Genomic DNA, 288358 nt, shown 5'->3' with positions numbered 1-288358 from the left:
TGAACAACACCTATCTGAAAAAGTTCAGTGGAACCATTGTGACTGGATGCTGCTGACTGTATTACCTTTAAGGGTTTATAAAAAAACAGGAAATTCCTTACTACTCAGTTAAACTGAAAAAGCTGCTTGGATAAGTGCTGAAACATTTTCAAGAATTCTCCAAAAGTTCAGTTACTTTGGACTTATCTCTACTAGATAGTGATAAAGATATTCTCGATATGAAAATAACTTATCGATTCAATATTATCAGTGTGCTAATGTTATTTGTCCTCCTAATGGACCACACATAGGTATTCATTCAGATCCACTAGGTGTAGGCATTTTTTGCCACCCAGTCTCTATATGCAATCTTACAAAAACACTGCAGGTAACTAAGAGCATCTTGGTGGCACAAACAAACATACCCAATAAAAAATGTTTGCAATACCCCACTTTTTCCCAAAAAAAAGCTATTTGTTACTTCTAAAAGCTTCTTTTACTACATTGTTTTTATCATCTAAAATAATTTCTTCTATTATTCTTAAATCCCTTTGTTTAACATGTTGCTAACCAACCCCTTGGATGTTGCTCTCAGTGCCCCCAAACCAGGTAGTTATTTTTGAACTCCTGACTTGGTGGCAAGTTTTGGTTGAATAAAAACAAGATTACTACTAAATAAACCGTAAACTGTGCATAGAGGCTATTTAATAGCCAATCTTAGCCCTTATTTGGCACCTCCATGAACTTTTATGATGCTTGTATTGCTCTCCAAGTCTTTTTTACATTTGACTGTGGCACAAGAGTAAGAAAGTTTGGGGACCTCTGGTCTAGGTGCAATTGAAATGCTAATATCTCTTAGCTGGGGAGTCATTAGATATGACTACCAGATTCAAAATAATTGACAATAGGATTTAAAAAATGAAAACAGCTGGGAATAAGCATATGTGGATCAACCTTTTAAGGCTACAGCAAGAATTCCATCACCATCATTTCCATTTATAGGTTAAAGAAAAAAAAAGTATATACCCTATGTGTGCGGTACTCTGTTTGCCTATTAAATTTTTTTGACCAGCACCGAGGGCATTTGTTTGCCTGAAGGGTGTGCTCCTTTCTGTTTCTGTACCTATAGCCAACTGTTTGGCATTCAGGAAGCACCCCTAATTTTTTGTTTTTTTGTTGATTTCGTTTTTCTTGGGCCTTCTACGATTGCCCACTCAATTTTCCCAGAGACTATTTCTTACATCCCCTTTTTTTGTATAAGGAAGGGATGGCATTTGGCAACACTGAGGTGTTAGCTGAATTGGATCTTTCAGGTGAACTGTCTTACAGCGCTGAGGACGCGGAGAAACTTTACTTTACAGACACATTGTTAGCTGATGGCGGTAAGACCCCCCTTGAGTTATACCACACATTGTTATCGTTGAAAAAACGTGAAATTGACTTGCTACTTCATGGTACATATTTATCCTCTTATCACAAACAAAAACTGATCCCTAGGGGCTTTCGTATTAAAAATATACCTACCATAGGCAGGAATAATCCTGAATTTTTGAGCAAATGGTGTAAAATTTTGAATAAATGCTCCCTGGACCTAATTTTGCTAGTGATAGAACAGGTGGGGAAAGACTTGCTACCAGTTAGATTAGATATTGCTACTACAGAGAATCTCTCTCTACACACTCTAAAACAAGATAAATCTATAGACTGGCTAAAAAAACTTGACGACAATATTAAGAAATATAGAGAGGATTTAATTAACTTCAAAGAGAGTAAGCTTAACACTGTTAAGAGGGATTACCAAGATCGACGTGTGTATGGGTGGCTACTGGGTTTGACTGATCGCAAACAGAGACCTAGGACTAGAACCAGGTTCAATAAGAAACCACACACACTGAGTACTATTGATAGCTCTGGACACTCCTCCGACTCTGATTTGACCACCTCCACTGAATCCAATACTCCCTCTTTTTTGGGGTATCCACAAGGTCCCAGGGACCAAGAAGGGTCACAGAAATAGACGGCCAAGGAGGGGTGGGCACCAAACAAAAACCCCCCAGACAACCCCTCAGCCAGACGACCAAGAAACGGTGATCTTTAATTTATCCAAGCACATTGTGTCTGAACAGGAGATGTCTGTTTTGTCTAAGGGTATGTCTTTTGTACCCACACACCATGCAGATCCCTTTGAACTTACACAAGATATATTTAAATTTACACGCACCTTGAAACTTAAGGATCACTTTAAGAACTCGGACAACACGCCCATTACTTTATTTAAACCTAAGAGTAATTATATCCCCCCCAATACTCCAGCCTCCATCTCTACTTTTTCTCGTTTATTGATGAAAGACTGTAAAACTTTATGCAGTGTACCCGACAAATCACGCACTACTTACAGTAATCTTTCCAAAGATGAATGGGGGGCCATCAAATCGTTGAAGTCTGATAATGATCTTATCATACGTCGGGCAGATAAGTGAGGGGCCATTGTCTTGCTTGATAAACAATACTATCGAACTGAGCTTCTGCATCAGTTATCTGACACAACCACTTACAATAATTTAACCAAAGACCCAACTACTGAATATAGTCACGAACTGGGGTTATTACTTCGCTTGGGAATAGACAGTGGCTGGATAGATATGCCCACCTATGAATATTTGCTGAATCCCAATCCCAGAACTCCATTTATCTATACCATCCCAAAGATACATAAGTCTTTGGATAAACCTCCTGGTAGACCGATTATTTCAGCTACAGACTCTTTATGCCAACCGGTAGCTGTTTATCTGGATCATTTTTTACAGCCTTTAGTAAGGTCCATGGATTCTTACATACAAGACAGCACTCATTTGATCTCCATGTTACGCACTTTGTCCATTCCTGGTGACTGCACATTAGTCTCTATGGATGTGTCTAGTCTCTATACTATTATCCCACATAAGGCTGGGATAGATGTGATTCGATGATCACTTACCAATTTCGGTCACTCAAAACCCCCTACTGACTTTCTATGTGCCCTCCTTGACTTTGTGCTGACACATAATTATTTTTTATTTGAAAACAAATTTTACCTGCAGACCTCTGGCACCGCCATGGGGTCAAATGTCGCCCCCTCATTCGCAAATTTGTTTATGCATCACTATGAACGCACATACATCTACCCCAGAATAGGAACTTCCATACTATTCTATAAACGCTACATAGATGATTGCTTCATGATTTGGCAGGGTTCGGATTCTGACTTGTCTGACTTTGTTAGTTACTTAAATGACTTACCTAGCCCAGTAAGATTTACAGCTGAGTGGAGTGACGACTGCATTAATTTTCTTGATCTAGAAATTTTCAAAGTTGAGGATCACTTAGGCACTACACTTTTTCGTAAGCTCACGGACCGCAATACCATCTTACAGGCACGGTCGCATCACCCTAGTTCAACCTCAAGGGGGGTCTTGTTCTCTCAGTTTCTTCGGGTAATTAGAAATAACTCTGACCGCAATAAAGCAATATCCCAAGTCAATCTGATGGCTGAGAGATTTCTACAACGCGGTTATAGTCAAAAATTGATTTTGGAACAGAAAACCAAAGCACTAAAATTGACCCAGGATGATCTTTTATTACCTAAGACTAAAACTTTGGATAAACAGTCTCCATTGATTTTCACTAACACCTTCTCTGTGGAAAGTAGAAGCCTACAGCAAGCCCTTCTCAGCAGATGGGACATTGTCAAGTCGGATGCTTCACTACCCTTTTCAGAAACCAAGAAACCCCTCATGGGCTATAGGAGAGCAAAGAATCTGGGTGATATGCTGATGGTTAAGGATTTAAAACCTCCTATAAAACCTACTACCTGGCTGGGTTTACTACATAAACCAGGGTGCTTCAAGTGTACTGGCTGCCAGACATGCAGCGGGATGGTCCAGGGAACAACCTTTAGACACCCACACACTGTCCAAATTTTCAAAATTCGCCACAGACTGACTTGCACTAGCAATTATGTGGTATATTTAGCATGGTGCCCCTGTGGCCTTGCATATGTTGGAAAAGCTGCCACGGCCTACAGGGATAGAATGAACAATCACCGTTGTGCGATTCGAGCTGGTCTCTCCTCTGGGAGTGCTGATCAACCTGTAGCCAAACATTTTGTGACCGCTAAACACTCTCTCCCTCAATTCAGGCATATGTTGATAGACCATGTCCCTGTCCCTAGGAGGGGCGGCAATCAAGATTTGGAACTACTCAAACTGGAATCCAGATGGATCTTCAAATTGGACACTGTTAACCCGCGTGGATTGAATGAAGTACTCCCTCTCTCTATCTTCATTTGACTTTGATTTCTAATTATGCTTTACGACTAACTATACACGTGACCAGTATTTATTGGACTAGTTGTTTTTTCAGCTTTTGTTTTTTCATTTTTCATTCTGTTTTTTCATTTTTCATTCTATTATTTTTCATTTCTTTTTCCTTTGTGTATTTTTTGCTTGCCTCCCGGCGTTAGCAATGCCGTGCTGGACTTAAATCCAAAGTCCGTACAACTGGTTGACATTACAATTGTGTTCCAACTTACTTAGACATCTTAGTCTCTTCTTGTTCTAGAATACATACAATTGATTTCTTCTCTACTCAGTGCATGTCTGGCTGGACTATACCTGTATTGTTCACTGAATCCTTTTTCTCTATGTGTATATTTTTAATATGTTTTTATGCCTTATATGTTGTTTGCTGTCCCTATAACATTTAGACCCTCACTCTTATGGTGTTTTGTGTAGTATCTCTCACTATATCTGGCTCTACACTTGTCTTTGTCTTTACTTACCTTAGTCTATGATCCTGCAATGCTAACAAGGTAGGTTACTTGCCATATGCCCACCACTTACTGTCTAATGGAGTTGTGTCCGTTTTTTCTTTAAAACAGTTAACATGTGGTATTTTACAATTTAAGCCATGTGTTATGATATCAACACTTATGGGTTGGTATCTCCTTTTTTGGCATTCTTTAAGGTTGCATACAGTGCCCACGGCGGAATGTTTTGTCTTACACCTACTACCCATACAGGTCCCTCTCAGTAAGGCCTATTCTGATGTAGGCACCATGAGCCACCTTAGTCACCCGTGGTGGCGCAATTAACAACGCCCGCAGTGGTGTTGGTGAACTAGCACTCACGATAGTGCAATCACCTGATGCACATAGTGCCATTATGAACAGTCTCTTAAGAGTGACACGGAGCAGCGCCTATAGGGGTGCTGCTACTAGTGCCCTCTGAGATATTACTGTTCAGCACCCGCAGTGGTGCAACTGATTAGCGCCCATAGTGGTGCAAGCTCATCACACCGATATAGGAACGAGCAGTGCCTGCAGTGGCACATCGCATTGGCATCTTTTGTGGTGTAACCACATGGGACTCGCACTGGGGCTCCCTGTACGGTGTTACCATACGGTACACTAAGTGGTGTAGACAATTAAATTCCTTGATGGCACCTAATGTGTGACCCACGTTCTGCTCATTCAACAGCTTATGAAGCCCTTGTGCTGCTCAAAATTCAAATAATTTTGTTCTCTTTATATATATTTTTTATTTTTATTTTTCCATCAGTAAAAATAATACATTTTTTTTGATATTACACAATATGTCTCAACTTTAGCTATACCTGTCCTTTTGTGCCTAGCGGCTCATGCAGGCTCTCCTCATTTGGGGTGCGCCAGTTTCCCCCCCCACAATGTTCGGCTTCAGCCATTACCATGACGACGGCGCCTTGTTTGACTCCACATGATGACGTCCACGGGGATTGCGATACCTCATGGGGCGGCTTTAACCCCTTAGCACAGCGGTGATCTTCTTTTCCCAAAAACGATCAGTCGTTTTATCGCTTCCTAGCAGCGAGTGACTGGCATATTTCCTTGTGTACCTCTAATGGTAAGCCATACCTGCCTTTGATGTAAGCTTTCTTACCTTACCGATCTGCAATACTGTATCTAAGTTTACTCGACACTTTGAGTGAGAGCATCGGTTACACGTATCTACTTGTTTCACTTCTTTTATTTCTATTCTTTCATGCACAATAGCAATCAACTATACATGTTAATACCCCTATTTGATTTCTCACTTGTGCCCTTTATGTTGTTTATTGCCACATGTTATTTGTATATAGGGGTTACCATGGTTACGGCCTGTACAGTTTGGCGCCGTTTTTTTGCAATAGGGTATTTAAGGGGTTTGTATGCACTTTGTCTTTTGGTTTGTCCCTGAGGAAGAGCACAGTTTGGTGCTTGAAACGTCGGATCTCTTTCAATAAACCTTTTTTGTTTTTTCATAAAGTCCCTATGTGTGCGGTACTCTGTTTGCCTATATATATATATATATATATATATATATAACTTCGTGATAATATGCTCCTGTTCAAAGAACTGACAGTAGAACAACAGATAGCAAATGAAAAATATCAAAACATATACAGTATAAAAAGTTAGTGTGCAGAGTGGGAAAACCATTATTTTCCTCATCACCTTTGATTGTTTTCTAGAACATATTATAAATTATATGGAAATTAAATGAAATTTAAAAGGAGTGGAGGAAGACAAAATATTGTTACTAGATTAAACAAAATAGATTGGTATTCTAGGAAGATGCTCACCATGGAATATCAATGAAGACATGAAAAAAACAATATGTTCTTTTAATGGATGTTTTGCAAGAACAACCTCACATAAGCACAGATGTTCCTGTCCTTTGCACAGGTGAATCTGTCAAAATAGTTTCTGCTTGTGGATTATTAAGAATGTACACACTACATCACTCGTGAATTACTCAAAGGCATGTTAATTGTATTCTCTCTATCCCTAGAGCATTTCAACTTTCTAGCTCCAGAACACACAGCTTTTTTAGGTACATTAGCCATTTTATTGCTTATGATAAATACTGGGCATTGGTGGGAGTTACCCAATTTAAAGGCTCTTTCCCATTCTCCCATTCCCCAGCAGCATCTGAGTTTTACAACTCAGGCAGAATTTTTCAGCTTCGGCTGTGATTTTGCAGGTGACATCACTTCCGGAAGCGTGCATGATTTTCCTGCTACTTCCAGGTATCAGGAAAAATGTTTGCAGTTCCCCTGGCTAGCATAGCTGTCAGGTTGACAGCTCTGGCTCGTATAGATAGATACTGAATAAAAGTACCAGCTCATATATGAATTTTAACACTCATTGCATTATTTTTCCCTAGTCCCAAAATGTTTTGAAAGTATTTTCACACATCACAGGCACACAGCAAAGCAGTCCGCAAATATGTGTCCATATTTTCGTACCTACAATGCAGCATTTTCCTCCAATACCTCAGGCACAATTAAATTTATAAAGGGGGTAAGGGCACAATTGCTACTCATACATTAAAATAAACGCACTTGCATGTTTGCATCTACATGTCCAGATGATTGACATCAAAATTACATCTGCACCCAATTCTTTAGGTGCAAGTGTGTTGCATCTATTGAAGCATGGATCTATTGCCATTATCAATAGGGACACTGCACATGATTCACAAGGGGGGTAGGGGTGGCGGTATAACAGCTGCAACAATGTAGAAGTGCAAGGATCAGCTTTGGATTCAAGTATATTTAATAAATGCCATTTTTCGCACAACTAAGTTGACAGTTGTATGACTACAACATCGCTTTTCATCATAAATTACTCTTTTAATGTTTAACCTGTATAAATATTGGTGCCTAGTAGAAGACCATTCTTTTTCAAACAAAAAAATCTAAGGAACAAATACAAATGCACAGACCTACATGCTCATCTACAAAAATGCATGTTTAATGGTTGGGCGGGCACAGATTAGATGTGGCCTTCAGCATTAAAGATTCTGTAGCTATGAATATAAATAAAAATCCTTGGATTCACATATGACAATGTTTCAGGTATTCAAAATTTCTGAAAAACATATACATGTAAACATGTTGCTATAGTAATATGTTAGAGGTCCTTTAGGGCAATATATTATTTGTGCATGGAGCTGACAAAACTGAATTCAAGGTTAAATATATCTGTGTAAATTCAACTAAGACTGTAAAAATAGCTTACATTTCTTTTCCACTAATAACGTCAAAGAAAAGCCTTGCCAAAAGAAAACTTAAAATATGTCTAGTGAGCATCCACATCTCTGCAGCCTGTACAAACCATTTCAGTAGCTTATACAGGTATGGTATCCTTTAGCCAAAAACCCATTATTGAGAAAGGATTCTGGGAAGGCAATATCCCATACAGTCCATTTTAAGCAAAGTTTTAGAAACAATTTCCCCGTTTCTCTGTGAAAATAAAACAGTATCTAAAAGTGATCCTAAATAATGTGCATGCATCCATATTGGTGCAAAAAAAAAATCCTAATTGTGGACATCCTTTATCTGGAAAACCCCAGGTCCCACACATTCCAGATAATTGATCTTATTCCTGAATTGCAAAAAATAAAAAGTAATATGCTTGGAGAATGAACCAAGTAAATAGGACTCTTTTTGAAATGGCCTTTTGCCTATTGGTTTCTTGAATGATCAAAATTCTTTTTATTCTTATTTTGTATATTAAATACACAACCATGAAACTGTGAACATTTGAGACAGTCACATTATGGAATTTTTGGGATTGCTTGCAATTGGCCCTGGTTTAGCCAAGGGTTTGTATTTATTTTTCAAGTATTATTTGAATTATTACCTCTGAATAAGCTCTGAACCCCAAAAGTTCCGACAAGAATTGCAATTGCTTTATCTAAGGCCAATTTGATGTCAACTAAAAATATTATTACTGTTTTGTATGTAAAATATTTAAATTCAAGTTTTCATGGATATTCAGGTAGTTTTCAATTATCTAAAATGTCTATAGTATATAGTAGAATGCACACACTCAAACCCACATACATGATATCTGACTTACATAAAAGTCTTTGGAGGAAATGTAAGAAAAGTTGTTGTCAATACATCCAGCCTTTCTCAAAGTTACAAAAAGTGTTAGTGACCCCAGAAATAAACAAGAAATAAACTGTATGGAGGAATAAAGTATTTGCTATCATATGGTGAGTGACATATCACACCACCCCCATTAACTACAACCCACACAAATGTAGCCTTGTGTAAAAGAAAGTGTGAAACACAACAATTACATAATGGGCAATCATCAGTTTCATTCTCATATGGTATTATCAAAATCTAGAATGCTGAACTACAACAATCATCAGTATGCCAGACCTGCAAATGTAAGATTTAGTGAGCTGAATGATGATATCACAACCCTTAAAGCGACTGTTGGCATTTGTTAAATTTTAGAATGGGTATGACACTGAGATTTGGTGATCGATATGCAACTGAGTCTATAAGCATGTACTGTATGCCTGTGCAAGGGAGGCAACCCACAAGGTGACACAAGGAAAGCATTTAAGTACAGTATTTGTCAAGTAAGTAACAGTTTGGAAAGAAAGTCTAATCCAGTCAGTAATACAACTTAATATTGGTAATAATCGTAACCCATCTGACCCATAGCCCTACTCTAGAACAACTACCAGCAGGGTAATTCTAAGACACCTGTCAGGAAATCACATATAAATAAGTCAGGGGTAGTTGAGCTGCACATATGAAGAGGCTTTATAATATAAGGGTAGCCAGCAAAATTAAAGAATTAAAGACAAAGATAATGTGTGGTTGAAGTAACTTATCTGAATAAATTATAGCTGTGGCAAAATGTAGCAAGTATAGAGATTCCGTGTCAACACTTAATAACAATGTTAGAGCCAGAGTAGTGATAACATTCATTGGGGCATGTCTAACACGTTTGAAACCCCCATTGTATTAGCCTTTCCTTGTCCTTTAAATAGAGCAATAAATGCTGGACTCAGAAAACACACTTGCATGTATAAGATGCTGACATATGCTTCCATAGAAAGATTCAAAACATTGCAGCAATATTATGCAATGTGATTGCAGAATAAAATGGAACCAAATAAATCATGTGCAAATGTGTACCCAATGCTGCTCATCAAATATATAAAAATGTCTGCAAAAGGCATTGCTAGACTTCCTTTTCATATTGGATAGTTTCCACGTTAGCTAGAATTTGCCATATGTACTAGTTGTCTAGGTGATTTGTATGTTAACTTCTTTTTGGTGAATTTTGAGAGGACACCTCTGTTCCCTGCGTTTTATAAATTATATGAACAAGAATATACAAAAAGCTTTAGTTGATGATACTGCTGGGGCCCTGAATGTATAGGGAGGAGAGTGGTGCACAAGAAAATTTTTGCCTTAAAACTTAACCTTTATTGGCCTGTTACCCGTTATTTGTTAGTCTCTTTCACAATGCATTAGGGAGAAATCCCATAAGTAGTAGTAGATCATTCAAGTAAGTTCATTAGCCACCGGACAATCAAGGGTATATAGTGGGGGTAGGGGATCCAGTTCATTGGTGGAGGTACTATATACAAATAAATAAATAGATAAATAAGTACAGCCGAGGAAAATCCCCAGAATCAGTTAGCTATGCTGCTATGTAATGCCAGTAAATGTTATTGTAAAAAGTCTATTTTCATAGTTTACCATAGGTGGGCTAAAAAAAATTCTCTGGGGAATTGCCCACTGGGTCATTTTCCCAGGGATATGCTGCAGACATTTTCTGAGTGTGTACTATGAAAAATAAGCTAGAATGAATGCAGCCTTAACATTCACATCACTGGTTGATAGAATGTAGCTAGAATACATTAATGCAGCACTTTTCAGATTATAATTCATTCACTAGGGGGCACATTCATTAAAGTACTACAGGTCCAATTAAAAAAAAATCATATTTTTTTCTAAAGTTTAGTACTTTTGCATATTTTCTACCATATTTTTGTTAATTTGTGCAACTTTTTATTTCTTTGTGACAATTTGTGTGACAAAGTCATATTTGTCGAAACAAGTACAAAAGTAAGTAAGTAACCTACTTACTATTTGTCCATGGCCTTTCATTTGTTTTTATTTTGAAGAGCCCATGATTTTGCAGGTCATTTAATCCTGGCATTTGCTTTTCATAAGTGACTTATTTAAAGAATATTTGGAGCTAGAAATGATTGAATGCTTACTCACTGCCAAGCCATATGGTTGTTGATGGCCATGGGATATATATGGGACAACTCCAACTGAACTTGATACTGTAAATCTGGAAAAATGGTTGCATGGTTACACACATGCGGCCATTGGACAAAGAAAGCTTTCATAAGGTGTCATTATATAATTTGAACTGGTTGCCCCTAATTGCTCCTTGACAGCAGCGGAGCTTGGAGTTGGTTACTAATGTTCATTTTGAATCAAACGCCTCTTATATATTTTATTAACAATGATGACACAGTTTAAACATAGAAAACATACACACACTTACAGTTTGCATCTTTATAAAAATACCCTTTCCCTGCTTAAAAGTTTTATTTGAAACCAAGTTTCATCGCATCTGTGTTTATTAAATACTAGTTATTTACTAACCTTATGTAAAATATAAAGTGTAAAAACATAGTTTTTTTTATGGTCAAGTTTGAAAAAGGAACTGAAACTATCTATTCACAACCAGAAATTAATATTATAGTAAAAGATGTGGATCACTTACTGTTAATCGCAGTAGTAAGTGATACAAATAACATAAAATTGTGACTATCACCTGTAAATGCAAGCAAATGCACACAAAGTATAGAAAACACATTATAAATACAATTTTAAGGAAATGAAAAGTTATATATAGGATATATTATGCAAAAGTAGTATAACCTGGAAACTGGTTTGAAGCAGTGTTGGAATGGAGGTGTGAGCTCAGAGCTCTTTCTTTGTCTAAAGCCTGTAATGAAGATAAGAATCAAGAAAAATCATTAATAAACTACCTAAAGCTAAATCCCTAGCCTAGTGTTCAGCCTTTTAAAACATAAAGCGCAAAGTACTTCCACCAGTAGTTCTTATTATGCTTTATTTAAAATAGTGCTGTCAAATTCCACATCCTGTTACATATTAAGATAGATTAGTTAATTTGAGTCGAAATATAGTTAATTGGGTTAGCTCTGATATTATGAACTAATAAACATTTTATATCTATTCAATATATTGTTGCAGGACCTAGCAGGTAATTAACTGGTAGACATATTTTACCCATGCTTACTTTGTTATATATTATACTTTGTAATACTTTGAACTCAAATAACCTAAATATACATACATCCATGTGGCACTTGTGAACAATGCGTTCTCATTAAAAAAAAAAAGTGACTCCCCACTTTGATAATGGGACTAGAGTATAAGATTTTACTCTACACACAGTTTTAATTTATTATTTATTTAGTTGCATGTCTTTTAAAAATGTGGTTATGAACATATGTCAGACATTGAAGGATTTAACTTGAAATCAAGCATAGCTAAACATAGTCATTGTGAATACAATGGAGTATAGCAGAGAATTGTTTTCAAAGGTAAATACAGAATTCATGGTAGGTTCTAAATAAAGCATTGCTGCAATTGGAGAGACAGTGCATTTTTCACCTTGCAAAATTATTTTGTCTTAAATTAATTTTCAGGTCTTTTTATTATAGATATTATAGTTTGTGGCACCCAAATGTATATGTTGTGATTATGTATCAATATCTATAGGGCATTAAGACATTCGGTGCATTAAGCTACTAAGACACTTGTCTTAGTAGCTTAATGCACCGAATGTCTTAATGTCCTATAGATATTGATAAAGGGTGAGTGCAGAGGATCTCTTGTTAACATTTATCTTGCCATTGGACTTAGATGAGAACACTATTGGCATTATTTTATTCTTAATTACCCACTTGATTTCTTCTGTTACCTTAGAATCAATGGCACAGGACAAACAGGGTGGAATAGCCAATCACTGCATTTGGGGATAAAGAATGGTTGCCACAACATCTGGCTTGCATTAAAACTTTATTCATTTGAATTTTGAATCACCTTATAGGTCTAGTGACTCTGCTCTGTGATCCAGTTACATTAATTTTAAACTCTGGATATGGATATTTGGATTCACAAAGGGTGCTTAATTACCGTTGGTTATAAACATTAATACTATGAAGTCATTCACATTGCCTTTTATAATTAGTTATTTCTACAAATATTTTTGTAACTATCTAAACTGGGTGTGGCCGAACAAGCTTTAAATACACATCTTTAAATGCACATCTTGGATTTTGGCCTCTCGAGAAAATGATAATTATAAATGGTCATCAAGGTCATTCGTAAGTCCTTGACAAAGCTGGTTCCTCTGCTTTAAAGAATCAAGTGCACCAGGACTGATTATGTCAGAGTAAACAAAGGAAAGTGGTGGTGGCTGCTTATGATATTTGGCTGTCTATGCAACCACATGTTTCAACCATGCTATTTTCAACTGCTTTCGACTGCTGCATGCACAATATACAAGACTGCAATGCACAGTGCTGTAAATTTAGATTTTAACACAATTTACCATTTTTTTTGATTGTTGATTTTTAAGAACTTGTGATCTATACTGCCAAGAAAATTGAATATTGGGTTTATGATTTGGATCTAATTGTGCAAGTATAACTAGCTCTGTGGAAACATTACTTTGCAGTAACTGATTGGGTTTACCATTATTACAAGGTGCTGATTTATTATTTTTATTTTTTTTTTATTACATTTTTTCATAAATGGCATTATTTTATTAAAATGAAGTCTATAGGACATGATCCTCCTGTAATTTGGAGCTTTAACAGGTTTCTGAATAAAGGATCCCATACCTGTACCTGAGATTAACATATACCACCAACCTTTTGGTGCGTATTGGTAAGGTTTTGGTTCTAATATTTAACCTAATTGAAAAGGCATCACCTAGTGATTGTAATAGCTACCTTAGTTTTTTCACACTTTCATGCACACAAAGGCAGCATTAAGACAGAAGAAGGAAGATGATCACTCTCTCGCAGCTACCCCAGACTGATGCGTTTTACTGCTACATTTTACTGCTCTAACATTTCAACCTTGCATTTCTAAATGCTCATTGAAAAAAAAGGATCTACATAGATGTAGCCAGAACCCTTTACAGAAACACATTTTGCAGTAGTTCCCTTACAATACAGATTATGATTAGTATGTTAAGATTATTACATTAGGATCTGAACTTCAGAGTATGCAAATCCACCTGCTTTTAACAAATATACTGTAACATACACAGTTTTATCATGGTTGCCTTTGTATACAGTATCTAGTTAATACAATTAGCTAAACGATTGTTAAATAAAACTGTAAGGATGTAAATCACAACATATGTTACTGCTGCAAGCTATTACTTCGGCATATGATAACAAAGATAAAATTAGACTTGGAAAACTTATGTTCTTGAAACCTTGTGGGCAGCATTCATTAACATATAAATATCTGTTAAGGGAAAAAAAGCAAAAAAAAAAATAGCATTGCCGCTTTGTAGACATATCCCAGGCTTTCATGAAAAATTGCACATTTAACTTTTAAAGAAAATGTTCTCCTTTATTACAGCTTTTAAATATATACAGATTTGGCCATTTACATAATATTTATAACTTAGTTTAATATAAAATAGGATTGTTTTAAAATATACTCCTGCAACATAGCACTGTATAATTGTTAGGCCTCTTCAGTCTTCCCAAGCAAGGGGATTACATAGTTAAGTTGGGTTTAAAAAAAGACCAAAGTCCATCAAGTTCCCAGTGAATCTGGCACACACAATACTAACTGTAGATTTTATTATCACAATAGCCTTGGATATTATGCTTCTTCAAGAATCCATCCAGGCCCCTCTTAAAATCATTAACAGAATCTGCCATCACAACATCACTCAGAAGGGCATTCCACAACCTCACTGCCCTCACCGTGAAAAACCACCTACACTACTTCAAATGAAAGTTTGTGCACGCTAAGCAAAAGAACCCGAGTGCGCATCGGCGTGCATCAAAGGGCGCACATGTGTGTTAAAAGGAGGAGCGCCATGCACGCACGCACCTAAAGGAAGATGCTGGGCATTTCCGCACAGGAGGACGCCACCCCACTAGACCACCAGGTATCGTTACACCTTCTTAAGGACTGGAGCCCAAAACTGCACTATGTACTCAAGGAGATGCCTTACCAGAAAGCTATAAAGAGGCAAAATTATGTATTCATACCTTGAATCAATGCCCTTTTTTATGCAAGGGAGCATTGTATTTGCTTTAGTAGCCACAGAATGATATTGCCTAGAATTAGACAATTTATTTACAAAAATCCCCAGATCCTTCTCAAATAAGGATCCCCCCAACACACTACCATTTAGTGTATAACTTGCATTAATATTATTTCTACCAAAGTGCATAACTTTATAATTGTCAACATTGAACCCAATTTTCCATTTTGCTGCCCAGTTTTCAATTTTTTCAAATCTCACTGCAAAGTGGCAACATCCTGCATTGAACTTATAGTTTTGCACAGTTAAGTATTGCCAGCAAAAATAGAAAACATACTTGCTATACACCCCTCCATTAATAAGTTAAAAAGCAAAGGACCAAGGACAGAACCCTGCGGTACTCCACTAACATCACTGGTTCAATTACCACCACTCTTTATTATCTATCCTTCAGTCAGTTCTCTATCCAATTACAAATATTATGTTCTAGGCCAATATTCCTCAATTTTACCATTAATTTTTTGTGCAGTACTGCATCAAATGCTTTAGAAAAGTCCAAGTAGATGACATCCACTGCCATCCCAGCATCAGGGTTCCTGCTCACCTCCTCATAAAAGGCAACTAAATTAGTCTGGAAAGATCTGGCATGCTTAAAACCATGCTGCCACAAACTTATAGTATTGTGATTTAATACTCAAATATCCTTTTCCTTATTACCCCTTCCAAAAGCTTGCCAGACTGACAGGCTTATAGTTTTCAGGCTGAGAACAGGAAACCTTTTTTAGAATAAAATTGCCACATTGGCAATTTGCCAGTCCCTTGGCACCATGCCAGACCTCACTATAGCCTTAATATTAAGTGAAGAGGTTTGGCATTCACAGCGCTAAGCTCTTTTAATAACCCTGGGATGAATACGATTTGGTCCTGGACCTTTGTTTAACTTTACATGTTCAAGTCTCTTTTTGTGTTAGGTATGTCTGGTGAATTTTTTCAGCAGGCATGTATTCACAGCAAATTTCCGCAAAGCTTCTGCGAAAATTTGCTGTGGAAAAATTTGTACTGGCATGTTAGGCAGAATAGGATGCATTTATTTTTGCGTTCCCCTGCGGTGGAATGCAGGAGAACCCAACACATGGAAGCACAGAAACAATCGCTGATCTGTACGAGCTCTAAGTCTATACCCATATCCTGCCTATGAGCCAGCCCTTTCCTTACAGACACAGTTTGCATAATTTACCAACTATACTAATGTTTGAGCCTCCATGTTACTGCTCAGAAATAAGTACCTTATTGTGGTGACAGAAATGTAGAAAGGAGTGCTGCAATATGGGTAAAACATTACAAACTTATTTTTTTCAACATTACCATCCTTTAATAAATTACCTGCACATGTCCTACTGTAATAAATTGCCATCATTGCTTAGCACAGTTGCTCTACTACACATTAATAGTTGATCATTTGCAAAACCTAACCTTACTTAATATTAGCAAGGGTTAAAGCATTCTGTGAGCGATAGTCCATTACCAGCAGTATTCCAGAAACAAAAATGCTCAATAAAACTTTATTCAGCCCCATATAGAATATGAAATAACAATTCCAAGAAATATTTCAGAAAGAAGATTCATACAGCAAGAACATTTTTGGTTGAAAAAAGTTGAAAAAAAAACTTTACTCAGCCCAATAAAAATGCTAAAACTGATGCAGACATAACCCACATTATAATTCATAACAAATATTTCAGTATTGTGATATTTATCTTAATGTTCACTACAGTTTCAACACTGCACTCTATATCTAGTTTGCCTGCACTTATTAGGGGACTATACCTTAGACTTCTATTCCTATTTCTGAACTGATATTGGCCTGCTCTTTGACTTTTTTCTGTCTACTTTGTTAACCCAAGGGAAGTTAATTCACATCTGTGTTGCCGCAGAAAACTCATGGATCAAAAGTAGTGAGGGTTAATACATGTGATAGAGAGGATCAAGAAATTCTAGACCTATGCTCTCTACTTTTCTTTTCACCAGAGTACTTTACTAGTCTAGTTCGCTATATGTTTTGTGTTTGATGATTACAGGCTTCACTTAAAAGCTGAAGCACCAAGAAGAGTATTGTTTGTTTACAGTCTGCTGTAAAATAGAGTAACACAGCACTCACTTCATTAGATGCAAAATGTATATATATATACAGGTATCGGACCCCTTATCCGGAAACCCGTTATCCAGAAAGCTCCGAATTACGGAATGCCCGTCTCCCATAGACTCCATTTTAATCAAATAATTCAGAATTTTAAAACTGATTTCCTTTTTCTATGTAGAAATAAAACAGAACCTTGTAATTGATTCCAACTAAGATATAATTAATCCTTATTGGATGCAAAACAATCCTATTGGGTTTAATTAATGTTTTATTGATTTTTTAGTAGACTTAAGGTATTGAGATCCAAATTACGGAAAGACCCCTTATCCGGAATACCCTTGGTCCCGAGCATTCTGGATAATGGGTCCTATACCTGTATATATATATATATATATATATATATATATATATATATATATATATATATATATATATATATAGAAAAAGCCTGGGTGCAAATCAGATAAACAATGTAAATATGTAAAAAATGCTGATGCACACCAGGAAAATTTAATCAAAAAAAGATACTTATTTTATTTATATCGACATTTCGGTCCTCACCCGGGACCTTTATCAATATATAAAATGAGCAAACAAACAGTGTTTATAAAGACTCACCCACCAGTTAACCACCACCAAACCACACCCCTCTCTGAAGTGGCTGTGTTAACCCTTAAAAAAGATCTCAGTTCCAGGAGATATCAAACCAGTCACAATTCCAGGTAATCTGTAAAATAAAGTGCATAATGCATAATATTCTATAAAGTGCAACGTAAGATAAAGTGCAATACATCATAGTGTATAAAAATGTATAAAACTTAAATTCCAAATGAATGGTGCAATGTAAGTTAAAATGCAGTCCATTGTGGTGCATACAAATAAAAGAACTTAAATGCCAAATACAAATACACACTATTAACACATAATAATAAAAGCATTGCAGAAATATTACTTAAAAATACCTAGAGTAAAATGGTACTTGCAATAGTAGAAACAGAGTTTGAAGTGTACTGGGTGAAGCCCAAACATTACCTGGTATTTATATAGATAGATACAATCACACGAGGAAGAAGCCGTTTTCACAGGTCTTATAAAGTGAATAAAATGGTTTTATTCAAAGAAACAAACTAACTTTGTGGCTGTAGCACCAGCTTTTTTCAAAGTTACAAATACAAGTGAGTGTGAGCCATAAATACAGTGTGTGGCGGGAACATTCAAACTGGGACGTGTGTCTATGACATAAGCCATTCCACCCATAACCCCACCTACTATATTGACGTACAGAGCAACAGCTTCAGGTACATATTGTGTAGCACAAAGCCAAGACGAACATAACATATATACAGATAAACAAAAATATATAAAAAACAAAAAAATATGAAATATAAAGAGAACCAGTAGTTGTTTAGATAATTAAATAAGTGAGAATTTGTGGGCAAATGTCCAATTGCACAATAAGAACCTAAGTGAATAGACCAGGGACAAGACATGTACCAGCAAGAATGATACCTGAAAATAAATAGAAAGAGAAGTACCAGAAAAGAGTTGGATACAATAATTTTTTAAGATCGCAAATATCACGAATATGCTTACGAAAAAATCGTATTAGTCACGATAATATCATATTGGCGATCTGAAAGTCACAAAATTTTTGTACCGAACGATCGTAAAATGCAGGAAAATCTTCCCAACTTTGATCCTTCTGTGCATGATTTTGGAAGCCTCCCATAGGAATCAATGGTACTGTGCAGCTCAAACCTGGCCCAAGGAAAGTCACGATAACGAAGCTTGAATGAATCCGAAACTTTTGTACTTGGCGCGATAATACGATTTTGTTGCACAAATTTTGTCGCAAAGTACGATCGGAGCGTTCGTGGATTAGTAAATCTCCCCCTAAGTGTTAACCTGTTCTTATCAGTATACATAAGCAAGGATTCATAGAAGTGGTTACATAGCTACCAGTGGTAAACTGAGAACGGTGGCTGATACTCATGTCCAGTCTGGGGTTTGTAGTTCACACAGTGGTACAGAAAACTCTATGACAAAGGCACTTCTTATATGCCTCCCTGAGTTGGAGGTGGGATATGATCCATGATCATGCTCCACATACTGGCCAGTGGGTGTTAATGAATAAGAAAGTGGAGAGCTAGAGGGGTATCTGCCTTCTCTGTGTCAAGTGCAGATCTAATTGTGGATCTATGATTCGCCATTCGGTCCCGAAAGGAAGTGATCATTTTGCCAACATAGTAAAGACCATATCGATAAGGTTGACACAGTATCTCATTTCCTGGTACTAACCTGTCTCTATGTGTTTCATTTTTACATGTACTGATTTCTTTTTTCTATGCGCTGATCTCTTTCTGCCTAATGTTACTCCTTGTCCAACCGAATTCCCGGATGTATGGCATGGTCGTTTGCGTACAGCGGCGTGTGTGGAACTTTTTTGTATGCACATGTGGCACTCAGTATATTGAGGGCATGCGGATTAAATACTATCGGAACGCTATGCTGGTGATGTCATATTTGACTACTAGGGCACAAATACCACATTAGCTGGCAAGTTTCTTTCCACTTGGAATGCGGAGTAATCTAGGCACATAAAGGAGGCGCCTTTGTTATAGAGTTTTCTATACCACTGTGTGAACTACGACCCCTGGACTGGAAAAAAAAATCATATCAGATACAATTTTTTTGTATTTTCAAATACGAATTTATTGTACTTTAAAAAGCTAAATACAAAAAAATCGTATTTGATACGATTTTTTTGTATCATGCTTTTTAAACGTAAGAAAATCGTACTTTGATGAATCTGCCCCTAAGGCATCACTAAGCACCATTTTTAAGGATATAATTTACAGGACACTCATGGCTCTTGTGTACAACCTTAATAAATATATATATATATATATATATATATATATATATATATACACATATATATATATTTAATCAATTATACATAAACAGCTTTTTTTTCTATTCAAAGCTTTTTATTTGAATAATGACATCAAAGAAAGGTACATTGTACATATTGTTCAGTCACCATGTATATATACTTTCTATTGATTCAATGAACATTTTGCTTTCCTTATCATTTTAACTGAAACTTTCAAGTTTTATACATATAAACAGTAACCTATAGATTCGGTTGGTATGCATGGGTATTTTGATGTTGTCTTATTGCGCTATACAGTTTATTTTTTTCTTTGTAGTTTTATTGCCGCTTTACTTAATTTTGCCTTTTCCTTTGGTGGTTGTTGTTTGTCTATCTATTCTCTCCATGGTAGCCAAACTGCTAAGTAGTCTTAGGGGCACATTTACTAATCCACGAATCCGAATCACGAATGGGAAAAAATCGTATTGGAAACGAAAATTTCGGAAGATCGCAAATATCACGAAAATGCTTACGAAAAAATCGTATTAGTCACGATAATATCGTATTAGTGATCCGAAAGTCACAAAATTTTCATACCGAACAATTGTAAACAGCGGTAAAACCTTTCCAATTTTTTCATGTAAACGTCCGAAAAAGTCGTGCGGCGTACGAAAAAGTTGTGCGCTGTAAGAAAAAGTCGTGCGGACGCCCGAAAAAATCGGCGAAAATACTCTCGGAGTGTTCGCATGAATGCTCGAGCGTTCGTGCTTTTGTAAATGTGCCCCATAGTATTTATCTCTTATTGATGCTGTTAATTATTCCATCAGACATAGTTCGTTGATTACTTTGAACCATTGTTCTGTTGCTGGAACACCAATGTACAGGTATTGTGGATTTAGCTGCCATGATTAATTGCAATATTAACTCTTTTTTATTCCAGTCTGTAGGTTTGTATCAATGAAACCGGAGTATTGCTGGGGCGTTTATGTCTATCTGGCTTCCTATAATTTCCTCGCAGATGTCCTTCACTTGTTTCCAGAATAAGGTAAGTTTCGGGCAAGTTAACCATAGGTGTTCTAAAGTCCCTGTAGATTGGTTGCATCTCCAGCATGTGTCATTTGCCATTAATCCCATTTTATAGAGCACTACTGGGGTTCTACACCACCTTGATATTAATTTATAGGAGGATTCCTGGAATCCTTCCTGGAATCTACTGCTCACTGAGCATTTAGCAATGGTCTTAAAGATTCATTCCCATTCTTCTTCCTTTAGGGTTATATTTAGATCTCTTTTCCATGCCTTAGTAAATGTGGGATCCATAAACATCTTTATCTTGTAAAATATAATTTGAAGATATTATAGCTTTTCATATTATGTAGGTGTACATCTGTTTTTCTTCCTATTAAGTTAAATTTACTTATATATATAACTTTGAACAATGAATGGGTCGAGCATACATGATGCACTCATTTAATCAAGGAATTCAAAACTTTTCTCTAAATTGCATTACATATCAGAAAAAAAGAGTGGCGCAGAATCCTTTCTACCTATGAATAATATACCTTCTGAAGTTAATTTAAATAACTTCCAGTTATGTGGCATCTTCAGAACTGATATTGTAAAAACAAATATGCTTAATATCCCTTGGCATATTCATGATTATGCTAATCTGTGCAGCAGTGGAGCAACCTGTAAATTCCCATTTGATTCCTACTTTGTAACAACAGCAACAACTCTGAATAAATTATTTAAGATTAAGATTCTTACAAATTTGGTAAACTTGTACACATCCCAAATATAGTAAATCAAGGAAAATGTATTTTTTTATAATGAGGCATTAACTAAATTAAACAGGAAGGAACCTTTAGTCATTTTTCAGCAACAACTTTGTTAACTGAATAATTTATTCATGGTTTGGTTCAGATTCACAGTACTGTGTACAAAGAAGAAAAAGTATTATCACTGAGGTGTTGTTTTATTTTTTATACTGGTTTCAGATCTACACAAATTAAAATGATGACTATTCCGCCTAGAATTGAGATTGTCATTTTACAGTACACATTTATTATGAGACTATTTATTAACCTGTGTAAAAATAAGGTGTATAATATACCACAAATTGCCATTTGAACTCCAGACATTTCCCAATAAACGCCAGATTTTTTTAACTGATTTTTTTTATATACAGGGCTTCTTTACATAAAATAAGTGCAGTTTTTTTTAACCTTTTATTTAGGGCAGAGAGGTGCTGGTGTAAGCAGATAGTATGGTTGGAGAATAAGCAGAAAAAAACTTTTAGGCAAAATTGCCCTACAAGCTTTTGCCGAAGCAGTAGCAATGCAGCATGCACTATGGCTTGCAGTTTATTTTTATGTAATTTCAAATCTATGTGGGACTTCATCTTCTGCCCAGTTTTGTTTGAATGAATTAAATAGATTTACAGAAACTGGATTACATTTTCCTTTTGCTTAATTTTTTTATAACCCCCATTTAAAAGAAACAGCAAATGAAAGTAAACAATGAAAGCCATGTTTTTGTTCTTGCAATTAGGCCTGGAACTTTGATCTGTCTTATCATATGTAAAATGACTGATAAGTAAGCAACTTTTTCATGCAACTGTAATAAAGTTTTGGTTATACATAAAATGATGGGACATGTTTACACAGTTTTATGGAGGGTTTAAATCTCCCTAAGCCAGTTGCATACAGTGTAACATAGTAGCAGACAGGGTCATATTTATATATAGCAAACCGAGGGCCTGTTCCTAGGGTGGAAGATATAGGGGGATAGCCCTTGGGTGACTATATATTCATTCAATTAAAAAAATAAAAAACCTCCGGATCCACCACTAGATCGCACCTGTACAATCTGAGCAGTATAGCACGGGGGGTGGTTGATGGTGTCAGCGGAAGTGCATATAGGAAGTGACGTCATGCACGTGGCCTCACTTTCGCAACCGGGGGGCTATGTTTAGTTTCGGTGCCTAGGTTACTGGTTACCTAAATATGGCCCTGGTAAAAGAGCATTGTACTTTCAGCAACTTATGCTTCTTCCTGTCAAACATGATATTTCTTATCAATGAGCCGTTTAAACTGACACAATTATTTCAACATATACATATGTGTTTGTTCATATTCTTTCCCAAATTTTCCATGTAATGTTCACATGTATGCAAACGTTATAGCTTTCTGTTCTTGATATTTTGTATAAATCTCTGATTTGTTTTAATTTTTGTAAAAAAGGCTAAGCTATAAGTTAATGTGTGCCGGAAGTATGTGGAGACATAGAGAAGAGTCACTTTTATATAATTTGTGCTTATCATCTATTATTCTAGTTATATATTTGTACAATATATACTTATATGCCCTTTTATTGCTAATGTATGTTGTTCATGGGGGGGGGGGTATCCTAGATATTTTGTGGTGATGGCTACAGATATATGACTTTCTTAGTTGTGCATACTTAATACAGGGACCCTGCAGAGCACTCTGACAACTGACAACACACCAGCAGAACATATCTAAGAGTTTAATGAGCATCTGACAGTACCAAAACCTGTGCATACCTGGTGTGAAATGCATGATAATCTTAAAGGGATACTGTCATGATTTTTATGGTATACTTTTCATTTCTAAATTACTGTACACTCTTTACATAGCAAATAATTCACTCTACCATTTAAAAGATATTTTTTTTGTTGTAATATTGGTGGATAGGCAGCCATCTTAGTGCATATTGCCTGAGTCTGAGCTTTTAGAAGGAGCCAGCAGCACACATTAGAACTGCTTTCAGGTAACCTATTATTTCTCCTACTCCTATGTAACCGGAGGAGTTGCAAGTGGGACTTGGATTTCTTACTATTGAGTGCTATTCTGATATCTACTAGGAGCCGCTATCTTACTACCTTCCAATTGTTTTGCTGGAGGGAGGGGGAGGGAGGGGGAGGCAGGGGGGTGATATAACTCCAACTTGCAGCTCAGCAGCAAAGTGTGATTGAAGTTTATCAGAGCACAGGTCACATGGTTGTGGCACCGTGAGAAATGAAGGATATGGCTAGCCCCAAGAGAAATTTCAAAATTAAATATAAAAAAATCTGCTGGAGAAGCTCTATTAACTGATGCATTTAAAAAAAAAAAAAAACATATTTACCCATGATGGTATTCCTTGCTCATGTCAACAGTTCCAAGGTTTTATTTACAAATCCATTCCATATCTTAAGGAATCAAAACAAAGATTTTATTTAAGACCAGGAGGAGACAAAATATTCTGCTTCAGAGATTCTAAAAAAAGACAAAGGCAAGGGTGACTGATGCAATCCATGGGGGATGACTGCGAGAGTGGTAATATAAAAGATATTTCAGAAGAAAAGTGCCTGGAGAAAGCATTAGCTTAATTATTTTTGGAAACAGACAATAGTTTAGTATTTTAGAGGTGTATGTAAGATTCTTACAATCTGTTCAAATAACAGCACATTTTGCAACATAGCCATTTTTGTAGGGTTGGTTTATAGCCCACTTATGTCTTAATTTAGCTACCACCTTTTTTTTTGTTAGACCAGTAATAGCATTTACTATTGAAGAAAAATGTACTGCTGTTTGATTTTACTAGTACAGCTCAAGAGTGATCTTTTTTTTTAACTTTTATAGCCTGAATCTCAGAAACAAACAAATCATTCCCCCCATCGAGGAACAGTTCTAGGAAGTATAAGGTAAAGTTGTAAAGCCTGTGCAGGGGAAGAACTTCAGAATAATCCTCCAGAAACCCAAATGATGCAAAAGATCCTCCAGTGAGAATCCTACCTACTCTTTATACACATGACTCTCCATTCCTAGTTTCACACAACTATCACCACAGGCTGGAAGAACAAAATCATGTTGTAGAACAAAATCATGTTCTTTTATTAGACTTACAACTCAAAGCTAATTTTATACCAAAGTGCTCATACCAAGTACCCACGCTATATCCTCCTAGATATAATTCTGTTGACAAAAGTTTGTAAAAAGGATGCAGGATGAAAGCCTAACATTGTGAAATAAAATGTATTGTATTTACTTTATTTTCTCCACTGGCTACAAGTACCTGAAATCTTATATACTACAGTGTAGGAATGATATTACTAAATTAAAGGGATCAAGATAAGCATAACAAATGTGTGTTTTGCTTATAGTTTAATTATACACATCTGTATGTTTTAATTAATTTCAAATTATTCCTTTTCTTATAGACCACTATAGTCTTGTATATTAGTGTATGCTTGTCAAAGAAACCATACAAGCCTTAAAAGAATCTGGCATTTCAACATTACCCAGCAGTGTATTGTACAACCTCACTGGCCTTACTGTAAAGAACCAGTTTTGCTGCTTCATCTGAAAGTTCATTTCCTAGAATCTAAAGTGGTGTTGTCTTGTTCTTTGTTCTTATCTCTTTTAAATTTCCTCCAATGTTGAGGAAATTGTTAAAATGTTGAATCAATGGTTACATTATTATATATATAAATCTAATAATGAGACCTCCATCAGTTGGTTCCCCAGTGTAAACATGCAAAAAAAATTCTCTGCCTCTTTTCCTGCTGTTATCAACCAATTTACCTCCTACTGATATAAAGGGTCTCATTCCTTCTTGTTTTGTTCCCTACTATTTACATTTTTTAAAAATAATAATAATTTGGAATTGATTTTACTCCTCACTAAAATTCCTTTTTCATTCCCTATTTTAATTTTTCTGATTTTGCTTTACTGTCCTTCCTGCATCTACAATTTTCTGCTGTCCAATCTAACTTTCTATTAAACTATAATTGTTTTGCTATGTCCTTCCTTCCAACAAGAAGAAAATATAGACAGGTACTTTTTAAAGGCATTCAATTTTTCTTCTTTATTTAATAACCTGAATCAAAGCCTGCACATGAAAGCCATTCAACACACTAGCCCCTGTGGTTTATTGTGTCCAACAGAATACACAACGTTTTGGGGGGGCGAAACATTGTGTATTCTGCTGGCCAGAATAAACCACAGGGGCTCCTGTGTTAAATGGCATCTGTGTGCAGACTCAGATTTGTGTTATGATACAGAGAATAATGGGGTGTTGACCCTCTTCAATCTGTGCGCTGGGCAGAAGTTAGGGAGAAGCACTTAAGCTAAGTATAATACTAGTGATGAGCAAAATTTTTCGGCAGACATGGATTTGCTGTGATTCTCCGCATTTCGCCATTGGTGATTAAAGTTGCAGTGCATGACAATTTTTTTGATGCATGCAACAATTTCCTTTGCCACGCATCATTTCTGTGTTTCTCATATTTTTTGCCGTTTCACAAATCTTTTCAAACGTTCACGAATATTTCTGGTGAAGTGAAATGTGACAGATTCGCTCATCACTATATAATACTAATAAAGCATTCTTTGTTTAACCCAGTGAAAATAATTTCACTATTAATATGTTGCAGAGATGTCCTTATATTGCCAGTTTGCAAGTCTAAAGTTAATGCCTTAGTTACAGTTATTTTTGCAACAAAATCTCAAATTAGACCATATTATAATCATTGTTCCCTAAATGCTCACTCACACTAGAGCTAAAGAGGTCAATTAATTAGTAATAGTTCAAGATCATAGTACAGGTATGGGACCTGTTAACCAGAATGCTCAGGACCTGGGCTTTTCTGGATAAGGGATCTTGTCGTAATTTGGATCTCCATAGCGTAAGTCTGCTAAAAATTGTTTAAATATTGAATAAACCCAATAGGATTGTTTTGCCTCCAGTAAGGATTAATTATACCCTAGTTGGGATCATGTACAAGGTACTGTTTTATTACTACAGAGAAAAAAGAAATCATTTTTAAAAATTAGAATTATTTGCTTATTAATGGAGTCTATGGGAGATGGCCTTTCCGTAATTTTGAACTTTCTGGATAACGGGTTTCCGGCCAAGGGATCCCATACCAGTACAAGATTCAAAAGATCATCTTTCCTAATAGATCACTGAACCACCTAAAATAAAAAGTTCTCATTTAGCATAATAACAAGCCTGCTAGCTTTTTCTGACTTGGCCACCAAAATATTCCCGTGAATTTCTGAAGAAATGAAGTCATCCCTAATAATAACTTAATATAGCATTAATTTATCAACTTTTTGTTCTTTCCACATTTGCTCTAGAGAAAAGGTAAGAAAAACATACGGTAAAAGTGCTTTCAGTTTCTCAGTTCTGTACTGTTCAAAGCCGAAAAAATTAAAATCATAGATATAAATTAACACATTAGCAATAATCCATCTGAAACACATAAATTGTTACTGCAAATATTCTGAATACAGGCATATAAAACCCATTCAATTCTATTCTGTTTCTTTTATGAAAAGGAAGGAAAATAGTTCTGTGGTTTTTTTTTAATTTACTAGTCTAATGGTGTGTTTTCTAATAACACATTACACTCTACTTTTTGCAACCATTTAACAAGCAATGCTCTCAATCAAGTGTAATAGCTTACATATTATAAATTCCCATCCATCATGTGCTATAGAAAATGTGTGGTGCTATATTAATAAAATATATAACAGATATTCAAGAGGGATATATGAATGGCATGTTTTGATACTTTAGTTTTTATAATATATGTTTACCTTTTATATAAACGTTTTATCATGCATTTTATTTGCGGAACAGTCAAGAAAGAAAATGATATTCTTATTTTGTACTTTTGCTTAACTCATAGGGAGTACCCCTGACATAAGTAAGAATGGAGAAGGAAATATATGATGAATAGTGATGAGCGAATCTGTTCCGTTTCGCCGAAAAATTTGCGAATCTTTCAAAAGATCCGCGAAACGGCGAAAAATTCGCGAAACGGCGAAAATGTCGTGCGACAAAAAAAATTGTCGCCCGCGGCTATTATTTTGTCGCACGGCTATTCTTTTGTCGCCCACGGCTATTATTTTGTCGCGCGGCTATTGTTTCATCGCCCGCGGCTATTGTTTTGTCGCCTGCGGCTATTGTTTTGTCGCGTGGCTATTGTTTCGTCACCCGCGGCTATTGTTTTGTTGCGCGGCTATTGTTTCGTTGCGCGGCTATTGTTTTGTCGCCTGCGGCTATTATTTTGACGCCCGCGACTATTCTTTTTTGATGCCCGCGACAATTTTTTGACGTGCGGCAAATTTTTCCGCGGCAGATTTTTTCATCCGTTTCGCCAAACAATCCGCCAATGGCGAAACGCGGAAATTCAACGCGAATCCATGCCTGGCGAAATATTTCGCCCATCACTAATGATGAACCCAAGGCTATAATAGAAGAAAGGTGACACTTAGGGGCAGATTAATCAAAGTACGAATTCAAATCCCAAAATAGGTAAAATTCAGATTAGATTCGATGATGATCGGAAATGTCACGAATATGCTTACAAAAAAATCGTAATAGTCACGGTAATACGTATTGGCGATCCAAAGGTATACCGAACGATCATAAACAGCGGGAAAACTTTGAACCTTCTGTGCATGTTTTTGGAAGCCTCCCATCGGACTCAATGGCACTCTGCAGCTCCAACCTGGCCCAAGGAAAGTCACGATAATGGAGCGAAGCTTAAATGAATCCTAAACTTTCGTGCTCGGTGCGACAAATCCAATTTTGTTTCACAAATTGTTGCTCAAATTGTCGCAAAGTACTAAAAAGTTGCACAAATTAACGAAAAAGTCAAAAAAATATGCACTTTACGAAAACTTACGAAACTTTACGATAAAAATACTAGTTTTTTGTATTCGGAAATAATCGTACTTTGATAAATGTGCCCCTTAGTACACTAGAATTCACAGCAGAGAATGTCTACGGTATATTCCTAAGCTAAGTACTAAAAGATTTCAACTGGACATTGATGTTAATCCTGACCTTACAATTTAATGCAGTTTATGCTGAAAAATTAATGTACATCTCTTTCCAAGAGGAGAGCAACATTTTCATATACAACCAGAAACAGAATATAAAAACCTGTGATTCATACAATCTCAACAGAGGGCCTTCACAAACAGCTACAAAGAATCATGCCCAGATACAAACCCCTGTGCAAGACACCTGTTTTTGTATTTGTGTGATTGGTGATCTTTTTATTGATTTTATAAATATGCTCTAGGATATGTTTTACAGGCTTTGGATTATCAGCTATATCATATTAGTCATACAGTACACTACATAACCTTGTGAACTTTTTTTTTGTAAGCTTCTGTAGAGTTGCTACTTTTATATAGTAAACAATCAAAGTTAAACATTCCTAAATGCATATGTCAATATGAATTCAATGAAATGTTTTACACATATTTAAATATCCAGTGCATTTTTTTCTTCTTATACTTTTTATTATTTATTTATATTGTGCCCTGCTTCTTTTTATTTAAGTCATTGTACCTTTTTTTTTGTCTTTTCAACCCTACATTTGTTTGCTGATTTTATATATATACATGTAATTGCTATTGAAGGCAACCTTAGTCTATCCCTTTGTGTAAATGTTTTTTAAAATGTTGAAAAAATATGCTCTCTCCCAGACAATAGGGATCATTTATGATCGTTTATGATCCCTTCACTTTTCCACAGCATGCTGTGTCAATAGACACAGTGGGCTCATTTTGAAATTAAATGTTTTTATTATATAATTTATGGGCAAGATTGGTGCATTTAATGTTCAAACATAATTGCAAAGTTTTATTTGAAGTGTGAATGTCCTTAAGAGTTTTTTTAAATATGGCATGATCACAATTTGCAAATATTTAATGCACACACTCTGAGTCTGAATTATGCCACTACTATGGTGGTGTAAAAAATATTGGCAAAACAGATTTCACAATTGGAAATTGGAAAGTGAAGATTGGCGCTATGTTCGTGCACACACACACACACACACACAGTGGCCAGTATTATGGAAACAGAAGAAGGAAAAACATGCACAACACAACCAAATGGGAAAAAAATATGCACTACATGAACTTAAATGACACCCAGTATGCTTGCACCTAACAAAACAAATCAAATAAATAGCTTGTTTTGATGGCAAGTACCAGAAATGCTGCAATCCTTACTCCTGCAGTTTTACAAAGTCTGTTAGAGAGCAACTGTTAATTCAACATACATTGATTGCTTGGAGTTCTCTGATGCTACCGAGAAAAGCTTACAGAGCTTGTATGAGAGGGAGTAAAATTAAACTACCTTATAAAGTTCTTGTAGAAGCCAATGGGAGTTGTATAAGCAAAATTCAATCTATTTTTCAATTTACTTTTCAATTTTAGTTTTCTAGATTTATTTAAAATTTGTCAGACTTACTGAATATGATGGGTAGAATGTTATTTTGCTGCATTCAAGTTGTTAGTTCATGTTTTTATGTGAAAAAAAAATCCCTTTATTGCACTTTTTAAACTGATGTGTGCCAGTCAAGAATTTAAAATTGTTTGTTAAGCCATGTAGCAAATAAAACAAAGATCAAAGAACCTAGATTGAGATTCACAAGGACTTAAGGTCAATTGTGTCTGCATGTGGCTTAAGGGAAACCAAGAGCACTATTATAGATAATCATCGTTGCCATTGCAACCCTTGCATACACTGAATATTTTTCAAAAGCCAACCAGATAGAGTGCTGTTAGTTACATGCCAAATATTGACCTGTTAAATGGCTATAACATGGTCAGTTAAGGGCATCAGGCTAATATCATGGAGTGCACTGGGATGTTGCTGCTAGACAAGGCAAGGCTCCATTATGCTGAACTGGCATTAGGTGCAAAAGTTCATTATAACTGGCACAAGAAATAATAAGGGAAAGGGTCACTGGCAGTATGTCCAGTTGTCCACCAGGGGGATATTTTTCACAAGTCACATTATTAGGTCACACAATAAAGCATGTGGTGGAACTACAACAACCAACCACACCTAGTGACATCTCCTCTCTGATGAACTGCATGATGGCATGAAACGCAATAAGATGGTGGAACTCAGGTACCATGAAGCACTGAGGTACCTCAGTCCTAAGTACCAAAGTATTTTCTTTAAAAGTATGCACAATTAAAATTTCCTATGTAATAACTATCTAATGAAGAATATTACATTGCTAATTCTACCCTATATTTGCCTATAAAAACAGCAGAGCTTTCAAAATCTCAAAAAAAAAGAAAGAAAATAAACCTTATGTCCAGTCATACGGTTTTTTCTTTCTTTTGGAGCATACACTTATACCTTTCTAAAGTGGAGGCATATTAATTGTATTTATCCATGCAACTAGCAATTTATAGCAGGCAAGAATATGCATGTTCAGTCTTCTCTGCTAAATTAAAAGAATAGTTTAAAAAACTAAGGTGTAAATCAATTAACATATTATAATTAAAAATATTAAACTTTTGTCCTGCACAGTTAAAAATACTTTGTTTGCTTTAGAAGCACTTTTATAGTTTACATAAATTAGCTGTTGCATAGCCATGGGGGTAGCTATTCAAGCTGAAAATGGAGAAAATGCACAGGTTACAGTACATAGTAGATAATGCTTTGTAGAATACAATGGGTTTAGTTCTTACACAGGAAAATAAACAGGGGTTAGATATCATTCATGGCTCTTTATGGAACTGTATAATGGATACACCTTTCATAAAAAAACAGGACATTTGTTTATTAGAAATAGTTTATTTGCAGCTTCTAATCTAAATCAATTGATACAATTAAATGTAAAAAAAAATATTTTGACTTTTTGTTATAGATTTTTTCAGTTCAAGTACACCTTTGAGGTTTTACATCTTTCAGTAATAGTTTTAAGAATATGTCAATAAATTATCATTTTACTCAATTTTTATTTTTAGCTATTATCAATTTGCATAAAGAGATTACACCAAGAACTGAAAATACCCTATATGTTTTACATTAAAAGAGCTTATTTATGAACCCAAGTTCAAAATGCAAAATGGGTGCAAATTCCATGTTTATATATTTTTTATACAGGAAGTGCCACCATGCCTGTTCAAACTTCTTTGATGAACTGAATGAAGGTAACCCTGGTATTATCGTCAGCCTGGGCCTTGCGATCATTTCAGGGTCTAACAAGTGGCCTGCACTTGTTAACTTATAACCAACTTATACCAAGTACAGAGGGTGCTACTTAGGCCACAAGGGCAGTTACCACCATTCACTCACAAATGCAAAAAAAAAAACTTATAGACCATAATTAGTCACAATGGAGGCAAATTACACACTTTGTAAGTGGTGCTACATAAAACACTATTGTGCTGGAATTCTGGAAAAATTATAGTGCATATAGTATACATTGTGGTTAAAAGCTTGATTTGCACCTAGTCATTAACCCCCATATGTAATTAAAGTTTGTCAGATGCAATATAACCTAGCAACCAATGAGATGTTTGTTTTTAAACAGGTGATCAGTAAATGTTACCTGTTGATTGGTGATGTGTTTCTATAGCTTACTGCAAACTCGTGCACAGGAGCACTAGTGCCTTTTATTACATCACAGTCTAAGTTTATAATTGAAAAATCCTGTCTCATTTCTAACATGGTGTTTTTTTATTCAAAAAAAATTTGAAACATTCTAAACTACATATTGAAAAGACTGGGCGGGGCTTTATGCATGCAACAGATAATGGATATAGGAGCACAACCAGAGCTGATATTAAACAAGCTCTATTATTTTATACAGCTCCCCAGTTTAAGAAGATATTTTACTAAATAATTCATTAAGTACAGTTGCCCTTTTAATCCTAGAGGGTTTGAAGCCTTGTGAGCTCTTTTTGTTCTTGTGAGTTTTGAGAGTGATAACCCAAGGAGAATGGAATGGGAGCATTTGCTGTCACAGTTGATTAATAGTTTACTTCATCTTATAAAACCCAGTTGGTAAGTACTAGCTCTACAAAACAGTGAAGCAAAATATGAATTACTGCTTTGGCATATTTTGTTGATCAGATCTAAGCTCTAGTCTAGCTTTGCTTTTCTCGGGATGTTACTTTTTATTGTCAATAAATCTAATGCAGATTGAGTGAGGATTCATATAGAATTCAACTACAAAAGCTATTTCAATTTTTCAAACACGAAAGCTTGTTTCTGGGTAGGAGGTTTACAATTTGCTTTATTTTTTTTCCCAGTTGCCCGATAGTCTGTGTGCTTTATTCGTGATATAATCGAATGAATGCATTATTGTCTAAAATATCAGATGATTTTATTTTGTCTAATCAAATGAACACCTACTGAGATATTTTTTATACATCATCAGCTATAAAAAATGATTGATATACATATATATATATATATATATATACATGCATACATTAAAAATATAGGGATATATCTTTCAAAAGGTGAATTGCTTACCACAGTTCACCACATTGAAATTTCATTGTTGTCTATTCACTTGTATGGGATGCATCAATGGGTTAAATGGAGAGACTAGAAAGCTGTCAAATTTACCTCTAAGGAATTGTGGCAAACTCTATTTCAGTAGAGTTTGTGGATCAATTTGATTTGGCTTATATATTCAGTCTCCAATATGTTATTTATTTAAAACTTGCCCCAAAGTCCAGGAAAGCCCTGGAGATATAAGCGCAGGGGCTGCATGACAATAACCAGCAGCCAGATTACACTGGTTTATGTTTAGAGATTGGCAGAACCAGGTGCAACTGTGATTAGGTGAGAAGGAAAGAGTTAAGGCAGGAGAAGGCTGGCCAGAAAAGCACTCACTTCCTTATCTTCTGAGCAGGTAGAAACATCCCACCCACCCTCCCTCTTTTTGCATATTTTGCAAAATGTCAGGAGTTTCTCTTCTTTTGGTTTTCATATTATCTATTACTAACTGAATGTGGAATTTTTCCTGAATACATTGTTATATTGTGCTTTCTGTATCTTTATATGGTATAAACTTGAGAGTCAGCTTTGTGTTTAATTCATGTTAACAACAATTTCTTGATCCAGGGAATGTTTCCGATCACCAAAGGGGTCAGGAAGGATTTTTTTCCCTCTTGAGACATAATTGGCACTAGCTTCAGGTTGGGTTTTTTGCCTTCCTCTGGATCAAAATAGTGGATATATTATAATATATTTTATGTTTTATTTGTCACAGCAGTGGTAGGACCTTGCCAGAGTACTGCACAGGTAATTGTAGCAGAGGGAGAAAGGAGATTCTCTCCTGTGACTGCACGGTGGATTGATAGATACAGACGCTACAACTGCTTGTGCTAGGCGACAGCCTGCTTGGATTTCCTATCATCGAGATACTGCAGATCCAGGACCGGCAGCAGGGCTGCTGAACTTCTCTCATGGTTGGTAATGCAGCTCCTGCTGATAGCAGAGTTTGGGGCCATCCTCTCTGTAGGTAGAGGCAGTCTAATACTCATTCAAGTCTTCAGCGAGAAACAGCAGAGCATAGTAGCGACCTCTTATGGAATTATGGCTTTACAATATTGCCTTGGGTTAGGCTGGCAAGGTCCTATTTATTTGATAAAATGTGAATAAATGCTGTGGCTTTTTTTCTCCACCTCTGTCTCCTGGTGTTTCATTAAAGGAACAGTAACAGCAAAAAATGAAAGTGTATAAAAGTAACTAAAATATAATATGCTGCTGCCCTGTACTGGTAAAAGTTGTGTGTTTACTTCAGAAAGTCTACTATAATTTATATAAATAAGCTGCTATGTAGCCATGGAGGCAGCCATTCAAAGGAGAAAAGGCACAGGCACATAGCAGATAACAGATAAAACACTATTGTATTCCACAGAGCTTATCTGTTATCTGCTATGTAACCTGTGCCTTTTCTCCTTTTTTCCAGCTTGAATGGCTGCCCCCGTGGCTACACAGCAGCTTATTATATAAATTATAGTAGTGTTACTGTAGCAAACACCCCAGTTTTACCAGTGCAGGGCAACAGTGCATTATATTTTTATTACTTTAAAGCTCTTTCATTTTTTAGTGTTACTGTTCCTTTAAGGTATGTAACAAGGAGGTTCAGTGGGATGCCTCAAGGCGAAGGGTCAATTGAGGAGTCCCCTTGTCATGTAACAAACACACTCTGCCCCTTGAGCAGGAGTAAAATATGGGCTCCCAATGCTTCTTTCACTCTTGAGTGCCCCTGATTGCATCTGCAAAATGGTAGGCTGGTCTTAATTGCTTTTTAATTTGTGCCCCTTATACAGAGTATACAAGTTGTTCTTTCAGTCAAAATGTATCCTAAAGCACTGACAGTTCAAGAAATGTTTTCATTCCCTGCCTCAAATAACTATAAATGTATACTGCACAACAAAGAATGACCTCTTTTAATATGCTGACAAAATAGGGATAATTTACAACTAAGAGGGCAGTGTACAAATCTGCCAGTCTGCAAATCTGTTTCTGGTTTACAGAATTGGTTTAAATATCATTAGGCATGGGAGGGGGAGGCACAAAAATGTAGCCCCTCCATTACCTATCTTTTGCGTTAGGGAGCAACAACGGACTTTTTAAATGAAAAACAGCTTAGATGGTACAATTCTTCAAAATTACTGTATTATAAAAAATAATATAACTAATTGATTAAAGTGATACTGACATGAAAAAACTTTTTAAAATATGAATATACATGAAAAGTTACCTATAGGTTATGTTCATCATTTTTCACTAATAGGTCTGCTTTTATAAGTAACTACAAGAAGTTACTTGAAGTTCCTAAAGCCATTAAAGCTGGAAAAAGGGAGAAAGACACAGATTACATAGCAGATAACAGATATCACAGGGGGCAGATCACTCAGAAGGAAATTGTAAAGAGACTTAAATATGTAAAGGTAAACAAAGGTCCAGGACCAGATGCTATTCATCCCAGAGTATTAAACAAGCTTAGCGCTGTGATTCTTGTTTTTACATATGGATCCAATAAAATTTATACGTTTTTAATGTAAACTACTTTTGTTGCTGCATTTTTCAACATTTTTGATAAAATCTGGAGTGCCTGCCTTTTCTATTTTGATTTTCCCATGATGGCTCCCTACGCTGAGAGGTCTGGGGCATGAGCACCTGGACCCACCGTGACTGTGGGTAAGAGATATCTATACACCCAACCTTGTGTGATTATTTCTTGATTTGTTTTAGCGCTGTGATTGCCAAACCTCTTCACTTAATCTTTTAGGATTCATTTTCTGTCATGGTGCCGAGAGACATTAGCAAATTGCTAATGTGGTGCCATTATTTAAAAAAGGATCCTGTTTCGAAACAGAAAAATATAGGCCTGTTGGTCTGACATCAGTAATAGGAAAGCTTTTGGAAGAGGTAATAAGGGATAGGGTACTTGAATACATTGCAAATCAAAGCACCATGTGTCACACACACTTAATTGGACACTATTCATAAATAGAGCCTCACGCATTTTGTGTGTATACACATGTAGTCATAGTCATTGCAAATCACAATACTATAAGTTTGTGCCAGCATGGTTTTATGCATAACAGATCATGTCAGACTAATGTGGTTGCCTTTTATGAGGAGGTGAGCAGGAAACTCAATGCTGGAATCACAGTGGATGCTATCTACTTAGACTTTGCTAAAGCATTTGATTGATACAGTGCCTTACAGAAAGTTAATGATAAAATTGAAGAATATTGGCCTAGAACATAATATTTGTAATTGGATACAGAACTAGCTGAAGGATAGATTACAAAGAGTGGTGGTAAATGAAACATTTTCTAATTGGGCCAGTGTTGTTTGTGGAGTACTGCAGGTCCTTTGTTTTTTAACTTGTTTATTAATGACCTGGAGGTGGGCATAGAAAGTACTGATTCTTTTTTTGCAGTTCAATGTAGGATGCTGCCACTTTGGAAAACTGGGCAGCAAAATGGAATATGAGGTTCAATGTTAACAACTGCACTTTGGTAGAAATAATATAAATGCGAGTAGTGATGAGCGAATCTGTCCCGCTTCTCAAATCTTTGAAAAGATTTGCGAAGCGGCAAAAAATTTGCAAAATGATGTGACATTTTTTTACCACATTTTTTTTTAAATGATGCACGTGTCAACAAAAATACAGAGCGTCCAAAAATAAATGTTGTGTGCGTAATTTTTTGCCACATGCATCAATTTTTCCGTCCATTTTGTGGAAAAATCCAGCAATGGCAAATTGTGGAAAATGATGCCTGCTGAAAAAATTCACTCATCACTAAACATGAGTTATTGCACTAAATGGTAGTGTGTTGGGGGGATCCTTACTTGAAAAGGATCTGGGGATATTTGTAGATAACAAGTTGTCTAATTCCAGGCAGTGTCATTCTGTGGCTACTAAAGCAAATAAAGTGCTGTCTTCTATAAAAAAAAGGGCATTGACTAGAAAAAAGGCGCTTGTGAGGGGACAGGATTACTCTGTACAAGTATATTAGAGGGATTAAAACAATCAGCCTACCTGAGGCTTGCCCTTTAGAGGAATGGAACTTTCATTCATTTAGTTCTAGCAGCATAGGTTGTTTTTTATGGTGAGGGCAGTGAGGTTGTGGAATGCCCTTCCTAGTGATGTTGTAATGGCAGATTCTGTTAATGCCTTTATGAGGGGCTTGAATGAGATCTTGAACAAGCATAATATCCAAGGCTATATACTAAAATCTACAGTTAGTATTGATGTTGGTATATATGGTTTATGTATGTAAGTAGTGATAAGCAAATCTGTCCCTTTCTGCATTATAGAAAAATTTGCAAATCTTTGAAAAGATTTGCAAAATGGCAAAAAAATTGTGAAAATGATGCATGTCAAAAAATTGACATGCACGCCAATTATTTGACGCACAGCAAATTTTTCCATGGCTAATTTTTTAACCTGTTTCATGCAAAAATCTGCTAATGGCGAAAAGTGGAGATTTTCTGTGAATTTATGCCTACCAAAAACTTTCACTCATCATTATACTGTATGTGAGTGTATTAATAGGTTACTATAGGTTTGTGTGTGTTGGGTTTACTTGGAAGGGATGAACTTGATGGACTCTTGAGTCTTTTTTCAACCCTGATAAACTATGTAACTATGTCACATGAACAGATCTGCACAGCCAAAATTGTAAAGAAAAGCCACAAATATCATGGTAAGTGTATTGTGCTTCATTTTAGCATGCTTGGGGCTTTTCATGAATGAAAAACAGATCCTGGAAGTGGGTTAACATTACTGTAATAAGTAATATTACAATTATAAGTTTGGTTTAATTTGTATACTGAGTGTCTTCTTAATTTTGACTAAATCAGGATTCATCTGAATGAATGCATTCATCTCTAGTTATGAGCAGAACTCAAAAGAAGATTTTTTTTATATTAGTTCTCTGCAATTGTTAAATACTCAGCTTTCATAGAAATGAACATTTTATGTCTGTAACATAAATGTTATGAAGAATTTCCTTAATGTTTCATTATTACAATAAAACCATTTCATTCAAGAAAATATCTGAGTACCCATAGGGACAGGGAAATGGATTTAAAGCTCAGGATTTCCTAATTAGGGATAATAAGAAAATAGCAAGCGCGTCATATTCTCTTTCTCTCTAGGATTTAAATAGTTAGGAAACAAAATTAATGTTTCATCATCTAATTACTTATTGCAGTTTCATCCATAAGCAGAAAAGAAGAAACACCGATACCATTTTCAAGCAGCATACTGATCCAATAATTTTAAAAATATTAATATACTTTAAGAAACATTTATTTTACCAAAATTAAATTTAAAAAAATGTATAATCCTTTGGGGCAATTTATATTTAATAAGTTAGAGCTTTAGTGAAGAATTTTGCAATACCTAGTTAATTTAATTATGTAAAAAGTGAACAAACAATACTAAACATGTATGCTGTACTTCCCATTTAACTTTACATTAAAAAAAAAAGCTTATGTATAGTTGCAAACATTCTTTTCTATAGATACAATAGTATCAAAGTTTATTACATAACAAAATAAAAAAAAATATATTGTCTACATCTTTTTTTATTTAGAGCTTATTTTCTCTGTAATAATAAAACAGTACCTTGTATTTGATCCCATCTAAGATATAATTAATTCTTATTGGGAGCAAAACAATCCTATTGGATTTAACTAATGTTTTATTGATTTTTTAATAGATATAAGGTATAAAGATCTAAATTACGGAAAGACCCCTTATCTGGAAAACCCTTGATCCTGAGCATTATGGATAACGGGTCCCATACCTGTACTGGTTTAATATAATACTACGTTTTTCTGATGTTGCTCTCAAGCCTTCTGTACTATATAATCAAATATATCATACTCCATAATCAGTAAACCACAGTTGCAGTATAAGGGCAAAGATTATCATTTTCAAGGGTATAAAAGATTTATTTTGCAATAGAGGGAACCTAGAATCCATATTAAAATCTGATGTTAGATTTGGTCTTAGGTCTAAGTCAGGGACCCCCAACCTTTCTTACTCGGGAGCCACAGTCGAAGGTAAAAAGACTTGGGGAGCAACACAAGCACCATAAAAGTTCATGGAGGTGCCAAATAAGGGCTGTGATTGGCTATTAGGCAGCCTCTATGCACACTATCAGCTTACAGGGGGCTTTATTTGGTAGGAAATCTTGTTTTTATTCAACCAAAACTTGCCTCCAAGTCAGGAATTCAAAAATAACTACCTGGTTTGGGGGCACTGAGAGCAACATCCAAGGGGTTGGGGAGCAACATGTTGCCCCTGAGCCACTGGTTGGGGATCACTGGTCTAAGTAAACAGTGTTGGTATTATATATATTACGCAGTAAAAAAAAAGTAGTAGTGATCTTTCTCAGCAGTTTTGCTAATTTTTCATTGAAGCAAAACGGGGCAGATTCACTCATCACTAATGCTAAGCAGAGGACTAAGTTTGAATCCGTAATCAAATCAAATAAACAATGATTATAACAACGCAGATAAACAATGCATTATAAACATGTTCCATATTGCCTAAAATGTCCAACAGATATTTGCCTGTAGTACATTTAATTTACAGTACATTACATTTCATTTTTAAAATTAAAAATTTCCCAGCATCATCTATATTATGATTGCAAGTTATCTAATTAATTAGGCATACTGCTTTCTGTGTTCCCATTACCTAACAAGGCTTTTCAAACCGATGATCAGAAATGAATCCATTCGAATGCAATTAGGGTTCCATATGCCCCTCGTAGATGTAAATGGAATTCTTTGCCTTTCTAGGAGTGAGATGTTTGTAAGGAAGGGGCGGCTGGAGTGAGCAGAATTTGCAGTCGTCTTTCTCGTAAACTGTTCAACATCCGCTATATTTACAGTAGGGGCTACATTATCCCTTATAATACATGAGTGATACTCAGAGTTCCTTGTATAACTCAGCCTGCAGCCTTGTGCCTTTATATTGTCACAGAACCCCTCAGTGACTGCAAATCTCCTTATCATTTACATCTATTTTTCCCCTTAACAATGTCTTTAAATCATAAATAGTCATAATGGTCATAAATATACAGTATATATATATACATTTGATTTTAATGTTGTTCTTTCTTCACAGGGGAGAATGCTTTACTTTCCAGTTCATTAACTTTTCATCTACAAGATACATAAATAGAAAATTCACGTTGGACAATGGGGATAGGGTGAAAAAGCTTCAAACAGAAACTCCACAGCTCAGAATACCATCAAATCTGAAGAAGCGACAATAAGAGACTCCACATCCCAAAATACCATGCAGTATCCTTCAAACCATAATCATTAAAAAAAAACAGAAATGGGATTTTGCTGAAGTGAAAGCACGGGTAAATGCGTCAAATAACCATACAGAGAAATATACAGTACATGCTTGAAGACAAAAGTAGGGAATTAAAAGTTAGAAGAAAAAGCTCAATAATAACAACTAATATAATTAATTTCTTTGGGTTAAAATGTAACCAACAAACTTCTTACATATCTGTTTTTGTTTATTTACTAATACAGAGCTCAGCATGATTTCACATAGGTGTTCATTAGAAAAGCCTCTAGACACCAAAACAAATGGTTGTCTTTTGAATAACCTTTAAGGGTGTTGATAATTACAGAGTAAGATCTTACTGCTTCATCTGTTTTGAAGCTACTTGTGGGTATAAAATATGTTAGATACACTGTACTTAGAATACTATCTATTTATATACTGTATGTTAGCTGAGTTCTGAGCTATTTGTATGTTTAAAATAATAATCCCCAAATATTTTAAAGATTAAAACACGTAAAATATCAGATATTGAATATCTTTTGATGGATAAAGAGTTTTATAATTAAAAGGTATTTTCTAAACTTTTAATATTTACTTGGATTATGTAACTCAGAATACCCTTGCGGCAGGTCGCAAGGAGATATGATTTCTTTTAAAGAAAAAAAATTAAAAGTTTAGTAGTAGTTTAGTCAAGCTGACCGGCTAGGATTTAAAGGTGACATATAGAGTGAATAAAAATCACCACAGTCTTCTAGGCAATAAGGAATTATATACAGTATGGTGCTGGATTCACTCTATGCTAAAATTGGTCATTATTTTTAAAAATGGCTCCTTTACTGGAGCTCCTTATATATCTGCTATAGTCTCTATGGTGCTGGTTTCACTTTGGTTATTAAATTAATCCTATCTGTAAAAATTGCCCCTTTTTTGGAGCTCCCTATATATCCTCTCTGGTCCCTGTTCGTGTATCAAATGAGGGGTGGAAGTGTCCTAACGGTCCCTGCCAGAAGCCCAGTAGAAGGGGGATTGCCAATCACAGCCCCGCTTTTCCATAAGCAAATACAGGCTTCAGGTCGTCAGGTTATCCTAGCTGTTGATTGTTTCCTATCCTACAGTGCAGTATGCTAAGTGTGAAAACTCCCCTGCACAGCTTGGGAAAGGAGGTATCAGGAAGTGGAACAGTTTAGTGGAACTAGTAGGGATTTTTCAATACATTTTCAATACATCAATCCAAAACACATCTTTTTTAAGCACATTCCTTCAGTATTTATAGGATTACATTCTTGTTTTTCACACAATATGTCTCCTTTAAACCCACCTGTTAGACAGCTTAGTCAAATTATGCCCAGATGATCTGCTTGTACTCTGCTAAATTGCCTTACATTACCTCACTTACTTTTGACTTACTTTTGTACTTTTTCATGATTGCACTACTTCAACTGATTACATTTATTTTTATATCTTAAAGGGAAAGTACATTATGCAAAATGTACAGAATATATATATAAGGAACAGAAAGTTATTAGTGGGTCAGTAAAGACCAGGGGCACCAGAGCAAGAGTTTTAAGAAATACAAAAGCACTTGCCTCTTGCCTGCTGCACTGAGCACTGGATGAAAAATTAGGTGCTCCGGTCAGATGGCAGCAGCAGGATGCACAACCCAGGGCAGGCAGTAAGTACAGGGACCTGATGTACTGTAGGCTGTGCTTCATGCCTCTCCATACCTTGAGCCTTGGAATGGAGTGCTGGCTGCGTTGCCATAAGGGGCAGTCCCCAGGTCTCTTTAAAACAGAGTGCAAAGTCCTGTGACTATCTACATAACGTCACACCCAGTGGACAAGTAAAAAAAAATATAATGGCCAATTGCGGCCAATGCTTGGGGCATTGTAAATAAACCCTATTATTTTGTTGGTCTCATAAATCCTAAACATATTCTCAAGAAAAAAATTGTGTTATTGTAGAAAAATAGGTAAGTGTTATAAATTCTTATACAGCTTATTTTTTTTTTTATTTGATGGTACGTTATTTTGATGCAGTACTTCCTGTTCCATGGATTCTACCAATGCATTTAGTGTTTCTAGTTTCAGCTAAAATGGAACTATAAATTGATTTGGATACACATTCTAGCCATAAATAGCCGTACATGCATAGTATACACAAAACATTTCAAACATTGTATTCAAACAGTAGGGTGCCATCTTTCAGCAAACCATAGTTTGCTCGCATTTGACACACAATTTTATGATTTATGCTTTCTATACATGACCAAAAGGAGTCCTGCTGTTATAACATATGTCAGTTTAGCATAGTTTGCAACGCTTGAAAGTAGCCTAAAGCAGATGTCTACAACCTTTATTACATTGTGTCAGGTGTAATTATTTTTAGTTTAGCCTGAAATATATGTTTTCAGGAGTAAATATATCTTTTTTTTATTAAATGAAATATATACTTCCTTTCAACAGTTACCAAAATAATCTGTCATTCATTTAAAATATAAACAAACTATTATCTTTCTATGATGTCTACTGTACTTTTACTAGGTAGAGAGGAAACCACTTTTTTTTTTTTTAAGAAAAAATGCAATCAACATTTCTTCAAGATAACATATTTTTTACTATCAAGTAACTGGTAGCAATACTATGTTAAAGGATACACACAACAATGTAGGTCTCTATAAAATATATTGCATAAACAAGCCCATATGTAAAACCCAGCTTCATCTAAATAAAATATTTTCATAAAAATATACTTTTTATTAGTATGTGCCACTGGGTACTAATAAATAGAAAATTGCCATTTTAAGAATTAAGCACCACCTCCTGGGATCATAGGATTCACAGTGCACACAAACAAGCCAAGGCACATATACATGCTAGGCCACATTAGCCAGTTAATCGACAGAGTCATGTTTTTGCTTCCATATTATACTGTTAGAGTTAGACCTGCATTATTTCTGTCTATGTGATCTCTGAGGCAGCACACAGAGCAGCACTAAATGGTGTATCAAGGGAGAGGACGTAAAAGGGCAATATTTACTTAATATAATAAAAACAATCTGTTGGAATTCATACTGGGGGTATAGTTTTCCTTTAATATGCAAAGTAAGCAGGTGATATGTTTGATGAACATGTGACCTTTTAGCATTTACTATTTCCAACATGTAAAGGTAGGTGTTAAAAGAATTTCCATTAGCAGACTTCAGGTCGTCAGTTTCAAGGAGGTCTTTATAACTTGCATCGAGCAAGAGCAATCAACACAACAATTGCAACTCACAAAGGTTCATAATTTTTCTAATTTGCACTTGTTAAGTCCAACCTTTTTATATCCTTGTAATAGTATGTTAGCCGTATATATATATATAAAAGGGGTCTTGTTGCTGTGGCCTAAGAAAGAGCATTACCATACCTCCCAACATTTTGAAAATGGAAAGAGGGAAAAAAAAGTGCTGCACAGCGCAATTTTTTGACCGTGCCCATTTTTTAAACCACTCCCCCTAAATACCACTCCCATTTGACTAAATTTGGCAGGTTATTTAAAGTTTGAACACATTTCTGGGAGTTTGAGGTCTTGTTTTCTGTGTTATTACAGTTTTGTTAAAAAAAAAAGCTGAAATTGCCCTTAAAGCTGCAAGTCTCAGTTACAATTGTATCTCAGTGCAGGTGTGGTTTTTTAACTTTCTGGGCTCTCTGCCAAAAGCCCACTTATTTAATTAAATGTGAGGAACAATGTTCTTTTGTCTCTGCCAAAAGATACTTTTTGATTAAATTTGATAAACAATGTTTCCAAGTGCAACAGAGGCTTGTTAACTTTCTGGGTGCTCTGCCAAAAACTACTTTTTAATTATTTTGTATCTTTTTTAGCATTCAGTGCAGGAGATCAAAGGGAAATGAAGGACTTTTCAGTAAGAATCTGGGACTGTGGGTTGAGCTGTCAAAAGAGTGACTGTCCCGCAAAAAAAAGGGTTACATACAATGTTATCATATTTTGGAAAACAAACACTCACCTGAAAAGATAAAAAACAGGTAAACAAATTCTCCATTTGTTTAAGGGGAATCCATTAACAGATAGTTAAGATTGCAGACATTTAAAAAATATTTTGAATGGGAGAAACAAAACTACATGGTTGTGGGGAGAATTGCATTGTGGGAAATGTAGCTGAGAAAAGGGGGCGGGCAGTGTTTTGTCTATGAGTAACTGCTTCTATTGTATTTACGCTTGCAAGTAAATTTTATCTATGTTTTTCATTGTTTTATGCTATATTCTTATAAAACCGAAACAAGAAAATCAAATAAATAAATATTTAGGGTATTGGTTTATAAAAATGTGTGTTAATTGAGATGATGCACAGGGATATCTCTGATCTTTTAATTAACATGATTTCTAAAACATAATGAAAGTTATCCCAAATGAATATTTTTAAATAAACCAAAATACACAACTGTAATGTCTGTACAAATCCACCTATCTATTCTTATGCAAGGGAACATATTCTATTTGCATACAGTCTTATTGTACTTTCCAAACCTTTGAATGTACACAGGTGTACATGTGTGTATATCTGCCGTGGTCTATATATTATAACAAATAAATCTAAGTATGGGTCAGAAATAAGGAAATGCCATTCTCACTAATAATTAAATAAACAATTCTTAATCTTGGACTGATTTCCCTTTTCTCTGTAATAAGAAAGTGCCCTTTACTTGATTAACAAAGCTAAATCCGTGCTGATTGCACAAGAATCCTATTGTGATTAAATATTGAAATGATCCCCCTTTCCAGAAAAACCCTAGGTTTTCCAGAAAAACCCCAGCATTCAGAATGATAGATCCCATACCTATCCATTTGTGAACAGTGAGCAATGCCAAAGATATTACAGAAATGCATTCTTTGCTATATGCAAACACAAGATCATAAGCCAAATGATTTATAATACATAGTACAAATGCTGTGTTTTACTTTAATCTAATTATTAATACAGAAAATGTTGACCTGTGCTTTACATCATTATGAAACTGCTTTCATTTCAGTAGAAATCAATACACATATCTTTTAAAATCTATTATAGTATTTCATGGGAGGTTTTTATTGGTTTCTTGGGTCAGATGCCTACATTATAACATAATGGTTAGGGCTCCTGATAGTAGAAGGAAGTACTCATTTCTATTTAACCTTAGTTTGCATGACCTTGGCATGGCAGGCTGAATATAACAGCATACTCTGGGAACTTGAGCTGCTCATTTTCCTTCATTGCTGTTGTATAACTTTTAAGAGCAAAAGTTGCATTTTAGTTTGTTAATATTTATATCAACAATGAACAATTTATATTCATGCATTTCCTAAGTGTTAGAAAGACAGAAATGCCACTGACAGATATAAATGCATGGATTGAAATGCAAAGCATTGAGCCAAGGAGTCATGCTCTGATAGCTGTGGCTTCGGCTGTGGTGGAGAGCACTAGTCAAGATGCTTTGCAAAGATCTCTTGAAAAACAAGGATTATGGAAAGCTTCAATATCATGAAAAATGTCTCTTTGTTTATCGCTTTAACACTGCATTGTATGGGAAATCTGCACTTGAATCTTAAGAGTTTTCTTTCTTCTTTTGAATTGAATCTGGTCCCTATGAGTGTTAAATAGAGAGCCAACACACAAATAAAGTGGTCTGAAATATTTTTTTACATAGCATGTAATATTTATTAAGTAATTGTGTTGGCAGCTGTAACATACATTTTTATGACTTCATTATTTTTAATATATTTAACTTTTATTTAAAGCACATCTCATTACACAGACAGCAAAAATTGAAAGCAAGAACAGTTATCCATGTGGATACAATGGTGTAATGCACCCCTTTATTGAAAGCAGAGGTGTAAAAAACACAGTTTCCTTGCTGCAGGCTACAGCTTTGATAAAGAATTAATTTACAGTAGTTTTATTCCATCAATAGATGTGCTAGATTTTGTATTACACCTTGCAGCTTCTCAGTATGAAGCCAAAAAAACTGAGAAACCATTTATTGATATCATAATAAATGAACTTTGTGTAACTATAAGTGACCTACATTTTTATTGCATTCATTATTGAGATAACAAGCACAAAACATATATTGTTGTGGTAACAGTTTTTCACCGCATATATGAAATTCCAACTGATTTTCTACTTTAAAAGATAACTCTCTGTTTCAGAAAACTGATGTGGGTGGCATCCCTGCAATTGGTTATATAAATCCCACATTTTCCTGAGAGCATGTGATGGGGTGAGAAATTTCTAGGATCTTTATCAGGTACTGCAATCATTAATACATAATCTAAGCATACACATGTACACATGCAATATATTGTGCTGAATTCATAATCATAATTGTGCATTATTGATGAGAAGCATTTTTTTTTATCAGGTTTCACCATGAAAAGACAGCCATAGGGGCAGATTCAATAAAGGTTGAAAAAACGAGTGATATTTATAGTATGCGTTAAAATATTATCACTTCTTATATTTTGCGAGTTAACAAACGATTCACTAAAAGGACACTTGTCTGAATTAAGAAGCAATTTTATTGTCGTTATTTATCTGGCGATGACAGCTTTGTATGCAATATTTTAAAGCATGTGATATATTCATGCAAATGTTATGCAACATATACCATGTGAATTCAGCCATTTTGCCCATTCCGCTGTGAGTTGCAAGATGGAAGATTCGGAAAATGCATCTGCGCAAGCACTACCTGGAGTGCTTCTAAAAAAACCCTTGGCAAGGCAAACAATAGAGAGGAGGGGCAACAGGGATATTTTACACAGTAGTGGCGGTAATAAACAAGTGAATAAAATGAAGGAGGCATGAGTGTTCACAGATGCCAAAAACCAAACAACACAGTACAAAACACCAGCAGATGACACAATACATAAAACTCACAATTTCAAACAGAAAGGAAGAAAGCAACTTCTATATCAGAGATTTAGCCCAAACCACCAAACATGCAAGTGTTAGTAAATGTTAATGGTAATTTGAAATACCTATTCATGTTAATGACAGCAGTGACAGTTCGGATGTTATTAAATATGACAGAACACAAACTCAACAAAAAAAGATACCAACGTATAAAAAGGGTCCCGGAGAAAAAACTTTCTGATGAATCCAAATTTAGGTACACATCATACATAGATATTTCTATTTAACACTTGCTCATCTGCTTTTCTCATCAATCTGCTTTTACTTTTTGCTTACTGCCTTTCCTTCCTTTTTTTATACAAAAATACAAACACATTATTATTTACTATAGTAAAAAATATTTTTGAAATGGTGGACAAATTGTCCTACGCTGCCCATTTACAACATTAACCTGTCCCTTTGTGTCACTAACCTGCCCCTTTTAGTCATTCTTTTATAATAAACGACACAACCCTAGCCACAATGTATAAATAACAACATTGTGCTGATATAGGTAAAGAATGTATTTTATATAATAGTTTATTACTAGTGATAAGCCAAATTTTTCACAAGGATTCTCCACGAAAATATGCCTATAGACTCCAATGGCCATAAAAAAAACAATGGGGTATGTAAAAAGATGATGAAAAAAACACCCATAAACTTAAATGTGTTTCATAAATTTTTACCAATTCATGAATTTGCCAACATAAAATGGGACAGATTAACTCATCACTATTGCTAACACGCCAGCATACAAGTCCCATCAGCCTATTTTGCAAAATAATAAAACTAATAATTTAGTAACTATAAATAATAAATTACTTTAAAGGGGTTGTTTACTGTTACAATAACTTTTAGCATATTGTAGAGAGTGCTATTCTGAAACAACTTGGTCTTAATTATTTTATATTTGTGTTTTTTTAATTATTTAGCTGTATATACAACAACCCTTTAGTTTGCAATTTTAGCAGCTATATGGTTGCTAGGGTCCAAATTACCTTAGCAAGCAAGCAGTGGTTTAATTGGGAAACTGGAATATGAATAGGAGTGGGTCTGAATAAAAGATGAGAAAAAAAAGTAACAATACCAATGACATTGTACCCTGCCCACCACCCATCTGACCCCCTCCTTCTCACACGTTTAACGCCAGTGTCACCAAACTTTTCACAGTTGGCCACTGGGGGACTAAGGACAAAGGTTAGAAAAAGTGGATTTGATTCCACCAACTGAATTTTATTAGCTTATATTTAACTTACGGCCTTTCTCACAATATTTATGCCAGGGTTCACAAACTTTGCACAGTCAGTCACTGGATGACTGCCTATTCAAGGTTAAAAAAGTGGGTTGAGCCACCAACAGCCAATTACATTTCTTAAATTGATTTCAGTGGCGAAATTTTAACTGCTGCCATTCTCACACATTTTCTCAGCCTAAAAACGCCGCACAAGCCACACAGCCCCTGACTATGGCATTTTTTAGCCTAGTACTGGTGACGTAGCAAATCCCCTTTCCCATGGTGCTAATAGTGTGAAATAGTAAAAAATGCTGCGTATTTCCGCTAGGTCTGGCAGCTGCCTTTGTGTATACATAGGAATAGGTTGCTGTGCAAATAACGGCAAACGCTTGGAAAATCCATGGTAAGGCGTTTTCTAGCGTATTTACGCATTGTGTGATTTCCTTCGAGTCTTTTCAAGTTATTTCTATGGATGATGATATCGTACGTTTTTCAGCCGCCGAGAGAATTAGAAGATACGCAACGTGAAAAACGCCATGTGTGGCAGATGGTCACTGGGGGACTAAGGTTAAAGGTTAAAAAGAGGGCGTGGTCACCAAGAGCCAATCCGTTTCCACCCATTAAATTTCAATGCTTAATATTTAAACTGATGCCATTATTACAGTATTAATTCCAGGGTTATAAACTTAAAAAAACTTAAACTAAAAAAAAGTTAATCAATGGGTATTTGCGGTTCTATTTTTGCAGTTCTGAATTGAATGGTGAAATGTAAAACGCTGTCAGTCCCACAATTTTCATGCCTTAAACTTTGTTTAAAAAAATTGTATCCATTGAATTTCATTGGTTTTAAAATAAAATGCTGTCATTCTCACACTATTTATTCCAGGGTGCCCAAACATTGCATAATTTGTCACTGGGTGAGAAAAAGTGTGCACACCCACAAACCACAATTCACCTATGGACTTTTATTGTTTTAAATTTAAACTACTGCCATTCTTTAACTATTAATGCTAGGGTCCCTAAACTTTGCAGAGTTATTCACTGGGTAACTGAATGTCTAGGTTAGAAAAAGTGGGCAGAGTCACCAACTGCCAATTAGATGTCACTCATTGACTTTCAGTGGGAAATTTAAATTGCTGCCATTCAAACACTATTAAAACCAGGGCCCCCAAACTTTGCACAGTGGCTTTTTCTATATAACTGTGGTCCACTGTGTGGAGCCAACTACAGCCACTCAGATTTCATTCAGAGACTTCACATTTTTCAAACCAACATGAAGTTTGTTCTCAAACATCCCTTTCTAATAATTATTAGTAGTAGTAGTAGTATTATACATTGTATGCTCCTTGCATATATGTAGAAGAATGTCAGGGCAGGTTATTTGCTTAAAATGAAGTAATTTCACCACAGTAATAAACACTGTATGTTAAACAAAAGTAACAAATTATTTAACTTAATAAATAAAAATACATTTTTATTTTATACATAATTTGCAAAAGTATATATAGTCAGGATTTCTGTCTTGCTATTTATGTATGGATAATATTTTAACCTTTTTTCCCTTATTGTACTTACTTATAATGTTTAGAAATCACTAAAAGTAGATAATATTTTGTCAAATAAAATTATAATTAGATGTATTAGATTGAGCTTAATGGGGGCCATTACATGAAAACATTTTTCTCATATGCTAAAATTGATGCACTTTGCTTCACTACACAAATTACAGGAACCAAAGATTTCTTGACTAGACCTTTCTAAAGTGATTAATGATACATTAAGTAAGACAATGATGCACGAAAGTATATAGGGAACTGCATGGACTAACAGAGAATTTTTCCAGCAGCAAATTATACTAAAAGGTATGTGAGTTCAGTTAAGGACCAAAATGAGAAATTCAGAATTAAATTTACACTGATCTATAAGAAAAGCCAATTAGACCCAATGGGGTAGATTCAATTAAACTTAAAACCACACACTGAAAGCTCTTTTTACTTTTTGCAGGCTTTCTGAAAATGAAAAAGAAAAAATCAATCAATGCAATTCACATTACCTGAAATAAGTATGTTTTTGTAAGTTCCATCATGTCTTAAAAAAATATTTTTCATCAATGTCTTCTCATTTGAAAAGCACTTTTAATGTTTGAAAATTAATCTTCCTATATAAAGTGATCTCTTTGCCTATGTGTGCCTCGTCAAATGAAAATATAACAATAATTGCTGTAAAGATATCAGCTTGCTATGATATTGATTGAAAAAGAAACCAAAAACGCAAAACCTACCTCAGTAATGAGCATATTTTACATATAACAAGCAGTAACCATGGCTTGGATAAGTAAGTGGGTGTGGGGCAAGAGGTTTTTTTTTTTTGCAATAAATATTAATCTTTTATATATTTGTTGGACATTTTTATGCACAATGCACTCAAAATACAGCATATGATTGGATGTTGTGTTGGTGGTTTGGAAATTTGAAGGGAACAAATATACCTTTGTGGTAGAGAGGAGAGGAACAAGAATAAGGTCAACATTAAATAGCACAACCAAAACATGAGATAACTAGTAGCAACAAATAATAGTGTCCTAGATATAGACACAGGATCCTTAGATGTATAAACTCATACTGGGTGTGACAAGAGACCCAGACAACATATAGGTATATAGGATCTATTAGCCAAAATGCTTGGGACTTGAGGTTTTCCAGTTTTACGGGGCAGGGACCTCCTTCCTACTGTGTCTCATACCACATGGCATTAATTCCCTTTACATTTATTGTATTTATTTATTATAGTACACCTCCCTGGGTGTAATTTTGTATTTTGTAAGATTGTACAGTGCTGCGTACCCTTGTGGCGCTTTATAAATAAAGTTATACATACATACATACATACAAGGGATCTTTCTGTTATTTGGATCACTATACCTTTAATCTGCCAAAAATCATTTAAACATTTAATAAACCCAATAGGGTTCTTTTTGCCACCAATAAAGATTCATGCAGCTTAGTTACCATCAACTAAAGTTCCTGTTTTGCTAATCTTATACAGGTATGGGACCCATTTCCCAGAATGCTTGGGACCTGGGATTTTTTGGATAAGGGATCTTTCCTTAAGTCTACAAAAAATCAACATGAAATAAACCCAATAGGATTGTTTTGCTACCAATAAGGATTCATTATACCTTAGCTAGGATCAAGTACAAGGTACGGTTTTAATTTTTTAAAGAGAAATCACTTTTAAAAATGTGAATAATTTGATTAAAATTGAGTCTATGGGAGATGGCCTTTCCGTAATTCAGAACTTTCTGGATAATGGGTTTCTGGATAAGGGGGTCTGATACCTGTACCTGTATCTGTTGAGTTAGATGTACCTTAAGACAAGCAGCTGACAATACTCTGGATACGTATAGCAGACTCCAGTAGCACAGAATTCTGCAACCTAATACCTGTACAGGCAAATGCAAAGGTCTAGATGTAGCAAGCTGTAGTGAATGACCCTTCTTTGTCTTAATTCTTGATGACATCCAATGCACAAAAAAGTAAATATAGTATTACTTGATCTAATAAAATTGTATTAAGAATAAAAAATTAAACCAACACAGCAGGGCCAACATATGTCAAGATTAGCCATTTTAATAATGTACTTCTAATTTCCTTTTAGGTCATAAAATAACTAACATGTTCTGTTATCTGGCATGTACTTAAAAATATGGGGCCTTGAGCTTATTTAAATTGGCAACAGCAAGAGCCTGAATAAAATTTGCATATTTTCTGACCGTTAAAAGCAGCGGTAGCTTTTTGTTCTTTATTCTTCTGTATTGAGTCAGTAATCATGTACCCTTGCAAATGCCTTTACTTCAAAGACAACCTTGATAGTTGAAAAAACAACCTTGATAGTCTTTCCTCATAGTTGGATTGGTCCATTTCTTTTACCGGTTTAATTGATCTATGAATGTAATATGGAAACCTACAATGATAAGTAGCGATAATGTTTTTTGCCAGTTTTTGCAAAAAAAAAAAAAAAAAATTACCCATAGACTCCAATGGCCTCAAAAAAAGGTTGAAGAGAAAAACACCAATTGACTTCAATGTGTTTTGAAAATTTTCACTTTCGTAAATATTTCTGTAAAACAAAATGGGACAGATTTTCTCATAATTAATCATAAGTGTAAATGTATGGTGAATAGAATTATTTAGCAGAAACACAAGGTTACACCACTTGTGTTTCTTTAGGTCCTAAATATGGAATTGTTACTTTTTAGGCTTAATTAGAGATGTAGCGAACTGTTCGCTGGCGAACTAATTCGCGCGAACATCGGGTGTTTCGCGAGTTCGTGAACTTTTCGCGTATGTTCGCAATTTGGGTTCGCGTGGCGTTTTTCCGCTGTGTTATTTCTCGGCCTAAAAATGCTGCACAAGCCACACATGGCGTTTTTCAGCAAATCCCGTTTCCATGGTGCTAATAGTGCGAAATAGCAAAAAATGCCACGTATTTCCGCTAGGTCTGCCAGCTGCCTTTGCGGTTTTACGCAACGCTGTGTCAACAAAGTATTTTTCAGAGAAATTTTTGCCCTTGATCCCCCTCCTGCATGCCACTGTCCAGGTCGTGGCACCCTTTAAACAACTTTAAAATCAGTTTTCTGGCCAGAAATGGCTTTTCTAGGTTTTAAAGTTAGCCTTCCCATTGAAGTCTATGGGGTTCGCAAAGTTCGCGAATATTCGCACTTTTTGGCGTAAGTTCGCGAACGGGTTCGTAAACTTTTTTTTTCAGGTTCGCTACATCCCTACTTGTAATGAGAAATCAATTTCTGGCACTCATCTTGGTATCTATTTCTATTTTCCATCTGTCATGCTTTATGAAATGGATTCTATATATTCTCAGAACCGCTGTCCCACATTACAAAAGTTGGATAATTGGTATCTATCTGAAAAGTTGTGGCTATTTAAACCAGCAGAGATAAAAATCCTAGCTAAGGCAGAATCTTTAGATGCTTTATATTATATAGATATAACATAAATACATGAAATTTGTATCCCCCTATGTAACATAAAAAAACAATTGTTCAAAAAATTCAATGGTATTATAAAAAAAGGACTAATTATGTGATGAAAGTATCCCTTTAATACACTAGAAACCTCAAGACCCTTTCCTTTAAGTAAGCTAGTGTTATAAAGTAATTAGCCATGACTAGTGGTGAGCGAAGCTGTCGTGTTTTGCTTCGCCGAAAAATCTTTGAAAAGATGCACAAAATTGTGAAAAATCCAAGAAACCGAAAAAAACTTGGATGTAAAAAAAAATTGTAGAGGGCATCATATTTTTGACATGCATGTAAAAAAATTATGCATGCTACAATTGTTTTTGACATGCAAACTTTTTTTACACATGCAACATTTTTTACATTTTTTTTTCCGCTCCAAATTTTGATGCCAGTTTCATAAAACAATCCGCCAATGGCAAACCGCTAAAACTTGCTGTGATTCCATGCCTGCCGAATTATTTCACCCATCAGTAGCTATGACCTCATGTCTTCGGTTGTTAAAAGTAAAAGTCAAACCAATGTATGTTCAACACATACAAAGGCAGAAGAGATTGGTGACATAAATATAATTTTCTGGGATATCTACTAAGATGGATCAATGAATGTACACATTTATTATATAACATAGTCTGAGAATATGGAATGTTCACCTACTTAAATTACAAATACAGAGATTACATATGTGTTTTGTTCCCAGCCATAATACACAACTCACCAAGGGGCATAATCATGTAAAAAGAGCAGTGATACAAATGCAATTTACAGCACCGAAGTAACAGCACAATAAGTCATGTAAATTGATACATATTTCCAAAGCTGTGTATTAATTTTAATCCAATGTGTAGCCAAAAATTCTGGTGTAAAAAGAGGTGGTTTAAAAAAGATGTATAAAAACAAGCACTGAGTGTCACCATTTTTTTTAAATTGCAGGAATTATTTTTTAAAATTAATTTATAGCTGTGTAATATAAAGCTTAATGGTGTTTAATAGGCATTAGAAAAGATACTCACCTTCATAAAAACATCAGTTAGTATTTCTAAATGGATTATATCTATGATCTCAATGAATGCCATTTATTGTGTTGGGACGAAAACCCCAACATACTGTTCTTTGACTTGGCGTATTCTTCCGCTTCTTCTTCTTCTTCTTATTTTCTAAATGCTACTCCTCCTACAGTTTTAGGGGTACAACACCCAAACTCTCCACACTTCTTCGCCCTATAGCGGAGCAGGTTGCTTGTGTTTTTCTAAGCAATTCCAGCCCCCATAATTTTGTGGCGCTGCTCCAAACCCCCCAATTTTTCCATTGACTTTGACAGGAAAGATTTTCAAACTATCTGCCACACTTACAGCTTTGAAGCTACAGCCCTCAAACTTGAATAACATAATAATGGGGTCACCCCAAATAAAACAGCAACATTTGTTGGATGATCCCTAAGTGGGAGGGGGCCAACAAAAGCCAATCAAATTTCACCCATTGACTTTAATGCAGATATTGAAACTGCTGCCAATCTTACAGCTTTAGGCTACACTCCCCAAACTTAAATCACATAGTTATGGGGTCAGCCTAAATGAAAATATGATGATTGTTGGATGCCCAAAAGTGGGCGGAGCTGTGAACAGCCAATCAGATTTTACCTATTGACTTAGTTGAAATCCAACCTGCTGCCATTCTCACAGTAATAACACCGGGGTCCCCAAACTTTGCAGAGTTAGGCACCAGATAAGAAAAAGTGGGTGGAGCCACCAACAGCCAATCAGAGTTTACCTATTGACTTTTAATGGGGAAATTCAACCTGCTGCCATTCTCAAAGAATTAACACCAGGGTCCCCAAACTTTTCACAGTTGGTCACTAGGGGACTGCAGTTTTAGTTTTGAAAAGTGGGCAGAGCCACCAACAACCAATCAGATTTCACCTATTGATTTTTATTGGTTTGTTGCCAGGGTTCCCAATCTTTGCATAGTCAGTCACTGGGTGACTACACATTTAAGGTTTTTTGTATTTTTTAAGTGGGTGGAGCCACCAACAGCCAATCAGATTTTACCTATTGACTTTTAAAGGGAAAATTCAACCTGCTGCCATTCTCATAGAATTAACACCAGGGCCCCCAAACTTTTCACAGTTGGTCACTAGGAGACTGCAGTTTTAGTTTTCAAAAAGTTGGCGGAGCCACGAACAGCCAATCAGATTTCACCTATTGAATTTTATTGGTTAGGTGCCAGGGTCAATCACATTTCTTTTATTTTTTTCAGTGGGGAAATTTTAACTGTTGCCATTCTTACAGTATTAACACCAGGGCCACTAGGGGACTGCATTTTTAGGTTTTAAAAAGTGTGTGGAGCCAGCAGCAGCCACTCAGACTTCACCTATTGAATTTTTTCTGGTTTAAATTTAAAATGCTGCCTTTCTCACACTATTTATGTCAGGGTTCCCAAACTTTGCACAGTCAGTCACTGGCTAACTACATATTCAGGGTTAGAACAAGTGGGTGGAGCCACCAACAGCCAACCCATTTCCACCAATTAAATTTCATTTGGTTTATATTTAACTGATGCCATTATTTAAGTATTAATTCCAGATACTTAAACTTTCCAGAGTTGTTACACTTTCCAGAGTTACTTACTGGGTATTTGCCATTCAAAGTTAGAAAAAAGTTGGTGGAGACAAAAACAGCCAATCACATTTCACCTATTTACTTTCAATGGTGAAGTGTAAAATGCTGTCAGTCTCACAATTTTTGTGAGTCACTGGGGGACTGAAGTTCAAAAATAGGGTTGGGACAATCAGATTCCATCCATTGAATTTTATTGATTTAAATTTGGAATGCTGCCATTCTCACACTATTTATGCCAGGGTGCCCACTGTTTGTTACTGGGTGACTTCGACTCAAGGTTAGAAAAAGGGGGCACACCCACCAACCACCAATCACAATTTACCTATTGACTTTTATTGGTTTAAATTTAAACTGCTGCCGTTCTGTAACTATTAATCTTAGGGTCCCTAAAATTTGCAGAGTTAGTCACTGGGTAACTGCAGTTCCAGGTTACAAAAAGTGGGCGGAGCCACCAATCAGATGTCACTCATTGACTTTCAGTGGGGAAATTTAAATTACTGCCTTTCAGACACTATTAAAACCAGGGTCCCCAAAATTTGCACAGTGGTTTTACTATATAACTGTGGTCCAAGGTTAAAAAAGTGGGCGGGGCCAACAACAGATCAGATTTCATTCAGTGACTACACGTTTTTCAACCCAACATGAAGTTTGTTCTCAAACTTCCCTTTCTATTTCACATATGAAAGTCATTTAGTTTTACATACCATTTATCATTTTTTAGCATAATATATTTTAAATAGCTTTATAAATTTGCTCCTAAATATAAAAAAATTATCTGGTCAGACTGATTTTTTGTGCTGCACATTTGAACTTTCTTGTGTGGAATACAGTCTTGTAAATAAATAAATAAATGAAATTAAAGGCTGTGTTGTAGACTGTTGATATGACAGGCAAGAAATTGGATTTGGCTATAAAATTTCAGTGCTAAAAGAACATGATCTCTTTCTCTGTCTGCTTTAATGTTTTTTAATGTGCGAAATCATTTTTTGCAATCATTCAGTGCATAAAATCTAACATTTGCAGCATGTGCTATTTATCTAAAACAGTCCTTAAACAATAAAATGTATACATTAGAAGTAAAATATGCAAAAAACTGCTAGCTGTTTGATATACATATTTATGCTTTCAGTGTTTTTTTTAGAAGTTTGTTGAGGTTAAACTGATATAAAAATTTACATTTACGCCAACCCTCAAAGGGCCCTTACACATAGACATTTTGAGCATGTACTTACCAAAGCTTACTAAACACAAATAGGGATGGGCGAATCTGTCCCGTTTCGCTTCGCCAATAAATTCGCAAATCTTTCAAAAGATTTGTGAAATGGCGAAAAATTTGCGACTATTCTTTTGACGCCTGCAGCTATTCTTGCGACAATTTGGACATGCGACTATTTTTTTGATGCCTGCGACTATTCTTGCAACAATTTGGATGTGCGACTATTCTTTTGATGCCTGCGACTATTCTTGCGACTATTCTTGCGACAATTTAGATGTGCGACTATTCTTTTGACGCCCACAACTGTTCTTGCAACAATTTTTGGACGCGTGGTGAATTTTTCTGCAGCAATTTTTTTCATCTGTTTTGCGAAACAATCCACCAATGGCGAAATGCGGAAATTTGCAGCAAATCCATGCCTGGCGCCCATCACTAAACACAAATACATTGCACCAATTTGACCCAAAATACAGTATATCTATCCCATAATGCTCTGTAAAGATTACACACCTGTAATGCCTTGTGAGACCTTCACTGAAATGCAACAGATGAAATATGAACAGTGTTGAAGTATAAATGTTTATATTGGTTTAAACTCAACAAAGAGGCAATGGCATATTAAGATTAGAAATGGCTATTTATAATGCTAGTGTTGGACAGTATAAGGATATAAGGAAATTTGCCAAAAAAAAGTAGTTAATAATGTTGCAAAATGCATGAAACCATAGTAAAGGGCACTTGTGAATTATTTATTAATTTGTCTCTAATGTATCTCGCCGTATAGTAAAGGTGGTAACTTGCTAAAAAAAAATATGGTTCATTCAACCTATTCATCACATTCTCAGATGTTTATCGTTGCATTCTACTATCATTCATCACTGTTACCTCTTTGGAGACATTTATTGGTAAATCAATAGGCATGAATTAAGACTATTCATTGTATTCACTGTTGCTTATTGTGTCATTTCATCATTGTATCCTCTTTATCATTACCCACCACCATCCCCATCCCAGTGGGAAGTTGTTAAAGGATATCAGATGATATTGCTGGGAATCTATGGAAGAATACTAACGTTTGTAGGATTCATATATTTTCTGAATAACTTTGTTACATGATTACATACTATACTTGATATTGCAAATGCAAAACTTAATTGTAACCCACAGCATCAATACCAAAATGACAAAGCTAAAAATCTCAGTGCTGAACATTCCTTCTCAGAAGATATAGATAACTGAATTTCAATTTTTTTTAATATAATTTACATTTATTTTAAAATATAGCCTAGTGTAGGTAATTAACTTGACAAAACATGTTTCAACACTGTAACCTGGGCTCTCTATATTAAGAACAGTTGTCCACAAATTTGATTATTCTCCATTTTGGGCTGCTTTCTTGTTAGGGATCACTGTTAAAACGCAACCTGCTGCATTCTAGCTCCTTATGGATTTCTGCTTCCATCACATTAAGGAGTGCGACTGCATGGTACATAACATTTAATCCTGCTTTGCATTTTTTCTTTAACTGGTAAATGCTCTCACCTGAATCTTCCCCAACCAGAAAGAAGATTTGGTCTCAATATAAAAACTTACAGAGCAAAACAGTTATTGACCTAAGCAGGGCAAATAAATTATTGCTGCCCTATTGAAAGAGATGACAAAGCAAATGTAATTTTTTTTTGTAACTTGAATTTTTATTAAGGAATTAAAGAGGAATGTAAAGATAATGACATAAAGACATGGCATATAAGTTAGCGCAACATAAATGGGTGAAATCGACAGATTGCATTGGGGGGTTATTTATATGATCGTAGTTGTTGTGATATGGCCTTGCTTTAGTGAGCATGATAGGGCTTCGTCCAGAAAGGAAAGGCTGGGCTGATTGAGATTTCTCTGGTTTAAGTGCGTCCCTGGTTAGAGTGTCCATTAGGTCCGTCATTTTGGACCCACAAGCTCCCACATGGCCCATATTTCGATGAATTGAGCATTCTTGTTCTGTATATAGGCAATTCTGCATTCAAACTCTTTGTTGCTGTTTACTTTCTTTGTTACTTCGGCTAATGAAGGTGGAGTTGCTGATTTCCATTTGCTCGTAAGTGCTAACTTAGCCGCTGTTGATACTTGATTCATCAGCACTTGGAAGGCTTTGTGCAGTCCTGGAAATGGCTTTCCCAGTATGAATGTGAGGGAGTCTTTCTGGATGGTGCGGCAGGTGAGTCGGGACAGCAAGTCTCTGATGCAGTCCCAGTAGGGCTGTATTATAGGGAATGTCTATAGGATGTGTTCTAGGGTGCCTTTGGTTTGGCAACCTCTCCAGCAGAGTGGGGTATGGTCAGGGAAGAAAGTGTGCAGTCTCTCTGGAGTGTTATACCAATGCATCATAATTTTATATATATTTTCTTTTTGTCTTTGTGCATGTCCCCATTCTTTTGTCGTTCGCCCATATGGAAGCCCAGTCTTCCTCGGTGATGGATTGTGTCCTGTTTTCATTCCACTTGGACATATATTTATGAGAAGGTGTTTGCGCAGGAGATGGTGTAATAAGAAGCTGATATAACCTAGAGATGAATCCTTTTTGAGGTAAGCCTTGTTTGGCTAAGAGCTCAAACCCCGTGCTGGCTTTGACTTTTTTCTGCAAGATAAATGGCCGCAGGTAGTCCCTTAATTGCAGATATTCAAAAAATTTAAGATTGGCTTGTGGTGCTTTATCTTGTAGATTTTGGGAACCTGTGGTCGGGTTTATCAGGTCTTCTACTCTGTGGGCTTTAGTCTGAGACCAACTGTGATAGAAGGTATATAATTGTTGAGGGTTACTTGAACATTAATGCATTCTTTTGCTTGGTTTTATTCCAGATGGAGAGAGTGTGGCAGGTGGTATTTAGGATTGAGGTGGGTGGCCAAAGTTGCGAATTGGTAGACCATATGAATGAATTTAAATGATAATTCCCTATGACCATATTTTCTATTCTTCCCCATATTGTGGTTGGGTTCCAATGGGACCAGGCAAGTAGTTGTCTGAGGTGCGCTGCTTCATTGTATTTCAGGAAGGATGGAACTCCAAAGCCTCCCCACAGGGTTGGGGTCATTAATACAGATCTTTGTATTCTGTGCCTACGATTACCCCATATGAATGTTTGTGCTATACATTGTATCTTAATTGGGACCGTTATTGGCAATGTTTCAAATAGATAGAGAAGTACACATTTTAATGGATGCTATTCTCCCAAACCAAGATATCGGGTAGTCAGACCATTTTCTCAGAAAGTGTTCAATTTGTCGGATGAGTGGTGGATAATTGTGGGAGTACAGAGTATTATATTTGGTAGTGATCTGTATGCCTAAGTATGAGATGGAGTCGGTTTTCCAGTTTTAAGGAAAACTTGCCTTAAGGGCCTTTTTGGTGTTACATTTATGTGTAAGGGTAACACCTCTGTTTTGGTTAAGTTAATTTTATAATTAGAGAGCATACTAAATTCCTTGAGAATTTTGTGCAGGTTAGGTAGGGAGATTTGTCGATTTGTTAAAGTAAGTATCACATCATCTGCAAATAAGGAGATTTTGAATTGTGTTGACTTTATAGTTATCCCAGATATATTTCTCTGTTTCTAATTAGCATTAGTATCCTTGCCTTGTGCCATTAAAGATTGGTATGGATCTGTGGGATTGGCCTGGTAATTTCAGGTACATTGAGAGTGAGCTATATAAGCTTTGGACGGCTGTTATGTAAGGTCCTGTGAAATTCAGATGTTGTAAAAGTGTAAACATGAATGGCCAGCTGAGGCGGTCAAATGCTTTTTTAGCGTTTAGGTTTAGAATTATTGTTGGTGTGTTTGTTCTATTGGTAATTTCTATAAGGTCAATCACTCTCCTGGTGTTGCCTCCTGCTTGTCGGCCCTGAATGAAACCTACTTGGTCTTTGTGGATTAGTTTGGGGAGAATTGGTGTAAGTCGGTTTGCTAGAATTTTAGTAAACAGCTTTTGGTCTGAATTTAATAGTGCTATGGGTCTATTATTGCTGCATAATGTAGGGTCCTTCCCTTCCTTGGGCAATAGCATGAGATATGATATTAGGTTGGAACCAGGAATTGGGGTTCCTTGAAGGTAGGCATTGAAAAGTTTAGATGGGGGGGATAGAATATGCAAAAATGTTTTGTAGTATTTATATGGTAGCCCATCAGGGGCTGAGGCTTTTCCTCCTGGCATATTTTTCAGTGCATATGCCATTTCCTCAGAAGTGATATCTGCGTTCAACTTTTCCATGTCTCCTTCTTGTAGTTTAGGCAAGGTAGCTTTGTTCAGAAAATCAGATAAGGCTTGGTCAGCATTATTAAGATTATGTCCCAAATTAAAGAGTTTTGTACGTATAAAACTGATCTCCTATTTGATCAGGGTTATACGTGAGTTCGCCAGTGTGTGTTCTGATGGAGGTAATTCTGGTTAAGTTTTTTTGGTCTCATAATTTTCTGGCTAAAAGTGAGTGTTGTTTGTCTCCTTTTTCATAGCATTTCTGTCTAGTCCACAATATAGCTTTTTCTGTCTCTTTTTGTTTGACGGTGTTTAGATCCAATCTAAGTTTCAATATCTGGGTTAGAATTTGTTCAGACTTATGCGAGGAGTATTTGGTCTCTAGAGTTTGGAGTTGTTTTTGTAGTGGGATCGGATGTATTTCCTTTTTTCTGTTGTAGGTAAGGGATATTACATGTCCCCTAATGGTAGCCTTATGGGCTTCCCATAAAGTTGTTAGTGATTGACCTGACTCTTTGTTGAGCTGGAAATACTCTTTAAGTGCTGTTTCTCTTTAAGGTCTGGGTTGTGGAGTATGGTCTCATTAAGCCTCCAGTTAGGCTCCCTTGGTATGGGGGGGTGATGTCAAGCTGTAGGGATATTGGGGCATGATCGGACCATGTAATGGGATGTATGGTAGCCTGATATGTCAGTCTGAGACATGCATGGGAGATGAAAAGTAGTCCAGTCTAGAATGTATTTTGTACACTGCAGAATAAAATGTAAATTGTTGTTCTTTAGGGTGGGTGAGGTGCCAAGAATCGAATATGTTCGCCTGACGTGTGGTTTTCCTAAATTCTTTTGACTGATTATGAGCTGCCTGATCCCGTGAGGGTTGAGATCTGTCAGTGAGCTGGGAGTGGACCATGTTGAAGTCACCTCCTATGATTGTGTATACTTTGGGGTCTATTAGCAGTTTATCTAGAACTCTTCTGAGAAATCTGATCTGCCTCTTGTTAGGTGCATAAACATTGAGCAAAACAAATGGGACATCTGCATATTTACCATATATCATGATGTAGTGGCCATTCTGAACTCTGTAGACTCGGTCGACTGTCATTTATGTACTAATATTGCCACCCCTGCTTTTTTTGAGGGGCTAAGGCATAGTATCCAATGGGATAATCCCTGAAGCACAGTTTTTGAGATTTATTTACATTAAAGCGGGTTTTTTGAAGAAACGCTATATCGGGTTTTAATTTCTCTGAGTGCTAAGTATTGTTTATGGATGCAGTTCAAGCCCTTAACATTAATAGAGACAAACTTAGCCATGGTGTTCTGTAAAGAAAATGCTTTCTAGTGTTTGATTTGGGCTGTGATAATTTTTTCATTACTTAGCTTAAAGGAACAGTAGGAACCATTAAATTAGAATATAATGTTCTGTTGCCCTGCACTGGTAAAACTATGTTTGCTTCAGAAATACTACTTTAGTTTATATAAATAAGCTGCTGTTTAGCCATGGGGGTAGCTGGGATAGCAGATAACAGACAGCTCTGTAAATCACCATTGTACTCTACAAAGCTTATCTGTTATCTGCTATGTAACATATTCCATTTAATCCTATTTCAGTGTGAATAGCTACCCCCATGGCTATACAGCAGCTTTATTTAAATAACTAAAAGCTGCAGCAAACACATAACTTTTTGGGGTATGACACACATATGTACTTGTAGCCAACTACTTGTCGAGGCTACAAAAACAGAAAATACCTGGTTTTTGCTAACTGACTGACAGTTGTCAGTTTTGTCTTTTTTGTAGTCGCAGCAAGTAGCTTTGTGAGTATACTTTTTTGATATTACTGTTTCTCTAATAGGGTGAGAGTCAGTCTTTGCTCAAGAGCTGTGTGTACACCTCAATTTCTGATATTTTGTCTCTCAAGATCACTTTCATTTACTTGGAATCTTTGGGTGCAAAGAAAACTCTACTTTTGTTTCAAGCCCAAGTGGTGTAGTTGTAGTGTCTGTTCTTTAAAGTTCATGTGCCATTGTAATTGATTTTTATAAGTTAGCCCTAATAATAATTGCAATTTATTAATTTGGTGGTTGAATTTACTGCTTAATAACACACTTCTAAAACAAAATGTTTCATATAAAATAATATACAGTATAGAAAGAATTTAGTGATTACTTAGGCATTTTGGGTTTAGTACTCTATAAACTACTGTTCAGCAATTATTATACAATGGTATAAAGGCATCCTCTAAATATATTTAGTGCTATTCAGGACTTTTTTTATTCAATTAAGTTGCGCCCTATATATTGCCCCTAAGTAATTTTGAGTTACCCTGAAGATATCACAACTTTTTTATACCACAACAACTAGTGATAAGCAAAATTTTTTCAGCAGGCATGGATTCGCAGCGAATTTCCTCATTTCTCTAGAACTTGATTTTAATATTTAAAGGCATTTTAAAAGCAAGAAATGCAACACTTAGGGGCTGATTTACTAATACACGAATCCGAATCCGAATGAGAAAAATTCGGATTGGAAAACGAACATTTTGCGACTTTTTCATATTTTTTGCGATTTTTCGTCGCCGTTACGACTTTTCTGTAAATTGTCGCGACTTTTTCATTGTCATTACAAATTTTGTGAATTGTCACAACTTTTTCATTGCCATTATGACTTTCGTGAATTGTCGCAACTTTTTCATTGCCATTATGACTTTCGTGAATTGTCACGACTTTTTCATAGCCATTATGACTTTCACGAATTGTCGCAACTTTCGTATTGAGAGCTCGAAAAAGTTGCGACAATTCGCGAAAAAGTCGCAAAGTACCGATCATTACGAAAAAAACGCATTCGGGCGCTTTTCGGACGCTTTTCGGATGTTCATGGATTAGTAAATGTGCCCCTTAGAGGGTAATGTCTATTTAAAGCGTGGACGCAGATTTATCAACATTCAGATGTTTGTGGTTTTAGAGGTTTTTGGCATCACAAATATACTCATTTCCCTTAAAACCATGAATTTCTAGTAATTTATTAAAAGATCCAAATGGAAAAAGAACAAACAAATTAAAATGAGGGATGAAAATGAAAAGACCACCTTTTTATACAAACTTTGGTAGACTTACAAATGAAAAACTCTGAAAACCTCTAAAACCATAAATGGAATAAAGATTGTTACAATTTGCCTAGGACAACTCCCAGTTACTTCTACACAACCTTGACAACTTTTTGATGACATATTTTTACATTTGTGTTTTTCATGGTTTTAATGCATAATAAATAGTTCTTTTTGCATGAAATATTAAAATTTTAGTACAAAAAAAAATACAAATGTTGATAAATGACCCCCTTAATAATAAGGTGATAAACTTAGTTTATTAATTTTTTGTTATACAGCACAGACAAAGTCTGCAGTGCTTTACAGAGATTACATTTGAACTTCCTAACTTGTAATGCAAATTCATCAGGAGCCAATTAACCTGTCTGCATGAGAGGAAATCACAGTACCTGGACACTAAATGAAAACCCATTCAGGCACAGGACAACAAACAAACTTCTTGCAAACAGTGGCCTTGCTGGTATAAAACTGAAGACCCCAGCAATGCAAGGGAGTACTGCCAAGCACAGAACTGCCATGCTGCTTTCTTAATGCAATATGCTCAGGGAAAGAGATTTATCTCCACCTCTGACAACATATATTCCAAAGTAGTTGTTTCTGGCACTGATTTATGAAAGTTCAAAACAGTCTTCCTTAGATTTTTGTTGACATAGAAAATATATATTTTTTTGTTTTTTTCCATCTTAGATGCTCAGAGGTGATGAACACCATTCTATTGAATGGGCACAAGCCATTTATTTTACTAAATTATTCTAGTAGCTGAATTACTCAAGAATTCCTAAGTTGGGATACTGGTGTCTTTGCATCAGATAAAAAACTGAGGGCAGTCTGGTTTTTCTGCAATAAGAGGTCAGGTAACACATACGGCCTCATTTATGAATTATCAAGTTTGTCAAGTTTGTAAATTCAAGTTTGTTTTTCTAACCAATCAAATAAACATGAATATCATGCATATCAAATGATCGTTTATTTATCAATAAGAAATACTCATTTGTATAGAAAACTTGAATCTCTTGAATTTTTCAAGTTTATGAGTTTGAAAAATGAGAATATGGGGGAGATTTTTCAATCCACGAATGGTCCGATCAATTGTTCGATCGGACCGTTGGAGCTTTCTGCGACTTTTACGTTCCTTGCATATTTTCACCGATTTTTTCACGTTATAACGCAACTTTTTCATAATGTGCGTAAAAAAAAGCCACAAAATCGTATTGTTGCAATACGTTGAGTACGAAAGTTTTGGATTAATTCAAGCTTCGGTATCGTGACTTTCCTTGGTCCAGGTTGGAGCTGCAGAGTGCCATTGATTCCTATGGGAGCTTTCCAAAATCATGCACAGAAGGATCAAAGTCGGAAAGGTTTCCCTGCATTTTATGACCGTTCGGATACAAAAATTTTGCCAATACGATAGTATCATGACTAATACGATTTTTTTTGAAAGCATATTTGTGATACTTGCGATCATCAGAAATTATCGTATCCAATCTGAATTTTTCTCATTCGGAATTTGAATTTGTGTCTTTATAAATCTGCCCCTATGGCTCGACTTTAACTATGACAACTCCCATTGACTTCTATAGAAACTTACAAGCTTTTTAGATGGAGAAATTTGAGTTTTGGAACCATAACTCAGTATTTGAACTTTCAAAGCGTAAAAAACTTGAATTGAGAAAAAACTCAACTGTTGATAAATTACCCACTTAAAGAATTAAGCACTGTAAAAATTAGCAAGATCAGTTTAAAGATAAACAGATGATCATTGGCATTTGTGTGAATGCAGAAAAGAAAAAATAATATATTGTGTTGAACAAATCAGAAGCGCTATAACATACTGTATGTATCTTTACTAAAAAAAATAAAAAATGTAACTTTGCAAATATTCTGTTGCAACAAGGAATTTTCCTTTTCTGAAAAGATTTTCCCACAAAATAGAATTATAGCCCACTAGTAATGTACCACCAGTTCCTGGTTGGCAGAGCTGCAGTATAGTGCTGTATTGGTGTCTCACAAACACCAATCCTTTAAATACACTTGTCATTGCTTAAGTGCCCCACAGACTTTCCATGTAGTTCAGGAGGTTTACACTTCCACTAATGTGATCACATTTGCTGATATGGAAAGACCTGCATATGAATGTTAAAAACTATATTCACACATTAAAATAAAACAACAGTGAAAGTGAAACTATCATTACCATGTTTTACAAGGATATTTGTTTCTCTGTCAGATTACTATATGCAAAATGTCACTGAATATGGCGCAATATTAATCCAAACGAACAGTTGGTCAGCAAAAGGGATTATACTGGATGATCTACCCTTTGAATAAATATGTATGTTATAGAGATAATGGTCTTCTTACTCACAGTGATGTTACAGTTACTGTATGTTGCAAATACTGCACAGTGATATTATAATGAATTGAAAATACTCAGCATTAATCTTTTTTTGAATGTAATGCCAAACATGTTTCTCTTCCCAAAGAGCAATGGTTATTAAACTCAGTAACCGGTGCTCCAGTGATGTTGAATGGGACAGCAAGGTAAACAGGGAAGCAGATTTAGAATTTTTTGAGTTTGAAAAAAAAGCATGACTGAAAAAAGTTACATTTTGTATGTGGCTGAAAATCTCAACTATTTTAATAAACTGTGAAAAAAACCAAATTTGTTTCAAATAATTTAGACTCTTCCCACTGAATTTTATGAAAACTCAGCAGCTTTTACTTGCCTAGTTTTTTCGCACAAATATTTGCATTTTTCTTTAATCAGTTACTAATAACTATTGAACTATTCAATTTTTCAAAAATATTGTTAAGCATCTTTGCTGTTTTTTGTTTTTTTTTTAATACTACATACATAGTTACATATGGTTGAAAAAAAGACCAAATCAAATTCAACCCTTTCAAGTAAACCTAGCACACACAAACCTATACTCACCTATCTACACTTATTTCTACAATCTTTTCAAAGATTCGGAACTTTTTCTATGATGCAGAAAGGGACAGATTTCCTCATAACTACTTACAGATAGATATATATTAGTATCACAATAGCCTTGGATACTATGTTTGTTCAAGAACTCAGGCCCCTCTTAAAGGCATTAACAGAATCTGCCATCACAACATCACTTAAAAGGGCATTCCAGAAGCTCACTGCCCTCGCTGTAAAAAAAAACAAAAAACACCTACGTTGCTTCAAATGAAAGTTTTATTTCCTAATCTAAAGTGGTGGCCTCTGGTGCACTGGTCATTTTTATGGGAAAAAAACACATCCCCTATCTGCCTATAATCCCTTCTAATGAACTTGTCCTCTCACAAGCACCTTTTTTCTAGAGAAAACAACCCCAACCTTGAAAGTTTAAATCTTCCATCCCCTTTACCAGTTTAGTTGCTCATCTCTGCACTCTCTCCAGCTCATTAATATCCTTCTTAAGGACTGGAGCCCAACTGCACTGCATACTCAAGGTGAGGCCTTACCAGGGACCTATAAAGAGGCAAAATTATGTTTTTATTATTAGAGAGACATTTGGAGATATTATAATACTGATGACAGTTACTGTCATATACAGTATAATATATCTGTAACATTGAGTTAAGGAATTGTCACGATGAGCTTTATATATAAATATAATTTGTATTGTACAATAAACACTTCTGCTAACAATACTATGTTGAACTAAAGAAGCCTCTCAAGTGAGTGGTACAATGTTTTCAAGATTACTCAGCAAATCCAGTTGTTCCTGTAGCCCTCTGGTCTCCCATCAGACAAATATAATTGCTTATAGTATAATTATTTATATTGGTAGCTTAGGCTAGTGGAATAAATGGCTGTGTGTGTGTATGTGTATGTATGTGTGTGTGTGTGTGTGTAGCTAAGGGTGAGAATAAATTACATTTTTATCCTGGGTGGATCATTTCTTTATAATGAATGAAAATGTAACTCTAACCAACTTTTGACTGGAAAAACTGTGCATCATGTTGAACCCTTCAAATTATCCCCCAGCATTATCCCCCAGCATGTGCACACATATATACAAACCTTTACACACATCTTTGCTCTTGTTGCAGCTCATTAATAAAATGTGTATGGATTTCACACAAAATAACACAGAATACACAAAGCTATGGCTTACCAGTGATCTATAGTGGGAATTGTGAATCCATACCTTAACGCAATGCCCTTTTTAGCAGGCACTGATTGACACTGCCTTATAGTTAAACTCTCTTATACACAGTAACACCTACATTCTGTCTTAAAATGTCTTATTTAGTAATAACATTTATGTTATTTTTGCAAAACTGCCTTAACATTATTATTAACTTATAAGCATATACAGAGACAGTACTTACAGTGGCCATCCTAGTGGCAATGTGGACATGCAGAATGTGCCCGTGGAATGGATGGATGGATTCTACTTTCCTTTTCTAAAAAGATTTATCAGCACTCAGTTATTTACAATGACTGCACTGTATAAATCCTAGTTGTACTCCAACTATATGCATTATTTTTTTTTACATACAGCACCATTAGACAAGCAATGCATTTACAGCAAAATTGCCTATAATTACTGTATTATGTAAACCATATCCTAATATTTACATAAAATGTGGATATTGAAACCAGGACAATGGGGAACAGAATTGATTGGCCCTTAAACTGTAGGCACACCTGTAATATTGGTCAACTTGAAAACTGTTTTATACATTCAACATTAGAGTGTGACAAATCATAGTATTGGTTTTGAATTTGTAAAAGATTTGATATCTCATGAGATATATGTAAAACTGAGCTCTAATAACATTAGTAAGCAGTACTTAGTAAATGATATTTACACATCTGGCAACTACTTTGCCTGGAGGGACAGTGATTGATGCACTTAAAGTGCTACTGTGTATTACAGCTATAAAAATATCTGCTGCATTCTGTTATATGGTGTAAAGGGATATACATTGAATGTAGGTTTACTGTATATATTATACAGTACAGTGCCATATTTTGGCTCACTTCAGGTTTCTATTTGTACTAGCTGTTTCATACTTTGTTTTACTAATTAATCCTTAAAAAAACCTATAGTTTTCTGTCTGTTATTTGGGTTATGCAGTGCAAATTTATAGCTGTGTCTCTGTTAGGAAGCTTTTCAAAAATGAATGGTTAATATCAATGCAAACATGCAGTGTGTTAAAGTGTGTTAAAGGGGTTGGTTACCTTTAAATTAATGTTTACTATGACATAGACATTGATATTCTGAGACCATTTACGTTTGTTTTTCATTTTTTAGATCTCCAGGTCTCCAGTTTGGAATTTCAGCAATTATCTGGTTGCTAGAGTCTTTTTTACCTTAGCATCAAGATAGTGGGTTGAATGAGACACTGGAATGAATAGAAAAGGACCCGATATAAGGAATAAATATTAATAAAATTGTAAGTTTACAGAGCAATTGTCTTTTGGCTGCTGCTACCCCCATTTGAAAGCTGAAAAGATGTAGCAGTGGAAGGCAAATCCTTAAAACCTATAAAAAAATAATTAATGAAGACCAGTTGCAAACTTGCTAGGAATAGGACATTCTAGAAAATACTTAAAGGACATGTCAATCCAAAAATATTTTTTGTTAAATAAAATAAATCATAATTCTAAGCAACTTTCCAATATTCATTTATTTTAACATTTTTAGTGCTTTAAAAGCTATTTGTAAATGTAGTTGCTAGTGCTGAGCAAATTTCTTCATCAGGCATGGATTTGCAGCAAAATTCTGCATATCACCATTGGTGAATTCTGCCACAAAAACATAGCATGAGCTCAAAAAAAAGGTGCAGCAGCACAACAAAAAAGGTATGTTGCCATCATTTCGCAAGTTTTCCTCAGTTTCCCAATTTTTTCAGCAAAACGGGACAGATTCACTCATCACTAGTAGTTGCTATTGGAAGCAGCATTTGCTTTACTCCTGGTTATAACTATCTAAGAAGTGTTGCAAAAGTCAGTCTCTTCCAGCAAAACAGGTCTGTTAACCTGCTTGCACCATGACATGGGCAGCATCAAGTCTTGACCCTTTTCCCAAACTCCCCACCCCCTTCCTTTTACGAACACTCAGAATGCGTGTGAGTTGAAAAGGCCACAGTCAAGTTTATTGCATATAATTAACAATGATGTAACTTTACAATGCCAACACATTAATATATAACACTATCCAGCGGGATCTCCACCCCTAGCCGCTGAAGGCTGCTCCTGTGGAGATCCCTTGTTAAACAGCATAACAAATTCCAGAAACTCTTCCCCTTATCTTGTGTCCCTCCCCTTTTACCATTGGCTAATCACCACCACCCCTAGCCTCTGACCTGCACAACTTCCGCCATTTCTTCTACTGACTAACTCCTGCCACTTATTCCTCATCCCATAGCTGCGACTAGTGCTTCTCCATAGGGTGGGTGGGCAGTGCTGTTTCGGTAAATTGGTGCCAAATCCCCTTCTGCTCACCCCTTTTATTTCCTCCTTTTTTTTTTTTACAGCTTTTTATGTAGGGGTGACAGGTCCTTTTAAACTTCAGCCAGGGTACTATCTGCAAAGAGCATATTCTCCCTGTGTCTTTGTGCATTTCTTCAACACTCCAAGAACATACAGGCTTGTTAACGGGCTTCTGATAAGACCATTCTTTGTGTGAATGTGATAGGGACTATATAAATAATATGAAATATTGTGTACAGTTCCAGCTTCTCATTTAACCCTTTAACTGCCATCCAAAGTGGAACTTGTACTGCCAGACCGTTTTTGAACATGTTGTGCTCTTTCATTTTTGGGGCCTTTTCTAGAGGGTATATAATATAATATATTGGGGTTTTTTTGAAACAACCTAAGCTTTCAAAATATGTTATAATTTTTGTGTAATTCCACTTCTGTAACAAGATATAGGCTTCTAAATCATGTATCAGGAACATGAATTATTTTATGCAAGAAAAAACAACTGATTTGTAAAGTTTAATGTCTCTTGAACATGCCAATACCAAATATGTATCGTTTTATGGAGATTTCTCTCTTGTATAGGCCAAAAAGTCCCAGCAGTACACTACTAACTTTCCAAAGCACTGTTCCAGAAATCTGCATATCTTAGATTTCAAGACCAAATTTACCCTATAAAACTATACAGTTTTAGAAATAACAGATCCTGATAAATCCAGAATAGGCACAACTGTCTTTTTACTCCAAATTACCAAGTTGCAGGGATTTCCTAAATATACCAGTTTTTATATAAAAATTGGGAAAGTACACATTCTGATAAATCAAACATGGGTAAGGGCTAGTGATGAGAAAATCTGTCCCATTTTGCTTTGGCGATCAAATGTAAAAAGATTTATGAAACACAGAAAAATGCGTGAAATGTCGGAAACTGCGTGAGCCAAAAAAATTGTTGCATGTGTAATTTTTTCTAAAATAACGTAGTACCTACGTGCTTTGCAGGGAAAGGATTGAAAAGCGTGGTGACCATAGTGACCAATGATTTGATACATTATTTAATATGCTACTTAAGATACACAAAAAAAATTAAAAAATACATAACTTTTCCTACTTGCTGATTTAGATTTTTCCTTGGTATTTACTAGCAGCTTGATTCAGCATGAGATCTAATATAAAATAACTTAAATGAAGGAAAAACAAAGTTGCTAAAATTTCTGTTTTCTTTTATCAGGCAAAAATGTATTTGTTGGGTTGACATGTCCTTTAAGAAAGATATATTGATGCAAAAGCATATCTTTCCATGAATAACAGTAAAAACATCAAAGGAGCTGATGGAGAAAACTTAAAAAGAAAAAAAATCTCTATTCACAAGATCACTTAGTTATAATACAGAATGATTTACATTGCCCCACACAATGTGAAAAAGGCAGCAATCTGCACTGCGTGGTACAGTACATTGTGCAAATTGCCACTGGCCTCTGTGCTCTATTTTCAAGTGCAGAGACCAAACAGGAGGCACAGTCATATTGGGGTCCTGTCCTTACCCCCTTCCCATACCTCCCTTCTCAGTCTCTGAGCAGTGTGCTCTATAGCACCCCTTAGCATTCTTAGATGCTTAGAGATATTTAAGATATATTGCTCACTTATATAACCTTGTCACAGTTGGATACTCTTAAGAAAAAAAAGTTTGTCTGGTGTGTAAGCAAGGAAAAGAACGATTGCAGAAATCATAATGCAGGAACTTATAACATGGTATCAGATACCACATTTTCATTATACACTTGAAAGTGACAATATTCTACCTGTACCAATAATGATTTACAGTGACAAGGTGAAACGTGGGTCAAACTGAGAGCAGAGTGTATTTCTATAGAGTCTACAAAGAATGTGAAATCCATTATCCAGAAGTATTGTAACATTATTGTTTAAAAATATATATTCTTTGTTTAGTTATGGTGCTGGAGCTTATTTGACCTTTGTACTACTCTCAGGAAGAACTGCAGCAAATAAATTGCCTGCTCCCATAACCATCTTCTTACTACTCACTTGAACTGATAATATACGATTAGTGGAAGCACAAGTGACCTGAAATCTGATAGCTTTTCATGGCAACTGTATGTAGGGGATCAGAGAACCCTGCCCCCTGTTTCTCAGTCTGTGATCTCATCCAGCCTAGCTACAGCCTGGGGAGGGATCCGGTTGGCTGGATGCCCCAGTGCACGTCTGGGAGAGGTGTGCCTAAGTTTTGGAGCCAAAAATCTAGGGACGGGCCCAGCAGTTTATAAAGGGAGCCCCTGCTGTTGTTTGCCAGTGCAGAGGGTGAGACCCAGAGTGGGCAGTCAGCACAAACTATGTGAGTTCAGACTTGAAAGGATAAAAGTCTGCTGGACTGCCAGGGTGTATAAAGTCCTCTGTGGAACTCTGTGTGTGTGTCCCCTGGAGTGAACAGGTATTGCCCGGTTACCTGCTACGTGGGAGCAGCCACCCTTTTCAACGGGGAAGGTACTCTGGGGCAGGTAGCGCTACCTGGGGGGACTAAAGAGCTCTTTGGTAAGGGACTGAACTGATTAAAGGGTTGGGGGTTTATCCGGATCCAAGTTGGCCTGGGCAAAGTACAGAGACTGTGCCAGTCGTGGATAGCCCACACGTTCCCCAGGATAAGATTATCAGTCATCCCTAAAGCTGTTCTACTTTCTTTTTCAAAGTTATATAAAGTTTGATATTGCTGCAAACCGTGTGTGATTATTTCCTAGTGAAAATCCCCTAGAGGTGTGTTCCCCAGTGTCCACTAGGTGGAGGCACTGCGCTGTTCCCAGTTCCCAGTATCAATATTACTCTGAGAACACACATCTCCTGGAAATACAGCCCAATATTAAGTGACTTTGGTAATTCCTTCTGGTCATGTAAAATGACATATTCCAAGATATGGGGGGCATTTATTAACTGTAGGATGTTTTTTTCCATGATTTAGAATCTTAGTGGTAAAAGTCACTGAAAAAAAGTCACAAAATTACCGTGATTTACTGTGTTCAAATGGCTAAAAAGCAGAATTGTACAATTTGCCAGCTAAAACTTGCCAAGATAATTTAAAAGTCAATGGTATAAGTTCTGTGAGTCCAGATCCTATTCTTGCTATATATATATCAGTATATAAATCAGTTGAATTTAGGTGCACACAATAACATATATTATAAAAAAAAGAAAAAAATTTGCAATTTTTTTTTTTTTTTTTATATTTAGAGCTCTAAATCTTGTACCAGAAGTAGAAATACATGAAAACTCAGGCAGATTTAGAAAACTAATGTACAGTTTTCCTAGGTAAGTTAAATATCCAAAAAATGTCCTTAAAGTGAGAGAGCACAAAATGTTCAAAAACGTCTGCCATTTTGTGTAACTGAAAGTGAAATTGTTCCGGAATTTTAAGGGTTTAAGGGCACCTATTACCCAAAATTTGCTACCCCCACCAGAGGTGTGAGCTAATAAAGCCTGCATTGTAGTTGGGAGAAACAGATCCCACAGGTGCTAGCCCCCCATACTGGGATGGAGCTCCTGGTGCAGATGGCCATGTTTTTTAGAGCTCATTTGCATAATAATAATCCGCATTTGCTCATTATGCACATGTGTCTGATATAGAAGTGGTGGTGCCTATCACTGTAGAGGAAGTTTTTTTTTTTTTTTTTAAAGGCTATTGTTTCTCCTAACTAAAGTAGGAGGCTGTACCTCAGATGGGAAAAACTATTTTAGGGTGATAGATGAATAAGATGCTATACACTTGTAAACTAAGTCTCAGAAGGCTTAGGCACTACTGTTTTAGGGGAAGGAAGGAGATTAGAGAAAAGGAAGAGGGAGAGTGAGTAATTATCTGATCAAGCCACATGTCATAAAAAAAATAATTACTGTATATACTCGAGTATAAGCCTAGTTTTTCAGCACCCAAAATGTGCTGAAAAGGTCACCCTCGGCTTATACTCGAGTCGGGTGTGATGGATCCCTCTAGACAAGCATCCTCTGTCCTTTGTGTGCAAATTAGGCCACCTACAACCAGACCCTCCAGTGCCCTGGCCTAGGCTCCCACTAGCAATACTTATTTCCCCTTACAATATGCAATGAGCGTGGGGTAGTACTCATATTGTTTTTGTTGACCCTCTTCTCCGCTTACAGAGCTAGTTTACTGTTTTTCTTTGAAATAAATATTGAAAAACATATACCCCACTGATGCCTCCATTAATGTAATTTTATTGGCATTTATTTTGATTATTAAAACTTAGCAGTAGCTGCTGCATTTCCTACCCTAGGCTTATACTCGAGTCAATAAGTTTTTTCAGTTTTCTTAGGTAAAATTAGGTACCTCGGCTTGTATTTGGATCGGCTTATACTCGAGAATATACGGTATTAAATAAAATTAAGTTGGACCTTCACTTTAAATTTTGTTACATATGAATACAAACACACTTTTAAAAATGGACTGAGTCCCAGCTTATCATTGGGTCTTGAGCTGTTGCATATTGTTACATCTGTGCTGACTCCAGGCTGAATGTCAATTTACAGAGAGAACCCACGTAAATAACATACAAGTGCAGATCAATCTTTTTCCTTTAGCAAATGTTTAGAAAAAATTAAAAGGGCAAGTTGCAGGTTATGTCAGGGTTAATGTTTATAATATATATTGGGAAACCACTCAGAAAGAATCATCTTTTCTTCCATTAGGCATTTTATAGATGGAACTTATTGTGAAATCCTGCATAAGCACCAATGTCAGATATGCATACTGTAGTTTTACAGGGATTCATGAAAGCACATGGAAAAGGAGACATCCCACTGAATTCATAACACTACAAAATCACAAATAATAATCCTTCCTCTATTTGTTGCCTTCTACAGGTTTTTTTTTAATCCAAATATCAATATATATTTGCAGCTCTATGCTACTGGGTACAAAGACAACATTTCAGAATATGCAATCTAGGGAAATGTGAGTAAATGAATTCCACATATTTTTTTGCTTGCTAAGCACATATCTGTATGTGAGGGGGATTCTTCAGCTCAGCCGAACAAACAGATAACACAGATTTCTGACCAACAAACAGTAACACAGATTTCTGACCAAAAAACAGTAACAGATTTCTGCACAGTGGTTTTCAGAGGTCTTTGTACTGTTAGGGGATCTTATAACACATTATGTGGAGGCAGAGTGTTTTGTTTGTAGAAGCTATATTGCTACCCAAATTAATTCATAAACATAATTTTTATTTTGGGCTGCTACATGTCACATACTTTGGTAAATATATGCATAAAGGGTATGAAATTGTTCATGTAAGCCATAAAATTAGTATGCACAACATTTATTTTGGGGTTGCTACATGTCATATACTTGGGTAAACCTATGTAGATTGGGCATCAAACTGATCAGATCCCTGGTATTAATATTAAGGATGTTTTATCTTGGTATCTATTTTATCAATTTTCCAAAATGCCATTTTGGATCATTATACATGTATTAGACCCCTGGATATTTTATCTTGGTTACTAACGACAAAATGGAAACTTTGAAGGGAATTTCTGAAATTTCATAAACAATGCATTCAAGCTTTGTGATTTGGTAGAATGACATTCTCCATTTTAGTTTCAGGAGAATGTAAAATTTTAAAACTTTTCTATGGGTATATATAACGTGTGGTCCTTATTACCATTACACTCACTGCTCCCTATCACTTTCAATACCCTAGTTTTGCCAATCAAACCATTATTACCCAGCTGCCAAATGTTAGGATCTAAATTGCTGGCTAAAATAATTATACATTGCCAAGAGTGCAAAATTAACTTGAAACCACCATGGTTAATGATTATCAAAATAATTTGTCAGGCATGGATTCTCAGCAAATTTTTGGAATTGTTGCATGCGCAAAAAAAATTACGTGCTTCAATTTTTTTAATGCTACATTTTTGCTGTTTTCCAAAATTTGCGTAGTTTCGTGAATCTTTTAAAAAATTTGCAAATTTTTCTGCAAGGCAGAGTGCGACAGATTTGCTTATCACTACTCCTGGTTATATCTTTTCAGCTATTTATTCTTTCTTGGTACCTGTTGCAAAATTTCTAGGCTACTTTTAACAACCTATTACATATTTTATGGATTTGAGAAAAAAAATCCCACAAAAGTTTTGTACTACACAATTGTCAGAAATAATTTCTTATCTTTAATTTGTATACACTCTAGGGTCTTTTATTTGTATATTACACTCAGGGTCTATTATTTGTATACTACACTCTAGTGTCTAGGGTCTTTGATTTGTATACAGTCTAGGATCAATCTTTTAAGTAGCTAATTAACCAATGTGGCTCACTTACTAAAAGTGAAAAAAAATTGAACATGGGTAATAACCCATGACAATTAATCAAATGTTTGCTTTCATTGTTTTTCTTGTAGATGGAACCAAGCTAATTAGTCATTGGTTGCCATGGGTTACTGCTCAGATACAAATTCATCATTACAGTTTTTGTAAATTAAAAACAGGATTGTGAAAGGAGTACCCATCCAAATACCTTAAAGCAGTGATCACCAGCCAGTGTTTTGTTGCTCACCACCTCCTTTGATGTTGCTTCCGGGGGCTTAAAGTAGGTCCTTATTTTTACATTTCTGACTTTGCTTTTGGAAGCACAGAGATACAGTATTGCTCCAAGTAGAGTCTCCTGCAGACTTGCAGTCCACATGGGGCTACCAAATAGCCAATCATAGTCCTTATTTGCCCCCCGCCCCCAAGGAACATTTTTTATAATCATGTGACTCACCAACACTTTTTACATCTGAGTGTGGCTCATGAGTAAAAAAGGTTGGGGTCCCTGCCTTAAGGTTACCTTCAGGTATACCTAGAAACAAGTGATAGAGCACACATTGTTGACTGAGTTTACTTTTCACAGTCATAACGGTAGAATGTTCTTGCTACTTAGCAATTGATGAGAATTTTTTGTTTTTGCACTTTTTGATTACTATATGTTCTCTTTAGTGCTGAGTGAATTTGTCTCATTTTACTTTGCTGAAAAATTTGTGAAACTGCTGAAAAATTTGTTGAATTAAAGTCAATGAGCGTTTTTCATGGCAAATTTTTGCCACCGTTACGTGAAAAAATTCATCAATGACAAAACTTGCTCATCACTAGTTCTCTCTATTATCACAGGGTTTTTTTTTTTTAATGTGAGGCAGATTGTTGTTTTTTAATTTGCTTTGTAAAAATGTACAAACATTTACTATCAGAATGATATATGGACTGGCAAACTGTTCTAATTTGGAGGTGAAATCTGCACCATAGTACCAATAGTTTAGAATAAATAAACCAAATATCTTGTTGTGCAATATTACAGTTGAAATTCTGATAGGAAAGTGTCCTCAAGAACTTCATTATCTTAAACCTGACAACCCCCAAAGAATATTATGGAATTTTTAGCTCTCTTAGTCACAGCTTCACTTTAGAGTGCCATTTGTTGTAACCAGTGTTCCGAGACTTATAGACACCATACAGAGCTCTGTTTATCATTCTCATTATGCACAGCTGCATTTGTCATTATAACTGTACAGAAACTCATCATCATTATATTGAGTGACATTTTGCATTCTAACTATGCAGTCACTGTGTGTATTCGCTATACTGAATAACATCTGGGTTTTCTCAGTGTACAGACACCCATGGAGAAATGTACAGTATTACACAGAGTCTGAGAGGCTTTTTCCCTCTGTAACTGCTTTGCCCAGCATATGGGAATATACAGTAAAGCTGTGGCTGCAGATGGTCAGTGCGGGTGCTTTGATATACAACAATAATTTCCTCTGAGCAAACAGTGATTTGGAGGTCCAGTGCCCCTTAAGTACGACTATAGGCTGTACAAATTACCAGTGATTACAGATAAACCTTCCAGCTGCAAATGCCAAATATAATACAGAATATCTTTATAAGTTTGGACTTTAATGTACATTTGTAAATGATGGATTATTGGATGGTCAGATAGATGATAATATACAATCTCTTTGTATATCAAACTCAAAAAGGAAAGATTTTTATTCTTCAAAAAATATCTCTACAGTATGTACTAGAGAGATTTTCACATTCACAATCATCATCTAATCCATTTATTTAAGTTTCTTGACAAATATGTTTACTATTTGTTGCAGTTGTTTAAACTATTTTACAGTATATACTTAATATTTTATAGTTACTGTTTTTGTTTCCCTATCAATATTAGCAGATATTTACTGCCTGTGAGATGGTTCAAGAGCAAAGGAGAAAGCTATCTTTGAGCTCCAGCACTTCCACCCTTATTTTTTTTGGTTATATGGTAGTATATTGCTAAACAAATGGCATTTTAACCAAGGAACTAAACACCATCCCAGTCCGAATCATGTATTTATATAAGGATTTGTATACAGGACTAAATACTCTTTTGTTTAGGGTGTATGACATGATTTTAGTTTTACGAAATTTAAATATATGCAGTTAAATAATTATAATAATAATAATAATAATAATAACAATAATAATACCCTAGAACCAAACTCAAGAATATAGAATTTCTAAACATTAAATCCAGCAACATGACAACTCTTCTCAACCAACTGTGTAGTATATTCTGAGAAATAATATATTGGCGAACCCACACTCCCCTGTATTGCAGATGAAAGCCTTATGAAAAACATGACATGTACTAACATCTGCTCTCTGGTTCATATGAGTCTCTGTGCTCTCATACAAACCAAGCCCATACCTGTTAGGTAACATTAGCCAAAGGAAAGACAGAGGTGTTTCTGTTACAGCACTAATTCCTGTCAGGTCATAGCGAGTGACACACGAACCCTTACAAATAGTGGCTCATGGTAAAATATGTAATAGGGCAATATTTCTGAATGTGCCAGTTTTGTTAGATTCTTTATTAGGTCACATATTATAATATAAGTAATCTTATGGTTGATTATTTGTTCCAGAAGTATAAGTTACCTTTAAAACTTAGATTTACTCTGCTAATTTGCAACCTAAAGACTTGGCTAACTATGAACAAATGCCCATGTAACTTTCACATTCTACAGTATACTGTTTTTTATTTCCATACCTATATCGTTATAGATAGTATATATTTTTTGTTCTATGATAAACAATGTCACAGGAGTTATTTTCAAAAACCACTAGCTAATAAAAGCCATCTGGTTACTTAGCCTAAAAATCCTAACATATGTTCTTACATCTAACAACCTATAGACAAAAATAAACCTATACTTGGTGCAGCCAATATAATACACTCAATATCTTTAAAATAAATGATAGTCAAAAATAATAATAAATATTAACAATGTTGGGGGAAGAATTGTGGGTGCTGCCAAATTCCTGCATTTCTAACATTTCATTTAAGGTCTGCTCTGCAATATAGGTGCAGAATGCCTCATTCGCAAAAGATGATATCCAGAAAGCTAATTATAGGAGGGCCATTTCCCATACAGTCTACTTTAATAAAATAATTCCAATTTTTTAACATAATTTTCTTTTCTCTATAATAACACATCAATATAATAATACATCGTTAGTAAGCTAACATACATCTGGCAAAAAATCCAGATGTATTTTATGTTTAGATGTTTTCTATTAGTCTTAAAATAATGAGAATTCAAATGACAGAAAAACACTTTCTGGAAAACATGTAATTCCATACCTGTATCTGTTTTCTACAAAATTTCTTCTGTATATATTTTTACTACTTTATTTATATATTTCTGGCTATAAAGTGTCTCTAATTTATTTTTTCCTTTTAACTAACTGTTCCTGTGGTACATATGCTCGATTAAGGATGTTTTGTAAATAGCCTTTTTCTTGACATTTACTGTATATAATAGAGAAAAAGGAAAGATATGATCACTGAGGAGTGCCAAAATTCTAGCCCCCTTAAAGGAGAAAGAAAGGTAAAAACTAAGTAAGCTTTATCAGAAAGGTCTATGTAAATACAGCCATAAGCACTTACAGAAACACTGCACTGACTTCTCTGAAAAAAAATGAATGTGTCTTTAATTTATGTGCCAGAGACATGCAGCTTTCTGCTCTCTCCTGCTCCCTCCTCCCTCAAGAATGCATTTTTTCTTACTGTTTGACTTCTGATCTTCTGAACAGGTGAAATATGGGGAGACTTAAAGGCACTATTGAGACAACTGAAGGTATGCCTGCAGCTTGAGATTAACTCTTTATTGGCCTTTCCTTCTCCTTTAACAGTGATTATAATCTTGCCTGAGACCCCAGGCTCCTATCCACAAAAACTGCACTGGCTCCATCCACTTCTACCCACTAAAAACTAACAATCATTGAATCCAAATATGTTGGGCTACAATATATGCATTTTTTTCTTTTTAACAGTATATCCAAATTGTGTATTCTATTTTTTTAAACAATAAAATTAATACATTTTATATAATTACAATTGTATGAATATGTTATATGTTGAAGGAAGTCTACATCCCCTTCAAAATGAATATACGTACATCTGTGTAAAAGCAAAAGAATCAGATTCATCTTCAATGTCCCTGGGATTGAAGCCTAAATCACTGTGTGTGTGTGGGGTCCCATATTTACGATAGTTCATACAAACAGTTCCATGTATAAACGTAAGCATACCCAAAGCAAGCCCCTACTCCATTCACTAACCCCCACAAGTCTTGTCGGCTCAGCATCCACTACCAGATTTAGTGATCTAGACTTATAGAATGAATGGAACCGGGGAAGGCTGGCTAAAGATGTAAAGACCAAGTGCTCCCCTCACTTATATGCCTTAGGCATAGAACCTTTAAACTAGAAATTTTACTTTCAGCCTCATATATAAGTAGATTTAACTGAAATGATTCTAGAAAGAAATGTAGTCCGCCTTTCAAGAGATCATAAGCAGATACCTACATTAAAAGTATACCAATTTTGGATTTTCAGCATTAAAAGATGCGTAAGAAGGTTGACAGATCAATTCTCATTGAAAACAACATAATGTACACACTTCCCTGAAAACTTTTTCTTCAGGGGATTCAACACTAAAGCAATTATGGAAACTATTCAACTGGAGGAGACTAAATCACAAGATTTTCTCGTAGACAAGTTGTGTAAAGGGCATGTGAAGAATTGCAAATCCTCTCCAATCTCCAAAAGAAATCATCATTGTGAATGGCAAAATCCATTAATATAATTTTCTTCTTTGTCTAAATGACATAGATGGAAAACTTTGGGCTGAAGCCCTTAAAATAGGGATGTTAGCATTTATTTTATTTTTTTTGGAGAATCTATGAACATATTACCAATGCAACTTCTAGGTATGTTATAAAGACTAATTTGTCCAGAATGCACAACGTATTATACCTCTGCTTGAAGATAAGTAAATCAAGAGACTAATACCAAAAAGGGGTGGGCAGCAGCTGGGGTTGTCCACCCGTAAATTCAGATAACCTTTTATGTGGACTAAATGATTTAGTGAATTCATTGACTCTTAAAGGTAACATCTAGGAAATTATGTCTTTGCTGGCTACCCTATTCCTTATTAACTTTTAGTGAAAAGTAGAACAGAAGATGCTGGGGCAGTGTCAATAACACTAACAGTGTTTTATGTGCATATTTGTATTTACAAGTGTTCAGTCAGTATGTGTTTTATCATATGTGGGTCAGTGATCCTGGGAGAATACAGAGAAGGGTTGAACTTAATTACCAGTTGTCTTTTTTTTTTTTTTTTCAAATGACAATAACATAAATGTATATAATCTCAAAATACATGGCTTTTCATTATCTTAATATTTGACATTTAAAGTCAAAGGACTGTTAAAATTTAGGACACTGAAAAATCTTTGTATCACCATAACTTCAACATTTTTACATTTTCTTACTGTTAAATTGCATATATTTGTATGTTCTAAAATGTCAACATTTCACACCTCGTCTACTATGCTGTTCTTGTCCTACTTGCCTTTCTGCTACTTTAGGTTGCCAAAGTCAAAAGTCATCTTTCTATTCTAATCCTCCTTGACCTATCATATGCACTTAATTTGGTTGTTCATGTGTTTGGTATACATAATCAGACTGCATCCTGGCTCTCTTTTTGCCTTTTTAACTGATCCTTCACTTATGCTAACATAATCCTTATCACCAGTTCTACTTAATGTTTTGGTACCTACAAAGCACTGTAACTGGTCGGTTTTTATTTTCCCTGTACTCTTTGTCTTTGGGAGAACCTATATGCTCATTTGACTTTAAATAGCATCTGTATAAAGATGATATCCAAATGTATTTATTAACCCCTTCATTAACATCTGAAACTAAAATTTGAATCCCTATTGCCTCCTATAAATCTTCAGCTGAATGAATCAACTCCACAAAAAACTGAACCTAACAAAAACTAAACTGATTATCTTGCCACCTAAACCTTGTCCTTCTCCTCACTTTACTTTCTTTATTGATAGTATGGTTATGGACCTTATCAACTCAGCATGTTGTTTAAGAATAGTATTTGACTCCTCTCTCTCCTTTTCTGACTATAACACTACTGCAAGTCCTTATCATGTCATCCCATAAAACACAGAATAACTTATAAACTCCTTCTCACAACTTTCAAAGCCCTTCAATGCGCTGCACCTCACCACATCTCTTCTCTTGTGTCTCCATGTACTCCTAGCCACCTACTCCATTCCTTTTTAGGGTCACTACCTGGTTACACCCACTACTATTGCTGTGCTTCTGCCATGCTGTTTCTTACATATGGAATGCTATCCATGAATTACTCCAGAGAAAATCTGCCCTCAGTCTCTTCAGATACAAACTTAAAGACTACATCTTGGAGAACTTACATAATAATTAATATTTATAATAATTAAATAGTAATTAATTATTAAATTACAGTCTATATAATTGTTTTTAGCTTTCTCTGGATTGGAATCTCAGACCTCCGAAAAAGCTAATTGTCTGGACAATCAACTCATTCTGTAGGCTATGGGTAATATAAATTAATATTATGTTTAAAGTGAATTTTTTTGGCAGGTTTTCATGCAACAAAATTTTTCCATAGACTCTAATGGCCACAAATAGTTGACTTCAATGGGGTTTGTGAATTTTTCACTTTTCACTTATAACTAAATATATTTTTTTCCTTTTCATTTGATGAATAATGACCACATCCTATGTGATTTATCTAAATTATAATGATTCAAAGTAATTCAATCAGATTTATTGTTTTCATTAATAAATGCCAAAATCTTAAAGGCGATTTGTGAATTTGCCCTTAAAGAGATACTGACACCAGAAATAAAATTATTTTTACATCTGTCATAACATTGTCTTTGCATGCTATTTATAATTTGGCCATAAAAGTATTTGTCCAAGCTTTTACATTCCCTATCTGATCCCCCATGTCCTCTATGAGGGGGCGGCCATATTTGTCCAGCAGGAGGCCGTTGGCATTAGAATCTATAACTGACAGACTGAGAAGGGACAGTCAGGTTGGCAAAACAGTCAGGTTTTGGGATTTCAAGTAACAATTACTTACAAAAGCAGCCCTATCAGTAAAAAATGATCAACACGACCTATAGGCAACTTTATATGTAGATTTATATTTTAAAAAGTTGTTTTTTCGTGTCAGTATCACTTTAATTTAATATGAAACTTTGTTTTTAATTATAACGTAACTTTACAAAAAAGTTTAATTTTTAATTTAAGGAAATTTCAGTACATTTACACATGCACCGTGGTGTATAATTATGTAAAATCTCTATTGTCTGCTTTCCAAATACCCCTGTAATTAAACACCTATTTTGAATTTGTTTCTTTAATGTAATGCTATTTTTTCTTTGTTTTTTTGTTGGAAAATGTATAGTTATAGCACAAGTAGATGGTTCTTTCAAGCCAGCTAAGATATTTCTAGTACGTTTTATGCTAAGGAATTATCCTAATATAGTTTAACTTGTTCTGGCACAAAGGCACAGGAACACTTCCTATATGTGTCATATCACCTGCTTAGGCAACATAGTGCCATTTTATCAAGCTTTGGCTTGCTTTTTTGCAATGTATATTGTTTATAAATATATATTTACTGTGAACCGCCCATGGTGTTTAACTGCAAGCTACCCTGGATCTATTTTATATTCATTTTTGTATTGCAAATTCACTGTCACTGGCATTGACTGATGAAGATATTTTCATATACATGTATGGGATTCGTTATCCAGATTCCTGTTAACCAGAAAGCTGCAAATTATGGGTAAACTCCAATATAAACAAATAATTCTCATTTTTAAAAATGGTTTCCTTTTTCTTTTTCATATCCATATTTGAGACAAAACAATTCTACTGGGTTTAATTAATTAATGTTTAAATGTTTTTTAATAGACTAAGGGGCATACCTATAATGCTGTGCAAGAAGAATTCGCCGAAAAAACAGTGTAAAAAGCTGTATAAAATAAACAGAGAAGATCGCTGTCTGAACGCCAGATTTTACATTACATTATTACAGAAAAGTTCCAACAATAAGCCATAAAGCAAGCAAGTCTCATTTTTATTTCTCATGGAACTTTTAAACCAATACCATGGCTCTAAGACTATTTTGAGAAAACCTTTGAGTAAGTACCTCTTCCCATTAATCCTTTTTTCCTTGGTGGTGGCAGACATTTCATTGTAATACATTTCACTTGCTTTTGCTTTTAACTTGATCGTAGATACACAACTGTAATAAATCTATGGTTAAAATCAAAGAAAACTTTTGAAAAAAGAAAAAAACATTTTTAGATCTACTTTTATACATATAGGATTTTTAGTTGTATAAATATAGTGACCACTGGAGTCCAACTCCTAGAGAGCCCTGGACACCTTTTAGAAAACTGGCCCAAGACAAGTTAACGGCACAATACTAACATAAGAACCAGAGGGCCCCATTTTGGATGCACCCTGTTTGTAGCCCCTTCAATGCTTGACCACTTATTGGGTACAGACCTCAACAAGTTTGGGGGGTGGGTAGGGAGGGAAAAGGGGAGGAGTCTGAGGAATTACATGTTTTCATGTTTTATCTCTACTATGATGTATGTCATTGTTATTAAGCTCAACTAGCCCGTGGCCCCCGCAGTCCATCCTAGAATAACATCATCATCTTCCAAATTTTAAAAATAAATATGACTATAACTATGATTTTGTTTTTTTTCTGGAATATAAGAGGCCTTATTTACAAATATCAGTCCTTCAAATGGACAGGTAAAAAGTTCAAGTTGTCCAGAACTCCAACCAGATATGCCAAGTCCCACTAAACTTGCCCAATGGGCATCAGCTATGCAACTCATTGATGCATGTAGGTGGAAACAACTTAATAGCTGTGTCTTCTCTTGCCTATTACTTACAAATAGTGATGAGTAAATTTTTTCCGCATGGATTTGCATAGATTCGAAATTCCGCATTTCATATTGGCTATTTTTTTTTTTTTGCAAAATTTTGCCACAGAAAATTTGTGATCATGTAAAAAAAAGTTGTGGTTGCATCAAAAAAGTTGCGTTTCGCAAATTTCATCACTACTTACAAAGACACCAGGACCCAGTCCCTGTGGCTGCCAGCAAACTAAGGCATCTGAACCAAAAATAAGGCTCTACACCAATCTACAACTCTCCCTAGAGTCAGCAAAGACTTTTGACACTTTCGAGTAGGACTATCTCTAGGAGGTCCTCTGCTGATTTGGTCTGGGGGAAAGATTCAACTAGGTTAAACACTTGTTCCAGCCAATCAACCTCCAGTCTCACTCCCTCTGCCCTTCCCACCCTATATCATTCTCCGTTCTTGTTCCCTCTGTCATTCCCACCATCCATACATCCATATCCAGTTTCACTCCTTCTTCCCCTCCCACCCTGTAGTCTTGCTCGATATGCAGCTCCCATTTCCCTCCACCCTTCTCCAGTCGTGCTCCCCCAATCACGCTCCCTTCTTGGGGTTACGAGCGTGTTTGTGGTAGTGGGGCTTGCCGCCTTGTGATTTTATATAGTCACGTAACTCCTCTGTCACTTCTGATATCTGTGTAAATTACAGTAGAGGATACATTATCCACTATATAAAGTCATGTATTGATAAAAATGTAAAATTCACAGGGAATATCAGCAATTAGTTATAAATGCATATATTCTTATCTTCACATATTTTGTCTATTTTAAAGAATTGTTAAGTGCTTTTCATTTTATTAATTTTTTTTTTTTAAATCTCTTTATCAGTTTTATTTTTACACGTTGATTAGTAACAATATCGGTGACATGGGTTACAATGCATCTTGGTAAGAAAGATTGAGTACTGTCAATGGCCGTAGGAGGTATTTAATGTCCAGAGAGAAAGTAGAGATGTCTTGGTGAGGGTCAAGGAGGGTCATTTGTGTTGCGTTTATAGGTTGGCGTTGAAGTTCTTGAGTTTTGAATGTTGTCCAGGGTTCCCAGATTTCTTGATGTTGATCCAGTGAGTCTGATAGGGTAGCTGCAAGGTAATGCATAGTTTGTATATATTCCATGCAGGATTTTAGTTGGGATAGATAAGTGTGGGGCTAGCCAGTTCAGAGCGATGACTCAGCATGCTGGGTCAGTTTCTTCTGGGTTTTTGTTAAGTTTTTGGTAGGTAATGAAAATAATGCTAGCTCTTGGTCCACAGTGACTTCTGTTAGCAGTACCTGGGAAATAAGTTGGAATGTTTGGGATCAGAATCTTTCCACTCTTGGGCAAGATCACCAAGAGTGGAAGTAGTTTCCTTGTGTCTTACAACCCCTAAAGCACAATGGTGAAGAGGCGGGATTAAACTTATTTTTTAGTATTGGCGTGACATACCAACTGGAAAGAAGTTTGTATGTTGTTTCTTTGATACTTATATTTGGGGAGATCTTCTTTGCAGATTGGCATATTTTTACCCATTTTTGGTAGGGAAGTGGGGAATGTAGGTTTGTATCCCATTCTCTCATGTATTTGCATAAGTTATCTGGGGGCTCTGCCCTTAAGTGACGGTATATCTGGGTTATTGAACCTGAGAGACATGTGGGAGACTTGCACTGGAGTTCAAAATCAGACATCTCTGTTGTTGGGCGGTTTGGTTTTTGTGAGAGGTAAAAGTGGTGGATTTGTGTGTATCAATAGTGTTCTGAGGGAATATTATTGTTTTCCCTGAGATATTCTAATGACTTCAGTCCTCTGGGAGTGATGAATCTGCCAGTTTATTAAAGTTATTTTGTGACCGCCAAGAGAAGTATTTTGCTGTTAGCCCTGGTATGAAGTCTTGGTTCCCTACCAGGGGTTGTAGATTGCTGTTTGTTTGGTGTGTTAAAATTTTGGGTTTCAGCAGGGTCCAGATCTTTAGATGGTGTAAGATGATGGAATTTGATATGTGATATGATTGTATGTTTTGTTGATTGTCGAAAGCTTTGTACACATCTAACATCAGTATAAGTATGGGAGGCATCTGTTGCATCTGTTGTTTGTCATCCCAAAATGAAGCCTGACTGATCTGGGTGTATCAGTTTAGGCATTAGTTTGTTGAGTCTAGAGCCCAATATTTTGGAAAAGAGATTAATATCCCCATTTAGTACAGATATAGGGCAGTAATTTTGTATGTTAGTTGTGTCTTTATTTGGTTTTGGGAGGAGGGATAAGTTTGCTTGGAGCATATCGGCAGGGAGAGAGTGACCTTGCATCATATCATTGAAGAGGGTAGTCAGATGTGGAATATTGGGCTTAGTAGATGTTTTGTGTTTTTCCTCCAAGCCTCTCAGTTTTCTTTCAAGTTTAACAATAGCTTCAATTCTTTTTTTTCTTTTTGTGGGATGCCAACCTGATAAACAACCCCCTTATGAGCGCTTTATGTGCTGCGTCATCTAAGTTCTTCATCTAAGTTCGTGAGCCAGTATTCCTGTAAATCATCAGCAATGGATGTGGCTATGGTGGAATCTGATAGTAGTGATTCATTTAGATTCCAAGAATGCATGGGTTGTGGTGCGTGAGTTAATTGTATCGTTAAGGCGGTTGGTGCGTGGTTATGTCAAGTTATGTTAAGAATAGAGGCGTCTTTAACATTAGGGAGCATTAATGTGAAAGTAAAATTAGATCTATTCTTGAATAAGAGTTATATACTGGGGAGAAAAAGGTGTAGTCTGTATCGAATGGGTGTAAGGCTCTCCAGGTATCTACTAAGGATGTTTCTTGCATGAGTTTTTTTTTTAAATTTCGGGGAGTTCAGTTTTGGGTTAGCTGTATGTTGTGAGCGGTCAAGTCGTAAGTCGAGTACCAGATTGAAGTCCTCCATAACAAAAACAGTACCTTGAGAATGCAATGATAACAAATCAAATACTTTGATAAAAAATTGTTTGGCCCCTGTAGGCGGTTCATACAGGTTAAGAAACGTTACAGGGTTGCCCATTATTGTACCATTTATTAGCATATATCGGCTTTCAGTATCCAAGACGGAAGTATAAATTGGACATGGGGGCGAAAAGCTATGGCCACCCCTCTTTCTTTAGTATGGTTGTGGCATATATTTGTTGGTAATATCTTTATATATAGGGGGGCAGCCCTTTGTCAGACCAGTGCATTTCTTGCAATGCCCCCATGTCCGCCTGTATTTTGTGAAAATATTGGCCTGCCATTTTTCGTTTTACAGGGGAATTTAGCCCCTTAATGTTATGGGATATAAACTTTAGTTCCATCATCTTGGCCTGAAGATATTTGCTCCATGGAAGAGTAAGCTGAGCAATAACACCAGTTAGGTAATTGGGGGGGGGGGGGGGGGGGGGTTACCTTGTGAATATGTTTGCAGAGGCCAGATTATACCTGGGTTATATAGTGTAGTATTACTCATATCTACCAGAAGTACAACTAATTTATATATAACAACATAAGTTTGACCTGTAGAGTTGTTGGAGGTCTTAACCATAAAAAACAAAGCAATAACAATAACAAACCAATAAGATGTATACGGTAAGCTATGCACTATATGAATAGGAAAATTCCTATCCTGAGGTAGTGTTACTCAGGAGGATCTGTAGCTTTCTTTTGGTAAGGTGTGAATAATCAATGCGGGTGATCCTTGCGGGGTTAGGGTGAGACGCCTTACAAGGGAAAAGGGTCCACGGTCTCTCCCGCATCCGACCTCACAAATGGGTCACAAAAGTCGATCCGGTATCACAAACAGGGCAGAGAGCTCTGCGTTTCTCTAGGGTAAGATCTTGGTACATTTGGATGGATTCTCCGTCAATCTCTACTGCCTCATGGGTTCTAGCAGACCTCAATAAATCCTCTTTAGTTTCAAAGAAATGTAGCCACACCACTATGTCCCTAGGAGGTTCCCCATGCTGGCCTTAGTGATCTATGGATTCTATCAATGAGCAGCAATTCTGTAGCTTATTCAGGCAGGAGTTTGGTAAATAGTATATCTAATGGTTTGCGTAAGTCAGTGTAAGATTCAGGTACATTTCTGATACAAATGTTATTTCGGCGGGACCGATTATCTAGGTCTTCAGTATGTTCAGAAAGAGCATGTACTGACCTTTCCAGTGATGCCACTTATTGCTGTAGGGCGTTGTGAGTCGCTATGAAATCATCATGCTTAGATTCCATGAGGTCAGTGCGTGTTCCTAGGGAAGTGATTTCCTTTGTTATATCAGAGATGGCGGACTTCAGTTCAGCTTGGAAAGTGTTGGTAATCTTTTGTAGGAGCCTGTCGAGGCTAGTATCTAGGTCTGATTTCTTCAGGCAGTTGTTGTGGTCTTCCCGTGTAGTTTGAGATGGGGAGTCGCCGCCATCTTGGACTTTCTGCGTGTCATGTTGTTGCTGCTTAAAGAAGTTTCCTGCCTCTCGTTGAGGTCGAGATTTGGAGATTTGGAAGTTGCCATCTCTATATAGTATGAGGAGATTATAGCGGCTCTTATAAAAAAAATATTGCTTAAGGTAGCAAAATGATTGCTTGAGTGAGGTACAGAGCGGGAGCCCAGCGAACCTGCAACTTCACATGTGTGTGGTCAGCTCCACCCCCTCTAATTTTATTTAAAATATACATGCTGATTGTATTGTAAGTCTGTATAATAAACCTCAGCAGAAAAGGCAGGTAATATCATATCAATTAGATATATTTATGGATACAGGATATATTTTTACATTATAATAGTCCAGGCAGAGAGTATAGTTATGCTTTTTAAGGCAATATGTTACAAGATCATAATAATTAAATAGTGTGCAAATACAGGTATGGGATCCATTATCTGGAAAGCTGTTTTCCAAAAAGCTCCAAAGTACGGGAAGGCCTTTTTCTATTTTAAGCAAATAATTAGAATTTAAAAAAATGTGCCTTGTGCATGATCCTAACTAAGGCATAATTAATCTTAAATCTAAATCTAATTGGAGACAAAATAATCCTTTTGGGTTTAATTACAGTTTAAATTATTTTTAGTAGACAGGTACAGAGATGCAAATCCTACATAAGGAAAATTCCAGTTCCCGAGCATTCTGGATAAATGATTCCACAGCTGTACAAGATATAAGTATATGATGTATTTATAATTATCGTTATGAGGGCTAACATTGGTTGTTGATATACCTGTCTAGATAATGAAAAATGACATCAAATGAGATAGAGCATTAATTAATTTTTTTTTTTAGTTCTAGATCTGGCTGGAAGATACGTTAGAAAATAATTTTATGTAGACATGGTTAGCAGTGACAAAGGAAATTTTCTTTATTTGGGATGGTTTTGTGAAAATCCACATTTCACCCACTGCTAAATTTTTTGCAAAACTGTGTCCATGCAGCCTGTTTGCAGAAAATAAATGCACAATGTACATGAAAAACGCATATCCTCCCCTCACCAACCCATGGGTTTTTAGCCCTCTCACTGTCTATATTCAAAGCTGCATGGGCAATTACATGCTGGAGCACAGTGCCAGGGGGCATAGCTGGGGTTCTTTAGCAAAGGACAGTTGCGGCAGATATGGCAGCTTTGCTTAGTGCTTGCCTCCTTTGAGCCAACAACAATCTTTGTTACCCTAAAGCTATTGTCCATGGCTGGGAGGTCACTGAACAGGAGGAAGAGAGAAATTGGCTGCTGGATCCAAAAGGCAGTGAGGACAAATTTGGTCAGGAAAAACAATTCTGCTAAGCTGTCCATATGCGAAGATCTCTTACAACTCATTCCTAATTCATTACTATCAAAAACTGGAATGATTACTGGGTTGCCACCCTTCTAGACTCAAGGTACAAGGAAATGCTAGGGGAAAATTTTGTACCCAGTCAATGAGAGACGAGGGTGGGTCATTTCAAGAGGTTTCTATGTTCTAAACTTGCCAAGGCCTTACCCCAGCCTGCCACATCTCAGACCTCCACTACAACTCCACACGGCCAGCAGAGAAATGGGCTGAACTGCAGCAGTGCAGGTAGAGGTGGCGGTTACCTGATGGATGTGTGAAGAATATACTTTAAGCCTCAACAGGCAAAAAATGGTGTAAAAAGCTGGTATGTAAAATAAATGAATTAAATGAATTTTGCCATCTGAACACCAGATTTCACACTGTTATCTTACGTAAGTTCCTGCAAGAAAAAACGCTTAAAAAATATGCTATAATTTTTGGTGATGTGTGGTGACTTTTAGCTCCATTTTTACACAGCATAATAAATAGGCCCCAAGTGCAGAGAACAAGTACTAATCTTTCTTGCATTCCTCACCAAATTATTACTGAATTCAGTTTCAGACTTCCTAAATGCAATTAGAGAAACCAGTTCTCTAAATATAGGGTGGGCAAAACCACATGTTTAATTTGCATGTAATGTAATATTCCTATGACTTTATACAGTAGGATTTGGTTTCTTATTCTCTCAGGTAATTATATGATTTTAGGCTAGGATGTGCTCCCAAAATGTTAGGCACCCCCAAGTGACTTAAATCGCTTACCTCGTACCCCGGGCTGGTGCCCCTGTTAGGAGAAAACAGCACCAGCCTGGGGTACCTGTTGAAAGCACTTCCTCCTTCCTACTCGCGCTGCAGCCAATTGTCCCGGACAAAAGCATGCGCAGTAGAGTGAAAAGCCGACTTCTCTGTTTAAGTTCGGCTTTTCACTTTACTGCGCATGCGCGCGCGATCGGTCAGGAAGGAGGAAGCGATCACTGCTACTCCGGGCTGGTGCTGTTCCCTCTGTACAGGGGCACCAGCCCAGGGTACAAGGTAGGCGAGTAAAGTCACTTGGGGGTGTCTAACATTTTGGCACCCCGAGTAACTTTGCCTTTCCTTCTCCTTTAAACAACTTTTTTACCCTGAAGAAAAAGTGTCTTCTCCTCTTTCATGAAGAAATTCCAAAATGTATTTCTGTTTAACATTAATCATAGCCATCTTTATACCTGTCCATTCCTAGATAACTGACTCTTACTGTGAGGGCAAACAAAGCCAGAACCCACTGTAATACAACACGCAGAGTTGGCCCCAAGTCCCCCTTTAAGAGCTGTGCTCTGTCTAGATCCTACATATAGACTAAACAGGGAACCCCATTGGCCCAGCAGTATTAACTATCACAATTCAAAGCTTTTTGCCACCCCTGGTAAGTGCAAAGTTATGCATTTTGGTAGAAATAATACAAACTCGAACTATCTACTGAATGGTAGTGTGTTGGGGGTGTCTTGTATAAAAAAGGGCATTGACTCAAGGGATGAGAACATCATTTTGCCTCTTTAAAGGTCTCTGGTAAGGCCTCACCTTGAGTATGCAGTGCAGTTTTGGGCTCCAGTCCTTAAGAAGGTTATTAATGAGCTGGAGAGAGTGCAGAGACATGCAACTAAACTGGTTAAGGGGATGGAAGATTTAAACTATGAGGTTAGACTGTCGAGGTTGGGGTTGTTTTCTCTGGAAAAGAGGCGCTTGCGAGGGGACATGATTACTCTGTACAAGTACATTAGAGGGGATTATAGGCAGGTGGGGATGTTCTTTTTTCCCATAAAAAAACAATCAACGCACCAGAGGTCACCCCTATAGATTAGAGGAACTGAGATTCCATTTGAAGCAGCGTAGGTGGTTTTTCACGGTGAGGGCAGTGAGGTTGTGGAATGCCCTTCCTAGAGATGTGGTAATGGCGGATTCTGTTAATGCCTTTAAGAGGGGCCTGGATGAGTTCTTAAACAAGCATAGTATCCAAGGCTATTGTGATACTAATATCTACAGTTAGTATTAGTGGTTGTATATATAGTTTATGTATGTGAGTGTATAGATTGGTAGGTGTGGGTTGTGTGTGCTGGGTTTACTTGGATGGGTTGAACTTGATGGACTCTGGTCTTTTTTCAACCCTATGTAACTATGTAACTATGTAAGGTGAGCTTCTCAACTTGCCTTGTGGCAGCCTCCCCACATGAAAGTTCACAGAGACTGCCAGTGCCCAACTATAATCATCACAGCTAAACATGCTCCAGAGACCAGCCTACCAACCCTATCATCCTCTTTAGGCAGAACTGGCTACCAAGCTGCAATAAAGAGTCTCATTCTTTAATGGAATTGTGTGTGTGTGGTCTTCCGTGGCCCTACTCGGACACAACTGCCTCTCCAAAACTTACAGAATATGCTAAGCAAATACTATTAAGATTGGTGAATTAAAAAATATGCAGTGATTACATGTGTAACAGCCATTTTGGAGCACAGAGACCTAAGCCAATTCAATTAGCATACATGGCAGGGTGCAAAGTGCAAACACATAGCAGATTGTGCCAATTTTTCATAAAGTGCTCTTTAACGTACTGTCATCAGAATAAAAAGTGTATTTAATTTGCTTGGCTGAGTAAACAAATGCAGTTTATTCCTCGAAAAGTTCTTTTTTGGCGAACAATATAAAACTGCCTTTCTTTACCCAAGGTATTTTAGATTAACCCTTAAAAGAGAAGGAAAGGTTTAATTGCTAGGGGGTGCCAAATGTTAGGCACCCCCTCCCAGTGATTGTATTCAATTACCTGATACCCCAGGTCGGTGTTACTTTTATCCGAAAACCACACCAGTCTGAGGTACATGTGAGTGAGTGATCTTCATGCTTCTTTTGACTTTGTTCTGCTGCACATGTACAGTAGAGTGAAAAAGGTAAAAAGGCTCACTTTACTCACTTTTTTACACTTTTTACACTTAAATTTCCACTTACAAATTTTTCTGGGTAATCAGGAGGGTTTCATGCATTGCACTCATATTCACAAACTCACATATATGTACACAACATACAATTTGTCAATTGTGCACACACACATATATACACACACAATTTTGTAGCTTTTTTATTTTACTGTATCATGTGTTTTATTGCTAACAAAAATAGTGAATTTGCTTATTGCACTGTGCAAATATTTTTTGGGAAAAAATAAATATATATATTGTGACATGCTGACTGTCTGCACACGCAATTTTTGGAGAAATTAGCTATGGTAGGCAGGTAAACTGAGGACCTGGAGCATAGAGACAGGGACACCACGTTTTCAGGCAAAAATACAGGATTATTTAGGGCAAATTCTTTCCAACATAAAGCTCACAGGAACACAGTTCATCAACATACAGGCCATGGTTATGATTTGTCCCTTCTTCAGGGCTCTCACCTTCCAGGGTAACTTCCACACTCTGGAACCTTTACAGGGTTTCTAACCATCCCCAGTGACTTTCACACATCCACAGTGAACACTCAGGCTTTACCTAAAGCCTTGCTGGCTCTTCTCAGCTCTCATCCGCCTGGTCACAGCTCCCTTTGCTCCTTGCAGTAGCAGGAGGCACCCCAGCTCCTCTGATAGTTCAGGCTTTACCTTAAGCCTTGCTGGCTCTTATCAGCTCTCATCTGACTGGTCACAGCTCCCTCTGCTCCTCGCAGTAGCAGGAGGCACCCCCAGCTCCTCTGATAGATCCTAACACAGGCAGCCTTCCTGCCCTGTGCCCCACTCTGAGAGTGACCTACTCTGAGTCAAGAACCAACCCCCAACTCAACCCCTTTGTTGTGTAACCCTACAGCCCTTTTATTTGCTGCTCACGTTCGGCCTCCAATATCTTTGGAGCCTCTAAGTGCCACAAAGTTTAGTAAATCTATGTATAAGGGACATCAACCTGTTCATCTGGCATTCCTATTTAGAATTTTCATAATATATGTGGAGTGTGTGATAAAAGCTATGAGAGTTTTTAGAAATGGCATAAAAAATCTGCTAAGTGTAGGAAAGTTTGCAATAGTTTGGAGTAGAATGTGACATCTTTACCCCATTTTGGGTTTGAGGGAATGTATGGTTTTCTAGGGGATTATTAGGTGGTCTTATGACATTTAAGACAGGTCCCATATTTAGAAGGCTATAAAGCAGAAGTTTTTACCAGGAAAATTCACATGTGTTATTGTCTTTGGTTAAATCTAAGTTGGGCATCAAACTGTTCAACAGAACGCTGACATTTATTTTTACAATTATTACCATTGGGGATAAGGATATGTGGTAGACAAGCTCCTGCAAAATGGAAACATTAAAGAGGTTCTCTAATGGAACAATACCCACAACATTCCATCTGCACACTGAGTGACATATGCCATTCATTTAAATGCTGAACAAATGCAGGGTTATACCGGTGTTTCTCTGCAAGCACATTTGACATAATCCTTATGAGTAGGACTTGGATGTGTATACCCATGTGCACACTGACAGATGCATGTCAGTCATGTCAATGCTGAACAATAATAATAGTTCATTGTAATGCAGTAACATTGTGCTTCTTCACTATTGGAAAATGCCTGCTATTTATAGTATGCATTAAAAATCTTATCACTTCTTATTTTTCGCTCGATTCACTAAAAGGACACTTGTCATAATTAAGAAGCGATGTTCTTGGCGTTATTTATCTTGCGACGACATATTTTCAAGCAATATATTACGCAGCGCACAACATATTACGCAGCACGTTGCTTGAAAATATGTCGTCGCAAGATAAATAACGCCAAGAACATCGCTTCTTAATTATGACAAGTGTCCTTTTAGTGAATCGAGCGAAAAATAAGAAGTGATAAGATTTTTAACGCATGCTATAAATAACACTCCTTATTTCGGACTTTAGTGAATCGGGCCCTAAGGGGGGCATTTAATGTTCTTTTTTTTGTGGTTTCAAAACCACAGAAAAAAAAACACAAAAATGAGATACTTAATATTTAAGGCTTTTAAGGTATAAATTAATTTAGATTTTTGTATGTTCTGATGTTATAAGCCCTTTAACTGAAACTTTTTTATTAAAGGAATACTGTTATGGGAAACCATATTTTATTCAAAATGCATGTGTTAATAAAGCTTCTTCAGCAGAATCCCGCATTAAAATTCATTTTTCAATAACACAAACAGATTCTTTTATATTTAGTTTTGAATTTTCACATGGGGCTAGCCATATTCTTCATTTCATTTCCCAGGGTGCCACAGCAATGTGACGTGTGCTCTGATCTAATCTTCAGTCACACTTTACTGCTGAGCTGCAAGTTGCAGTGATATCATCCCCCCTCCACTTCCCCCCCAGAAGCCGATCAGCAGAACAATGGGAAGGTAGCAAGATAGCAGCTCCCAGTAGGTATCAGAAGAGTACTCAATAGTAAGGGGTGAAGACACACAGAGCTACTAGTAGCAGCTACTTGTTGTGGCTACTAAAATAGACAATGTTGATCATTTACTGATAACTGTCTCTACGTGTGTTTTAGCAGAGGCAATTCTCAATGTTGTATATGGAAAGTTATTTTCTGGAGTTCAGTAGCTGTGAAAAAGTAGCTGCTACTAGTAGCTCAGTGTGTCTTCACCCTTGGAAATACAAGTCCAGCTTTGACTCCTCCATTTACATGGGAGTAGGAGAAACAATAGGTTATCTGAAAGCTTGAAAGCAGCTAATGTGTAGCGCTGGCTCCTTCTGAAAACTCAGACTCACAATGCACTGAGATGGCTGCCTACACACCAATATTACAACTAAAAAAAATATATATTTGTTGGTCCAAGAAAAAACTTTTAAATGATGGAGTGCATTAATTGCTATTTTAACAGTGTAATTTAGAAATAAAAGGTATACCAACAGTATCACTTTAAGAGCCATGACACATGGGGAGATTAGTGCGACAAATCTCCATTGTCACCGGTGGGATGGCATACGCAGCTCCGCAATTTGCCTAAGTGGGCGAAGTTGCCTTGAGAGGAAACTTCTGTGACTTAGGGAAATGCTATCCCACCAGCGATGTACACTCTAGATGGTGGGAAGGCATTGCGGGGTGATTAGTTGCGGCGCAACTAATCTCCCCGTTTGTCTTGGCCCTAACGTACTGTTGACCTTTTTGAAGTGAAAGAAAGGATTAAAGATTATACGGGAGAGGCCATAAACAGACAAAATAATTAATTAGAATTAATTAGAATCACATACCTTTCCCCAGCTGTGTAAAAAAAAGGGGGGGAAATCCATTGTCCAAGTACCTCTTTAGACAGAGGACACATTTGTGTCCTATGTGCGCCAGTTAGAGAAGTCCTATTTAGGCCCCTAATATGACCAAATTTACGAGTGATCCGCATAATTATACAATAGGACCAAATGAGCAGGTTTAGTGATATTTCAGTTTTGATATATTGAGGATATTATAACAGCTGTATTGTTTTAAAAATTAGAATACAGATATGCGACCTGTTATTCCAAATGCTTGGGACCTGGGGTTTTCTGGATAATGGATCTTTATGTAATTTACTTTGATTCACCTAAAAAATCATTTAAATATTAAATAAACCCAATAGGTTTGTTTTACCTCCAATAAGGATTAACAATATTTTAGTTGGGATCAAAAGCAAGGTACTGTTTTATTACTACATGGAAAAAAAAGAAAATCATTACAAAAAATTTGAATTACATTATTAACAATATTAATAATAGAGTCTATAGATGATGACCTTCCATTTATGTAATGACACCTCCTGGCTGGGCCGGGTGCAGGAAATGCCACTGTGTCCCCTCCTCCTCTCCTGAAGCTATTATTTCAGTGTTGGCACCCACATGCATAGAAATGCCCTTTGTTCAGTTGCTCCAGTGGACCCGACTAGGTACAGGAGCACCCGGGCCGGTAGTTACATTACTGTGACCTTCTTGTAATTCAAAGCTATTTGGATAATGAGTTTTTGGATTACGGATTCCATACCTTTATCAAAATCATGTGATGTTAGCCTTAAATCTATGGTAAGAATAATTTCCCTCTGTTTGTTAGCCATTGTTAAGAAAGTATGCCAAAAAGTTATATTTTGTTTAAAAAATAAGTGTATATAAACAAATTCACTTTTATTGTAATTTCTGGCAAAGTTCTCTTTACCCTTTGTTAAGCGTGGCCCTTAGGGTATATGTATATTTAATATGTGCAGATCCCACAGAATCCATTATTTGTAGGCTGATTTCAGAAAGAATTAACTGGTATACTGCATATTGTATGTCGCCTTCATAATAATATGATAATAAGCATGCATGAAGCCTCAGTCATATGAGATGCTTATGCTGCACATTAAAAAACCTTTTTTATACTGTGTGTTTGTGATACAGCAAAATGATTATGCAACAGTATATTCATATAAATAATAATACTGTTTATAACTGAATTACTAATTCATAATCTGAAAATATTTAGTTGATGTAAAATAATGAGCTAAGTGGCATCAGTCAGGATTCAGGAATGGATAGAATAGCAGGCATACACTCAAGGGTAAATAAGCCTGGACAAGGATGATGATTTATGAGATGAACAGAAGGAGGATTTTGCAGCAGAACTGATGCTCTTTCCTCAAATGATACACTGGATTCTTATATAAGATTGCCAGCCAGGAAAATAACATTAAATTGGCACTTCTATTCAAGTTTAACAATGGCAAAATGATTTTTTTGTACTATTGATGTTAAATTAATATCATTACCGAGATAGCCAAATAAAGATTCACTAGCCCTTTTCTATTTCATCTGCAGAAATATGGAAATAACATAGTTTGAATTCTGATTACCTTAAATTTCAAACAAAGGAAATCATTATACAGATGTGGTCTTTAACAAAGCCCTTTTCCACTCTCCGTCTGCATTCACTTGCAAATCATTTGCCAGTAAAAGCCAGCGTTCCTCTCAGTCCCTAACCTTCCCATGGTAAGTACTGCAGCTCTTTCAGCAGAGGCTGGCTGTGTTGTGTGAGAAAGGATTTTTTTTCCTTATTAATCAGAAGCCCTGAATGAAAGCCAATCAGAGGCAGCGCTTCCCCTTGCCTTTGCTTTCCTGCCTCTTAGAGTTAAAAGTGATACTGTGACTGTGAGGAAAAGACTGAGTAGGAATCAAGTCGAATCATCTCTGGGAAAATAAAAGCAGAATAATATAGACTACAATAGCAGCAAATGCTCTAATCTTGTTGCTGAACTGGAGAGCATCTCTTCGTCACCGGGAATATCAAAGGTAAGCTATCTCTTCCATCTGTATCGTGATGCTTCCTCTTTATATTAAGCTGACAGCTGTGCTGTGTGCATTTTAATCAACACAATCTATGTCTAAGTATTGCAACTTTTAATGTAGTGCTTCTGCTTACTGGAACATATTTTGGGGAGTGGGTGCAATTAGCAGATTATACCAGGCATCACTTAATGCAAGGGGAATTTTGCATAGTCCAGTGTGCTGTACAGGATACTATAGATCTGAGTTTTTCAGCTGGCGATGCCTAGTGCATATGTTTATTACCATAGAAATAATTACTGAAAGAAGCCAGAAAAAATCCATGAATATATAATGGTGTAACTGTAAAAATGACAACTGCAGCAATGTGCTACTGTATAGCAGAAATTATATTCTAAATGTCTGGTTTCAGGTTTTCAAGCTGGCATGTTAAATCACCCATTGCAAGTATTTGGAATTGAGAGTTATATTGCACTGCAGACACTGGGAAATACGGTGTATGGATATGGATAAAGGAAAGGGGTCAGGAAAGATGAAACAAGGGGGGTAACAGTAGGAGACCAAGAAAGCATTATATATAATAGCAAAAGAGCTGATTTGTATATACCAAAACACAGCAAAATAACACAGATGTTATAGGTTGTTTTGATGTAGTATGATTACAAGTGTTAATAGTATACCTACTCCCTTTTAGCAACTGTTGATGGTAAGTATGGTCTACAGTTAGTAACATGATAATGTGTTTTGTGATACTCTGTGCAACCAGGCATTTCAAGCTACCCTCTAGCTTTTTCAATGTCCCTGCACATGCAATCACTGACAACAGCACTGAGTGTCTTATAACTGACACATTACCTTTTTCTGCTTTCATACAAATGGAGCTGCTTCCTATAATCTTCATCTTTCATTTTGGTAAAAGCATCTCTATTATACTAAAATGCACATCTATTATTTTCAATGTGTGTCAGGATATATATTTCTGTACCATCAGCTAAGAAAATAAATGCCACATGCTGGCACAAAAGGCTGCATAGTGCTAAAACTAGCAAACTCAAACAACACACATGCACAAATGTATACACAATGTATATGTATCTTTTAGAAAGGAATCTATATATCTGTCTAAATATCTATCTGTCTATCTATCTATCTATCCTCTATGATCTTCTATAATCTCTTTTTCACAGAGAGAGACAGACAGTTAAAAGATGATTGATAGATAGATAGATAGATAGATAATAGATAGATAGATAGATAGATAGATAGATAATAGATAGATAGATAGATAGATAGATAGATAGATAGATAGATAGATACTGTAGATTGATTGTCATTGTGTTCTAAATGCACTACAGGATATATAAACCAAACATATCTCATTTTCAAGCTTAACTTTTCTCACTACTAGACAGTTCGAGCAATTAATTAAATGTATATATTTTAATAACCAAACTTCAGATGTGAATTAAAGAGTCATTCATGCAGTAAAACATCCATAAGCAGCTTTCTAGATTTGGTGTGGCTTGCAGAGTAAGATAAATACTTTTTGGAACATAAGCTGGTAATCTTGTTTGTGCCAAGGGAACCCTTCTAAATTAGACTATTCCATTGCCTTGCCAACGTGTTAAACAAAAGAATTGAATGAAAAGCTCATTTATAGTCTATGCAGGAACTCATAATGGAAGAAAAGAATAACAGACTGGAAGTTGTGTTTTATTGTATAGTTTCTATTTCTTCAATATTAGTCCTAAAGGCACTCAGCAAACAGGGAGAATGTAAAATATAACAATGTACCAGTGGTTCAGCATTTAGATACTTCTGCACTTTCCATAACCTATGTTTTATGTTCCGCTCAATAGGTGGCAAAAGAAAATGTCAAGAGATTGATTTGATTTGCACAGCTGAAGTTCATATTCTGCATTTATATGTGTAAAAAAAAAAAAATCACGTGCCAACTTAAAATGCAGCATGCATATGATGTGCCAAAAATTTCAATTTTTTTCTGCATGCAACATAAGACACTGCATAACTAATTTTTCTATGGATCTAGCTGTGTCTGGCTGTGATGTGCCTCTAGCTGATTACAGTTATCTCATACATTACAATACCTGGATTTTAATTAGATATATTATGTGTGATTCCTTTTCCTATTTGCATATTAATGTATTATGTCTTTGCAAGTATTAGTGATCTTTTTTTTTTTAACAGGGTCTATAAACAGTTCTTGATTCAACAAAATATAAATTTGGTGCAAATCATCTACAAATGGTGTTTTCATATCCCCTGCCTTCTTGTTTTTTCATACTCACCGGGAGTTTAAATCCTCAATCCATTGCTAGCTGCTTTTACAGCCCTTCATCAAAGAATGCATTCTGTACAAATAGCTTTTTCAGTAATAGAGTAGGAAATGGGAATTTGAAACAGATTTGTTAGTGATGAATATTTAGGGCTTATTTCTTTTTTTCCCAAACAAGGAAAGGTTAATTTGAAATGATACTTGCATCTGCATCTGAGAGAGCCCTCTCCGTGCTGGGAATTCATGCCAAGATAGGGAGCAACTGAGACAGAGAAAATGTGTCCTGTCTTGGGTGTATCTGTGTTGCTTTCCATTTTCCTTTTATGTTAACCACCAGAGATGAAATGGGAAAGACACTGCACCATTCCAGTATCATTTTTCATTTCTTTACTGACATTGTCATAGCACTGAATAGTTTACGTAGCGCAAACCTCAGATTAAAAGAATATGTCAAATTTGTATGAACTTGGGTCAAAATAGTAAAACATGCTTGGCTGCACTGCTCAACAGGGCAAGCTATTATTTATATATTTAAGCACTTCTCTACAAAAATGTGATCATAATGATTCTGTGCTCAGAGGAGACATCAGACATGCCTGATTTCTTTTCATTGTGTAGAGGGGCCATGCTTGTGGAAATTGTCAACTTTCCTATTGTTCTCCTCTAAGCAACATCCACTGAAGGTGTCTTGAGGCACAGTCTAAAATTGAATACATTTATCTGAAGGTTGTTGATGCCATTTCTGATGCCATCTTTTCAGAATATATGTTCTTAAACCAAAAAACTTTTTATGTTCACAGTAATACATATGTAAATAATGTCATAAAGGTTACAATTAGTTGCCAATTAATTATAAGGAAAACATTCAAAGATATGCTAATATATGAGATATATGTGATATTTTTTTCTGCTTTGATTGTTACATTAAATAGGAATTACATCAGAGATAATTAATTCAGGGCATGCTAACCCAAATCCTGTATATTAAAGTGGAAAATTGTGTGGCATAATTGTTGTAACAATGGTATCAGCAGGGACACTTGTTTTGCAATGCTAAATATCTAAACAGGAAGATACCCAATTTGTAGAGAAAAATAGGAAGCAGGAAATAACTAATTACAGTTTATGTGATGTTATTCAGTTCAGTTAACAGGATCTCAACTATCCATAGATATAGGCTTATTACTCAGCCTAGCTTTCCAATCAAGGTATCTCTAGGCCAATACCAGATACAACACTCTAATCAAATATCAGTATTAGGGGTGGGTCAAGCCGACAGGGCACTCTAGGCAACCCGGTCGGCCACCTCACCCCTGCACCTTCCTCATTCGCCCCCCCCCCCCTTTGGCGCGCATGCACAGTTGAACGCGTGGGGGGGGGCGGGGTTTGCGTTGCGATTCGATGGATCATTGCCCCCACCGCATAAGGACAAGTGGCGGGGGAAATGACTAAAGAGAGCGAATTAGGGGTAGGCAGGAGAGGCTGCCTGGTGCCCCCCAATCTTTGCACCCTAGGCAGCTGCCTCTTCTGCCTACCCCTAGTTCTGGCCCTGATCAGTATATATAGTAACAGTTACATAGGGTTGAAAAAAGACCAGAGTCCATCAAGTTCAACCCTTTCAAGTAAACCCAGCACATACAACCTATACTTACCAATCTATACTCACATACATAAACTATATATACAACTACTAATACTAACTGTAGATATTAGTATCACAATATCCTTGGATATTATACTTGTTCAAGAACTCATCCAGGCCCCTCTTAAAGGCATTAACAGAATCTGCCATTACCAGGAAGCGCATTCCACAACTTCTCTGCCCTCACCTTAAAAAACCACCAAATGGAAACTCCGTTCCTCTAATCTAAAGGGGTGGCCTCTTGTGCGTTGATCGTTTTTATGGGAAACAAGAACACCCCCTATCTGCCTATAATCATGTACAGAGTAATCATGTCCCCTCGCAAGCGCCTCTTTTTCAGAGAAAACAACCCCAACCTCGACAGTCTAACTTCATAGCTTAAATCTTCCATCCCCTTTACCAGTTTAGTTGCATGTCTCTGCACTTTCTCCAGCTCATTAATATCCTTCTTAAGGACTGGAGCCCAAAACTGCACTGCATACTCAATGTGAGGCCTTACCAGGGACCTATAAAGGGGCAAAATTATGTTTTCATCCCTTGAGTCTATGCCCTTTTTTATACAAGACAGCACTTTATTTGCTTTAGCAGCCACAGAATGACACTGCCTGGAATTAGACAACTTATACCTAGATACTTCTCCATTAAGGATACCCCCAACAAACTACCATTCAGTAGATAGTTTGCGTTTATATTATTTCTACCAAAGTGCATAACTTTGCACTAGTCCACATTGAACCTCATTTTCCAGTTTGCTGCCCAGTTTTCCAATTTTGTCAAATCGCTCTGCAAAGTGGCAGCATCCTGCATGGAACATGCAGCAAAAATAGAAACAGTACTCTCTATGCCCACCTCCAGGTCATTAATAAACAAGTTAAAAAGCAAAGGACCAAGGACTGACCCCTGCGGTACTCCACTAACAACACTGGTCCAATTAGAAAATGTCCAATTAACCACCATGCTTTGTAATCTATCCTTCAGCCAGTTCTCTATTCAATTACAAATATTATGTTCTAGGCCAATATTCCTCAATTTGATCATTATATATTTATAGTATAGAAGACATAGTACTTTTTAGATGCTGCATACTACAATAATATGTTTAGTGCCTCAAGTGAGCAAGTGACAGAGAGCTAAGCAGACACAGAGCTGTCTCTGGTAGGTCCTCTGTCTCTGTCTCATTGGTAGGTCGTCGTGCATTAAATAGGTGGTGGCACTGGTTCAATGGGAGGAAAGTGGTGGTTTCACAACAAAGGCCAGATGTTTTAGTACTACAGTTCACTTTTCTTCTTTTAAGCATATATTGGAAAATGGGGTGAGGTACTTGAATCCTTAGGCAAAATCTGAAAAACTGGAATTGCTGCAACCTTGTTTTGATAAGGTCCACTAAGGTTTTACATACACTCAGGGGCCCATCAGCCCCTCAGTGTTTTATGATTTGTTGTGTATGTGTGTAGGGGTTGGTAAAAATCCATGGTATTGAACAAATAAATTCAATAGACCCCACTGAATTACTGAGACATACACGCCCCTAAATAGTATTCAGCAACACCAAATTCAATTTAATTGAGTTAAAACAGCCTTTATTAACAACAAGAGCACATTACTGTAGTCCACACAGCAGTGGGATACTTGTTTCAAGCTTGCTTTGTTGACCACTGTAATGTGCCCTTGTTATTATTAAAGGCCAATCAGTCAATTGAATTGACTCCAGTGGTGTTCATTACCATGGATTCTATAATAATCCTCTAGTGGCTAGGGAATGTGCACTGAATAAGATATTAAAGGGGTGGTGCTGAATACTATCACTACTGGTTCATACTGGTTCAGTTTAAAGGGATGCTGTCATGGGTAAACAAGCTGTTTTCAAAATGCAGCAATTCATAATATTGTACTGAAATCTACTGGATTAACAGGGGCAATCACATTTTTTTTTAGCTTAACATTTAGACATCAGGCAATTTCATTTTTTTCCAGGATTAAATTGGGCAGTCCACCCTGCAAATTAATGTCAGTACCCTTCCTCCATCAACTGATGGACAACTTTAAGAGAATCAATTATTTAAAGTCTACATATAGCATTGTGAAATGTGAATCATATTGATTAAGAGGCAAATCTACAATCCATGACAACCCGGCATCAATTTGTATTGATTTGACTGAACATTGCGTATGAACTGGTGTGCATCTACTATATATTCTCAGCTTCAAATCACCTTTATTCATTTTGAAAAGTCCATAAATTACCTGTTTTGTGCACTTTGCACCATTCCTTACAATGGTAATTGTTGTTACAGTCTTTTTATTATGGAAATCAGTTAAAAAATAAAAATTGTATTATGTGCGTATTTATTTTTATATCTATGTATCTATATATCAGTGTAATATTATGAACCCACAAGTTACTAATGACATCACAGCAACCATGCCCATTAGTGCACAATGTAGCTCTCCATATAAAAACTTATTTAACTTAAAGTTTGTGTTTGAAATGGTACATATCAAGTAGAAAGGGATGATTGAGCCATTCATAATAAATAAATAAATAAATACAAATAATAAAATAAAATAAAAACAAAAAAAAAAATTAAACATATTGCCTGTTACATCTACTAGTAATGTAAGGGAGTGCAAGCACACAAACATCAAAAGTCAGCGCATTAAGACTAGTGATGAGCGAATGGGAAAAAATTAGCAAAATGTGGGATTTTTTTTTTTATGTGACCGTGACTTGTTTGATGCAACGGAAACTTTTTTGACACAAATTTAATCTCAATCTGTGGCAGTTTCGAAAAAAACTTGCCAATGGCGAAATGCATAATTTTTTTTTGTAACTTATATTTTTATTTTTCAATAGCACAAGCAAAGACAGGGAAATGCATAATTTTGATGTGAATCCATGCTTGGAAAAAATGTGCTCATCACTAATTAAGACAGTAGAAGAGAAAAGATTATGGCCTTTTAATACAGCATTGTTGTTTGTGAAATGTATTTCCCTGCCGTGTATTGCCTTGTCTATCAAACAACAAAGGTATATTTCATATAATAATCGGCTCAAAATATAATACCACTAGAATATATGAGCTATATTTTAAAATTCTTACACATTTTACAGATGCTAACAAAATAATATGCTTTAAATGTTATCACCTACCTATTGTATGCGAACATGCTTCTAGTATTTCCCTTAGCTGGAGTCTCTAAATGAAATAAAATCTACTCTATAGTAAAGACTTATGACTGCTATGCTAAAGGGGTCATTTACAAGGCCGTGGATGCAAGAGCAAAAGCTTTTCTCTTAATGTTCATTCTAAAAGCACTTTTTTACAGGGTCTGGCTATGCTCTGCCTAGTGGTGGATAGGAAATCAGGCACACAGGGAAGCCCTGTCCTTAATTTCTGCCAATTTCTGCAATTTTCTTTACGACCTGAGCCTGACAGTGCTTTCTTGTCTTAAATGCCCACAAGTTAGGGGAAGATTAAATTAAATAATTATATTTATATTAAAATAATAATATCCAAAGGGACAATCAATTTTATTCTTACATTTTTTCATTGTATGTAGAAACAGAGTGGTAGTGTCATCATTCCTTTGATTTGTTGATGCTATATTTTTTAAAACACTATATGCTTATGCAAAGCTTAATCCTTGTGTAAGCTTCCTTTTTCCCCTTACTGCCTGCCACTTGTTTTCTTAATACCTTCCATAACCCTCCTTGATTAGTCAGCAGGTCCAAAAAACTCACAAAAATAAAACTATGTAGGTATGGTTGAGGCAAGAATGACCATATGAGCTGTTGTGGTCTGCATAATTTATTACTCTATAAACATAATTATTTCTTTTGCACAAAATTCTAAAGCAAAATCATAGGTATTCCCTTTTTTCAAAAAATTCAGAAGGAAAAGCTAAGGCAGATTCATCAAAGTACGAGTTTGAATCCCGAAATGGGTAAAATTTGGATTAGATACGATAATTTCTGATGATCGGAAATGTCACGATGAAATCATATTGCTGATCCGAAAGTCACAAAATTTTCGTATCTGAATGATCGGAAACGGCGGGAAAACCTTTCTGGCTTTGATCCTTCTGTGCATGTTTTTGGAAGCTTCCCATAGGACTCAAGGGCACTGCAGCTCCAACCTGGCCCAAGGAAAGTCATGATAATGAAGCTTTAATGAATCCAAAACTTTAGTACTCAGCATGACAAATACGATTTTGTCACACAAGTTGTCGCTCAGATTGCATGTGCATGTGATCTGAAATGAAAATGCTAATTTTTTGCATCTCATAAAAAATATCTACAAGTTTTTTACCTTTATATCTGAAATTAAACCTCTGTTACATATTTAAGACCAGTTATAGCTTGTAGTAATTATTTGCAGAAGTACCCTTCTTATATAAGCACACAGCATACATTAAACACACAGAATTTACACCATAGAATAAATGATATAGTGTATTATATTGACAAAATACATCATATCTACAAGTTTTTTTTACCTTTATATCTGAAATTAAATCTCTGTCACATATTCAAGACCAGTTATAGCTTGTAGGAATAATTTGCAGAAGTACCCTTCTTATATTAAGCACACAACATAAATTAAATACATAGCATTTGCATCATAGAATAAATAGTGTATTTTATGTTTGCTTAAAATATTCACCTTTTTATGCACAGCCAAATTAATATATGACATATGTGCTAGTAAAATACATTTTATTTTAACAATGAACCAATCTATCATCAGCAATAAAGTATGCTGTAATGTATCACTTTGCACAGAAACAGTCACTAAGCTTGCTCTAAGTCATACAACATTCAAAAATAATTTATTGTCACCATATTTATGTTTTGGGGACTGGAACTTAAAGACTGAATTAATCATGAGAATCCAGTCATACAACCATAGATAATGTGTGAGCAAGACCATCAGGTCTGATGCCCATAACTGCACTACATACTGAAGGTGGTAAGACCTCACCTTGATTATACCTATCCCGGCCTATTTGAAGGATATTAATTAGTGATGAGCGAATCTGTCCTGCTGCGATTTGCAGACAATTTCGAGAATCTTTCAAAAGAACAAATTCGCAAAACAGCAAAAATGTTGCGCATCTCAAAAAATAGTCGTAAGCATCAAAAAAATCTTCAAATGGCGAAAAGCAGAAATTCGGCATGGATCAATGTCCACCAAAAAATTATGCCCATCACTAAAATAATGAGCCAATAAAAGGATATGATATGTCAGAGAATATTATAGACAGAGAGGAAAGTAGTGGGGGATCTTTTAGTTAAAAGGAAGAAAAGGAATTTTCACCTGAAGCAACACATATGGCAGGGATAGCAGATTGCCTTGACTTATAAGATATGCTTGTATGTCTTCTTGGACAGGCAAAATATCCAGGACTATCTGTATGTTTGTACTTGTGTTGTTTTTTTATGTGTGTATGTGTGTATACACATGTATATGTTAAATTTTCTTTAATTGTTTTGATTTCCTAATGTGGTTCAGTAATTCTGGTGAATACATGGAAGGGATGCACTTGATGGACAGTTCAATTTTTCTACCCAAATTAACTTGGTAGCTATGTAACTATAATGATGGAGTCACGGGTAATCAGCAGACTCACCTTAGTTTTTGAAGCTTGATACAGATAACCTATACAATTATGGAATCAGTGTCTTCAAATAATGAGCCAAATAAGTGTTGTGAGCGATCTGCTCATCCCCAGTCAGAGCCAAAAGGAAAATTCCAATCTCTCACGTCTAATAGAATTTTGCAGCTGTGGGTGATTGATTAGCTGAAGTAACGGGATTGTACACTGTAGAAAGTTTCCTTATGTCCTTAAATTACCTAAGTTATTTTCACAGGAGCTTGAAACTGTGAAGACAATTCAGATACTGTAGACAGAGGCAAGAAAGAAAGAAAGAAAGAAAGAAAGAAAGAAAGAAAGAAAGAAAGAAAGAAAGAAAGAAAGAAAGAAAGAAAGAAAGAAAGAAAGAAATGCTAGAGCATTAAGGCTAAGGGCACACGCAGGAAATCATCCACTTTGCTTGACCTGCATTTTGTAAGTAGGAAGACGAAAGCAGATCTACTGTCATGCACTGTCATGCAAACATATACATATTTACTCAAATATTCACACAGTGTAGCCCATGCAGGCCAACACTGTGCCTGTAATTGGAGCTACAAGCCAATCCACATTCCTCTGGCTGCATACAAAACACAGGTGTAGGAAAGATAATGAAGAAAAATGATGCACGTAACAATTTTTTAATGCATTTTACAAATTTTTTTTATGTGCGCATCATTTTTTTGAGGTGTAACAAATTTTGTTTGATGCACGCAATTTTTTTTGTGGCAAAACAGTTTTCCATTGATCAGGTTACACTTTGTTGATATAACCACAAGGAGTTAGCTCATCTCTAGTTACTGGTGCTTTATTGTTTTTGCAACCTGAGATCTTTATTGTGAGTTGAGTGTTATGTAACAAACACTGTTATGTAGTCCGAATGGGTAAGGTTTTACAAAATCTGAACTTACAGCCTTATCCTTTTGCTGTTTACATCTTGTGTTTGTTTTTCTTTGTTATTTTGCATATGTGGGATTCATTTGTAAATGTCTCTTGTATTATATATAACTGTGTTACATGGTGGAACTAAAAAACTGAAACTTATGCTGGTTGGAGGTGTTTACGCTAAAGGCAATATTTATTGTCTTCACTATATCCCCAAAGAACCAAAATATTAATATTCATTATTTATATACTGGGGGCTCAATAACGGAAACTGGCACATCTGCCCTGGTGCAGTATCCCATAGGAACCAATTAGTGATTTGATTTAATTATTCTACCTGCAGTAGACAGATCAGTTGGCTGCTATGGGTTATTGTGCTGGGACAGATTTGGTAAATAATCCCCAAAAAAGTCCCTCCTCAAAACTCTATACTCTTTGTTAAGCCACTTTGGTAAACCAGTACATATCGATGACAAAAATCAGCCAATGTAAAAATATTGTATATGGATAGTGAGGTATTGAACTAAATTTATTTTTTAATTAAATGTTTACCAACTTAATATCATACAATGGAATATAATCATATAATTACAGTAATTAAATTCACAATTTTATTTTAAAAAATAAATAATCTTTCATGTCTTTCAACAGTATTTAAACTTCATTGTTTAAGCCATTTCATTGTGAAGGTTTTTTTTCTGCATGTGAAACATTTCTTAAATAAAATGTTTTGCGACCAATATATATTTTGCACAAATATTCATGGAATCATCCATGATTGCATGGCAGCATGACTTTTCATGTAACACTGTAAAAGTATTACATGAAATACAAAATAAACAAATAAGATACATTATTTTTACTGTGCTGTGTTATAACTGGAAATTTAATGAACCAAATTAGAAAATGATGTGACAATTTAATTATGGTATATTTAGTTAGAAGTAGTTTTAACTTGAATTTCAGTGGTATCCTGATTCCAACTATATAATCTAGGTAGTTTGTTAGATATGATACCTTATCCGTTAGAAAGTTGAAATTGTAATCCATTGTATTTATCACTTCTTACACTGACTATATTTTGGGATGCTAACAGGTATTAATATATCCTAGGAGCAAGGCCACAATCAAAACATTGCATTAAAAACTGGACCAGCTTGGCTACTGTATAACTATAATTTATAGTGCCCAAAGAACATTGTTGAATGCAGGATACTAACAGGAAATACAAATTTGGAGTAGTGAATAGAAAATATATAAAAGAAATTTACAATTACTAGCGTAATCTCCTTCTAACACATTTTAATCTTCATCCCTTCTCTCCATTCCATAATGAATGCAATAATGTTTACACAGTGCATATTTTTTTCTGTTTTCATACTCTGTGGCCAAATAAATGAAAAAAAACAAACAAACCCCAAAAACATTTCAAATGCAACTTGAATTTCAGTGGTATTTATTATTTATTTTTGGATTTTGGATTTTGGATTTTTTACCATATCAAGGGGTTTAGGGGGGCTTCTCCTCCACTACTAACAAGTTGCAACATTGTGTGTAAGAACACCTTTAAATAGAAGGTATTTTATTACAAATAATTTTGTGTTCCCCATGGGTTTAAGAGTTTGCTTAGTACCTTTGTTGGTGATACCCTTTGTTATCAGTCATGCTTATTAAATAGAAAAAAAAATCATACGAGTAAAGAGATTTTTTTTTTTAATAGACTGCATTATGGCCCATAAATGTAACGTTTTACCTGTGGGATGATGATAGTAGAGGAAATGCAGGATAATGGAATAATACAAGATCCTATAAAAATGATGAAAATGTTGCTTTTAAAGAAATGCATTCTTTCATTGAAGCCTCAAAGTTAGCATTATATTATATTATTTCCATTAAGAATTATGGAATTATGGAAAAGCAAGTTCCAAAAATACATAATTGTACATAATGTAAAGGAAAAAATGCTCTCAGGACTTTACAGTGCATGTGTAAAAGTGTGTTTCCATTAATTCGTTTGGTTTTATATATATATACAGGTATGGGACCCATTATCCAGAATGCTCGGGACCAAGGGTATTCCGGATAAGGGGTCTTTCCGTAATTTGGATCTCAATACCTTAAGTCTACTAAAAAATCAATAAAACATTAATTAAACCCAATAGGATTGTTTTGCATCCAATAAGGATTAAGTATATCTTACTTGGAATCAATTACAAGGTTCTGTTTTATTTCTACATAGAAAAAGGAAATCAGTTTTAAAATTCTGAATTATTTGATTAAAATGGAGTCTATGGGAGATGGCCATTCCGTAATTTGGAGCTTTCTGGATAACGTGTTTCCGGATAAGGTGTCCGATACCTGTATATATATATATATATAAAATGGTCAATAATGTGACCTTTTATACAGTCACTGTAGAATATTTTATTAAGTACATTTCAATACAAATAATGCAAAATCAGAAACAAAAGGCAATTACTATCTACTTTGAAAAACAAAGACAAGGTATGCTTTGTTAAAAAATGAAGGTTAAATAATTATGCATAAGTTGTATAAATATGCTTGAAAGTGACATTTGGCACTTAAATATTTTTTTCTAATAGTTAAATTGCAAAAATATATGGAATTAGCATTGTTTTAGAATTGGTGTAAGCAGGTAAAGCTTTACAAAGTAGTAAAAAGTGAGTGAAAATGATTGGAGATATTTGTTATTTGTGTAATTTTAGCTTATTTAATGGTACAGGGTGGCACTGATATAAGCCATACTTATTTTTTACTGAGAGGATATTATCATCTAATTCGAGCATGTTTAACTAAACTTATTCAAAACTTGCTTGCATATGAAACTAAAACTAGCTGACACTCAAACTGGAATCTGTTCATAATAAATTCCCACGTGGGAATGAGGATTTTGCAATTTGACTAATCATTAGATTGGACTATTACCCTTTGTTAATAATCAGATTTATCAATGTTTGTATTTCTTATTCTGTAATTCAAGTTTTTTTAGAGCTAAAAATCATGAATTTAAGTTATAGTTTTAAAAAATGGGTATATTCGATAAATTAAAATGTAAAAATTCAACATCTAAAGCTTGCAAGGTCATGTAGAAGATAATGGAAGTTATCCTAGGCAAAAAGTCAACTATTTAGTCAATTCAATTTTTTTGAGTTTTTGAGCTTATCATGAGTTCAAGGTATTCTAGGTTTTTTATGGTTTTATTTGATCAAGGTAACATTCACTTTTTGAAGTTATTCAAAGTAGAAAAAAAGAAAATTATACAAATATGAATTTTGATAAATAAACCCCTTAGACTATAGAATATTGATTTATATTTTTAATTGATATTGATATTTGTAATATCAATATTTCTGTATCATAATATCCTCAGTAAAATATCCATCCACTGTTGATCAAAAAGGCCAAGTATATCTATAAGCATTTGTAAATAGTGATTCAAAATGGTGTCACTTTCAGTATTGTTAATTTAGATAAAGGAACATATATTTTTAGTGAGATAAAATTTTATAATCAGTGCTTGTTACTTGGGTTACTGGTTCTTTGCAAATCAGGGTCACCCACAAAGGACTAACTCTAAAGGGGGCATTTATTAAAATTCAGATTTTCATGGTTTTATGGTTTTTGAAACCTCAACTAAACTCATTTCCATGAATGTCAGTCAAAAAACCCTGAAAACCTCTAAAACCATAAAGCAAAGAAGAATCTTCCAATTGTAAAATTAACTTCTACATGATCTCGACAGGTTTTAGATGGCATATTTTTGCATTTGGATTTGTTTGAGTTCTGTTGCATAATAAATCGTGAAAATTGGTTTTGGGCATAAAAAAACCTGAATCAAAAAAACTGAGTATTAGTAGATGCCCCACTATGTATGTGTATTCATACTTTCGTACAAAATATGTTTTTCAAGTTTATTAATCAACATTTGAAGTGAATCAATAAGTACATTTGTTTTCACTTTTTTATAGTTAAAAATTGTAGCACTGAATATATTAATTTAATTTATTAAACATATTCATGATCTGTTTCTTAATAAGAGCATAGTAACATTCACTTCAAAATCAGGAGACCAAAAAATCAGTAGACCATCTGTATCTGTTGATCTTTACTCTGTTAACCATATGTATATATTTCTAAAAGGATATATTTTCAGAATGTTAAATGTCAATGACTTATTTAAGTGGATGTTAAGATGTTATATACACGATAAGAGGCTTAAAATGTCTCTGTTTGCTTACTCGTCTATGCACATGTTTGCTTTTAAAAGACAGTAAGCATGATTTAATCTGTTTGCTCAATAAACTGCATTCAATAGCTTGTCATTGTCTTTAAAGACAAAAATAAATGTATAATAAATATATTTATTTTAACAAAATCTCCATTTGTTTTCTTTAACAGAATTAGCTTGACATTTTTGTGTTCTTTTACTGAATGAATAGCATAAAATAGGAAACCCTGCATACCTTGTATTTTCCTAAGCTCATTGAACCGAGTACACTGTGAATAAATGGGCACAAAGCTACCAATCCTTCTTCTTCCTTTTATTATTTATTTTTTTGTAATGCAGTTATATTAGAATTAATTTAAAGTAATTTAAAGCAGCTAACATCTTGTGATATATGGCTAATGAAAAATTACAAGAGCTAGGAAAACTATTACCGCCCCCCAAAAAATTTGAGGAAATAGGATTGAGACAAGAATATGAATTCTCACAAATCAAAATACATGCAAATTACCTTATGTCTGGCTGCTGGGACATTCAGTGACAATGGACTGAACCTTGCGCAGTTTAACATGATTTTGACCCAAAACTGGCCTATGAAATGAAACATGCGATTATTTGTTTGTCTATATTTAGGTTCAGGCTGGTATTTGTGTGGATTTCTTTTCTCATATGATAATAGCAACGTATGGGATCATCATTCAACTCAAAATGTGAAAAAAAAAACTCATGCACAGTCTGCCATATTATGTTTTGAAAACAACAGATAATCACATGAATTTTGCACCCACAGGAAGTATTTACTACAAGCATGAAACATATCAGACTATATTTGTACCTATTTTTTTAACACATTTAACAAAAGTGATTTTTTTAAACTGTGTCCATTATGGCCATGTATATGCCTTCCGTGAGATTATTTTAATACTCCGCAAGCCAGAATTAACTTGACATTTTGAGCTGCTTTTAGCCACAAGCAGGGATCATAAAACAGGGAAAGATGTAAGAAAGACTACATATTACATTTGCTTTTTTGTTCTTTACATTCTGTTTCGAATGTGATATTTAAAAAGAAAAAAGAAATCTGCCAGTTAGCAGTGGAAATGCACTTAACCTAGATACACATGTGCAGGTGTGGGGGTCTAATGCTTGGGACAATGAATTTTCCCATAATATAGAGTGCCATGCTTTAAGGATACTAAAGACATTAAAATAATACAAATCTCAAACAGTTTATCATCAACATAGATTAACATGTGGGTATTATTATTAATATTATTATTAAAAGCTGTGCACTATATGGGGGCAATTTATTAAAATTTCAGGTTTTTTCATGATTCAAGAAAAAACGCAGTAAAAAATGCAAATGTGACTATACTCGAGAATATTCTTAAGAACCACTAATAGTCTGTATTTATTAAAGAAAAAATCATAGAAAAGTCGCCAGAAAAAACTTGGCAAGTAATAGCTTTTGAGGTTCAATATAAGTCAATGAAAATTGTCTGTAACAACTTTATTTTTCCTAGTTAATAAAACATTTAAGTTTTTTAGCATCATTGAAAATGAATGGAACAATGTTATTCTTGCCAGTTTGCAACTTTTTTCTGAGACAAAATGTGTGCGTGAATTTCCTGTCACGGTTTTTTTTTTTTTTGCATCTGCATTTATTTTTTCCACAAATTAGAATTTTGATAAATCTGCCCCATATGTATAATTATACATAATTATATCTTACTTAGGTAAGGTATTAGGCAAGAACATGCAAGTGTTCATTTGAACTAAAAAGTAAGCATGCATTGACATTTAAGGTATTTGTGCAATGCATGCTCTAGCTATTTGTCCAGAATGCCGTGATGAACAGTGCATACGTGCACATTTCGGGACCCATAAACTATTGCCAATCTGGAAGTGTTGTACTCCCAAGGTTTCCTTGGCATGTTTAGTTGATAGCCACAACTTGACTATTACATCACAACTTGATTGTACTGTGCATGGTTTGCCAAAATGTATGCTATTTTGCATCCTTAATGGTGAATTACACACAACTTGTAATGCATTGCTTTTTGCATTTTGTGCTTGCTTCATAAATGTCTTCTTATGAGGCAACATTTCAGATCAAAGAAGTTAACAATTGTTTATATATGACGCTGTGCTACAAGGCATTGCCTTATTTTGACATTCTCTTAAAGCTGTGTTTCTGGTCAAAGATCCCATACTTATATATAATGATTTTAAATCTGGGCTATGTTTTGTAGCCAATGGTTTTCTGTAAAACAACTGTCAGGTGGCTCAAACCCTGATTTTTATTGATGCAGTTGATGGTTTCTGTTGATGCTAAATTTTGCCTTCTCAGTAGTAAAAGTCTAAGTACTGCTGGTCAATCACAAAGTAGTCAGTAGACTGCTAATTCCAGCATAGTTCATGTATCTATTTTGGTATTTACATATTCCTTTATTATTGGCCCATAGGTCAGATCACACTCTATCACACTTTAATATAGTGTATGAGAAAGAGTGGATCTTCCTTCTTGGCCTTCAGCAGTTTACGTGTGTGGATGTGCACACAGCCACTGTGGCCCAGAAGTGTTCTGCCCTAAGGGAATTCATAACCCTTAGAGAAGTCGAGGAGCAGGGACCCTGTGAACAAGGATAGCTAGAGCAGATTAATTCTGTTATAGAACTTTCTAGGAAAGTGAGTCAGTCAGTACTTAGCTAGAAAGAGCAGCTTCTTGGCTCCAACCAGGAGAGGATAGTTAAAGGTGTAAGCTCCTAAAGGCTCTGCTGCTTTTATCCCTGATCCATGTCTGCTGGAAGGGATCAGGATCATTTAAGGTGGATAACCCTGAGGATTCATTGAACTACTCTTTTATACTCCCCATGGTGGTGCAGAGCTGTTTGGCTGTTTTTACTCTGCCCACACTCTGATTACTGGGGATAAAACCGTGGATGTTATAACTTTCTGCTTGTTCTGAAATATTATCCATTGTACCTGTTGAACAATTTTGCTGAAAAGAGCTCCTGGCATCATTATTATCTTTCATTTCACTCATACACATACTGTACATTTGATAGTGGGGAGGTGTAGTTCAACCACACCATTCCTAACAGATTCCCTCCTCTTAGAAAAGGTCCATCCTGTGGAGGAGTCCAATGTAGCCCATGCTATCGCACTAGCTGGAATTTGTCTATTTTAGCCAAATAAGGTTACAATATTATTATGGATTAAAGCATGTTGAGAGTTATAATCCCAACATATGGTTCGATAGATTAGATAGATAGATCGACAGATAGATGATAAATAGACAGATATATAGATAGATAGATATAGATTATAAGTAAATTATTTTGTCTGAGCCTTCCTTCCTCTTCCTCTTAAAAATGTGCATATCTTCATAAATTTAATTTATTGATATTGTTTGTATTTGTGTGATTACACTTTTTTCAATGTGAAAATAGCAAACTGCACTATTCCGTATGCACAAAGCTGGTTTAAATATCTTAATTTGTCATTGAATATCACAATCCTGTTTATATTCCACTCGGTACTTCTAGGCAAGCAGATAAACGAAGACTTCAGGATGAAGTAACTGCAAAAGTAATTTGCTGCCATCTTGTGGCTAGTGTAACATTTTAGATTTATAATTCTTAATTTTACTTAATATTTATATAGATTATTTTATAATGTGCAATAAATTACGACTTAAAAGCTCATTTCTCAATAACAATGCAGTGCTAGGAGTCTGGTTAAGGTCTGCTTGCGTGCATCAATCAGGTAATATATTTACATTTGCTATAGCAGGCATATTTGGTAAGCAAAAATCTTCAAAGAATATACCCAATTTAGTAAAGTTTATATATAGTGTGCTAACACAGTTTAATTAAACAATTTATAAAAGGGGTCAAAGTTAAAGACAAAAATCTTTACCTAAAACAGGTGTTGACCTGGGCGTACATACCCCAGGTCCCTCGACAAATATTTCAAATGCTAGTACACATGCAGTGAAGATCACGTAAATATACACACTCTCACCGATGCCGAAATTTGGTTCGGGTGCTTGAAGCCCCGAACCCGTAGCCCAAGGGAGCAAACTCAAATTTCTGAAGAAAGGGGCTCGCAAAGCACCATGGTCAGCCAGAAAATGGATAAAACTCGAACTTTATTTACATCCTTAAAAACCCAGAACGCCTGATGCGTTCTGTGTTTTTAAGGATGTAAATAAAGTTCGAGTTTTATCCATGTTCTGGTTGACCATGGGGCTTTGCGAGCTGCTTTCTTCAGATATTTGGTAAGCAACCGTATCAAAATAATAATAATGGCAAACGAATACAGTACTTGCTAGAGGCTGACAAATGCTGCATTAGATGTGTATCCTACGGGCCACTCTTGTGTGCAACCTGAAAAAATATTAGTAAGTGTGTTTGTTTTAGAGAGCGCTGAAATAAATAATGAAAGCGCGGAGGGACTGTGGAGCCAGCTGTGGCCCAGTTCCCTCCGTGCTTGTAAGGGGTTAACTTACCAGTGCAGTCAGGAAAGGGCAGCCCCCCCTTGCTTGCTCCTCCTCCCTCCTCTGTGCCTGCATTCCCGCGCTGCTGCTGCCACTCTGCTTCCTGGATTCCACCGAGCTGCATCCCCCTCCCACCCTTCCTGTTTAAGCACACTCTGTTTATATAAAAAATAAAAAAATAAATAGATAAAAAAAAAATTATTATCATCAATATAAATTTGTGGTTTGTCACAGCAAATGGCGGGGGGTAGTCCTTGGCCATTTAAGTTCTGATGTTGTATTATGGCTTCTACATGCCCACTGCATTCGCAGTGGCCGGCATTCGTTATCAAAATGGTTTATTGTTTGGAAAAGTTTGAATATACATGGCAAGGACTAATTTTGAACGTTGTATTTGATAATAAAGCTGTGGCCGAACTCCACCCACACAACGGTGTCATTGCGTCTTTTGTCAGCTAGGTGCAACGGGGCAAGAGTGATAATGGGAGGGAACAAGTCTCCACAGTCTTCAACAACTAACTTAAAGGGCTATAATGATACAGCTATGGGATATAGTGATACAGATATGGGATCTATTATCCAGAATGTTTGGGGTTTACTGGAAAAGGTGTCTTTCCATAATTAGGAAAGATGTATATCTTTAAGGTATCTATAAGGTATATCTTTAATTAGTTTTGGGTTAGTCATGTTTTCTCTGCTTGTTTTTCCTGTTAAAAGTAATTGTGAAATCTCATCCCTAGATTCTAGTAAAACCGTCCAATAACAACATTTTTATTTACACAATAGTATTTCTCTCTATATAACTCGGCCTTTAATATACACTATGTGCCTGATTCACTTCTATATCTTTATTTCTCCACGTTGAATCATTTTATGTTATAATGCACTGCCATAGCTTGTTGCTGAGCTCAAGGTATTTGTATCACTGCTATGCTTAGAAGTGTTTTTTTTATCTACCCCAACCTTTTTTTTCTTCATTTCTCCTCTATACCTGGCTATACATGTCACTGACCCAATCTGCCAATTTCTAGGTGTGTATGCCAGGCTAATATATATTCTCCAGTTTTTGTTCTCTTCCACCTTATCCTTTTGTGCTCTATAAAATGTACTGACATAAAATATTCCTTGTCTATCTTGCTTTTGCTTCTACCCATGAGCAAAAAGCTGCCATATCTCAATGTGGCCTCTTATTGTGGTCTTCATTTAAATATCATGCAGGTCATAAAGTGGAGAAATATTTTTCATTGAAGTTATTTGCAGCATTTTCTCCTCAAAAATTTTAGGTGCCAGCAGTGATTGAATGCTACAGACCCATCCCCCTGACTTGCAAAAAATTACAGGTCATCTGCGACCCCCCTCTTATGAGCCTCCTATATGTGTGAAGCAGATATACCCCTCACAGCTGAATGATCTGTATCAGAAACAATGTGCAATTCGAAGGACTTAATTGTAAATTGTGGGGTGGAATGGATGATGCCATTGTACTTCCCCCAGATTGTCTCTAATAAATACAGCTCTGACAAACTCATGAAGTGGTAAAATGCAAAATGAATGAACCTAATTCATGGTGCAAAGTACAAAAAAAAGGGTCTCTTTTTTTTTTTTTATTTCTATACATACTGAAACAGAACACAATAAAACAACACTGACCTTTCAAAATATTAAAATATGGGTCTTTATGTGACAAAAGATAAAACAAGGTCATCCGGTTTTGACAGATAAAGGGATAGAAAAGCTCAATAACCACAGTCACAACTTGCAACCAAACATGCTCATTGAATTTCCTTATTGTTGTGCTTGGCACCAGTGAGTCTGCCCTACCTCCTCCTGCACAAAGGTGCACCTTTTGACCCAGAGAAATCTAGAGCTACTGCCACATTCAAGCTGGTAATTCACGAGTTCCCTCTGTGAATTGCATCAATACACACAGTATACTTGTGCCTTGTGAATCACAAAGAAATGGCATATTTATGCTGACAGCCAGAAATGATATCATTCCGTCTCTGATAAATTTTAGATCCATTTGCACCCTATTTGTCAAAACCTGCACCCACAATTGCACTTGTTTTTGATGCAGCTGCTGCAATTGATGCAAAGGCAATGCTGCACTCCAATGAATTGATGCTGGAATTATTGGGAAAAAATGTTGAATTGTGAGTAAAAAAAAATGTCAATTTGCATCCAAAAATGCACTCTTTACTCTACACTTGTGGTCATAAATAAGCCCTAAAAACTTTTAAGTGCAGCCTTTCTGAAGTGGTTGTAAATCTAAGCATATTTCAGAATGAATATAAAAACATTTCTAAAGATGAATCAAAACATAATATGTGAATGAGAATTTGCTTGTTATGGACTGTAAGCTTTTCAGTGATCCATGCTACTCCCACTTCCTGTTGTGTCTAACCAGTTATTCCATATGCACAGGGGCAGAAGCCGAGAGGGGTGAGGATAGGAAATTTTAATGAAAGTGAAAGCAAATGTGTCTAGTTTTGCTATGGAGTCTAAAAATAAAATTTCGCTCATCACTACAGAGCACTCATTTCTGTACCAAAAATTAAATAAAATATTTTTTTTTCTAATATAAAAAATGCACAAGAGAAAAGGAACTGAAAATCGGGGATGTAAAATTGATATTTTACTGTGTATTTAATACTGGTGACTTTTTCCCTAAATATAGTTAGTCTGTAGTCTTTTACCGAAACACAGATTGTGGATTGTTACACCCTGCCCCCAATTCTGTTATACTGTTACAGCATCTATGTAGTCAGTGGATAATACAGAGCAGACTCCAATATGTCACACTATTTATTAAAAATAGAAAGCAGAAAAGGGTTAGCTTCCAGGTATAATACCTATTATTGATGGTATAATTCACTGGTTACAGCATAAAGTAATTGCTAGAGAAATGCAGTCTGTCACATACTCCAAGCCAACAGCCACCAACACACACATTTTTATTTTTCTTTCTACTGTTACAATAAAACAATGCACACATTTACAGTTTAAAATATTACTGCTTTGCCTTTTACTATCACAGCAACCTTGAGAACAAAGAGAGGAAGTTAATTGCATGTCTGTTTGATTCCTGCCTGCACTATGTGCCAGAATAAGAAAATAAGTCTGTATTTCAATTTCTGTGAGTGGCAGAAAAGCAAACTTAACCAAACAGACATCATTTTTGTTTCTCAGAAAGGATGCCAAATATACTCTAGCACCAAATGCAAATATTTCCGAAAGCTTAGGGTCAATGAGAGAAAGAAAACTCTGGCTGTGATTGATTCAAGATTAATATAATCATACAGTTATTATATTACATTTTAAATGGTACTGTACATCTTTGGATATGTGAAGAATGTGTGGGCAGTTTTTCTATTAGCATTTCTGAAGGGGGAGAACAAACACTATTTGTTGGAATAAAATAAAGCACATATTGCACTTGAAGTTACACGGAAGAGATTAAAGCCATTTGTTAAGCGCATGACAGATAATTTTATATCCTATACTGCAATGTTTGCACTGGAATGGAAGCAACAACATTTGTGCAGAATTTCACTGAAAACTAAAATAAGTGTGTTTGTCTAGATAATAGAAATCAATAGTACCACTTCTCTATGCTGATGGTTCTTTGTAGACAGACTCTCAGTAGTAGAATGTCCCCGCATGCTAGCTTTATTTTAAGAGTGAATGTTTTGAGGCTATGACAAAGAAAAAAAAAATGGAATCCTTGATGTGCATTTATCAAATCGTATAACCTGGGAGGGATTTGTTTTGTATTTATTTTTATAGTGCTTTGCTTTCTGAATAGGCTGTGTACTAGCTGTAATTCTAAGAAAAACTTTAAAATGAAATGAAAATTACATGTTCTGCATGACAAAGGATGCTAAAATGCAATTTATATTTGTCCTAATTTGAATTTTATGCAGTCATTTTGCTTAGAAAATGTCGTCATTTGGAATTCTCATCATAAAACTGGGGGCCTGACTTATTACTCCTTCTTTACTGTGGAAGTAAAGTTGGTTGGAGCTTATATTTCCCTTAGATATTAACCAATATAGTGCTAGTAATATGTAAATTCCTCACCAGGGAAATAAAAATTGCTGTCTGATTAACAGTCTATTTAGCCTGCTTGACCATTTAAACATCTTCAGTGAGCACTAATTATTAATATTTTGGAATGTGTTGTTTTCTAAAAGATAAAATCTACACAACTCAGATAAACGTCAAGTTTTTTGCCTCAACTTATTTTTTGTCTAACAATGTTCTATTTAACCTGCAACTAGACTTATTGTACATAATGCTGATTTTTAGAGTGCAGTGTAGGACCACAAAGGGAATGACACAAAATTGATATATTGATTTGAGTCACATGTCCATTTCTATTTTACCTACTTCAAAGAGGCTTAAAAGGGCTATAGAAAATTAAAATATAACTGACTTGATTTGTTAATGGTGATCAATAGAAGGCAAAGAGCAGTTAAAGCTGCTTAAAGTATTCTTTCTGCTTGTAGTATTCACTGATTTCACATGGAAGTACCACTTATGGAAATATTTAAATATCTTGAAAGTCAAAGCATAACCATTTTACTTCTAGTACAATATAGTGCTAAAAGGAGGAGGTTGCCTTAGACTTGGGGGAAGAGTGAACTAGTATTTTGGTTGGTGGTCCATAAGGTTTTCCAAGGGATTGTGAGGAATGATGGAGAATATAAAATGAAATATGTCTCCAAGATAGAGAACATGTGCACTAGAATGACTGAAGTATGGAGAAATAATGGTTGTGCAGCGCCGGTTCATTTTTTTAAACTTGAATAGCTGCCACTTAGGCTACACTGCAGCTTGTTTATATGAACTATAGTAGTCTTTCTAAAGGAAAGTGTAAAGCAACAGTACATTACATTTAATTAGTTTGGTACCGTTTTATTTTTGTTTTAAGGCTGCCTTGTCCTTACTGCCTGCCATAGACAGGTACAGCACAGGTTCCCATAGCAGCCTGTATCAAGAAGCACTCCCTACTTAAAAAATATGTTTCATTATTATTGATAGACTTGATTGCAAGACATAGAATAATCATATTTACACAACAAAATTAACAATAAGATTTGTTTATTTTGTTTATATAGGACTGACATTGGCACATTTGTGACAGTGCACTGTAAGAATGTGCATTGAGAAACTTAAAAACTGAAGATACAGAATAATTTTTACAAAATTTGTTTAGTAGACAAGTATAACCTGCTACTTATAGGCCTTTGTCTTGTTCACTTAGAGAACATATTCCTCTGATGCAGAACTTTTTGTGATGGCTGCCCCTTGTGTCCTTCATTTCACTTTAAAGTAATGGTTCACTGAAAAGTGCTGGGTATGCAAGTAGCACTATATAAATAGAAATATCTATACATTTTTTTTAAGCACACCCTCTGTATTTTCAGTATACCTACTAGTTTAATCAACATTGTAACATCTGTAATTTTTTTCAGTATTATGGCCCCTTTTCATAACTGTTACAAAATATTATATTATCAAGAAATATAATGCTGTAGGCAGAAACCACCAGTTTACAATGGCCTTTTGGTGCACCTAGCCCAGGGCCGTCAGACTGAGGAGGTTAGCAATACCACAAAGCAACAGGTATTTACAGATCACACAAGGTAAAAAAAACTACTACATGGCATCCTATATACAAAAAACAGCATTACTCATTTCAAGCTGCACAGAACTTAATCATAGGCACTGTTACCATCATCAAACACCAGCATAAAACAAAATTTTGACTCCTTGTGGACGTCCATCATAAAGTGTCATACCCGGCAACCCTAAGCATAGAAAAGCACTATGGTATCTTGTTAGCCCAAGTACAAAATGATACAATGACACAGTGACCCCTAGAAACCTTCAGCAAATTAAAGCATGGTGACTCAGAATAGAATTACTCACCCCTCAGTACTTTGAGTCCTCTAATAAAATAGAGCTCTAGAACTTATGTAAAAGTTTCTGTAGATACTGGTTATAGTCATATTATTGGTCATTTAATCTGACACATTGTAGCAGAGTTCATTATTTTTTTTATTAGTCTAGCATGTGAGGAAGTTGTTAATCATTCTAGATATGTGTGAGGAAAGATTATATGTTTCTCATGTGACATACAATTAATCAATTGTATATATATATATATATATATATATATATATATATATATATATATATATATATATATATATCACTTCTTGCATGTAATCTATCATTAGTTAATGAAAATATAAAATAAATGAAATATCACGAAAATGTTTCTTTTTCAAGAGTGTACTTTCTTAGTTTATACTAAAAGAACAAAAAGTCCAGATATTAACCATTTAAGGGGTCCTCCACATTAAAAGTTATTTTTGACATTGTGAAAGCAAATATGATTATTTATATAAAAAAATAAAAAAATAAAAATTTGCTCTGCCCCACTTCACCTCTTGCCTTTTCCCAAACTTTAATTTGAAGCAATGAATATGGTTCTTCATGGTGAGGTCAGTGAGGTGGTGATGTTTGATGGCAGATTTTATTAGTGCCTAATATCCAAGGCTATTGGCATCTTACTGACACATTCCTTTAAAAAATGAACAGCAACATGTCAGTATTACTAAAGAGTTGCAGCACCAAATTATTTCTGCCAAAAAGTCCACAAATCTGCCCCTGGTCAACACTTACCTGAGGCAACACTTTAACAAAGTGGAAGGGTCCTCTGCAGTTGCAGTTAGTGTAGTATAGGTATTGGTATATTTATTTTTATATATGTGAGTACATATATAGTTCTTTATAGTTATGTGTATGTATATATATATGTATAGATATATAGATATGCACTGGAGGTTATGAACTGGATGATTTTATTAACAACAATGTTTACCTTATGTCTGGGACCTTTCTTATACGTGATTTTCAGTGGCACAATTCTACTTGGTGGTATATGGGCCAGTCAGGAAGGAGTACTTTTAGAACTGGGTGTTGGTTCAACTGAATGCAAAGAAGGGGCATTAATAGACTCGTCTTTTATATTCTGGCTCTGGCTAAAGATAGCCTATTAATAACTGAAATATTATAGGAATCTACCTTCACTGTTACATATGGGCACACACAATGTTTTTTTTTTTTATATTTTTTTTTTTCCAAAATCATGTATTCTAAATTCATTTAAGCAGTACTGTATATTTTTATCTAGACTGGTAAACCTAAATGAGTAATTGCAACCTTTGGTAGACAAAGGATTTACCTAAATGTAAAAAGCAGTAAGATGAAACATTAATTCATTTTAGACTGTTCAATGCAGATAGTAGAAAAACAATCAAGAATAACTAGTTGTGTGCAGTTGATGTATATTTGCAAAAAATGCCTTCTAACATGAAATGTAACAAAAGGCTATTACTGTCTTTGTTTATATGAAATGAAATAAAAGAAATTCTTTTGGAAAACATAGAGCGTTAAAAATTATCTTTTTCAACAGGCAGTTAGCAGAGCAGATTAATTAGAAATACATTTGTCAATAAATGCATCTTTGCAGGTTGGTGATAAAGATAATCTCTTTATTATACCAGTGTGTCTCTAAATGGTGTTCAGCACAAATTCCATTGCTATATTTATACAATTATTTCCCAAATTTACATACACAAAAGTCTGAATGAAACCTCCCATCAATCACATACAGGTTCCTAAATTATTATTAATAGTATATATTCCCTGTGATCCTTCATTATGATTTATATACCGGTCTTTGTATTAAAATAACCAGTAGGCTTCATTTGTGAAGCTGAACACAGTGTGCACACTATTTCAGAGTGCAGAGACCTGCAGCATGGCTTTTAAATCCAGCGATTACTGCGTCAGTCAGTGCAGGATCCAAGAGGGGTGGGCAGGCAGGACTGCGGAGACTTGTTCCCTCCCTTACCGACCTATTCCCCCAAAGCAGACACTTGACACAGGATGAAGTACACTGACACCAAAATTTTTTGTGGGTAGGGTTCGGCCACAGCTTTATTAAAGAGATACAACCGCAACATAGTCCTCGCCATGTATTTCAAAACTTTCCAACTTCACAAGAAACTTAATTGTTATTATAACGGATGCCGGCCACTGCAAACGCAGTGGGCATGTGGAAAACACCAAACCAACCGGACTTGAAATGGCCAAGGACTATCCCCGCCTTTGCTGTGACATATTACGATTTCCAATAATATAATCGATCTACATACCATCCATATATATATATATATTTTTTTTTATTTTATTTTTTTTTATATAACACAACCTGAAGGGCAAAGCATGAACATGCGAATTAAGCAAAATACTGGCCTACTGATACGCTAACTAGGTGCGCTTAAATAGGGCGGGTGGGAGGGAGATGATCCTACAATCTGCAGCTGCTGCTGGTGAGTGAGGCACTGCAGGGTGAACATTAGAGCAGGGGAGGGGGAGTAGTGGGAGTTTACCATTCTTTCCCGCCTATACCAGAAACCGTTAACCCCTTAAGTACTGGAGGGAATTTTGGCCCCTTGCTAATCTCCTCAGTCCCTCAGCGCTTTCCTTATTCACTTCAGCGCTGTCCAGGAGGCACATGGGCACCCTAAGGCAGGTGGTAAAGACAGCACATCCTGAAGCTGCTCTCTGTACTGTGCACAGGATTTTTCATCCAGTACTCAGTGCAGAGTATTTTGCCCAGGGAGTGCAAGTGCTCCCAGAATGTGCAAGTGCTCCCAGAGTGAACCAAAGGGCATGCTTTTGTGTTAATTATGTATACTGAACACATATTTTTTTTTAATAAATGGTGTGAGATTTAGCTGTGTATGCAAAATACAGTGGCTCTATCATTATTTTTATTAATTTCAGATTACAATGAAATATAATTGTACTCAAAATAGATCAATAAAAGCACTAATATTATGTGTCCATAAACAGCACACTGACAGTTAGTAAAATGTTTGTACGAATTGGCACATTTTTAAAAGCTTTGAATTCAATTTCAGAGTTTAGCAGCAGTGATGTTTGGTTACGTTCCTGAAAAGAACAAGCAGTGCATTGTGGAAAAAAAAAATTTGCATCTGAAAAGTGTACTTTGCCCATGTGTTGTGTTCATAAATAATCCTTTCTGAATTATGCGGCTATTATAAATTAATTAATTACACTTTGGTAATAAAATTTTTGCACTAACATCATGTCTAACTCATTTTATATTAAAAGTGTTTGTTCCTAATCAGAGAATATTCGTGATGAATAACACCACTGTTGAACTTTAAAATTATGTTATTTTAATCTTCAAAACTTTTATGATAATCCTGAATTGTGAATCATGGTCTTATTTAAAATACCTTTGATTAAGCTGGAATATCCATGAAAATAATTGTGTTATATTTGGTTATGGCCCTAATGGTATTAAATGGATCAATGTTTATATTTTTCTCCCTTAGTTTATGTTTAAGGCTAATAAGATCCTTTCAAATCCTTTTCTTCTTTGGAGGCATAACATCAGCCTTTCATAATTCTCCCTTTTGTTCATGGGGCCTTTAGCCCTACTAACTTGAAATTCAACACAAATAACAGGATTGCTATTTAGACAACCTGCAGAAGGCATATCTTTTATGCTAATAATCCACTGATTTATGAGACAGATGCAGTCTCATGCCTTCAAACTTCAAAATACCAATACATAATAATTTCTCCTCACATGATATATGCATTGGAGTTAGGATTCAGAAGGGTTAAAAAAACAGAATCATTATTATTTAAATGGGAAAAATATTGAACTGCTGGAAACTCTTCAGGATTGTATAAATGTGTGCTGCAACATGACCATCAGCACCAGGAGCTCCCTCCCTGTCCAGGGGTCCCAGCTCTAGTTGGGGGACTTTTCTGCTAAAAACGCTATTGTTTCCCCCATTACAGAGTGCATGCTCTCCAGTCCACACCTCCAGTGGAGGAAACATTTTTTTTTGTACAATTGGTGCCCTATTGTAGTTGGAAGTGATTCTTAAACAGCTCTACATAGAATTATCACTATAGCAATGAAAAGTGTATAAAGTTTATTGAGGCAAAAAGAGTCTCTCTCTTGCAGACCTGATAATCTTAGTTTTGCCAAAGGCATTTCACAAACCATTTGCCTTGCAGCATTTTTCTTGAAGAATAATTATCCCAATAATAAACACTGCTTTAAATGTTAATACATATTAATATTTATTTACTGTATCTATGTATATTATACAGTAAATGATTGCTGCATTCAAATACACTTTGCACTTTAAACACTGCTTTTGATAATTAAACCCTGAGTTGTTTATGTGAGTGCATCTTCTAACTCCTCCTATCCAGTTGCACTTGCTTTCCACCAATCATGACGTCATTTAGTATACATTTCAAAATAGAAGCTTATGGGTTCTAGTTAGTAAATATCAATAAGAAGTTTATGATAATTTAATTTAGGCATAAGTAGGTTACTGTATATAATTGTGTGCATCTTTTAATATGTGAATTTATTATTACAAAGGTGAATTAGTTACACTATCATTATGAGAATTAAGAGCATAATGATTCTATACTATTTAGCAAGTAAGAATTTTTATCATTTAGTTTATCAAGCTACAACTAGCAGAATAATGCAACTAATTTAATTTACTGGTCTTCTATTGAGCGCCTGCTTGTAATAAGAGATGTTTATTTATGTATTCAAAATGCATGCATTTCTGTATACTGTTAAATGAATATGAACATCAACAATGCATATTTTATCTGATACTTAAACCAACTTTTATTTCAACTAAAATATTTAGTTTAATAATAATAATTCCATTTTTCACTTTGATGTTCACTAGAACACAAAGAATCATGAATTCTTGAGAAAAATAAGAAGTGAAGAGTAATTGTCAACTTATCTCATGCTTTACTGACCTTTAGCAAATAAACCCCTAAATGTCTCAACCTGAAAGGTCAGTTCAAATGTTCAAAGTAACTGTATTTTTATATGCTGAATAAAAAGTAACAGAGTATTTAGGTTTAAAAACTAAGGGATTTAAAGTGCTGTGGTCAATCTTTTCTTTCATCTAACATTTTTTGGTTGCTTCATCCTTTGAGCACAGTTCAGAAAGAGTTCAAGCTTTCTCAGTTGTTATATTAAGCTCATAACTGTTTAGGAGTAATTATTTCTAATAATGCACAGTGGTAATATACTAAATCACCATGGGCTACATTCACCTAAAGTAACACAACATGAAATGTGTACATGGCACATTTTTATAGCAAATGCAATCCTTTATTCTCATGTGAATATCTATAAAGAGCATTATGCAGTCTGAAATATAGAATGGGGATCTTGTCCATGAAAGCTCCCTTGCCATTACTAGTATTGTTAAGTCTAATAAAAACAAGTGAAAATACGGAAATACGATTGTAGAAGAAGCTGATTAATAAGATTACATTAGATTACATTAGCCATTCTGATAAAAAGTTTAATTTAAATTAGTATATTTTTTTATAGAAAAATGACACACCGTTTGAAGTAACAGACCTCCTTAAATGGACTTCATAGAAAGGGAACCATTTTTAAAACAAGCAGCATTATAAAGGGCAAATGAAAGTGACAGAAGCAATTAGATTTGAATGGTCACCTACAAGTTAGAAAATAAAAGCAAATGTTTGACTGCTATGGGCAATATTACTGGTGATGTTTGTCTCCAATGTTAACAAAGACACCAAGGGATATATTTATCATGCTGTGTAAAAAGTGGAGTGAAGTACAACCGGTTATGTTGCCCAGGACAACCAACCAGCAATTAGCTTTCAACAGTTAGAAAACCAAAGCAAAGCGTCTGATTGGCTGCTATGAGTAACATCACCGGTAATGTTTTCACAAGCTTGCTGTTCTCAATCTAAATGTGTTTTGTATACAGTAGTAATGATAAATATAATAACCTTACATCCATCAAAATTTCTTACCATTGTAATTAGACCTAAATCTGTACATCTGAGTGTGTAGCTGGAGTATGAGTACTATTTTAAGTTCCATCTTGTTGGCTTTCAATGAAGTCCAAATTCAATTTGTAATTTCAAATTACTAAGTGTGAAGGATATCTATAACTTTCCGTCACAACCATACTTAGCTTCAATTTATCATTTGGTTCCCCCTTTTTCACTAATCCTTTTAAGCAATCAGGTAAGAAATTGAATTTATTCTTCTCCTTCTTACTGGCCAAGATATATATTTACTTACATAAATAATTCACAAAGGGGCACATTTACAAAAGCACGAACGCTCGGAGCATTCATTCAAATGCTCCGAGCGTATTTTCGCTGAATTTTTCGGGCATCCGCACAACTTTTTCATACGCTTGCGCGAAAAAATCGGAAAGGTTTTACCGCTGTTTACAATGGTTCGGTACGAAAATTTTGTGACTTTCGGATACACGATATTATCGTGACTATTACGATTTTTTCGTAAGCTTTTTCGGGATATTTGCGATTTTCAGAAATATTCGTTTCCAATCCTAATTTTTCCCATTCCGGATTCAAATTCGTGGATTAGTAAATCTGCACCAAAGAGTATAAAATAAAACATAAACAAAATTACTCTTCAAGAAAAAAAATAAATAAATGTTTTTGGTATTTTAAAGTTAAAAAGCAAGAAAGCAAATTATACATATGGGATATTATCAAGGCAGTAGAGTATTGCACCCAAAATCTCTTGACATGAGATTCACAAGAAAGAAATCAAGACTTGGGCCTTAATTTATCTTTCAAACTTGATTTTTCTGTGGATGATGCTATTATTAATTTGTGACTAAGCACTTTACAAAGGTTGTTTAATATTCACATCAATCCAAGCCACAGTGGAGCTTACAGTTCATTATTACAGCCTCACTGGAACAAACTAGTGTATGTAGGACAAGGCCACTTTAGATTGCCTCTTTCAACTATTTGTACATCACCCATCTTTGGTCTGTTCCCCAGTGTCATTAGGTACACTTGTACATCATTTATCAGAAGAGTTAGAATGAACACATTGCACACATATATGAAAGCATAGGATTATGTTTGAACACAAGTACTATACTGAATGGCATCAATTTTGATTCGCCATTGTGTCCAGTTTGGAACAGCTTTGTGTGCATTGGTAAGTTAGCTATAGCCAAACCAAATGGTTCACAAGCTTACCCAGGGCTCTGGAGTACTGCCTGGTGCACTATCCTCTGGAGGAATGGCACCTTCCTATTACCTTATTAGTGCTAGTACCTTCCCATTGCTTGCATTCATTAATTACCCCTCTATATCTAGTACAGATATTATTTATAAGAAATATTTTGATAATCTATTAAGTGAATATTTTTATAATTTTAAGTGGATGGAAACTGCTTTGTTTTATAGTTTGGGGTATTTGTTTAGTATTAGTTTTCTGTGTCCTCATGGCAAATATGTGGGTCCTGTAGCAAAGCATAATAAACATTTACAGAAAATCCATTAAATAAAATATCAAGAAATTGAAAGAAAGAATGAAATATCATTTTAAGTAGTCTAGTGTAAGCCTTAGCATTCCCCTAAAGCTTCCACACTACCAACTGCAGCCTGTGTAAAACTGACTTGCCAAGACAATTTTAAGTTACTAATTTTATGGAATCTTCACTTATCTCAATTGACTAGAACAGGCGTTCAAGCATGGAGAATTTGCCTAAAGAGATAGGAGTGTCTCAGAGCCTATGAGCTGAATTTGGCCCAGACTAAAAAGAGCTGGCATGCATTCTACATACTGATTGCCAGTTTGTTTGAGTCATATTGAAATATACACAAAACCATGTAAATGTTAAATAACCATGACCAATATCAGCTGTGAATACAAATGAGTTATGTTGACATACATATGCTCAATAGGTAAACTGAGTTAGTGACTACAGATTCATCTGTACACAACACAAATTAAGTATTTAAAAAGGGACAAAAGGGAAAAAAATTGTTCTTACACTAACTCACATGGTTTGGTATAAAGTCCCAGCTTGCAAGATTATGCTGGGTTTAAAGCAAGCTCTTAGCTTCATAAATCTTTGATCTTAGGCTATCAGTGTCCACACTACCAACCAGGAAAAAACTATTTTCAAGGGTTAGTAACCTAAAACATGATAGTGATCAGTTTGTGTGTGTTTAAATACAAATTTAAACATGCTTTGGACTTATTTTTTTTAATTACTTTGGTATTTATGAAGATACCCATAAAACATGCCCAAAGGTATAGTCCTTGATACATGCAGAGTTTGATGCAACCGATATTCTCAACCTGTCCATATTCAGATGTGCCAGCTTTTATAAATAAATAAACTCCAGAAGATCTGCATTACTGGTTCAGGAGAGCCCAATTCTACCATCTGCTCCAGTCACAGTCCCAAAATCTCCAGGGCTCCTCCAGGACTACCTCCCTTGTTGAGCTGAATTGCAGGTTTTCTCTCACACTGGCTCCAGTCACCTAATATGGCCTACCAGTCATAAATGACTTACTTCCCAGCACCCCCCCTGGTGTCAGAATGTACCAAAAATTAACTAAACATTTAAGTACTAACATATTTAGCAACATACAGTATTAACATTGTATACATTAAGGATACATTCTCATTCCATATTGTACCCTTACACTAATGATTCCCAGGTGCAGTAACCCTTAGCAACCAATAACATGTCTGCTTTTATATGGCTGATAAGTAAATACTATAGGTTGCTATAACCTACTGTACCTGTACACAGTTTTCCTAGCTTCAACTTGACAATATCACTTGAAATAGTCATTTTAGTTGATGGACAAATTGTTTCAAGCTTAACTTGGTTGCACAATAGCAAAAACATTTTAAAAACATATTTTAAAAATCTACACGTGTATGGCCACCTTAACACTCCAAAAATATATGGGCAGGTTAATCTGTTCCTAATAAAAGGGACCATAGTGTGTGACAGATGTAGTAGGAACCTTAGATTATAAATTCCACTGGGGCAGAGACTAATGTGAATAAACAGCACTGCAGAATATGTTGTGTTGTGTGGTGGTATATAAATAATAATAATAATAATAATAATAATAATAATAATAATAATAATAATAATAACAATAATAATAACAATAATAATAATAATAATAATAATAATAATAATAATAATGTGGCACATATGTGCAGTGTGTGCAGAAATATTCACAATTTGCACCCTCCGCTGGAAATCCCAGATGGCACCTGCCTATTGAGCCTGGCTTAAGGCTGTAAATGACACCTGTCATCAAGAAAAACATTCCCTAAATAGGAAAAAAAAACCAATACCTTTAGCAACATATGGGGTAGTTGGCTCTCCCACTCTTAAGGTCTCTTAAGGTCTCTCCACAACTACTTTCAGCAACCACCCCCCTCCACTGCTACATCTATTGCATGCTACACCAACCCAGGATGGTGAAGTCTCGCATTGTCGCAAGTATGACTCTGAAGGGATTAATATGACAATGTGTGTATCTGAGTGTAAAACTGTAAATCAATGTAACCCCCCTTGTGCTTTGTCAAATTATCTCTGTCTGCTTATGTTTGTATACAATAAAAACTTACCTGAAAAAAAAAATATTTGCAATTTGCAAATATACCATATTAAAAAAGCAATTGCGGACATTCTTGTGCAGCTTTATAAATATAAACATGGGCAGGGCAAATATGTTCACTGTGAGAATAAATCCCCCCCCCGCCCCATGTATAAGTGAAGTAAATAAATATACAATTTATAATTTACAATATACAATCAGACTATGAGCAATTTAATTCTCTTTTCACGTGTCAATATCAATCATAAATGTTAGATTCAGTAAAATCAATTATGGGATCAAGTGGCTGTAAATCTGTAAAAATCTTTATTCAATTGAATTTAGGTTTTTCAGAATATTGTCGTTCTATGGGCTTTATTAGGGTTTGAAATAAAAATAGCACATTTTGAGTTTTAAAAGGGCCTTTTCATGTATTTTTACTATTGCAAAATATATTGATTTGCAACTGTATATTTTATTAATGTACTTTTTGTTATTTAAGCTTTTTAAATATGTACACGTTTACCAATATTTCTCAATCTTTACTATTTTTTCAAAAAAGCTTTTTTTAAAGGGGATATTCACTTTTTTCAAAGCCCTACTTGAGAGGTAGGACTTTGCAAAATAATATCTTTATCCCTTATAATGAATTTTTAAAAAAAACATCCTTTATTCATTTAAATGATGCAGAAATAGGCAGTGGGTAATGTGTAAAAAGTTCTTTTTTTGTAGTCCTACCACACTGGCAAAAGTTGAACACCTCTTTAAATGCATTTTCACAGTATTTGTTCACATCTCAAGGGCTAATATAAACCATTCTATGAGATAAGTGTTACAAGTCCTGATGAACAAACTGAGCAACATTCCTCAAACAACTCTTTCACACATCGAGTTGTTTGAAAAAAATATCTTATACAAGAGTTAAGAAAAATACTGCAAAAAATAATGACCTGTGATCTATTTCGCTATGTGATCAGAGCAAGTCTTATGGTTTTAGTAGATATCATATATCAGAACCAGCAAACAGAAATACATTCATAGAGTCAGAACACAGAATTCTTTTTTCTATGTTAATATATGTTTCAATTCAATTATGTATAGAATATCCTGCCTACACTTCAGAGTCCTGATTACATGTAATGGTCACTGTAGCATGGAACCATTTTGCTTGATACATTTACATAATCTTTAGATTTTTCATATCCATCCATGAAACTGCTTTATTGGCAGGTCACAAATGTCTGAGCTGGAGTCCAGAAATTCATTATCTCAGTCTCTAGTGAATTTCAAACTGAAACACAAACCTTTCACACCATGCTTTAGTACAGAAAATTAATATTATAACAATGCTGGGGCTTTCACAAATCAAGACTAAAAATATAAGTTAAAATGTCTATAGTAGCTCTGATCACTGACACGTTTGGTCACATGTTCAAAGCATATGTGACTAAACATATCAGTGATCATTATGTACAGATGAAGAACAATTTGGGGGCCATTTACTAATGCTTGGATGTTTTTCTCTGATTTGGAATTTTTAGTTTTCGAGATTTACTCTGCAACAGCTAAAAATCCAAATTAGAAGTCTCTGGCAGATGTCCTTTCCCTTGAGAAACCTTATTTTGCTTCAAAACTTTAGCAGTTTCGGACTTTGGAAGCTGGTTTTTTTTTGTGCTACAATTCAGACTTTTCTGAGACTTTTTCCTTTTTTAGTTTAGGTAAATGTCAGACATTTGTGTAAATGAGTTTATTTAACCCATACTGTGGCACTGACTAGCTGCTAGAAGCACCCTTGTGCCAGCACTCGGTCTAAAACACATTCTGAAATTTTGCATGATACATTTGACCAATTATTTTACATATATATAAAACATATATTATTTTACTATTACAATATTTTCTATTCTGTATTAACTTGCCTATAATATTTTTCTAACATTGTGTGATTTCAATTTTTTGATTCATAACTAGTTTTAATAACAATATATATTTTATCCCCCTTACTATGCAATATTTAATCTGCAAGTTAAATCATTTCTAAAACTTAAATTTTTACCACATGAAATGAAAATCAGCAATCAACAAAGTGAACAAATAAAACCTGCTTTATTTGTTTTTGAGATAATATCTCTGTGTTATACAACCTTATACATTCGGCAAATATAAATCTTTAAGCATAACAATGTTCTTCAGTTTTAAACCATAAATTGTTTTACTCTGAAAGAGCAGATTACAAAGCAATCTCATCTGCCGTGAACAGCCAATCTATAGTAGATGCTATCACAGTGTTTAGATGAATATCTCCATTTAATCATGTCAACTAAATGAACTTACAAGAAAGACTATAGACTCACAAGGTGTGACCCAGGGTCTCCAAAATTGCTTGCTTTTCAGTATTTTATTCAGTATATGTTCATGCTGTCCTGGGCTTCCTGGCCAGCATCAGTCATCCATATAATAACATTTTTACTAATAATATAGCTAATGCAGTGAAATTAAATTTGGTATCAGTGCATTAGGCTTCAAAAACATGATGCATTTGACCTAAGGTTTTAAGTGCTGCATTTGAAAATAATCTCACTGCAGTTTTGAGTCTCTGACCTTACTACAACCTTCATTGTAATACATGATGTATTTTAGGGCTCATGCAGAAATACACAGTAAGGAAAATCCCCCCATAAACATATACATATGTAACCCTATCTTAGCTAAAGCAGGCCTTGTCCAGCTAGATAAGATAGAGCAGGTATTGCCCAGGATATGCCTTTGCTTAGTGAAAGAGTGAAGTGAGGGTGTTGTGGGACTACCCCTCTCTAGCTGTTGTGCAAAAATAAAATAGGACACAACAAAAAAGAACTTTATTCCAAAGCACCACAGGGTAATAACAATAATAATTGAGGTGGTATGATATGATGTCAGGTGCAATCACAATAAAGCAAAGATCTGTGTCACCCTTGGGGGGATTGTCTGGTAGGTTTAGGGTTTACCTTCTAGGACTTCTAGCAAATGTGGTCCAGATTCCCTATAGCAGAAATGGATGAGGGAATAGAATATAGTCTGAATGTCTCTTAGGTACTGCTGCCACTTCACTTAAGCTGGAAGTGGCTAGGGGAGAGCTACCTCAAACTATTGGTTTATGTTGGAGCACAGGCTGCTTTTTTTTTTTAGCTATTCCTAACTAGCTTACATTCCAAGTATGAACTATAACAGTAGCTAGTCCTGTAACTGACAAAACCTTGTTCACAGGGCCCCTGTTCCCTGACTCACACTAGAAGGGTTGTCCGTCTAGGGCTGACCAGCTTTAGTGGGCCTTGTTGACTCCAGGCTTCCTGAACACATCCACCTAGTTCAACAGATAAAGGCCAAAGAGGAAGTTCCACTTATTTCCAACCATAATATTACAGTGGGCACCAAACATATAAACCAATAATACACATATGCAAATATGTAACAGCGACTATTAACCCTTTACACATATAATAAGTGAGCAATATTGTTCCCTATTGTAAGTACTCTGCTGGTCCAGTTTATTCTCTTTTGATCACACTTGGGGGCAGATTTATCAAAGTGTTTCAGCTATTTTAAAGTACGAATGTCAAAAATTACGATATTTTCAGATGTGCGTTAATTGTGCGAAAATTCATATCGCGGTCCTACGAAAATATCGTAGTACAATCTGAAAGTTATGAAATTTTCGTATCTGAACAATCTTAAGCGGCGCGAAAAACTCACGAAAATATTGTGCAAAAATGTGCAAGGTTCTATAAATTTGAAAAAATACAAATTTTTCTTGATCGTACACAATCGTGCTTTGATTAAACTCTTACAACTGTGCATCACACAGTTGATGCAAATATAACAGGGGTTGAATTATTTGTCACAGAGTAATCTGTATGGAAAGACTGTATTTGTGCATCTCTACTTATGAAGCAGAAAATCAACATTAGTAGAATATCCTTATGAAATTGCCAAACCATAGAACATGCTGACATCATAACATGCTTACATTGAATGCATCCTTGTTTTAGTTCATCATAAACATATGGCATTTCATGTTGTTGTATTTAAACTAATTAGTATATTTAATTGATTAAACATAATAAACACCATTTCTACATCTTAAATGAGTTAGGCATAAACTAAAAGACACACATGATGTGTAACCATGGGCAGCATTCTGTCACATTTAGAGAAGTCTGATGAAAGTTTAATTATTTATACGTAAATACATTTGCATGTTGGCCTGCATAGGAAATTAAACATGTGTTAGTATAAAGGTTAGATAATATTTTAACCACAGGATAAAATAAATATAATTATAAATTTCCTTTAACTACTTAATGAACATTCTTTACAGTTTAAATTAGGAAGAGCAGGTGCAATAAAAGTGAAATAGTTTACAATCTCAATTATTAAAGGAAAACATTGTAGGCAGTTTACTTCTGGCAAGATTGCATGGTGGTCCACTATGGAAGAGTCTCTGTACCACATGTTCATTTTATGCCCTTTCACCACATAAATTCAAGCTTAATTGTTTCCTTCTTAAAGGTCCATCATATCCGATAATTGTTCCTATCACTGATTTCTCTGCTCTCCACTCAGAAACAATGCAACCCATAAAGAACAGCAGTAGGAATTATAATCTACTATCATTAATATTACTCTACCATAAGCTACTTTTCTTGCATTATATCCTCAAAATAAAAAAAACAAGAACCGTATTTGTCTTCCACTCAGTCATTAAAATTTTTATCCGATAAAATTTAATTGCAGTTAAGAGAGCACAGGGAGAAGGTTTAACCACATTACAGATTGTGACAGATATTAGGGTTGAGGCAGGAAACAATTTCATGATGTACAAATGAATTACTATCCAAAGCAATTCAACTAGGCGAGAGATAACTTTATTGACTTAAGGAATGAATCAAAATTAATTGAATTATGAATTTAGGAGATGTTCACAAATGTTGCACTACAATAACCTGAAAATATTTCAAAAGTTAAAAGTAATTTCTAGCTTATTGCATGTCATAAACATTGCAATTTAGGAACTTCTGTTAACCTCTGGAGTAATTAGAATCTTGAGCTAATACTCAAAAGCTGACCCGATCAAAAGGCGTGGAATGAATAGGTGTATCTATGTACAGTAATGTCTTATGCTGATAGGGTGTTACAGGCCATCCACACAAGTTTTTATTGCCTTCAAATTAATCAGTTCATGTAACCCTGTGTACTGAAAGTTATGTAAGAGTGCAATTCTGTAATGGCTCTGGATAATTTATTTTCAGTTTTTCTTGCTGGCCATCATTTTTATATGTCTTGAAACATGTTGCTTATATTTCCACTAAGGTGCCTCTTTTCTAAAGGGAATGATCTGATTTTCCTAGAGCTTCCATTTGCTTGTGCCAGTGCATTGAGATGCAGTATATCTGCATGCATGTTTATTAGCTGTAGTGCCTCCAACAGGAGACTTCCTGTACAGTCATTGATAAATACATTTGTAAGGGTCTTACTAAAAAGCCAAATTAGCCTTGCTCACACAAACATGTTACCTACATCACAGTTCAGTGAGTCAACAATATTGTAAATATTCTTTGTTAACTTTCACCTTTGCTCCAGCTGCCTTCTACAATTTAGAATAAAATCTATAAAAATAAATTGGCTTTGTTATTAGTAGTTTAAATCCTAAAGGGGCCAATTTATTAAGGGGTATATTTATCATGCTGTGTAAAAAGTGGAGTAAAACATTACCGGAGATGTTGCTCAGCAGCCAATCAGATGTTTTGCTTTGGTTTTTTAACTGTTGAAATCTAATTGCTGATTGGTTGCCCTGGGCAACATCACCAGTAGTGTTTCACTGCATGCATGATAAATATACTCCTAAATGTCTAACTAGGCCAGTGACTCCCAACCAGTGGCTCGTGAGCAACATGTTGCTCCCCAACCCCTTGGATGTTGCTCTCAGTGCCCCCAAACCAGGTAGTTATTTTTGAATTCCTGACTTGGTGGCAAGTTTTTGTTGAATAAAAATAAAATTTCCTACCAAATAAAGCCTCCTGTAAGCTGTGCATAAATTCTACCTAAACGCCAATCACAGGCCTTATTTGGCACCTCCATGAACTTTTATAATGCTTGTGTTGTTCTCCAAGTATTTTTACATTTGACTGTGGCTCACGAGTAAGAAAGGTTGGGGAACCCTGAACTAGGCAATTAAGAGGGATTCCCAGCAGTTCTATATTTTCGTATCTTAGCACATTTAGGAAAGTATTTAACAAATTGTGTCAGTTTATCAGGATGTGTTAGACTGCTCAGGTCAAAATTCCTACTGTGCATAGGGTGTTAGAGTTCAGTCCTAACACCCCTCTGAATCATTAAGGCCCAGAAATGAAAGATCATTGTGCTAGAATTAATGGAATCAAAATGTGACTTAACAATAATGCAAAAATGATTTCCCATGTTTCAAATAATTGATAGGAGCATGGGAAACTCAATAGTAGATCTGTTTATCCATTGTTAATCTTTGTTATTGTTAAATGTATTGTTATATGCAGTTTATATCACAATGAATATAACACTATGCACTATTTTCAGTTGTAATACTTCTTTAACAAAAAATGAAATATAAATGTACTATACTGCAAAGTAAAATACTGTGGAAAAAACTTAAATCATTTGGATCAACCGCCAAGCTAATTATAAATAAATAATACTGCCTGAGTACATTATTTATTGTCATTACTTTTTAATGACAATTTGTTTGAACATATGGTATAATGCCTATTCATTAAATTAAGGGAAATATGTAAAATGTGTTTTTAAGATTTTAAAGGCGCATAATAAATGTTCAACTGTAACAACAAGGTAGAATGTTGATATATTTTTTTAACTAAAGCACAAATATATTAACAAAGTACCTGAACATACATTTTTAGAGAAATAACTATATATCAATACCCTCCTGCCCTGATCATTTTTGCAGTAAATTTGATGCAGCAATCACATCTTTCAAGGCAAAAATACATGAAAAATTTAGTATGTCTGAAATGGAAAACACCCATGTTATTTCCAGCTAGGCGACAACTGTTTTTTTGCCCAGTTTTGCAATGTACATGCAATACATTACACACATACAATTTTAAACCATTAAGCAGGGTTACTTTTAGAGTGTGTGAAGACAAAATTTGTAAAAATGTGAAAACAACAGATCCGCTGCACTTTCCCATTATAAAAATATTTAGGACATTAAGACATTATGTACATTGAGCTACTTAAAATGCTCCCTCCTCTAAACAAAACACAGATTGTTTGTCCATATATTGCTAACTATTCAAGCTGGCCAATTACATCAAAATCAGCCCTGGTTTTGGCCAGTCCTACACTTGCTTTCATCTAAGAATTCTACTGCTTCATTATGCATTTTTCACAAGGAGTTTTACCTGGTTGCCCTTTAATTGGCCACAACTGGTACCACCTGACTGTATCTTGGAATGATGGGGGCCACAACATGGAGCTGGCCACTGCTCCTGTATAAACCATAACAAAAAAAAGAGATCCTCTGCACTCACCCATTATGTTTAGGACATTAATCTACTAAAAATGCTCTCCCCTTGCAACAAAGTATGGATAGTTCATCCATATATATATATATATATATAAAAACCGGATTCCAAAAAAGTTGGGACACTAAACAAATTGTGAATAAAAACTGAATGCAATGATGTGGAGGTGCCAACTTCTAATATTTTATTCAGAATAGAACATAAATCACGGAACAAAAGTTTAAACTGAGAAAATGTACCATTTTAAGGGAAAAATATGTTGATTCAGAATTTCATGGTGTCAACAAATCCCAAAAAAGTTGGGACAAGTAGCAATAAGAGGCTGGAAAAAGTAAATTTGAGCATAACGAAGAGCTGGAAGACCAAATAACACTAATTAGGTCAATTGGCAACATGATTGGGTATAAAAAGAGCTGGCAGTGTCTCTCAGAAGCCAAGATGGGTAGAGGATCACCCATCAATTCCCACAATGTTGCGCAGAAAGATAGTGGCGCAATATCAGAAAGGTGTTACCCAGCGAAAAATTGCAAAGATTTTGCATCTATCATCATCAACTGTGCATAACATCATCCGAAGATTCAGAGAATCTGGAACAATCTCTGTGCATAAGGGTCAAGGCCGTAAAACCATACTGGATGCCCGCGATCTTCGGCCCTTAAACGACACTGCACCACAAACAGGAATGCTACTGTAAAGGAAATCACAGAATGGGCTCAGGAATACTTCCAGAAACCATTGTCAGTGAACACAATCCACTGTGCCATCCACCGTTGCCAGCTGAAACTGAAAGATCCACAAGCTCAGGTGTTTTCACTGGGCCAGGGATCATTTAAAATGGAGTGTGGCAAAATGGAAGACTGTTCTGTGGTCAGACGAGTCACGATTCGAAGTTCTTTTTGGAAATCTGGGACGCTCAGTTCAGAAGCCTGCATCTCTGATGGTATGGGGTTGCATGAGTGCGTGTGGTATGGGCAGTTTGCATGTCTGGAAAGGCAGCATCAATGCAGAAAAATATATTCAGGTTCTAGAACAACATATGCTCCCATCCAGACGTCATCTCTTTCAGGGAAGACCCTGCATTTTTCAACAAGATAATGCCAGACCACATTCTGCATCAATCACAACATCATGGCTGCGTAGGAGAAGGATCCAGGTACTGAAATGGCCAGTCTGCAGTCCAGACCTTTCACCTATAGAGAACATTTGGCGCATCATAAAGAGGAAGGTGCGACAAAGAAGGCCCAAGACAATTGAACAGTTAGAGGCCTGTATTAGACAAGAATGGGAGAGCATTCCTATTCCTAAACTTGAGAAACTGCTCTCCTCGGTCCCCAGACGTCTGTTGAGTGTTGTAAGAAGAAGGGGAGATGCCACACAGTGGTGAATATGGCCTTGTCCCAACTTTTTTGGGATTTGTTGACACCATGAAATTCTGAATCAACATATTTTTCCCTTAAAATGGTACATTTTCTCAGTTTAAACTTTTGTTCCGTGATTTATGTTCTATTCTGGATAAAATATTAGAAGTTGGCACCTCCACATCATTGCATTCAGTTTTTATTCACAATTTGTTTAGTGTCCCAACTTTTTTGGAATCCGGGTTGTATATATATTCAAGCTAGTCAACTATCTAACAGTCACTCCTGATCTGGCCAGCTGCCAAAATTTTACATGTAATTCAGCTTCACATGGTAACATTTGCCAGAGTACAATCAGCATCTATTCCTAAGGCATTTTATTTAAAATAGCACATCACAATTTTCTATAAAGGCATAATTTTACCCATTTTGCTTTGCATGTTTTTCTGCATCATACATAAACAAAAAGGCCCATTTAGATAATTTATAGCTTTAAAAACAAAATAGTTTGATCTTTTCATCTTCAAAAGCAACAGCTTTTACTTCACATCTCAAGAAAGCTTTTAGTACGTAATTCAAATGAGACAACACCTTATAACATTTAATACTATTCTTTTATATAATTTTTTAAAACAAATTTTAAATTCACATGGCTGTTATTGCAAATATACACCCTTTTACAATAGAAGCCAACAAATAAGAGGGATATATATATATATATATATATATATATATATTTATTTTCATATATATATATATATATATATATATATATATATATATATATATATATATATATATATATATATATATATATATATATATATATATATCTGTATAATTTATAAAACAAAATATTATTATATTTGGTCATGTATTTATTGAACAAAAAAAATCAATCCAACAACATATATGCATGTGGTAAAAGTAAGTGAAGTATTTAGTGTGACCCCCTCCCCCCCTTGTGCAGCAATAACTACAACTAAACATTGCAGTAACTGTTGATCAATCCTGCACATTGACTTGAAGGAATTTAGCCAATTCCTACATACAGAACAGCTTCAGCTCTTGGATGTTGGTGGGTTTTCCTTACATGAACATTTACTTTATTCTTCTTTAACAATTCTTTGGTAGAACAACTTGTATGTTTGGGGTCATTGTCTTACTGCATGACCCACTGTCTCTTGAGATTTAGTTCATGGACAGATGTCTTGACATTTTTCTGTAGAATTCTCTGGTATAGTTCAGAATTCATTGTACCATCAATAATGATGGCAAGCCATCCAGGCCCAGATGCAGCAAAATGGGCCCAAGCCAGAGCACTCCCACCACCATGTGTCATAGATAGGATAAGGTTCTTGTGCTGGAATGCAGTGTTTTTCTTTCTCCAAATGTAACGCTCCTGATTTAAGCCAAAAAGTTCTATTTTGTCTTCATCCATCCACAAAATATTCTTCCAGTCTTCCTTCAGGTTTATCCATGTGATCTTTAGCAAACTGAAAATAGTCGGCAATATTTTTGGGGGAGGCCAATGGATTTCTCTTTTCTACTATGCCATACTCACCATTGCTGTTCAGTGTTCCGCTGATGATGAACTCATGAACGCCAACATTCACCAATGTGAGACAGACCTTCAGTTGCTTAGAAGTTACCCTAGGTTTCTTTGTAACCTCTCAAACTATTAGACGCCATGCAGTTGGAGTTATCTTTGATAGTTAGCCACTTCTCAGAAGGGTAACAATGGTCTTGAATTTCCTCCATTTGTACACAATCTGTTTGTCTGTTGATTGGTGGAGTTCAAACTCTATAGAGATAATCTTGTAACCTTTTCCAGCTTCGTGGGCATCGACATCTCTTTTTTTTTTTAGAGGTCCTCCTCTCCAAGACACCTTCTTTGAGCTATGAGACACATCCACAAATGTGTTACAGATTTGCTTGATCCCTGTTTTTTAAATAAAACTCTCACACCTGATTGTCATGGGTCAATTTTGTTTCAATAAATACATGACCAAACATAATAATTTTTGTTTTATTTGTTTAACTAGGTTTTCTTTATCTACTTTTAGGACTTTTAGGACTTGTAGGAAAATCAGATTCATATAAAAATATAGAAAATTTCACAAACATATATATACATATGCATTACTGTGACAATACTACTATTTTATGCATATTACATACAGTATGAACTCATATGCACTTGACTCTAGAGAGCTGTACTAGAAGACAAAAGAACAGTTTATTCCCACGCTAGCTTCTAAAGCACTGAACATAATGAGCTCTCTATACAATTTTCTTCCCATTGTCTTTGAACTACTTGTACTGTCAGCCTTATAATAAACTATACTTTTTTAATATTCAAACATCAACAACTAAAATATATATATATATATAAAATGAAAATGATGGGGTGTTTTTGCACACTTAGATGTATGTAGAGCTTTATCAGTAAAATGCAAATCTTTGTGCATAAGTAGTATAGGACTGTAGTGATAACAACGGTCCCAAGGACATAAAATTATGTGTTTTATTTTGTTTGCTTCTGCCTTTTGCTTTTTCACTATCAAGCATGCATACAAGTTAACCAATCATAATCTTGTCTGCTTCATATTAATCTATGGTCCCACCACAACGCTTTGGTCCTATGTTTGTGGCTCACTGCCAGTGCCATAGCAAATGGTGATGCTTTTCTCTTCATCTAATAAGCACAAGTTTAAAATTTTATACAACCCTTTCTTGGAACTACTAGCCAGGGTCACACTGGGGTGCTAACAAAATACATCCCAAGCCTTGGCTAAGTGGGGAATTTGAGGGATTTCAATAAGTTAAGTGCCTCCATGCTAGGTTAGGTCCAGGTACTGGCATGCAAATTCCTGGAGACTGCAACAGCAGCAGTGATTGCTATACCCAATGTAAAAGTCAATAAACCACACAATATGTAAGTATGAAACAACTTTGTAATATAATAACAAGAAAACATATAAGCTATTGAATTAAAACAGTGAAAAAGCAATTTTAACATAACACATAAAATATTAAGGATATTAAGGAGAACCTGGAAATACAGTGGATCACCCATTATATGAAAATGTTCAGTCACTTCATGAACCCTGAGTGTGCACACCATGGTTTTGCAAATATTTACTGCTTGAGCTAAGGTAGTATAAGCAGTTTTGTGTTGCAACACCCTGGGGTGCATAAAGCACATCTCACCAACTCCCAGTGGCAGTGAAAGGAGAATAAATCCTGTTACGCAGACTAGGTAAAGGGAAGCAGTATCGCAGCTTTATTCCACACTGAGCTTGCAATACTAGAGTACAGAATCTGCCAACTCACTAAAGTTCCACAGTCCTATCTATTTTACAGGGATTACTGCCCTAACAATAGCTCAGGCCAGCTGCACTAGTCCCATTCACTATGGTTGCTGAATGGGAAGGATTAACTAACTCTCTGATTATGGGGTTCTCCACATGAGTAAATGTAATACAAGTAAAACACCTAGCTCCCTACTTGTATAGATGTACAGAAGGAACACTCACAGGAGAGATGGAGGAATCTTGGGTCAGCTCTCTGTGCTACTGTGCAGAATCCTTGCCTTTGTTTCTTCACTCCCTTTGCAGAGGAACTTTCTCCTCTCACATATTTTGGCTCCAAATCCTCCTTTCAGAGAGACCATAATGCCAGGAGCAATTTCTTCCTGCTGATTGTGCTAAACTGTGACTCGTAACTATACCAACGAAGTATGTTAGCAATCATGTTCTTGGATGTCCCAGAGGGACTCAGGGCAATGGGGTTATTTATTCAGGGAAAGGGTAAGCAACACTTCCCTTCATTTGTTTGTGATTTTTCCTCTATATTATTCTGAATTCAGTTACAGTACTTGTTTATATTACAATAACCAAGTGATGACTAGAGCTAATCATTATCCAATTGCAGAACACACACATCCAGGAAGAAGAATACCATGTTTAAGTAGGTCAAAAGCTTTAATATGAAGTGCTAGCACATGTAACTTGCACTGCAGTTTCATATTAGTCAGTCTTTGTTTTATGATGTCATGTGTTGCACTGCGAATTCTAGTTGTTATGATAAGCAAAAACACAAACATTATGAAATCAAGTTAAGGCATAAACTAAAAAGGTGCTGCACGAGACAATGGAGCTATTATTATTATTAACATTTATTTATAGCGCCAACATATTCCGCAGCACTGTACAACAAGTGGGTTTCATACATTGGACATACAGAGTAACATATAAAGCAACCAATAACCGATACGAGAGGTAAAGAGAGCTATATTAATGATAACAATAAATAAATAAAAATAATACAGCTAGGGCCCTATTTATTATCTGTCAGTAAATTGTACTAATCGGTGAAATTATTTACTTTTCAGAAAACAATTACAGGCATGGGCTCACTTATCCGGAAACCCGTTATCCAGAAAGTTCCGAATTACGGAAAGTCCATCTACCATAGACTCCATTTTAATCAAATAATTTTAAATTTTAAAACTGATTTCCTTTTTCTCTGTAATAATAAAGCAGTACCTTGTAATTGATCCCAACTAAGATATAACTAATCCTTATTGGATGCAAAACAATCCTATTGGCTTTAATTAAGGTTTTATTAATTTTTTAGTAGACTTAAGGTATGGAGATCCAAATTATGGAAAGACACCTTATCTGGAATACCCTGGGTCCTGAGCATTCTGGATAAGGGGTCCTTATACCTGTACCAACAGTTAAGAAATTAAAGGTTTGTTAAAACAATTCTTTGAATTTATTTTTCTCCATGTACTGTATGATTTGCATCAGGGAGCAAGGAACTGGATGGGTGATAGTGCTCAGTACTGAGTATTATTATCCCATAAGGCTGTGTTAATAATCTATGTTGCATTCTCTTTCTATCTCTGACATGGGGTAGAGTTAATTTGCTCAGTTTACATGCCCTGTTTTACATGACTAATTTGTCAACTCCTTTATGGTTAGCATGGTTAGAGAAAGAGGCCTTACGGAGATACTTAAATTATCAGGAATATATGTCAGGGGTGTTAAAGACTATTTATCTTGCTGATGTTTCAAGAAAACTAAAACTTTGACAACCTTAACACAGAAGTTTGATGGTACGAATATTAAGAAAGGACAACTTTTTTTTACTGTCATATGTTTATTAGTTTGACATGACAGAACAATCCGATAAACCAAACTTGAACACTAATGACTGAATATACTAAAAATATTAGTTTAGGGCAAGCCATTGTGGGGCAACAATGTCATACTTAAAGGAGAAAAAAATTAAAAATCACTGGGGGGTGTCAAATGTTAAGCACCCCCAGTGATTGTAATCATTTACCTTTTACCCCGGGCTGGTGGTCCTATTAGGAGAAAACAGCACCAGCCGGGGTAGCTGCGAGCCAGCAATTCTCTTCCTTTATTAAAGTGCTTGTGCATGCACCGTAGATTGAAAAGCCAAAAGCTGTCTTTTTCACTCTGCTGCACATGCACTAGCCCCAGGATCCCTTAGATAGAAGAGAAAAGGAAGAGCATTGCTGGCTCAAAGCTACCTCAGGCTGGTATGGTTTTCTCCTAACAGGAGCACCAAGGTAAGTGATTACAATCCCTGAATCTGTTACTTAGCATTCTTCTGTTTTATGAGAATATATCCACAGGTTTGTTTTGGGGTTTTTTTTTTTTTCATTTTTTTAAATCAACAGCCAAGGATTACTCTAGTTAATAAACTTTTGAATAAAGCACATTCACACTGAATGATAAAGCCGACATAAAAATGCATGAGCTTGCATAAGCTGTCATATTGGACAGATAAAAGTGTTTGGGCTAAATGTTCCAAATGACCGATTTGACAGCTATGCTACTGGTATTTTGAGAGATCCAATTTTATAAAAGTTTAATAAAGCTGTTATTTGCATTATACTGTAAAATGTTGCATCAATATTATTGAAATATTGTTTCATTTGTTTCTTTTCAGATCTGTGATTTGCATATCTATTTTTTTTATCAAAACCCATACCTATAATATACCTAATTAATCATTATTGGCAAAACAATCTTATTGGGTTTAATTAATGTTTAAATAATGTTTTTGTGGAACTTAAGGTATGGAAATCTAAATTTTGGACAGATCCCTTATCCAGAAATCCCTAGGTTCCGACCATTCTGGATATAAGGTCCCATACCTGTACTATAGCCAAGGAATTTTGTAAGACCTACCAATGAATAACCTTACCTTTCTGTAATTATTTCTTAATTTGCTACATATAAAACCAACCCTTTGCCAAAAGCTATTGCACTATGTTTAGCATATATTATTATACACTATTCTACATATGTTACTCAATTGTTTATGAGGCCATAGGGTTCTTGCAAAATAAAATTAGCAGTGCTTAACTATTTAATCTGCTTCTTTACAGCTAACATGTTCTTAAAGCTATCACAAGTTTTCTGCTAAATCCAGTTTTCCTTTTCTTTGTGATTCATATGGATTGATTAACAGTTTTCTGTCTCAGTGAACTGTGACAAAAATTTCTTCTTGTACTTGTTATAGTTCAGTATTGCAAATCTACCATGCTTGCCCACCGGGTGAATGATCACAACTACTTCAGCTGTCAAATCTTTAATTGCTTTGAAACACGTTTCACTCATTTTAGAAAAGGTTGTTCATGAGATTTAAAATAAGTGTCTATTTTAACTTTCATCAGTTTGTAACGGTCTTCAGGGATTCATTTATCATTTGTGTGTCAAACTGACACTATAATTTGAACTTTGATGTATGTCTTGACTTTGCCTTTTTCAGTATTACATTTGGTGTAAGCTGTAAATTTCTGTTAAAGTAATATTGTTCTGCCTTCTACAACAAATCATTAAAGGGGACATTGAAATGTACATTTTCTTAGACAGAGACTGTTGCACTCTTTAGTTCTTTAAAGTAGACACTGCATATTAGAGACACAACAAGATTCATTGTGTTGTTATCTAACATATTGGAGGGAGTCTACAATGTCTGTTTGCCTATAGTGCAATCAGAATTTAGAAGAGTGACTATTAATTGGTCAGAGCTAGAAAACTTTTTTTCCAGTGGAGATCAAAGTGGATCAAAGAACAGCAAGTCAGTGTAACCAGAGCAGGCAGAATTCTAAATGATGAATCCATGTTCTACAGTCAAGCTGTTAGTCCTGAAGATCCTGATAAAAAGTTAATTGTCCTTGTTTTTTTAAAGATCGATCCCCATGTGTTACCTTTAATATAATGACATATATTCACCCCCTAAATGTGATAATAATAATCTTATTGGGTGTTTATTTTCTATAAAGCATACTAGTTCATCTCTAAAACTTTTTACAGAGGAGAAAATTTAGTGGGTATCACATTGTAATTAGAATATTTGGCACATCCACCATTCTACCATATAAGATGATAACTTCCACAGTTAAAATAGAGAAACACTGACTTGTAACCTTTGTTGGCTAAATGGGTTTCATAAACCACACCTCTTTGCTGTCTAAGCTTGAAAATTTGAAGCCACACCACACCCTGTAAGATTTGTCAAGTGGTTAGTGGTAGGGCTCCATTGGATTCTAATAATGCAACATTGGAAAAATGAATAAAAGGACAATAGAGATTTGAGAAAATACTATATCTATTTCAAACCCTCCTGGTACATCTACCTAGATCATTTTTTAAGGAAATTAATAAAATAACCTCTAGGTTTCTGTTGGCAAATTAACAACCAAGATTAGCTATAACTATTTTATACGCAGCTAAAGGTGGCCTAAGTCTCCCTGACCTAGAATAATTTTATCATTAATGTATCTTAATCAGGATAATAGAATATAATAATAATAAAACCTCCGTTAAACAATTGAGAATGCTAGAAAATGATTTAATTAATAAGAGATTAGAGGCTGTGATATGGGTCCCTAGACAAACTGAATTTCACATATCTTCCACGTATCTTAATATCTGTTACTTTCCACCACTATAAGCATTTGGCATGCACTTAAACTACTAGACTTGACGACTTCCCACCCCTTTTAATGCCCATAAGGGAAAAACACTATTCCCAGCTAGATGTGTTGATACAGGTTTTAGAAATGCTTTTAATATCCCGGACCTCAAACTGCTCCGTACACACAATGTGGACAAAAAGAAAGAATCAAATATATGGTTGCAAAAAGAACAATGGAAAAAAAAACCTGACTATTAGAGATACTGTATAAGCAAATATATTACTTTCTTAATGACTTACAAAAAAGAGCCTTAGGAGCCGACTCACTAAAGGTTGTAAACGCTTAACGCATAGTTTTATGCGTGTTAAGGGGGATAATTAAGTACAGAGTCATCAAAGTGATTTCTGATTTGTTACTTCTCATATCGCATGGGCAAAAATCCCGATTATCGCAAAGTGATATTTCCATTGCATTGTGGTAATTATCGAATAGAAATAATACTAACGCATAATTCACAAACATATTTGAAGTGTTAAAAGCATAAAATGTGGGGATAATTACTGTGAAACTTAACGCCTCCCAGGAGTAGGCGTTACTAAACAAAATTGCAGCTGGTGACTGTCTGTGGTGACAAGATGGAGTTTGCAGTCAGATTTTTTCAAGTATGCGATTGTCCTAGAGTGATGCATCCTCCAGTTTTCAGGGAAATGGTAATTTTTGAGAACAGTAGTTTTCAGAAAGTAATGGTTACTATGTAAAGAAAATTCCCATAATGCCATGCTCCTACACCAAGACCAAGACCCCTGTACATGCAGTTTGTAAGACTATGAGGAAGTTTCATGCTGAATTGCTCAGATCACACATTCCTAAGGGAGACAATTGGGTTTTTAGCATTCTAGAGGGAGGCGGGAGCAGGAGGCTGTACATACTCTGGCACAGTAATTACAAAGACATGGAAGGAGACAAGAAATCCTGTTTCATTTGATAGAGGACTCTGTGCAGTGTTTCTGTGAGTGCTTATGGCTGTATTTGCATAGACCATTCTGATAAAGCTTACTTAGTTTTTACCTTTTCTTCTTCTTTAAATATGTGGGTAAAACAAACGTAAGACTATTCTCTCTATCCCAGACTAATATTTTATACTAACCAGTTGGTTAAGGCTTTTCTCCATTCTAGATTACCAATTACATCAAGATTCCATAGTTATGATACAATGTTTGTATTAAATGTATCATTTTCCTATGCTAAAAAACTAAGTCAGTAAGATTTGCGCCAAACAAAATCACAGTGAATGATTTAAATCAGTGCTGTCCAACTGGCGACCCCCCTCTGTGTGGCCCCCCACCTGTCTGGCTGCTTTGATGGCTTACTCTTGTGTAAGCTTTAAATGGTATCAGTACTGTGATTAACTGCCCCCCTGCATGGTTCTCACCTCAGATTCAGGCTGTAATCAGGCTGTATTGTTTAAACATGTAATCCCCTGTGTTGTTCACACCTTTTAATCTCTGCATTGTTCACCCCCTGCAGTGTTCACACCTCAGGCTCAGGCTGTAATCACCCACATTGTTCCCCTGTTCACACCTCAGGAGCAGTAGAAACCCACAAATAATCCCTGCACACTACAAAAAGAACATATACTGAGGTGGTACTGCAATTAAAAAGTTTTTTAATATATAGTTATTGTGCAGACTGTAGGAGCAGTGCCAGTATTGTGTCACTGTAGGCTGCCTGTGTGTGCCACACAGGCAGGGTAGGGAAGGCAGAGTATGGCACACACAGGCAGAGTATGGCACACACAGGCCAAGTATAGCACAAACAAGCCAAGAATGGCAAACACAGTGAAAGTATGGCACACGCAGGCAGGGTAGGGAAGGCAGAGTATGGCACACACAGGCAGGGTAGGGCAGGCAGAGTATGGCACACACAGGCCAAGTATGGCACAAACCAGCCAAGAATGGCACACACAGTGAAAGTATGGCACACAGGCAGGGTAGGGAAGGCAGAGTATGGCACACACAGGCAGGGTAGGGAAGGCAGAGTATGGCACACACAGGCAGGGTAGGGAAGGCAGAGTATGGCACACACAGGCAGGGTAGGGAAGGCAGAGTATGGCACACACAGGCAGGTTAGGGCAGGCAGAGTATGGCACATACAGGCAGGGTAGGGCAGGCAGAGTATGGCAAACACAGGCAGGGTAGGGAAGGCAGAGTATGGCACACATAGGCAGGGTAGGGCAGGCAGAGTATGGCACACACAGGCAGGGTAGGGAAGGCAGAGTATGGCAGTTTTTGCTGTACTACAACCATTAATATGGGTATGGTCATGTTATAACATGGGTGTGGTTTCAAGTGGGTGCGGTTTCAAAAAGGGGAGTGGTCAAAACTGGCTTCCATTATCGGCCCTCCACCACGTAGGTCGGAAAAATTCCGGCCCTCGGTACAACAGAAGTTGGACAGCACTGATTTAAATAATACTTATCTTATTAATCATCATTTTAATTTCTCTAATTTATGATACAAAAGCACTTAAAAGGAAAAAATTATTATCAGTCAAGTAACTTGTTAAGACCATTCAATTACCCCAAGAAAATACTACATTCATTATTTCATATTTATCACCTTAATAAATGCACCTATCAGAAATCTTATTCAAAGTCTTAAATCATTGTGCCACTTTCCTAGGGCTCACATGATGCTTTCATCAATGCTGCAAATTACATGTTATGGATTGATTTGATTGCCGTAAATGTGAAGTACAAAGCTTACAATATACAACCACCCTGCTGAATATCTGAGTTACAGAACTGCATCAACAAACAGCGACTGTCATTCTAGCTGCCACTTACTGTTCATGTTTACATTTAGTCTGTGCATATATCAGCATTTAAGGTGATATCTTCCTTAAAGCTGATGTTTGCTCAATCTGTCTCTCCAAAGTAGGCATACCAAATTTAATTTCAAATGAAAAAACAAAATCTAATCTAATCTAAAAAATTAAAATGATTCCTACAAGTGCTTCCTCAGTTATCTTATTGATATGTAAAATGTGGGATTGTTCTGTTTGCTTGAAAATATTACACTATAATCAAACTTCAGAAGGGTGGATACAGTGTTGTTTATGTGTTAAGAGCTAGAAAAAAATGCTTAATGATTAAACAAAGTTAATTTAAAGCTAAAAACAGTAAGACAGTAAGTGTAAGCAGAGCAGACAGGTCCCCCACAATACTCTACTCAGTTTAGCTGCTGGCTCTGGAAAGTTTGGAAAAAACATTTTATGGTGCAGTGTTTTTTTAAGAAGCCATTGTTTTGGTTGCCACACTATAGTTCTCATAATGTTTTAACCCTTGATAATATGCTGGAGAATTCTGGAATCTATAGTCAAGCAACATTTGTGTGTGATAACCTGCTCCCCTGTGGCATTTTTTATATATTCATATTTCACGATGTAGATAAAATAGCTGTGTATATTATTTATATTGTTCCTGATATTGGTTTGGAATCTGATACCTCACATTCAATTTAATAACAGGAAATTATTAACTATTTGTTTGTCAATAATATTCTTTAACTTCAATTATCTCTGTACTGTAATTATGTTTCTGTTATATCCTACTGAGCAAAAGTGGCCGCTCAGTGTTATAAAAATGTCAGTTGATCTACCAGTTCTTTGTCTTGAGTACAGACTAATTTGTAATTATTCTAGTAAGAATGCCAGTCTTTCTTCGGCAAGCACAGGAAATAGCAGGAATGCAATGTGCTCATGTGCTGACACAAATGAACACTTCATTAAATTACACACTCTCATAAGCAGGCACAATTCCTCAATTCTATAATGTTTCATGCTCTAGTGGATTGTCTTCCTGAGCTACCCAACTGTACAGCTTCAAACTTAACTCAACAGATAAGTGCCTGATGGGAGTTTCTCAGTATTCTGCCTGTCACTCTCAGCCTCAAGATAAGAGATAGCCCGTGAAAAGGTTACAATTCTAATTTATATGTTAACTATTTTTTTCTGGACATAGAAATAGCTATAGGCTTCTGAATAGGTAGATGATACTTATCACAAATCAAAGGCATAAACAGTTAACATAATCACTTTTCTTTAAAAGATATACATTTATAATGTATCCATATAGACTTTAGCAGATTTTATTTGGTAAAAATACTTATGTATTTCTAACTGTATACAGAAATATTGTGGGTAGTAGACAATGCTATTTTGCAATAAAAATGTATAGTTATGGTTGCAGATACAATATATGTAGTATACATGTATTTTGTTCTTACAGACTCCATAAATGTTAGGTTAATTTTGTATTAGGTTCTTGTTTTAAGAAAATTCTTAATGCAGAGTTATTGGAATATGCTAGATATTACTGCTGAAGATAAGATAAAAACACAATTGAACATGAACAACAAAAAAATTCACATTTGACAATGCAAATTGTATTGTAACAGTTATTGCATTGTACATTTTAATCAGGAATTGCGCAGTTTTCAGACCTGCTTTAAATTGGTGCAAAATAACTTTTTGATTATGTGTTATTACATACCACATACTGTATATTGCATGCACAAACTAATGCTTAGGGGCACATTTACTAAGACACGAATTCGAATCCGAATTGGAAAAATACGATTGGAAAACGAACATTTTGCGACTTTTTCGTATTTTTTGCAATTTTTTCGGCGCCTTTATGACTTTTTCGGAAATTGTCGAAATTTTTTTCGTTACCAATACGATTTGTAGCCATTACGATGCGCTCATATCTTGTCGTGACTTTTTCGCATTGAGCGCTCGTAAGCGGCGGGCAAAACTTTCAGACTTAGCATGATTTTGGAAGCCTCCCATAGGACTCAATGGCACCCTGCAGCTCCAACCTGGCCCAAGTAAAGTCACCATACTGAAGCTTGAATGAATCCGAATCTTTCGTACTCGGCCCGAAGGCTACGAAAAAGTCGCGACAAAATACGAGCGCATCGTAACGGCTACGAAAAACTTGCGTTTTTTCGCGCAAATCGTATTGGTAACGAAAAAGTCGCAACAATTTTCCGAAAAAATCGCCAAATACCGATCATTACGAAAAAAACGCAATCGAACACATTCAGCCGGTTCGTGAGTAAGTAAATGGGCCCCTTAGTCTTTTTTTGCAATAGGGGCCATATCTTTTATAAATTACTTCATTATAGAGTCTAATTTGAGTGATAAATGCTTAAATTGGGTACACTGTGATCTTGTGATGTAAAAACATCATCATTTGAAGTGCATTCAAGTACAAGGTAATGTTTTATAATTACTGTATGTTTATACATTCATTGCTTCCTGTTGAAATGTGTGGTACGCCACAGAATTAATCATTCACCATGTAGCATGCATGTTTGAGAGGTGTCAAGTAGACCTTTAAATTTAGTCCCTTAAACACTAAAACACTTGTAAAAATCTATATGAAGCAATTACTATTGTTCAGATGTTTATTGCATAGACATAGAAACCAGTTCAGGTTACAGTAGTATAAAAAATGTATTAGTGTTCATGAGGTTTTAGAGCTACTGACCTCACTGGATTTAAAACAGTAATTTAGATATATACTCCATTGCCACACATAGTGGTGCCTACAATACTTTTTGTAGTGGTTTTGATGTTTTACAACAATGTATAAAATATAGGAGATCCTGGAAACAATTTCAGAGGCACAGATTATTGCTATCATTGACTACTATAGTTTTTGGGCAATAACACATGGAGATTAATCGCCTGTGATAAACCTCCTCTACCCCAGACTACTAATTTTCTGTAAAATGCTTTCCCACCAGCAGTAAGGACTAGGTGACATGTATTTTTCTGGTAATTTACATTGTTGCCAGTGTGAAAGTGTCGCAAAGTAGTTGCCCACAGTAGACAAGATTTAGTGTGGTGACTAATCTCCTGTCATAAAGTTGGTACAGTAAGTTCAGTAAATAAGATAATATATTTTAGTCATTTTTTTAAGGCTTTATTTGGCCTTTAACTTCTAAATATTTTTAACATTTAGTTTGGGCTTCAATAGACTGGAAAAGTGAAAAGTCTTCACTATGCCTTGACTATGACATTTTAACTTCTAGAACTACAGTTTCTTTTCTGCTTCTTCTTAGATCTTTGATGATTTATTCTGAAACTGTAACTTTGTATTTCAGTACTGGCTTGTAATGTCTTATATTGCAGCTGGTGATCTGGTTTGTGAATTCCCTTTTTTTCAGCCTATTCCCTTTACTGTAACCATCTCCACTTCATTAAGTGCCTAAATATGAATTCAGAAAAGAGGTCTGCCCTAGATTTGCACATGCATAATTAATAGTGTCATGCAGACCAGTGTTTTATTGACCTAAAATTTTTACTTGTAGAAATGCATTTTGTCTTTAAAAGAAACATGTTTCTGCTTCCCTGCATCAATCCTCTACATTAAGGTACTGCTTCAGGGTAGAGTGATTTGAACTGTGCTTTACGTTTGTAACCTCAAGAGAGGTTTTTTTTTCCTAAATGCATTATGTTACTATACAATGTTGCAATACCACACATTCTAGGATATCTGAGGCAACACAGCCTGGTGCGCTATAAAGCAGACAAAATAAATTAATAAATTATTGTAAAACATAACTTCAAGCAGAATAAAAATATGCTTATAGTCAGCAAAATATAAATGAAAGAATCAATATTATTTAATTGATCTACTGGTGCGTTAAATTTCACGCTACCACATGCGTTAATTTTAACACATGCGTTAACTTGCGTGCCAAAATAATACTAACGCATGATTCACAAACACTTAGACGCACTAAATATCGCATTTGTCTGTGCAAAAATTAACACCTACTTGAGGCAGGCCGTAATTATAGAAAAGTACAGTTTATGAGCTTTTGGCAATAAAATATGGACTTTGCAGTGGGATTTATTCAAGTATGTGTTGGCCCTAGGGTGATGTAGCCTCCAGTTTGCAGGGAAATGGTCATTTTATTTTCATAAAAGTATTTTTACGTAAGTAATGCAGTGTATGGCTAATATGGCGTGAGCAATGCATTGATTAGCGTGTGTTCTGTCAAATACCACACGAAAATAGTCTTTGCGACTTTAATAACGCACACGGCATTGCGTCTAAATTAACGCAAATATACTTTTAGGGAATTATGCGTTAAAATTAGACACGATAAAATTATTATTGCATACTATAAATAGCGCACGTTTTAACACACCTTAGTGAATCAGCCCTCATTTGCATTGACTTGCATTAGCACTTAGCTATTAGAATATGTGTGTTATGGTTATGAGGAACTTTATTTACAAATACAAGGCACTGTACAAATGCAATTTTTGGATGCAAATTGTCATGTTTTCTATCCACAATGGAACATTTCCCCCCAGAATTCCAGCATAATTCTGATAACACAAGAAGTGGTATTCACAGGAACTTGCAAGAGATGCACCCCTAGAGAAAATAATTGTAACCTTAAATAAACCCAATGTTTTGCCACCAATATGAATTAATTACATGTTAGTGAGAATTAAGTACTGTACAAGGTACAGAGAAAAAGGATATCATTTCTATGGAAGATGGTCTTCTCCAAATTTGCAGGTTTCTTGATAATGGGTTTACCAATAATGAAGCCTATATCTGTTCCCATTCATGTGGTAAACTGCATGCAATTTGCCCTTGTATTTGTGTAGGAGTGGTGTTGTCTCCAGCACTCAGTATTGCCATACATGTGGCCATACATGTTGTGATCTGCTCGCTTGGCGAGGTTGCCATATGAGCTTATCTTCAACTAATATGCCCACCTAAGGTGGAGCCCTAGGGCCAAATAATTGAATGATAATGGCGGGCATAGGCACCGTTAGAGCAAGGACCGCAACAATGATCCAATGCGCTCGGAAAATCAAACCTGTCTGATTGAGATCTGGACAACTTTAGGCCAGCTGTCGGTTGGGTAGGCCCATTGGGAGTGCACATAGAGGGGCAGATGAGTTGCTGAATTGGTCCCAAATTGGCAGCTGAAATATGCCTGCATATTGCGACCTTTGGAGACCTCTTGGCACTAATCAGTTACAACTCTATGATGTTACCATTACTTTACTGCAATGCAGCTAAAGGGTTCACTAATGTTAATGTTCTTTTATTTTTTCATTGAAACTAGTGCTTTGCACTTACATTTTTAAAAGAGGCTTCAGAAGTTTTCCATTAATTATAGGCTTCCTGACAGTTTTATATTTTTTTTTAATCATAATACCATTTGGAGGTGAAATACCTGGTCAAAGATTTATTGGGTGTTCTCTATATAATAGGAGACCAATTTGCACAATTGATTTACATTTAAAGTGATTTATCATTTATATTAAAAGCCTAGAAGAAAAAACATCAGAACCAGTAATACAGCAGCTACAAATCCACCTTTGCAAGGCTCGAAAAAGGGAACATAGATTAGCCTTTTAAACCATATGTATGGTAACTTCACTCATGCTTTTCCGTGTGCAATTTTTCACAGGGGCAAGTAGTATCCATTGCACAAATTTATAAAAATGGAGCACATATTTTCTTTTGATTGCATTGGATACTATAACACAGGAGTTCTGTGAAAAAAAGTTGCATTGTTGGTGAAAACATGTTAAATTGCCTGCCTTTGCTAATTTAGCCCTCATTTTGGTGCCAAAGTTAATGTTCAGTGAATTTTAACACAACCAATATGAGACATCCTGGCAAAGGATTACCACTGGTGCAAAGGTCATTGCTTTGCCTTAATGGTTTTGGCAGGTAAGATAATCCTCTGTATTAAAATAACTGTTATGTGCAAGAGAAATTCTGTGCTGTTATATTATCCCTCTACTGCTGATAAAGCAAAATTGTTTCAAGAATCTATTAAAAATGATGATAATGTACTTTAGAATATGTTAAACTTAATCACAAAGTGGCCAATAGTTATATCACTTTCTAATTACAGTAAGAAATTATCTCATGAGTTATTTCAATATGACATGAAAAACAAGACTGCAACTGAGATCGGGATATCTTCAGAATTATTACTGCATTAAAATTAAAATAGCTTTCAGCTGATAAGTAAATTCATATAAACATTTAATGGCATTATGTAGAAGAAATGTTTCCATCCTGTATTCATTTTCTACAAAAAGATGCTCGTTTGAGAATAATCTGGTGCAGAACTGGGGACTGTGGAATGAATGTGGCCCTGCAATGTATAATTACGTCCCACTGCCTGCTTATGAGATTAGTAGTCTGCTGCACATAACATAATTATTTTCATATAATCCATCAAGCAAGCATGTTGTATGTCAGCCATCTGGCCCACTATGCAGAAAAAGTTGGATAGCTTTGATCTAGTTGTTGGGACCAAAGATGACGTACATACGCCACAATTAACTAAATTAACTAACCTTGGAAATAGAAACTATCTTGTGTTTTCAAAACAAAGGTGCATGGGTTACAGACTTATGTAGGTATTTATGTATCCCCCCCATATGTCTGTTTAGAGGAATACACAAGTAAAATTTTTACTTTAAAGGAGAAGAAAAGTCATGTTGGCATTTTACTGCCAATATATTTGTCACATTAGTGCCACCTAGAATGCCATAGCTTGGTCTTCATCAGTGCCGGATTTCTCTTACAGATGCCCAGGGGCCCCCATTCTCCCCCCCCCCCCACGATCGCATGCATGCGCATCCTTACACATTGCATATGGAGCACTAGGGATGGGACACATTGAGGTTTTGTGCATGTCCCATCCGTATATGAGCAAATTTAAGTGCGGTTGGGCAACATGCCACCTCAAAATTTATGCTGCCCAAGCCTGGGCCTGGTCCCCCACAAATCCAGGACTGGTCTTCATAGCTTCCTACTACAGCACTAGCTGTTATAGCTCAAATTACACATTCCTAAGGGTGGGTGAATGAGTTTTATGGATTCTTATGGGGAGGGGGGAGAGAGGAAGTCAGATACCCGAAGAAAAAGGAGACAAGTAATCCTGTGTACTTAGAGTACTCAGTACAGCATTACTGTGAGTGCTTATGGCTGTGTATACATAAAGCTTACTTAGTTTTTACCTTTCCCTCTCCTTTAAGTCATTTAGTCTTTGACCATTTAAAATAGGTTTTGTAAACCCTGTAAAGTTTTAAATGACCCATCTGCCAGTGGAAAAAAGATTGCATAAACCAAGGATGCTGAGAATGTATTCAAAGCTGTAACTAAAAAATGCATCAAAGCCATCAGAGAAATGTCTTAAACGTATTAACGTTGTTAATTTTTTATTAGTTACTTATTTTTATTACATATGTAAAACTAATTGCTCCCCATACTCTAAAATCTAAGTTAGTGGCAAGATTCCTACATGGATCTACACATGGAGGGCAATTGACAACATTTTTAAAAAATTAGGAAAATATTTAATAAAAGATTCAAATGGGTTATTCTGGATTATGTTTAATCACTCTAAATGTACACAAAGAAAAGAAAATTTTTAATTGATTTATACATTTCAATAAAAAGACTTGTCTTTAGGCTTTAGATACATGCTCTTGACTAATATAGAATCTCAACAGGTTTTAGGTGGAAACATTTTCTATTTCATTTATTGTGTTTGTTTTGCATTTGTTAAATCTTTAAAGTTTGAGTTTGTAGAAACACAATCCTGAATGTGGGATCCCAGTTGCTGTTCATTGATTACCAAGGTTACAATAATTTACTGTCATTTAATAAAGTGTTAGCAAAAATTAACATATATTACTGAACTGTATTAATATATTTTCTACAACTGATGAAACTTTAAGATTATTCATTAGGAAGTTTATGCATATCAATTTTGCTTGGAAGGAAGGCTCAAAGTGCATCATGATCTTGTAGTGTAAATAGTAGTTTAAATAAATGTACTATTTTTCCTTCTGGTCCTAGCTAGAGTTGCCCTCAGCACATATATTAATAACATTGCTATGTTTACCAATATTTCCACTGCATTTATTTTATGGGCTTTCACCATCCCATGACCTTAAAGTAAAAAGCTTTTCTAATTGTAAAGTATATATATAAAACACTCCTTTTGCCCTTTAGACAAATTTGCCAAATTTGCTCATCCCAAAACTGTGAGATGAGCTGCATTAAGTCATTTTGAAACAGCTCTCTTTAATCAGCAGAACCTTTAGTATTCATAGTTATGAGGGCTAACACACATGCTTATAATTTTTCCACTGTTGTAGTCAATGATATCTAAGATGTGACAGCCACTGTCATCTGTAAATGGCTTAAGTGGTGTAGCTTTCTCTCTTGCTTTTAGACTTGCGCATCAAGTGATAAAAATACTTAAAACTTTTCATTATTAAGCAAAGGATCTTAAGGTTTCCTTTGTGGTGCATTTTTCTAATCATGCTCTGATTAGGATGGTGCTTTGATAAAGGTCCTCTGTGTAGGACCAAAATGTCAACTTACACCATTAAATTTAGGCACACTATTTATTATTCCCATGAGTGCTCTGTGTTCTACATGTTGATATCAATTTTTGCGGCAGCACTTAGGCCTTTCTTGGCCTTTTTTTTTGGGGGGGGGGGGGTGAGTGCACTGCCTTTCAAATTCTGTTAGGGTTTTAAAAAAAAAAAAAAAAAAAAAAACCCTCTATTTTTTAAAGAGCATATTAAAACATGCATAATTTAAAGCCATCCTTAATGTGTATGTGCATGCCTGAAGCAGTCTAAAGGCACAGCCAGATCAAAAACCCCATTAAGGTTTATTTTATCTCCAGCCTGTGGGTTTTATAGAGATTAATTTTTAAAGCAATGCTGCACAGGAAAACTTGTTCCATGTTTTTCAGGACCAGTGGCTTAACTGATTCAAGAGAATTCTCCAGTAAAAATGAGATCTTTAAAGGAGAAGGAGAGGCATTTTGTCATTTTACTGCCAATAGATTAGTCACATTAGTGCATGCTAGAACACTATATTTATTCTGCAGAAATCTTTTTGGCAGCTGGCATTTTAGCTTGGTTAAGCTTCCATGGTGCAGCTCCAGCTGCTGGTAGCTTAGATTCCACAGAGTTGGGCAGGGGAGCAAATTCTTATGGGATGAGGAGTAGGAGGAGGAGAAGGGGATACGAGGGAGAGAGGAGCAAACTGAGCAGACTCCTGCAGTGTCCTGAAGGGTTCTTCTGAGAGAACGAAGACTGACGCAGAAGAACATGTGTATACAAAAGAAGAAAATAAATCATGTGTTTATTTTGATAGAGGACTCAAGTGCAGTTTCTGTGAGTGCTTACGGCTGTATTTACATAGACCATTCTGATAAAGATTAGATTAGATTTTACCTTTCCTTCTCCTTTAAGTTTTTTCTATCTCTAAACATTTATGTAACCCTGAACACATCAAAAGCACAATATCTGTCTTTCTGAAGTTTGATCACTTGATAATATTGGCAAGAAAAAATTGCACAATAACAAAATTAATTAAAAAAAAATAAAATAAAAAATGTAGAAATAGTGATATTCCTCACAGAATGTCAGTGAGTTTCAGGATCAGCTCACGCCAGGGAAAAAACAAAAATCTCACACTGCACTTGAATTTATAAATGAACCCTTCATATTTTAACATACATTTTTTTTCATCTATGCAGTATTGTAAAAATTAAATCTGAAAATTAAACCCTACACCATCTGAAACCCCGTGCAATTCATTTTAGAGTTTTATTTTCTTATAAATTAAAAGAAACTTCTTAATCTTTACCAAAACCAATAGGAATGAGTCATTATCAATAGATTTTTTTTTTTTTTTTAAACAGCCCCAAGCTGCAGGTGACTGATAGAGCATTGGGCTGAAGTTAGGGAGATCTTTTTACACTTATGTTTATTATTTCACCATTTTACCTGAACCTGTTTCTTTTCCCAGTTTATGAATGTGTCATTTAACAAATTGTAAATAGAAATTAAATTAGGATATTTTTAGTAAAATAATTTTCTGAATCAGATACAGAAAAAAGCAAAGAAATAATTGAAACTGTTACTCAATAACTAGGTTTCAGTTTAAACATACATTAACTTGTTTATATGGTAAAGGTACAAGGAATGATGTATATTAAAAGTTTGCCTCTGTCATGTTGAATTTGATCTGATTCATGTGATGTTCTCTTTTGCCATTTAAAATACCTGGGGGAACTACCGTTTCTGTGGTTTGTAAAACTACTTTGCATTAGCTTTCAGGTCTCATGGTAGCATGATTAATAAAACACTGGATTACTTGTAAATTAAATCAAGCTGAAGTATAGCAGTAAAGGCTGCCCTATTAAATATGTAAGCATAGTTCCCATAAAATGAATCCCATTCTCCTTGTTTATATTCATAATGCTTTTAAAATGAATACTTCCAAAGCTAATGTTAATGAGTTTCTGAATTTATTTCTGATTTTAATTTTAAATCCATCACAAAATGAGTATTGGTTTAAACATGTAGTATCACCAAACTAGACTGATAGTTAATTTATAATGATTGGAGCAATGTTGTATGGATATATATATAAAATTGTATTTACACTTTCAGAAAAACTGTAATGATATAACAAATAGTAGGTTACTGTAAATTAGACACAAAGAGGTGGATTAATTAAAATTTGAGTATTTTAAAGGAGGTTTTCTTTTCTAAATTTGGAGAGACATAAAAACACCTTAATGATATCAATTGCTAGATTATTTATATAAAAAAAAGCTTGAATCTTGAAAGCTCAAATCTCAAAAACATACCTTGAATTATGAAAATATACCCCTACTGACTTATATAAAAACTGACAAGAATCTGTCCCATTTAGCTTCGCCCAAAAATTCACGAAACAATAGGAAAATCAGTGAATCCTGTTAAAAAAAGTGTTATTATAGTGCATATCATTATAAATAACCTCAATTTATCCATAGGTTTTTAAATGTTTCTGATTCTCTGTATTAATATGGTATTAACTTTGCGACTTTGCGAAGTCTGAACTGTCACACAACCACTAATCTAAACTGAATGTTATGATTTGACTGGACAGCGCTCCATACTCTTCACTTTCTACCTTGCCCCTATTTTCAATACATTAAAAATATAACTTTTTGAAGTAGATAAAATGTTTCTATGTTAATATGGTTGCATAATGTAAATTACCCTCTTATTGTATGTACAAAATACTAGTTACTAATTTATCTTCATAAATTATTTTGAATGTAAATTTGTTTTCCCTTTGAAAGGGCAAATTTGATGCATTTAAATTATACCACATTTGTTAATAAATCTGTTGAACAAAATTACATCTATAACATTTTCTGTTGTCATTTTTCTCATCTTTCAGGAAGCCTCTTCAGTATTAAATTCATGCTTACAGGTGTATAATGCCCAATCTTGATCCTTTTTCCTTGTGGATAACTATCTATTTAATCCCTGTCTTTGATTCACTGCCTCTAGAGTGCTATCTGAAACTATGTGCTTCACATAATGAAACACAATAGTGGTGCCACATATTCTTTGCTCCGTCTTTGATTTTTAGCCTTTTTATAGTCTAAACAATGTGTATGATGTTGCTGACTTACATTTCAAATACTTGACTTTCTTCCCTGACCATCTTTCTAAGCAATATGGCTGTCAGATAGTTTTCTTGATTATTAACTGCTGGTTTTTACAATAACAGTTAAGGCATTACAGTGTTTATTGGCAAAATATAATTTAATATATGTCAGCAAATATCGACAGAAATACTAGAACACAATTATGATTTATTTTTTAAAATCAAATGTCTTCTAATGTAAGACAAGTACTAATCCTACTATCTAAGCAGTACACGTGCCTTTAAATTTGGCAACACGGCTATATTACCAGTGCAGCATTTTCTCCAGATTTACAGATCATGTAAATAAGTACCTCCATTAAAAAGTGATACATTAGATACAACTTAATTGCATGAGTTGATGTAACCTACAAAGCAAACACTGGACACAATCATACTCAGGGATGCTACAATCTCTATATAGGAGTGTGTGTACAATAAAATCAACTCCGCTGATGACGAGGCAAGGAGACCTTGAAATGTGCAAAGAAACAGAGTGGATTTAGTGTGAACTGAAAGAAATAAAGACTTGACAAATATTGAGACATGGCTAGTTTGGATAACACTGCAGGCCAGAAGTGAGTTACATGTGATAAAGGAAAGTGACACTGCATACCAAGGAGTACCCCTGCTGTTTGACAGTACAAACATAGATAACATTCTCAGATAGGAAATAATCATGTAATATACTGTAGGGTCTGGGTAAGGTAACCAAAAGTTGGGCAATAGACATATGGTAGATGTGTGGACATTAGTTAAGGTCCACATATAGGAAACCTAGCTTCAGTCTGCTTGGCCAAGCTACATATTTTATTTTGGCTGCTTATAACAGAACTTCTTAAGAACTTTCTCTTGCTGCACAATACATGCACCAATAATAGCCTGTGGGGGCTGACAATCTCTTTATGTCTGGATCAAAGTGGCTGGATTTAAGTAGTATCAAATATATGGTGATAGAAGTGTGGCAAAAAAGACTGGATAGAGATGTAGCGAACCTCGCAAAAAAAGTTCGCGAACTTCCGCCAAAAAGTGCGAACTTTTGCGAACTTTGCAAACCCCATAGACTTCAATGAGAAGGCGAACTTTAAAAACTAGAAAAGCCATTTCTGTCCAGAAAACTGATTTCTGCAAAATCACATTTAAATAACTTTTAACCAACTTTTTTAACCAACATAAAGGAAATATTTTCGCTCCCTAAAATGTTAACATAATATACAGTAAAAAGTAAACATTTTTATTAAAAATATAAAAAAAATAGAATACAAAGATAGAATGTGTTTCTCATTTAAATAGCAAATACAGTTACAAATAAAAAAGGACAGAATTTATTAATTAGTTTTTACATGATATTAACTAAATTCACAGTGCTGTTCTTAAATGAGGTGCGTTACAAACTCTTATTTGAAATAATGACAAAAGTAATTTTAATCTATTTAAGAATTATTCTGTTATGAAGTTTTCCCATTTATTATTTGTAAAGTTTTTAATAGGAACACCAAGACAAACAGTAAAACTTTTAAAGGACTCATTCTTGCATTAATCTGCATGCAGTTTGCCTATGTCACATTTAAATTATGGCTTAATGGGCTAAGTAGGTGATTTAATTAACAATAATCTGTTACAGCAGTTCTCAGCAGCAGCAGTATTTTAACAGAATTGTAATGAGAGATCCAATTTAAATTAGTTACTACCTATCATTGTATTAACTGGGCGATGTCTTAACTTAGGAAATTCATATAATACTATTGATTGAATTTTATGGTGTATTAAAATCTTTTCCGAATACAAAATAACACACATTATTTAATATAAAAGAAAATCTTAACCTACACATAAGGGAAATAAAAGGAAGGAAACAGTCACATTATGACCTAGTTTTCCAATCATTTTTCAGCTGCAAATTAATAGAAACATTTTTTTACTAGTGAGACAACAATTAGTTTTCTATGGTGTTATTTTTATAGCATTGTGTGCCAAGAGTTCTTGGATGTAGAGTAAAAATAGGTCAGTTTGATAAGTTGTGCCGTACTATTATGAAGATCTTTCACATGAACTTTAAGTAGCTCTCACAGACCCTACTATCAGTCTCCAGGGACCTGATGTGAAATATTTCTGTACTGAATATGACTCAACACTGGCTTGGGGAGTGGGTAATTGTGTGACTAATTATATTGGTAGCTCAAACTGATAAAATAAATGTTCTCTAACTATTTAATAAACACATTCATGTTATAAATTGTTTCCACTGCATGAGTTGTGTAGCTCCTTTATTTTTGCAGTAAAAATGGTTATTACATTATACATTTCATATTTCTCTGTCTGTAAAAAAGAAGTTATGAAATGTATTGCCTCTATACAGCAATTGTTGTCTTTTGTCTTTTAGTTTTATCTTGACTTCCTGTGCATATGCAGTACACAGTCTGCATTTGCCTTTTAACAGTGCTAATACAGATAAACGTACAAGTGAAAAGCAAAGTGGAAACCTTATTCAACATTCAAAAGGAATCGTAGAGATAAATGCCAAATTAATTTGTCAAAGAGAAGCCAATTTACGATTGGTTTATTCACCCACTAAGTCAATATAATTACAGTAAAGCATGTTAAAAGATTGTAAAATTTACAGTTAGCAGGTTTTTTAAGAGGAAGAACAATTTTCTATGGTTTTCCAATTATGGAAGCAGGATGATTATATGGAAAATAAAAACTAGTGATAAGCTAATCTGGCCCATTTTGCTTCACCGAAAAATTTGTAAAACTGCAGACAAATTCACGGAATGACAAGTGAAGGGCAAAATTGTTCACCAGGCATAGATTTGCTAAAATATTTGTGTGCGTCAAAAAATTGTTGCACTTCAAAAACATTTGTTTGGAAAATTTTCGATTTTGACACACAACATTTTCACCGTTTTGCAAAGATTCTCAAGTTTTTCGGTGAAGTGAAAAGGGACAGATTTGCTCATCACTACAAACCACCACTGAAAAACTTTTTTGACTCATGTGACTTTTTGACACAGCTGCATCTTTTTTGACACAGCCACGCCTTATTCGGCATGACCACGACTTTTTCTTCACGCACCAATTTTTTTTGTTGCAGCAAATTTTCACAGCAGTTTTGTGAAAAAAATTGCTGAAATGGGGAATTCTGCAGCGAATCTATGTCTGGTGAAAAAATTCTCTTATCACTAAAAAAAACCTGTGTTGTCATTTTAAGATGTAAAAACTAAAAAATTACAATTGCATATTATGAATGACAAAAACACATATTATGACTGACAAATTGTTTTTATCCTTAGACTTGCAATTTTGCATAACAAATGATGCAAAGGTTATTTTATACTTATACTATCCTAAATCTATGAAAATTACATTATTTTTTAATTTATGTTTTAAAATTCTTAAAATGATTTCACTATTTTGACATTTACTAAGAGTAGGCACCCCCAAGTGACTTTAATCGCTTACCTTTTACCCCGGGCTTGTGCCCCTGTTAGGAGAAAACTGCACCGGCCTGGGGTACCTGCAAGCATTTCCTCTTCCTTCTTCGCACACTTGCGCATGCGCAGTAGAGTGAAAAGCTGAACTTTAACAAAAAAGTCATCTTTTCACTCTACTGCACATGCGCCAGCCCAGGGATTTTGACAAAGACAGAAGAAGAAAAAAGGAAGCGCTCGCTACAGGTACCCTGGGCTGGTGCAGTTTTCTCCTAACAGGGGCAACAGCCCGAGGTAAAAGGTTAGCGATTAAAGTCACTTGGGGGTGCCTAACATTTTGGCACCCCCAAGTGACTTAGCCTTTCCTTCTCCATTAAAAATCATTTGAATATAAAATAAACCCAACAGGACAGTTTTGCTTCTAAAATGATAAATATTATATTATATCTCAGTTGAAATCAGGTGCAAGGTACTTTTACAAAAAAAGGAAATATGTTTTAAAAATTTGTATTATGTGATTACCTTTCTGTAATTCTGAGCTTTCTGGATAACAGTTCCCATAACTGTGTTAATAAGAGCAGTTAGTTTTGTAAGTTTAATAATTTTTTACTGATATCAAAGGTTACAGAATGTTAAAACTTCTAAATGCTTAATACATCAAATAATGCAATAACTTAAGTTCATATGAGATCCATATGGAGTCCTAATAGATATATATGTTTATATTTATAAAAAGTATGATTATTGTGACATGCTGACTACCTGTACACATAAATTTTGGGGGAATTAGCTATGATAGGTAGGGTAAGCAGAGAATCTGGAGCACAGAGACAGGGACACCACTTCTTTGGGCAAAAAAAACACAGGTTTGTTTGGGGCACACTCCTCCCAAACATCACAGTTCCTCAGCAAACAGTTCATCAAACATCATCATTATGATGCTTTTATGAAAACCAATGAAATGCTCACTTTACAGCACTAAAACAAGGTTGGATTTAATGTTTCAATTTTTATTTTAATTAATGATATTTTTAAAATGATATTTATAACATTATATTATGCTGATATACAGGGACTTATTTGATTCTGAAAGTGTATATTTACTTGAGATTTCTTCATATGAGAACTGAGATGAAATGCACCTGCATTCAGCCCTGGCAAATACTGACAAAAGGTCTTTGTATAGTGTTGCTAGGTAACAATTTATAGTATATACTTGTGAAAGGCAAGATCTACCAGATGTTCCTTCATTTTCAAAGATTACTTGCATTGTTGTGATTCAATTTTGAAGGATTTTTATGACAGCAATGGAAAATAGACAGAGAAATGAAAATGATTGTCATAACCCCCTAGACATCTAGCCTACTAGATCTGAGACTACTTTTCATGTGCAAAGTTTTAAAAATAGTCTAAATATCATGTACAATATATGTAAAAAGTGAGAAGAGCAGCTTCATAAAATACAAAGATGAAGATGCTTGATGTCAAGTAATTATTCACCAATTATGACACAGAGCAGAGGATACAATGCACAGTTATAGGAAACATTTGTAAGTACAAAGAGAATAAAAAAAAAAGTTAATTAGCAAAATATTATAAAAACACATTGGAGACTGACTGTGATTTTGTGAAGCTGCAGCAATACTTTTTAACAAATGTCAAATATATAAAATTCACCAAATGAACTAATAAAAAAGTTACTTAGACAATTCTGTCTGCAAGCTCCACTGAACAAAATAGAGTGGTTTTATTTCAACACAAGATTAAAAATGATTGAACATGGCAGATGAGAGCTGCAATCAAAAACATACTTCTGCAACATTTTTATTATAAAAATAACCAAATCAAAATACTTTTACTTTTGATGTTGCTGGCCCTTTAAATAACTATAGGACCTTTCCCACTAGAAAAAAAATACAGAAAAATAGAAATATATAATCAAGTGTTAATTTTTCCCTTAGTTCTCCCACAGAGGGGTATGTGCATGTTGCTGACTGGAAAATTTCAGATATTTCTTAAAGGAGAAGGAAAGGCTAGTAAAGAGTTAATCTCAAGCTGCAGGCATACCTTCAGTTGTCTCAATAGTTCCCTTGAGTCTCCCCATATTTCACCTGTTCAGAAGATCAGAAGCCAAACAGGAAGAAAAAACGCTGAGCTGTGTAAAGAAAGTTCCCATAATGCCTCACTCCTGCACAGACACCCAGACCAAGTGTACATGCTCAGTTAGTAAGACTATGAGGAAGCTTCCTACTGATTGGCTCAGATCCACATTCCTATTCCTAAGGGCACCACCTTAGGGGGAGGAGGGAGCAGGAGAGAGCAGAGAACTGTGTGTCTCTGGCACAGGAATTACAGACATAACAAATCTTTTTTTCAGAGAAGTCAGTGCAGCATTTCTGTGAGTGCTTATAGACCTTTCTGATAAAGCTTACTTAGTTTTTACCTTTCTTTTTCCTTTAAATATTTATTCTTAGATGGTCATTATACCTACATATTTTTTACATTTTACATCATTTTGCTTTTTGGTTTCCCATGTAGAAAATGTATATTGCTTCCAATTGTTTTTTAATATGTTTCTGTCCAACTTGATCGTTTGGCCGAGTTAACCTGATATTGCAGACCTTAACGTGTATGGCTACCTTTAGCGTTGACTAAGCAGTCATTGTGTTACTGTCAGAAGGGCTACAAGCTCCTTAACAATTCATACAAGGTTTAATAGTAACTGTGCTGTCTTGTTCATGGATTATACTCACCACTTAAATAGCCAGGGACTGCTGAGTTTATAGAGATTTTTACTTCTTGCTGAAGTTAGCAAAGTTTGCATTCATGTTCAGAAAGCAGAGAAACGTGAGCTAAGATTGTGCAACTTTAGCTTGGCACAGCTTTAATGGTGAATGTCATCGTCACATGAGCTTGCACAAATGCAAACAAAAAGCTGCACTGAGACACACAAAATGTGGCCGAAAAATGCCAGACTGAAGTAACACCTGTGCCTAAGGCTTTGGAGACATTCAGTTTTCATTGATAAAGCAACCCACTCATTTAATATATATTTGATAGCCTATAGAATAATGCACCAGACAATTGTTCAGCATTTAACAATAACCTAAAATAAGACATATTTTCACATAAAATATTTTGAAAAGGTTCTTAAATGATTAAGGTTCTCACTTTATACATGTTTTTCTTTAGAGTGTTTGTCTTAATGCACTGTTATAATTGTATATATATATATATATATTTTTTTTTTTAGGTTTGAGGAAAACCACGACTGAAATAAAAATGAAGAACTTAATGGCTTAAACTAACTGGTCCAATTTGAAGATCAGACTCTACATTTTTAACTGGATTCATTTGGAAATAATCTGGAGAATGACTTCCCATCTTTTTCTTGCATTTTTAGTGTGGATTTCTAAACCAAATCATTCTCATAGTGAAATATACTTTGAGAGGACAGCTGATGCACAGTCTATAGAAAAATTGCATCACTTTTCTGTTAATAATGGAAAACTATTAAATCGGCAAAAACGGGGATGGATGTGGAATCAGTTTTTTTTGTTAGAAGAGTACACAGGACTGGATTATCAGTATGTTGGCAAGGTATGGACTCCTGTTTGAGTTAATTTGATTTCTGATTCAGAGGTTTAATATGTGTTTTACTAAAAAATGTACTTATGATGTACTTCCAATAATTTATGTTGTAATCATGAAAAAAGCTATGGTGATCTGCAATTTATATATATATATATATATATATATATATATATATATATATATATAATGTGTATATAAGTGTGTGTGTGTATCAGTAGTATCAATATATATTCAATAATATTTCTTCTAAATGTTTCTTTTTTAATTTTCCTACCAAAGATTTAATTTCCTTTAAGACATTATGGGCTTTGTGGTAGGAAGCCAATAAATGCCTTGCCACAGTATCTTAGATAAATCATCACTGGAAAATACAATTAAGCAGTTATTTAATTCAGAATGTTTGTGATATACATCAAACTAAGAACCCATTTAGTATAACATTTACTTAATTAAAATGCTGATAAAGGATATTCAATAGAAGACAAAATTACATTTTCCTTTATGAGCACTTAAGTATAAACACAACAAGAAATTAGAGGATTATTTATGTGCTTTATTAATTCTCTAGGAAATGTTTTCTGTAGCTTAGCTGTCAGATTTGACACACAAGGGATCTACCCAGAATGAATAAAATAAACTGAACATTAAACATATGATGCCTGCATCTATAGATAAAAAGGAATGCAACAATAATGCTCTTAGTTAAGCTTTGGGGGCAGATTTTTTTATGCAGTGTAAAAAAACGGTGACAAAATCCGCCACACATTGCCAGGCTTAGGCATGTAAAATTTAGCCAAAATCAGCATACGTTTTTTCTTCCGCTGTAACTTACGTAAAATAACGGTGTAAAATCTGGTGTTCGGATGGCAAACTTCTCCATTTATTTTACACAGCTTTTTACGCAAATTTTTTCAGCAAATTTCATTTTGCACAGCATTATAAATAGGCCCCTGAGAGTGTTGCATTATATTAATAGCTAAATAAATATGCCTTTTGCCCTGTGTATCTGTATAGTTAATGTAGATATAACATTATAGAAAAGCTGTTTGGATTTTCATTAATCAACACATAAAGCACTGAATTTAAGAAAACACACTTTTTTTCTCTTTTCATGAAGATATTTTCAAATCAACCAGAGATGACATGATACTTCCTGTCCACTCACATAACAATTTTACAGTGAAATTGTTATTTTAGAATGAATTGAAAACTGATTCTTTTTAAACCATATTCCTGTAATTTTCGACTCAGGAATGATTCCTTTTTTTTTTGGTTGACATTTCATACCACTTATGCAGTTACCTAGAGCTTTTCAGACTCATATGTTCAATATAGTGGACCAAAAATATAACATGTCCCATTTAAGGTCATTTTACCTGTAGGCAGGCTGTAGATTATAAAATAAATTCATTGAAGGGTCATGTCTGCCTGCAACAAGGTTGCTTTACTGAATACAGTAGGGCTTGTTAGTCTGCCCTAGTGCCCCTAGTATCTTCCTCTTTCTTTGATTGGCCTTCTCTGGAAGTTCCAATGAGGTCAAAGTCCCCCTGGGCACATAGGCTGGAGTTTCAGGTGCCAGGGGAATGCTGGCCAGCAGCACATGTTTCCAACATGAAAAGTACATCTGTGCTAAATTTTCAAATTTCTGTTTGTATTTTTGTCTATTTATGTCTGTTTGGATGTGTTTGTCAGAATTTTGTAATCTTTGATGCATTTTCTACTTATATCTACTTTTCCCATTTCCCTCTATTTAGATTGTGTGATACAAATGATCTTCCCTTTCTTTGTCCGACTACCTTATTAAAGGTATCAAATCTTTAAGCACATCTTTTGAAGCACATGCTCTAAAATAATTTATGCATTTATACATTTTTTGCCTATAATTTGCACTTGTTATTGTAAACATTTGTTTAAAAGGAGTGGAGGCATTTAATAATTTCTTTTAGGTAAAATATAGAGTAATAGGTTTAAAAACAAACCCTAAATCATATAAGTCATAAATAACTACATTTGTTAAATATAAAATAAAAAAACAACCTATAATGTACAGTAATCATGAGAAACTGCAATATGCCTAGTTGATCAACTTTTCCTACTTTATAATTTATTATCATAATGCTCCTAATTCTCGCTATTTTTGCAATGCTATGATCCAAATCTTCAGAGAAGTTATTGCTCTCTGTTGTAATACTGCAGTAAAATCATTTGAAGGGACAGAGATTTATCTGGATAATGGGGGAAAATCTGGTGTTGTTATAACTGCATTGTTCATAGTTGATGGGCAAGCAGTGTTGTTATACAATCTGTAAATTCTTGGCAAACAAAGGTTGTGTACCATTATAGGCACACTGTAATTCTCGAAACTTGGTACCAGACTTCAGGCTTTTTTTGCCTATATTCAGAATTCTACAAATTTGTTTGGAAGCCTTTGTTTCTTAAGTTTGCAGAGAGAGATTACATCTTTTTCTGTCTTGGTCTTTGCCATTTATATGAGAGACACCCCTATTGAAAAACAAGATTAAGCGCTGATTACAATTCACTTAAGGGCTCTGGTACACGGGGAGATTAGTCGCCCGCGGCAAAACTCCCTGCTCGCGGGCGACTAATCTCCCCGAGTTGCCTTCCCCCTGCCATCCCACCGGCGAACATGTAAGTCGCCGGCGGGATGGCAGACGCGGCGGCGCGATTTCGCGCAAATCGCCGAAAAAGACTCGCGAGGCTTTTTCGGCGATTTCCCAAAATCGCCCCGCCGCGTCTGCCATCCCGCCGGCGACTTACATGTTCGCCGGTGGGATGGCAGGGGGAAGGCAACTCGGGGAGATTAGTCGCCCGCGAGCAGGGAGTTTTGCCGCGGGCGACTAATCTCCCCGTGTACCAGAGCCCTAAAAAGCACTGTGATATAAAATGTTTGATAGACATACAAATAGATGAGGAGATGTGTTTTTTTACTTTGGTCGTTTTCTAAATTTCATCTCTATATCCTGCCACTCACTCAGGTTCTTTTGAATAAAAGCCCCTTTTGATGGATTTAACCAACAAAGTACATTTGTGTATGAATCTTTTATTCAAGTAAGGGTGAAACCTCTGAGGCTTTGCATACCTCAAACCCTGAACTGTATTGATTTCATTTTGAAATGAACAGACCTGGAAAAGTTTGGCTAATCTCTCAGACGTCTGCTGTTGCAATATACTGTACCAGTCTGAGGAAAACTTTGATATGAACGTGCTTTGCACCTGCAAACCTACTGACTCGGCATCATTTCCCAAATGGAATGTGAAACAGTAATGTTACGGTCTAATGCACATGCTACACGCTATTTCAGTCACAAAACCATGTCATCCATTTAACTGACATATTTTCTGAATTAAAAATACACAATGTGAGTCTTTAAAAAAAAAAATCAATTTATATGACTTGATTTTGTTTCAGCTGCTTACATTGCATTGGGTTAAATCACAAAGCAGCAGTACTGATCTGTGTTTTAAAAGGGAAAAGCATGCTTACCTACAGTGCTTTCTTGTACAGTAAAATAATGATTTGATGTTCTGAAAAGATCTGGATTGAAAAATAATCATTTTGTGCATCTAAGCAAGCATTTTTATAACAATACAGCAAGCAGAGGCCCTAATTTACTCTGAAAAAGATTAAAATGAAATGGAGTGCATGTTATAAATGCTAATTTGTGTAAATGGTAAAGTAAAGACTTAAATGGTTACAATACATTTTAGTCTTTCTACAAAACTGATCAAGTTAAGAGGCTCCAGTTAGGAAGTTCTGCAGAGCTACATAAGGAGGGCATGGTGCTGTTCCCTAAAAAAACTCTCATACTCTCATACAATCTCATATATCCCACATACCCCAAAAATCAAAATGCTAGCAAGCAGCCACCGAAAAGCCATAGCTTTGTGTTCTCAGATAGTATGTGAGACCCCATATAATAAGTATCCGCATTGAAATGTTTTACTATAAATGAATTCTTTATTGCTGCAGGTAGGTTCTAATATGAGCTAGTACACCCAGCTTTGGTGATGTTGGAACAAGTGTGAATGTATATCATTTCCCACCATTGCAAAACACCATCTTCACAAGATTTTAGCTGTTCTGAAATACAGTAGCATGCCTTAAAATGTATTTAAATAGAATTTTATAAGTATGTGCTGTATGTTTTTCAGTTTTATGTTTAGTAGGATTTAAGATTTACTGTTTGGATAAGCCTCTACTAAGAAAACCACAATGCTCTTTGCATCATTTTACACTGTATGACAGACCGATAATTGATCCTTTGGCATTTTCACTGAGATAATACGTGTCTGATTCAAAACCTTTGAAGTCATGACCTAGCTCCTAGAGTGCAGAAACTGAAAAGTAGGCTGACAGCATTGATGTTTTGACAATATTATTGAAATCTTTTGATTTTCCGTTGTAAGGAACTCATGAGAAAACTCCATTAAGTAATTCTGTCAGTATTTTTCTTATGTTCATACATATGTGTAAAGGAAAGGAATTTTTAATATGACTGCAAACATAACCCACACATTTTTTAGAGTATAGTCTGAAAAAAAGAGAGAAATCGAGACAGAGAGAAAAAGAGATAGAGAGAGAGAAAGAAAGAAAGCAATGAGATATTTCTTTGTAGAGAAAAAGAATGCATTATAAAGACCATTTTACTTAAAATAATTTTGTTGCTGCCTGGTGCAACGAAAATACCCAGATGTTGTTCATAAGTAGGGTTATATTTTCAGACAATACAAACCAGAAAAATGAAGAACAAAAGTCTCAAAAATAAATTTCCTTGTTGTAGTGGCTTGATCAGTAGGATCTCATAAGATAACAAACTTTATTTGGCACAATGGTAACCATAAGATTCTTACTTAATATTAGGAAAAATATGCTTATATTAAAATGTGGATATAAGGCCTAGATGTATGACAATAGTTAATATTGATTTTAATTTTCTGTGAATATTTAGTAAAACAAAACAAAAAAAAACCTGCTAAAAAATTGCTAAGAAATGGAAGTAACCATATATACTTAATAATACATAAAAATGCACCTCTAAACTGTATTAAACTGTAGTCTAATTCTCTAAAGGAGAGAATTAGAGAACTTGTCTCTAATATGAGCAATTAAAGTGAAACAAATATTAACACTTTACTAACTGTACAAATGGCAAGATGAGTGACTTTTAAATACTTGGGGGGGTTATTTAGTAATGTTTTGAATTTTGCGGGTTTTTTTTAAACCATAACTGAACTCATTTCCATGAATGTCAGTCATTTTTTAGGAATGCACTGAATCCACTATTTTGGTATTCGCCCGAACCCCAAATCCTTTGTGAAAGATTTGAATGAATACCAAACTAAATCTGAATTTGCAAATTAGGCCACAGACGTTTTAAAACAATACTGTCATGGGAAAACATGCAGAATCCTGCATCGAAATTAATTTTTCAAAAGTGCAAGCAGTTTTTTTACTATTTGATTTTGAAATTTCACATGGGATAGCAATGATTTTTTTTTCCCAGGGTGCCACAGCCATGTGACTTGTGCTCTGATAAACTTCAGTCACACTTTACTGCAGCACTGGAAGTTGGAGTGGTATCACCCTTTCCCCCCAGCAGCTGAACAATGGGAAGGTAGCAAGATAGCAGCTACCTGACACCCATATCGCTAAAAGTGGTGAATATCAGAATCACACCCAAAAGTAAATTCTTTTCAGTTACATGGGAGTAGGAGAAACAATAGGTTATCCAAAAACAGTTCTAATGTGTAGCACTGGCTCCCTCTGAAAGCTCAGTAGTAAAATGTACAACACACCAATGCTACAACTAAAATACATTTGTTGGTTCAAGAATGAAATTTTTAATAGTAAAGTAAATTATTTTCTATGTAAACAGTGTAATTTAGAAATAAAATCATGGTAGAATCCCTTTAAAGAGAACAGTGTGTACAGTGTGTGGTGAAAAATTTTCAACTTCTGTGTCTATGTGATGAAGCATTAGTAAAGTAATTTAAAGGATGCTGATTCAGTTTGGCTAGACACATGGATTTGAACCAAATCCTGTATTTGGTGCATTCCTACTTTTTTGTATTCTCGCACAAATGACTGTGTTGAAGATGCTCAAAACCCTTCTTAGTTCTACTGTTACCAGGCAGACATCTATGTTGCCATTTCTCTATTTACATACTTGTATATTATTGGTATTTAGGATTATGACCACTTTCTGCAATAACACTAATACATAATAAAACACTAATATAGTGTTAAGTAGGGGGTGGATCTTCCCCCTAATATAGTGTTTAGTAGGGGGTGGAGAGCGCCATCATGTAGAGAAGTCGGGGAGCAGTGAATGAGGATTATTTAGAGCAAGTGCGTTCTTGTAATACAGTATTCTAGGAGTCAAATTAGTAATAGCTAGAGAAGAGAAGTTCTTTGTGCTTCAACCAGGAGAGATAGCAGGAGGTAGTCTCCTAAAAGGCTCTGCTGAAGGGGCCGCAGTAGTGACAAGGGTATCAGACTTGCTATGCTATACTATATATACATATCCCCGTGGATTATTTATCTTGGACAAACAAAGTCTTTATTTACTTTTGTTGCAAAGATCTTTCTATTTTTCTACTTTATTCTCTACATGTGGCAGTGTGTAGTTTAACAACACCACATACATTCTTCCCCATAGCTCTATCACTAGCTGGACATTGTTATTGTTTTACAGCCAAAAAAGGTTAAAAAAAAAAAAAAGAAAAAATTACATTTGTAAATGCCCTTCTAGGTTTTAACAATAAATAATAGAAATAGATACATCAACCAAAAGCTATTATGCCAATAAATTATGTGGATCCCATTATCCACTAAATCACCAGAGGGTATGAATAGCTAATTTGATATGCCTGATAGACAAGTTTATAGGGTTGATAAGTTGTTTGTATGCTTATATATTTTTTTTTTCTGCTTTTCAATTTTGTTCTTTCTCAGAATTTTGTAACTATAGACATGTTTAAGGGATTCTGAACTGTGTATGGAATATTGCTAATAATGTGTAGCTACTTTTGCGTTTTAAACTATACATATATTTAAACTTTTTTTTACTATGCAAAACAATCAGTGATTGATCTACAGTACATGCAGTGCTATTGGCTGTTGTGAATTTTAAAGTTAGGGCCTTTCCTATTTAACTGCTTCCTAAAGATCCTTTTTTGAGTTTACAAGCCTGGACAGGAGTGAATATCTTGTCTATAGAGTTAGAGTGCCTATAAAACGTTTTTGCCAAAGTCAAAAGGATACTAACATAGTTGGAATGGACATATACCTAAAATTGTTGCTGAAATGCTAATACTTTATTAGATTTGGAAGTACTCTTACTTTGCTCTTATGAAAATGTTCATGTAATTGTGTGCAAAAGAAGCTGCTACATTTTACATCAAACAATAGAATTTTGCAATCGTTAAGCTGCTAAATAATTTTTGGTTGATGGGGATATTGTTGTTTATGAATAGGGTGAGTGAAAAAAATGTGTCTGAAGTATAATTAAACATATATGAAACTTAAATTGCTAGAAATTCACTATATTGCCTGAAATATTTTGACACATTTTTAAATTCGGTCATCTTGTTAGGACATCTTATCTAAAATGACATGTCTGCCATTAGTTCCAAGTTTCAAAATGTCACTGGAAGCTATATCTGGATAGTACTATTTATCATGGGCATATGTTATCACTATTTTAATTTGAATCAGATTCTGGTCCTATTTAAACGCGTTTTTCTAAGAATTACATTTTACTTTTACGTCTGGTAATTTAAAAGACCAGTCAGAGTTTGGTAGATACCACTGGAACTCTGACAACTGTAGAGATGAGTAGTGGAGCAATAAAACTGGAGGCTGTTTTTCATGGTTTGGAATAGGAGCCATAATTTCAGGAAAAGCAGAACAACATAACCCTAATGTGCAATGACATACTTGACAAATCCATGCTGCCTAATATTTTCCACTCAGTGCCCTAATGCGCAAAGTAAAGTACACACAGATTGGGTTTTCTGAGATGTTAGTGCAAGATACTGGCTAGTATGCACAGAGCTCTCACCTCCACTCAGTTTAACACCTGCGATATCACTCACCACCAATACCCAACCTGTAAACTCTTGTGGCTGAATGGAAGAACATCCCAGCCATTTAAATGTTATAACATCTAGCAAAAAGGCTTTCCAAAAGAGTACAGGTGGTTAATAGCAGCAACAACCACCCTGTTTGGTTTGGAATTATATTTTGGCAATACAGTGTAGAATTGGTTGAAAAAAAAATTTGATGCTTTATACAATTCTATAGATGATTTATACAATCCATAGACCCCTTAACCTAAAGTTTGTAACTTGAGATTTTGTCCATGGAATCTTTAAACAGAGCTGTAAGACAAAGAAAAATACTTCTACAAAAAGTACTAAATAACATTTTCTACTTAATTTGCATTGTTATTATATTTAATGCTATGAAAATATTAGTTTAAACTTTGCTTTGATAGTTTCCGGCAATTCATGGCAAAAGATATGCAGCTGCAGTATAAATAGAGGAAATAGCCATTACAGTATATTAGTAAGGTAAAAGAGCTCATGATTGCTGACAATCCTTCATTATTCAGATTTTTAAAGTATTAGTTTGCTTTGCATTGAGCATCTTCTTGGTCCTTATGTTACTAATAGCCTTGTTCTACCCACTTAAAGGGTCAGTACACACCTATACATACCTTTGTTCAACATGAGCAAAATAAAAAGGATGTAAAATGTATATTAATAATTTTTATTTTAATTTAGGAAAAATTTGTATTTCTCCCATGTTTTTCAATAATAAATCACTAACTGATAGCTGTTGTATTTTTACCTTTACTATCTTACTCTATCCCTTGGTTATCGGGACAGTTTGTCTATAGATAAGAATTAATTTATTATACAGGGAAACTATCTGTGGGCTTGTAATTTGAATAATAAATTTCCTATCTTTCTGTTTTAGTCCTGTTTAGTACAATAATAAAAAATAGATATATCTTAATTAAAAATTAAGCTAAAAGTATGTTCAGCATATTAAAAGTTATATTAAAAAGATTGACCTATAGAACACATCTGAACTTTCACATTATAGGTTTTCTTGAAATAATAAATATTTGGTCTTTCCTAGTGATTAGCAAAATTTTTCGACAGGCATGGATTGCCGGATTGTTCGTGAAACAGGCGCAAAAATTTTCTGCAGAAAAATTAGACGTGACAAAAAAAAGTTGCGGGCATCAAAAAAAATTGTTGCTTGTGTCAAAGAAAATGATGTGCGTAAAAAAAAATGCCGCACAGTGGAAAAAATTGTTGCACATCATTTGATGCACATTATTTTGCATGTTTCACAATTTTTTGGCCTTTTCGTGAATCTTTTTAAAGTTTAGCAAATTTTTTGCTGAAGCTAAACAGGACAGATTTGCTCATCGAGTCTCTCCATAATATGAAAACTGGATGACTATATCAATGACATAGTAACATAGTACATAGTAACATAGTAACATAGTAACATAGTAAGTTGGGTTGAAAAAAGACATATGTCCATCAAGTTCAACCATAATGCCTATATATAACCTGCCTAACTACTAGTTGATCCAGAGGAAGGCAAAAACCCCATCTGAAGCCTCTCTAATTTGCCGCAGAGGGGAAAAAATTCCTTCCTGACTCCAAGATGGCAATCGGACCAGTCCCTGGATCAACTAGTACTAAGGACTCTATTTTTAACTAATAATTCTGTTGTAGGGGTGGGTACAATAATAATGTCTTTCTCACAAACAGCGTGTTTAAAGGACTCTACCAGTTGAAAATAGTATCTGAGAAAAGATTTAATTTTTATTCCTCATGAATAAAATTACAATAAATGCTATCTAATGCTTTCCTGGATCAGTGACAAGACAGAATGTGGAAATTTGTTATATTTCAGTAATGGGTCAAACAATAGTAGGAGAAGAATATTTTAATAATTTAATGTACATTTTGTTGAGAAGAGAAAACAGTATTCCTGCTGTTGCTATAAGAACCTCTCTTCTTGCTGTACACATTTTTTTTTTGCTTTGCTTGTATATATTGTAATGTAAAAATGTTTATTAAGAGTTTATTAAAATGTTGTGTTTCGTCTGTAGATAACAGTTTTTCTAGTGCAGATTCAGGAAAATTTTTGTCAGGTAAAAAAAAAACAAAAAATGAATCAATCTCTGGGGAAAAAATTTGCTCATCACAAGTACTAAACAGCCATTTACATTGCACTTTTTCTATCCTGTTGTTAAACATCCAATTGTGTGTGTAAATGCCCCTCTCGGTTCCCAAGCCCCACTGCAGACCCTCATTTGCCAGTAATTTGCTAATATTATTCATGTCATAATAACAATTTTCTGATTACAGCATTTCACATAAGCAACTATTAATAAAAGTTATTGGAGTTTTCCCTTTTTATTTACATATATCTAACATGAAGATTAAATGAATGAACAGTATGAAACATATTTGCACACAAACGGCTGGAATTCTGTGATTTGATACAATTCTGTAATTGATAATAATAATGTACAACATTTGCCAGATCAGCTAAAACTACCATTTGGCAATAATATGATTAACACCATGTGGGTTTAGCCGAAATCAACTAATTCAGATCAACCAAAATCAAACTAAGCTATAACGCTATTAATGTTTTAAAACTCGATCATTCAAGCAGAAGTCACATAATAGATATAGTATTTGCATGTTTTCCCAAGAGTGAAATCTGTACTTAATAAACAGTTAGTGAAATAGATTCTTTGGTGAAATCCCACATTTCCCAGTAAATTGTTATAACCTTATAGTTCCTTAGGTTGAGTTACTTGATGTTTACAGTGCCTCTAAAAACAAAGCATCTGATACAAAACGTGGAATTATATAAAGTTAATAGGGTCAACAAACTGTAAAATTAAGAATTACATTTATAGTGGGGAAATAGTGCTTATATAATTGTCAAGAAGCACCTTAAAACTATTCTGAATGTTGAAAAAGTATACATTCAAGTTTTATAAAAAGCATGGATTTACCTCAAAATTAGCTAAGAGTGTATAGGATTATAACATTAACAAGCTGCACGAAGAGTGCCAAAGACTCTGATAATCACATTCCATTATCAAAACCAACAAAGTGATCATGCCTATGATTGTGAAGAGACAACAGACAGGGGAAATCCATTATGCCATAACCTTTTCTGCCATTAAACTTTAGGAGGTCTGGCAGGGAACCACTTGAAATGGTAAGCATAATATTGTTTAGCCAGAAAATCTGCAGAATAATGCATTATGATGTCTCTCTATATAAAGCATACTGAGTTCAGAGTTGCATGACCTTTATAAAAGCACCCTTTGCTCAAGCTTGTGCTTTTATATGGTTTTGGAACTGACTTATAATTTCATTATATTTTACAATAGGGGTTACATTATTCATATCAATGTCTATTTTTCTTAGGTAAACTAAACATTACTAAACATAACAGGAAATTCCTCTAGAGTAAAAGAGCACAAAATATTATACAATTGCTTTGCAATTACTGAATGTGTTTATGGCAGCTGACAGGGAAACTATTAAAGCAGGCTCATTCTGATTTTTAGGGATGTTTCCATAGGATTTAAAAATACTTATAGGATAGTCAGTTAACTGAAAAAAAAATGTTTTAAATGTATTGGTTGTTAGATGTAGGGAATGTCTTTGTTCTGGATAAATAGTTTTGGCTAAATAGAATTAGCTATTTTTCTGCAATAAAAAACAATGTTGACCAATTTCCAGTTACTACTGTAGGTTAAGATAAAAATATTTAAGTATTGCCTAAATACCTTTGTTTGCTATAGGAAGCACACAGAAATAATCTAGAATTGGAAAATATTTCTGTTAACATTTTTACATGCAGTCCTTTCTTCTGTATCCAACACTTTGATCATGTACAAATTGCTAGAAACATTATTGTTCCCTTGGGTGGATTTGCTTATCTAAGTAGCAATTGTACCTCTATAAATCAGAATCAGCACATGGTATTATGTACAGCCGATAGAACCAGTGAAATGTAAAATTAATTAAACTCTTAAGTACAATGTTGGTTTGAAACAACAAAAAGCAGCAAGACATACAAGAGAGGATAGGATCAATAAAAAAAATATTGCTGGTTACTTCAATAATTAATGTTTGGGAGGTGAAAATGTGCTAATGTACTGATAATATATATGGTGGATTAAATGCATTTTTGTATTTCCATTTATCTTTAATATAAGCAATGCAAGCCAATATTTATTACATACAATATACTAAAGAGAAAAGCAGAAAAATGCAAATAACGTTAAACATGATTTATGTATTTTGCAAATAATCTGAATGATATATCAAATCATAATATAATGTGTTGTGCAATTAATAAGATACATACTCTGTTTAAATCAAGAAAAAAACGGAAGAAAATCATTGTAATAATAAAACGATGAAATCCATTAAGAATGTGTGCATTTACCAATACTTAATTCTTTCAGATCAAATATGAAAAAAATGCGGGCACTGTGTGACACGCTCGACTTCTTTTTACATGACCGTGCCGTATTTTACATGACCGGGCCTTTTTTTATGTGACTGCTCCTTTTTTTTTAAAGCGTCAGAGCCCTTTTTGATACGACTGTGCCCTTTTTGTTAACACAACAGAAAAATTTTTGCAGAAAAATTTTAGGAAATTTTCACCAAATAATTCACCAATGGCAAAATGCAGGATTTCACTGTGAATCCATGCCTGGTGAAAAAATTTGCTCATCACTGTACACTTTTAAATATATTTTATTTATTTTAAATATTTTGTTGCTTTTCAATATTCATTTCTTTCCAAATTTTAGTCATTTCTCTACATTGATGCAAGCAGTATTTGGGAGAAGTTTTGAATTATTATTAATTATAATAGGGGTTCCAAAATTCACATACATAGCTAATTTTAATTCATTTTAAAAGTGATCTGGTGGCTTAATGAGTCAAATGCCCATCATTTTCGTTTTAGAGAATTCATACATTTAGTAGTACTGATAACACAGCTTAAATATTATATGAATAGCTACAGTATAAAACTTACATCTGTTTTATAAGAAAATAAAAAAGTAAAAAAAAATAATGAAAACAGTAAAATGCACAATTATGTATCAGATAAAGAAAGTGGTTCATAGAGTCTGAAAGGAAAATGTTCATTACATTTTGCAAATAATTTTGCCCATGATTAAATCATTTTTAAGAAAAGTACTCATTTATGATGAGCAAGCATTCTCATATCTCTATACATTAGCTGATTGCAGATATGGACTAGCAGGAGAAGATCAGTACATTTTCTTTGTCATTGTTAATCACCTTATCAAAACTGGTGATTATGCAATCAATGTAGAAAGGGATTTATTTCACACTAGCTGAAGTTAGACATTTATACTCAACCATACCATTAAATAATACATTTAAATTCCTGTAAAATTCAGTTTTAGAGAGACCTGAAGCTACCCATTCTAAACTGGAAGTGCTGCTGAACAAAAAGCTAAATAATAGAAGAATAACAAATAAAAATGATGACTACAGATTATCTAATAATATCATGCAACATTTAAAGGGATTCTGTCATGATTTGTATGGTATGCTTTCTATCTCTGCATTACACTGTTTACATAGCAAATAATTCACTCTACCATTTAAAATGTTATTCTTGAACCAACAAATGTATTTTTTAGTTGTAATATTGTAGCTGGAGGAGTCCCAAGCCTGACTTGGATTTATTACTATTGAGTGCTGTTATGTTATCTACTGGGAGCTGCTATCTTGCTACCTTCCAGTTGTTTTGCTGGGAGGGGGGGGGGATTGATATCACTCCAACTTACAGCTCAGCAGTAAAGTGTGCCTGAAGTTTATCAGAGCACAGGTCACATGGCAGTAGCACTCTGGGAAATGAAGAATATGGCTAGCCCCATGTAAAAGTTCAAAATTAAATATAAAAAAAAAGAATCTGTTTGCATTTTTGAAAAACAGATTTTTAATGCAGAATTCTGCTGAAGAAGCTCTTTTAACTAATGTAAAGTAAAAACGATTACATTAAATCCTATACCTATAATACCCATAATGCCTATAATGTGGAGGTACTTGGACTCTAATTAAGGAGGGACAGCATGCTTAGTCACTATACTGCTGCACTTGTCACAGATTTTATGTATCACTAACGTCGCCATGTAACACAGCACACTGCAATGAAAGGAAAGCCTGAAATGAAGGTGGATATAGCTGTAGGTATCTGGTGATTTCAAACAATAAATATGACCTTGAGCCCTGTAGTATGTAAGATGCATGGTCTGATGGAAAGACATTTTCCCAGTAAAAGACAGATTAGAGACTTTTCTCTTGATTTATACTTTTGATACAAAGTATGCATTCTTTATTAAAAAGTAGAGGTAAATCCTTCATACTCCATTTTATATTCCACAAACCCAAAGTATGGAATTTTCTTACCTAACAAGTATCACTTTTAATAAATGCTGCTCAATCAACGCTCTCCAGAAAGTTAATGTCTTATCCCAAAAATTATGAAAAAGCGTGAAATGGAAAGCAAAGAAACTCTAACTCTTGTACAGTGAAAGTACATTTTCATACTCCAATATCATTATTCCAGATGTATTGATCATTTGTGAGTAGCAAGCTGTTGTACAGATGGCATTATACACCAGAAAGACTGCACAAAATTTTCCCAACATTGAACTGGTGATGGAAAATTGCAGGTCTAAAGACACCTTAACCCACATATGGTGGCATTATGAAGTTCTAATACCCTTATGGCTACAAATCAATTCTCTTATAACTACTGTGACTGGTACTACTATGTCCATGTTATTCACAGATTTTTAACAGTTTTCCCCAAGGAACTCCATACTGTGGTTCATTATATTATATTTGTTACCAGGGCTGTATTTATATGGGGAACTGTGCCTAGGGCGGTAGCTTTAGAGGGCAGCCCTCGGGTGCCTATAGAATTGATTACGTTTTTTTAAGAAAATAAAATAAAAAAATCAAAAATCTTACCAAGCTACCACAGGCGACTTTCTGCCTAAATCAAGCAGGGGAGCTGGAGGGTCAGTGAGGAGTATAATGATTGTTTTGGAGAAACTGGAAGTAAAGCGTGCCAGAAGTGACATCACATGCAGCTGTGCAAGTTTCTCTTCTTTATGTTCTCATATTATCTATTAATAACTGTGTGGGGTTCAGAGGGATGGTTGAAAGCGAAGGTTCAATTGAGGAGTCCCCTTGTCATGTATCCTTAATGTACACAATGTTGATATGTTACTAAATGTGTACATACTTACATTTTTAGTTAACCTTTGGTAAATGCTGAGGCCAGGTGTGGAGCTTGCAGTCTTTTGTGAAGGAGCATGAAGGGAGAGTAAGTCGTTTATCTTAGGTGACTGCAGCCAGAGTAAGGGAAACCTGCAATACAGTTTAACAAGGGAGGTAGTCCTAGAGAAGCCCTGGAAATTCAAGGACTGGCTGAAGCAGATGGTAGAACTGGGCTTTTGGGATTTTTTTATTCATGTATAAAATCTGGCACATCTGAACAAGGACAGGTTAAGAACATCAGTTGCATCAAACTCTACAAATATCAAGTGCTATACCTTTGGTCTTGTTTGCTGGATGCCTTCATCAATACCAACATAATAAATAAGTCCAAAGTGTTAAAGTCTGTTTACTCGCTGTTTGTTACCATAAATGCCCACCACCAAATAATTCAAAAATATATGCTGAACTGGATTAAAACTGTCAAATAGAGCTCATATCTGCCAGTATCATTGGAAATGACATTACAACAAAACATGATAACCCCTACTTTCTAGAGATTTAATATGGTTCCTTTATTTTGCTTGTTGGTATATAAGCTAGTGTACATCGCCTCACCTACAGAATTTCTTTGTGTAAGGTTCATACCCTATTTTTAACAATTACATATCAACCTTTAACCATGTTAATTTTTTTTTATTTCTCTTTTATTTTTCCTATCACTTTCTTAGTTATTTTATTTTGCTACTTTGTTATAATGTTTTGGGTGTGTGTCACAAAGCGTAAAAACACTACTACTCTTCCTAAATTAAACCTGAAATTATCTGTATTTTCTTTTTACATCCATTACCACTGCCATGTTCTACAAATCATTTTACATCAGTTTTCATACCAGAAATGTATTGCATCCTGAATTTGTTCCACTTACTTTAAAGGGTTTTAACATTTATTTATAAAAAATACACCAATTCTTTGCATTGCATTTTATCACCATAATCAACACTATTTTTATATAATTAATGTATTTTATGCAACTTTTAAAATTACAATGTAACTGGTTATAATTAGATAGAAATAGTAGGATACCAATTGCAGCAGGGATACAAAAATGTGTAAATAATCTATAGCCATATAGTAATGGATAATTTGCTATGTTCCCATCTATAAAAATGAATTTCCTCTAGGTCATATTACCAGGGCTCCATTAGCAATTTTCAGTTGACAGTGATGTAAAAGGCTACTTAGGAAATTATAAATAAGGCCATAATTTGTATAGCAATTCATGTATCATAACTGCTTCAGAGAACCTGAAAAAATGAGTTACTTAGGCTTTGTTACTGCAGTCATTTCAGTTTAAAAACAATGTGTCAAGGTGATGTATCGCTTGTAAAGTTATACTTGTTATTAGTGCTATTGGTACACAAGTTTAAGGAGCAGATTTAGCTAAATGTGAGTTTAGAGTGTAATACATTAAAACTCACCTATATTCTAATTATTGCTATGGGGTTTTTAGAAGCATATTTATGAATACGTATGGAGTTCAAACTTTAACCCATTGATAAATATGCTAAATAAATATTATAAAATCCCATAGCAATGAATAGAACATGGGTGAGTTTTTATGTATTAAGCTCTAAACTTACAGTACATTTAAATAAATCTACTGTATATGAGATAACTACAAAATGTTTGAACCATAATTCGAATTTGTTTTACTAAATCATCCACTTACTATTACTACTGTGCAAAATAATGCTTATATTTTATAAAGCTGATTATTTGCTGTGTAAAGCTGTATATTTTCTTTTAGGCTGTCCGATCTCTATATTCAAAGCCTTTCTTTAATGCTGTTATATTTATGGGTAAACCAATCAAATGAAGTTGGAAAGTTTCAGGCAACAATTCAATTCTAGTAGTAAAAATGGTGTGAAAAAGAGGGAATGAATGGCCGCTGAATTTTTACAACAAACACTGAGGAGCAGATTTAAGATTGTTCAAGTCTTTTCAGTTTGAATAATCATTAAGGAAGCCCCACATGAGTTAAAGAACTTGCGTGGAATTTGGGGGGGGGTATATCTTAATCAGGTTTATAAGAGCCATTTATCGGATAGCAGACAGAGTTTAAGTGAGTCACTAGCAGTCTACCGTTTTATTGCAGTTTTTTTTAATTGCTGCCAGAGTATCCCATGCCATATTGTCTTCCTGATGGAACAGGTAATGTAAGAAAGACATCTTTCAGTGCCATAATTATGTTTACACAGAAAGACTAATATTAACTGTATTCATGATAAAATGAATGACTGTGGTAATGAAATGTTGAAGAGCAAAACAAGCAAAATAATAGTACTTACCTGCATAGGTTGGAATAAATATTAATAAAAAGATGTTCACATACTTCTTTTTTCCTTCCTGAAATAAAACACTTAGGGCATATTTATTAAAATTCGTATTTTTGTAATTTTTTTTTTCTACCACAACAAAACTGAAGGGCAGATTTATGAAAGTGTAAATTAGAACTCCCCACAGTAAAATTATACCACTCTCAGGGGCAGATTCATAAAGTACGAGTTTGAATCCCGAAATGGATAAAATTCGAATTAGATACGATAAATGTGCCCCTGTCAGTGTGAGAAAATTAGAGTTCACAATTGATAAATATCACTCTAAAAATCCAATAGGAATGAATAGAGAGCAGTTGAATTTTACACTTTGGTAAATCTGCCCTTACTTATAAAAAAAAAAAAACACAAATGTCTCCACATTTATTAAAAAATACTAATATAAAAAGCACAAATGAAAAAATTGCCTAATGAATACAAAAACAAAACAAATAACTCAAAATTTTTATTACGTAAGTTTTTTATGCGGAAAAAAAAACCTACTAAAACAAATATTTTACAATTTGCAAAGGACTGCTCCCATTGACTTATACATGACCTCACCAACTTCTAGATGGCATAGATTTGTATTAGAGTTTTATTAAATTTGAAAAAATCATGTTTTATAGTAGTTATTTAAATACATGATTTTTTGTGTTTAAACTTTTAAATCGAGGTAATAAAAAAAAGGACGTTAATAAATGTGCCCCTTAGCCAGATTAGACAGCATATGAAACCAAGGAGACATATGTGTAAAGGTGTGATAATCTCATGGCGTTCACCTAACTCAATAATTCTTTACTACTAGTTATGAGTGAATTTTTCCTTTTTTGCTCCACTGAAAAATTTGTGAAATGGTGAAAAACTTGCTAAATGCAAGCACAGCTTTTTTTAAACAGGGAACTTGTTTTATGCAACCAAGACTTATTTGATGTCACCACAACCTTTTTGGATGTGACTACAACTGATGTGACGTGACCACAACTTTTTTTTTTATGCAACCATAAATTTTTGTGGAAGTTTTGTGAAAAATAATCTCCAATGACAAAATGCGGAATTCTGCAGCAAATCCATGCCTGGCGAAAACATTTACTCATCACTATTTAATACCTTCATAGAAGTACTTAGTGGTAAATAAACAACATTAAAAAAATGGAAATGTATAGGTATGGGAGAGTCTTGGGAGGTAATTATGCAGTTATAATTATAAATGATAAACATACCACCATCATACATTTGGCTAAACTGAAATTATTATCAGAGGATTTTATTTATTATTTTAGCTGCAGTATAATACAATTATTCCGCTTTCTAGTGTTTCAACCAAGTGTCTGATATCAGTTCTTAATGAAACCATTGATTTAACATCAAAAGAACTGGTGCATGCCTTATAGCTAAGAGGGAAATGTTGATTAACTCCTTATGGTCTCAGCAATATAATATGCTGCGGAGGATAAAATCACTAAGTGCTTATGTTTTCAAGGTTAAACAAGAAATATATACTCACTGCACACATTTGCTGTAAGGTAAATAAATGAATGTGTGATTTAAACAAATGGATATGATAGTGTGGTAGATTCTGATAAGTGGGATTAATATAATCAATCATGTACTGCCTACTCACAGGCAGAAGCTTACTTGTACCCTCTCCTAATCTCCTTATCAGGCCATTGCAACCCTAAAGGAAAAATAAAATCTTCCTGCACATATTTACTCTACAGTTTTATAAACTACACTCTTAGGATTATAATAAAGGTGAAAGTGTAAAATAAATCATTTTGACATTTTTTTAACATACCATTTAGCCTTTAAATACTGTACAGGTAATTACAAAACCTAACATATCAGAAATGCTGTTTGTTTTTTTTCTTAAAGGGAGCAGTATTCTCAGAAAGTAAAATTACTTTCTAATCTTAGCTTTGCAAAACAAGAAGGTTCACTTGGACGCTTAATTTGAGTCTGAAATAAGAAAACATTGCCCTTTACTCTTAGATAACATATTAGGGTGAAGACACACAAAGCTACTAGTAGCAGCTACTTGTCACAGCTGCTAAAATAGACAATGCTGATCATTTACTGCTAATTGTCTCTATATATGTTTTAGCAGAGGCAATACTTAGGGGCTGATTTACTAACCCACGAATCCGACCCGAATTGGAAAAGTTCCGACTTGAAAACGAACATTTTGCGACTTTTTCGTATGTTTTGCGATTTTTTCGGATTCTGTACGAATTTTTCGTTACCAATACGATTTTTGCGTAAAAACGCGAGTTTTTCGTATCCATTACGAAAGTTGCGTAAAAAGTTGCGCATTTTGCGTAGCGTTAAAACTTACGCGAAAAATGCGCAACTTTTCGCGTAAGTTTTAACGCTACGCAAAATGCGCAACTTTTTACGCAACTTTCGTAATGGATAGGAAAACTCGCGTTTTTACGCAAAAATCGCATTGGATCCGAAAAATTCGTAAAGAATCCGAAAAAATCGCAAAACATACGAAAAAGTCGCAAAGTACCGATCATTACGAAAAAAACGCAATCGGACTCCATTCGACCCGTTCGTGGGTAAGTAAATCAGCCCCTAGGTATTGTCTATGGCAGGGAATTTTCTGGTGTTTAGTAGCTGTTAAAAAGTAGCTGCAACCAGTAGCTCCAAGTGTCTTCACCCTTATAATCATGTGAACTGCTTTTGTAAATGTAATTTCTTGTGAGCGAACTTCAACACTTGACTTCTGTGTTTTTAGATGTTCAATTGTAAGGTTATACATTCCTTTTCTTTTTGAATATATATATATATATATATATATGTATGTCAAAATACCTTGCCTGGGTGCAGTCCAGAAGAACTAAGTGAATACAAAATCTGGAGGTTAGGTACCGCTCACACAGGACTTAAGGTTCATTTTTAATGCTTTATTAAAGTGGCAAGACAACTGATGTTTCGGCTGCAACACCAGCCTTTGTCAAAGTTACACAGTGAAATTTACATGGATCTTATATATATTGTGTTTGGCGGGAAAACATACGGACAGTAACGTGAAAGTGTAACACTCTATCAAGCCGAAATGTCAGTTGTCTTGCCACTTTAATAAAGCATTAAAAATGAACCTTAAGTCCTGTGTGAGCGGTACCTAACCTCCGGAATTAAATATATATATTTGTATATATATATTATTATTATTATTAACATTTATTTATAAAGCCCCAACATATTCCGCAGCGCTGTACAATAAGTGGGTTTTATACATTGGACATACAGAGTAACATATAAAGCAATCAATAACCGATACAAGAGGTGAAGAGGTGCCCTGCCCAAAAGAGCTTACAATCTACAAGGAGAAAGGGTTGAGACACAAGGGGGCACATTTACTAACCCACGAACGGGTCGAAATGAGTCCGATTGCGTTTTTTTCGTAATGATCGGTATTTTGCCACTTTTTCGTATTTTTTGCAATTTTTTCGGCGTCTTTACGAATTTTTCGTTACCAATACGATTTTTGCGTAAAAACGCGAGTTTTTCGTAGCCATTCCGAAAGTTGAGTAAAATCTGGCGATTTTTCGTAGCGTTAAAACTTGCGCAAAAAGTTGCGCTTTTTTCGTAGCGTTAAAAGTTGTGCGAAACTTCGCACCTTTTAAGTTTTAACGCTACGAAAAAGGCACAACTTTTCGCGTAAGTTTTAACGCTACGAAGAAATCGGGCGATTTTACGCAACTTTCGTAATGGCTACGAAAAACTCGCGTTTTTACGCAAAAATCGTATTGGTAACGAAAAAGTCGTAAAGACGCCGAAAAAATACGAAAAAGTCGCAAAATGTTCGTTTTCAAGTCGGAACTTTTCCAATTCGGTTCGGATTCGTGGGTTAGTAAATGTGCCCCAAGGTGTGGATATATATATATATATTAGCTTAATTCTAGAGGGATTTGACTTACTCTATAAAAATAATTTCCTGGCCTTCTTTAGTGCGAATGCCAGTATTTAAAGGCCCACGGTCTTCTAGGTCCTGTGGGATTTTATATTTTTGGTTCATATATCTGGCCTTCTGTGGATGAGCTATCATATATAAGATAGTGACTGCTGTTTTGCAACATGGTAGACTAGACCTTAGAATGTGTCTTTGTGTTGAGTCAAAAAAAAATTTGTCATACATACAGGCCTGGATTTGTGGTGAGGCCACAAAGGCCCACGCCTAGTGCAGCATAAAATTAGGGGATGCTGCCCAGCCGCAAGTAACACTTGCACACATATGAAGTGGCACACATCCTCTCCTTTAGTGCTCCATATGTGCGTGAAAAGGATGTGCATGTGTGATATCCTGGGGGGAAGCAGAGAATGTTGTAGCCTTTGAGCACCCCAAACTGAAATCCGCGCTGCATAGATACCTTCTTCGAAAAATATTTAGGGGTGTATTTTTTAACATTGGAGACATACATCACTGATGATGTTGCCCATAGCAGCAAATGAGATTTGCTGTTGTTTTCTAACTTGTTTTCTAATTGTTGATTGGTTGCTATGGGCAACATTGTCTCTAAAGTTAATAAATACACCCCTTAGTGTTCTATTAAAACAAATTCAGCAAAGAAAATACAGAACCACAACTAAATTCATTTTAACTACAACCATGCATGTCTAGTTATTTATTAAAAGATCTGAATTGAAAAAGCACAAATGAATTAAATTGTGTAACGAAAAGAAAATGCAATTGTTTTTCTTCATGAACCTGAAAACCTCTAAAGGCAGTAATTAAATAAAGATTGTTACAATTTGCCTATTGACTTCTACATGAACTCAATAGCTTATAGATGGTGAAATGTTGTATTTGTGTTTTTTACGCTTTTTAGTGTAAAAAACATGAATCATGAAAAAAATACAAATGTTAGTAAATGCCCCTGAAGTGTCATTTTCAAAGCCCACAAATGGAAGTGCAAAATGTGTTTCGCAGATTTATTGAAATGTAAGTTTAGAGCTTAAGACATAAAAACGCACCCACAATCTATTCATTCGTATGGGATTTTTAAAAGCATATTTATCAATAGGTCTGGCTTCACTTTGCAGTTAGTGCTGGATTAAAAATCTGGTACACAGGGCTGAGGAGCACAAAGTTAAATTTACAGTATTTAAGCAAAAAAAAATATTTCTAAAGTTTGTGGGTCGATTTTTCAAATGTACCTGTCCATGGTCAGGTCATTCAATTGCAAATAAAATGTGTTATTTCCTGAAGTTACTCCAAGGCACACATTTTTTCTAATTTATAGAACTGTGCATATTTTCGGTGTTTTTTTCTTTAATTTGCACGTCTTTTTCGTACTTTCGTACAAATTTTATGCAACAAAATCATATTTGTTGCAACGAGTACAAAAGTTTCGGATTCATTCAAGCTTCGGTATCGTGATTTTCCTTTGGCCAGGTTGGAGCTGCACAGTGCCATTGAGTCCTATGGGAGGCTTCCAAAAACATTGAAGCACTGAAGGATCAAAGTCAGAAAGGTTTTCCCGCTGTTTACATGAAAATTTTGTCTTTCTGATCACCAATACAATATTATCGTGACTGTTATGTTTTTTTTCATAAGCATTTTCCGATCATCAGAAATTATAGTATCTAATCCAAATTTTACCCATTTCGAGATTCAAACTCGTACTTTGATGAATCTGCCCCCTAGAGTGGGTTTTTGACAAACACCAGGTTTTACGTGGCTCTTGTTCAAAGTAAAACTCACTTGTTTTTTGTAATTTGTAATTTGTATCTCCAAACCTACAAAGTCTACAAAAAACCATTTAAACATTCAATACACCCAATATGATTAGCTTAGTAAGGATGAAGTACAATGTACTATTTTATTACTACAGATAAAAGAAAACAATTACAAAAAATAAGAATTATTAGCTTAAAATAGACTCTATGGGAGATGGCCTTTCAGTAAAAAGTTCAGACATAAGAATGTTTATTAGAACATACATTTGAAAATTAAAAGATCTGAACACAATGACATGTGTTGTACTTTAAAAACTTTAAACTATTCTTTCAGATGGTTTGGGATAAACCTAATGCTAGTTTATGTCGTAAATTTGCTTTGATCTGTGAATAAAATAAGCTTCAGGGAGTTCTTTATAAGTAACAGCCATTTTTCATTTTTAACTGTGACAAGTTGGAGAAATGAGATTTGGCAAAAGCCATAACCATTTAGCTTTAACATCATTATATTGTAGAAAACCACCTACACATGTAAACAGCTGCTTTTTCATAAGTGTCATAACCCTCAAATTTAATAGAGGACTGGCATGATTTTTAAAAAAAGCTTTTTTGTGCATGTCTCAAAATGCTTTGTTTCCATAAAGAATCTGTTTGATTTCTTCTCTTGTTCTGTCTTAACCATATTCCTAACAAATTTTCCCCCTGTATGTATTAAAAGTTACAGGCGCAGTAACCCATAGAAAGAAAAAAGATGTTCGCTTTTAAACAGGTGACCACTAAATGCTGATTGGCTTCTGCAAACTTAGTGGGGGTCAGGCAAAAGTGCAAGGGAGTGCCCCAATGCTTAATTTATTTGTTTCCCACTATGCAGATTTCTCAGATTTCAAGTGGCAGATGCACCAGAATATATTTTAATTACTTTGTACATTTCTATGAATTTTGCAAAAGTTGCACCAAACATTTGAAGAACAGGGATGATGTTACTTCCTTCATACCTATGTAGCATTTCGCCATTGGGGATATTAAATCAACCGATAAGGGGGAATCTAATCTCGTCACCTGAATAAAAGCATTTAGGAGATAGGACTTAGGAGCAAGACAGACTAAACACGGCAGGTAAAGCAGGTATGGTACTTACTGCATGCAAGGTAAGGCAAAGTACAAAAAGTTATGCATGTATATCTTTATTTATAAAGCGCTACTTATGTAGGCAGCGCTGTACAGTAGAATACATTAATACAAACAGGGGGTTAAAGATAATGGATAAATACAAAGTACAACAATAAATACAAATAAATACAAGGTACAGTTGCAATAAGAGTCAGAAACACAAGATAAAGGAGGTCCCTGCCCCGTAGAGCTTACAATCTATAAGGGAGGGGTAACTAACAGACACAAATGGGCAAATGTAAGTGCTGTAGGTCACAGTGGGTGACATTACAGTATAAGTGCAAGAGTTAAGGTCAAATCCCAGGCACATGCCAAGGCATGCAGAGCACTGGAACAAGGTTAGAAAACAAACTGTAGTCCCTAATGAATCCAGAAGCCTGAACACACAAGATTAGTGTTCCTTGACCTATGATTAGGCAAAGGGCATTGTCATCAGGGGGTAGTGCTACATACTGTTGGGTGTCCTGATGCTAGCTGACCAAATGTTGTGTGTCCACATGATGAGGACACAATTCTTGTACTAACAGAAGCAAAATAACTCATAGGTAGGCCAGGCGACAACAGGTTTTATAGTTTGTTTCTTATAATGTAAATTTGTTCTGCTATTAGTAAGACATTATAGGCAGGAATGAGCAGGGAAGACACCTGTTATTTTGTGTGCGGAATGCCACCACAATACTGGAGTGTAAATCAGTAAAACATTTGAATTGTGTAAGTACTGGACATTACCCTCCTATGCATTTTCTGTCAGTTACATAATTACATTTTTACTGTGGGCACTTCAAACTGACAGCAATGCTTAGCAATTTTTAGGTGATTTTTGACCTGTGGGTAGCACATCCTTCATTGCTAATCTACATGCCTTAAGTCTACAATGGACTCTATGAAAGATGGCCTTTCCAACTTTGGGGAACAATGTATACCTACTGTATCTATCTATCATCTATCTATCTATCTATCTATCTATCTATCATCTATCTATCTATCTATCTATCATCATTGATTTTCTTCCTTCCTTCCTTCCTTCCTTCCTACCTTCTTTCTCAGTTAGAACTTTAACAAGTACACCCCAGTGGTTAAAATTTAAGTAAATTTTATTTCAACAAATGTTATCATTTTTTCAAAATGGAATTGCTTTTTAATTACCCCTTGAATGGTGATCTACCAGTGTCAAAAACCAGTAAAAAAGTTATTGATCTCAGAATGGTAATGACATCAAAATGTTAGTGAAATGCAATTACTTCATACCAGCAGTTCTCTATCTTTTCCAATTTTTCATTTATACATAAATACAATCAGCACCTGGGCACTAACCAACTAACCAACTGAAGGAACATGAAAGTAGCTATGCACTGTTTCTCTATATTTACAGTGTCTGTACTGAAAAGCTAATTAGCAGCACTATTGGAATGTAATACTGTATCTGGGAGATTCAAAGGAAATGGAAAATGCAACAGAGACGTAAAAAAAACAAAACACCATTTTATGATACCATCAGAATATTTGTCAAGATAATTTTTAGTGTACTTCCCTTAAATTACATCACCCAGTTTATTTTCTTGTAAAAAGTCAAAGCAGCCATCAAACCATTAACCATTAAAAACACTAAAACAATAGATCAGCTAGATTTGTACAGGGTTCATCATTAAATATTTCTCTAAAGGGAAAAAAATATAGTGTGCTCTATACAATTTGTAAAGTATAAACTTCCCTGATTTACAGACTCACTTGCTTGATCAATTCATTATTGTTACAGAGGTATGGGATACATTATCCAAAAATCTGTTAACCAGAAAATTTCAATTTATGAAAAGACCATCTTCCATAGAATACATTTTAAGCAAATAATTCTAATATTTTAAAAAGATTTCCTTTTTCTCTGTAATAATAAAGCAGTACCTTGCAGTTGATCCTAACTAAGCTGTGTGAATCCATATTGGTGGCAAAACAATCCTGTTGGGTTTATTTCATGTTTAAATGAACAGACTTAAGATATGGTAATTCAAATATCAGAATGATCACTTATCCAGAAAACTACAAGTTTCAAGCATTTTGAATAATAGGTCCTATATCTGTATTTTTATTACATTGTTAATAGTTGCACCTCATGCCTATCAACCTGAGATAGATCACAGAATGTTCACATCCACAGTTATACAGTTTTATACACACTGGTTGAGTCTATAAATCAAAGAAAACTCTTAATGCAAGTTGGATTTGGTCTTTAAAAGAACATTAAATGTCTAAGATAGTTTGACACTTTATTCATACTTGCTAGCTGGATAGTGGGCAATAATATTACTAGGTCATTATTAGATTCATTATCTGTTAATGATAAATGAATAACTATCTATGCTCAGTTAAACACAACACATAAAAGTGGCTTGTAAAAATTATGTGATACTTCTCCCCCAACTGTATAATTTAGCTCACACTCAAAGAAGAAAGGTCATAGTATGTGGCTGCACATGGTATATATATATATTTATATATATATATATATATATATATATATATATATATATAGTCCAAAATAGATGCCGCACTCACAGGACTTAGTGCAAAAAATTAAAATATTTATTGATGGAAATACGTCAAACTAACGTTTTGGCTGAAACGTTAGTTTGACGTATTTCCATCAATAAATATAAACATATTTTTGCCGCTTTATAGGTCCCTGGTAAGGCCTCACCTTGAGTATGCAGTGCAGTTTTGGGCTCCAGTCCTTAAGAAGGATATTAATGAGCTGGAGAGAGTGCAGAGACGTGCAACTAAACTGGTAAAGGGGATGGAAGATTTAAGCTATGAGGTTAGACTGTCGAGGTTGGGGTTGTTTTCTCTGGAAAAGAGGCGCTTGCGAGGGGACATGATTACTCTGTACAAGTACATTAGAGGGGATTATAGGCAGTTGGGGGATGTTCTTTTTTCCCATAAAAACAATCAGCGCACCAGAGGTCACCCCTATAGATTAGAGGAACAGAGCTTCCATTTGAAGCAGCGTAGGTGGTTTTTCACGGTGAGGGCAGTGAGGCTGTGGAATGCCCTTCCTAGTGATGTGGTAATGGCAGACTCTGTTAATGCCTTTAAGAGGGGCCTGGATGAGTTTTTGAACAAGCAGAATATCCAAGGCTATTGTGATACTAATATCTACAGTTAGTATTACTGGTTGTATATATATAGTTTATGTATGTGAGTGTATAGATTGGTTAGTATAGGTTGTGTGCTGGGTTTACTCGGATGGGTTGAACTTGATGGACAATGGTCTTTTTTCAACCCTATGTAACTATGTAACTATGTAACTATGCTGTACTGTGCAGGTGACTTCCATACAATGTTGCCATTTATATGCAGTACAGTATATACTGTAACCATAGTTACACTAATATATTACTTCTAGTTACCTGATATGTTTTATACTGCAAGTATTGCTGCAGTGTTATTTCTTGCCTCAAAACTTTATCCTCACAAACATTTAAAAATCTTGACAGCGCATCTATCCACAGCAATATTGCTTTCAGTTTTCATTAAATAGCCTTTCTCTTATTTAATAATATTGTCTTTGGAGCTATATAACATTGATTCCTAATGTAGAAATAGAAGGTGCACACAGAAGGTAGTTGGGCTGTTTAAATCTTTTATTACGGTTCAGAACACATAATCACATTTCTATGGACAAGTCTTTCCTTCAGCAGGATCCAATTCAGGGCAGAAAAAGTTAGTACCAAAAGAATTTCTTTCAAGATCAGATGTATTTAATTTATTTCTTTATTTTTACAAAAGGCTCCTTGTACGGGAACACTAATTTAAAAATCAAACTCTCCAGAACTACTTAGAAAAAAAGCATATAATGTTGCAATGTAAAAAGAATTATTGGGGCACCAGTCATGAACCTTTATTGAGATGTTAGGGGACACCCCCCACATCAACTACATTAAAAGCACTTACATCGACTATGCTGTAAAGATAAATATGGAGGTACTACTGAAAGCTAGCCTGCATATTATCCTGCATATTGTGCTCTACCCTAGTTAATGAATCAGGTCTCTTGTGTTTTTTTGTTCTAGAAACCATTTTATGGCAATGTTTTCAAGTGTTGGACTGCTTTCATTGTCCCCTTAACTAATTTGTATACTTTTCAGAATGTAATTCCATAAATTACTAAAAGTACTAATTGTGATCTTGTGAGCTTGAGAAAGATTACTTCACAGGATTCATGATATGATGTGACCAGGTGCGGACACACGTAGGGTAGAAGCTCTGCAGGAGCTCATTGCTAATATGTCTGACAAATGTTTACAGTGCAGGAGGGGAGGCCAATGTTTGGCAGCATTTGGGATGTCGGAGTCAGAGTCTCAGGGGTGAGATGAGAGTGGGACTAGCTGTGTGCCATAAGACTGTGTTCTGAGTTCTGGGTGGTAACCGAAGAACTGTGTCTCGCTGTGTACCAAGTTCTGGGTGGTAACCGAAGAACTGTGTCTCATTGTGTACTGTGAAGTCAGTCACAGATGGATATGCATACGCATCAGATTTCTTCCCATTACCTAATGGTACTGGGCAGGGGTGTCCCCCCTCCACATTAATCTTTGCCCTCCTGATAAAGACACTGGCAGAAACAATCAGGCAAAAGGAAATGCAATAAAGGAAAAGATATACAAGATTTCATTATTTGCAGATGATGTGTTATTAGCTCTTCTAGACTTTCTTCCCTCCCTTTTTAGAAATATTACTTTTGGGTATAGTTTTGTCTTTTACTAAACACCGATGAATGAAAAGACAATACAGCAAAATCAGTAGCAAAGTGAATGCTTTATCGTGGTTCATCAGGGTCAAACAAGACATTTTACATTGAGATTAGTGATAAGCAAAATTATTCACCAGGCATGGATTCACATCGAATCTCCGCATTTCGCCATTGGCAAATTTATTTGCTAAATGGGCACAAAAATTTGCTGTGGAAAAATCTGCTGTGAAACGGAAAAGTGTTGTGTGTCAAACACATTTCACAAATTTTTCAGTGAAATGGGACATATTCGCTCAACACTAATTGAAATACTTCTTATTGAATGTCTCTATACATGATCAGTATAACATCTCTTTGAGTAAGAAAATAAATAAATAAAGCAGAATTCAATAAAGAAATCAAGTACTAAATTAATTGAACAGAATATTTAATTTGTTGTCAGTCTAAAGGAACATACCTCTGTCTGCAATTTCATGATTTTACAAACATTTATAACATCTATTTTTTTTAGAGAGAGATAGAGAAGTGCTACATCAAGCTGTCACAAGCGCTACATGATATCCTTCTGTAACTACAAGTGAAAGGAATGCAGAGTTGATTAACCTATACTACAGCACTTTTGAAATCATTTGTCATTAAACATTTTGTTCAGCAAAGCCCACCTTCACTTTGTATAAATCAAAAGAAGCTGAACCAAGCAATACTACAAATACATGCCTGCAAAAGAAAAGTGTTTCATATTAAAAGAAAAAATAAGGTGGTCTTATCCTTTTAATTATAAACTTTTGAAAACATTCAGTTGCCTGCTTTCAAAAAATGGCATTTGTAAAACACGTGTGATATGTACAATATTGTCATAAATAATATTTCAGAAGCCTGAGCAATGATTTGTAGAAGATTGCTTCCAATAAGGTGTAGTGGCATTTTTTAATTAGAAACCATAATGGACTTGCGTCCAACAGAGATGTGAACAGGCAAGGCTCAAAAGATATGACTCTTAATAACCGACATATAATCATTACCTGAAAAAACACTTGTGTGACTGTTGTTACGTGTACCACACGTTAATCACATTAATTCATCATAATCCTAACAACAATAGGGTTAGTGACAATAGTACTGATGAGTGAATCTGTTCCAGTTCACTTCGGAGCAAAATTTGCAAAACTGGTAAAAAATTTGCAAAACGGCACAAAATTTGCGAAATGTATTGAAGTCAATATGCAACTTTTTTTTTTACAATTTTTATGCATGACAAATTTTTACGCAGTGATATTTTCTACATGCAACTTTTTTCTTACTCCAAATGCATTGAAGTCAACAGTAGTGATGGGCGAAATGTTTTGCCAGGCATGGATTTGCTGTGAATTTCCACGTTTCGCCATTGGCGGATTGTTTTGCGAAAAGAATGAAAAAATTTGCCGTGGAAAAATATGCCGCACGTCCAAAAATTGTCGCCGGCATCAAAAAAGAATAGTTGTGGGTGTCGAAAGAATAGCTGCACGACGAAATAATAGCCACGGCGACAAAAGGATAGCCGTGCGACAAAATAATAGCCGCGGGTGACAAAATAATAGCCGCGCAACATTTTCGCCGTTTCGCTGAAATTTTTCGCCGAAGCGAAACGGAACAGATTCACTCATCACTAGTCAACAAGCATTTTTTCTCACTCTAAAAGGCATTATAGTCAATTGGTGTTTTTTTGGAGCAATTTTTTTTGTCTCTGCAACATTTTTGTCTTGATGACTTTTCTCTGCGACTTTGCTTTCTCAGTGAATTTTTTTAAGGCAAATTTTTGCCGCAGTTTTGAGAAAAAATAGGCTGAAGGAGAAATGAGGAATTTTGCTGCAAATCCATCCCTACTGAAAAAATTAGCTCTTCACTAAACAATAGATGTTACAACCAATATTACAATATCTAAAATTGTTTCCACTCTCCATTTGTCTATCTTGTTTCAGATAAATGTTCTTACATTTGAGGGTGGAAGTGGTTTGGGATGGTCAACTATAATTAGGAAAAAACCTTATTGCTAGAATATAAGCTAAAAAATTATGGATATAGGGTTCTAAGAAGAAGTAGGTTTTAATGGACAAAGTAATGGGAAACTGGAACAGCATTTCATTAAAAAAAACAAGTTCAATTTAAGGACTTTATCAACACCCAATGTGACTTCATCAATTCCGCTGGGAGAAAGAATTAAACATCTAAACCATCTAAACCACGCTTATTATGCACATGGCATCTAAAACACAGGAATTCACATATTAATTAATAACACAATGGTACTATACCCCAACCAGACTGAAACAAATGTTGCTCACAGCTCATGACTAGTGATGAGCGAATCTGTTCCGTTTCGCTTCGCCGAAAAATTCGCGAATCTTTGAAAAGATCCGCGAAACGGCGAAAAAGTAGCGAAACGGCGAAAATGTCGTGCGACAAAAAAAATTGTCGCCCGCGGCTATTATTTTGTAGCGCGGCTATTGTTTCGTCTCCCGCGGCTATTGTTTCGTCGCGCGGCTATTATTTCGTTGCCCGCGGCTCTTGTTTCGTCGCCCGCGGCTATTGTTTTGTCGCGCGGCTATTATTTCGTCGCGCGCGGCTCTTGTTTCGTCGCCCGCAGCTATTGTTTTGTCGCGCGGCTATTATTTCGTCGCCCGCAGCTATTATTTTGTCGCACGGCTATTGTTTCGTCGCGCGCGGCTATTGTTTCGTCGCCCGCGGCTCTTGTTTCATCGCCCGCGGCTATTATTTTGTCGCGCGCTATTGTTTCGTCGCCCGCGGCTATTCTTTTTTTACGCCGGCGACAATTTTTGGACGTGCGGCGAAGTTTTCCGCGGTGAAATTTTTCATCCGTTTCGCGAAACAATCCGCCAATGGCGAAACGCGGAAATTCGCCGCGAATCCATGCCTGGCGAAACTTTTCGCCCATCACTACTCATGACCATTGCTGGAGATGTCTTAACCAACAAGGCACTTATAGTCACTTATGGTATCATTGCGATGCATTAAAAAACTGTAAAAAGTAACCACCATAACTGAAAAGGTCACTCAAGAAAAACTAGCTGACGACTTCCTACCCGAACTTATATTACATTTTGATACACAAACCTCAACTACACTTAAAAACCAACTGCTTCTATTTATGCTACAAGCAGCAAAAGCTGCTTATCCTATTTCTCATAAAAATGCTCCAGAAAATATCTCCAGATAGAGAAACCATACAGCTCTCCCTTATAAGTATGCAATATAGTATAAAACTAGGAAGTGATTTATTCTTAAATTGAATTCTTGCTGTAAAAACTGTGCACACCCTCCCCCACCCTTTCTCTTTTCTGTACCCCCCCATATTAAAAAATTCTTTAAAACAAAAAAAAAGACTTAGCAATAGCAATGATAGTTAAGTAAGTAAAATATTATTGAGGGTTTTACATTTAACAATAAATCTTTCACATTTGACATCCAATGAGGAGTAAATAATCAGACAGGTGATGAGTGCCTAGCCACTGATGAGTAAGGGTCTGCTTTTCTTGATATACTATATGAAATCTTCTTTACATACAGTAATACTGTTCATGGATAATTTAGGGCTCATTTAAAATTGGTAGATGAAGAAGTAATTGCATTCAGTGTTTGCTAAAATACAAGGGTTCTTTTGTTATTTAAAGGGCAACTATCATGAATGGGAATCTGCTTAAAGGGGAGCTATCATGAATGGAGATCTGCTTAAATGGCACCTATCATCCCTGGTTGAGGGAAACTATATAAAAAAAAAAACCCGCCAGTGCTTGACTACCCGCAATGAGAGGGAGCTTTCGGTGTGGTGGGCCATGTTGGTTGGCCCACATGCACATAATAAGCAATCTCCCAACTCACTATGCGCATGCGCCTGACTTAGGAGCAGTGAATGTAAATCCTATTCCTAAATCACACACATGTGCATAAGGAGTGTGTTGCGGCACACGCTTATTATGCACATGCGTGTGCCCCAACATGGCTGCCCACACTGGGGGCTTCTGATGTGGTATGCCCAGCGCTGGCAGGGTGAGTTTTTTTTTAAAAAAACTATTGTTTCCCCTATCTGGAGTGCGGGCTCTATTAGCCAGCAACTCTGTTCCGGGAAACAATACAGGGGTGATAGGTGCCCTTAACTTGGCTCAGTACTGACATGCAGCTTTTGTTCTGAGCAAAAAGGAGTGGTCCGGTGTTTTGCCTATACATATATGCCTATATATGCATATACGTCTGGCACATTGGCTGCAGCAGAGTAAATGCTACAGACTGACCAGGTGGGCCTGATTAGACTCAACTGGCCTATCAGGAAGCCTGAAAGACTGACTGGTCAGTCTAAAAGAGAGCTCTGACTCTGGCACAAAATCCAAATGCAAAATAGCCTCTGCTGCATATACAGTGTATATATATATATATATATATGGATAGAAAGGATAGAAACAATAAGCTTCTTTAATGTTATATGTAGAAATGCAGCTTCATCAGCACCCAGTCCAGCTCCATTCCTTTACTTCCCCTTTGCACATGTTTGCTGTTGAAGGGTGTGGCCTCATGACATGCCATAGAAAATCAGCTTTCACTCTGCTCTGTCACTCACATATTTCTGCGTCACTGACGCTGTTCAGGGAGCCAGAGATTCTGGAGGGTGAGGGATGGGCGGCTGCGTCAATGATTAACAATCATTAACAACAGTGCAAAATGGTGTCAAAACATTTGTCTAGACTTCATATTTTCAATATTGTGAAAAAATGTTCCCTTTTAAACTGAATTAACCACACACACAATTGTGTGTCTTAGTAGTAATGCCGTCCCCAGTATGTAAAAAGTGCCCTGCAACTCACATGCAATAAGCCAAGACCAACAATAACTGGAGTTTTCATTGATATGTACATGTGTGGGTTATGGTGGAATGAGCTGCATTGTCTGCTAAAATACATGATTTAGAGCTGTAGTTGAAAATAGATTCTGTGAAAGAAACATACCTACCATAAACTCAATGGGGCTGATTTACTAAGACACGATTTTGAATCCGAATTGGAAAAATTCCGATTGGAAACGAACATTTTGTGACTTTTTCGTATTTTTTGCGATTTTTTCGGCGTCTTTACGATTTGTGCGTAAAAACGCGAGTTTTTCGGCGTCTTTATGATTTTTGCGTAAAAACGCGAGTTTTTTCAGCGCCTTTACGAAAGTTGCGCAAAGTCGCGATTTTTTCGTATCGTTAACACTTGCACGCAAAGTCGCGCCTTTTTCGTAGCGTTAAAACTGAAAAGGCGCGACGTTTCGCGCAAGTTTTAACGCTACGAAAAAAATCGCGACTTTGCGCAACTTTCGTAAAGATGCCGAAAAACTCGCGTTTTTACGCAAAAATCGTAAAGACGCCGAAAAAAATCGCAAAATTACCGATCATTACGAAAAAAACGCAATCGGACGCATTCGGCCCGTTCGTGGGTTAGTAAATGTGCCCCAATGTCTTCTATCATCTAACATTTTACTTTTTTTGGCAAAGTGAGGTAATCTTCCTGCCCTCCAAATGTTATAGTCCTGTTTCTTGTCATACACAGTATGTTTCCATATTTTCTCAATCATCCCCTTGCTCCCTTTCTCTTCAAAGAATTTTTACTTAATTTCTTGTAAACTATGTTGTTAACACTGCAATGCTCCTGGTTTGCATTTCAATAAAATGCCTCAATCAAATTTCAATATAAAAAAATGGGAAGCTTCATTTTGCACATTCAGCGTAAAAATTAGTCTTTATATCTCTAAAATTGGCTGTTGACAACACTTTTTTGTGTAGATGCATGCACTAGAAATAAAGACTTCTTGTTTTTGACCATTTTTCTAAAATTAAAGTTTGAACTTTGTACTTTTTGCAGCCTGGTGTTTCAGTCTGGTGGCTCAATAATTCTTACTTAGACTTTACATTAGTTGTTATATTTCTTGGCAGAATCTGTTGAATGTTACCAATTGTTGTATCAATTCTAACAGCTGCCTTTAATGAAACTCTGGGATTATGCTTAGCAGGGCCTAAAGATAAAACAATATCAAGTAACTATCCCCATTCCTGGAGCTACTTCAGGGACACAAGCTTGAATATTGGAAACATGGGTAAAAACAGAAAACAATAAAAAAAAGTCTTTATTTCTGGGGTACTATCTGAAAACAACTGATCTGGAAAAATTTGAAAGGTAGGCAATCCCTTTGAACCAATATAGAAGATATTGGGTCCATTTATGGACACATTTTTGCATTCTTATTTTTATTTATAAAATCCTGTCTGAGGTAAGGGGTTAATTTTTATATATTGTACATAACTTAAAAACTTCATGCCATGCATAATTCAATTCAGATATGTCACGTGCAAAAATTAGCTTTGGTGAGATAAAAAAATGGATTGAAAAAAAAAAAGGAAAATTAAAATACTAATTATTGTTACCCTATAGCTCAAGTTGTTGTGATCCTCTGCATCACTTAAATGGTACTGATCTCCAGTCTAAGCATGTATGTTGTCCCTTTGTTCCTTATTAGTACTGTTTTCACCTTACCAGGGGGGTCTGAATTCTTACATAGTGTCTCTGCAAATATTCCATTGCTTTGTGATCAGTTTAACTATCTCTATCAGCTATTTTATTCGGAGAAAATTGCATTTCTCTATGTGCCAATTTATCTTTTACCATGACCAGTCACACAGCCTCTTGACCGCTTATATCAATCTGTACCCATTCATTTCTCTATCAAATCAGTCATATTTTAATCGGCACAAAATTGCACTTCTCTATGTGCCAATTTATATTTTACTGTGACCAGTCACAGAGCCTCTTGAACACTTAAATTAATCTGTACCCATCCACCTTTCTATCAAATCAGTTATATTACTCTTTTTATGCCAATTTACATTTTACAGAGCTCGTAACCATAGCCTCTTGACCAGTTATATTAATCTATACACACATTGAAATTACTCTGCTGAATTTGATATCTTGGTTCATTTACATTGCTCTGGGTCAATTTACATTTTTCAGCTTATTCTGTGACAAGCATTTTTCTAGTAGTGTTGCACTGTAACCACTTACTTGAATGACATAATGTGGTGCAGCCTTTGGCTTCACATGTACAACCTCCTTCGATCCCCTGACAGTTTTACTCAATATCACGGTTGCATTAATGCTGCAGTGTACAGCTTTAGACATGTCAATGAACAAGCAAGTATGATCTTGGACTGATTAATTTGCATGTATTCATTCAGGGTCAAAACAGTGGGGTCAGAAGAAGATTGTTAATTGGCAGCCACAGACAGCCCTGCTCCAAATTAAAGCAAGGTGGAGCTGTGGAATCCAGGAGGAACCTAAATGGTGACTAACAAGCTGTGCTTCAAGTGAAAGAATATGTTAATTCAGATTTTGTATCTCAATCCCATTTTGTTGCTCTGATTGCTATGTTTTTGTCCATCCACTTCTATATTTATGTGTGTTTGAAATAGATTACAACAGCTACTTATCCTTGGGACTTAATTGAACATATCCCTTCATTTACAACATTCAGTATACTTCCTTATTTTGTATTTCATCAATATTTTTCAGTTCTCCTTTAGTTTCTATAAAGTTTAAGGTTTTTAGACTTGTCGACCCTGAATACCTTTTGTTGTTGTTTCCATTTCACTTTGAATGTACAGCTAAGGAATTGCTTCAGGCACTGTACATCCCAAAATAGAATGCTTTTAAATTATGAATAGTATAGCAATTGAATGGATTTTATCACCAAACAAAAAAATGTATTTTTGACTGAAAACAATGTGCTTGGTTTTGTGAAAGAAAGGACTGCTGCAAAAATAACTGAACTTTAAATGTTATAACTACTTTTTTGCTTGCATGGTACTCAGAAGGCTGCTATTTTCCAGTCCATGTTTTCCACTGATTCTAGGTCAGTCTCACACAAAAAAAATGTCAGTGATTTTCCTCATATCACAAAAGCCTAATCATTTGTTTGCAAACAAAAAGTGTGAAAGTTACAAAAAAGAATCTTTCATTTTTTGTAAAAACTATGATTTTACTGAATGGTATCTGCAAAATAATTTTAATGTGTTTGCAATGTATTGTATTATTATATGCAACTACATGATTAAATATGGAAAATACTGAATACGTTACGCATCACTGTAGGATGCAGAGCTGTTTAAAAATCATTAGTCATAATAATTTAGATGAGGACCTCAGAATTTTCCCATTGACAACTAAAATTCTAGAATATAAGGAAATACAATTATATACATATACTATGGAAAAGATAGGTGGCACGTTTATAAACAATGTTGTATCTGGGCAATAACCAATTGCAACAAATCAGACTCTTGGGTTGCTTCCCAGAGTCCATTTGCCTAGTGATAATAAACATGGCCCCAAGGGGACTGATTGCTAGTTATAAATGAAATTTTTCGGCAGGCGCGGATTTGTGGTGAATTTCTGTGTTTCACCATTGGCGTTTTTTTTTTTTTTTTTTTTTGCAAAACGGGCACAAAAATTTGCAGCGGAAAGAATTTGCTATGTGACAAAAAAAAATGGCACATGATAATATTTTTTTGACGTGCATCATTTTTCCCATTTCTTAAATGTTTGCGATTTAGCAAGGTTTCGCAAATTTTTCAGCGAAACGAAATGGGACAGATCTGCTTATCACTACTGCCACTGTGGCCTTCCTTACCTGCAGCCTATTCCTGCTCTGCCTATACAAGAGTTGGGAATACAAAAGCAAGCATTACTGAGTAATCCTTTTCTAATAGTCATGGTCACATTAAAAAAAGTCACAAATGTCAAGCAAGTTGTCAGTAAGCCGCATTTTACTAGTTTTTTTCTGTTTCAAGAATTTTTTAGCAGTTTCACAAAATGGGACAGATTCACTCATCACTAGTTTTTATCCTGTTACAATATGTCTCATGAAGCTTTCCCTATTTGTTTATATTTAGGCATTGAATCTATTTTTAAGAAAACTATAGACCTCACAGTATGCAAGATCATTTAGTAAAGGTACACTTGGGCAATTTCTAGGTACCTGCAGTGTAACCAATGCTCTTAAACAATGAAGAAAGTGTTTTTACAAACTTGCATTTGAGAAGTAGGACATTTTGGCATATTACTTATGATTTTGTGCTGCATCTTGTGAATTGATATTTATGCTGGTGAGACTGCTTGGTTTAAAAAGGAAAACTCAGCTGCCTCTTTATGTCAGAACTGGCATATACAGTAAACAGACTTAACACTTTACTTTTTCTACTTACTGTTTTCTCCTTTAACTATTCTTATTAATCTCTGTCCTGGCCGTGAGATGTTTTACTCACTGCTTTCTCCTTTGACATTACTTTAGTACGCTCTGTAATAGCTGTGAGATGATGTAATGTTGATCTATAATTATAATTTTAGCATTAGGAGCACTTTATTACTATTTCTTGGTGGGCAGACTTGATTTTTATGTGTATTTTGGTTATCTAACACAACTATGATTTTACTGAGTCCTGTTTTTGGTGCAATTTCTCACTCATATATATATAACAGGTCAAGAGTGTCGGCACTCATAGGGTTTCCGCAAAAAGGCAAAGAAAATTAAAGATTTCTTAAATGCAAGTGGTGAGATTTATTGTGTCCAACGTTTCAGTCCTTTTACTAGGACTTTCGTCAGGGAGTCTAGTAAAAGGACTGAAACGTTGGACACAATAAATCTCACCACTTGCATTTAAGAAATCTTTAATTTTCTTTGCCTTTTTGCGGAAACCCTATGAGTGCCGACACTCTTGACCTGTTTGATGATTTTTCTGCTCTGGCACCTAGGTTTATTTTTACTTTAAGGTGTGCTTCCCACTTTGGACTGCTATATATATATGTATATATATACAGTATGTGTGTGTATAAATGACAACTAAATATTCCTTCTGTTTTTTCTTCTAGCTTCATTCTGATCTAGATAAAGGAGATGAAAGCCTAAAGTACATTCTTTCCGGGGATGGGGCTGGCACACTCTTTGTTATTGATGAGAAGACTGGTGACATACATGCTACACGAAGAATTGATAGAGAAGAAAAAGCCTTTTATACATTGCGTGCCCAAGCAGTAAACAGAAGGACAGGGAGGCCGGTGGAACCAGAGTCTGAATTTGTCATAAAGATACATGACATAAATGATAATGAACCGACTTTTCTAGAGGAAGTTTATACTGCAAGCGTCCCTGAAATGTCTGATGTTGGTAAGTATGTTTGTCCTTTGAGCCATTATACTTTTTTATTATTAGGTTAGCTTTTAAAAATGTAAAGTTCCTGTACAAATGTAGCAGAAAGCGAATCATAGCTTTAGAAACTTTGAAAGTCACTGTTGCTGCAGGTGAGAGATAAAAAGGGTGATTAATTGGATGAAAAACCAAAGTCATGCTATGCAAATCTTAGTTTATACTTTAAATAATTGCCATTCTGAGGTATTTCTTTACACAGACATTTCTCTACTTGACATATGGGGCACACGCAATAAGGAAAGCAAGCCTTACAAACATATTTTTCAAGCTACATTGCTTTACAAACTGAGGCATAAGAACAATTCTCCAAAATTCTAAAACACACCTTTTCCAGTAATAAAATAGTTCAGTATAAGGAATAAATGGCAGGAAAATAAAGTAACCAAATTGTTTTTCCCTTAATCAACCATTTTCTGCACCCTACAACAAATAACAAACTTTTCTTACTGTATTGAAGGAAGTTGTTGCCCCATGTTGCACCAAAATGTATTCCAGCCTATTTTATCTGGTAGTTTTAGGCTTATGTCTTACTTCAAGACCACTGCAAACCACCAGCGTGGGCAAGTTCTGATTTTCAGGCCATTAACTGCCAGCCCAGGGTGTTTGGAGCTGTTTTGGGATCTTTCCCAAAGTGAAGCCTAAGCCATTGCATTTTTTGCATGCATATTGTTGAACAGCTAGAGTTATCCCAAGAACGAGTGACCTGTGCATTAAAAAAACTTCAGTCACACTTTACTCTTGAGCTGCAAGCTGGAGTGATATCACCCCACTTCCAGCAACCGATCAGCAAAACAATGGGAAGGTAGCAAGTTAGCAGCTCCCAGTAGATATCAAAATAGTCAGGTTTCTGTCACCACCCCTATCCAGGGGGGGTTGAAAGTCAATAGCCATGAGGGTAAGGTATGGCCCATTTTCAGGAAGTGTCTTGGTACTGGCTGAGTGGGTTTCAAGTCTTGCAAGGCTTTGCTGATTGCTGATCGATGGTTGCCAATACATTCTCTTGGGGTTGTAATTGTTTTACCCACATAATATAAACCACATGGGCAAACAATAATGTATATCACAAAGGAAGAAGTACAGGTTAGTCTATGATGTATTTTATATCCCTTACCCGTGTGAGGGTGTGGAAAATCCACACCAGTCAGCATACACCTGCATGTCACACATCCCAGGCATTTATAGCATCCAGGTTTAAGTGGTATTGAAAGCCATGTTGAGGTGTCCATGTCCGGATTTATTAAAAAATCTGTCCGAACCAATGTGTCTCTAAGGCTTCTGTTGCGTCTGTAGCCGAACACCGGACGTGAGGCTTGATAGAGGGAAAGGGACTCATCCATTTTAAGCATTGGCCAATGATTATTGATAGCTGATTTAAATTTATTTGATGCTGAGCTATATGTGGTGAAGAACAGAGGTGGTTCCTTAGTTTCTTTCTTGGGCCGGGGTTGTAGTAAGTCTTTTTGTTTATATTTGAGGGCTTTGGTTAGTTGATTATAAAGTGTCTGTTCTATGTACCCCCTAAGTAGGAATCTGTCAAAGGCTTCCATGAGTTGGCTTTGTGCTGTCTCGGGGTCACTGTTATTTCTAATGATAAGCAGAAATTGGGAATATGGGATCCCCCAGATGGTGGCTGGTGGGTGAAAACTAGCAGCATGCAAGATCGTATTCCTATCCGTAGGTTTATGAAACAATCGTGTGCCAAGCCTATCCCCTACCCTGAAAATCTAGAGGTCCAGGAAATCAATCACATCAGGGTCAAAAGTCAAAGTCAGTTTTATAGGGGAATCTAATTCCTCTAATGTTTTGTGAAAGGAAACGAGTGAATCACTGTCGCCATGCCACAATAATAGAAGGTTAGTTTAACAACAGAGGGGGTCCTGCCAGGGGTCTAATATGGTCCTGCTCAAATTCCAACATAAACAGGTTGGCATAAGAAGGAGCTAATGCACTGCCCATTGCGGTGCCCGTCAGTTGTAAAAAAAAAAGTGTTTTCAAATCTGAAGTAGTTGTATGTCAAAACCAGTTCCAACAGTTCTAATAGAAAACCCATGGGTATGCGTTTGTCTGGGCGACCCTCTAGTGCCTTTCTACATGCCCTTAGTCCCAGGTGGTGGGGAATGACCGTATACAGGCTTTTAACGTCACACGGATATTGTACATGGGTTGCTAGGCAACCACAGACTTAGGCGCCAAAACCTACCTGTAGAGGGGGTTTAAAAGGTCATGGTGTTGGAATGTGTTTGCAGGTGCTTTAGTTTTTGCCTCCTGACGAAAGTCTCAGTGGGGACTGAAACGTTGAGGCTTGCTATGTTTATTTTGCTCCTTTTTTCTCAATAAATATCATCTCATATACACTTATATGAAACCCTGTGTGTGCTGGCATTACTCCTGCAATATTTTAGTTTATATGGCTCTTGCACCCAGTTTGTATTTTTTGTTAGTGGCGTGCACCATTATGATCTCTCTCTCTCTCTCTCTCTCTCTCTCTCTCTCTCTCTCTCTCTATATACATATATATATACACTGTATATATACAAAGTCTATAGTACTAAATGTGCCCACTATTATTTTGTACTAAACTAAATTGGAGAAAATGAGTACATGATCCATGGTATTTTTGTCTGAATAAAACTATTTGTATGACAGAATTAAATATTTTTTTTTTTTTGGTCTCCTGCTGAGCAATGAATCCATCAACATTTCTGCATTCTGTAACAAAGAGAGGTAACTGTAGGTGCTTTGGGCTGTTGCAGACACATATCTATTGCAAAACAAAAAATATTTCTATATTTCTAATATAGTTAGTTAGGCAAAAATGTAATCTCTAAAGGCTGGAGTGAACGGATATCTAACATAATAGCCAGAACACTACTTCCTGCTTTTGGCTCGCTTACATTTTGGTTAGTCAGTGACCTGGGGGGGGCGGGTTGGGGTGCACGTAGGACTGTTTAGTTAATTTGTGGCTACATAGGTGAGATTCAAAAGCAAAATTACTAAATAGTTATGTCCCATATGCTTCCCTTAAGTCACTGGTTATTGGCTGATAACAGGTTAGAGAGCTCTACATGCAGAAGTAGTGTAGAACTAACTATTTTGAAAAAAAAAAATTGCACAGTCTATTTTACCCAGTTTCATCTTTACACTGATTTGTTCCTTTAACACTTTTTACTATGCATCTGGAATACTTTCCTTATTGTGGTCCCTTTACTTTCAGGCAATGTATCATCTGGGAGAGCTGGGAGAACATTCGTAAGATAAACATTGTTTCTAGTACAGTTCCTAGTTTGTTACTTACTATTACCTTGTTCATAGCAGACTCTCTTTACTGACTCTTACTAAAGGGAGGTTCCCCAGCAGCTTCCACAATGTTCAGCAGATGGAGTCCAAAGAGCAAGACCTATGCACTCCATTTAAGTTAATGAAAAGGAAATTAAATGCATTGAATCCTGGGCCAACTGGGGAAAAACAACCAGAGCAAAGGTTATTGTTACCGTGACCTCTTTAGCCAGTGGAGGGATTCCAAAACCTGAAGGTGATTTAACCCATATGGCTTTTCACATAACCCTAGCCCCCAAAGAAGCCTTATATAGCAATAGTCCAAACCCCTAAGCCACATTCAATTCTTTCCAAAATTAGTAGTTTCCTAAAATGTAATTGAAGAGACTATATAGCGCATCCTTAAGCTCTTATCAGTCCACAAAATCCTATATGTTTTTATATCTATATTTGTATATATATTTTTTTTTTCAAGAAATTCAGTTCAATATTCAGCAAGTCCCTTGCTTAAAGAAAGACAAGTTTACATGCACATACCTATCAGAAGCACCAGGGCACTGAATTAATGTAATAAATTAGGTTACTGCAATTTAACTATTTATGTTCCTGACAAAATGTGCAAGAAATGGGAATTACTTTTGTCAGTTTGATGCTAGGCTTAGACTATGCAAAAAAAATGTAGCAGTTTCAGTGGAAATGATTGTTAACAAATAAGCATGACCTAAATAAAACTTATAAATGAATTAGCAAGGCATTCTCCAAAGCTGTTATAATTTCTGATTTCAAATTCCTTATGAGATGTTGCTTCAATATTTTTTCCCATGTTCTATATTCCTTTTATATAGTGCTCTGTGATTTCTTACATTTGTTGTGCTAGATGAAATCGGTTGTTAAACTTCTTGCTAAATTATAAACAAATTCAATAGTATTAAAAATAAACAGTTGTACTCCAAAATGGTATTACATTTTATTTCTGGCAGAAATTACTTTTTATCTGTAGAAGTAAACTAGTTAGAGAAATAGTGTATTACATCTATAATTTTTCTGCGTATACATTAACATTTGTAATACATGCATTGATCTTCATTCTAGTTTATTATTGTGCAATTTTTCATATAGTGTTAGCTAAAATGTTAAAAGCAGTTATTACTGTATGAAAGTATAAACCCACTGAGGACCGGAGCATTGAAAAGCAAGTTCATATTCTCTTGGACTATTTAGGAGGTAGAGCAAATGGCTTTATAATCTTATGCGTCACCCGAATATAGCAAATAAAGGGGTTCTTTGGTAATATATATGGATAATTGTAAGGAGCACCAGGAGACTGGTGCATGTTCCTACCTCTAGGCACCGATCCCCGTGCTCCTTCATTGAGGCGTGCTCCTGTGCACATCCTTCTTCGGGACGCTCCTGGCTGGGCGCATCCTTCTTCAGGCACCCCTGCGTGTATCCTTCTTTGGTATGCTCCTGCTTCGGGAATTGCTTGAATGCAATGCTTTTATTCTTGCTGTGATAAATGCTGAATAGCTCTGCAGCCTAACTTTTATATACAGTATATATTTTATTATTAGAAGAAGTTACAGTACCGATATGGGACATGTTACCCTGATTGCTTGGACCTGAGGTTTCAAGATAAGGTGTCTTTTCTTAATTTGGATCACAAATGAGTAAATCTACTAAAGCGAAATTTTTTGGCAGGCATGGATTGTCGACTTGCAACATGTGCCACGTTTCGCAAATCTTTGCAAAGTTTCTTTATTTTTTTGTCAGCAAAGCGAAATGGGACAGCTTCGCTCATCACTAAAGACAAGCAAAAACTTTGTAAACTTGCTGCTTTTTTGTTCACATTTCCCCTCTTTTTGTGTAAATGTGATATTTTGCTTCCCCTTTTCTGTTTGCAACACATAAAACTGCTGTTAAATCTATCATCAGTCATTGCTCAAAACAAATCTGACTATTGTTAAAACATTATTCAGAAACCATAAGGTAGTAAAAAGCAACACGGGCAAACAGAAAGAAAGAAGGTGCAATGCATGGAGCCATATTAATTTAGAAAAGGCAATGCACAAGGTTTTTGAGTTAGAAAACCTTCTTTAGGTACACCAAATAGTTTGTGTTGAAACATAACATGCTATGATTCTATTACATCAAACCCTAATGTCATGATATCATGAATAACATCATGGTTGAGTCATATACATTTTTCATCAGTATTCTGTTTCTTTAGTTGGTTACATTTTCAGAAGCTCCAAAAGAAAAGGGCAACTTTTATATAAGCTCACTGTGCTCTGTGTGGAAATTGTGTGTTGATATTTACTTGAATACTTTCTGAAATGAATAATAAAAAATAATAATAAAAGTTGAAAGTGCAAAACTAATTAGAATTTTTACAATGCAGGTACATACGTGGTGCAAGTTACTGCTGCAGATGCAGATGACCCTTCTTATGGAAACAGTGCCAAAGTTATATACAGCATACTTCAGGGACAGCCATACTTTTCTGTGGAGCCTGAAACAGGTTAGAATGGTTCTTTTACATCAGAAATTAAAATATTGTAAAGCTTTTTACATGGGGTTGCTGTTAGTTTGATCATTTATGAACCCAGGGGATGCAAGGTACTTGTGCTACCCCCTGCACGCTGTTCTCTAGTGTTGACTAAAAAGTGTGGTGCTCATGACAAGCACAGCATCAGAAGGCGTAGCTAGTCCTGTCCAAACCAAGACAGATGATAAGGATAGGACCCTGCTGCGAGCTGTGTGTCCTGCCACCTCAAAATGTGGACAAGGTACAGGAGAGAAGGGGGCAGGAGGGGAGGAAACTGAGCACAAATGCCTGTGGCTACTTGCACGATGCAAAAAAATGCCTGATTGTGCCCCATTTTATTCACTTTGCCCACTGCATGGGACATTGTAAATGAGTCCTTATGTATGTATTGTGTTCAGTGGATTACTTCTCTTAACTCTCTGGAAAAATGAAAATGTGTCCAAAATACCTCCCTACAAATAAATGAATGCTTATAGGCAACTTTGGCAATTATTAGATACCTTCTCTTGTTATTTTAGGCAGGCAGTGTTTATCTATTGCATGATTCCCTCTTTAAATATAATTTAAATATGTAAATGTTTATTACATGTACCCTGAAGCTCTGCAAAGCAGTGATGTGCAGGTTTGCCCTAAAAACACAGGACCCTCAGGTTTAACCACAGGACCTGTGGGTTTAACAATCAGTTTGTACTGACCATCAATTGCAACAGGTTGCAGGTCTGTGCTATGCCATATTAGCTGTCCAATCAACCCTGCCTGCCTTAATCCAATATCTGACGCTGATAGATTATTTTTATATTCACCCCTGCTTTGTTCCATCCCTGTTTGAAGATGTCATAGAAGGGCAAGGCAGGTTCTAAGCACAAAAACAGGGAGCACTCACCGGATAGGTTCCGCGTTCATAGTGTCCCGTGCTAACACATCCAATAACGCCCCCGATCCAGGCGTGGCAAAAGGCAAAACAATAGGTATAGTAGGATGGAGCACGCCAAGACAACTATGTTAATAAAAATAAAATGAACTTTTATTTCTAGCTTCCATTAAAAACATGTTGCAAAAATAGAAGAACTGAAACCCCCCCAGCTTGACGCGTTTCATGGCTCAAGGCCATTCATCAGAAGCTATAAACGGGGTCTCACACCCACCAGTTCCTTATATACCCTTCAGTGACTCACACCCACACCTGCTTTAACCCCATAAGTGCCAAATGGTTACATACCATATCTTATTAATTAAACCATGTATCCTAAAGGCATGGTTCAAACATGGTTATATAAATAAATAAATAGTGAAAGAAGAAAAATAAGTGGCAAAAATACTTTTAGAAAAAGAAACAAATACAAATATGCTATACATCAAACCCTTCAATATTTATGAGGATGTCAATCCCGAACTACCTCATAAACATATACAATGATATAGTGCACAACCCATAAAAATGTAGAAAATATATATTTAAAAACAAATTATAGCCTAAACGCATACTGGAGCAAAGCCATATAGTGCATCAAACCAGGATTTCAATCCATGTTATATAATGATAATATGCATGCGATACTGTCCAGGTATAACTTGTATACAGTACTGATATGATACTAATGGACTAACAATAGCAGGAGACTTCCCATTCCCTGTTTAGACCGCCATACAACTCCATAGTTTTCAGATAGTACATCCAGTATACCTCTCTCTCCGATAATTTTTTGTCAAGTTCTCCCTTTCTGATATTCTATCTGGGTTTATCTATGATTTGGAAAGTGATATTAAGGGCAAGGCAGGCACAGGTTTAAAAATCAGTGTGGCACACCAGACCTGGTATGGGTTAAATCATATTAGGGTTAGTGCAGGTCAAATCACTTTAGACCCACACATCACTGCTGAAGAGGTTCTTACATATACATAGCATTATTTGTAGAAATGATGCCGATATTTTAAAGGTGCAGACTAAGTAAAGATTTTGTGTAAATACATAGAGTACATTTTTACTTACTTGTCATGTTTAAAATTTGTTGCTAGCAATGCAGGTAAGATTGTATAGTTGAATTGTTATATTTGATGATTTTATTGCCTTTTTTTTAAAGCTAGAAGTGAAATACATTTAATTTATTTATTTCTAGAATACAGTGAATGCCTTTGTCATTTGATTTAGAGATGCCTCAATAATTGTATTTATTTTCTGAAATGCTAATAAATGCTTCTTTAAAAAAAGTAATGTGAATATTAAACAGAAGTGCTCCTTTCTTTAAAGGAATCATTCGAACTGCATTGCCAAACATGAATAGGGAGAACAGAGAACACTATCAAGTTGTTATACAGGCCAAAGACATGGGAGGCCAGATGGGAGGATTATCTGGAACGACCACAGTGAACATCACCCTATCTGATGTCAATGACAATCCACCCAGATTTTCACAGAGTAAGAACGACTTGCACTGTAAAATATTCCAGAAACTAAAAAGACGCATTTTGTTTTAAGTTTAAGTTTTGAACCAAAGTTACACAAATGTTAACCTTTTAAATACATACATGCAGGTTGTGTTTGAGATTGAGTCTTTTGATGTAGCAGAACAGGAGTAACTGTTTTTTACACCACAAAGGTCTTTTTTTTAAGTAATGGTCACTTTTAATAGAAGCTATAAAAGCTTGTTTTAGATGGCAGGCTTTTTTTATTTATAAAAACATGTAATTTAAAAAAAAATGAATGTGGAAAAAAATGCAAATATCTAAAAAAAAAAAAAAACCAAGAGGGAGTTAAAGAATCAAAAGATCTGATTTCAAACATGGGGACATGCAGTAACACTTAAGAAATGTATCAAATATTCTCACTTTTCACTTTCTTATTTTAAAATATTGTTTTTATTGTTTAGAAAAAGCTCATACGAATTGTATGTAAAGTTGCAATGATACTGTAGATATAGGCAGGTGAAAACATTAATTTAGACTTCCTATTACAGCCTATTTACATAGGCAAATCTGTCCCGTTTCACTTCAGCGAAAATTTGTGAAATGGAGAAAATTCACAGAACCCAATAAGTCGCAGTTTTTCACTGCGACTTATTGCAAGCTGTGCAACTATTTTTTACAATACATTGGAGTCTATGGGTGTTTTTTGCAGTGGAAGTTGGGTAAAAATTTTGCCCATTCCTAATTATAATCTATTACTAATTATTATGTATGCATTAGCTTTTTTTTATTGGACTATATATTATAAGTTGAAAAATAGATGGTGGAATCTGTCTTATGAATTACAGACTTCTTTCTCACTGAATATCATATCATCTAGATCACCAAATATTGTTTTCACATGTCCTCTAGATCAACCAATATTGTTTTGAGTGTTTGGTTTGCTAAACTGGAGATACTGATGTGTAACTAAATACTCAAGAGCAATGTGTCAGTATTCCTTGTAATTAATAGACCAGCAGTACTTATGCTGACACTCTTAGGTGACTGGCTGAGGTAAGTTGGAGTGAAGAGCCAGTTTTGTCAGTCATGCTGGACTGGAGGTGCTGACATCCTTCCATAAGTTTATATTTATAATCAAGCCTACAGAAAGATTGGACTACCTCAAGCATGATAAAGATTATAACTATTAGTAGACTAAGGGGCACATTTACTAATCCACGAACGTCCGAAAAGCATCCGAATGCGTTTTTTTTCATAATGATCGCTATTTTGCGATTTTTTCGTAAATTGTCGCGACTTTTTCGTAGCCATTACGACTTGCTCGGAAATTGTCGCGACTTTTTCGTAGCCATTATCGACTTGCTCGTAAATTGACGCAACTTTTTCGTAGCCATTACTACTTGCTCATAAATTGTAGCGACTTTTTCGTAGCCGTCGTGCCGAGTACGAAAGTTTCTGATTCATTCAAGCTTCAGTATCGTGACTTTCCTTGGGCCAGGTTGGAGCTGCAGAGTGCCATTGAGTCCTATGGGAGGCTTCCAAAATCATGCAAAGTCGCAAAGGTTTGCCCGCCGTTTACGAGCACTCCCTACGAAAAAGTCGCAACAATTTACGAGCAAATCGTAATGGCTACGAAAAAGTCGCGACAATTCACGAAAAATCACAAAATGTTCGTTTCCAATCCGATTTTTTCCCATTCGGGATTCGGATTTGTGGATTAGTAAATCAGCCCCTAAGGGTGCCTTTTGGCATTTTTGGAGAAAAAGAACCTTAAGGCTATTCACTCCATAAAAACATGTCAGTATCACTGATACCGAGCCATCCTTTCAAAGTGCTCACACTTCTTTCACTAATAATATAAAGCTACTATCATAAGCTATAATGGAAATATCTGCTGAACTTTATATAAGTGAAAGTACGTTATCACACTGGCACTTCAGGACTGTCCATCATTTTTGATGCTCCTCAGAACTCTCTGTGTCCACTCCCTTTAAAGACATTACATGGGGATGTAAACATTTTTTGAAGGGAGCAATAAATATAAGGCTCAGCCTAAGCACTTGTCGAAAATGAAATAAAAGAATATGCTTTATTTTAACAGCCTGCTGAGACTTGAACTAGGAACTGAGACAGTTATTTCTGTGTTGTGTAACGTCTTTTTGTTATCCTGATAACTGCTTTAAGGTGAAGCCACCAGGGACCTAAATAACATACTGTAACATGCAGGCAGGTTTCTGCACACTCGTGTAATTGTGTGGGGTTAAGGTGATTTCAACTTAAATAAATATTCTGTCTTTGTTAGTGTATTATGTGTAGTCTTAAATTAATGCATTTTGGATTGGTTTTTACATTCATTTACAGTTGTGTAACATCTCTTTTTGTATTAGCATATAATGAATTGCATAAAGTAAAATAATATTACTGCTGTTCAACTGGTTATAGAGAAATAAGCTCAAGCCATCAAATTGTACTTTTAAAATCTGATTGTACATGTAAGAGGTGAAATGTGTACACATTTGTAATGATAAAAAGATTTTAAGATCAGTTGCTGGTATTCAGTGCTACATGCAGAGGTATACAACTATACTGAAATACATCTAAATGCACAAAAAAAAAAAATGCTGCAGCCCATAAATTGGCTTTGCAACATCTCCTGGTCTGGGAAATGGTTTTTATTCTTACTGAATCAAATCAAGGTTCATCCCCTTTCCAGTAGGTCTGCAATTAAATGCATGTAATTAAAGGCCTGGCATACAACATTTTCTCCCATTCTTTAAGCAGTAATCTGGGTACAATTTATGAAGGGAGCTATGCATGAATGATTTACTAAAGAAATCTAGTTTATCATGCTGACAATTACATAAATTACTCTCATACAGATTCCTACCATATCAGTGTTCCAGAAACTGCTACGGTTGGTTCTACAGTGGGTCGTATTAAGGCAACAGATGCAGATATTGGCAAAAATGCTGAAGTAGAATACAGAATCCTTGATGGAGATGAAACAGCAGTGTTTAATATTTTCACAGAGAAAAGTACACAGGATGGTGTCATAACTGTGAGAAAGGTAGGGGAGTTCATAACATCAATGTATTTAAATATTAAGACAAAGTGAACTATGAAACCTTATTATCATCAATATGTTTTCAAGATTTTTTAGTTTGTATAGAGCACTGCAGCCATTAACAATATCCCAGTTGTGTATTACTGAACATGGACTAATAATATGGTTGACGCATCTTTTTATTAACTTAAATGCATTGGTTTATGAAAATGCTGTATAGATTGCTATGCTAAGCTTGAACACTGCTTGCTGCAGTGCAGCTTATTATTTAAACTACATTATAAAGCAAATATTAATACTCCCACTTGCTGATTCCAACAGGGAAACCATATGTGACCATTCTTGCAGCAGTATGCTTAATGTTAATGTAACAACAGCTGTATGCCACAAAACAGTCTTTTACGTAATTTTTCTAAGAACAAAACTGGGAAGTGTTTTTCTTAAAATACACATCCAACAGTCATGTAGGATGTTCAGTATAAGATGTTGCTTAAAGGAACAGTAATGCCAAAAAAATCAAAGCATTTTATATGAAATAAATATAATGTGTTTGGGCACTGGTAAAAATGTTTGCTCCAGAAAGACTACTATAGTTTATATTAATAAGCTTCTTTAAAGGAGAAGGAAAGTCTAAGTCACTTGGGGGTGCCAAAATGTTAGGCACCCCCAAGTGACTTAAATAGCTTACCTTTTACCCCGGGCTGGTGCCCCTGTACGGAGAGAACAGCACCAGCCCGGGGTAGCAGCGATCGCTTCCTTCTTCCTTGTTCGCTGCGCGCGCATGCGCAGTAGAGTTAAAAGCCGAACTTTGAACAGAGAAGTCGGCTTTTCACTCTACTGCACATGCGCCTGTCCCGGGCAGCAGCGCGAATAGGGAAGAAGGAGGCGCTCGCTACAGGTACCCCGGGCTGGTGCAGTTTTCTCTTGACAGGGGCACCAGCCCGGGGGACAAGGTAAGCGATTTTAGTCACTTGGGGGTGCCTAACATTTTGGCACCCCCAAGTGACTTAGACTTTCCTTGTCCTTTAAAGCCATAGGAGTAGCCATTTAAGACACAATCACTTGACTTGAGCACCTGATACCCCAGTCCAGTGCTCCTGAGCAAAAAAATGCACCTGCCTGGGGTTCTTCCAACAAGTACCATGGAGCAATCCTCTTCCTGTTTTTTTTTGAGTGAAAAGTCGAACTTTAACCGTGCATGTGTCAGAAGAACAGGATTACTCTATGGTGCTTGCTGTGATGTTCCCCAGGCTGGGGCAGATTTTTGCAGAAGCACCAGTTTGGAGTATCATGTGCTTAAGTTAGGTGTCCTTCACATTTAAGTTGGATTACCTCGAGTAATAGGTTTTACTTGCAAAGCAAAGTCATTTTCATATTAGTCGCCCATAGTAGTGCAGATTTAACCCTGGGAAACAAATCTTACTGTGTGACTTTGCCCTTTATAGTAATGGCTGAGCTTACTCCATGCCTAGATATGTAAGATGGTTTTATAAGGACTCTCAAACACAAATATTTTATCTGTCAGTGCTGAACTGTGGCGTGATAGTTTACAGGTAATTGAAAGGCATACTGTCAGTCTCGTAAATAAAAAAAAATAAAGACACTATGGGCAGATTTATCAAAGTACGATTTTCGGATTGTTAAAAGTATGTCTGGAAAAAATTCGGAGGAACTATGATAATTACTGGTATCGTGGTCGTACAAAAATTTTGTGGATGCGATCCTAAAGTCACAATATTTTCGTATCCAAACGATCGTAAATGGTGCAAAACCTTTCTCATTTTGAGCCTTCAGTACATGATTTTGGGAGCCTTCCATAAGACTCAATGGCACTCTGCAGCTTGAACGAATTCCGAAACTTTCATAGTCGTTGTGACAAATACGATTTTGTTGCACAAATCGGCGCAAAGCACGGAAAAATTGCATAATTTAATGAAAATATCGCAGAAAATACGCAAAGTTAGAATTTTTCTCATTCGTACTTTAATGAATGGATCCCTTTGTAATAGTTAGTTATGTAAAGTGTTAAAAACACGCGTCAAATTTGGCACGGTTACATCAAGACAGGGGGCACGGCCGTGTCAAATTGGGTGTGGGCGCATCAAAAAAAGAGCGAACGACAAAAAAAAAAAAAGACACAGCCGACCAAAAAAGACGCAGATGGCAAGAAAACTGCATGCGATATTTTAGTGGCGAAAAGTCTACGCGCGTTAAATAACGCACGCGCAGCGTGGTATTTTTCACGTGCACGCTAATTATCGCAAGTGCGATAGTTTTTGTGTGCGCACTAATTGCCACGACATAACGCACGCAGCAATTGCCCCGTGACTTGACACACGCGGCAGCATAAAACTGGCGACATTTTGCGCATTTGCCCTGGGAGAGCACAGAAGTGCTAGAGAGGTGCAGTATAAATGTTTATTTGCAAAAAAAAACCCAATAAAAATATAAGTAACAAAAAAAAAGAAGTGTTAGAGATAATAAAATAGGGGGGGGGGGCATTTAAGAATATTTAGCCAAATACTTAGGGGTCCGTTTGCTAAAGTGGCTTAAATTAAGGGGGAGATTTTAGACACAGAATAAATAGCAAATATGTTATGGGCACTTTATTAAACGGGAACAAATATAATATTGCAATTATTCTGGCAACAAAACATTTGATTGACAGTTATCACACTTGCCAGAAAATACGGTACGTACTAATTAACGCAACCTTTACTATTCAGCAAAATGTCCTAAAGAAAAAATTGTTGGCAGAATATTTGCAAAAATTTAAACCATATAGCATATTGATGCTGTTACTGCTAAATTAAGCGTGTAGGAGAAACTACATGAAAGTATGGAATGCCATATCAATGAAGGCTAAATAATTAGACATTAACCAGTTCAAAAGTAGAAAACTAAAAACTTTAAGTTCAAATTACTTGCTAAATCTTTTAAGAAACGTATTGTGTTAAACCATATTAAAGTACAATAATTACCTGCAGCGATTTCCGCTATTAGGTCCATATTCCTGTGCTTCAGGTCCGACCATATCCGCTGGAGCAGGCGGAGGTCCATATCAAGGTCGAAGCCCCTGCGCAACCCGTCTATTAGGTCACGCAGGATAGCCCTCTTCCTCTCATGGACCCCTATGGGTCCCAGCGGCAGCCTGTCATATCCTGAGCGCAGGAAAACCTCAATAATATAGCGCCTCTCCCCCGGTAGCAGCTCAGAAACCCCAGGCATGATGCTCTCAGTGTGACTGCAGGCTCAATGACACAAAATGGCCGCAAGTCGCACATGTCACGAGATTAGAAAGTCACTACAAAATGTCCACAAGTCGCAAGATTACAAAGTTGCGACAAAAGAGTCGCCAAAATATACCTAGTAATGTATTTACTACCGCTACAGTAGTGCATATTATGGCGACTAAATATTTACCGCTATAGTAGTGCATATTATGGTGACTAAATATTTACCGCTATAGTAGTGCATATTATGGCGACTAAATATTTACCGCTATAGTAGTGCATATTATGGCAACTAAATATTTACCGCTATAGTAGCGAAATTATGCGAATAAACGCACGCCATGTTAGCCATACATGCCAATACTTTCGTAAAATTACTATATTAAAAATGACCATTTCCCTGCAAACTGGAGGCTGCGTCACTCTAGGGCCAACTCATACTTGAATAAATAACACTGCTAAGTCCATATTTTATTGCCAAAAACTCATTAACTGTACTTTTCTATAAGTATTGCCTGTCTGAAGTAGGTGTTAATTTTCGCATAGACTAATGCGATATTTAGCACGCCTAAGTGTTTGTGAATCATGCGTTCGTATTCATTTCTGCACGCAAATTAACGCATGCGTTAAAAATAACGCATGCAGTTGCGCAAAATTTAACGCATGCGATATGCGACTTAACGCACGCGGTAATACTGTAGTGAATCGCACGCTAATTGTCGCGTCTATTTTAACGCAAAAAAAACGTGCAATAAAATTTATCGCACTTTAGTGAATCAACCCTAAGATCTTACAGCTGACCCCTGCAGTAAGCACCAAATGTATTATAAGCAAAACAGGTGTGCACCACCAACTCATAATATTTACTGTAAAGTTGGACATGGGAGTTCATTTCATGAGGTTGGCAAAAATTGCATGTTTACCCAGTCTGGTAAACATTGGTAACTCTGGTAAGCATTTAGCAATATTGGGCTGATCTGGCTGTTGATGAGCAACCCTTTCGGACTTGTGAAGATCCATGTAAACAATTCTATGCAAATGGAATTCCTCAATGATCCCCAATAAGATATCAATAGGAATGGGCAACCACACAAAGGCCACTTGGCTTTAAACTGAAATTAGTATTGCAGCATAAAAAAAGAGCAACACTAACATAGAATTTATAAATTGTAAAATTAGTTGTGTTACTATCTCTGATGTGATATTTTAGTAAAGTTATGAGATCTATTGTCCAGAATGCCTGTGAATTTCTGAATCTGGATCACTTTACCTAAAGTCTACTGACAAAAAGTTAAACATTAATAACCAAGTAGAATTGTTTCAACCAAAATGGATTTATGCTGACTTAGTTAGGGTACAAGGTACTGATTAATTATAACAGAGAAACCATGAATAATAAAAAAAAATAGAATAAACATTAATAGCCAAGTAGAATTGTTTCAACCAATATTTATGCTGACTTAGGGTCAAGTACAAGGTACTGATTAATTGTAACAGAGAAACCATGAATAATAAAATAAAATAGAATACGGGATATGTCCTTATAGTAATCAGAGATTCGTGGATATCTGGTTTCTGGATAAGAGATCCCATACATGCCAACATTATAATTACATATAAAAATCATACTTTAAAGTAAAATTGAAAGATAGAGAAAGAAACAGAACAATATTTACAATGGAATCTGTTACTTTTGATGTGTGATGGTGCAATTTGGCCTGTTAATCATGCTACTGATAAAGATGTAGTTTCTATGGATTGGAACTATCTTCTAAAATTACATAGACATTCAATAAAATTAGCAGTAGTTACCAGCATAAAGGAGAAACATATCAAACAAAGAAAAAGTGCCATTCTAACTTGAAAACTACAATAAATTATCACAAAGCATTTTCTGTGCTTAATTTAACACCTCAGAGGGAAGTCAGCAACAGAAAGAGAACATCCAGTCCCACTGGCTTTGCTTTTAAACACAGATTTGAAAATTTATGAGCAATGTATTCCCTATACAGAAAATACAGACTAAAAATTCATTAAAAAAAGTGAAGATGAATCACAGTAGCAGCGCAATACATGAAGAACCATACATCATGAAGTATAAAAGAGACAGTATGAAATAAAGATTATTTTCTGCACATACCTTCAGTGTTATAGAGAGAAGTAAAACATAGAAAGCAGGTATCCGTGCAGAATGTTTTCTATTTTAAAAGGTAACATAACATAAGAAAGACTTTAATTTATTAAAGATTTATCTTATCTTATATAGCCAAAATATGCTTGACCAAAATGTATGCAATAGATAATGTGCTAAATGAGTATATGTTTAATTTCCCTGTTATTTCATTGATGCTTTATACTGAATTGGAAACAAGTTAAAACAAATATTGTCACTTTTTAAAAAGTTTTATTACAGAATGCTCGGGGCCAAGGGTATTCCATATAAGGGGTCTTTCCATAATTTGGATCTCCATACCTTAAGTCTACTAAAAAAATCAATAAACCATTAATTAAATGCAATAGGATTGTTTTGCATCCAATAAGGATGATTTATATCTTAATTAGTTACAAGGTCCTGTCTTATTACTACAGAGAAAAAGGAAATCAGTTTTAAAATTCTGAATTATTTGATTAAAATGGAGTCTATGGGAGATGGGTTTTCAGTAATTCTGAGCTTTTGGATAACGGGTTTCCGGATAAGGGATCCCTTACCTGTATTTGGGTCTGCTGGGTTATTTTGCACAACCCTTCCATGGCTGCCAAGTTGCTGCCATAGCACATTCGCAAAGCATCAGTGTATATTTAACTCACTGTTGGGGTGACAATATGTTAGTTCCCTTCCCCCCAGTATGTTGTATACATTTTTTCCCGGGTTGGTTTTAAGAAAAAAAACGCATTGGCCTTGTGAGTTTTCTTTTGTAGTCCTGCACCACTTTACTGTGCTTTCACAGCAATCCTTAGCATACACATGCTTCTGCTCACTATAATATAATATGTGCATTTGGTCCAGATAGGAGTACCAATCCTGTAGAGGAGTAATCTTCAATATTTACAGTGAGCTAATCACTCTAGAAACTGGTACTTCTATATAACAAAACATTGTAAAGCTTTTTAGTACATGTACATCTAGTACTATTAAAAAAGGTTACTTTCCTGTAAGATTAATTAAGCCAGGGATGTTTTATGCTGCAACAAATTGAATTGCTTATATATGTTACTTAAGTACTCGATTTAGGAATATATCATAAAAATTAAAGAAACTGAAAATGTGCTATTCACATAAAACTGTCTTTGCCGAGTTTAAGAAGACTGAAGAGATCAATTTACTATGATCAATTATTTAAACATTTTCAGCAAAATACAATAGGCATTTAAAGTAAATGTCGCAGCTATTGAGTGGTTATTGAATTTCTTTGCACATTTTCTGTCCAGCAAAGTCATCTGAGCTATTATGCTGCAAGAGCGTAGACTGTTCAATAAACAGCACTGAGCATTTTCATTTTTCCAAGAATAGGTATACATGCATCTTGGAATTTAAGGGAAAAAAAACTTTTGGACTTCTAAGTATTTAAGAACAGTCCGTCAAGATAATTACAATGGCTCCCTTAGAGCTAGATCACAAACATAGTTATATTCCCATTGCTTCCTTGATACCTTGCATCTTTTATTCTATATGTTTTACACATTTTATATGCAAGGCAGTGAGATGTTACACTGATTCAGGGTTCGAAGAGACCAAAATGTGTTTTGGGTTTTTTGTTTTGTTTTTGTTTCTGTTTTGGCCACAATTACATACATACCCAAAGAAAATTCATTTTGTATTCTGGGGATATTAGATTAGATATTAGATTAGATTTCTGATTTCTGTAGACAAAATGTACTTGGAACAAACAGCACCCTGTAACAGGTGTCTCTCCATAGTGCAAATAAGTAAGACTTAAAGAATACCCACACCACTAGTTCAGGCTGTCACCCTTGCTGCCTTCATGTGCTTGAGATTCATACTCTGGTCCTGTTGACCCCCTGACTTATGCTCAGTGCCTCTGGACTGTAGTGCACTGCTGCTCTTCTGCTTATCCCCACCCTAGCAGCGGTGGAGCAGCTTTACTGTCTCTGTGGGGCTGGCTCCTTATCATCAACAACACAGTCACATCTCTGGACTGTTGCTGTTGCCATTCTCGTGCCTGGTAAACCACAGTATTTTCCTGTTATCACCACCATCCTTAGATTAGATCCCTAGATCAGACCCTACATCACAAGTGGTGCCCATACCCTGTTTGCCTGTATCTCTATACCAGTTAATAGACCAGTAGCCTGGTGCCCTGCTTTTTGAAGACACTGATTCAGAAAAAAAATCACATGACAAGGGCTTTGGGATCTCACAGTACAGGCAAGCAGAACTGGAAAAAAACGCAAAAAGTGCTTCACAAATTCTACTTTTACTGCCTTAATTAGCTCCAACAGACATTACACTAGCAGATTTAGAGCACAAAAACATCATCCTTCTCTATCCACTAACTACAGATGTTCTAACCAATGGCTGTCTGAACAGCTCCTTCTATAAACACTGGAAAACTTGCTCCAATCCAATTGGTTCATGTGAAAAGCATTTTTTCCAACAAAAAGGACTACAACGCAAATTTGTACTGTGGATTTGTGAAAAACTTTGCTGTGGGTAAATTTGTAGTACTAGCTTTTTGTGTCAGTTCAGTTCTCATCTCTTCTGCTTTGCATAGTTTCACTCACTCTAAAATTCTTAGTTCTTTCTGTTGCAGTATAAAGTATTTACCCCCATATGTAATAAAAGGCACTAAGTTTGCCCAGGAGCAGTAACCCATAGCAAACAATAAGATGTCTGCAGGTGGCCTGTGAATTTTACCTGCTAATTGGCTGCTATGAGTTACTGCTACTGGACAAACTTAGTGCCTTTTTTTACATAACCCCATAAGTATTATATTAATGGAATACTTATTGTCAGTGTAGTGGCCCAAATGTCTGTTTTACTTAAGAATAATAATAGGTGTATAAAAAAATATAAATACGTAGAACACTGAACAAACTTAAACTGACCATTCTGCCTTATAGGTCATAAATATAAACCTTTATCTGCGTAACTTTTCCATTTCTAGCATGCATCTCAGTGATCGGCATAGGGGGCCTTACACAGTAAAGCCAACTTATGGTCCTGTTTTCCTAGTCAAGATCCATGCTTGGAAACGATTTTACATGACCGAAAATGGTGATGTGGCTCTTTCATGATATTAACGTGCTAAAGATGTATTGAGTAAAAGAAATACATTGAAATGTTCCTTAAGGTGTGAACACAAAATCTGAAAACTGTCTCTTTAGGAGACAAATTCACAAAAGCAGAGATAGCGGTTAGTGAATATGTCCAAAAATCTGCCAGATCTATTTCCAGTATTATATTTTGGCTTAATGTCACAGTTTCTTTTTGTAAATTTCTCTACTGTATTATTTTTGGATGCTAATACTAAGAGGTCAGGGAAGGTAGTGCAGGCGAATCTACATTCAGAATGGATTGCTCTTTTACACAAGAATTTGTGAATCATATGCTTATGTGAATAGTAATATATGTGCATTGATTATTTGACTTATTTATGTGGAAATGTGGAAGGTATAATAATAACAGAAAATTGTAACAGGCAATGGTAGCATAGTACTATTTTCTTTAGCTACCAGCAATACTAAAATATTTTTAGATGCCTCGCTTTATCCATTGTTTCCATAAAATATTTTTTATGCATACTATTTCAAACTACTGTAGTTCTTTTAGTAAAACAACTAAATGTAACATTGCTTAAAACTTTAACCTTTTCTTTCTAATCAGCCTTAAACACCTCTTGAAGATTCTTTATTTTCCTTAGCACAGCTATTGAAGGTATTACATAAGTATTACATGCTATGGCAATTAACTGGTTTATTACACCAATTAAATTATTTTCACATTCTTGGCATAATGCATTTTTATTTTTGAATCGACATTTCAATTCACATTTGATCAAAACATGAATTTCCAGGTCAAAACTTCAATTGATTAAAACTGGACTGGGAATTAGTTTAACAGAATTAATTTCAAAGGATCAGCAGTGTGCCACAGAAATACTGCAGACATGCTAAATGGCCAGCACTAACATAGATTGCTTGTGTTATTTGCACTTCAGTTGCTATGAGATAACTTTACTAGTGCTTATGTGTTACAAAAATAAACATATTGCAAACTTAAATATATTTTAATCTAGCAAACTGAATGGGCAGTAACAGTAAAATTGATCTAATTCAATTATTTTGAAATACCAACTATTTTTATCCTGTTTTTGTATTATTACTCTTACCATGAATTATTATTTTTTGGAGTAAAAAAAACACTGCTTTGCATTATGTGGATTATCTGCATCATGCTTTCTAGAGATGAAGTGGATTTTTTTTTAAAGAACAGGCAGAACATTATGTAGCTAAATATAGACCATTAATATTTAAATATTTAAATGTTCATCACTATTATTTGCTCTGGCATCTTACATGTTGAAATGATGTATTTAATAATGAGCCTTCTTGGTTTTGAATTGATCGCTAAATGTTTTATCGATGTGTGAAGACTATTTAAGAAATGAAGTAATGGGTGCAAAAATGCACAAGGGGCCATATTTTGTCCCATAGGTCAATTCAGAATGCACAGCTCTTTTGCAGAATAGAGTTAAACGATTGCCAGCTTCCATTATGTCAGCACTGAGTTGGGTGGTGGAAGAGATTTGTGTGTCTCCTATGATAGATGTAAAGTGCAGGACTGCCTTGTAAAATCCAGCACATTTATATGTGTAATTGGTCCAATTTAAATGCAAGATCTAAAAATGCCTAACTTATAAACATAACAAGCTGAAAGTTGTGCACAATCCTTTTGCATCTGATTTTTCCCCAACAGTACCTCTAAAAACTTTTCTATGAAAAGAAGGATATTTATTATTTGACCTTTTCCCAGGTTGCTCTATTTGGATCTGATTGATTCTTAAATGTAGTTGTTAAATTAGGAATATGCTTTTCTGGTGCTCTGCCAAAAATGTATTCCAACCCTACTGAGTGGTTTCACTTCCATCAGGCCTCTAAAAATGTAATTACATATAGGAGTATTTCAGTATCTTTAGTCAGAACCCAATGAAAACCCTCTCTTCACCTTCCGTTAGAAATGATGGCAATAACAAGAATAATGAGTTTGAGCCTGTTAATGTAACTCCCAAATAGCATGCTCAATGGAAAATATTATTCAAATCAATGAATAAAATATGAAAAGTAGCTGTAAAATTATTTACATCAATTATATTAACAACAGGGTTAAAGTTAATTAAAGGCGAGCTTCTCATTTAAGGAATAATTCCTAAAGGAATATTATGAAATTTTCAAGGGAATTTTAAGGGACATTTGTGTTGGGGGGATTATCTAAAGGTATAGATAATCAATATTACATCAAATCACCTAGGTATCACAGAACACAGTCAAAACAGACAAAACATGCAAAAACTAGCAAGGGAAGTGTTACATATTACACAGTTTGATAGGATAGCAAAAAAACCCTGTATGCACTTCCATCTCCACTAGAGCATATCTGTTTCTTGATCTTTAAAATCAATAAATGCATAGCAAATGTTGTTCTTATGTAAGGAAAGAATCTCTGGATAAGAAACAATAGTCCTCAACCACCAATCTAATTGTTTTTGCAAGAGGGGTTGGAAAAGTAGTTATGAATAGTCATTTATCTAATAACAGCTGGGTTATAGTTTAGCTGCTTACATTTGCTTAACTTTTTTATTCTAAAGAGATTTTTCAGCAAATGCATGCCCATTTTAAATAAAAGATGATGCATAATTGTTTCATTATTCTTCAATATATTCATATATTTTGTTACAGTTCTCAAGCACAGAATTGTGCCTATTGATAATATGGTATTAACAAAGCAAAAAAAACATTTTGTAGTGATTATGGAAAGATACAAATATTGAAAATAAATTTGAGCAAATAGGACATAGCAGTTGTACCAATTTGTAGGATTCTGTTTTGAGTAAAAAAACAAAAGTGATGATTAGGTCTTTATCTTCATAAAGTCCATGATCACTGTAACAGAAAGCTCTGAAACAGGCCTTATGTACAATACAGACTAAGAACTCATTACAGTCAGCTGTATACAGTTTGAAAATTGTTTCAACTGCCTGAATCATTACAATCATCCACATCTATTGAATTTTCTGGTGGTTATGGAAAGATACAAATATTGACTGTAAAATCTGAAACAGCTGGGTAAACCAAAGTATGCTGGTAAACTTACAATATTTCTCCAATAATGTGGCCACTGCAAAGTAATGGTGGCTTCTTTCAGGTTTGTCAGGACTTTCTGCACACTTTTATACTGCCTGGTATTTTTAAGTGACTAGGCTTTGTAGTGGTTGTTTACATTGCCAGAGGTTCAGCCCACACTTAAATTAAGCTCTAGTCTCTAGTGCTTATTATACTTTTATAAATACTGTGACAATTTGTCTTTCCAAATTTTTGGGGTACTGGCACAAGAGTCGCAGTTGGTTATTGGCCTGGATGGATCCTTGGCAGCTATGAAATATTCACCAAGGACTGGGTCCTGCCATAGTTTAAAAAACTGCAGTGCTGCATATATGAGTAATATGTATCTGTCACTTGACATTACTTGGTGATTGGCATGATTCCCATTTACTTTGCCTTAACTGGACAATTGTAAATATTTTGTCGAACTCCCATTGAACTACAGAAGACTTGTACTTTGTCACTATCTTAACCAGTTTTCAGCAAGCAGTCTTTTCAAAGTGTTAAGGTCAACCGTTGAATATGAAGCCAAAGGATTGTCAGCTGTAGGGCAAAATGTATTGCATGCAAGAGAACAGATGCAGACATGAGGCCTAGTTGTTCTGTCCTACCTGATTGGTGGGCAGATCTTTATTTATACTGTATATTAATTGTTCTCACACAATGAGGACATAGGGTGGTCTTATAATTCCACCAATCAGATTGAAGCACATCCTGATTACATGTGGTCTTTTAGGACTACTCATCATGAGACCAGATTTGACTTATTCCCTAATTACAAGTTTTGGCAGTATATCTTAAATCAATAGTTAATTCAAACATTACTATTTACTTAACTTTACAAAAATGTAATTTAGAATGTCATTTTGTGATTCAGCCTAGTTCAGAAATATTGACTTACACAATGAAAGAATAGCATAGTATTAAAATTGCTCTATATAGTTTAATTAATATATATGTATCCATATAACCTTAACAAAAGGTTGCTGCGGGTAACTAAAAAAGAAAATTTAGAATGACAAATATAAGCATAAATACAGTTTATTGTTTAACATATGTGCAGAATAACCAAATATACAGTATGCTTTTAACAAAAGCATCTGTTACCACTACTTATTATCTTCTCTGAACCACTGCTTTACACTCAACAGTTGGAAAATGGTTACAGCTGGGTTCTTCATTCTGCAAGTGTGAGCAGTATTACCTAAGATACAAGAAGGGGATTATTTTTGCTTCTAAAAAAAACTTTCTCTGTTTTGTTAAAAGGATACTGTATATTTGATTAAATAATAAACTGTATTTCTGCTCATATTTGTCACTCTAAATTTTCTTTTTTTATTTTGGAAAATATATTTCCTTATTATCTCCACAAAAGATTATAGGATTTTTTTCTTAGTTGTAGCTCCATTCAGTCTTGTGCACCAACCAAAGTACTGCTTAGAAATAAAAATTGCTATCCCCCTTGCTGTGCTATTATTCTTTTCTACAGAAAACTTTGCTTATTAAGAAAGCAGTCCCAGTACATGCCTTGTATGTTCCTACATTATGTACAGTTATTTTGATCTTTTATCAAACATCCATCAGATGTATTAGTCCTTTTCATATAAAAACTTTTCACTAGTTAGAAAAGTTAGCATACATTTAATTAATAATATGGGCATGGCTTAGAAAGTAGATTTTAAACTAGAAAGAGAAGTTTAAGAACAAACTTCATGTTAGTTTGAAAAATGTGAAGTCACTGAATGAAATGTGATTGGCTGTTGTTGGCTCCACCCAATTTTTCTAACCTTGGACCACAGTTATATAGTAAAAACCACTATACAAAGTTTGGGGACCCTTGTTTAAATAGTGTCTGAATTTCCCCATTGAAAGTCAATGAGTGACATCTAATTGGTGGTTGGGGGCTCCGCCTACTTTTTTAAGCTGGAACAGCAGCAGCTTAACTTTAAACCAAGTCAACTGGTGAATTCTGATTGGTGGTTGGTGGGCATGCCCCCTCTTTCTTACCTTGAGTTGAAGTCACCCAGTGACAAACTGCAAAGTTTGGGCACCCTGGCATAAATAGTGTGAGAATGACGGCATTTTAAATTTAAACCAATGAAATTCAATGGATGAAAACTGATTCGCTGTTAGTGGCTCAACCCACTTTTCCTATTTTTGAACTGCAGTCCTCCAGTGACCAACTCTGCATGGTTTGGGGGGCTGACCTCATTTTACATTTCACTATTGAAAGTAAATAGGTGAAATGTGATTGACTGTTGGTAACTCCGCCCACTATTTTTTACTTTTAACTGCAAAGTGACTAACTTTGCAAAGTTTAACAACCCTGGAATTAATACTTAAATAATAGCATCAGTATAAATATAAAGCAATGAAATTTAATGGGTGGAAACAGATTGGCTGTTGGCAGCTCCACCCACTCATAAACTTTAACCTTAGTCCCCCAGTAACAAACTGTGAAAAGTTTGGGGGCACTGGCATTAAACGTGTGAGAATGGCAGCATTTAAAATTTCCTCACTGTAATCAATTAAAGAAATGTGATTGGCTGTTGGTGACTTCTCACACTTTTCCTAACCTTGAATACATAGTCACCCAGTGACTGACTGTGCAAAGTTTGGGAACCCTGGAATAAATAGTGTGAGAAAGGTAACAGTTTAAATATAAACCAATGAAATTAAATTGGTCAAATCTGATTGGCTGTTGGTTGCTCTACCAACTTTTTCTAACCTTTAACCTTAGTCCCTCATAAAAAAACTTCAATAGATGAAATGTGATTGGCTGTTGTTGGCCCCACCCCCTTTTTCCAAACCTAAAAAGTCACCTGGTTACCAACAGTGAAGATATTGGGGATCCTGGTGTTAATACTATAGGAATGGCAGCAGGTTGAATTTTCCCATTGAAAATCAACAGGCAAAATCTGATTGGCTGCTGATGGCTCCACCCACTTCTCTAAACTTGGGTTTTCAGCTTCAGTCAATCACTAAGCAACTTTTAAATGTACAGATGTAACCCAGTAAGCATTTAGTAATTGCAGGTAACCACTGTATGTTTCCTAGCATATAGTGTAAAACCTTTATTAAAGGTAAAACCTTGTCGCAAGGTCTGCTTACAGAACACAAGGAGATAACAGGTTCTGTACAAATTATAAATGCATACAAAAGGGCTTTGTACATTATTGTTCTGTTCCTTAGGAATGTATAAAAAACATGTGCTAAATATACAAAAGTAGCACCAGAATTGCCCACACTGTCTACATCCCTTAATACTATGTCAATAGCATACAGTGTGTGCATACATCTACAATGATTCCAGTCCTAATTAATTTACTTTTTGACTTACCAGGGTTCTTAATATACATAAATAGCATAAATTACATTATTTAACATACTGTTTATCATCATATATCCCTAAATATTTGTGGAAACCCATTAATTTACTTAAAAAATCATTTAAGTAATATGCAATGATTTCCATTCACTTCAGACCTGAATAGCCACTAGTCCTACATGGCTCTGATTATGGTGACTTGTGCTCAGTTTCAAGCTCTTTCTCTTTCAGCACTGTGTTCTATAGGGTTGCAACCTACCCGGTGGCAGCTAGGAACAGGCCAGTATTACAAATTTACATTACAATGTACGTGGCAGTAAATTTGTGGTACCCTATAAATCCCTCTTTTCACTGATACACTCCACTGCTGATCTCAACCGTACAATCACAGGCCTGCCTCTGCTCTGCACATTTCCTTGCCTCACCTACCAATTTTTCTCCCAGCCTGCCTATTTTCACACACTGTAAAGTCACAGCCGACCCACAGGTGGCTGTGATCATCATGCGATCATCATGTGATTATCATGCTGTGTAAAAAGTTGACTGAAGATCAAAGAAAAGCATCTAATTGGCTGCTATGAGCAACATCACCGGTGATGTTTTACGCCACTTTTTACACAGCATGATAAATATACCCTAGTGTTCTCTCATACTCTTTCCACAGCTGATGTCACGGCTCAACTGGCATCACATGCATGGACTACAAGTGCTTAGTTTCATATTTGTTTAACAGAGTATCCTTCTGAAGCTCTGTGAGTGGCATTTAATATATTAATTGTGTGGCTGTATATAAATACATACATTTAACCGGGTAATGGAATACATAGTTCTGAAAAAGGTTTGTTTCATTTTTAGTTGTCTGTGCCTCTGTATTGTAATTGTATTGACCCATTGCAAGGCTAGTGATCTTTATAAAGCTAAGTGTATGTGGTTTATTGTTTAAATCCTTTTTTTTTAAAAAAGGCAAGAAAATAATTTGTATATAACCTTCTTTAAAACACTCTGTATAACTCAAGGTTAAATTTGTGTTGCAAGGCAGAATAATGAGGAAGCACTATAATACCACATTTTTCTTAAGATGTTATCTCTCTGTGTTTGATTTATTGCTATGGGTTACTGCTAGAGAAAGTTTGCTCTTAGTATACAGTCTTATGAACATGCTTGTTGGCTTGGATTCTTCCAAAAATAAGGGTTTTTTTGGCATCCTAAAATGACCATAAAATTGTTTAGTAAAAGCCTATATAACCCACCGTATATTAGAATTCTGGCTTAGCAAGACTATAGGGCACATTAATAACCGCAGTTGCGGTTGCAAAAGTTTGTTGCCTTGAAAGAAAAATCAAAAGGCAAAAATGTGTTAAAAGGCACTCCTTACACTTACTTGTTTATGGCACTACTCATTTCTTCCCACAACTCAAAAGACAAATCTGAACACTGATTTTCAGGGGGACTGCATCCAATTTATGTGCAAACGCATTTTGTGAGCATTTTAATGCACTGGACACAGCTGCGTCAGATGCAACATCATCTCATGAATGCTATTCTGTTGGAATTGTAAATTGGAGGTTCATTATGGCAAAATTGCTCTGTCCTTGTTTTGGATATTAAATGAGCCCTTATGTACTGTATGTTTTCATGTTATTAAACTGATATTAGTCTTTAATATTAGGACCAAGAGAGGTTTATATCAAGCATAGTTATAGTTCTGTATCTTGTTGTGTGAGTCATGCAGAATGGTATATTGTTCGTTTTTATCTTTATGTTTAATAAAAACCCACTCAATTAGACATAGGAAACAAACATGTCTCTAGCTAATATAAGATATATAATTGTTATGTAAGAAAAAAAAAAATACATGTATTTTGCATTTCTGAAAGAGACAACACTTTGGGGTTTATGTAAAAAAAGACACTACATTTGCCCAGGAGTAGTAACCCACAACAGCCAATCAGCAGGAAGCATTTACTAGTTAAGTTTGCTATTGGTTACTGCTTATTGGCCTTTTATTACATATGGGGGTAAATTTTTCCAGTTGTTTGCCCTACAATCAGGGCCACACATTTATCAAAATTGCCATGTAGAAAAAAATGAAGAAAAAGCAATACATCTTATAAATGAAATATCTGTAGATCTGATATTCTAGGTACAATCTTTTTAATTTCCACTTGCAATAGAACAGAGGAAAGAGAGGTTAAGAGGTCTGTGCCAATGACAAAAATCCACCACTATACCACAGGCAGTAGGGGCAAGAGGTTCTGAGAAGAAAAATACTGTTTCTATAAATATAGCAACTATCCATATATAACACAAAGATAAAGAAAGCAATTTTTGCATGTATACATAATTTCTGTCATCCTGTTAGTCCTTGATAGATTGTGATTCTCCTGTTTAAACAATATCTACCTGTCCTATTGTGCAGTCATTTTGTATTTCTAGAAAGATGTTAGACTGCCACCCTACTAATAATTATTCATTATTTCTTATCTATGTTCAACATAGAATTGCCCGCTGTATCATATCACCTCTTTCATTAACGCCTATGAAATGTTTAACATCCTGTACATTCCTTAAGAATCAAAAGGCTTTTTGAAAATTACTTCAGGAAAGGAAACACGCTGTCCTTATGATTGCTTTAATCTACTAATCACTGACTGTCCATCTGGTTTGGTTCAACAGAAATGTTACTTTTAACAGTTTTGAGATTATTCCAACCAAAGGCCCTCTCTTGTGGTAGAAATATATTAATTTTGTTAAAAGTTAATATAAATGCCACTTTATATTTTAAGATCTTTTATACCAGGAATTTGATAAGCACTATAAATATAAGACACAAGCTTCTGCTTCTAGTTCAAGTTAATATTTATTATATGCAGTATGAGTTTTTTTTTTATAGGTCTAGTTACCTTTAGCAACCAAGCAGCAGGTAGCACCTCTTAAAAGAAAAGATCTTATAGGTTGCTATGGGTTACTGCATTCGGGCAAAATTTGTGCCTTTTAAAGCGCATTGGTGATAGCAATAACTAACAGTGATAGCAGTAACTTTCACCAAGCATCAGTTTATCAAATTATCAATTTAGGATTAAACATTACAGAAAATAATTGTCAGAATCATTTCACCATGCATGCAGTTTGCACTAGAAAGCAATTATTCAGCCAGACAATAGTGCTTGGTGCTACTGACTTTAGAATACATTCTGATTAACTGACACAAGTATCAGGTTTCATTGACTTATAATTTCTTAAAAAAACTTTACAGACTAATAATAAAACATTCATGACAAGGACGTTTCAATATCTTGTTAGAATAACGAATATAGAATAGAACAGAAATAGAATAACGTGTATTTCCCAATTAAATCTGTTAATCTGCACACAATCATTATGATCCCTGAAATTATCCATTAAAAACCGATATTGGTGGTATTTAGACATGCGAGTCTTTTCTTCAACACTTGGCTAATGTAGTAAATGACTAGTGATGAGCAAATTTTTTTGACAAGCATGGATTCGCAGCAAAGTTCCGCATTTTGCTACTACCGAATTGTTTCACAAACGTTTGCAAAATTTCGCTGTGAAAAATTTGCGATTGTGTCCAAAAAAGACGAGCTGCAGTTTTGCAGAAGCCGAAGTGGGACAGATTCGCTCATCACTATAAATGACCATCAAATATTTTACACCACTCAACTTGCCATGACCCAGTAATGTAAACAGGACAATTTGGAGAAAGCTGAGTGTGTTTTTAGGTGAATTTTTTAAGCTACTAACCCTTCTTACATCAATATTTTAATGTTCATATTCACTGAAATTCATTACACAGATTAATAACTTGGCAAGATTTTATATGGTGTTTTATGGTTTTAATGTGGCTATAAGTTAATGTATTGTAAATTGTTTTCTAATGCTGCTTTTTTACACAATTTTATAAATACCAGGGTTTCTCTTTCATGAAAATGCTGATATAGAAAAATGCTGAGAGGTCTACTTTTGCATTTGAAAGAGCCAAGACAAACTCTATCACACTCAATTGACCAGTCTCAGACAGTAAAGTTTCTTATTTCCAATGGGACTATTGTTTTAAATTGAGGTGGGGAGTGTGGAAGAGCCACTGGTTATTGAGGCATGCCCTCCAATTTAAAACTTTACGAAAAGTTCTATTGTCTTTTCATAATTACCTCCAGATGACACACTGAGACAACAACACACTAAAATGAATATAACCTTTAAACGGTGATGAAAAACAAGATAAAAATCTTTTAAAAAAGCTGTTCATGCTTTTTTTATTTTAAATAAATACATTTATTGGGTTATCAGAAAATGAAATTTCATAAGGTGGAATGATATCTTAAGGGAGATATTGAGGGTATGGGGTACCTGAATCTGTGAATAAAGGCAAATCCATGCTCAGATGTAGAGAAAAGTCTTTGCAATGCTCTACAAACAAAAATTTGTATAAAATCATATTTACCCACATCTATCACTTATAGTTTACATGGTGGCTAGTGTGCTCCCCAGTTATCCATAAAAAGTGTATTTTTCTGTAAAGAAAAGTGTCAGGCGCAGCCACAGGTGGGTGGCTGGCAGGTAGGAGCTTATATGCCGTGTAATATGGGTACAGGGGGTACTGCGCTTGTGGATAGCCAGGAAACAAGTTATGTTGCTGAAACATGATTTATTAATGAAAATGGAGTAATAAAAAATATGAAAGTCCTTACAACAGGCCAGTGGTAAGAGGCAGGCAGAAGACAAAACAAATCCGTAAAACAGGCAGAGGGTCAGGACTGGCAGCAAACAAGGAGGGTCCAGAATAACAGGCAGTGGTCAGGGGCAGGCTGAAGGCAGGGAGAGTCCAATAATCAGGCCGAGGTCAAAACCGGGAGATCAAACAGAGGTCAGGAACAGGAGTCGTAGAACAGGGTAAGGTAACGGAATCAGGCAGGTATGCGGGCAGGAGTCAGGTAGGAACAGGGACTGGAACAAGCAGGTAAGGTCGCTGGAACGTAAAGGCTCAATGATCAAGCAACCAGGGGTTGCTTGTGACAGGCTTATAAAGCCCGTTAATTGACTGATTGGAACCACCTGGGCTAATTAAGGGAGGAGAAGGAGAACATAAACACAGAAGCAAAGAAGAGGGGTTAACAGAATGTTCCGGGCTGGATGCCCAAGGTCTCCAGTGGCTCAGTGAGGTAATGCAGAACCTGCCTAACATAGAGTCCAGAGTTCTGGTACAGGCAGGTCCTGACATTACCCCCCCCTTGAGGATCGACCTCCGGGCGATCCCAGGATCGGGTGGACATCTTTCAAACATCTTCTTTACAAAAATGTTTTTAAGGCTTTCAGTCCAAATGTCCACAGAACCCAAAAACAGAAAACCTGCAAAAATAGAAAATACTGGCCCAAAACTACTTTGGAAAATCGCAGAAAAACATAAATTAAACCAAAAGAAAAAACTTCTTAGAAAAAGTCCCAAACAAGGTGAATGCCAGAATAGGTGGTTCATCAGAAACAGCGGCCAGAACAGGAGAGTAACCAAGTCCAGGAACCACAGCAAAGGAAACGCCAGGGACTGGAGCCAGAACATAGGAGTGCCTAGGGTTGGGAGCCAGAGCAACAAGTTGCCAGAGCTGGAAGCCAGAATAGAAGTGTCACCAGAGTCAGGAGCCAGAGTGGATGAAATGCCAGGGTCAGGAGCCACAGCGGAGTCGTCGCCAGGGTCAGGAGCCACAGCGGAGTCATCGCCAGGGTCAGGAGCCACAGCGGAGTCATCGCCAGGGTCAGGAGCCACAGCGGAGTCGTCGCCAGGGTCAGGAGCCACAGCGGAGTCGTCGCCAGGGTCAGGAGCCACAGTGGAGTCATCGCCAGGCAAAACACCCACTACAGGTGGAAGAGAGATGCCCAGGGAAACAACAAGACCACCAAACACTGCAACAGAACTGGCAGAGTCTGGGACACCAGAACTACCAGATCCAGTAGCAGGGAAGGCAGGTCCTGAAGCAGTTTTGTCCTCAGAGGCTGGTGGCAGAAGTATTGGCACCAAGGCAGGAGCAGGCACGACCGCTGGCACTGAGGCAGGAGCAGGCACGACCGCTGGCACTGAGGCAAGAGCCGAGGCTTGCAGTTCAGGCACAGGAGCCGAGGCTTGCAGTTCAGGCACAGGAGCCGAGGCTTGCAGTTCAGGCACAGGAGCCGAGGGTTGCAGTTCAGGCACAGAAGCTGGAGCAGGAGATTGAGGCACTGGCACAGGTGCTGGAACAGAAGACTGAAGCACTTGCACAGAGGCTGGAGCAGGAGACTGAAGCACTGGCACAGAGGCTGGAGCAGGAGACTGAAGCGCTGGAGCAGGAGACTGAAGCACTGGCACAGAGGCTGGAGCAGGTGATTGAAGCACTGGCACAGAGGCTGGAGCAGGTGATTGAAGCACTGGCACAGAGGCTGGAGGCGGCAGAGGTGCCTTGGTTATATTTGAAAAACAAACAAATTGAGGTTCAGGCCTGAGATCTTGAGGGACTGATACAGCAGGAATAGAAACAGACAGAGGAATAGGAGAGTTCTTGGGGATAGAACGGCCTTTAAACCTAGTGGTAAATGCCGTAGGTATTTCTTCCTCATCGGAGTCCAAATCTTCCCATTCTTTGTCGTCAAAAATATCTTGCCAATCTTCCTCATCAAGTGAATCTTCACTAACCTCTTCCTCAGAAAACTCTTCTACCTCAGAAAACTCACTGAAAGAAGTTGAAGCAGGTGTGCAGTCTTTGGGCCTGGGTGAGTACCTTGGAACCGGAGGAGTGAGCTGGAAAGTTTTGGGCCTTACAGCAGAAAGATCTGAGGTGGAGGAAAATATACCTGAAACTGGCCATAGATCTCCTGTAAATGTTGCCTTTAAAAATGAAAGAAAAGAACAGGGGTCTTCTAAAAAATGTGTGTCTTCATCAATACAGGTTTCAGCCCACTCTGCGGCCTCACCGCCCAAAAGGAAAAGAATTATTAACTTGCTCTTCATATTGTCAGGAGCTTCTTTGAAAAATGGAACTGTGGAAAACCTTTTACATAAATCAAGCAAATAATCGAATGAGTCTTTCTCCCCCTCATACCTCTTAATGGAAGAAAGCCATTCGGCAGATTGTTGTAGTTCAGCATTACTTTGAACCGCAGAGTTGTTACCAGCAGGCTCCTTGTTATGTGGCTTGATCATTCTGTCAGGCGCAGCCACAGGTGGGTGGCTGGCAGGTAGGAGCTTATATGCCGTGTAATATGGGTACAGGGGGTACTGCGCTTGTGGATAGCCAGGAAACAAGTTATGTTGCTGAAACATGATTTATTAATGAAAATGGAGTAATAAAAAATATGAAAGTCCTTACAACAGGCCAGTGGTAAGAGGCAGGCAGAAGACAAAACAAATCCGTAAAACAGGCAGAGGGTCAGGACTGGCAGCAAACAAGGAGGGTCCGGAATAACAGGCAGTGGTCAGGGGCAGGCTGAAGGCAGGGAGAGTCCAATAATCAGGCCGAGGTCAAAACCGGGAGATCAAACAGAGGTCAGGAACAGGAGTCGTAGAACAGGGTAAGGTAACGGAATCAGGCAGGTATGCGGGCAGGAGTCGGGTAGGAACAGGGACTGGAACAAGCAGGTAAGGTCGCTGGAACGTAAAGGCTCAATGATCAAGCAACCAGGGGTTGCTTGTGACAGGCTTATAAAGCCCGTTAATTGACTGATTGGAACCACCTGGGCTAATTAAGGGAGGAGAAGGAGAACATAAACACAGAAGCAAAGAAGAGGGGTTAACAGAATGTTCCGGGCTGGATGCCCAAGGTCTCCAGTGGCTCAGTGAGGTAATGCAGAACCTGCCTAACATAGTCCAGAGTTCTGGTACAGGCAGGTCCTGACAAAAAGACAAAAGGAGGAAGCAAAAGTTTTACATTTGCTTGTTCATGGTCATAAAGGAAATAAGCACCAACAAACTGACAGTCGTTTCAAGAGAGTAAAATAATGAATAGCCAGAATATTGCTTAGGTTCTTTTATTATTATTATTATTATTATTATTATTATTATTATTATTATTGTCATCATCCATAAAGTTGTAATGAGTATGCTTATATTAATATGTTTATTACTCTAATAATGCTAATCTTCTTATTCTTAATTGATATTCTGTAATTCTTTTTAAAACAGAGATTGGACTATGAAAGCAAAAGGTTGTACACTTTGAAAGTGGAAGCTATGAACACTCACGTAGACCCACATTTCTATTATCTTGGACCTTTTAAAGATACCTGCACTGTAAAAATTTCTGTGGAAGATGTGGATGAGCCTCCAGTGTTTAGTCGACCAAGTTATATGTTTAAAGTCCATGAGGATATTGAATTGGGAACAATTATAGGTACTGTGATGGCAAGAGATCCAGATGCCATCTCTAGTCCTGTCAGGTATATATCATGTGTTACATTTTGTTGCCTTCTATAATTAATCTGCTGCATTGGAAAAAATGTAACACTCAGCATTCTCTTTTCTAATCATTTCTCTGAGTGTTTTATTGTCTGCGCAATTGCCAGTTATTGTTTTTGTTCTCCAAAGCAAAAATTACCTGTAATATAGAATTATAAAAAGCGAATCTAGGTAAATGGACAATTTATTTAGAGACACCAGCCTGGATATTCTTATATCTACTAGTAGATTTATGGACTATGTGTATTATGCAATCAGCAATTCCATATACTTTATTATTTGCATGTTATCCCATCCTGTACAAAGTTCTTTCCTATAAAATAATGTCAAATTAGGTCTAAACACTTTTATTTTCAAGCTATTGTTTATCCATGGGGTTTTTAAATTACAACATATCCATTACTTGTTAGATTGCAGCAGTGTAAAAACCAGTGTAAAAACCTACATGTACATGGTGAAGAGTTCAACAGTCAACTAGTCAATTTACAGGCAAAATTCAAGAATAGAATTAAACTGGATTGTTAGCAGTTAGCAAAAAGTCAGGAGCTTGTGAAATCAGCAATAACTGACAATACAGAGCTCATTTAGGAAAAAAAGCCCATGCAATAAGGCATTTAACCCAGGTACACTTTAATGTTTAATGTTTTACAGTGGCAGGTAAAGTGTGATGACATTGCCTCTCCATTCCTTTCTGAGTAAACATCCATTCAATATAATTGTCTACAGTGACTTCAAGTTATCATATGCCATAACTCTTCTTTTTCCATATGTAATAAAAGGCACATCGTTTGCCTGTTTGCAACCAATGCATGTTACCTGCTGATTGGTTGCTGTGGGTTACTGAATTCTTTACGAATTTGTGTAATGTTCACAAATTAAAAAAAGCATAAATGTTGACATATTCATTAAAAGATCTGAATGAGAAAATACAAATAAGAATATGAAAACCAAAAAATACTAAACATTTTTGAAAGAATTTTCTTGCACTTACAAACTAAAAAAAATTATGAAAACCTCTAAAACCACAAATTAAAGATTGTTACAATCTGCTTAGGACAGCTCTCATAGACTTCTACATGACCTCACCAGCTTTTAGAAGACAGTTTTGAATTAGTATTTTTCGTGGTTTAGAGTACTTAGTATAATCCACAATTTTTAAAGCTTAAAAATACAATTTGTGAAAACCAAAGATGAACATTAGTAAAAGTGTATTTTATTATATAATCCAATTTGAATTAATTTGTTAAACCTCACATTGTGGCCTTGCAGCTGTAAACCCAAGCACAACGTAACTAGAAGACCTCTCTCCTGCCAAGCGGTCAGTATTTATCAGCAGAACAAATCCACTAGCACCATCAATAAGTTGCATAGTGTTTAAGGAGAACTTAACCCTAGACCATTTTTAACCTCCCTTTACCCACCTCCACTGTTCCCCTTCCAAGCTCCCTCTCCCGCAGAATATATTCTCCTCAAAAGTTCCCCTGTGTTCTGACCTGCCATAAATCTTAAGCTCTGTGTAAATGAGTTCAAAGGCTCCACCTTAAAGTGACTTTCAACCTCTCCTATCAGTTCCCCAATACAGATCTTGCTGGAGCATGCACAGTCAAAGCTGATTCAGGAGCTAGATTCAGCTGTGCATCCTTGTGCAAGATCCATGTTGTGGTCTAACAGAAGAGGATCAGAAGGCAGGGGGAGATGGCACCCTTGAATTTAGCTGTGCAACACTACAGATTTATGGCAGGTCAGCACACGGTGACACTTATAAATGTAGCTGTTGCCAGAGGGAGCTTGGAGGGGGGACAGTGTAGGGGATTGGAGCAGGTCTGTGGATGGATAGGTTTAGTTCTTCTCTAAGGTAATTTTTTTCATCCCACACACAAAGGCAAAAAAGTTAAAGAACTACTTTTCTACTATTAGTTAGCCCATAACAGACATTTAAATGGTAGTAAATATGCCCCTAATTGGCTGTGAGTAAGTAGAAAAAATAGATATACAAAGTAACAAAATATCAAGCATACCTCTGAATCAATAGTCTGATGTCAAGTGTTATTTACACTTGAAAGGGAGTTTTATAAATCAGGCAATTATTCTCTTTATTATTTATATATGTGTAATATTTTTACCTCTGTTTTCATCTTAGGTTCTCTCTCGATCGCCACACTGACCTTGACAGAATTTTTCATATATACTCAGGAAATGGATCAATTTATACTGCAAAACCTCTGGACCGTGAAATATCCCAGTGGCATAATCTTACCGTCATTGCAACGGAAATTAGTAAGCCATTTTATAATCATTCTTGTTTACTGCGAATACTACATTGCAATGCCATCAGTTGCTTTAATAACTAGAAACCTGTGACCGTGAGATATGTATTCTAAAATTATATGCTTCTGACACTGGTTTAATTTATCTAATCATTCTTGATATGAAAAGAAAACATTTCCCTCAAGTCACACGTTGATTCTGTCTTTATTACCGTGTCTATATTTCTCCTTCCATGCCTATCATCTGCATCAAATCGAAGTTTTCCCCACATAAATATGTAACCTTTTCAGTCATAAACATCGGCCATATTATATTCTATTTTTTCTGTCGGTACAAACAAGCTTTGGAAATTTCATTTCTTAAAGAAGTGCAAGCACAATTAAAATCGTCAGATTTCAGAAAGTGTATTTACAGTAAAATGGCTAAAAGCAAATGTTACAGAGGTTTTTTTTTTTCGTCTTTAAAGCATGACAGCGAATTACACTTCTGCTAAAGAACATTTTTTGCCACAGGAAAAAAGCATAAACCTTTTTTGTCAAATCATATTAACATTGTATTCTTTCTGCAGAAATATGCATCTTTGTGGAACATCGTCTACATAATGCATGTTGGGTCAGAAACACAAAAATTAACAGCACCTAAAAACACAGTCATGGTTGTGTCTTAGTGAGAAACGGCAGTTACTATAGGTACAAATGGATCACACTTTACTGATGAAACTGTAGCACATTAAACATAATCCAAATAAGTGTCTGTGCAAGGTATACTGGAATGTTTTTCCTGAATATTGCTCAAGTACCCATTGTATGTTAGATATATTTATTGCAATTTATGTTTTTATTTATTAATTTATTTCTTTACTATTTATTTATTTATGTATGTGTTTATGTTTTGCCAAAGTTAATCCAAAGCCTTAATAGGATTTCAGGAAGAAAATAAAGACATGCTTTAAAACCCTGCTTTTATTATAATTGTTAAATGGAGAGAAACAGAACAATGAATGACTTATGTCTAATAAACCCTGCTCTGTAAATATCTTTGGCTGACGTAGCAAGTGGGAATTAGTTGATTTTATTTTATTTAGCCATTTTTACAGGATTTGTATTTCGTCTTCTTTGTAAGGTAAATTAATATGTATCAGACAGTGAAAAGTGAAGGTTTGACCTGTATATTGGTGGACTTTAATTTTTAGCTCTATGAATTCCTACAGAACCATTTGTGTATTTGCTGGGATGGGGGTGGCACACAGCACATGATTCTGCAATGCACCACAAAGGAATCCATGTGGAGGTGAGGTAAATTTGTAGTGAGGAACAACAAAGGGTAAAGACAATCAGATAGCTATGAAAGATATACCCCTCAAATCCATTTTCAGCATCCTCTGGCCCTTTGCTCTTCTGATTGTGTAAACAACAGAACATTTCCCTAGAATGGTGAAGAGTGGTGAATTGCACATTTATTTATTTCTCTTCACTTTCTGATCAACATTTATGCGGTGGGTGCACTCAAAGCTTTTTCCAGTACTGTTCTGACTTCACAGTACAATAATATGTTATTTAAGTGCCATATCCCATTGTCATGCTTCCTTGGCTTTTCTTGCTATGATATCTTCACTGCATACATATCCCTTTGTTTATTGTGCATTTTGTATAGTGTGGTCATTGCATGCTGAGCACAAATGTGCCTTCATTAGAACAGCTCTGTCTCTCTGTTCATTCTAGCTACTGTTTCACATGCATTTCTCTTCATTAGGATATACCAAGACTGTTTTTTTATTTGAGCCATCCAGGTTAGATAGATAGATAGATAGATAGATAGATAGATAGATAGACAGACTGATAGATAGATAGATAAAACCCATGGTGCTGGTAAATATGTGCACTTATTATTAGCTTTCTTTTACTAAATACTTCTATTTTTTATACACCTGCAGAATTACTGTTAGAATTACTTAAGTAAATTCATATAAAGAAAGCTAGAAAAAATATTTTCATAGCTGTCTCTGACACATACAGTACTGCCTACAGCAAACTCCATAAGATTTACTATACTGTCTAGAGATGTTAAGTGACACACTGCAGTAAAACTCAAGTTAAGATTTGTATGGTGACAAAATAAGTTCTATTGTATTCATGTGTAGTGGACATGGTTTCCTGAATAGTTCTGAGATTCTGTCCCATGCTTCCTATAAAATTGCAGTAATCGTACTAATTAACAAACATACTTTTTAATATTGCATCAAAAACTTTTAAGATAATGATTTGTATTTAGTTATTACCTTTTAAATAGGTGCTAACCTGAAATCTGTTTAAAAAGAAAATACGGTCAGTGTTAGCCTTAGTTCTGTAAGCATTTATGCATTACATGTATGTATGTATGTATGTATGTATGCATGTATAACTTTATTTATAAAGCGCCACAAGGGTACGCAGCGCTGTACAATCTTACAACAGACAAAATTACACAAAGGGAGTACAAGTGTTATAATAAATACAATAAATAAGTATAAATACACAGGTGGGAGGTGGCAGTCAGGTGGCCGGTTAGTAGGAGATTGCAGTAATCTACGCGGGAATATATAAAGGCATGGACTAGTGTTTTAGCTGTTACTTGAGAAAGAAAGGGGCTTATCTTGGCAATATTGTGGAGGAAAAAGCGGCAGATTTTGGCAGTGTTATTAATATGGTTAGAGAAGGAGAGGGACTGGTCAAAGATGACCCCAAAGCAGCATGCTGAATTAACAGGGTTAATGGACATGCCGTCAATAGTAATGGTGAAAGGAGGAGAAGGGCTAGGTTTGGGCGGGGAGACCATGAGCTCTGTTTTAGCTAGGTTAAGTTTGAGCTGGCGTTGGTTCATCCACGGGGAGATAGCCAGGAGGCAGTTAGCAATCTGGGTTTGAACATCAGTGGTTAGTGCAGGGGTGTCTAAATATATCTGGATGTTATCTGCATATAAGTGATATTTAAGGCCAAAAGAAGAAATAAGGTCTCCTAAAGAGAGAGTGTACAGGGAGTACAGCAAAGGACCAAGCACAGAGCCCCAGCACTCCTACACTAAGTTGAACTGGGGTAGAGGATTTGTTAGCAAGAGCAACAGAGAAGGAGCGGTAAGAAAGGTAGGAAGAGAACCAGGATGCAGCTTGATACCCAGAGAATAGAGAATTTGCATAAGGATAGAATGGTCGACAGTATCAAAAGCAGAGGACAGAAAGCCCTCTCCTTCACAGATATAGAAAAGTTCAATATGTCAACATTAGTTCAACAAATCCAATTATCTATAACATGTTCAGCAACAGTATGGGGAGATTCATCAGAGGTTAAGGAAAAGTCTTTAAAATTACTGATTTGGAACAGCCTTGCAAGAGTTTTGGGCATAAACTAAAAATGATTGTTAAGACCTGAAAAGTTTTAATGGGGCCATATTTGACCTTGGATAAATCTGCCTCCCGTCTGTGTAGGAATGAAATAAATGCAAATGTTATTATTCTCTTGAAGTGGCTGTATGTATTGTTGCCATCGGTTGTGAGATTAAATGCAGCCCTTTTTCCACATTTTGCATTGTGACACATCCTTTATAACTAAGATAATTATGATAATCACACACACCATTATTTAATATATGTTTGGATCAACCGTTAAAAAGCAGGACAAATTTGGGCAGTGTTCTTTTATGATTCAAAGCTGCCATGCATTTATACTAAAAATCCTGTAACAATAAGTAACAATTTTCACAGTATTCAGTACATTACAGTCACTTATAATGTGCTGAATAAGCAAAGCTAAATTATATATTTTCCTCTTTGAACTAGATATTTATGTGATGTTTACAGAATAATTCTGTAAGAAGGAACAATAAGCAACTACATTGTGCTAAAAATAAGGCCTTCAATCTTAACCGCAATGTCTTGCATTAATAACTTTGGTTACAAAAAGCAGGAAATTGTAATTGCACACTTCAGAATATACAGTATGATGACAGACAATACTTTACTTTTCCTGCAGATGTGTTTAGCCTAGGAGCTTTGCAGATATAGGCAAAAGACCCCCTTCCCTCATACTTTTGGTTGTATATAAATATGAATGCATTTAGAAAAAAAAACATCTAAACTAGTATAGGAATGAAGGAAAATTAATATAATGACATATTAACTATCTCAATAGAACTATTGTATTGTTATAATGTTCCCTCTATCATAAACTGACAATAGCACAAGATTATAGTCTATACACATTTGTTAAAATATGATCTCCATGGTAATTTATATCATCTAAAAAGGGAACGAATAAGGCTGAGCTGATCAACTATATCACAATCAAACACACAAAAATTGCCCTTTTCATTAACATACACACACATATACTCTCTTAGAACCAAATTCATATGGCAAATCCTTCCTCTGGACCATATATCCCTAGTCCTCAGCAACAAACCTGTTGTCTGGCTGTTAGCCACTCCCCACCTCAAAGCAACATCCTTTCAAATGTAAGGAACTGTAATTGAATCTGCTATTCATTGAAATTTACTCATAAGTTAAATGTGTCATATTAAAATTTGCAATTTCAGTGCAAATTGTTCATTGTTATGCCTACTTTAAATATTACACTATGGGCATGTTTATAAAGGTGTCCATAATATTTTACACCAAAAATGTAGGACATGTAATGTAAAATAAATTATTTATTTCTAAAGCTTTGTTGTTATCCTTACATGTAAACCAATGACTGCATAGTCATGTGATAATGGAAATAATGAATTATATATAGCTATTTTTTTTTTACACCAGGTCAACTCCTAAGATTTAAGCATTATATAATAACATGGACCAGGAGCAAACCAGGGAAGTCAATGCTTCACAAAAAATTGTGTGAAAATCTTTTATGTTTTATATCATTTTACACAATTTACACCACTGTTTGGTGTATTTCAAACAAGTTTTTACACTCTTTCAATGACAATGACAAAAATGACAGAATTACTGCATTCGTTCTTATCTATTTTTTATTCTAGTCAAAAATATTGCTCTGCTAATTTTTTTTAATTACTAATATTTTTATTATTTTGATTGACTTACGATTCTGTTATATGGTAAACTTTTGTCAGTACAAAAAATAGTACAAAATTAAGGCCCTAAATAAATATATATACAGTATATATAAGGGACCGAAACGTCGGTTGTACATGCAATTATAATACACGAAAGATTTTTTGAAACACAAAGACCCTTGGTGCTGGCTGTTTTATTTTGATATTTATATGATATCCCGGGCACAGGGGCAGCTGCAGAGCAGCAGATTTTGGAGTGTGGTGCTGTCGTGTGGACTGTGTTATATATATATATATATATATATATATATACACACACACATACATATATATATATATATATATAAGAGAGGACACTTGCAGACAGATAAGACTTCATAAGTTAACGTGCAGAGTGAGAATGATCAAAAAATAAAGAAAAATTATGGCAGCAGTGAAATACTTATGGAATAAAAAGTATAAATTTTATTAGGACATATGAAGCCTAACGCGTTTCATGCCTAAAGGACTTCATACCTCAATTTCCAGTGATATCATGAACAAATAATGTTTTAAAATGATCAAAATGCAAATAAGTTTCAATTAAATTATTGATAGTCTTTAATATGTTTGTAAGAAAAAAGTTGTTGCCAATGGTGGAGGTATTAAAATTCAGCCTCAAAATGGCGGATACTGAATACATCTAGATAAATAACATATAAGTTTAAAAACAACGGTAGGGGGGTGGTTGAGGTGTGACCTTTTGAGGAACAATAATAACAAGGAGACTTGAATGTCAGAGATCTTTTTATGAAATACACTTGTGTTTCTGAAACTATTTTGGTGGTGTATATACAGTTGCCTAAGGGAGTCAAAAAGCATATAATACAGTAAAGCAAGGTCAGAGGATATGGAAAAACAAAACCTGGCAGCAAAATTGTTAAAATTATGAATCACTTAATTGTGATTATACCATTCTGGGCTCTAGGTTATATCCTACAAGTATACATGATCTAAAGGTGAGGTATTCTCTGATTTACTTTATCTTGCCAATGAGATTTGGTATATAGGGTGTAACATTGAGTTTGTTTTAGCAAAAGGTGAAACAAAGTTTGTGTGTTTGATTTGTTTATCACAAAAGCTAGATTTTAGAGCTGTGTGATATAACCAAACTTGGAACCACCTCTGGCTCACATGACTGCATATTGCTTAGCTATACTTTTTCCCATTTATTTGAATGAAACCCAGATATAAAGAATAGATTTGGTGGAGATGATAAAAATCTAGCTCCTTAAATTAGATCTTTCTTTTTCTGGCTAAAAACCAATGTTAAAAACATTCCAGAAAATTGGTTGTAAGATAAAAATATATATAAAGATACTAATATATCTGATTGGAAGAGAAACTGCAATACTTTTTGCATTCGAGCATACAAGCTGAATGTCAAACATGAAATGATTAAAAAGGCGGCACTAGGATACAACACCAGGAACTCATAATTGCATCAGCCCTATCATTAGGAGCTAGATTGCCTTGGTGAATTTTTTTATCTAATTTAAATAAATGTGTGTACAATACTCTCCTTTTTATAGCAGCTTTTTGTCTGAATTGCTCAGTGTTACATTATGTAATTATGGTAATATTAAAATCCTATTTCGGGCTGCTTCTACCTCTGTTTTTAAAACACACCCTTGGATCTCCCCTTCACCAGCTCATCTGTACTAATAAAAATGCAGCCATTTGCTGACAGGATGCTGCTTTAAAGCTGTGAACATAATCCCTCCTCACACAGAATCATGTGCAAATCCACGTAAATGTTGTGCACATAATTCTTTGAAAGAAGCAATCAATTTAGTCAGCTTGTAAACAACACAGCAATATCCTCTCATTAAATTACTGAATTTTCAGCAAAAATGATGAGCCCCTTATGGAGAGAAAGGAGTCCTGTAAATACAGGGGCAGCAGGACAGAATTTAATAATCTTCCAAAGATGAAAATAATCTGTGCAAGAATTTACAAAAATAATTAACATTACAAAAATAGCTACTAAATATGACCAGAAATAAGGTGCCTGCTATAGTGAGAGCTACCAGAGCTAAACTTCTAGGTGGGATTCAAAGATATTCCTCACTACCCAGTTTCTATAGGGTTCAAAAGTGTGAACATATCCATGTCACCATATTAGCTAAATCGAATAGTTCTATCAGTAAGGCATATGTGTTTTTAACAAGTTTTATTTTAGAGGTTTTGGATTTAGGACGCTGTTTTTTTTATGCAACAATTCTAAAAAGTTGTGGTTTTCATGCACCAAGTCGAAAAGTTTTTGATCTTCCTGACTTTTCTGTGACTTTTCTTATGCAGTTTTTTTCAGTTCACACTTTTTAATGTAAGGCATTCATGGAAATGAGTTTATTTTAATTTTTAAAAATAAAAAAATGAGAAATGTTCTAACATTTCTCATTTAGTAAATGTTTTAGTAAATGTGCCTCTAAATGTTTCTTATTGATTTTATTAATAACAAAAACATTTAAAAAATAACTGCCATTATCACTCTACCCTCGATCTTTTCTAAAATACTGTAAGCCAAGAAAATCCCTCCTGGATTTAAACAGTGTATAAATAAAGGGGAAACACTGTAACTCTGTAAATTTAAAAGTGTTTATGATAATGTGCACCTTTACAAACACAGATTGCACAGTAATGCCAACCATCTGTCTTATTGGATAAGCCAACTAGCAGAAAAATTACAAGGGCAACAGGTCATTCCTCATGCATACAAAAAGCATAATACCAGATGAGTGAGAATGAGTTGGCAAAATATATTAAAAATAATGAAGTGCAAGTAATATAATTAAGTAATGAAATGCATCTGTATAATATATGTTTTTTTTTATGAAACAGAAATGTTGACATCTGTTATAACAACTCTGGGTTGTTTTTATTAATGTAATACATTAATAATGGAACAAAACAGTTTTTTTACATGTATGTATATACAGTGTAGATTTTATATATATATATATATATATAATATATATATATATAAACAGTATATATATATATATATATGTTCAAAAATGTATATATTTTTGGAGTGAACACCAGGTTTATTTATGGTGCTTTGCATATAGCACTTTGCAGCAATGTGAAACCTTGGAATGTTTGAATATTACTGCTAAAATATTATCAATTGTATCATATTAGTTTAGTTTTTATTGTATATGGACTGGAATTAGAACTAGCAGAATTACTTATTTAGGCCTTAATTAATAGTCTATTCTTTATTTTGGCTTCATACAGTAATATAGGTTCTCTATATCACAGGCACCTTAGCTAAAGAATACTAACCCCTATATTCAACAAGAAGTAGTTTAAGGAGTAGTTTAATATGGAGTGTGTTGGATCTGGGGTAGATAAGGTTTTACAGCAATACTTTGAAAAGATCAGTGTTGTATTAGAATTTAGGCCAAGTAAACTTGTCAATTATTACCTATAGTATAGTTTCCCAAACCAGTTGAATAATGAGAAAGTGTTTACTAGATTTTTAGTTTGTATTTTAGTAAGCTGTCATGTGAATTTAGTCTATTCTGTTCTATCTAGTCTGGTCTGTATTGGTTCAGCCACAGTTGTCCATCCTAAAAATATAATGTAATCTGTGTAGTGCTAAAACAACTGCGCTTTTTAACAAAGGTGCATACTCTTACGTATACACCCACATTATTGAATTGAGGTGCAACTGTTTGTAAGCAACATACTGAACAAAATAACACAGAATGTGATTTTTTTTCCCCATTTATTTCTGCACACATATACATGCACCTTTCACATGAAAATGGTCTAAATGCTTTTAAAACATCTTCCAATGTTTTATAAAGCAATATATTTTTAGAGAGCAAAATAAATAGGCCTGATGCAATTTTCTGACAAATTGGGCAGGAGTGAAAAAAATATTTACAATCAGCTCTAAAAACAGAGATTTAGGTATATTTTGTAAGACACCAGATAAATCAGAACATAAACGTACATTTACACCAAGATGTATTTTCTCTCTTTTTATACATCAAATACATCAAAATGCTTTTGTTCACTTAATGCTAACCAGGCCATGATAGTCATTAAAGGAAACCAGCAGATTGCAGGGGGAAAAGTGAACTGATTGTAACACTGAGATGTTACACTGAAGTCTCTTAAAACACATGATCATGTTGAATACAGATGTGAATAATTGAGTAGGTGTGGCAAAAACACTGCAAATTGTTTTTTTTATCTCCTTGGTGATATGCTAAATATTCATGTAACAAATATCATACTAGTTATGACTTTAATATGCTTTTAAACTTTGTTTTAAATTTGTATTCTGCACATTTTACCACTTAAATGTAAGCAGGATTATCCATGTCAGTCTACATAAACCTACAGAACAAACACAAAAGATTACTGTTAATATTGTTAAATCACATGCAAACTACCATCTGTTTACAGGCTGCATGACATAAATGACTTAGCACCAGGGTGCTGTTGAAAAAAACTAGCCTGAATTCATGGGATAAGAGTAGGTTATTCTTTTATTGACAATTATCTTCAGCCTAGCTATACCAGTAGTATACCAACCCTAGATATATTAACTGATAAATTGCTAAAGCTGAATCATCAGTTTAGGAGAATAGAAATAATATGGGCTCTTTTTCTTTGCCTCACCCTCCCACACTTCTTCATTCCCTTCTTTTCTGTTTTGAAATTGAAAGGTATAAATTACTGTACAACAAGAATGAAATTGCAGAATAAAAATTTACCATTAACTATACTACATTCCTGTAATTTATTGGAACCATTATTGCAGTCTACTGTTCAAGGGTCTTAAAGCACAAGTAATGTAAAAAAATATATATTTATGTGTGTGTGTGTGTGTGTTTTTACATTTTTTAATGGAGTTGTTTAGAGCAGGCCAACTGTGAGGTGAGTCCATGGCACACACCCCTCATTTAAGGCCTGAAACTGGTGGGTGGGGGGGGGGCATAGCAGAGGAGGGAGTTGTACTGTGATGCAGGCAGAATGTAAAGCAGTAAGAGCCTGACAAGCAATGCATACTGGGAGTGCTTCATAATGCCAGCTGGAACTAAACTTAGTCAGTTACCTATGGTACGTTTCTAGTGCCCCCTTTAATTTCACCCTGGTGAGTACACACATTCTATAATTAGACATTTTTTTTATATAGAGTAAAGGGTAAAATTTTAAGGAGGCAGAATGCTTACCTACCCCCTTTATGATATAACCATCCCTATTAGGGGTTCTAAAGGCATAATTACTGTGTGCATTCTTTATGCCATATTAAAATAAATTGCAATATATATCATTTACAAATTTGCTACTATTTTTAAGTACTAAGGGGTAAATTTATCATGTATAAAAAGTGGAGTAAAGCCCAGGGCAACCAATAGCAAAAAAGTGGAGTAAAGCATTTCTGGTGATGTTGCTCATACCAGCCAATCAGATCCTTTGCTTTGGTTTTCTAACTGATGAAATCTGATTGCTGATTGGTTGCCCTGGGCAACATCACTGGTAATGCTGTACACCGCTTTTTATACAGCATGATAAATATACACCTAAGTGTTCCCACAAATCTACTGCCTTCTGCTCTGTTTATCCCCTCTTACCCTAAACAACCATTGATTGTCTCTGTCTCCAGTTTGTCCCTCATGCTAATAAGCTTCAGACAAGCTGGAGACAGACAGTGTTAGACTGGGGGAGGCAGGGCCCACTGGAAAACCTAAGATGCCACCCCTCTTACCGCGTGGCTGATTTTTGCTGGTATTTACCAGTCACTTCATTCAAGCCCCTCCACTCTCCACCACTGTCATCTGCTGAGCTATATAGCCTGCTTGTGTGACCGGACCATTGGGCTTAACAGGACCGGGGCCCACCCGGTTTTCTCTCAGTGCTCGGGCAGGCCAGTCTGATGCTGGAGGCAAAGAGAGCCGGTGGCCATTTAAGGTTAGTAGGGAGGCATGTGAAAGAGAGTAGATTTGCAGGACATGTAGAATTCTCTGAACGTGAAGATGGCAGCAAATTTATTTAAAGATATATAGTATATTGCAAAATTGTTTAATATGGCATAAAGAACGCACACAGTGATTAAATTTTTCTACTTTAAAACCCCTTATTTATTTTTTGTTTATTCTGTGGTGAGAACCTTATATTGTAATTTACTTCCATTTGACTAGAGAAATAGACTCTTGAATAATTTGTAGGGTTTTACACTGCTGATGCTGATTAAAATGGCATACTTTCAGTACTTCAAATTAGGTGCTGTTTGCCAAATGCTTTTGACTTATAAGAAGACTTTGATGACACTATGACAAGGCATGGATTTTTTATATTTTTATTTTTACATTTAACATGTAATAATTTATTTAAGCAAAATTGAAAAAAAAAATACACATTATTATAAGAGATGTGCAATCATATATGTGACAGGCTAAATGTTATTTAAATAAATTAGGACACTTAGGGGCAGATTTATTAATCCACAAATGCTCTGAGCGTTCGCTCTAACGCCAGTGCGTATTTTTGCTGATTTTTTCGTTATTTTGCGGGACTTTTTAGTACTGTGCGGCAAAAATTATGCACCAAAATCATATTGTCGCAACAAGTATGAAATTTTCGGATTCATTCAAGCTTCGTTATCGTGACTTTCCTTGAGCCAGGTTGGAGCTGCGCAGTGCCATTGATTCCTATGGGAGGCTTCCAAAATCATGCACAGAAGGATAAAAGTCGGAAAGGTTTTCCTGCATTTAACGATCGTTTGGATACGAAAATTTTGTGACTTTCGGATTGCCAATACGATATTATTGTGACTAATACAATTTTTTCGTAAGCATATTCATGATATTTGCGATCTTGAGAAATTATTGTATCCAATCCAAATATATCCCATTCGGGATTCGAAGTCGTGTTTTCATGAATGTGCCCCTTAGTGAAAAAAGTTCATTTATTTATTTATTTTTTAAAGAAGAAAGTTGTATCACATAGCACAGCTACAACTATGCTTGTTGTACAATATGGTAAAATGTCACGGGATTAATCAATAGCATACAACTAGTATGTTTCTAGAAGCTGTTCTATTGATTCGATAACAGACCACTGAAAAGCTTTTCTGGAGCTACTAACAGCGGATTTAAAGATAATTTGCATATGAATTGATAACATATGTTTAGGCACACTTCTCATTGGAATGAATACAATACAGGTTCTCTTGCAATGCTAACTTCTGTGACTTTATGTCTAAGGAAGTCAAAATATTTGAGAGATTATAAAATATTACTCCTTGTTGAACATTGCTAAGTAAAGGAAGCTGTAAATTACTTTGTCACAGATGTAGCTCAAAGCCAAGACCGTGGGATAAATGAGTATACTTCCATATACAGAGCAATGTGTATCCAGCTAAATGATACCATCAGAACTGCATTTTCAAATATGCACAGTGTATATCTTTGGGCAGTAAGAGAGTAAGCATTTTAATCACTGTTAAAAATGAAGCTTGCCAAGATGGCTTTATATTTGATTTAGGATGTAAAGCCATTTTCCCATCTTAATGGTAATTTTCATACTTCTATTTCATAGCCATCCATCCATAAACTTCTCTTTCTAAAATTAAATGTGAATGCATTTCTAGAACTAATCATTTGCATTTGCATAGCTGTCATGTGAGATGCTTTTTTTTCAGTATGGAAAGATATATAGTCAGGCTCTGTCTATAAATTAGCTCTTTATTTCTGCAAATGTAAGTCCCCATTCAATTCCCATTCTACATATAGAATACAACACAGAACTGATTTTCATACCTGTCCTTGATATCCTTATATAGTTCAGAGTATGTGAGGCCTAGGTAGATCAATGAGACAAGATTGGTTTTCTATTCATCATGGTTGTTTTCTTACAACCAATAAATTTTTGTGTCCTGATTAGCAAAAGTAAATAATTACATAATAAATGTCATTGTTGTAATTAATTAGGTGGCATGATGGCTCAGTGGTTAACACTGGTACCTGGCAGTTTGTGGGTTCGGAGATTGATTCTGATTTGACCACTATCCATTTCCTGGGATATGCAATAATATTTTTTCAGGCTTTTTGTATCTCCCTGACTGCATGCTCGTGATTACAATTCAGTTTCTGCAGCCACTGGCTGTCCAATTATAGTTCTGAAAGAGCAGCTGGTATTAAAGCAGTCACGTGTTTGTGTACCTGATAAACCTCCACTCTTGTCTTCAAGAGAACTTACTGTATTCAATAATACAAAATATCTAATTACCAATTAAATTATGATTCTGTGCCTTTCTACAGCCAATGCAAATGCATTCAGATCTATGATTTTGTGATTGTAGTAGGATTTTTTAAAGAAACAAAAACCCTTTTTAAAAAAGAACAAAACTAGAAAGTATTAATGCATATAGCACAGATGGACTTCTCATGCCTTCAGCAACAATTTGGAAATAGTTTCAGTTAAAGTGCTTTTTATATATATAGTGAATAATGAACCCCCTACCAAGGAGTTTCATGACCATATAAAGCACAAAACTGAAGGCTATAACTTAAAGATGGGGATGCATCAGTGGAATTGGGATGCAGAGAGGAACCAACTGTAGAATGTGGGAGGAGGTGGCCTCAGGGATGTTAATTTTGATAACCTCAGAGGTACATGACCTTTATAAAAGCACTTTCTGCCTTGTTCTTGTATATGGTCACGTTACTTCTTGATGAGTTCTAATATCTTTATACAATGTATTTAAATGTATTTGTGTACTGTGAATGTACATAATACTAGAAGTTTTGTAAATGTGACCATTTATACATTGTTGGTATTGTTGAATTACTTTCTTCAAACTAATTTCTAAAAGTTAATATAAAATTAACTGTGACCTCAAAGATTCAACCAGAATCTTTTTTTACCTACCTTTGATCTGGACACTGCTGTATTTTTGTTTTTCACTTCTTGGCACCATTTCCTTTTGGGGGTGGTACCATGCACTGTGGTAGCTTGTTTACTTCACCTGTCAGTTTGATCATCATGGAGTGCAAGTTATGTGTATCCAAATAATGTCATGATATGTAACATCTGTAACCATCATTGTGACCCCACTCTTGTTTTCTTTTTCAGATAACCCGAAGCAAGCAACTCGAGCTACTGTTTTCATACTGATCTTGGATATCAATGACAATGCCCCAGAATTTGCAATGTTTTATGACACATTTGTGTGTGAAAATGCAAGAGCTGGACAGGTATATATAAAAAAAAAATTAGCAAGAAAATGTAAACTACCAAACCTTGCCTTAACCCTTGTTACTACATCATCAGCCAATGTAGTGACATTGTTCCAACACTGTAGTGCTTATAGTTTTGGGTTTAAGGATACACTACAGAAAAAGAGTATCAACCCATTTTCCCCATTAGCACAACTCAGTTTTTCAGATCTCTGTAATAAGGTTAAAGGAAAAGTTCATATTTAATTTAACAAATTAAATAACATGTTAAACAGTGGCATATTTTAAGCAACCTTTTACTCGGTCTTCATTGTTTATGTTGTATTTTTTTCCTTTATTTATGTTGTATTTTTTTCCTTTATTAGTAGGTCTGTTCTGCTTGTTTCAAACCTAAAACTAAAAAGAAAAGTTGTTAAGGTCAGTGATCCTGGCAACTAAAAAAAGGCATACAGTTAGTAAGGGCTTTGTTTTATGGTTGTATTTATTGTATACTTCTTATTGCTTATCTTTCTTTTGAGATCCTCTCCTACTCATCTTCCATTCTTACTTACGGCTGCTTTGTTAATAGGGTTAATTAAGCCCTAGCAACCAGTTAGGAGTTCAAATTCCAAACCTGAGATCTGTAGGATAAAATATGAAACAAGCATGTACTTCCTTGTCTTTGCAATTAACAAGCTAAATAATGGCAGGAGGAGCTTGTACTGTACACAAAGACATACATTCTCTGGCTCAATTAAGCTGCACTACAATCTCATTTCTTTATAGTTTTGGGTCTCTGAATATTCCTAAACTTCTGGAACCAAATTTAGATCATGTCACTAGGAATCATATAGGTAGTGCTAAAATTCGCAAAGCAGTAGCCCATAGAAACTAACTTTGCAATAATTAGTTGGTTGCTAAAATATTGCACTGGGCCAGTTAACAACTGTTAAATATAGTAAATATTAAATATAATTGTCCTCATTGCCTTTTTGGTTAGGATAACACATGCACTTTGTGTTTCCCTCTCCAAACTATTCTGAATCCAGCTGAGGAAAATAAATGTTTATATTCCTCAGCTGGATTCAGAATAGTTTGAGAATTTATACAGACACTTCCATGCCAAAATAGATGCTGAGAAAAAAAATTTGTAGTACCGGCACATTTAAAAGCAATGACCCACTGAAAAGAACTGAGGTTTCCTATCTTTGTCTCTATTTGTCATGTTTTGCACTGTAAATTCCAATCTGTACCAAAACCATACAAGCTAGTGTAGAACACATTAGGGGTCATTCAACCCACAATTTTTTTTCTCTCTCATCCCTAGTCTTTAGGAATTGTTTCAGAACTCTTTGAGCTTTTCCACTTAGAGACATACATACTGCATCCCTAAAGTAGATTTTTTTACATGTTAGTTCATGCGGTAACTCTTAATAAATACTAGGGGAAATTTAAAAAAATATTCTGCTCTTAAATATTTCCATTATACAATGACAAATGGAAAGTTAAAATATTCTATATTTTTTTAGTCATATAAAATGCTTGAGCTAGTTATAAAAGAAGCAAATAATTTTAGCTTTTTCAGCAGAATGTTATCTTATTACTCTCGTAGGCATGCTACTGCATGTAGCTCTACTTTCATTAAATGTATTGTTGCAGTTCAAATGCACTTTAATAAAAGAGAATTATTGTGTGTCATATAATTTTATGAATAGTATACACATATTGTATTTTATTAGCACAGCCGTATTAAATAAATGATAAAATGTGATAATGAAAGGGTGAAAAATATAAGTGATAATAAAAAGAACATTTATAAAATCAATGCAATTTAGTTTACACCACTAGGGCAATATATAATATCAAAAATGAACTGTAATGGTACAGAACTATATATTAGGCATTATGGAAATGTTTCACGTTCTTCCATTTGCAGTGTATTATAACAAATGGATGCATATTACATCCTATTTTTCATATTAAATCTATTGTTCATCGTAAAGTCTTAGATTAAGGTTGACTTACATCCACTTTGCCATTAAAATAATTTGTGCATTGCAAAATCCCTTTGATCATTGTCATATGTTTCTCCTCAATGAAGATAGTTACCTGATTAGCTTTACACTGTGTTCATCAGTGCTTCAGCCTATTTGGTCTTAACCTTGCCTATAGGGTTAACACCGTGCTGACCAGTAATTAACAAGGGGTCTGAAAGCAAGCAAATGATAACATAAGAAAAGTTCATTCAGCACTGTACTCATGATTTAAAAAAAACAATTGTAGTCACCTGTGGTTAATCTGTGGTAAATTTTTTTCGTCAAATAAATGTTTTCCTTTAACTGTCGCTGTAAATGCCAATGGATTTACTAAATAATTAATTAGTAATAATATCTTGAGATATAATTTTCAAAAGAATGCATTTGTCCTCTTTAAATTATGTATATATACAGTTCCTTTGGAGAAAAATGTTAAAAATTGGATTTTACTTGCCTTTATATGCATAAAATTAAAAGCTGGGTCTTTGTTGCCTGCCCAGCCCTAGGTATAAAACCTTATTCAAAAGCTTATATGCTGTTGTTTTCGTTCTCATTTAGGTAGCTGGTTCACTGTTACTGGTCCTGTTTCCTCTAATCTGTGAGCTTGTGCACAAATTTTGAGGCCAGTGCATGCAATAACTTGTGGTGCGCACAAAGAATTAACACTAAAAACACATCATTTTGTACTTATTCTGATATGTATACACTAGAAATTAGAATATTGGTCTTGTCTACAGGGTTGCACTGGGGTGTGCAAGGCCCACCAGGATGCTACCCATGGGGCCCCCACACCCCCTCTTGTGTCCTCACTGCCTGTTGTTCACCAACCACCAGCCTCTCTAACCTGCCCCATTTACTTTTGTCGCAGGTTTTTTCCCTGGTGTCCCGCTGGCCCAGTCCGACCTTGCCTATGTATATATGGGATATAATATATGGGAAAGCCTTTTATGTTTTTTTTCTGCAGGATATTTTATGATTTATAGGCTGTGAATATAGTAGGATCTGTAAACGTTCACTGTGCAGGGATCAGCCTATAAATCTTTAGAAACGCTACCTCTGCGTAAAATCAGTATTGGTTCCCTAACTGCAAAGCACAATCCACAGTATTATATATGGAATAATAATGAATGTGTTACACTGGATGGATTTTGTCAAAAGTGAGAAATAGTTGAAAATAAATCCACAAGTCTGGGTCTATCCAACCCACTTCCAGCACCTAAAATGTATGACCACAATACAAACTATTCATCATTAATTTAAGTTTATAGGTTGTCCTAAAATAATTAATTATGGTAATCCTAACAAAATAAATTTGGTAGAAACCACACGTTTTATCTATTTACTCTTTGTAAGTGATACATAAAAAGGACAATGGATTTTTAAAAGAATCAGTAATGAAATTATATGTTCACATGAAGAATAGTCTATAAATCTAGCTATGTTTTATGTTAAACTTGAGGGCTGATGTGCCCACCAAAGGATTTTTATTGCCCTCAGTTTCCTCAAAATCTCTATAGACTTCACTGAATTACATTGTCATTTTAATTTAATCTGGCCCTTAGACATGCTGTATGAAAAATAACCAATGCACTACATGTGAAACTTTACAACAGTGCTCTGGAGAATTAAAATGCTATACCTTTTGATAAATGTATCATTATTTTGGTTTATTCTTGTTATTTTAAGCATTATTGTGACCTCTGCAGATGGTTCTTTTGTCATGTTATTTGCACTTCATGTAATGGTATTATTGTCATAGATTTTACTTCAGTGAGATACTATACTGAAAGGTTTGCTTTTCATTAAAAAAAAATGTATTTTAATGTGTATTAAAATACCCTCTCATTAAAAAGAAAAACTGTATTTTATTTAATGGGACATGTCTCAATAGTAGACTAGCTGCCTGTTAACATAGTGGCTAGATTCCTCTTGTCAACATTTTTCTGCCATAGACTGACTAAAGAAAAAGCACTAAAGAAGCACTAAAAAGAAGAACAACTTATAATAACATTAAGATATTTTATCATTAATCCCATTCCTTTTTATTTTAAAGTTATTTGTACATGTGATTTCTATAGAAAGTAGCAGCTGTTGGTCCATTTTGAATTTTTACATTGTCGTATATGTACGATTAAAACAATATGGCAGTAGGCATCTTTTCTTCAGCCAAGATTCCATGTCCTACTATAATTTGGATAATTAACAGATGGTTAACAAATGGGCGAGTTCAAACAAATAGTTTTGGAGGGCACGCCACAATTGCTAAAGCAAAAATAGCTGGCTCTATAACAAAGATAGCAAAAATGTGCAAATGAGGATCTGTTCCCCAAGCCCACATAGGGGCAAACAGAATATTAATACAAATTAATCAATTACTCACAAAAGGCAGCAAATGTTATATTTAACATATATTGCTCTTTATATGGAAAATATTCACAGAACAGTAAATACAATTACAATGCATTTGTTTGCATTCACTTGCATTTCAATTTCTGGCTGTTTATCAGATTCATTAAGACTTTACTGTTCCTTGCAGTCAGAAACTGAAACAAGACATTTTTTTACATGTGCCAATTTGCCAGAAATGCGTTGTCTGTCCGGTACAGTCTCATTCAATTCATTTCTAAGGGTATTAAAGGTCAGTGGCAACACTGCACTCTTGGAACCTACAAAATAAATTTAAATTAAATATGATACAAAACTTTTCTCTTGACACTTTTTAAAATGGTAAAACCATTTTCAGCATTACATGTATGAGACCTGTTATCCAGAGTTCTCGGGACCTGGGGTTTTCCAGATAAGGGGTCTTTCTGTTCTTTGGATCACAAACCCAATAGGATTGTTTTGCCTTTAATAAGGATTAATTATATCTTAGTTGGGATCAAGTACAATGTACTGTTTTATTATTACAGAGAAAAATTTAATATCAGTTAGTATATAAACCCCTATATGTTTGGATAAATAATTATACTAATAATGATTTTTAAAGGAAGATTAAATCAAGGTTTTGTGTTCTTTACAGAGGAAAGCTGCACACAAGCAGAAATCATATTGTTCCTTTAATTTTCATGGGTGAAAATTTCCAGTGTTTACATAAACTAGAAAATAAATACAGTTGTTAGAGACAATTCTCATTGTGGTCTATAGAAACTTGGCAGCTTTTACTTGACAAGTGACTTTTCACATTTTTTTCTTGACAAGTTCTTTGTTGCGACTTTTTCATATTCAAATGTTTTTCAAAGGATATTCCCTAGTATATTCATGTTGATGATTTTTTTGTGAATAGAGAACACAGCCTCAAATTTTTTGAAAACTGGCCCTACGCTCAGAGGCTTATTTATTAATTTTCAAATGTGTGCATTTTAGAGTTTTTTTAACTCGAATAAACTAAAAATTTTACCAAGCTCTGTTTGCTTATTTTTTTTTAATTCAAATAAACATTTTACCAAACTAGAATGTTTGAAAAAAAAATTGAAAAACTTGAAAATAAAAAAAGATACATTTTGCCTAGGACATACCCCACTGACAATTTTTTCAAATTTCTTGAACTTTTTTTTTTTTAAATATAAATTAACTCTAATTAAAATACTACAATGCATTTGTCGCTTCTGCAATTTTCTAAAAAGCATATTTAGTATTTTCTTTCCAGTATTAATGTTAACTTATTTTTCAGTTGTGTGTTGTTAGTAATATACAGACACCAGTATTTACCAAATGCATGCTTGATCCATCCATTCTTTCTTTCTTTCCTTTCATTCTCTTGCAGCTAATACAAACAATAAGTGCCGTTGACAAGGATGAACCCCCTGGAGGTCAAAAATTTTTCTTCAGTTTAGCATCAGTTAATCCAAATTTCACTGTTCAGGATAATGAAGGTAACCAACAATTATATGTTAAACTAGAATCTAGGTATGAATAAAATGCTAATAAAATAATAATACTATAATGTGTAGATGTCTAAATCAACAGGCAGTGTTTTCTTGTTAGTCATACTTGCAATCCAAGTTAGAAAGTCATAATACTAGTTCAACCACACATTGACTGAGCCTGCTTTTACATGACACTTGACATGACACATAGGGGCATATTTATCAAAGTACGACAGGTCCGATTAAAAAAAAAAATAGTATTTTTTCTAAAGTTTACAACTGTTGCATATTTTCTGCTATATTTTCATTAAATTGTGCAACTTTTTTGTACTTTGCGACAATTTGTTCGACAAAATCTTAGTTGTCGTAATGAATACGAAAGTTTCTGATTCATTCAACCTTCAGTATCGTGACTTCCCTTGGGCCAGGTTGGAGCTGCAGAGTGCCATTGGGTCCTATGGGAGGCTTCCAAAATCATGCACTGAAGGTCCAAATTTAGAAAGGTTTTCATGACATTTACGATTGTTCAGATATGAAAATTGGGTAACTTTCGGATCATACCACGATATTTTCATCAAAGCACGACGCGACTTTTCGCAAAATTAACGCACATCAGAAATTTTCGTATTTAATGCAAATTTTTGCAAATCGTACTTGTAATTCATACTTTAATGAATCTGGCCCTTACTGTATATGTGTGATTCAACTCAAAACATGTCTATGTGTACTAAACAGTGTTGTTATTTCTATTTATCATTTATGTTTCTTTTGCAAGTGAAACTAAGGATATTGTCCCTCTCATCCAACAAAGTCTGTTTTATGTCTAGCCACCATTCAGATGAAAGTTAAACACTGCGTAGAGCAAATATTATTGTTATTTTCTCATATCTCATAGATAACACTGCACGGATACTGACAAGAAGAAATGGATTTAACAGGCATGAAATAAATACATACTTACTTCCGGTAGTAATATCTGATAATGATTATCCAATCCAAAGTAGCACTGGAACATTGACTATCAAAGTTTGCACATGTGACAGCCAAGGAAATATGCAGTCCTGTAATGCTGAGGCCTTGCTCCTTCCTGCTGGACTAAGCACTGGTGCTTTAATTGCAATTCTTCTCTGCATCATTATACTGCTCTGTGAGTAAACCTTTGTGGCAATATTAGCATAATAACTCACAAAAACTGTTAAAAAAAACAAATATTAATAATATATCATAGCGTGTTTAATAAATAAGGACAATATGTCAACAGTAATTACAATAATTACGCTTTTTTAAAATAGTTTTTTATGAACTCCCAAGCTTTCAAATATTTTGTCATGGTCATCTCCAGCCCATTTATTTATGTTATACAAGTTTTTGAGCCAGTGAGAAAGGAGGTTGTATTATTTATCTTTTCAATTTTTTTTTAATAGCGCTCAAGCAAATATATTTTTAGTGACAAATGAGATATTTATTTGAAAAAGCAGAATCAGCAATATTTAGCTATTATAATGTTTTTTCCACTAATGTGTTTGCTTATCTAAACCCACACAAGGCTATTGAAATGAAACATGCATATTGGAGCCTTTTAGTCCATATGTGTAATTTTATAAAAGGAAAACTGAAAATACTGTCTTGCATAGTTGATAATCCAGTTCAAATGCATCAGAAACAAAATAGATCAATTAGTTTAAGTTCTTCTCAGTTTTTAAAATAATGTTATGTGTGTGTTTTTATAGATACACTTAAACATATATTTAGTTTTACTGTGTGCCAGTTATTATTTGTGTAATATTTTACTTTCTGTCACTTACACTGTGATACTATAAAACACTTCACAGCAAATTTCATGGAAACAAGAGCAAATATAAGTGCAAGGACTCTAATTGGATTAAAGGGACTGATGGGTTGTAATGTTGTTATAACTCTTGGGGGCTGATTTACTAACCCACGAATCCGACCCGAATTGGAAAAGTTCCGACTTGAAAACGAACATTTTGCGACTTTTTCATATGTTTTGCGATTTTTTCGGATTCTTTACGAATTTTTCGTTACCAATACGATTTTTGCGTAAAAACGCGAGTTTTTCGTATCCATTACGAAAGTTGCGTAAAAAGTTGCGCATTTTTCGTAGCGTTAAAACTTACGCGAAAAGTTGCGCATTTTTCGCGTAAGTTTTAACGCTACGAAAAATGCGAAACTTTTCGCGTAAGTTTTAACGCTACGAAAAATGCGCAACTTTTTACGCAACTTTCGTAATGGATACGAAAAACTCTCGTTTTTACGCAAAAATCGTATTGGTAACGAAAAATTCGTAAAGAATCCGAAAAAATCGCAAAACATACGAAAAAATCGCAAAATACCGATCATTACGAAAAAAACGCAATCGGACTCATTTCGACCCGTTCGTGGGTAAGTAAATCAGCCCCCTAATGTTCCTCATGTGTAACATGTATCTAGAGTGAATTTGACTCTTATTTAAAAAAAAAACTAAATTTTTTTAACATGAACTCCATTTCCAAACATCACCTGAAAAAGTATATTTTTGAAAAATTCATAATTATATTATAAAAGATCCATGAATAGTCTATAAAATATATTGTGTTTAGTGGTTACTTTTGTCACTTGACTCTGAGAGTATTATAAAAAGAATATGTGCTTGCTTTGTAAGTATGATTAGATATGAGATTGCATCTAATATAATTTTCTACAATAAGGGGTACATTATTCCTTTTATAAATATCATGAATTGTTATGTCATCAGTTAAACAGTCTTGTTGTTCAGGAGGTAATAAATAATGTGGTACTGCACGGACTCTTGCATACAAAGATGGTCTGCAACCATTTGCATCATTATAGAAATCCTCAATGTATTTTCTAACATCACTACAATTCACAATAGGCAGCACATTATTCCCTGTTTCCATTATTTGTGCAGAACGGAACTTCAATAAAGAAATTAAAACACATCTCATCAAATGCTTCTATATATATAGCAAGGCCATAACATTCCATCATATAGCTACTTTTTAAAGCATATATTGATCATACTGACAGTTATTAGCCTTATCAGCATTCATATGGCATATAATTATAGTCAGATAAAAATTGTTCATGGTGTAAACTACCTTACTTAAGAATTTCCACTGGGTCCCTTCTTCCCTAATCTCTGAGCACTCTCACCATCATCAATTTGGGTCCTATTTACTGTGAATTACAGCAGCATTCAAGCTGTTCACACACACACACACACACACACACATAGATCAAAGTTGTTGTTGTAGAATATTGTTTGTGCTTATTTGTTTAGCTGCAATATTTTTCTTACTAGGAATACACATGATAATATAATTTCCCTGGAAATAAAGGAATGCTTAGCTGCTAGAATAGATGCAAGTGTAGTACAGTAATTCTAAATTAGAATTTTATTTTACTGTTCATCTGTAGTGACTGAACCAGCAGTATTTTGGTTAATCAAAATAATTCTAAATTTTGTGAAACAGCCAATCACCTGATTTGCAGTCAGAATTTTTATTTTCCTATGACAGAGCTAGACATGATATAGTGCTAATTAGATATCACTTAGCCATTACTGATTAATAAATATTTTAAAAGGGATATGCCATGTCCAGCTTGTCCTTTGTCACTTTTGCTGCCATTAAAAATGACTATTAATACCCTATTAAAAACTGTACTTTTTCAAGGTAATAAAACCAAGAGTGAGGGTAAAATTGCTGGCTCGTGGAAATGCATTTGGCTTTGTATTAAAACAAGAGAAGCAATTTTATATTTTGTTTTAAATGTTATATTCTGTTTTGATGAGAAATTGGAGAAAAATAATATTTCCATTGATGTATTTCTATAAGGCCAAATCAAACATATGTTTACTGAGCTATATTAAAAAAAACCTTACATCGATTTTTACTGTACTACATTTTGATTACTCACAAATAATCCTTAGTTTGCAAAATATGTCAAGTCTTTTCCAATTTGTGTCTGAATATTCTAAGTAATAATTCTGATGCAGAAAAACCAACTGGAATGTATTACGATTGGAATGTAATACGATTATACTTTCCAGCAAAATAAGATTTCATCTACTGTAAAATATTGCAATACAAAATCAATAGCAGCTATACACATTGAAGGTTTTAAATACATAAAAAAAGTATAAAATATAATTGGAATTACAAAAAAGCTAAAATGACAAAGTCAAGCATAGATAATTAATAAAAGTTTACCTCTAACAAGCCTTTAGTTATAGTATGCATTGATGTTTTTCAAACCTACCCAAAAATGGTTAGCCTGTTGTCCAACTCAGATTAACATATAAGTTGTTAATACCAAGTGTCATTTGAATAATATCTCAGAATATGGTAAAGGCATGGTATAGGTTTCATTATACAGTCATTTATAGTAAATACATACATAATATTTCTGTATTTTACTGTATACTAGATCAGTGCTGTCCAACTTCTGTTGTACCGAGGGCCGGAATTTTTCCAACCTACGTGGTGGAGGGCCGATAATGGAAGCCAGTTTTGACCACTCCCCTTTTTGAAACCGCACCCACTTGAAACCACACCCATGTTATCACATGACCATACCCATATTAATGGTTGTAGTACAGCAAAAACCTGCCATACTCTGCCTGTGTGTGCCATACTCTGCCTTCCCTATGCTGCCTCTGTGTGCCATACTCTGCCTGTGTGTGCCATACTCTGCCTTCCCTACCCTGCCTGTGTGTGCCATACTCTGCCTTCCCTACCCTGCCTGTGTGTGCCATACTCTGCCTTCCCTACCCTGCCTGTGTGTGCCATACTCTGCCTTCCCTAACCTGCCTGTGTGCCATACTCTGCCTGCCCTACCCTGCCTGTGTGTGCCAAACTCTGCCTTCCCTACCCTGCCTGCGTGTGCCATACTTTCACTGTGTTTGCCATTCTTGGTTGGTTTGTGCCATACTCTGCCTGTGTGCGCCATACTCTGCCTTCCCTACCCTGCCTGTGTGTGCCATACTCTTCTTGCCCTATGATGCCTGTGTGTATGGCACATACAGTGACACAATGCTGGCACTGCTCCTACAGTCTGCACAATAACTATATATTAAAAAACTTTTTAATTGCAGTACCACCTCAGTATATGTTCTTTTTGTAGTGTGCAGGGATTATTTGTGGGTTTCTACTGCTCCTGAGGTGTGAACAGGGGAACAATATGGGTGATTACAGCCTGAGCCTGAGGTGTGAACACTGCAGGGGGTGAACAATGCAGAGATTAAAAGGTGTGAACAACACAGGGAATTACATATTTAAACAATACAGAGGGATTACAGCCTGAATCTGAGGTGAGAACCATGCAGGGGGGCAGTTAATCACAGTACTGATACCATTTAAAGTTTACACAAAGGTAAGCCATCAAAGCAGCCAGGCAGGTGGGGGGCCACACAGAGGGGGGTCGCGGGCCGCCAGTTGGACAGCACTGTACTAGATAATTGCAAATTTCATCTATTTACAAATGTTAACATGTACTAAAATGCAGGTGTTTCAGCAAGAAAGTAAGAAAAAAATAGTGACATAACAGTAATTTCCTGCATTATGATCTTTAAGGAAAAAAGCTAGTTTGCTTCTATGCTAATGTTAATTAGCATTCATGTGAAATAAATAGAAGGTTTAGAGTAATCATATTGTGGCCCATGTTTAAAACGTTGTATTAAATGTTACAAATTCTTGGTATAGTAAACTTTGTTTACTATGTATTTACTATAAACTTTGTTTACTATAGTATGTATGTATGTATGTATATTTTTATTTATAAAGCGCTACTTATGTACGCAGCGCTGTACAGTAGAATACATTAATACAAACAGGGGGTTAATAAGATAATAGATAAATACAAAGTATAACAATAAATACAAATAAATACAAGATACAGTAACAGTTGCAATAAGTTAAGAGTCAAAGACACAAGAGGTTGGAGGTCCCTGCCCCGTAGAGCTTACAATCTATATAGTAAACCTGTATAGTAAACTTTGTTGTAAGTACTAATTTGCACCTAAATTTCTTGTTTGTGCAGTGATAGTAGTGCTGTTTGCAGCGCTGAAAAGACAGCGGAAGAAGGAACCTTTGGTCTTGTCTAAAGAGGATATCAGAGACAACATTGTTAGTTACAATGATGAAGGAGGTGGAGAAGAAGACACTCAAGCCTTTGATATTGGCACACTTAGAAATCCTGGTTCCATTGATGATAAGAAACAGAGAAGAGATATTATTCCTGAAAGTCTTCTATTACCACGGAGAACTGCTGCTGTTCCCGACAATACAGATGTTAGAGATTTTATTAACCAAAGGCTAAAAGAACATGATAGTGATCCAACTGCACCACCTTATGATTCACTAGCAACTTATGCATATGAAGGCAATGATTCTATAGCAGAATCACTAAGTTCTTTAGATTCTAGCACTACAGATGGAGACCAAAACTATGATTACCTCAAAGAATGGGGTCCACGATTCAACAAACTTGCCGAAATGTATGGCAGTGGAGAGAGTGACAAGGATTCCTAACTATAAAACGTCTCGTCAACCTTTTCTAGCTCTTGTGAAGGGGAAATAAATCTGCAGGCTCCTGGAAAAATGAATTAACATTTTAAAATAACCTTCTCTGACACTGAGCACAGTGTTAAAATAATAATACATTAAGAAAAAAATTCTTTTTACAATGTTCATTTCTTCCATTTGTTTTTATTCAATGTAGATAATCACCTTAGAGTATGGCTTAAGTTGATCACAAACCTTGGATTTAACTACATGGAAATGTTATTGTCTGTCAAAAGAAGGATTATTAAAAATAAAATATAACACGGAAACACAAAAGGAAAAAAAAAAACTTTAAAAGAAACTACTTGCTCATGCAAACTCATGCACACATTGCTTCTGTTGGATACTTTGGCTGCCTTTCTATTTGCAGCATTTTGCAATATTTTAAGAAGGAAACGGAAATGGTGTTATGATACATTATGTACATTAAATTCAATGAAATGTACAAGTGATGTTAGTGTGATATGCAGCTGGTGAAGCTACAGTTATATGTTAGTAGAATTCATTTCATCTAATAGTATCTTGCCAATGTTTTATATTTATATTTTTGTATTTATTTTTAAGAAATAAACCTGTTTTTACAACTTGCTTAGTGCCTTATTCATTTAGACATTATGAAACGGAAATCCTTAGTGATTATTATGTATTATTATTTTATTTATTAATTTTGACTCTTTAACATCAAAATATTACAAACAACATCACAAGGGCTGTTTATTTATAGCAGTACCTGTACTAGAGGAGCTTTTATTCTAATTTACCATAGTTGCAAAAATATTCTAAGGCCAATTTTATCTGGAAGCGAATTTGGTTAGCCACAATGTATTAATGTTTTAACTACTTTTGTTGTGCCTCAACAACTTCTTAACCTACCTGCATATTTCTGTACTATGTTAGGAAACAAGATTGCTTAGCGGTAAGTCATAGATGTACAAGCTCACTAAGACAGGTGACAGCGGCAGGTCGGTAGCAAACCTAGCCTCCTAGTTATGCTAATTGTGTCACTTTGACAACAATGATTTGGAAAAAGACAATATTGTGCAATGTAGAAAACCACTGAAAAATGGGGTATGAAACTGAAATACAATACTGTCCTTGAATATCTAATGATGTTACAGGTGTGGGGCCTGTTATCTAGAATGCACGGGGCCTTAGGTTTCTGGATAAGGCATCTTTCTGTAATCTCCATACCTTAAATCTGCTAAAAAATTATTTAAACATTAATAAAAACCCAACATTGTTGTTTTGTCATCAAATATGATTAATTATATCTTAGTTGGGATTAAGTACAAGGAACTGTTTTAATTTTACAGAAAAAAAGGAATTCAAACATTTGAATTATTTCATTAAAATAGAGTCTATGGGAGATGCCTGTCCTATAATTTGGAGCTTTCTGCATAACAGGTTTCTAGCTAAGGAATCCCATACCTGTATTGTTAAAATTAATATAGACCCTAAGGGAATATAATAGCAAAGCATATCACCAAAGCCAAAATCAAATTTTTGGAGCATGATATTTCTAAAATCAGTCTACTACTGGGATCAAATAATGTTTTCCCGTGTCATCAAGGATAAAAGGCATTTGTATGAGTTATGATTATATTAGAATGGCAGAAGGTCTCGAATCAAATATTTAACAGTAGTGACGAGCGAATATGACCTGTTTCGCAAAAATTTGCAAAATGAAAAAATTCTTAAAGCACCTTATTTTTTTGACATGCGCCCATTTCATAAAACAGTATGCCAATGGCAAAATGTGAACATTAAATTGCTCATCACTATTTAACAGATAATAACTTGCTGGTCAGGCCAAGCCATGGGGTGATACAGTTTGTACATTATGGATTCATCAACATTCTTTGGATACAGATATTTTATCTTTATTTCCTGATACCTAATACATGTTCTAAGGTACTGATTTTTACTTAAATCATATAAAGTCATAACATTTTTTAATTACTGATGCTAATTTTTGTCTATGCCCGCAAATGTTAATAATGAAATGTAGGGGATCAGAGAACTCTGTCCCCTGTTACTCAGTCTGTGACATTATCAAGCCTAGCTACAGACTGGGGAGGAAACCGATTGGCTAGATGCCCCAGTGCACGTCTGGGAAGAGGTGTGCTTATGTTTGGGGCCAAAAATCAAGGGGCAGGCCCAGAGTTGATAAAGGGAGCCCCTGTTGTTTTTGCCAGTTGTTGAAAGAGAGATACAGAGTGAGCAGCCAGTACCAAGTGTTGTGAGTTCAGACTGAAAGGATAAGAGTCTGCTTGGTTGCCAGTGCTTACAAAGTCCTCTGTGGAATCTCTATGAGTGTCCCCTGGTGTGAACAGGTATTGCTCGTTTGCCTGATACGTGGGAGCAGCCACCTTTTCCAAGGGGAAGGTACTCTGGGGCAGGTAGCGCTACCTGGGGGGACTTAAAGGACAAGGAAAGGTTAATATAAATTAAAAATAAGTCTAAAGGCATTATTTTTAAGTACTTCCTGCATATATAAATTCCCAGATCCCTGCTTGCTTCTCTGAGATATGGTTCTGGCAGCCTACAGCAGTGTGAAGACTACAGTAACATCACTGAGATCTCTCCAGCCTTCCGTAGCAATGCACACGTGCGTAACTTGATCCTGTCTCCTGTTCTGAGCTACACATGCCCACCAGCCAATCAGAAGTGGATCTGTCGGGGGGGGGGAATGAAACACATGTGCAGTATCAAGCAAGGAGGGAAAGGAAGGGAGAATACCTTTTTAAAGATGGCTGCCTGTTCAAGAAAACAGATAGAAAAGTGTGACTGAGTAAATATTTGATTAGGTGAGCCAAAAGTGTGATGTTTTTACTAAACAATAGAAAGACTATTGGGCAGTATGCTTTTTAAATTTTGACTTGCATTCTCCTTTAAGAGCTCTTGGGGAAGGGACTGAACTGATTTAAAGGTTGGGGTCTATCCGGATCCAAGTTGGGACTGGGCACCTACAGAGACTGTGCCAGGAGTGGATAGACTGCACAAGTTCCTCAGGACAGGAAATTCAGTTATCCCTAAGCTGTTTTACATTCTATTTCAACAGTTATATAAAGTTTGATATTGCTGCAAAACTGTGTGTGATTATTCCTAGTGCAAATCCCTTGAGGTGTGGTCCTCAGTGTCAACTAGGTGGAGGCTATAATCCCAGTTCCCAGTATCTTATAATTCAAAGAGAATTAAAATTTCTATGCTGTTTTAAGGTTTTAAATGTGTTGGGAATCCAAAACTACTTCATATCATACATTTTTCACATGGGTGTGATCCTTAAGCTTTGGGAGCATAGCTCTTCTGTCCATAATGAAATGTTATTTAGAGTTCAGACTATGCCAGTGTTTTTAAAGAATTGTTTTGATCCCAATCCATTGATAGCAAGATGTTATTATAAAGCATATGGTTTTAGCTGTTACATCTGATTTCACCCTAGGGCTAAGTGTTGTTGGTGTTTAGTGCCTTTGGCTTTATTCTATCCCATTAATTTCAAAGATATCCTATATTCTGCGATTTCTCTTAATACAGATAAACTAATCAACTGGGATGTCTCTTTTTAATGGCATCAAAATAAAGCATAGTGCAAGGTAACATTAGGGATGTAGCGAACATCGCCAAAAATGTTCGCAAACCCGTTCGCGGACTTTCGCCAAAACTCGCGAATATTCTAATTATGCTAATTGTGTCACTTTGACAACAATGATTTGGAAAAAGACAATATTGTGCAATGTAGAAAACCACTGAAAAATGGGGTATGAAACTGAAATACAATACTGTCCTTGAATATCTAATGATGTTACAGGTGTGGGGCCTGTTATCTAGAATGCACGGGGCCTTAGGTTTCTGGATAAGGCATCTTTCTGTAATCTCCATACCTTAAATCTGCTAAAAAATAATTTAAACATTAATAAAAACCCAACATTGTTGTTTTCTCATCAAATAGGATTAATTATATCTTAGTTGAGATTAAGTACAAGGAACTGTTTTAATTTTACAGAAAAAAAGGAATTCAAACATTTGAATTATTTCATTAAAATAGAGTCTATGGGAGATGGCTGTCCTTTAATTTGGAGCTTTCTGCATAACAGGTTTCTAGCTAAGGAATCCCATACCTGTATTGTTAAAATTAATATAGACCCTAGCAAGATGTTATTATAAAGCATATGGTTTTAGCTGTTACATCTGATTTCACCCTAGGGCTAAGTGTTGTTGGTGTTTAGTGCCTTTGGCTTTATTCTATCCCATTAATTTCAAAGATATCCTATATTCTGCGATTTCTCTTAATACAGATAAACTAATCAACTGGGATGTCTCTTTTTAATGGCATCAAAATAAAGCATAGTGCAAGGTAACATTAGGGATGTAGCGAACATGGCCAAAAATGTTCACGAACCCGTTCGCGGACTTTCGCCAAAACTCGCGAATATTCGCGAACTTTGCGAACCCCATAGACTTCAATGGGAAGGTGAACTTTAAAACCTAGAAAAGCCATTTCTGGCCAGAAAACTGATTTTAAAGTTGTTTAAAGGGTGCCACGACCTGGACAGTGGCATGCAGGAGGGGGATCAAGGGCAAAAATTTATCTGAAAAATACTTTGTAAAAAAAACGCCAAAAAAACCCGCAAAAAAACACCAAAAAATAACTGCAAAAAAAAAACGCAAGGCGGAAAAAACCGAGGCAAAAAAACGCGGCGCAAAAAAAAACGCGGCGAACCCATGTTCGCGCAAATTAGTTCGCCGGCGAACAGTTCGCTACATCTCTGGGTAACATTACTTGGTATAGATTTTTCATTACATATCTATTTGAAAACATATTTTTTTCTAAATGGTATGCATAGGTAAATGAAAGTATAGTATTTAATCCACTATGCCTAATGTCTAAGATTTTTGAGGACATTAAAGGTGGCCATACACGTTAAGATCTGCTCGCTTGGCTAAGATCCGCTCGCATGTAGGCTAATTCGATCGTTATACATGCAATACACTTGAGATTGTTTTGAACTATAAGACCCTTGGTGCTGGGTGTGTTTTATTTTATATATATTTATTATATATATAAATATATATGGACGTATCCTCTCTTTACACAGTTATTCTAATGGAGGAAGGCCTGAGGGTGGTGAGAGAAGCACTTGTTAATAATCCAGATCAGACCAGACCACCTACAGAATTTTTACTACACCTATTATGGTTTCGCTTGACACTTAATTATTTCAAATTTGAGATGTCATATTTTTTACAAATTAGTGGCACGAGCATGGGCTCTAATGTCGCCCCTTCTTTTGCTAACCTGTACATGACTTACTATGAACAGACTCACATACTCCCCAAGTTCAGTGATCGTATTTATATACTTTTCCGGTACATCGATGAGCTGTTTCTTATTTGGACGGGCACCACCGAACAATTTACACAGATGATTGAGGAACTCAATTCACTGCCTACTACCATCAGGTTTACAGCTGATATTCATCTAATAAAGATCTCTGTTCTAGATCTCTCTCTTACCATTCAGAATTCTACACTGCAAACTACCACTTACAGAAAACCTACTGATTGGAATACACTTCTCCATCACACCTCTTGCCACCCTCCACATCTTTTGAAAGGCATCCCTTATTCACAGATGGTTCAGCTCGTTAGGAAAAATTTGCACCTGGCACAACTCCATCAACAATTGGATGAGCTAATAGTACGTTTTTGTGAGAGGGGTTACAAACTACATGATCTTTTATTGTGTAAAGATAAAGCATTACTCTTGAACCAGGATATCCTCCTATGCACCGATACCGAGGTCCAGTGGTCCCCATGAAGATAGACTAACTTTCCTCACAACATATACTGTACACCTGACAAACGACCTTTAGTCCAATCCATCTTCAGTCATTGGTCAGTCCTAGCTAAGGATAAAACCCTTCCCCCTATCTTCAGAACACCCCCACAGATCACATACCGATGCGGGAGGAATCTTCGTGACCTACTTGTAAAGACTGAATGGCTAACCATCGATCTGCCATCAGACTAGCCTTGGAGAGTGGTAAAGCGAATACCCCTTTGGCCTTACACTTTATTACCCACCAACATTCACTGGCCAGTCTCCGCAGTATGATTATAGACCATGTCCCCCCGTCGATCCGAGGTGTCAACCGTGAGAAATCCTTACTCCAGTTGGAACTACGCTGGATCCACAGATTGAACACTTGGAATCCAATGGGCCTTAATGAACTTGTGTCCTACTCTCCATTTTATCTACTGTAAAAGGACATTACATTTACCTTTGAACATTTCTTAGATTGATGAAATGCCCATTTTGTTTTTGTTAGATTTGGTTCATTAGATATTTGCTGTCGTTAATGTTTCAAAAACACCCTGTCGATGAATCTGATTATCCGCTTTATACCAACATGATATATGTTATTCCAATTTATTTTTATTTCCTCTTTTTTACACTCCGTATGACATGCCTTTTGACACTTTACCTTGAATTTCTTTTCCACTCCATAGTCTTCTGAGTTTGTTACTTCTATAATTCTCGACACTCTATTGCAGTTTTAGGCTATACACTCTCGTCTCTTTTCATAGGTGTTTCCTTTATTCTTGGGTTACTATGTTTTTCTTTTATATGTACACAGTATTTCATGTTCGCTTCATTTAGATTCCTCTGGTGATAAGGCTCAGCTTGTGCAGGTTTTTGCTCTTCAAAAAATGACTGTTAACTAGCCTTCTACCTACGGCTTGTATTAATAGCTTTTTTACTACAGTCCCCATCTTGTGCCACATACCCTGTCTTGTAGTCCTGACTAATGGCCACGATTTATGAGCAATGGTACTTTTTATGGACCCAGAGTGACATGCTTAAGGGCTGCATTTACCCCTTATGCGGTGGGTTCTGCACCCCCATTCCAGTTACACACGTGGGTACCTTTGATAACAACAGATAACAGCAGGCCGTGCCGCTTATGCCCCCTATGCAGTGCGCTTTAGGCACACAATACTGCTATACGTGTTCATGACGACATGTACCATTCCTATGCTCTATACAGTATGTGATATTCTAATGAATGGCTTATTTCCATTATGTTCTGGGGTGATCCATTATTGTGTGGCTTTACTGGATGGATACCAATGAATTGGTTTATTCCTCAATATCACCCATCATTAAGTGGCAATGATGGCTTTGAGTGGCAATGAATTACTCTGCTGATCTTTCCAACTCCAATTTTTTTTCCCTGGCAGCTATCCAAATGCTTTGCAATTTTTAACTTTCTACAGGTATTCAACAAGTTAAAGTGGCTAAAAATCTGAACTCAACAGCTAAAACTTGTCGAGATCATGTAGAAGTCAGTGGCAGATGTCTCCTTCCTTCCCTGGAGGATCCTTCTTTGCTTCGAAACTTTAGAATTTTTCAGATTTTCGATGCTGCATCAGTGCTAAAAGTCGCAGAAAAAGTTGCAAGTTTTTCAAGATTTACTATGCAACAAAACTGCTTAAAGTCCAAATCTGACAATTCTCCAGCTAAAACTTGTCAAGATCATGTAGAAGTCAATGACAGATGTCCCTTTCCTTTTGTGCAACACTTCAAAATGTAGATATTTTGGTGTGACAATTCAGAAAAGTCCCAGTTTCCCAAAGAGAAAGAAAGTTTGCCAGTGCTTAGTTTGCCTTTAAAAATAATTTTTACAAAAAATGAGGTGTTAGTACCACACTTTGGCCAAAATATGTAAGCTCACGTGCCACGTCAAGGCCCCTCATTGTACGTGAGTCCTACACTGTCTAATGACTTTGAGTCTGTGATAAAGTCCCCCAGAAAACAATGTGACTGAGTATTAAGATCTATTGCACCTACCTTTAGCTCAAAAAGGCTCTAGTGGAAAAGCAGGGAGCTTTTAAGCCCCAGCTCATTAGCACACACATGAAAGTGATTCAGTGGTTTAAAGGCTACATAGCAGCTAGAAGCAAAATTTGGCTACAATTTGTAAACAAAACACAGAAAGAAATTGCCAGCGCTCGGTCTAACCCACGCTGTAGTGTTGACCAGCTGCTAGAAACACACTATTGTGCCAGCGCTCGGTCTAACCCACAATCTGGAGTTGACCAGCTGCTATAAACGATAAAAAGCCATTAATCATACACAAACTTTTCTGCAACTTTTTTCTGCATGTACTTTTTCTGTTCAGACTTTTTAGTAAATGTAAGACATTTATGGAAATGATTTTAAGCAACTGAGTCCGCAACAATCGCTGAGCCTATGATTAAGTGTTGGATAAGCATGAAATGCATTAGGCTTTGTACATGGGGTTTGTTTTAATGGATTAAAATAAAGATGTTTAATTTTAATTTTTTGTGATTGTTGCAGATTCAATTGCTCAAAATTGTATTGTTTCCCTCTTTTGGTCACTAGAGGGCTGAGTCGGCATGTCTAAAAAACATTCTTCATAGTTTTTTAACTTTATATACATTTTTGGCTATTTTGTTATATTTAATTTATGGAAATGAGTTTATCACATTTTTAAAAAGGAAAAACAAGAGGAAAGTTAGAGTTTTAGTAACTCTGCCCATATAAGTAATGTATTGTATGTGTCCATTCAGGATCCTTGCAAAATGAAGATGCAGTACTCCTGCAACCCCAAGCTCAGAAACTGAAACAAAGACCATCTATTCTATACCCTATTAACCTAGTAATTCTTGCCTTACCTGAACTTTTCTGAGATTCAAATGATTATTTTTAATTTTGAAATCTGAATTGGGCTAAACATATTCTTAGTTTCCCAGGTGCCCTCAGCAATGTGATATGTTCAGTTACTCTTTACTGGAGTGATCTCACATCCATCCCCCTCCAGCAGTCTATCAGCACAACAATGGGATGGCAGCTCCCTTGCACCTGCATTGCTAAAAATGCTCCCATGCCCCACATAGTGGTAAAAAATCCAGGTCTGGCTTCTCCAGTTACACTGGTAGAAAAATCATAGCTTATATGAAAGTGCTGGCTCTTTCTGAAAGCTCAGGATCAGGCACAATGACTTGAGATGCCTGCCTACACATCAATAGTACCACTAAAAAATACATTTATTGCTTCAAGAATAATATTTGAAATGGTAGAATTAATTATTTGCAATGTACACAGTGTAATTTAGAAAAGACAAAGTATACTATACAAAATTATGAAAGAATCACTTTAAATTGCATTACTATGCAACATTTTGCTATGAGCAAGATATACTGCATATTTAACCAATAATGTCTACTTCATCTGATTTTTCAAATTATTATCTTCTTATAAACTTATATGTAATTCTATACTATATATTTAAATGAGCAAAACTGAACAGGACTGCAAGAACATGCTCACTTCCAAGTTATCTAAATCCCTCATAATTGGACATGGTTTGGGCAGAGATATATAGATCCCCCCTCCCCCTCCATGCAATTGGTGTGTAGAACCATGTAAGGTAAAGTATCTGGACATAATAAGATTACTTCTGCATGGCAGTAAGTTTAATGTAAAAACACTTTGTTTAAAAATAGAAAGTATCCATGGGTTAAAATAGTTATGGTGCAGACTATATATCAGCAAGACAAAGCCTGTTTAATTGTAACATTAAGTATAAAGGTCCAATGGGGTAAAGCACTGTATGATCAACAGATGTTGAAGACTTGTTGTATTTAATGCTTTTTACTAAATACAACATATGTTTTATGCATTAAAAGTATGTAAAGGTCTTTATAAACAACAAATACCAAAGCAATGAAATAATTATTACTTGTTTCTAGATTCAACATGTATTTTCACAAGTTAATGAGAGCTCTCTCATTGTATTTCTGAATTCTGAATTGCATTAAGAAAGTGTATTGATGGGTTTTAATATATGCTACTGTTGTTACATTCCTAACAGTCTCTGCCTTTAGGCACAATTCTTTTTAATAAGGGTCTGTAATTAAAGGAGTGTTTTGATGAAATAGACACATAACAGTTAACCACAGATACAGTAAATAATCACAAGCTGAATGACTTTTAAAGGAAAATCTAATATATATTTTATTTCTTATTGATTATTCTGTGTTGTTTCTAAGTTTGAATTGTATTATTTTAAAGCCCACACTTTGTGTTTTCTTTGAATTACAAATGTCCTTCAGTAGTAACAATTACAGCTCTTGAAATTTACCAGCATCTTTGTTTTTTTTGTTTTTTTAGAAAGAATTCCTTTTAGAAAAGTCCTTGTATTCAAGGTAAAAAATGGCCACCTTAATTGAAGCACAGAAGGATTTTATGAAGGATATTTATCCTCACCCAGTGGTGGTGGGGTAATTTGAGAGGACTTTCTTATAAATCCCCAATGTCTCCAGTATTACCCATTACCATACCCTTTTATAGGGGTTCTATTACAAACAGTGCCTATTACCATTACTTAAGACATCCTTGTAGGAACAGCAAGCACAGCATTATGCAAGTAGTTTGAGGCAGCTACTGTCCCACCTATTCATAGTTACATAGGGATGAAAAAAGACCAGAGTCTCTCAAGTTCAACCGTTCAAAGTAAACCCAGCACACACAAACCTATACTGAACTATCTATACACTCACATACATAAACTATATATGCACTGATCATTTTTATGGGAAAAAGATCATCCCCTACCTGCCTATAATCCCCACTAATGTACTTGTACAGAGTAATCATGTCCCCTTGCAGGAACTTTTATTCCAGAGAAAACAACTCCACCCTTGACAGTCTAACCTTACAGTTTAAATCTTTCATCCCATTTACCAGTTTAGTTGCACGTCTTTGCACTCTCTCCAG

General features: G+C 35.5%; 1 protein-coding gene across 1 annotated transcript; it reads left to right on the top strand.

The window, feature by feature from the left end:
* The first annotated feature begins 100740 nt into the window (after nucleotides 1-100740).
* Nucleotides 100741-278142, top strand: cdh10 (cadherin 10, type 2 (T2-cadherin)). Its single transcript, XM_002935584.5, has 12 exons — nucleotides 100741-101046; nucleotides 173949-174295; nucleotides 213565-213859; nucleotides 219576-219695; nucleotides 221971-222138; nucleotides 225008-225195; nucleotides 248261-248514; nucleotides 250674-250810; nucleotides 264983-265104; nucleotides 270868-270976; nucleotides 271866-272117; nucleotides 277031-278142. Exons 2-12 carry the CDS (start codon nucleotides 174068-174070, stop codon nucleotides 277519-277521), a joined length of 2364 nt encoding a protein of 787 aa, XP_002935630.3. The 5' UTR covers nucleotides 100741-101046; nucleotides 173949-174067; the 3' UTR covers nucleotides 277522-278142.
* Nucleotides 278143-288358: the final 10216 nt, after the last annotated feature.

The sequence above is a fragment of the Xenopus tropicalis genome, chromosome 6 (genome assembly GCF_000004195.4).
Source record: "Xenopus tropicalis strain Nigerian chromosome 6, UCB_Xtro_10.0, whole genome shotgun sequence".
Lineage (NCBI taxonomy): Eukaryota > Metazoa > Chordata > Amphibia > Anura > Pipidae > Xenopus > Xenopus tropicalis.
This window is presented reverse-complemented; position numbering and strand designations above follow the sequence as displayed.

Excerpts from the sequence above, each read along its gene's own strand:
- cdh10 (XM_002935584.5), top strand. The coding sequence starts at position 174,068 with ATGACTTCCCATCTTTTTCTTGCATTTTTAGTGTGGATTTCTAAACCA. Across the intron at positions 213,860-219,575 it reads CCCTGAAATGTCTGATGTTG|GTACATACGTGGTGCAAGTT; the intron begins GTAAGTATGTTT and ends TTTACAATGCAG. Across the intron at positions 225,196-248,260 it reads GTGTCATAACTGTGAGAAAG|AGATTGGACTATGAAAGCAA; the intron begins GTAGGGGAGTTC and ends TTTTTAAAACAG.